Source organism: Moschus berezovskii, chromosome 2, assembly GCF_049115385.1.
Source record: "Moschus berezovskii isolate FMDL1 chromosome 2, NW_MosBer_1.0, whole genome shotgun sequence".
Classification (NCBI taxonomy): Eukaryota; Metazoa; Chordata; class Mammalia; order Artiodactyla; family Moschidae; genus Moschus; species Moschus berezovskii.
In genome coordinates, this window is record NC_142461.1 from 98620166 (window position 1) to 98908523 (window position 288358).

The 288358-nt window shown below is 39.7% G+C and overlaps 1 protein-coding gene across 3 annotated transcripts; it reads left to right on the forward strand.

Moving 5' to 3' along the window:
- The first annotated feature begins 38982 nt into the window (after nucleotides 1-38982).
- On the forward strand, nucleotides 38983-202617 carry GPD2 (glycerol-3-phosphate dehydrogenase 2). 3 transcript variants are annotated; one of them, XM_055396938.2, is made up of 18 exons: nucleotides 39497-39782; nucleotides 77363-77472; nucleotides 103356-103527; nucleotides 125126-125250; nucleotides 126553-126650; nucleotides 127661-127824; nucleotides 163142-163306; nucleotides 164056-164200; nucleotides 170886-171079; nucleotides 180002-180136; nucleotides 180395-180570; nucleotides 181129-181260; nucleotides 182308-182466; nucleotides 188989-189101; nucleotides 189190-189268; nucleotides 189458-189556; nucleotides 192430-192551; nucleotides 194477-202617. In XM_055396938.2, exons 2-18 carry the CDS (start codon nucleotides 77371-77373, stop codon nucleotides 194478-194480), a joined length of 2184 nt encoding a protein of 727 aa, XP_055252913.2. In that variant the 5' UTR covers nucleotides 39497-39782; nucleotides 77363-77370; the 3' UTR covers nucleotides 194481-202617. The 3 variants fall into 3 exon arrangements, with proteins under 3 accessions (XP_055252914.2, XP_055252913.2, XP_055252912.2); XM_055396939.2 differs by lacking the exon at nucleotides 39497-39782 and adding an exon at nucleotides 38983-39126 and having other exon boundaries at nucleotides 192430-202613; XM_055396937.2 differs by having other exon boundaries at nucleotides 192430-202612.
- Nucleotides 202618-288358: the final 85741 nt, after the last annotated feature.

Genomic DNA, 288358 nt, shown 5'->3' on the forward strand with positions numbered 1-288358 from the left:
CAGAACTTTCTTTCCAGAGTTATAAGCAGAGAATTTTTTTCTTAGGGTGGGGGCGCGGGGAGTCAAGCAGGTTAAATGTATAGCTGGTATTGTTGGTTACAGCTATCTTGCTTGTACAAAAGAGAAAGAGAGGCCATCCCTGGTATGACAGTCATGCCTAACTAGAACAAATTCTGGATTTTGCATTTATATGAGTCAGTAAGTTGTCCTTATGCAATAAGTTGCCTTTTATTTTTTAAATCAGCTTAAGCAGTATTTACTTTGCTTGCAAATGAAAAACACACATTGAGAAGCTATTTTATCCCCAAACAGTAAATTTAGAGAACTTTTTACTCTAGAATGTGCTATAAGATGAAAATATGAAAGTTTAAGGAAAATTTAGAGAAATTCATCATCAGTGGTTGAATCATCAATAAAAGCCATATGAAAATTTTGAAGGACCCATCCTTAGTTTGCTGGCCTAGGGAAGCCACCAGAGATTTTTTTGAGCAGATAAAAGATCAGAGCATCTGAAGAGATGATCTGGCAACAATGTGTCAGAGAAGTGGAAGTAAGAGAGACTATCAGTTCAGTTCAGTTCAGTTCAGTCGCTCAGTCGTGTCCGACTCTCCGCGACCCCATGAATCATAGCACGCCAGGCCTCCCTGTCCATCACCAACTCCCGGAGTTCACTCAAACTCATGTCCACAGAGTCGGTGATGCCATCCAGCCATCTCATTCTCCGTCGTCCCCTTCTCCTCCCGCCCTCAACCTTTCCCAGCATCAGAGTCTTTTCCAGTGAGTCAACTCGTCGCATGAGGTGGCCAAAGTATTGCAGTTTTAGCTTTAGCATCAGTCCCTCCAATGAACATCCAGGATTGATCTCCTCTAGAATGGACTGGTTGGATCTCCTTGCAGTATAAGGGACTCTCAAGAGTCTTCTCCAACACCACAGTTCAAAAGCATCGATTCTTCCGCGGTCAGCCTTCTTCACAGTCCAACTCTCACATCCATAGGGAAATTCACCCAGGAAGTGAATACAATGGAAGCGGTGAAGCAATGAGGTCTTGAATTAGGATGAGGTCTCTAGCATGAGGCAAGGCAGAAAAAAGAAGGAAAATGAATCTGAGAGATTAAGGAATAAAGAAATCTAGACTACAATTTTAGTAATTTATGGAAGAACAAGTAATTTAAGTAACTGGGAGAAGAGTGGTGTAGTGTAGGGAAGTCAGAAGGAGAAAGGATGGGAACTAAAGAGTGGAGTCAAGTGTTCAGTTCAGTTCAGTCGCTCAGTCGTGTCCGACTCTTAGCGACCCCATGAACCACAACACGAAAGGCCTCCCTGTCCATCACCAACTCCCGGAGTTCACTCAAACTCATGTCCATCGAGTCGGTGATGCCATCCAGCCACCTCATTCTCTGTCAGTCAAGTGTTCACGTCTGGAAATACCGACTGAGATAAGTCAGGGGAGAACCTTACTAGGTAGCTGTCATCTAGATCTGAAGAAATCAAGGCTCCAAGGTGAGTTGGGCTGCTCAGGAGTGGAAGGTAAGAATATAGATATGGAGGCAATCCCAGAGAGCTGAGGGCCCAGCCTTGGGAAGGTCTGTTTTAGGGAGCTGCAGGAATTGAGGGGTCAAAGAGAGACAGGGAAGTGGGGTGTCTAGAATCTGTGGAGACATGGCTTATCAGGCAGGCAGAATCCTCCTCCTTTGCTAGTTGTGAGTGACACATCATGACAAATACAGTTATCATTTTGTTTCAGAGATACACTCTATATTAACCCTGTTTCACATCAGAGATGCTGTGGCAGGCCATGATTTCCCCCTTGGTATGGTTAAACTTGGAAAAATCACCAGATGGCACAGCCTGACACTTTCCCCAGTCTACTATGCTCCCAAGCTCTGATGAGCAAGCCCCAGTGAGGGTGGCCAAGAGGAAGAAAGCAGGGAGTGCTGTGAAAGGTTACACAATCATGTCTGTTAGGAAACTTGATCTTTGTGACAGCCCCACGGGGCAGGCAGGAGCTTGTAATTTGCATCATGGCACCTTGGGACACTTGCTCAAGGCACCTAGTCCCTGGTTGATGCTGGCTCACTGTGGAAATCTAGCCAAGCTTAAAGCTGAAGAAAGCAAACCATTAAGAAACAGAAATAGTTCACAGGATGCATAGCCACCAAAGCAATGACTTTTTTTTTTTTAACTTGTGAGTGATTGTATTGATTTAATACACACAGCTTATTTCTGTCCCAGGTTACAAACTAGCCCTGGGGAAATGGTGGAGCCAGTCATTTGGATTGCCCTTTACTGGCTGGGAATTAAATCATTACTTACTCCATTTTAGAATCACAAGTAGTACCCCAAGGCCTACTTTCATAAGGATTAAAATCAAGGCATGGAAATGAAGAATCCAGGTGTAATTCTCAGATGCATGCAGATGTTGAGAATACAGCAATTTTCCCTAGAAAACTGTCACTGCCAGATCCTCCTGCTTGCGATATGCTTATGCCTAGTCCTCCAGCATGTCCAATCAGTCACCGCATCTGATTCCCCCCTTTTAAAATGGCACTGATTCTTGCTCCCATCCTTCTCTCCTCCCTCGTGCAGACCCTTATCAGCACACTGCTTGGGTTACCTGGGAAAGCCCTGCTTTCCTTGGCCATCCTTCATGCTGTTACCAGTTGAATTTTCTCCCTCCTGCTCCTACTCCCTCCCTCCTTCCCCTCCTCCCTCTGTTTCTTATTTCCTTAATATTTGAAAATAAAATTGTTCCTTTATGCTGGTTCAATAATTGAATTAATTTCAAATCCATACCGAGTCCTCAGGTTTATGGGTGGGAATTCTTTATCCTTTTCTTTTGACAGCCATCTCTGGGAGCAGCATTTATTCATATATTCTTGACCTGTGCCACTTGGCCACCTACTATCTAATGGCAAAAATGGCTTTCTCTTCCTTTCTCAGGGGCTCTCTTCCTCCTCTCAAGACAACTGGTTTATTAAAATATATATATATTTTAGAAGTAACCCATGAATATGGTAAGAAAATTCAAAAGGTATAAGAATATGCATGAAAAAGGAAGTCTTAAAAAAAGTAAGTCTTCACCCACTGCGGTCAGTTTCCCGGATTCTCACTCCTACAGGCAACCTGCAGTCATCGTTTCTTGTGTTCCCCTCCACAGATATTCTATGTAGAGACACATTTTACTTTTATGCACAAATGGTACGTACCATACACACTGTTGTGTTCATTGTCTTTTCTCTTTTCTTTTTTTCAGAAAAATTGATCTCAGGAAAATTTCTTTCCAAGTGCATGGGAAGGTACTTCTTTCTTTTTAAGGGTTCTATCATTTTTAACTGACTTTTACTGGTTAGGAATTAAAACTTTATTTATTCCATCTCACAATCACAAATAGTGCCCCAAGGCCAAGTTTCCTAAGGGTTGAGTCAAGGCAGGGAAATGAAGACTGAAGCCGTAATGCTAAGATGCATGAAGATGATGAGGATGTCCGCTAATGAAGGAGCCATCATTACCTTAGCCAAGTTGTTAACAGAGGACAGACTATCTCTGATCTTTCGTTAATGGAAATAAACTGCAGTGAATATCCTTGAACAAATGCCATTTTGCTCATGTGTAGGATATGTTACAGGATAAATTCCTAGAGGTGCAACTGCAAAGTCAAACGGTAAGTGCTTTTAAAATTTCCATACATATTGCAGAATTACTCCCAAGAGAGGTCTATATTTTTTAAAACACTGATTTCATTACATTACTCTCTTGTTCACCAACCTCAGTGGATCCCAGGTGTGACCACATTATCTAAACCTTGCTAGATTCAGGGCCAGCTCCATAGATGTGTGTCCTGTGTAGTTGCCTAGAGCCTCTCACTTGGATAGTGATGGGACACACCATGGCTTGTATGCAGCATGTAGAAGGCGTTAGGTCAGATGTATTACAGAGTAACATGGATGCTCTCAAAAGCATAGTACATAGTAAATAATGTAGGGGCTTCCCTGATGGCTCAGTCGGTAAAGAATCTGCCAGCATTGCGGGAGACCCGACTTTGATTCCAGCCTGGATTTGATCCCTGGGTTAGGAAGATCCCCTGGAGAAGGGAATTGCAACTCACTCCAGTATTCTTGCCTGGAGAATTCCATGGACAGAGAAGCCTGGCAGGCTACAAATGTAAGCTACAAAGATGACAATATTATATGAGTTTAAAGTAATGTAAGCAAAACAATACATCTTTTGTAAGGTCACATATAAACAAAAGATGTATATTAAGCACAATATAGTGATGGCTTATGGGGAGGCAAAGGGAATTAAATAGGATATGGGGATAAAAGTCAATAAGTACACGAACAAAACAACGAAGAGGTGTGGTCTGATAATAATGTATCATGAACAGAAAGTATGAGTAGCTCAACTCTAGACTACTGCGCTCTCCCCAGCTCAAAAAATCATAAAAAGTAAAAAGCAAAGCATATATGTTGTAAAAATGCAAACACAAAAAGATACAAGTAGGAAGTAAAATTTTTTCCTCCATTCTAGTAAAGCCATGGGGGTGGTGGAGGTTGGGAGAGAGAACATAATGTAATCGATCCTCTATTGATGGACCCTGTTTACTAGAATGTTGCTCATTTTTAGATTGATTTTTCAAGTTATTTGTATATAAACAATCCTCATTTGTATTTTACTTTTCTGAGCTCCTTGTATTGCAGGAGCTCCTTTTCTGAGCTCCTTCTAGTCCCTGTCAAAAATTACCTCTTAAATATTTACCAAAAATATTTTTTTTTTACTGTACTCATACCTTCCTCTAACATTATAGTTTTGGTCAGAGAAAGGTTTATACAGTTGTTCTGTTTGCATGAAAACCTACCTTTTCCAGTCCTGTGGCCACTGCTGCAGATTGCGTTTCAGTAGTCCCTAAAGCAATGTTGTATGTAAAGTCAGTGTTCAGATATTCTGACTGATACTGAAAATTGCATGTGGAAAGTAACCTTCTCTCTAGTTTTGAACAAACAAAGATATCTGGCCATATAATGGATTTAAATAATAAGGAAAGTATGTTATATGCAGCAGAAATGATCTCCTAAGCAAGCAGCTGAAGAGCTAGAACCAGCTGTCACTTTATCAAGGCTAATATATAAAAGAAAAAAAAGGTGTGTCTCTGGTTGGAGATACTCGGTTTGGAATAGGGAGGAACACATTAGCTTTATGCAACTCATCTAAGGATAAGAAGGGCTCAGACTGTCACTTCTAGGTTACATTTAAAATATACTACAACATATGCAAAATAACATTAAGGGGCAAGAAAGCCTCTCTGACCGGGAATAAATTATCTTTTAAACATCTTTGTTCAACTGTACAGTAGGTTCACAGAAAGATCTGACTTTCCTGTGTTTGAACTAGCACATCCTATGCCAAACCCTGCAAGTGCTGACACACCACAGAGCCTCTGCTCTCAAATTCTAGCTGTTTTTTTTTTTAAACATCACAATCCAACAAACACACATATATATAATATATTGTTATTGTTTAGTCAATAAGTTGTGTTGGACTCTTCTGTGACTACCCCATGGACCGTAGACCACCAGACTCCTTTGTCCTTGGGATTTCCCAGGCAAGAATATTGGAGTGGGTTGCCATTTCCTTCTCCAGGGGATCTTCCCAATCCAGGGATTGAACCTGAGTCTCTTGTGTCTCCTGCAACGGCAGGCAGATTCTTACCACTGAGCCACCAGGAAACCCTCTGGCTTTTTTGTTGTTGTGTATTCTATTGTGTCCTTGTCCTTGTGGCCTGCAGACATGCTCTTGGAAATGACTCCTAGCTCCCTTGCTCCTGGTATTTCTTTGGGGCGTTTACCTCCTTTAAGTCAGTACTCAGAAGGCTCAGTTAATCTAAGTCCCTAAAGTCCCAAATTGGATGCCATTGGCCTATAGAATAGGGCCAAAGTAACATCTTAATTTTGTGTCTCTTCAGCATTTTGCACAGATTTAATTTTCTGTATGTCCTGATATAATAGACAAATCCATTTTTTTGAATTGTTTGTAAATACCTTGAACTTTTTCCATCGAAGATTGAATCATCTCAGCACAGAAGTTGTGAAAGTCAGTTATCTTAATAGAAACTTACAGATTTAACTTTGAACCCTAAGAACCATTAACACATTATTTTTCTTTACTTTCATTTACTGTAAGGGGCTGTCTTGCAAAGTCATATACCATTTGACTTTGTTTTGTTCCTTAACATTCATGACCATCTTATCTTGAGTTTATGCTTAAAATGTTAATACTGCTATTAGTTACTTGGAGACCTCTTCACTCTTCCCCTTTCCTCTGTTATGTATACACAATGTTTACCCAAAAAGGGTATTGCACTGGTGAGAGGAGTATTTGATTTGGTCAATTAACTGAATGTCTAACAGACAAATTATTTCCATTTTAATGTGATTTTTTTTGTATTTTTTTAAACTTCTAACTCTAACCTTATGCAATGGAAGAAAAATAACAGGGTAGGTGAAAATAACTAAAACTGCATGCAGTATTTTTAGGAAATTAGTCTTTGTTCAGCTTGAACTAACAGCAAAGTAATTACATAAACTAGAACACTTTTAGTTAACAGATGGAAGAAATTAAGGTTTAAGTAACTGCCTAAAATCCTTTAAAAAGTAAGTGGAGAATTGGAAATATAACTCTAGAACTTACACTCTTTAAAAAAAATAAATAAATAACTAAGAGATTCCCTTCCAGAATATCTTTTTTTTTTAATTTAATTAATTTATTTTTGGCTATTTTATGTCTTCGTTGCTGTGCACAGGCTTTCTCTAGTTGTAGTATATAGGCTTCTCATTGAGGTGGCTTCTCTTATTGCAGAGCACAGGAGCTAGGTTGCATGGTCTTCAGAAGTTGTGACATGTGGGCTCAATAGTCGTGGCTCCTGAACTCTAGGGCACAGACTCAGTAGTGTGGCACATGGGCTTAGTTGCATGTGGGATCTTCCCAGATCAGGGATCAAACGGTGTCTCCTGCATTGGCAGCAGAATTCTTTACCACTGAGCCACTAGGGAAGACCCTAGAACTTACACACTTGACAACTGGTCTATAACAGACCCACAAGAGATTTACTTTCTATTTCATTTGTATAAATTTCAGTTGTTCTGTTCTGTTCTGTTCAGTCGCTCAGTCGTGTCCGACTCTTTGCGACCCCATGGACTGTAGCCTACCAGGCTTCTCCATCCATGGGATTCTCCAGGCAAGAATACTGGAGTGGGTTACCATTTCCTTCTCCAGGGGATCTTCCCGACCCAGGGATCGAACCCGGGTCTCCCGCATTGGAGGCAGACGCGTTAACCTCTGAGCCACCAGGGAAGCCTAAGTTCTATATATTAAACAATTGCATCGATGGATATTACTAGCAATTTTTCCTTTAGCACCAAGTAGCTTCCACTATGATCTTAAGGGTCATTAAACCTGAAGTCCCTCAGAAGGGTAAAGAATTCCAAGTATAATTGGAATATTCTGATATAATGTATATATTATAAAATATAATATTCTGACTTAATGATCCCCTATTATAGAACTAGTACATACTGTTAAACTAACATTCAAATGTCTGGATCATTGATAGGAATTCTTCCTATAGAATCCTTCATGGTCTTGAGGAATATTACACCTGACTAGAATAATTCTCCTCAGATACTAAGTAGTTTCTTTGGCTCAGTTTGCCAGCCTGAGTGAAACTGCTTGCCCAAGTCAGTTGAGAGCACTGGTAAAACAGAACACCCAAAGCTTCTCCTAGCAGTGTTGAGTAATAATGAGGTAAGCTTTATCCATCAGCCTTTAGACAGTTGTTTGGAACACTTGTCACATGATATATTAGTTAAAAGTTCAGGATCAGGTCAGGCTATCAAGCTTTAAATCCCATTTCCATCTCTAGCTCTCTGAGCTTAGGCAAAGCATTAACCTCTCTGTCTCATTTTTTTTCTTGGTAAAATGCACACACAATTGTACTTACCTCTTAGGGTTTTTGTGAGAAGTAAATGGGCCAACACACATAAAACTCTCCCACAGTATCTGGCAAATAATAGATCAATAAATGTTAGTTGTTAATGCTAAGAAATGAAAGTCAATATCACAACAAACTATACAAAATTCTTAAAGAGATGAGAATACCAGACCACCTTACCTGCCTCCTGTGAAACCTGTATGCAGGCCAAGAAGCAACAGTTAGAACCAGACCTGGAACAGTGAACTTGTTCAAAATTGAGAAAGGAGTACATCAAAGCTCTATATTGTCACCTTGCTTATTTAATTTATATGCAGTGTACATCATGCAAAATAGCAGGCTGGATCAAGCACAGGCTGGAATCAAGATTGTGGGGAGGAATATCAATAACCTCAGATATTCAGATGATACCACCCTTATGGCAGAAAGTGAAGAGGAACTAAAGAGCCTCTTGATGAAAGTGAAAGAGGAGTGAAAAAGCTGGCTTAAAACATTCAAAAAATGAAGATGATAGTATTGGTCCCATCATTTCATGGCAAATAGATGGGGAAACAATGGAAACAGTGAGAGACTTTATTTTCTTGAGCTCCAGATTCACTGCAGATGGTGACTGCAGCCATGAAATTAAAAGACGCTTGTTCCTTCTAAGTAAAACTATGACCAAACTAGACAGCATATTAAAAAGCAGAGACATTATTTTGCCAACAAATGTCTGTCTAGTCAAAGCTATGGGTTTTCCAGTAGTCGTGTATAGATGTGAGAGTTGGACCATAAAGAAGGCTGAGCACCAAAAAATTTATGCTTTCAAACTATGGTGCTGGAGAAGACTCTGGAGAGTCCCTTGGATAGGAGGGAGATCAAACCAGCCAATCCTGAAGGAAATCAACCCTGAATATTAATTGGAAGGACTGATGCTGAAGCTGAGGCTCCAATACTTTGACTACCTGATGCAAAGAGCCAACTCTTTAGAAAAGACCCTGATGCTGGGAAATATTGAAGGCAGGAGGAGAAGGAGATGACAGAGGAAGAGATGGTTGAATGACATCACTGACTCAATGGACATGAGTTTGAGCAAGCACCAGGAGATGGTGAAGGACAGGGAAGTCTGGCCTGCTGCAGTTTGTGGGGTCACAAAGTGTTGGACACTGCTGAGCGACCAAACAACAAAAACAATTATAAAATATCTTTATAATCAGTATAAAGATGAGCAACATAGTTATAAGGACCAGTAAATATAAAACTAAGAGAATAAACTACAAAAACTACATAATTTTTGCTGAGTTAGCAAAAAAAAAGAGCAGTTCTTTATTTCATCAATATTTCATATTCCTTGCTTATACTTTCTGTGGCTATTTTGGTAGAGATGATGTCAAAACTACTAATCTTCATGACCTTTTACGTTTATAGTATACTTATGACATGAAGTACTTTCACAGTGATTTTGCTTTGCAACAATTCCATGATAGCTAATATTTCCTTGTTTTAATAGTGTAGAAACTGAAGGTTAAAAAATTAAAGTTACCATTTTAAAGAGGCAGAAGATTTTTTAATTCTAAATTTCTGAATTTTCTTTCATGGGAGTGTGGGGACTGTAGATTAAGTGATTTATCTATTTAACACAATTAGTGAATCAGCAGGAAGTATTCAGTTGGATCTAGTTTGCCTCAAAAATTCAGCCACTTCAACTTAAATAATTTGCAGTGTTAAATTTAAAAGTTCTGGTGCAAATGCATAAATTACTTCGAGACAAATATTGATTTTCCTTATAATTGAAGGATAGGGTCTTGATGTCATTCTTGTGTGTGCTTATTCCTTCAGTCGTGTTCAACTCTTTATGGCCCCGTGAACCAGGGGCTGCTCTGTCCATGGAATTTTCCAGGCAAGCATACTAGAGCAGGTTGCCATTTCCTCTTTCAGGGGATCTTCCCAACCCAGGGATTGAGCACTTGTCTCTGTGACTCCTACCTTGACAGGCAGGTTCTTTACCTCCTGGGAAACCCCTGATGTCAATCTTGCTGTCACAAATTTTAAAATGGTAATAAAAAATATAGAGAACATGTGTCATTAATCTACTTTCATTTTAGCATTTTAAGTGAAACTGCTTTCAGAACTGACATTTTAAAGCAGAACAAAACATAAATAACATACAATGTACTACTTACTTGTGTTTTTAATTCTTCAAATTGTATATAAACTGCGTTAAATTCAACAGTTCTGTAATAATTGATGCTAAAGCACAAGTACAGATAGTCAACATGTGAGGTCAGACATTCACCTTAAAACGTATGGAATAGATCTATTATATGAAAGTATTTGTAATGCTTCTTATAGATATATCTGAGTATGTTTCTATCCTAAGAAATGCGTGTGTGCTCAATCATGTCTGACTGTTTGCAACCCCATGGACTGTAGCCCACGAGGCTCCTCTGTCCATGGAATTTTCCAGGCAAGAATACCAGAGTAGGTAGCCATTTCTTACTCCAGAGGATCTTCCCAATCTAGGGATCAAACCTGTGTCTCCTGCTTTTCCTGCATTGGCAGGCAGATTCTTTATTACTGTACTACCTGGGAAGCCCTATCCTAAGGAATACTTGGATCCTAAATAGTCTAGATGGGCTTCCCAGGTGGCACTAGTGGTAAAGAACTCGCCTGCTGATTCAGGAGACATGGATTTATTTGATCCCTAGGTCGGGAAGATTCCCTGGAGTAAGAAATGGCAACCCACTCCAGTATTCTTGCTTGGGAATACCCATGGACAGAGCAGCCTTGTGGGCTACAGTCCGTAGGGTCACAAGGAGTCAGACACGAATGAAATGACTTAGTTCAGTTCAGTTCAGTCGCTCGGTTGTGTCCGACTCTTTGCAACCCCATGGACTGCAGCATGCCAGGCCTCCCTGTCCATCACCAACTCCCAGAGTTTACTCAGACTCATGTCCATTGAGTCAGTGATGCCATCCAACCATCTCATCCTCTGTTGTCCCTTCTCCTCCCATCTTCAATCTTTCCCAGCATCAGGGTCTTTCTAAATGAGTCAGTTCTTTGCATCAGGTGGCCAAAGTATTGGAGTTTCAGCTTCAGCATCAGTCCTTCCAGTGAATATTCAGGACTGATTTCCTTTAGGATTCACTGGTTGGATCTCCTTGCAGTCCAATGGACTCTCAAGAGTCTTCTCCAACACCACAGTTCAAAAGCATCAATTCTTTGGTGCTCAGCTTTCTTTATAGTCCAACTCTCACATCCATACATGACTACTGGAAAAAGCATACCTTTGACTAGATGGACCTTTGTTGGCAAATAATGTCTCTTCTTTTTAATAAGAGACATTATTAAGTGTCTAATAAGAGCCTCTAACAGGCTGATCATAGCTTTTCTTCCAAGGAACAAGTATCTTTTAATTTAATGGCTGCAGTCAACATCTGCAGTGAGTCTGAAGCCCAAGAAAATAAAGTCTCTCACTGTTTCCTTTGTTTCTCATCTATTTTCCATGAAGTGATGGGACCAGATGCCATGATCTTCGTTTTCTGAATGTTGAGTTTTAAGCCAGCTTTTTCACTCTCCTCTTTCACTTTCATCAAGAGGCTATTTAGTTCATTTTCTATTTCTGCCATGAGGGTGGTGTCATCTGCATATCTGAGGTTATTGATATTTCTCCCAGCAATCTTTATTCCAGCTTGTGCTTCATCCAGCCCAGTGTTTCTCATGATGTACTCTGTATATAAGTTAAAGAAGCAGGATGACAATATACCGCCTTGACGTACTCCTTTCCCAATTTGGAACCAGTCTGTTGTCTCATGTTCAGTTCTAATTGTTGCTTCTTGAACTGCATACAGATTTCTCAGGAGGCAGGTCAGATGGTCTGGTATTCCCATCTCTTTCAGAATGTTCCACAGTTTGTTGTGATCCACACAGTCAAAGGCTTTGGCATAATCAATAAAGCAGAAGTAAAGCAGAAGCAACTTAGCACACACACAAATAGTCTAGATATGCATATGCTTGACGGAAAGGGTATGAAGCAAATGATTTCAAGTTACTTTCTATCTCTGTAGCTCTGTCACATTTCTGTGGCTTTACTAGCATCATATTATTGGTAAACTTTATTTAAAAAAATTAACTTTTACATTCAAAGTGGATGAGATCTGTGACTTCCAAGGCTGTCCAACAGTTAAGACTCTGCACTCCCAATGCAGGGAGCACAAATTTGATTCCTGGTCAAACAACTAAGACCCTGCACACTACACAGCATGGCCAAAAGAAAAAAAAAAGTGGATGACACATTAAAAACTTCTTCTTAGGTTATTTAGTACCAGCATTACTTTAATGAGTACTTACTCTTCAAATGATTATAATTTCAATGACATTTGCATTTTTTAAAACAGGAGATGCTATCAGTCTTTTCATATATATTCTAAATAACAGTGACAGTCCCAGAAAGGATCAGTAGGTATTTAATATATGTTGTTAAATAAGAACATGAAGATATTACATAATACCTATCTAGATATAATGATGATGAGTTAATGTGCTCCTATTTCCTCTTTTAGACAGTATAATGAACACAAATTCTATTATTTAACTGTGGAAGAATAGAACAAGAAGAAAGTCATTCAAAGTCTTTACTTTTCATTAATGAGTCATTCATGAAATATTTTTTGAGTCTTTTAAATTATGTGCCAGATACTCTTCAAGTCACTGAGGATACATCCTTGAATAAAAGAGACAAAAATACCTACCCTCCTGGCACTAACATTCCAAATGGGAAGATTAAAAAAAAAAAAAAGATGCAATATAAGAAGACAGTGTATAGTTCTATAAATAGTTGTAAGAGCTGTGGGAAAAATAGACCAGGGAAAGGGGTTATATAATGTTCATTTGTATGTGCTCTGTCGTGTCTGATTCTCTGTGACCTTTTAGACTATAGCCTGTCAGGCTCCTCTGTCCATGGGATTCTCCAGGCAAGAATGCTGGTGTGGGTTGCCATTTCCTGCTCTAGGGGATCTTCCCGACTCAGGGCTCAAACCTTCATCTCCTGTGTCTACTGCATTGCAGGCAGATTCTTTACCTGCTGAGCCATCCGGAAGGTAAAACATAATGTTGGTTCAGTTCAGTTCAGTTCAGTCGCTCAGTCGTGTCCGACTCTCCGTGACCCCATGAATCACAGCACGCCAGGCCTCCCTGTCCATCACCAACTCCCGGAGTTCACTCAAACTCATGTCCACAGAGTCGGTGATGCCATCCAGCCATCTAATTCTAGGTTGTCCCCTTCTCTTCCTGCCCCCAACCCTTCCCAGCATCAGAGTCTTTTCCAGTGAGTCAACTCGTTGCATGAGGTGGCCAAAGTATTGCAGTTTCAGCTTTAGCATCAGTCCTTCCAATGAACACCCAGGATCGATCTCCCTTAGAATGGACTGGTTGGATCTCCTTGCGGTACAAGGGACTCTCAAGAGTCTTCTCCAACACCACAGTTCAAAAGCATCGATTCTTCGGCGATCAGCTTTCTTCACAGTCCAACTCTCACATCCATACATGACCACGGGAAAAGAGACTAAAATTGTAAAGAAGGTAGTGAGGGAAGGCCCCACTGAGGAAGTGACATTCCAGGGAAGATGTGTCAAGGGGAAAGGGTATTCTTTGAGAGAGAATAGAAAGTGTAAATTCCAAAGTCCCTGAGGTGGAAGCTGATTTTTTAAGGAAGCAGCAAGGAGTTCCTGTGGTTGGAATGAAATGAAGGTGGATGAAAGTGATGGAAAATGAGATTAGGGAGACTGGTGGGCAGGCGGTGGCTAGGCAAGGAATTTGGATTTTGCTCTGAAAGATATGGAACGCCACTGGAAGGTTTTTGGCAGAGGAATGGTTTTACTTAATTAGTAGTACTTAGCAGAAGTAGTCTGGCTGCTGAGTTGAATTAGGGTAAATGGGGGCAAGAAAGATAGCAAGGAGTCAAGGTAAGAGATTATTTCAATAATCCATGCAAAACATGATGGACGCTGGGACAGATGATAGCAATGACAATGTTTAGCAGTAGTTAGACTGAATGTATTCTACAACTGCAGCTCAATGTTCAGTTCAGTCGCTCAGTCATGTCTGACTCTTTGCAACCCCATGAATCACAGCACGCCAGGCCTCCCTGTCCATCACCAACTCCCGGGGTTCACTCAAATTCATGTCCATCGAGTCGGTGATGCCATCCAGCCATCTCATTCTCTGTCATCTCCTTCTCCTCCCGCCTTCACTAGATGGATCTTGGTTGGTAAAGTAATGTCTCTGTTTTTTAATATGCTATCTATGTTGGTCATAACTTTCCTTCCATGGAGTAAGCGTCTTTTAATTTCATGGCTGCAATCAGCATCTGCAGTGATTTTGGAGCCCCCCAAAATAAAGTCTGACACTGTCTCCACTGCTTTCCCATCTATTTCCCACGAAGTGATGGGACCAGATGCCATGATCTTCGTTTTCTGAATGTTGAGCTTCAAGCCAACCTTTTCACTCTCCTCTTTCACTTTCATCAAGAGGCTGTTTAGTTCCTCTTCACTTTCTGTTAGATGCTTTCAAAACTGAAAAGCATTCAGGCCCAGAGAAGCAGTAGTTTGACTAAGACAGGAACCAGTTAACTGGCAGAGCTGACATCTGATCACAGGTCTTCTTCTACTCCATTGTATACTTTCCCCAATAATCTCACTTGTATAAGAGTTAAAATAACTCATCCTTTGAAATCAAATTGGAAAATGAAAAATATTACTTAAATGTAATTGGGATTATGTGTATTAGGATTCATTGTTTAAAATTAAATAAGAATATTTCAAAGTCTCCACATATTTTTTTTTTCTTTTTGGTCTTTTTAATTTTGAAAATTTTTCTTTTTTTTTTGTTTTTTTTTAAATTTTTAAATTTTTTTTATTGGAGGCTAATTATCCACATGTTTTATATCACTTTATTCTAAAGGTGAAACTAATTTGCCTGGCATACTGGACAGCTTAGATCTAGACTGACTTTTTTCTCCCCCCCGTTTATCCAAGTGGTCACCATTTGACTCTGTTCCTTCACTGTTCATGAGTTTTCTGAATGATTCGTATGGTGCCAGATGCTGGAGCTTATCTAATACCTAACTCCACTGAAACCTCACCTTGGCTGTCCTCAGGCACTGTTGGTCACTCACTCCTCTGCATATCTCTCTTGTAATGTTTATTGCACTGAATGACATTTATCTGTTTAACTGACTTGTTTTCTCATGAAGTGTTAAGCGATCTGAATTCAGGATTAAGTCTTATTTATCTTTCCATTTTCAGAAACCAGAACAATGCCTCATGCCTTGTAGGTGTTCATTGAAGGATGAATCAACCAATTTTACTCAGTATTTGGTTTAGGATCACTTTCTTTTTTTTTTCCCCCTTTAGATCTCATTCTTTGCAAGGTGAATGATCAATAGAAAGGAACACTGAAAAGTTAGAAAGTAGTATTTGATTAATATCAGTAATTAGGTAAGCTCTGTGAATGGTTGTATAAAATTAAACAAATGCCAGAAGATGAAAATTATGATTGACTTGATGATTTGGAGCAAAACCTTGATGAATGGGCAATGATTTTCTATTTGAATCTGTATTTGTTTATGTATTCAAGTTCATAAACAAGCTACTGATAATAAGATTGTTCCTTAACTTACCAAGTATTTATTGAGCACCTATTACATCAGGATTTGCTGATGCTCTTGGTTCATGAAATGCTTTTAGGTGCACATGGACATTTAAAATTTTTCATTTAATTTGTTTATATTAATATATAATTCATGAAATTTATTTCTTAGGAAGAAGTTAAACTTTTTAAAAAGTAAATTGAAGGAAATGTAACAAGGGAAGTAAAATAGTGAGGGGCATGTACAAATACTAAAACTTTGAGAAATATAGTACAGTGAGCCATAAAGTGACAACAAAGAAATTTCTAGAGACTTGTCAAATGGACCATGAAGTATTATAGCTGATAATAAAGCTTAGTTTCAGGAAAAATAGCATTTCTTTAATGAGAAAAGAGCTAGCACTTTTTTTTAGCTTTTTTTTCTTCTTGTTACTGTTGGCTTTAAATTTATATATCTGAGTGATATAAAAGCTTCTTACTGACTGATTTCATCTGGATTTCTCCCACTTCCATTCTGCTTTTCTATTTTTCTTGACCTCTTTTATTTTTTAAAATCACCTTTCTCATTATCATCTACAAGAACAAGTATGAAGAGACAAAATGTGGTTGAATTTGCATAAGAGAAATTTTAGCTGAGTAGTTTTATAGTGAAACATGCCTTGAGACATATTCTTTTGAGTACTAAGAAAAAACTTGTAAATAATGGTTTATGGCTCTATGGTTAATTGTGTCTCTCTGCCTCTCTTTTTTGGTTAAAACCAAACATTTTCTTATTTAAAGTAAACTTGTAGGATAAGGACAGCCAAACTTCTTTGCATCTTTAAGATTTTGTAAACTTTGAAGCTTTTTTCTAAGTATATTTGAAAAACAAGAAATTTGTGGATACAAAATTGTTACTTGATACAACATATATTTTTCTTTTTGGATTTGTTCCAAATCCTATCTATCTGAAATAATTATTTACTATTCAGTGAAACTTTCAACATCCTAATAAATATTCAGATTTGGTTACAAGATGGTTGTCTCCGGCCAAATTCCTATATAAAGTGTTAGTCACTCAGTTGTGTCCAACTCTATGCAACCCCATGGATTGTAGCCCTTCAGGTTCCTCTTTCCCTGGTGTTTTCCAGGTAAAAATACTGGAGTGGGTAACCTTTTTCTTCTCCAGGGGATTTTCCCGACCCAGGGATCAAACCCAGGTCTCCCACATTGCAGGCAGTTTCTTTACCATCTATTTAGCCACCAGGGAAGCCCTATAAGAGATTAGAACAATGACATTTGTGACTCAACAAGATGCATTTCTACCAATTTTGAACCTCTTAAAATATCAATTAACAATGCTAAATAAAAATTCCAACATTTCTTTTATTTGCTTCTGATTTCAGCTGCATAATTTTATAATTTGAAAAGTTCTTCAGTAGAAACTGACAAGAGAAATAAAACCAAAACCAATTTTATTTCATTTTGCATCTATTGATGATACTTCGAGCTGTTTAAATCTTTCTTGCTGCAACTCCCTTATAAAGCCATTTATACGTAGAAAAGAGTTAGGAATTGATATACACATAGAGGGGGATAACTATGAATAAATCATTTAGATCTCATTTTTCCTTATCACTTTTCCTGAAATGTTAGTGTTGGATTCTTACATGCCACTGGTTTCACTGATTTATCCTTCTGGGATTTTTTTCCCCAGATTAGTCACTGGAAAAAATGTGAGACACAAGGTTTCTTGATGCATATTCTCAGTATTCAGTAGTATATGAATTTTAGGTCTTCCCCAAAACCAAATGGATGGGTCTCCTAGCTTTTCATGGGAAAGTTTTTCTTTGTTGGATCTACTCAGTTTATTTATTGACACTTAACCTAGAGAATAGAATTTATTAAAATTGAATGTGCATGTAAATCGTCCGGGAAAATATATGAAGTGCAGATTCTGTCTAGTAGGTCTCAAGTGAGGTTTGAGATTCTGCATTTCTATGCCAACAAAGGTCCGTACAGTCAAAGCTATGGTTTTTTCCAGTAGACATGTATGGATGTGAGAGTTGGATCATAAAGGAAGTTGAAGGCCAAAGAATTTATGCTTTCAAACTGTGGTGCTGGGGAAGACTCTGGAGAGTCCCTTGGATAGGAGGGAGAAGAGATCAAACCAGCCAATCCTGAAGGAAATCAACCCTGAATATTCATTGGAAGGACTGATGCTGAAGCTGAGGCTCCAATACTTTGGCCACCTGATGTGAAGAGCTGACTCATTGAAAAAGACCCTGATCCTGGGAAAGATTGAGGGCAGAAGGAGAAGGGGCTGACAGAGGATGAGATGGTTGAATGGCATCATCGACTCAATGGACATGAGTGACCAAACTCCGGGAGATGGTGAAGGACAGAGAAGTCTGGTGTGATGCAGTCTATAGGGTTGCAAAGAACCAAATATGACTTGACTCAACAACAACAACAAGCACCTGGGTAATGCTTTTGCATAAGTATATACTGGAACTGCCTTCTGAGTGGCAAGGGACTATAGCAGAGATGCTCAACATGGTGGAATTGGAGGACTCCCTAAATCCAGACTAGCTTGGGGTGCTCATTAGAATGCAGATCCTTAGTCCTCAACCTGTTTTTACAGAGACAAAAATCTATGTAGGTATCTTTTATTTCTACAGAAAAGCATTTTCAAATAAGTGACCCAGTTTATCTTTACATTGCTGTTTGGTCACTAAATCATGTCCTACTCTTTTTCGACCCCATGGACTGTAGTTGGCCAGACTCCTTTTGTCCATCGGTTTTCCCAGGCAAGAATACTGGAGTGGGTTGCCATTTCCTCCTCCAGGGGATCTTCCCAACCCAAGGATCAAACTTGCGTCTCCTGCCTTGGCAGGCAGGTTCTTTACCACTGAGCCACCAGTTCAGTTCAGTTCAGTTCAGTCGCTCAGTTGTGTCCGACTCTCTGCGACCCCATGAACCACACCAGGCCTCCCTGTCCATCACCAACTCCCAGAGTTCACTCAAACTCATGTCCATCGAGTCAGTTATGCCATCCAGCCATCTCATTCTCTGTCATCCCCGTCTCCTCCTACCCCCAATCCCTGCTAGCATCAGACTCTTTTCCAGTGAGTCAACTCGTCGCATGAGGTGGCCAAAGTACTGGAGTTTCAGCTTTAGCATAAGTCCTTCCAATGAACACCCAGGATTGATCTCCTTTAGAATGGACTGGTTGGATCTCCTTGCAGTCCAAGGGACTCTCAAGAGTCTTCTCCAGCACCACAGTTCAAAAGCAAATTCTTCGGCGATCAGCTTTCTTCACAGTCCAACTCTCACATCATACATGACTACTGGAAAAACCATATCTTTGACTAGACAGACCTTTGTTGGCAAAGTAATGTCTCTGCTTTTTAATATGCTATCTAGGTTGGTCATAGCTTTCCTTCCAAGGAGCAAGTGTCTTTTAATTTCCTGGCTGCAGTCAGCATCTGCAGTGATTTTGGAGTCCAAAAAAATAAAGTCTGCCACTGTTTCCCCATCTATTTGCCATGAAGTGATGGGACCGGATACCATTATCTTAGTTTTCTGAATGTTGAGTTTTAAGCCAGCTTTTTCACTCTCCTCTTTCACTTTCATGAAGAGGCCCTTTAGTTCTTCTTCACTTTCAGCCATGAGGGTGGTGTCATCTGCATATATGGAGAGCTCTTAATAAATATGTTTTGGACGAATGAATATGTTGAGTGCTTTATATGCCTCTGAGATTATAGTTCTAAGAATTATACTTTTTCTGTCTTCTCATTTATCTTTATATCAACCCACCAAGGTAGGTATTGTTACCTGTTTATTATAAATAAGAAAACCAATTCTTAGAAAGAGTAAGCAAATTGCCCAAAGTTATGATGGTAATAAGTTACAAGACCTTGCTTTGGAACAATCTGACTCAAATCCCATATTTTCACATGTGTTTTGGGTTTGAGAAAGTTGTGCACATATATATAATAGAAAATTCATAATATGTTTATAGCAGCCTACTAACAAAGGTTGTGATCTGAGTAGTGGGATCATAGGAATTTCTTTCTCTATTTTGTCTGTATATTTTCATGTTTACAAAATGACCGTGGATTACAGTAGTAGTCCCTCTTATCTAGTTTTGCTTTTCACAATTTCAGTTACCTGCTGTTTTCTGAGGTTCTTAAATAGTAAATGGGAAAGTCCAGAAATTAACAATTCATAAGTTTTTAAGTTGTGCACTGTTCTGAGTGATATGATGAAATCTCAAGCCATCCTTTTCAGTCCTTCCCCAGGTGTGAATCATCCCTTTGCCCAGTATATCCTGTCTGCCTAGTAGTCATTTAGTGGCCATTTAGGTTATCAGATTAGATAGGCTGTTGCATGCTTGTGCTCAAGTAACCCTTATTTTACTTAATATTGGTCCGAAAGCTCAAGAGTGATGGTGGCAATTTAGACATATCAAAGGGAAGCCATAAAGTAAGTTGAAAGTTCTGGACCTAATACAGAAAGAAAAAGAAATCATGAGCTGAGGTTGCTAAGATCTGCAGTAAGAAGGAATCTTTTATGTGAGCTTGTGAAGACAGAAAAAGAAATTCACGTTGGTTTTGCATCTCACACTGAAAAAGTTAAAGCCACGGTGTATGGTAAACACTTAGTTAAGATGAAAAAGGCATTAAATATGTACCATAAGATATTTTGAGAGACTACATTCACGTAACTTTTATTAAGCATATTTTTATAACTCTTCTAGTTTATTGTTAGTTACTTTTGTTAATCTCTTATTGTACCTAATTTACAAATTCAACTTTATTGCAGGTATGCATGCATAGGAAAAAACATGGTATATATAGGATTAGGTAATATAGTCCATTCTAAAGGAGATAGATCCTGGGTGTTCATTGGAAGGACTGATGCTAAAGCTGAAACTCCAATACTTTGGCCACCTCATGCGAAGAGTTGACATACTGGAAAAGACTCTGATGCTGAGAAGGATTAGGGGCAGGAGGAGAAGGGGACGACAGAGAATGAGATGGCTGGATGGCATCACCAACTCAATGGACATGAGTTTGAGTGAACTCCGGGAGTTGGTGATGGACAGGGAGGCCTGGTGTGCTGTGATTCATGGGGTCGCAAAGAGTTGGTCACTACTGAGTGACTGAACTGAACTGAACTGAACTGCAGTTTCAGGATCCATGGCGGAGCTTGGAATGGTCCCTCACTGATAAAAGGGAATTACTGTATTTTCATAATAAAATACCTACATTAAAAAGGGACTTTTTTGTTTACTGCACCAACATCACCAATAAAAAGGCCTTTGGGGGAATTTTTCTTTCTAGACAAAATAGATCACTCCATTTCCTATGTTATGTCCAAACCCAGTTCCATATCTGCTGTTTAGTGTTTTCACTCTTTAATAGTTATTATTGTTTCAATTTTCTTTCAAACTTAACAAGTTTGGAGACTGTATTTTATTTATCTTTTTAATTTTAGGGGCAATACAGTCCTTGGTGCACCAGACATATATCCAAAGAGATTTATCTAATGAAAAAAGAGCCTTAAAATAGTAAAATCACTGTTCATCATTATATTTTTCTTTGCCCCTTTCCTGGTTCTGTAAATATTACGTATTTGTTCCTAGTCTCGGCCGTGACAAAGCCTCTCTACTGCCCTTTTATCTCCTACTGCTAAGAGCAGTAACCACTAAGTGTAAAAAATCAAAACAAAGCACTTTCCCATCTCCCTGATGGAGTAAAAGCAGTGAAGCCCAAATAATGCTTAGTTACCAAAAGCCACGCCAGGTGTCTAATCGAAACAGTATTGATTTTAGCTAGTAAATAGCCCTTAATATAGTTGGAACCTGGGTTGAATATGCAGCCTGGTAATTAGCTAATAAAGCAAACAAGGCCTAGAGAGAACATGGTGCAGTTGGATAAACAGCAGCCTGTCATCCAGGAAGCTTGCCTGCGTATAATACCTTCTCCTACAGAGGACTCAAGTTGCCTTTAGGACTCCATGCCTAGTATTTTTAGCCATTAAATAAGGGGCGGGGGAACCTATAAACTTATCATAGGGTCTGAGATACAACTAAAAGCAGTTGTAAATGTTTTACGAATATTATATGCACTAGAAATGCTTCCTGAAGACAGATGTTACAATTTAATAACCTTAAGTGGGAACTTTTAATAACTACTTTAGATCATTAGGATAATGTTTAGTGCCCTAGGATAATTATTAAACAATTCTCCAGTTTGCTAAATCATCCGATATGCCAGAGAAATCCATAGCTTGATTCATTCTCACGTTATCCACTAACTGCTCAATGAAACTACAAAGTGGTAGAGATCAGTTGGGAAAAAAAGAAGAGCAAGGGTGAGAAAAGGACTAAGTTAGCTAGATGCCACTTTGAGAAAGAAGAAAATCAGAGGCAGAGGGTCAGAGGCAAGGTGTAAGGATTAAGGTGCAAAGAATCTGAATCAGACAGTGCTAAGAGCCTAGAGCTTCAACATCCAAACACATTGTATTAGGCCTGCACAGAGGCTTTGTTATTGTTGTTGATGTGTTTTTAAAATTGGGTGCTGATATTTTCTTAAGTGGGAGAAGCATTACAAAAAATTCCAGATTTCAGGCTTTTGAAAATTCAGAATATCTAATAACACTGGGCCTAATTCCTCCATGATAGCACTGGGCCAAATTTGTGTAAAAACTGCCCCATTTATTTTTTCTCAAAATTTTGATTATGAAAATCTTAAGGCTAGATAAAGAGTAGAAATACAAATAAATATCTATTCACCTACTTCTAAATTCAACAACTGTTAATGATTTCCAATATTTATTATAAAATTAATTACTCATATCTGTACATTTATACTTTTGCTGAATCATCTGAAAGTGTTAATATTGTGCAGTTGTGTCAAACGCTTTGTGACCCCATGGACTGCCAGGCTTCTATGTCCATGGGGATTCTCCAAGCAAGAATACTAGAGTCAATTGCCATGCCCTCCTCCCAGGAATCTTCCCAACAGGGTTTGAACCCAAGTCTCCTGCATTGCAGGCGGATTCTTTACCATCTGAGCCACCATGGAAGCACATGAATGCTGGAGGGGGTAGCCTATCCCTTCTCCAGGGCATCTTCCCAACCCAGGGATAGAACCGGGGTCTCCTGCATTGCAGGTGGATTCTTTATGAGCTAAGCTACCAGGGTAACCCGTGGTTATATTACTTCATCCTTAAATACGTTAACATGTATTTCTAAAACAAGGATAGTTTCCTACATAACTGCAATATTATTATCACACTGAAGAAAAAACCAATCATAACTCCCTAAGGTCATCTTTCTCTTTTTCATCTTTACTCAGGCTATATTCAAATTTCCCCATCATTCCCAAAGTTTCTTTCACATTCATTTTCTTTTCAAGCCAGAATCCAATTAAAACATACGTATTGTACTTAGTTATGTCACATAAGTCACCTTTATTCTAGAGCAATCTCTCTCTCCCTAGCCCCCTTTTCTTCTATGACATTGTCTTAAAAGGGTCAGTTATCTATTGGACTAGGATCCAGATTTAAGGGCTTGACTAATTTAGATCAAACACTTGGGGTAAAAATAATTCTGAGATGATAAAACAGACTTCATATTGTATCACAGAAGGAAGTATAAAATATCTGTTATTCTAGCTGGTAGTACAAAGTTTGACCACCAGGCCTAGGCAGAGAGGTAATCTCTTTAGCATGTGGTATGCTCTCTCCAATTTTCCCCAGACCCGTGACTCGTTGTTTTATATCTAGTCTAATTAATTCATTTTAGCTTGCCTGGAAGAAAGGTCAACTTAGAGTCGATAACGTGCTATAATTTGAAATGTGTGATAAGAGCACCGACACCTGTTATTGTTCCATGACTCAGTCATGTCCAACTCTTTGAGACTCCATGGATTGCAGCATGCCAGGCTTCCCTGTCCTTCACCATCTCCCGGAGGCTGCTCAAACTCACATCCAGTCCATTGAGTTGATGATGCCATTCAACCATCTCGTCCTCTGTCATGCCCTTCTCCTCTCGCCTTCAATCTTTCCCAGCATCAGGGTCTTTTTCAATGAGTTGGCTCTTCACATCAGATAGACAAAGTATTGGAGTTTCAGCTTCAACATCAGTCCTTCCAATGAATATTCAGGGTTGATTTCCTTTAGGATTGACTGTTCAAGGGACTCTCTAGAGTCTTCTCCAGCACCACAGTTCAAAGGCATCAGTTCTTCATGGCTCAGCTTTTTTTATCGTCTAGCTCTCATATCCATACATGACTACTGGAAAAACCATAGCCTTGACTAGACGGCAAAGATCATGGCATCTGGTCCCATCACTTCATGGGAAATAGATGGAAAAACAGTGGAAACAGTGTCAGACTTTATTTTTGGGGGCTCCAAAATCACTTCGGATGCTGATTGCAGCCATGAAATTAAAAGACGTTTGCTCCTTGGAAGGAAAGATATGACCAACCTAGATAGCATATTAAAAAGCAGAGACATTACTTTGCCAACCAAGGTCCGTCTAGTCAAGGCTATGGTTTTTCCCATGGTCATCTATGGATGTGAGAGTTGGACTGTGAAGAAAGCTGATCGCCGAAGAATTGATGCTTTTGAACTGTGGTGTTGGAGAAGAGTCTTGAGAGTCCCTTGTACCGCAAGGAGATCCAACCAGTCCATTCTAAGGGAGATCGATCCTGGGTGTTCATTGGAGGGACTGATGCTGAAGCTGAAACTGCAATACTTTGGCCACCTCATGCGACGAGTTGACTCACTGGAAAAGACTCTGATGCTGGGAAAGGCTGGGGGCGGGAGAAGAAGGGGACGACAGAGAATGAGATGGCTGGATGGCATCACCGACTCTGTGGACATGAGTTTGAGTGAACTCCGGGAGTTGGTGATGGACAGGGAGGCCTGGCATGCTGTGATTCATGGGGTCGCGGAGAGTCGGACACAACTGAGCGACTGAACTGAACTGAACTGAACTGACAAGACGGACCTTTGTTGGCAAAATAATGTCTCTGCTTTTTAATATGCTGTCTAGGTTGGTCATAGCTTTTCTTAGAAGGAACAAGCGTCTTTTAATTTCATGGCTGCAGTCACCATCTGCAGTGAGTCTGGAATCCAAGAAAATAAAGTCTGTCACTGTTTCCATTGTTTCCCCATCTATTTTTCCATGAAGTGATGGGACCAGATGCCATGATCTTCGTTTTCTGAATGTTGAGCTTTAAGCTAGCTTTTTCAGTCTTCTCTTTCACCTTCGTCAAGAGGCTCTTAAGTACCTTTTCGATTTCTGCCATAAGGGTGTTGTAATCTGTATATCTGAGGGTATTAATATTTCTCCCTGCAATCTTGATTCTGGCTTGTGTTTCATCCAGCCAGGCATTCCACATGATGTACTCTGCATATAAGTTAAATAAGCAGAATGACAATATAGAGCCTTGACATACTCCTTTCCTGATTTGGAACCAGTCCGTTGTTTGATGTTTGGTTTTAATTGTTGCTTCTTGATCTGCAAATGGGTTTCTCAGAAGGCAGGTAAGGTGGTCTGGAATTCCCATCTCTTTCAGAATGTTCCACAGTTTGTTGTGATCCACACAGTCAAAGGCTTTAGCATAGTCAGTGAAACAGAAGTAAATGTTTTTCAGTAATTCTCTTTTTCTGTTATCCAATGGATGTTGGCAATTTGGTCTCTGGTTCCTCTCCCTTTTCTAAATCCAGCTTGAACATCTGGAATTCTTGGTTCACGTGCTGTTGAAGCCTAGCCTGAAGGACTTTGAGCATTAACTTGCTCGCATGTGAAATGAGTGCATTTTTGCAGTAGTTTGAACATTCTTTGGCATTTCCTTTCTTTGGGACTGGAATGAAAATTGACCTTTTCCAGCCCTGTGGCCACTGCTGAGTTTTCCAAATTTGCTGGCATATTGAGTGCAGCACTTTCACAGCATCATCTTTTAGGGTTTGAAATAGCTCACCTGGAACTCCATCACCTCCACTAACTTTGTTGGTAGTGATGTTTCCTAAGGCCCACCTGACTTCACACTCCAGGATGTCTGGCTCTAGGTGAGTGATCACACCATCGTGATTATCTGGGTCATGAAGACCTTTCTTGTACAGTTCTTCGATGTATTCTTGCCACCTCTTCTTTATATCTTCTGCTTCCATTAGGTCCATACCATTTCTGTCCTTTGTTGTGCCCATCTTTGCATGAAATGTCCCCTTGGTATCTTTAATTTTCTTGAAGAGATCTCTAGTCTTTTCTATTCTATTGTTTTCCTGTGTTTCTTTGCATTGATCACTTAGGACGGCTTTCTTATCTCTCCTTGCTATCCTCTGGACTCTGCATTCAGCTGGATATATCTTTCCCTTTCTCCTCTTGCCTTTTGCTTCTCTTCTTTTCTCAGCTATTTGTAAGGCGTCCTCAGACAACCATTTTGCCTTTCTGCATATTTTCCCTTGGAGATGGTTTTCCTCGGAGATGGTATCCTGTACAATGTTACAAACCTATGTCCATAGTTCTTCAGAAACTCTATCAGATCTAATCCCTTGAATCTATTTGTACTTCTGCTGTGTAATCATAAGGGATTTGATTTAGGTCACACCTGAATGTCCCAGTGGTTTTCCCTACATGCTTAAATTTTAGTCTGAATTTTGCAATAAAGAGTTCATGATCTGAGCCATAGTCAGCTCCCGGTCTTGTTTTTGCTGACTGTATAGAGCTTCTCCATCTTCAGCTGCAAAGAATATAATCAATCTGATTTTGGTATTGACCATCTGGTGATGTCCATGTGCAGAGTCATCTTTTGTGATGTTAGAAGAGGGTGTTTCCTATGACCAGTGTGTCCTCTTGGCAAAATTCTGTTAACCTTTGCCCTGCTTCATTTTGTAGTCCGGGGCCAAACTCTCCTATTATTCCAGGTATCTCTTGACTTCCTGCTTTCACATTCCAATCTCCTATGATGAAAAGGACATCTCTTTTTGGTGTTAGTTCTAGAAGGTCTTGTAGGTCTTCACAGAACTGTTCAACTTCAGCTTCTTCAGCATTACTGGTCGGGGCATATTGAATGCTTTGCCTTGGAAACGAACCAAGGTCATTCTGTTTTTGAGATTGCACCCAAGTACTGTATTTCAGACTCTCTTGTTGACTATGAGGGCTACTCCATTTCTTCTAAGGATTCTTGCCCATAGTAGTAGATATAATGGTCATCTGAATTAAAATCGCTCTTTCCTGTCCATTTTAGTTCACTGATTCCTAAGATGCCGATGTTCACTCTTGCAATCTCCTGTTTGATCACTTCCAATTTACCTTGATTCATGGACCTAATATTGTAGGTGTCTATTGCCAACCAAGGTCCGTCTAGTCAAGGCAATGGTTTTTCCCGTGGTCATGTATGGATGTGAGAGTTGGACTGTGAAGAAAGCTGATCGCCGAAGAATCGATGCTTTTGAACTGTGGTGTTGGAGAAGACTCTTGAGAGTCCCTTATACTGCAAGGAGATCCAACCAGTCCATTCTAAAGGAGATCAATCCTGGATGTTCATTGGAGGGATTGATGCTAAAGCTGAAACTGCAATACTTTGGCCACCTCATGCAACGAGTTGACTCACTGGAAAAGACTCTGATGCTGGGAAAGGTTGAGGGCGGGAGGAGAAGGGGACGACGGAGAATGAGATGGCTGGATGGCATCACCGACTCTGTGGACATGAGTTTGAGTGAACTCCGGGAGTTGGTGATGGACAGGGAGGCCTGGCATGCTGTGATTCATGGGGTCGCGGAGAGTCGGACACGACTGAGCGACTGAACTGAACTGAACTGAACTGATGCATTATTGTTCTTTACAGCAGTGGACTTTAGTTTCACCACCAGACACATACACAACTGGGTGTTGCCTGTATCCCTAAACAATAGTCTGGTGATGCTCCACAAATATCCACTGGTTGTCAAAAATTCCTTGGGGAAACACACTGACTGAAACCACACATCTCCTGGCCAGGTCCCAGAGTAACCATTTGGTGAGTAATTTTGTCACAGGAGGTCCCAGTAAGGAACATGAAAATCATAAGCCACACCAATCAGGAGAGTTTGGGAAAGGTCAAAAGGAGATGTCACATGTCTACCACCCCCCAAAATCCTCACTGGCATACATCTCGGCTTAGCAATGCATGCGCCACCAGGAAGATCCCTGAGCCAGAATGATGGGCCATGAAAACCTGAAAACTAAAACCATCACCATTAAACCCGAGACTGTGAGCCACATGGCAGAGCAGTCCTCCTGGATTCCCTTACCCTCCTGCTCTCTGCCTAGGCACCCCCTTCCCAATGAACTCTCTTACTTTGGCAGCATGTGTGCCTCCTCGGACAATTCATTTCTGAGTGTTAGACAAGAGCCCTCTTTGGGGCCTGTTAGGGGTCCCCCATCCTACAACAAAATTAGAAACAAATTAGAGAAACTTGAAGCATGGTTTGGGGGGAAATTGGGCAACTCATACTTCTAAACTCTGTGTGGTTTAGAGAAGCACTGTGCCCTTGAATGTGCTCAGTCCAGTTCAGTTACTCAGTCGTGTCCGACTCTTTGCGACCCCATGAATCACAGCACGCCAGGGCTCCCTGTCCATCACCAACTCCCGGAGTTCACTGAAGTGTAGATGTGGTCTAGTAACTGAGGCATGTCCAGCTCTTTTTGCAACCCCATGGAGTGCAGTCCATCAGGCTCCTCTGTCCATGGGATTTCCCAGGCAAGAATATAGGAGTGGGTTGCCATCTCCTTCTTCAGGGGATCGTTCTGACCTTGGGATCGAACCCACATTTCCTGCTTTGCAGGTGGATTATTTACCTCTGAGCCAGAAAGGAAACCCTTAGATAGCCTTTGGATATGCAGATAGGTAGAAACATATTACAAAGGCTCCTGGCTCTGGGGAATGGTTCTTTATTTGCAGTGGCACCCCACTCCAGTACTCTTGCCTCAGAAATCCCATGGATGGAGGAGACTGCTAGGCTACAGTCTATGGGGTCGCGAAGAGTCGGACACGACTGAGCAAATTCACTTTCACTTTTCACTTTCATGCACTGGAGAAGGAAATGGCAACCCACTCCGTACGCTTACCTGGAGAATCCCAGGGACGGGAGACTGGTGGACTGCTGTCTATCGGGTCACACAGAGTGGGACACGACTGATGTGACTTAGCAGCAGCAGCAGCAGCAAAAATGTATAGTCCCAGGGGAGAAATCTGATTAAGGAGAAAGAATGAATTAAAAATTCTGTGGAACTCAAGGGTTTGGGTTACCTGTGCTTCCTATTTATGAAGGTCTCTGATTCAAGTTGACATGCATGTTATTTATAGGGACACTTGTGATAAGGAGAACACAGAAGCAGAAGTGGGCAGAGGAAAATGTGAATTGTGATGCAAGGCCAACAAAACCTCCTTCACCCACTAAGGGAGTTCTGGAGTATGCACAGTCCATTAGTGTTATCTCCCAATTATTTAGCTGGGCCTTTATACTCCTGCTTCACTCAATCTCACAGTAAGGATCAATTCAGGAAAGGGATGGCCTTGAAGAGGCTGCTGTTTGCAGTAGAGGCAAATTCTAGAGGAGTTGCCAGCTGAAGATGCTTCCAGGAGCTGGTGAAAGAAGATCTGCTTAAAGGAGGATCTGGGTGGTGCAGCAATCCATCTACTACAGACTTCATGTTAAAATTTTTGCTCCTATCTATAAATGAAGCTAAAAGAGCAATTACTGATATCCTTCTGCTAAGCGTTAGTTGCCTAACTGTAACATTTAAACTATGAAATAATTTTTTCAATCTTGTTTTGGTATTTCTTCATTTGTTAGAAAGCTAAAACAAAACAAGTCATTTCTCAAATTTTTAAAGTCTCTAGTATCACTTGAATGTCCCACAGGACAGAAAATTGAGTCCATTTACATTGCTGTAAATTGCTTTGTCAGTGTGTATAAAGAGTACGTTACAAATGTCAGTGATGTACTGAAGGGCTAGCTCTACAAAGATAGACTGGTGTTGGTGTCAAAGGAAAATAAATGAAGGAAGTGCTGAAGGAACTGTTACCAGTTTCCTATCGCTGCTTTAACAAATTACCACAAGTTGGTAGTTTAAAACAAGAAATACAATCTCCCATAGTTCTGGATGGCATCACTGACTCAAAGGATGTGAGTCTGAGCAAACTCCAGGAGGTAGTGAAGAACAGGGAAGCCTGGAGTGCTGCAGTCCTTGGGGTTGCAAAGAGTCAGACACGACTGAACAACAACAACGTTTCTGGAGGCCAGAAGTCTAACGTTATTATCACTGGACTGAAATTGGGGTTGGCAGAGCCAACTCTCTCCAAAAGATCTGGGAGAATTCACTCCTTGCTTCCACCAGCTTCTGGTGGCTGCTGGCATTCCTTGGCTTGTGTCTGTATTACTCCAGCCTGCATCCATGATGACACTGTCTTCTACTCTGTGTCTGTATAAATCCTCCCTATTATTGCTCTCTTCTACAGATATGTGAAATGGAATATTTCCTGCCACATCAATAAACAAAGATGTCACAGCGATTTTGTGCCTTCAAAGTGAATTTTTGACCCCAGAGGGAGCCCAAGAGGGGGAACAATGCTTGCAATCTAGTACCTGCTGCTGCTCCCTACAATAAGCAAGGAACTAAGGATGTGAAAAATCAGGAGGCAGGATGCTGACCCCAGTTAGCTGAGATGCATATGAAAGGGATGATTTCAGTTAGCCCAGACTCTTGCATCTTCCTATACACAGAGGAGTGCTAAATTCCTTAAGTTGAGATATTTGGATTTTCTTAATTAACAATAATCTTTCGATGTTGAGACTACCTGTCCCTTGCTGCAAACTTCTAAATAACCTGGCTCCTCCCCCTTGCCTCCTCAGAACAGTTCTCTCAGGGTCACTTGAGATGCTGTCTTTGGGCTTGCGGTTCTAAAAATTCCCGCCAAATAAAACATAGCTCTTAATTTCAACATTGTGACTATTTTTTAAATTGACAGATACATGTGACTGTATTTAGGGCCCCCCCTGATAATTCAGGATAAACTCTCCATCGCAGAATCCTTGGTTAAATCATATCTGTTAATACTCCAGACCTGCCATGTAAAGTGACATTCAAAGGTTCCAGGGAGGTCACTATTCAGCTTATTGTAGGATAACTTATAAGTCTTCATTTTACTTCATTAAGCCCAGGGACAGTTTGCTTTCACATAGCCCCAAAGCAGGAATGTAAACTGTGTCTGGGTGAGGAAAATGACGGAAAAGCTAGAATTCCACCCCACTGCACTTTGAGACCCACTGTAGGAAGGCCTCTTTGTGAGGACTGGACTTCTCTATTGCAAAACCCCAAGAGGATCAGGTTGAAGAGCACGTGCTCAGGAAAAAGTGCCTTCCTCTATATTTGACTATTGAGAAATATTTTTACAACACATATACTATAAATCTACTAGGAAAAAAAAATTTTTTTTTCAGATACCCTGACACCAGTTTCTAGCTTTTTTTTTTTTATCACATGTCAAGTTGTCTCAGTTCTCAGAAATGACCAGGATTAAAAGTTAGGTGGAAAGGAAATAAGATTATCTATTTACAGTGTGGTCTAGAGAATGTTAATAGACTTTTCATCAAGATTTCAAATTTCTCTTTGATGAAGTTTACATTATACCATTCTCTTCTTTTGTTTTATGACCCCTAAAAGAGCTATTTAAAAAAGAGCTATTCAGTAAGTAACTCAAAGATAACAGAACAAAGAGTCTGCATTTCCCTGGTTCACTTTTTGGCTTTGCTTGATGCTTTTACTGATAGAGGAGGAATGCAGGAAATTCCCTTTTGAGTCTAAGCTATTTATTGAGGGAACAGCACCTGTCACTCTGGCCTATACCCTCATGTGTAGAGGGCCTCCCTCTTGGATTGGCAGAAATTAGGTCAATGCCCATGTGTTTCAAGGCTGCTGAATTAAGACACAGCATTCTTCTTAAAGGTTAAACATGCACAGGCATAAACCCTGTCCTTTGCTATTGTTGCTTTATTTTTTGCTCAGATTATTTTTTGTTCAGATTCATTCATTTAGAAAAAAAATCGCATCAAAATATTACAAACTGTGGTCAAGTTTATTTTAAGTATTTACTGATGAGATTGAAATCATCTCCAGTTTATGTAACAGGTTCTTAGACATGGAACTGAACACATCTCCAGTTTCCTGGGCCGTTTACTCTTGGCTCAGTTACCTCTTTAACTGAATCATAACCAGAGTTGCTCTGAAGAGTCCAATCCTCCATTTTGTTTCAGCTCCCACATCACAACCTAATACTTATTCATGTTCTCCGAATGAGTTATTTAGGACATAACACTTGCCCGCAACCTTCCTCCTGCTATTAAATGGGAGGCTTTGTTCCAGAGACAGTGTTACTCAATTTACATCACAAACACTTGTTTTCAGTGCTGTCTTAGGAACAGAGTGGATGCTAGCCCAAGGAGGAGTTCGAATTTCCTTTACCCTCGAAACCTTTCCTTCTAAGTAAGTTTCCTGGTGTCACTTTTTATTGATGTAATTTTTTCTAAATTTTACTTTTATTTAGAAGATACTTTCCCAGAATTTTTTTTTTATGTAGACCATTTTTAAAGGCTTTATTGAATTTCTTTCAATATTACTTCTGTTTTATGTTTTTTCGTTTTTTGATTGTGAGGCATGTTGGATTTTAGCTCCCTGACTGGAGACTGAACAACCCCCTGCAATGAAAGGTGAAGTCTTAACCACTGGACTGCCAAGGAAGTACACCCCGCCCCCGACAATCTGCCCTGCCCCAGATTCTTATAAAGCAGAGATAAAACTTAAGTGAAGTGAAGTGAAAGTCACTCAGTCGTGTCCGACTCTTTGTGACCCCAGGGACTATACAGTCCGTGGAATTCTCCAGGCTAGGATACTGGAGTGGGTAGCCTTTCCCTTCTCCAGGGGATCTTCCCAACCGAGGAATCGAACCCAGGTCTCCTGCATTGTGGGCAGTTTTTTTTTTTTTTTTACCAGCAGAGCCACAAGGGAAGCCCTTAAAGTATCCATTAAAAATATACTTAGCATTTTCATTTCATCTTTTCAAGGTGAAGATAATATCCTGTATTTTTACCTCATTCTTGATCCTAATTCTTTGAAAATCACTGATGTGGGAAGATTTTCTGTTGGATATTCAGTTCAGTTCAGTTCAGTCGCTCAGTCATGTCCGACTCTCTGTGACCCCATGAATCACAGCACACCAGGCCTCCCTGTCCATCACCAACTCCCGGAGTTCACTCAAACTCATGTCCAGAGAGTCGGTGATGCCATCCAGACATCTCATTCTCTGTCGTCCCCTTCTCCTCCCGCCCCCAACCTTTCCCAGCATCAGAGTCTTTTCCAGTGAATCAACTCGTCGCATGAGGTGGCCAAAGTATTGGAGTTTCAGCTTTAGCATCAGTCCTTCCAAAGAACACCCAGGATTGATCTCCCTTAGAATGGACTGGTTGGATCTCTTTGCAGTCCAAGGGACTCTCAAGAGTCTTCTCCAGCACCACAATTCAAAAACATCAATTCTTCGGTGATCAGCTTTCTTCACAGTCCAACTCTCACATCCATACATGACCACGGGAAAAACCATAGCCTTGACTAAGACGGACCTTTGTTGGCAAAGTAATGTCTCTGCTTATTAGATGTCTATAATTCTGCTTTTAAGAATTCAAGTAACAAGGAAGTGGAGACCAACTAAATGATAAATGACCTGGTCTAATCTCCGAGCCTCAAAGGTACTGGACCAGATCAAGAATTTGATATTTTTAATTTTGAAGAATTTGTTTAATTTTTCTGGACAGAGTTTGCTAATCTAGAAACTCTATATTTTTTTTCTTTTCTTTTGTAAGTAGTAAAGTTGTAGTCTTTGTTCAATGTTTGATTATCTTCTTAATTTGTAACTATTGTTAACAATGATTAAGATTATTAGGTGAATATATTAATAGTGCTTCGTAAACTACTAAAATAATAGAATGGAAAAAAGATGTGAATATACGTGGCATGCAAAGCTCAGAACAAAAGTGTCTTTGTCCAATATTGGACCTCGAGTCAGAATGTGTGGGCTTCAGGGAAGGGAAATACATTGGTGATAGTTTTATAGACAGCCTATATGTCAGGCATCCTATTCAATCCCAGTGTGACTGTTGCTAGCTGTGTTATGTTGGGCATGTTACTTAGCAATTGTACGCCTCAATTTCCCCGTTTGTAAAAACAAAGCCAAGAAACCAAAAAACTCATAGTTATTCTGAGGATTAGCAATTACAAGTACTTGGTTAAGACTAGTGCCTGAAAGAGAGTTAAGTAGTATTGCATGTGCACTATTAACATCCTCCCAGATGAGGAAACAGAGGCTCTGGGAAGTTAGAGGTTAAATAACTTAGAAGAGGATAGATTTGAAGCTCCCACACTGTTCTCTGCACCAAGCAGTTTCTCATTTTAGTCTTAACACTATGTTAGGCTGGGGCTTCCCAGGTGGCGCAGGGGTAAAGAATCTGTCTGCCAATGCAGGAAGCACAAGAGACATGGGTTCAATCCCTGGGTTGGAAAGATCCCCTGGAGAAGGAAATGGCAACCCACTCCAATATTCTTGCCTGGAAAATCACATGGACAGAGGAACCTGATGGGCTATAGTCCATGGGGTCACAAAGAGTCAGATTTGACGGAGGGCATACGTACTACATGCATTAATGTTAGGCTGACTCTGGCACCACCGACTCAATGGACATGAGTTTAAGCAAGCTCTGGGAGATAGTGAAGGACAGGGAAGCCTGGCGTGCTGCAGTCCATGAGGTTGCAAAGAGTTGGACATGACTGAACAACTCTGTAACTTTAGGCAAAATACTTAATAACTCCAAGCCTTGGTTTTATCATTTTTAAAACAAAAATCTGAGAGTTAATAATATTTGTGGCCCCTTTCCTTTGTATGACTTTGTATGACCCAGGTTCTGATTATCAATCTAACTGCATCTGCCAATATCTTCTCCCTCAGATTTTATAGCATTTCCCAGAAAACCCTAGGCCTTTTCATATTTCTAGGCCTTTAATCGTATATTCCCTCTTGTCTTAGAAGTAAGCTGCTATTTTCTCTGCAAGAGATGCTCCCTGGAATACTTGTATGCTCCATCCCAACACAGAGCTTTGAGGTCCTGGTTTAGAGTTATTAACATACTGTGCTGAAAGTGTTTGTTTTCGTGTGCTGTCTTATGTACTGTGCTCAGTTGCTCAGTGGTGTCTGACTCTTTTTGACCTTGTGGACTGCAGCCTGCCAGGCTTCTCTGTCCATGGGATTTCCCATCAAGAATACTGGAGTAGGTAGCCATTTCCTACTCCAGGGGATCTTCCTGACCCAAGGATCAAATCTGTATCTCTGGTGTCTCCTGCATTGGCAGGTGGATTCTTTACCACTGAGCCACCTGGGAAGTGTCAGATGGGCAAAGTACTGAAGCTGAAGCTCCAATCCTTCAGCCACCTGATATGGAGAGCCAACTCACTGGAAAAGACCCTGATGCCAGCAAAGATTGAGGGAAGGAAGAGAAGGGATGACAGTGGATGAGGTGATTAGATAGCATCATTGACTCAATGGACATGAGTTTGAGCAAATTCTGGAAGCTAGTAAATGACAGAGAAGCCTGGCTTGCTGCAGTCCATGGATCACACAGAGTTGGAAACGACCGAATGACTGAACAACAATGGCCCCATTCAATCCTTATAGTCCATAAATTTTATTATGAGCTTTGGTAACCAATGAACACTAGCAGAAAGTGTGTTCCTCTGTAGAAATGGGCAGGGACTAAAAGAGTTGACCCTGAGCAGGTGATGAATGATCATAAAAAGTGTGTAACAGAATCACCAATGGAAGGTTCCCCATGCTAGAGAAAGGTCACCCCCAGCAGTTGGGTTTAAGCTGTCTAAGCAGCCGACTGAGGAAGGGAAGAACTTCTTGCTTGTATTGTTACACTAGAATATAGAGAATAACCCATATTTACCTGACAACACTATAAAAGAAGATAAATTAATGGCAGGCAAATTTAGATTTTGTTTGGGTAGGAAGGAATGAAAAGGGAAAAGCTTTTCAAATTTCGGTAGCTGAGTGAGCCTGAAAACCTATGAAGTCCTGAAGTTTTCACAGGCACAAGAGGAAAGAGGTGGTACTAAAGTTACTTGACACCTTCAATCTGAAAGACAGTAAACATAGTTTCATTCCAAATGCTGAGTCATGTTTATGATGACAAGGAGAAACACTTAAGACTCTAATTCTCCTGAGGTACTGGTCAGATCAGTAGATCGCCTTCTGCTGAAATAATTACTTCATGTTTTTAAATTTAGTTCTAAGTGCCACACCCTCTTACACTCTCAGTTTTCTCCCTTTTTAACCCTCAATGTGTTTGTTTGGTTTTAATTCCATGAGAAGCTGTAGCAAGTGTATGTGTGTAGGAAAGATGTTGTTTGTGTATCTAATTTAATTCTGAAGAGTAATTCCTAAATGAATGATTATTGCCTTCCTCCCCACAAAATTATCTTAAAAATGAAAAGAAATTGCTTAGGCATATGGGAAATTACATTGTATTAGATACCACAATGATACCGCAATCAGCAGCCAAATTCTTTCAGTGGAATTCTTATCATAATAAAGAAGACACGGGACAGAGATAGAGAGGTAGAAAGCTACTTTAGGTACTCATAAATAGTAACCTAAGTTTTAAAGCATTCTGTTTAAGGCTAAAGGAAAAAATTATTTTTATACTTTATTCCTTCTAGAAGATACTGATGGAGTAAATAGGGAATACTTTTTGATTCTGTAAGTCTGTCCGTCTTAAAGCAGAAAGATCATAAAACTCTGCATTTGGAAATTATCTAGTGCATGTGGCTCAGAAGGTAAAGAATCTGCCTGCAGGAGACCAGCTTTCGATCCCTAGGTCAGGAAGGTCTCCTGGAGAAGGGAATGGCAACCCACTCCAGTATTCTTGCCTGGAGAATTCCATGGACAGAGGAGCCTAGTGGACGACTGTCCATTGGGTCACAAAGAGTTGGACATTTCTGAGTGACTAACACTTCATTTCAGTGTAATCTTTAAGGATTAATTTTTTTTTTTTTTTACCACTTTTGCCTTGAATAAAAGTGGATGCCTAATTTATGTTGAAAAACTACAAATCATCTATGTTTTGATGCAGTGTTTGGCAGTAATTATTTTACAACAATTTCTAATTAAATTTTTTGTCAGGGCTGTTGCTGAGTTTAGATGTGTATGGAGCGTGGGGAAGAGGAGGGCTGAGGTGGGTTGTTTAGAAAAAGAAGATGCAGAGTAAGCTGAATGCTTATCATGATACCTTTTTATCTCTCGTCTCCTAACTGCTCCTGTACACATTTTTTCATGTGATGCCTTTCCTGAATTCCACTGATGCCTAGGGTCCTGCTTTCCTTTGATTGCTTTGGGCCCCAGCCTTGGCAAGTGAAAACATATCCGAGGCTTCTGAGTTTTCTCACCTCAAAATTCTCTGGTGGTGGTGGTTTAGTCGCTAAGTCACGTCCAACTCTTTGCCACCCTGTGGTTGTAGCCCACCAGGCTCCTATATCCATGGGATTTCCCAGGCAAGAAAACTGGAGTGGGTTGCCACTTCCTTCTCCAAGGGAATCTTCCAGACCCAGGGATTGAACCATTGCAGATGATCTCCTGCATTGTGGGAAGATGCTTTACTACTGAGCCACCAGGGAAGCCCCCAAATTTTCTACCTCCTCCCATATCCTATTCTATCAGGGTCTGACTTGGATCAGACCATCATGGATAGTCATGGGTTACTGATGAGAACTGAATCCTTGCTGGCTTGTTAGCTAGCAAGGTGACCAGGACTTGTGGGGAACATTAATAGTAGAAGTAACAGGGCTCAGAACAAACTGTTCACCTGAGCATTCATTTCATATCAGTGAATAATTATCAAACATCTATTATGTTATAGGCACTGTGCTAGGTACAAACGTGAATAATAGTAGGTGGTTTTCATTTTCCAAGCAGTGAACTATCCTGGGAGAATTAGTAGGAAATAAATCCTACTAATGGCACCTCAGTTCAACCAGATTTTTCCTTTTCTGTGTGTGTATCATGTTGCTCTTCTAGACAAATGTTTAGGATTTGAAAAAATGAGACAGCAATGGTCTATTACAGAGATTCTCAATCCTGCTTGGATGCTCACCTGAAGCATTTGGAGGTTGGGTGGCTTTCAACAATAGTTCTGAAGCAGTAGGGTGCATCTGAATTGCTTGAAGGATTTGTTCAAAGCTCAGTTCCCAGTCCCAGAGTTTAAGAATCAGATTCTCTGGAGATGCTGGCTCCCCCAGTTACACTCTGAGACCAACAGTTTCAAAATATAGAAATTTCCAGGTTCCATCGCAGACTGATGCAACTGGTGTGGGTATGGGAACCTAGTATTGATCATTTAACAGCCCCCTACCCGCCCCGGGGCTGCCCTGGTGGCTCATCAGTAAAGGATCCACCTGCAATCCAGGAAACCCAAGAGAAAGAGTTCCATCCCTGGATTGGGAAGATCCCCTTGGGAAGGAAATGGCAACCCACTCCAGTATTCTTGCCTGGGAAATCCCGTGGACAGAGGAGTCTGCTGGGCTACAGTCCATGGGGTCGCAAGAGTCTGACACGACTTAGAAGACTAAATCACCACCACCACCCATCCCCCATTGCAATGTGTATCCAAGGCTAAGAACCACTGTTCCACTGGAAAGACTACCTGTTGGGTAGGCTGGTTTCCTGTTACTACAAGTGTGGGACCCAGTGAGTCTACATATTCCTCTGGGTCAATTATAATTCTTTGGTATTTAAAGAAATTAGTACGTGAGTTAATAAATAATTGGCTGAAAAAACCCACCCCCGCGATTTTGATTCAAACTAATTTGACTGCCTTTTTTGGAAAGGCCTTTCCAGCTGTTCCCTGGGTATTTTGCAATGCCACAGTAGAAAAGTTATGTGTAAAGCTCCCAGAGATGTTCGGAGGAAAGACCTTAAGGAAATGGGTCCATTTGAATCCCATCAGCTCCTTCCTTGGGCCCCCTTGGCCTCGCCTAGCCCTTGCAATTCTAGCAAGTGAGCTGAGCATGCTCAGTGGGCAAGGTCGGGTTTGGGGGTGCAACCGGGAAGCCTGCTGCTCTGCTGCCCGGGCTCTCCCCTCCCCCCACCTGTATGAGGCTGGGCCAGAGGAGCGGGTGCTCAGCATCCCACCCCCTGATGCTTGGACTTGGTTTTCCCTGCAGGTCTCCTCGCTAACATTCAGGCAGGGGTCAAGAGGCCGGGCGCGCCTCCAGAGCGCCCGGGTCGGGGTTTGGGGTGGGGGGAGCCGGGGCAAGGCTTTGAGCTCTGTCGGCCGTTCCCAGGGGTCCTGCAGCCTCCCAGATGCGTCTCTAGGCCCAAGGAAGCCTGCCTGCAGAGTAGGGGAAGCCAGTTTCAGGCCGGAAGCAAGAAATCAGGTATGCCAACCCCGCCGGCGAGCAGGCGGACGAGTGTCTCGGGTCTCCCGGGCAGGTGGAGAGAGCGGCCAGCAAGGGGGAGGGCAGAGGAAATCGGACACCTCCACCGTCTTCCCCAGGCCGAGCCCAGCCGAGGTTGGGCCGAGGGTCCGGAGTGCGGCCAGGCGAGGACGCAGGGTAGAAGCCGCAGCTCGGGGCCGGGGCCAGGGCTCCGCCGCGCCGCGGCCCTCTCCGGCTGGCCCTGCGTCCCCCGAGTCCCCGTCTCGTCACGTTCGCTGGGAGGCGGAGACCTTGCTCGTTCTCCGCCTGTTGGTTCGCCACGCTTCCCCGCCCCCATCTCTTTCAGGGCAGGGGCCCCCGCCTCCACTTCCGTATTTCCCTGCCGGCCGGAGGAGCCCTGGCGTGAGGTCCGCCGCCGGATCCCGCGGCCCTCGGGGCGGGGAGCGGGAGGAGCAAGTTGCTCGGGAGGCGGGGGCGCGGCGGCGCTGGGCGCGTCGGGTTACACTCGCCCTGCCCGCCCGGGGGTGACATCCCGGCGCGCCTCGCCGCGAGTACCCGGGCCGAGACTCCGATTCGGGGGAGGCAGAGACTCCGCCCCGGCCGGAGGAACCCGTGCTCCTGTCCTCTCTATCCTCGTGCGAGAGGCTCAATCTCAGGTGTGTGCTTCCTGGGAGACCCCCCACCCCCACCGCCGCCCCTGGTTATAGCGGGGAGTGGTCTCTCTCTGATCTGATGGAGTCGGTGTCGGGGTGGGTGGGGAATCTGGGGAAAGATTTAAAAATTTTCCCAACGACAGAACGTGGGCTCGTTCCTATGGGGTTTAACTATATACATTTTGGAGGGTGGTTAAGTGGTAGGACTTTTGCGTGAGGGTTGGTATCTTATTGAAAGTTTGCTGCAAACTTTTGGTTTGTGGATGCCGCTCGTCTGATAAGATCTGTTGCTCCTCTCTGAAGCAAGAGGTAGAGATTCTCGAAGGGAACTGAGGCTACTTTGAGATCTTAGCTGCTGGTGTGTGACAGTTTTCAGAGGAAATAGAAGGTGTACACTGATGAACTTGAAACAGCCCCCACTCCCCACGTAGTAACTTGCGAGTAAAAATAGATTTGCAGGGTGCTTTGGCAGGAAGGTATAGCCCTGTGAATGAAGTGCTGATCTTAGCTCTTGGTCTCTAAACTGACTTCCACCTTCTGAAAAGGAGCCTTCACTCCAGGAACTGTCTTCAGGAGTTCCGAAGTAATTTACAAACGCAAATTCTCACTATATCTTAGTGACAGGGGTCAACCCACATTATACAACACTATAAATATCATGGGAGGGGGTAGGGGCAGCTATAGGAATATTAATTTTGTCGACTTTTATCCTTGTATGAATAGGTGGGGAATGGGAGAGTTCCAATGAGTTCTCATTGCTAAAAACAAAACTTAGAATTTTGCATACGTTCCCAAGTTTAATAGAAGTGAATTTTCGTTTTGAAGGGTGGATGGTAAGGGGAACCACCACTTTGGGGCCTGGCACTTCCTGATAACTGCTGACGACTCCACAGTGTATGAGTGCCACAGTTCTTGCTGGCCATGGACTGGGACTGAGTACTGGATGCCATTGCTCAAGGGGTATCGTGTTCAGTGAGGGGTAGTCTTATGATGAGGATGTTGAAACCCTCCAGTGTTTCTCATAGGGGGATTATGTCAAGTTACAGCACTCCCTTGATATTTCCAAATCAACTCTTCAAATAATGCATCCGTACCTTAATAATGGATAAAGATGGAATTAGGGGTTTGAGAACCAGCACTGTTGGAGCTGCCCATTCTTATATCTTTTTTTTCAGAGGACATTGTGAGCAGTTTAAATACTCTGCTTCCTTCTTTCTCCTGATTTATTAAAAGATGCAGTGGTTTAGCTCAGTAATTGACGAGAGGGCCACAGTATTACCAGTGGTCAGTGTCCCCCCCACTTTGTTTTTGTAACTATTTAATCCCATAGATATTTAGAATATTTGACTATTATTGTACATAAGTCATACTGATAAACAGTTATAATTCTCAAATTATTCTGTTTGGGTATAAGTTTTCTGCTTTCATCACTAGAATGTAAGTTCTATGAGAGGGCTTGGTCTGTCTCACACACCTTTGTATTTCTAATACCTAGAGTGATGACTAGCTTATGATAAAGGCTCAGTAAATGTTTTCTCATTGAGTTGACTGAACTGTGGGACAAACTCTAGCTGGATATAGTAGGGGAGGAAAACCCCAGAAATTTTGGCTTTAGGTAAAGTATTCAACTTCACTGAGCCTCAGTTGTCTCACTGACAACTGAGGTCATATGTGATAGGTCATATGTGATATCATACAGGTAAAATCACTACTGATGTTCCTGTTTGTTAGTAGACTTCAAAATACTGCTTTCTTCTTTCTAACATATTTTACTTTTTTATATTCAAAAGAGGATCACTTGGGTAAAAAATGCAGTTAGTTGGATAATTTAGCTCTTACGTGTTGTGAATGAATTATCTAGGCTTTTCCCGCATAAATTTGGTGTGTCTGATGGAGGTGGGGAGGTTAATGGCAGCTATGGTTATGACAGAAGGGAAACAATTTCCAGATTATTATCTAATTTCTCCTCTTTATATTTTTAATGTGATAAAATTTCAGCTCAGGTTTTCCAAAACTTTATTCTTTCTTCTCGTCAACAGCCAGACTCACTAGGTTGTCCTAAGTGCAGAAATAACATTTTAGTAAGAGCATTGGAAATTGAATATCTGTAAAGCTTGACTTCTTAAATGAAATTTTCTGTAGCTTTGTGTAGCATTACAAGTCCTAGGTAAAGAAAAAGTATGGTCATCCTGATTCTGAGAAGGTGAGAATTCATTCCACAAGGTAAAACATACAACAAATGCCAAACAGTTAGAGACCAACATAAGATCTTGCCTAGTCCATACCCCATGGTAGAATGTTGGCTGTGACTGTTGCGGTTATGGAAGGGAGAGGTTAACATGGGCTCAAGTAGTTGGAGACTGTTTTGAGGTGAAGAGAATGTCACTTCACCAACAAAGAGACTTAGAGTTTCTTGAAGATTACAGCAGACCATCTTTGTTTTAAGAATGTTTGCTATTTTGTACTTAAGTGTATTAAAAAACCAGCACAATCATATGCTTTCAAAAATAAACTTTCTATGGAAAAGCATATGGAAACCTACATTCTGTATGTGAACTAAATAATACTTTTCACTGTGTCTCTGAAGTTTTAAAGCCCAGGATTCAAGTTAAAAATTAGAAATCTTCATTCTTGCCACTTCTAACATGCTTGCTTTAAAAAAAAAAAAAAGTATCAAATGGCCTTTCTGTTACTCTATTCAGTTGTGTACAATAGGATATCATTTTTATCTGAAGTTTTTGGGAAAATTATTAGTCATTAAGTTTGGGACCCCCACGCTGGCTGATTTTAGGTTGTTATTTTGGGAGATAAAGAGGGGTGGAATGGTGTAATGAAAGTGGTTTTAGATACTCTTCAATATACTCAGGAAATTCCATCAGGGCTCATCACCTGGAGTTAAGAAGGAAACTTGGAAGTTGTTTTATAGATAAAGCAGAATGTAATAAAGGGCATGTTGTGTATTTCCTTGTTTTATAGTTGTTGACATGATGGGAGAAACAAATGTGGGAGGGAGAGATGATCAGATTCAACTCCAAGTGAGAGACAAAGGCCAGCATGGCTACAAGCCAGGAAATCTCTAATAACTTCAGACCTCTTCCTGTATTACCTGACCAGATATAGATCTAGGAGCATTTTAGGAAAAGGAAAAACGAGGAGCAGATGGTTTGAATACCTAAAGATGATGTGGTCAGAGTTTGTCTAGAACTCTAATTTTGTGTCCTGACGTGAAAGTGTTTGTTTTTTCTTGTTTTCCAACATTTTCCTCTTTTGCTGGCAGTTCTTACTAGTTCTTTGGGTTAAATATTTCTTCCTACATCATTTCTGTATTCTTGTTTTCTATTTTTCAGTTGAAAATTTTATGTTGATTCATTCATAATAAGATTTCTGATTCATGCAGCAGACAAAACATGGTTTCTGATTTTAATTAGATCAAGCTCTGGTTCTATTAGTTAGCTAAAATTACAGGGAAAAATTAATTAAATTGTTGCTCTCCTAAGTAAAAATTTATTATGACAAAATGTGTTAACAAAACTTAATTACTTGGGGCTATCTTTTACTTTTTTCTGACAAAATGAAGTGATTACTAATGTACTTTATTTTGTAACAGTCAGACTGTTAATGGATGAGCAACAGCTGTTTCATTTAGATGTTTCTAGCCTCATATTTTGGAGAAGGAAATGGCAACCCACTCCAGTGTTCTTGCCTGGAGAATCCCAGGGACGGGGGAGCCTGGTGGGCTAACGTCTATGGGGTCACACAGAGTCGGACACGACTGAAGTGACTTAGCAGCAGCAGCAGCAGCAGCCTCATATTTAAATAGTGATATGTCTTCTGTGGAATTCCATATTTGATTATCCACCTTTATGCTTCAAACCCCATGAATTATAACAGATAAACTGTTTCTGAAAATGAGATTTCTGGAAGCTACTACTGTCAAATGACATGGCCTGTGAGTATGACCGTGGGTGACACATGCTTAGAAAGCAATGTCACTTCGCCTTATATGCACCAGTGATGGCTAAGTCTGGTTGGTTATTCGCAATAGGAACAGAAGTTGATGTTCAAGGTAAAGCACTTCTGACTGGGGCAGGGAGGGAAAGCAATTTTTAGGAAATTTTAGGAAAGTTTTCATTAGGATTTTATGAGTTTCAATAAAACACAATAAACTTCTAAATGTATTTGTAAAGTGATACAAACAGTGCGGCTCAGAGTACCAGGTTCTCAAAAGTTGCTTTCCTTTTGTTTCTACTGAAGAAAGAAAGGAAGTTTTGTGTCACTCCGGTTATAACCAAACTGCTTTGATCATTCACTGCTTGCTCCACCCTTCCGTGGGTCACTTTGCTCTATTGCATTCAATTCTAAATATTTGTCTTCGAATTCATGGGCCTTTCCAGTCTTGCCCCATTATTAAAGTTCTTCCCCTCTCTTCTCTGTGAAACAATGCGAAATTCCCTAGATGTGTTTTAATCCTAGTGCTGCCCCTAATGCTATTGCTCTTCCTTCCACTTCACCTCTTTGAAATCCTAGCAGTTCTTGAATGTTCTGACCAAAGGTTACCAGTTTGTGATGCTTTCCCTCCCTGCCCCAGTCAGAAGTGGTTTGTACATGTCCTAAACCCTTCAACTACTCTTTTAATGCCACTCTTAAGTGTCTCGTTTACTCCTGTTTATGGTGGTTATTTGAAAATAGGCATCACTTCCTTTCATGCAGAAGATCTTGCAGAGCAAGGGCTGGATCCTACACAATTTTATAGCCCTCACGTGCCCAACCCAAGTCCCTGCGTGTATTTGGAAAGGGGACACTTTACTGGGGGACACCTGGTAAATAGTTGTTGAATTCACTCATGATTCACTCATCCCTTAATTACCAAGAGTAAGTGATAGAAATGAGTGGGGCATGATTGGACAGCAGGTGACACACAGGCAGATACATTTCAGATAATGAGTTTAATGGAATCTTTAGCTTTTTCTCAGGCACCCTCTTCACACATTTTGGCAGTGTTTGTATCTAAAGGATTTTAGTTTTAGGAGCAGGAAAGGGAAAGTGCTGAATTTGAACCAAAGTTATAAAAGCAATCTGTGAAGAATATCAGTGGAGGAATCTGCAAATGAGAAGGTCATATACTAACCATGGAAGAGTCACCTTTGTCAGAGCCCTTAGGGCTCCTTTCTCTTCACTAACTTTTCCCTTCTTCTCCACCTGTCCAACTAATCCTGTGTTTTTTAAGAAAGAGTCCAGAAATTTAATTTATAACAAGAAGATTGATAAAATTGTTGTTTCTAGTTGCTAAGTCATGTCCAACTTTGTGATGCCATGGACTGTAGCCTACCGGGCTCCTCTGTCCATGGGAATTCTCCAGGAAAGAATTCTGGAGTGGTTGCCATTCTCTTCTCCAGGGGATATTCCCGACTCAGGGATCGAACCCGCATCTTCTATATTGGCAGGCGGGTTCTTTACCACTGAGCCACCAGGGAAGCCGATTGGTAAAAATTAGCTTGTCACTGTTTCCAAAGTCCCTGGATTCTAAGGGGACAAAACTTTGAAACCATTTATGTAGGATAGGTAGAAGGAGCTTTTGGGTGGTGGTGTTTAGTTCTATGCATCCCTGAAGTCACATTATAAAAGTGTTTGCCTCCAATGTGGGAGACCCGGGTTTGATCCCTGGGTCGGGAAGATCCCCTGGAGAAGGAAATGGTAACCCACTCCAGTATTCTTGCCTGGAGAATCCCATGGACGGAGAAGCCTGATAGGCTACAGTCCATTGAGTTGCAAAGAGTCGGACAAGACTGAATGACTTTAATCAATAATTTAATCAACCTGTGGCTTTGGTTGTTCTCTGCACCTGTCAGTATCTTCCTCTGTAAAATAAGGTGACAGAACTGCATGAATTTAAAACCATAAAAGAGAGGTATTTTTATTGCTCTTGTCATGTCTTCCAAGGGGAGAACACATGGACTCTGTTCTCCACTGGACCTGGTTTAACTGTTCCTCTTACTTCCTGGAGTTTGGAATGTCCTTTCAGCCTTTTCAGATGTAGCATTCACAGTGGGAGGATCCTACATTCCCTATATCTCCCTCCTGGCTTGTGCGCATAGGATCTGTTAAAATAGATATCTCTTCACTACTCTCTTTCATTATCTTAGTCTTTCCCTTATCCAAGGAACTGTGATATTTATCTAAAAAAATAGAGATTCACAGAATTTTAGTGTAGGAAGGGAGTTAAAGATCTAACCCAGCCAGTCTTTATTACTGATAATAAATAGTAATGTTAAGTATCATTTGGAGCAATCACCCTTTTCTAGACCCTGTGCTAAGCACTGTGCACACATTATTTCATACATCAGCAGTGAACTCTGTCATATCAATGAGGAAACTGAGTTCCAGAGAACACAAGTGACTCACTCAAAGCCACAGCAAGGTTCTGGTCAGACAGAAACTCCCTTGACAACTGTGTAAAGAAAATAATAGACTCAAGAGATAGTCCTGCTTACATTTTTGTAATATATTTCCTGCTTTTTTGCTACCTTGGATTCCCCTTCTCGACTCACTGAACTTTGCCTTTTGTACTTCCTAATAGTTGATGCTGTGGTTCAACAGTTTCCGCCAGTGCTGCTGAATTTGTTCAGACATTGAATGCATAGCACAGAATGTCTGCCTGAGACAATATTCCTTTTGATTTGTCTTCTAGGAACTGTGATGTTGTTGTTCAGTCGCTAAGTTGTGTCTGACTCTTTGCAACCCCATGGACTGCAGCACGCCAGGCTTCCCCTGTCCTTCACTATCTCCTGGAGTTTGCTCAAATTCATGTCCATTGAATTGGTGATGCCATCCTACCTTCGCATCCTCTGTTGTCCCCTTCTCCTTCTGTGCTCAGTCCTTCCCAGCATCAGGGACATTATTAAAATCCTTTTTAGTCTTAATGGCTGTGGAAACAACCTGCAACTTAATATCAGTCTGCTTTTTCTGCTTCTACGCCTGGGCTTGTAAAATGCTCTTAGGAAAATGAACACAGTCGTGCAAAACTGGAGGCACCCCCAAATTTATGTTCTCCAGTTTTAGCCACAGGGCAGTTCTCTTATCTTTACCTGTTTCTAGACGGCACCTTTTATGGTTTTTCCCCATAATTTTCCCAAACTTCCCATGTTTTCTGTTGTCTTTAAGCCTCTTACCCTACTGTGCATTTCCTTACCAGAAGATGATCGTTAGTGGTTAGAACAGACTAAACTGTTCTGACAGATCTGAAAATAGATAAAAGCACAGACACAGCAGACGTTTATTTCTCAATCATGTCATAGTCTTGGTTGGTGGATGACTTTCCTCTAATTGGTGACTCAGGCACCCTGGACCCTTTCATTTTGTGATTCTGCTGTCCCTTAGGGCTGTGTTTTCAACTGTCTTCAGCTTCTCTAATAGAGAAGAAGCCTATTCATTCTCTAAATACTTAGTCTTGAAGTGAAGGTCACAGTTCCACTCACGTAGCATCAGCCAGAAATTAGGTCCACAGTCACACTTATGAACGAATGGAGACTGGCAAGTGTAGTCTGGCTGGGAGAGGAAGAGACTGTGGGTTTTTGGTAAAAAGTTAGCTGTCTCCATTACAGTGTCCTTGCCTCCTGTTATACCGAGAACACAGAGATATCACATCCACTCTTAAAATTTTGTCTTCCTTTCCACATCTTCCCTGTATCTGAATCCATTAATTCTATCATTACCAACCAACTTAGAGTTTTCCAGAGTTTATGCTTTCTCCAGTGTTCTGGATCCCCCATTTCTTCAGCTGACTTACTCTGTGAAATTTCTCCATGTTCACTTGCCTTTTATTTTATTTTGTATTGTTACTATTATTGTTATTTTTTCTAATTTTGGCCGTGTCGAGGAGCATGCGGGATCTTAGTTCCCTGACCAGGGATTGAATCCATGCCCTCTGCACTCACTGGCAGCGCAGTGTCTTGACCACTGGACCTCCAGGGAAGTCCCTTATCTGCATTTTAAATATTGACAAGAATGTTCAGGATTCTTCCATCACAGTAATAAAAAGACCAAAACCCCAAATTATGCACTCCTCTGATCTGCTCTCCTCTCTTGCTTGTGCTCATTCTCTCCTTTCAAGCTACGCTTCCTGAAAGTGTTTTATGTTGTTTTTCTGTCTCCTTATCTTCCATTCACCCCACAACTGTTGAAAATTTGGCTCTACCTCAGAGGAATCTGTTCTTTTTACGATTACTGGTGTCTTTCTGACTGGCAAATATATGGGATCTTATTGCTTGAAACATTTGAGATTCTGCTGATTTCCTCCTTTGTGAAACTGACCTTTCACTAGGCTTCCATGACACTTGATTCTCTGTTTGGACTAGTCCTTATGGGTCTCTTTGCAGGTCCTTCTGCTTGATATGTTGTAGTTCCCAGGGTCTGTTCTTAGTTCACTGTCTTCTTATTGTAGATTTTCTCTGTACAATCGAGTACATCACTATCGAGTACATCTGTATATTTGATTTTGATAATTTCAAGTCAGCATCCCCAACCAGACCTCTTGCCTGGGTTCAGACTCAATAGATATTTCATTTGGATGTCCCACAGTCCAGACAAGATTGATACTTCCTCTTCAGCACTCCTCTCCCATGCTGTTTGTCCTCTCATTGAAGAGCACCACTATCCTTTCTCCCATCTGTGTCACCCACTCATTCGTTGCCAGTCACCTACTATGTGCCAGGCATTTTTCTACAGATTAAAAGTATCAGTTCAGTTCAGTCGCTCAGTCGTGTCCGACTCTTTGCGACCCTATGAATCACAGCACGCCAGGCCTCCCTGTCCATCACCAACTCGCGGAGTTCACTCAAACTCATGTCCATCGAGTCGGTGATGCCATCCAGCCATCTCATTCTCTGTCGTCCCCTTCTCCTCCCGCCCCCAATCCTTCCCAGCATCAGACTCTTTTCCAGTGAGTCAGCTCTTCGCATGAGGTGGACAAAGTATTGGAGCTTCAGCTTTAGCTTCCAATGAACATCCAGGATTGATCTCCTTTAGAATGGACTGGTTGGATCTCCTTGCAGTCCAAGGGACTCTCAAGAGTCTTCTCCAGTACCACAGTTCAAAAGCATCAATTCTTCAGTGATCGATATACTGGTATACAAAACAGATACAGTCTCTTCCCTTGTAGAGTTTGCATCTCTAGAGTTCTTGTGGCTGGACTAATAATAAAATTGACATAAGATATTAATAGGAGATAAAATTTAATTTGTGCATACAGAGGTCTCATTGAAATGGGACCTAAGAAGTGGCCAAAGCAGATAGCTTTTATACTTTTTAGACGAAGAAACAATAAATTTGTGAGAAATCAACAGGGCAAAGAAATTTAGGTTTTGATATTCAATTAGTAAGGAACCTAAACAGTTTGGGCCTGAGGTAGTACTAAAGAAGTAACAAGGTTTGTTCAAATAGGAATCTCTGCCCAAATTCCTATCTCTGTCCAAAAGGGTGTCCTACCTCTAGATGTAAGGAATGTACCTTTCCTGAAAGCAAGAAATAAATCCCTTGTGAGATTTATTTATTTATTTTTTAGGGAGACAAAAGGGAGAGTTAGACTGTCCCTCTTGCATTCACCATTTCTTAAGTAACTTGAATCCAAAATATGCCATTTTATATGTTCTGGGGATGGCCTGTCCTGAGCCCCAACAACATTCTAGGGGGTAGAGGAAAGAAATAATAATGATTAAATAAAGATGGGACATATGAACTGATGGAAGCTATATGATTATTTTGGATTTGGATGGTTTGGGAAGGCCTCTGAGGAGCTGACATTTGAGCCCAGCCCTGAGTGAGCTGAAGCCGACTTGTATAGAGATGAGCTAAGCATTCCAGGCAGAGGAGACAGCCGGTGCCAAAACCCTAATTGTATTCTTGAGGAATCTGATGGCCAGGAGAAGGTAAATATAGCCAGAACTTAGTGAGAGGGAGAGGTAGTAGTTTATTATTAGTTACATATACTAATACATGTTAGTATATGTGTTAGTTTCCTGTGGCTGTTAAACATATTACCACAAACTTGGTGGCTTAAAACAGGAGGAATGTATGCCCTCTTAGTTCAGGAGGCCAGAAGTCCAGTCACTGTGCTCCCTTCTGAGGCACTGAGGAAGAAGCTGTTCCTTGCTTCTTTCAGCTGCTCGTGGCTCCCAGCGTTCATGAGCTTTAGGCTGCATTACTCCAGTATTCACCTCTGTGGTCATACTGCCTTTCTTCTCTTTTCTGTGTATCAAATCTCCCTTCGGCTTCCCTCTTATAAGGATGTATGGGATTGCATTTGGGGCCCACTCTGATAATTCAGGATAATCTCCCCACTTAAGAGCCTTTATTTAATCACATTTGCATAGTCTTTTTGTTGTTGTTGTTGTTATGTAAGATAACTCATCGGTACCAGGATTTAGGATGTGACACCTTTTCCGTGCCAATAGGGCCTTCCCTGGTGGCTCCCCCTGCCAATACAGGAGAAGCAGGTTCAATTCCTGGGTTGGGAAGATCCCTTGGAGAAGAAGATGGCAACCCACTCCAGTATTCTTGCCTGGGAAATCCCATGGACAGAGGAGCCTGGTGGGCTACGGTCCATGGAGTCACAAGAAAGTTGGACATGACTTAGCAACTAAACAACAACAAATTCAAACTACCGTATTGTCCAAGAGAAGCTTTAAAAAGTAGGCAAGGGCCAGATCTTATAGAGCTGTACAAGCCAAGATAAAATATTTAGATTTCATTCTAAGGTTGTACAAGCCATTGGAGGATTATGTGCTGGTAAATGAAATATTATGGTTTTGCTATAAAACAGTGTCTCTCAACATTTTTTCCCCCATTATATCATTCCAAGAAGCAAACTTAAGTTGAAGTTAAATAATTAAAAATTTAAATTAATTTTTTCTGCTGCTGCTGCTGCAAAGTCACTTCAGTAGTGTCCAACTCTGTGTGACCCCATAGACGGCAGCCCACCAGGCTTCTTTGTCCATGGAATTCTCTAGGCAAGAGTACTGGAGTGGGTTGCCAATTCCTTCTCCAGCAAGAGTATATTCCTTAAATATTAAAAAATAAGAGTTAAAGTTGAGCTTTGGAGGACCACACTCATTGTAATATGTAAGATTTTTCTTTGCCTCCCCCTGTCCCTCAAGAACCAACTTTCTCTCTTGGAGATGTTACTGTTCCCACTGAGCATGGGTGCTATCAAAGACTGATCTGTGCACAAAGTGAATTGGATTGTGGTAGGTGGGAGAGGGAAGATTAGAAGCAGTTACTCTAATTAAGAGACTATTTTAGTAGCCTGACTAAGGGATTACAGTTGTATAGACAAGCATGTGTTAAAGATGGAAAGAAGTGCATGGATTGAGGATTTGTCTTTGCAGTTGAGTTAGTTGACTGAACTTTCTGACAGATTAATTATCTGGAGAGAGTAAACAGGAATCAAGACAAAGGCTTACATTTTTTAAACTGAGCTCAGTTCAGTTCAGTTCATTTCAGTCGCTCAGTCGTGTCCGACTGTCCACGACCCCGTGAATCACAGCACGCCAGGCCTCGCTGTCCATCACCAACTCCCAGAGTTCACTCAAACTCATGTCCACAGAGTCGGTGATGCCATCCAGCCATCTTATTCTCTGTCGTCTCCTTCTCCTCCCGCCCCCAACCTTTCCCAGCATCAGAGTCTTTTCCAGTGAGTCAACTCGTTGCATGAGGTGGCCAAAGTATTGGAGTTTCAGATTTAGCATCAGTCCTTCCAATGAACACCCAGGATTGATCTCCTTTAGAATGGACTGGTTAGATCTCCTTGCAGTCCAAGGGACTCTCAAGAGTCTTCTCCAGCACCACAGTTCAAAAGCATCAATTCTTCGGCGATCAGCTTTCTTCACAGTCCAACTCTCACATCCATACATGACCACTGGAAAAACCATAGCCTTGACTAGACGGACCTTTGTTGGCAAAGTAATGTCTCTGCTTTACTGGACCATAAAACCAAGAAGGGGAGATTTGGGAGAGAAGCAATTTGTGTACTTGAAGGAAGTGGTAAGATGTTCTGTTTTGGCTGTGTTAAATTTGAGATGTTTCTTAGACATTCCTCTGGAGATGTCAGTTAGACAATCAGATAAATGGAATCTGGAGATTCTAGGAGGGGGTTTGACTGAAGATGAGGAGCCAAAAGTTACTTACATATAGGCTGTATTTGATGCTGGATGAAATTACCTGTGAAGAGTGTGCAGTTAGAGAAGAGGGCCATTGGAATATTGTATTAAGTGAAAGAGAAGGAGTTGCCAGTGGATATGAGGGAAACCAGGGGAGTGTAGTATCCTTAAACTTAAGGACATTCCTGGTGGTGCAGTGGTCAAAATCCACCTCCCAGTGCAGGGGACGTGGGTTCCATCCCTGATCGGGGAACTAAGATTCCACATGCGATGGGGTGACTAAGCCCATGTTCCGCAACTACTGAGTCTGGTGCCACAGGGAAGTCCCAAAGCAAAGAAAAAGTTCAAAGTGTTTTTAAAAGGAGTGGTTAAAATGTTTTTTAAAAGTTTATAGGATTGAGTTGTGAAAGTAGAGACAGTGGATAGAGACAACTCTTTCAAGTAATTGTGTCATGAAGAAAAGCAGAGCAACGGAAAAGTTCCTGGAAGGAGTTACTGACTAAGGCAGGGCTTCTTAGAACCAGAGAGTAATAGGATGAGTTAAAGTAGAGAGGAAATGATATTAATAGAATGATTAACTAGAGAGGGAAAACTAGTGAAGGCAGGCAAGAGTGATGGATACCTGCTGGAGTATAATTCTTGAAGAGACAGGAAGGGAGATTTAGTGACAAATGAAGAGGTTGGTTTTCACTAGGATCAGGGACATTTCATTCAGGAAAGGATGAATGAAGAAAGGAAGGAAGCTCTGCAGAGAAAATGCATAGAGAGGCTGAGAGGTCTTAGTTTGGGTGGTGGGAAGATGAAGTTCTTACCTCATGGGTTCTACTTTCCCAATGATGTGTGATGAGGTTGTGGTGGGACAGGGTTAAACAGTTTTGGGAAAAGAGCTGATGTGAAATGGCTATTTTGAAACATCCTGGGAAATGAAATCATAGGATTACTGGTCAACATGTATTGCCCATTAGAAACCTGTAGTCACAGATTTAACTGAACTAGTTGTAGATGCAGTTTTTTTCTCCAGGCAGTTTCTTTAGCTGTGTAGGTAGAGGTGTAGAGCAGGAAGATACTTGGGCTTAATCAACTTGTGGATTTGCCTGGTAAGTTAGCAGAAAGGGAGTTAAGGGTACTTGCAAGGAAAAGTTTACAGTGATGGACCTTGACCATAAGCTGGACAGAAAAGGAAGAGAGTATGTAACTTGGTAGTGGAAATCGCCAATGGATTGGAAAACCAGATAATGCCAAGATGTTGGAATGGAGATACCAGAGTAGATAAGCTGGAAAAAGAGAAGGAGTTCACATGTAAGATGCTTGAAGCTGAAGTCTCAGAGCTGGTGCAAGTAATAATGATGCTAAAAGGAAAGGTTATGACAATGAGAGCGGGTGGCTGAGGCAAGGTAAAAGAGAACACTATCAGAGGTGAAGGGCTTTAGGAACTGGGACCTCCTTGTATATACAGGAGACAGAAGACATGAAGACATTACGTAATCAGCGAATGAAAAGAAACAGTAGTAGGTGGGTAGATGGCAGCAAGAAGGGATGAAGGGCGGTGAGTCTAATGGCATGAACTTCAAAACAGGTACGATTTTTGAGAGAGGATCAAGGAGAAATTGGAAGATAAATTGGGAGACACTAGATCTTCTGGCTGGGAGATTTGCAGAATGGAAGCAGGAGTCTAACTTAAAGTATTTACAACTAAAATGGAATGGGTACTGCAGGTACAGATCTTTAGCCTGGACAGGAGTCCTGGGAGCCTTCTGTGAACCTGACATTAACTCTTTAGTCACTTAATCAAAGGAAGTTCTCAGGAAAGGGGCTAGTTATCACCTGGTTCAGGGATGTTTTGGTATTTTAGCAGCAGTGCAGACATCCCTGTTTATACTGGCTGAACAGTAGACTTAAATATTTGAGTATAAACAACCTCCCTTTGAGGGATGCTGTGAAAGCAGCGTTAGTAGGCTTCAGCCTTCAAAATTCAGATTAAATCTTGCTTTCTCCATGTTTTCAGGATATTACCTGGTTAAAGGACCATCTGGAGAAGAAAAGGATAGATTTAGAGTTCTAGAGGGCTTAACTGGGAAGGAGGCAGGGCTGAGGAGGTGAGAGATGGGGCAGATTGGGCTTCTGGTGATGACTGAGGTAAAGGGGATTAAAGAACATGCTGGGATCAGTGCCAGTGATGTCCTGGAAGAAGCTTGGTGCAGACCTCTGGCAGCTCCTGTTGAAGTGGTGGCCAAGGGTGAACAAAAGCCTCCTTGGGGTATCTGTAGCCCTAGGGCATCTCCTGTTGGCTTGGTGGCCAGTTGGAGTATAAAACCCTCCTAGCAGAGAAGGCAATGGCAAGCCACTCCAGTACTCTTGCCTAGAAAATCCCTTGGATGGAGGAGCCTGGTAGGCTGCAGTCCGTGGGGTCGCTAAGGGTCGGATACGACTGAGTGACTTCACTTTCACTTTCACACATTGGAGAAGGAAATGGCAACCCACTCCAGTGTTCTTGGCCTGGAGAGTCCCAGGGATGGGGGAGCCTGGTGGGCTTCCATCTATGGCGTCACACAGAGTCGGACAAGACTGAAGTGACTTAGCAGCAGCAGCAGCAGGAGGGGACTGCTCTTAAGTGGCCAGAATCATCAGGTGCTCTGAGGGCCTGTTCTCAGCCAAAATGATGGTGCAACCCCTGGGGGAGGTGCTTTCTCCTATTTGGCAGAAGCTAAGGAGTGCTGCTTCCTCCAGCCCAGCGTTCCTCATGATGTACTCAGCATATAAGTTAAATAAGCAAGGTGACAATATACAGCCTTGACATACTCCTTTTCCTATTTGGAACCAGTCTGTTGTTCCATGTACAGTTCTGACTGTTGCTTCCTGACCTGCATACAGGTTTCTCAAGAGGCAGGTCAGGTGGTCTGGGATTCCCATCTCTTTCAGAATTTTCCACAGTTTATTGTGATCCACACAGTCAAAGGCTTTGGCATAGTCAATGAAGCAGAAATAGATGTTTTTCTGGAACTCTCTTGCTTTTTCCATGGTCCAGCGGATGTTGGCAATTTGATCTCTGGTGCCTCTGCCTTTTCTAAAACCTGCTTGGACATCTGGGAGTTCACAGTTCACATATTGCTGAAGCCTGGCTTGGAGAATTTTGAGCATGACTTTACTAACGTGTGAGATGAGTGCAATTATGCGGTAGTTTGAGCATTCTTTGGCATTGCCTTTCTTTGGGATTGGAATGAAGACTGACCTCTTCCAGTCCTGTGGCCACTGCTGAGTTTTCCAAATTTGCTGGCATATTGAGTGCAGCACCTTCACAGCATCATCTTTCAAGATTTGAAATAGCTCAATTGGAATTCCATCACCTCCACTAGCTTTGTTCGTAGTGATGCTCTCTAAGGCCCACTTGACTTCACATTCCAAGATGTCTGGCTCTAGGTCAATGATCACGTTATCGTGCTTATCTGGATCGTGAAGATCTTTTTTGTACCGTTCTTCTGTGTATTCTTGCCACCTCTTCTTAATATCTTCTGTTTCTGTTAGGTCCATACCATTTCTGTCCTTTATCGAGCCCATCTTTGCATGAAATGTTCCCTTGGAATCTCTAATTTTCTTTCTTTCTTTTTTTTTTTTTGTTTCAAGCATTTCTTTTCTTTTTTTTTTAAATTTATTTTATTGGAGGCAAATTACCTTACATTAATATATTGGTTGGTTTTGCCATACATTGACATGAATCCGCCCCGGGTGTACATGTGTTCCCTTTCTTGAACCCCCCTCCCTCTAATTTTCTTGAAGAGATCTCTTGTTTTTCCTATTGTGTTGTTTTCCTCTATTTCTTTGCATTGATCACTGAGGAAAATATCAATAACCTCAGATATGCAGATGACACTACCCTTATGGCAGAAAGTGAAGAGGAACTAAAAAGCCTCTTGATGAAAGTGAAAGAGGAGAGTGAAAAGGTTGGCTTGAAGCTCAACATTCAGAAAACAAAGATCATGGCATCTGGTCCCATCACTTCATGGGAAATAGATGGAAAAACAGTGGAAACAGTGTCAGACTTTATTTTTTTGGGATCCAAAATCACTGCAGAGGCTGATTGCAGCCATGAAATTAAAAGACGCTTACTCCTTGGAAGGAAAGTTATGATCAACCTTGATAGTATATTAAAAAGCAGAGACATTACTTTGCCAACAAAGGTCCGTCTAGTCAAGGCTATGGTTTTTCCCTTTTTCCCGTGGTCATGTATGGATGTGAGAGTTGGACTGTGAAGAAAGCTGATCACCGAAGAATTGATGCTTTTCAACTGTGGTGTTGGAGAAGACTCTTGAGAGTCCCTTGTACTGCAAGGAGCTCCAACCAGTCCATTCTAAAGGAGATCAATCCTGGGTGTTCATTGAAAGGACTGATGCTAAAGCTGAAACTGCAATACTTTGGCCACCTCATGCGACGAGTTGACTCATTGGAAAAGACTCTGATGCTGGGAAAGGTTGGGGGCGGGAGGAGAAGGGGACGACAGAGAATGAGAATGCTGGATGGCATCACCGACTCTGTGGACATGAGTTTGAGTGAACTCTGGGAGTTGGTGATGGACAGGGAGGCCTGGCGTGCTGTGATTCACGGGGTTGCAAAGAGTCGGACACGACTGAGCGACTGAACTGAACTGAACTGAACTGAAGGAGTGCTGCTTCTGGGGACCACCGTCAGAGTCCAGTGTATTTAGACTCTGCTCTCTGCTCTGTTGTCACTGGCTTAGTACAGACCTGTAGAAGTCTGTGTCAGGGTGTTTACAACCAGTCTCTTGATTTCCCTTCCCCCAGATGTGTGTCCTTTTAGTTTATCTCCCAGCACTGCTTCTGGGAATGGGAGGATGGCCTTTTAAATTTAAATATGATTCTATCATGCCTATTAGGAATATTGTGAGGAATAACATAATGTGTATCAACTAACTAGCACAGTCCTTGTAACACAGTATGCAGCCAAGAATATGCCCAAAAGCCTTCACTGGTGATCTGTTGTTTGCTGGACAAAGACCAAAGTCCTATGAAATTGTAGGTAACATCTCCTTGCCTGCCTGTTCAGTCTCCTCACTGCCTCATTATGACCACTGTATACCATTCTATTCTCTAGGCATACGTTTCACACCTCTTTGTTCTTGAAAATGCAGTATTTATTCATACAGCCATGTTCCCTCACATTCCCTTGGATCTGTTGAACCTTCAATATTCGAGTTAATTATTGCTTTCTCTACAAATCTGTCCTGATGATGTTTCCTACCTCCTCTTAACCCCATATGTAATTACTCCCTTAGCCCCTAGTCCAAATTTTATTTGTATCACTCATGTTTGTTTTAGAATCCTCTTCTCGAAGTAATAAGTTCCTTAAAAACGGAAACTAAGTTATTCATCTTTGTTTACTCACAGTTCGACACCGTAGGTACTGGATTAATATGTTGAGTAAATGAAAATCCAAGTACATATTTAAGTTTTCATATTGCCTTTCTGTTATGAAATATAAATTATATTTTGTACACATTCTTTTTCTTTAATAGTGGAGGCAAATTTTTTGATGAGGTAGAGGATGAATGCAGAAGAAAATGGGTAACCAGGTAGTTAGTTAGTATTGGAGGCAGACTTAGACCTGTGTTCTTTTTCTTTTACCAGATGACTTTTGTTTATTTTGTTCACCATTGTCATTGTTTTATGTTGAGTTGTAATCATTAACTTTTCCAGTTATACCCCCAAGGGAATACAACCATCAAACAAATGTGGGTTTCTGGTATTGGTTAGGTATGCTTGAGTGGGCAGGTTGCAGGTCCTGCTTACAGTTGCAGGGTTGGTGTGTGGAACCTTTTAGAACCTTGGTGTTAACATGCTCATTTCCTTTTAGGTCTCTTCAGACCTTGGTTTCCTTGATCCTACATGGATGAACTGATTATTTATACCTAAGAAAGAATGACATCGGCAATCAGAGTCTAGTCAGAGAAGGGTGGGAAGAGCAAATGTGAGATGAGGTGGCAGGAGTGAGTCACTCCTGGCTGTGGGTGGATTGGGAGTGGTGGGGAGAGGGCAAGGCTGGGTTGAGGGCTGGTGAGGTGTCTGTGGAGCAAAGGGGATGGTGTGGACATTGGTAAAGGTGGTTTGGGGGACACAACAGACTATTGGCTAGTGGTCGGCATGCATTCCTCACCCTATCTGAACTTAAATACCAGGAAATAGTGTGAAGAGAAGACCAAAAAAACAACACTCTTATGGCTCAAAGTTGTCACAGTGACTTGGGTTAACTCAGGACACACACCTTACATCAAGCCTCTCACGGGGACTGTTTTCAACCCGTTGACTAGTTGAGGTACTAGAGATAGGCTAGGAATAATTGATCCTGTGTGATCAGAGACTGAGCTAAAGCGAAAAGTCTGCTGTCTCCCTGTGACTTCTGGGACGGGTAACCTGTGGCCTGGAGTGAGGTCTGTATTAGAGGAGGGGCTTTACTGGATTTTTATTTTTGATAGAACACTCCACAAATCACAGTATCCATTCTGTGGAAGAGAATGTTTATTTGGGGGAGAGATGCAAGAGAAATGCTGGAAGAGGCCTGCCTACTGTTTTTCTCAAGGGAAGTGACAGTCTTCATTTCCCCAGCCTGGGAGTCTTAAGTGCACTTGCTTGGTCAGAGCCAAGTACTGCTCGGGCTGAAGCAGGGTCATGGCTGCCTTTGTCCTCTCAAGGCCGTTCTGCACTCTACGTGTGGAAGCCCACTGTAGTTATGTATGAGCAATGGGAGCTGTTGACACAGATATATTTTTATATCTTATTTGCGTGCCTGCTCAGTCACTCAGTTGTGTCCGGCTCTCTGCAACCCTGTGGACTGTAGCCCTCCAGGCTCCTTTGTCTCTGGGATTTCCCAAGCAAGAATACTGGAGTGGGTTGCCATTGCCTACTCTAGAGGTATACCTTATTTCTGTTCAGTTCAGTCGCTCAGTCATGTCTGACTCTTTGCGACCCCATGAATCACAGCACGCCAGGCATCCCTGTCCATCACCAACTCCCGGAGTTCACTCAAACTCATGTCCATCGAGTTGGTGATGCCATCCAGCCATTTCATTCTCTGTTGTCCCCTTCTCCTCCTGCCCCCAATCCCTCCCAGCATCACAGTCTTTTCCAGTGAGTCAACTCTTCGCATGAGATGGCCAAACACCTTATTTACATTATCTCAAGTCCTCAATATAAGTTGTGAACTAGATGAGATTTTACGCATGAGAGGATAGAAACTTACGGTCACACCACTAGTAAGTGACTGAGCTGGAATTCAGTCCAGGGGTGTCTCTGATGACCTCTACACTGGCTGCCTCCCACAGGGAATGGTCTGTTGACTGGTCAGTGGTGGTGTCTGAATTTGCCAAGGACAGCACCCTGTGATGAGAACAATCCCTGCTGTGCCTGTTGAAGTGGCTGTGTTCCTGTGTGTAAGCACTGAATTACCACAGGGCAGGCACAGGGAGAGTGTTGGCCTTCATCTCGGATGGTCTGTCCTTTCTCCATGTACCTGAGGGCTTCCTTCAGGGCTGGCACAGTGGAGGGGCCCCCTGAGTGTATTGTTGGCTGAAGTGTTTCTATGTTTATGGAGTTGAAGCCTGGGTAACGCTAAATCCCAGTAAGTTCGGTCAGCTTTGCAGTCACTAGTTTGATTAGTTGTTGGGATTTCAGATGTTGTGTTAAACTTTAAATCCCCGAGACAATATAATGTGAAATTAACCATATATACATAACTGGTTTAGGGGTAGTTTAATTCAGGCTTAAATAGTTAATTGTGTCTGATACTTGAGGCACATTCATCCTAAGTAGGGTAGAGACTGTACTTCAGAATGAAGTAGATAATTCTGTGACATTTTCTAGTTCTTATTCCAAGATTTGTGATAAATTCTACAGGCACACTATCCTTTTCCTTTCTTTGTGTGGGTCTTTTACTCTGTCTAGTTCATTAGAGATGAGAAAAGTTGTGTAACAGGAAAATCACTCAAGTAGTGGTCAGATGGTAGGGGATTTAGTCAAATGTCAGCTATCTATCTGCCCTGTGCTCTTCAGAGTCCTTTTTTTTTTTTTCTACTTTTCTCTCACTTGCATATTCACACACTAGATTGGTTCTTTTTTCTTATTACAAGAATAACACATGCTTATTTTAGAAATTTAAAAAATAATACACATAAAGAAGATAATAAAAATGACTTTCAGCCCTTCCATTCAAAGATGAGATTTTAAACATTTTCGGGTGTGTCTTTCTAGCCTTTGTGCGCGTGCGTGCATGTGTGTGTGTATACACACATATGCTTTAAAACAGAAACACAGATACTATTTTATCTACTCTTGTTCTCTTCATGATTAATTTTTTACTGCCTGGTACCCCATCTCTATGTAGAGTATAATTAACCCAAAAAGAATGAATTCCTAAGCAGTCAAGAAATTTTAGAATGTGTAACTTATTTAAGACTGTTCACTAATTTCTAGACCTTTATAATTATTACCAGCATAAAAATGTTGCTTTTCAAGTCTGAATGGGTTAAGAGGATTGCAGTCATTTGGACCCAATGAGTGACCTATGCTCGTGGTCCAGTTTGGATGGGAAAAATGTCAGGAGGCTCTGAGGAGCAGAAGGCCAGGGTTATGGGATCTAGCAATACCTCGAAAAAGGAACTATCCAGATGATCTCCATCTCTTATGTGAGGATTTTGAAAGGACAGGTGACTTTGTTGAGGCTGAGATTGTCACGGGGTACGGGTCTGGCTCTGGTTGCTGACTGCCTTTCACAGGAGCCTTAGGAGACAGCCAGAGAAGCAAAGCATGCTTCTGGCCACTGCCGAACTAATGCTGGGCGCAAGTGCAGTGGGTGAGGTCACACCTGGAGGTCGCTGTGTTGATGTCGGAGCCTGGAGTTTGGGGAGGCTGGAATTTTAGGAGACCTATTAGAAATGCCATTTTGGAAGTCAGTTTTGTAAGTCCTGATGGCCTCGTGGTAAGATCACAGGCTCAAACTATGGGCTAAATTTTTTGGATTAACTTGGGGTTTCACTTCACATTATCTCAAAACTTAACGGTTGAGAAGAGGCTGTTTAGTATAAATTGCTAATGTGCTCTGCTGATTTCCATCAGTTGTGTGCTTTGACTGACAACAGTGCGAGCCTAGCCCACTGGGGTCTGGTGAATTACACGCGCTCAGCCAGAGTGTTTCTTGAGCTGGAATTGAAATGCATGGCCCTTTAGTTTCCAGTATGATGCCGACACTCAGGCAATTGACTTTTGCTCTTCAGTTTCCAGCAGGGGGAAAATTATGAAATAAAATGGGGAGAGACCAGGCATCTTCAAGATTCATACCCATAAATATAAATAACCATAATTAATCATATGCAGTCTCTCTTGTCTATTACGTCTGTACTCAGTGTGTCAGTAAGTTCCACACAGCTCCTTAACGCCCTGCTGTGCGGTTGGTGGGGAATATTCTGAGTTCCTCGGCATGTTGAGATGTGACCTGGGCTTCTTTTCCAATATGAATTCAAAATCAGTTCAAGATATAATGAGTTGTGAGGGGGAAAGTCACCTGCAACATACCCTAGCCCTAGGGGGAAGAGAAGTATAAAAAAGACTTCTGCTGTTGACATTTGAGAGCTCTCTCAGTTGACACTCTCTGTTCTTTGTTACCACTTTGTTAGACTGAATGGGCTGGGACAGTCTTTCAAGTGTGTTGAGTTCAACAGATATTTATATTCAAGATTATAATTGAAGTGTTTGTTTTCCTATTTTTGATTGTGGTTTACAGTTTTTACTATTTTCTTAGTTGATTTATTAATTCTTCCCCCACCTCTCCCCATTACATCCTTTTTCATACTTTAGCCTGCTTGTTATGAACAGGGCTAATAGTGTCCTCAAGAAAAAGCAACTGCTGTTACTCTTATTTCCTTGGGAAGCATCCTCTATGCTGTAGCTAGGGTCCACCTTCTTTCCTTCCTCCGTATGCATAAATTCCATCATATCATTGCATTGATTAGGACCTTCCATTGATTTTTGTGTCTCTATCGTGTCAGAAGAAACACCTTGCTGGAAGGAAGTCATATGTGATTTGGCACCTGTCTGTCTCCCTGACCTGGTCTGGAACCGACTGCCCGCATCATTCACTGTGTTGTCCCCACAGTGGCCTTTCAGTGTCCAGGAGAGGCCAAGCTTACACACCCTGTTTGTCTTTGCATGTTTATTCCCTCTGCGTGGAAGGCCCTTCTCTTAGGGCTCTATGCGGTAGCTCTTCCTCTCCAATTATATTTGTGCCAAATAACCTGCAGGGACATTCTGTCTAAAGTAGATCCCACATCCTCACAGACTTAGAGAATGCGTTTATGGTTGATGTGGGGGAAGGATGAGGGAAAGGGATAGTTAGGGAATAGTTAGTTAGTGGACGTGTACACACTGCTGTATTTAAAATGGATAACCAACAAGGACCTATTGAATAGCATGTGAAACTCTTCTCTATGTTACATAGCAGCCTGGATAGGAGGGCAGTTCAAGGGATGTATGTATGTATCTGTATGTATATGGCTGAGTCTCTTCTTTGCTGTTCACCTGAAACTGTCACAACATTGTTAATCAGCTATACCTCAATACAAAATAAAAAGTTGAAAAAAATTAAGTAGATCCCCAAGTCACTCTCTGACCTAATTGTATTCTTCATAGCACTTACCAAAATATTCAATTTTTAGATTTGTTTATAGGCTTCTGCCAATCCATGGGAGCTGAAAAATTTCCAACCCCTAGAGCAGTGCCGAGGATGTAGCAGACATTCAGTCAGTTCAGTTCAGTTCAGTTTAGTTGCTCAGTCATGTCTGACTCTTTGTGACCCCATGAATCACAGCACGCCAGGCCTCCCTGTCCATCACCAACTCCTGGAGTCCACCCAAACGCATGTCCATCGAGTCGGTGATGCCATCCAGCCATCTCATCCTCTGTTGTCCCTTTCTCCTCCTGCCCCCAATCCCTCCCAACATCAGGGACTTTTCCAGTGAGTCAACTCTTCGCATGAGGTGGCCAAAGTATTGGAGTGTCAGCTTCAGCATCAGTCCTTCCAATGGACACCCAGGACTGATCTCCTTTAGGATGGACTGGTTGGACCTCCTTGCAGTCCAAGAGACTCTCAAGAGTCTTCTCCAGCACCACAGTTCAAAAGCATCAATTCTTCTACGCTCAGCTTTCTTCACAGTCCAACTCTCACATCCATACATGACCACTGGAAAAACCATAGCCTTGACTAGACGAACCTTTGCTGGCAAAGTAATATCTCTGCTTTTTAATATACTATCTAGGTTGGTCATAACTTTCCTTCCAAGGAGTAAGCGTCTTTTAATTTCATGGCTGCAGTCACCATCTGCAGTGATTTTGGAGCCCAAAAAAGTCAGTCCCAGTCAAATCCATGTTGTGGGAATGAACACTTCTCTTTTCACCTTCCTTAGTTGGGTGATTCCTTCAGTGACACTGTCCTGAGGATTTGTTGAACTCTTGCTTTCGTTATTTTCTTAGAGTGTACAGGTTTTATTTTTCCCTTACCAATGTTAGGTGTGTTTTTCATAAACCAGTTTCCATCAACGAATTTTGAAGTTTTTTAGGAGTGGCAGATAGCTTCTTTTTTGGCCCATGTATCTGTAAACTTTTCTTTAAATCCAAGAGAGCACAAAGATTCTAGTTGTTTCTAGAGCAGAAGCACACAGTTTTGCCATATTTTTTTAATATATGCAATGTGAATTTATTCAGATGAGGAAGAATTGAAATAAGAGTTTTCTTTTTCTTATCTTCGACTTTGTATTTGTATATGGTTTGAGATTCTTAATCTTCATGAGAGACCTGTGTGTTTCGTTTTATCCACACTGTGTACCGCAAACTTCAGACATTATCTGGTAGGATCCCCTGAGCTAGAACAATGGAAGGAAGTGGGAAAAAGCCCTTGAATAGGCAGATAGAGCCAGAATGTTGAAAATCCAAGCACTAGAATGCTAATAAGTTGCTCCTTTTGCCCTGCTCAGAGTTATTTATTTGTATTTTAAACAAGGGTTTAGCTAACTTGGCTGCTGCTTTTCTGACCATGGTGACAACAAGTTAGAAGTGAGCTGGAGAGCTCAAAGATCAAAAGGGAAAATTACCATCAGCCTGAAAGTTTGGAAGAAACAGGAAACTTTATAAAGCGGATACAAGAAGAATTCAAGTGGGAACAGTGTGGTTCGTAGCCACTGAGTAAAGTAATAGTATTCAACTGTTCCTGAGGACATTGCCCTAGCAGCATAGTCTACATAGTTCATAACGATGGCTCCAAGTCATCAATAGTTGAGTTCTTATTTAATATTCTTAAGAAGACAAAGTGTGATCTGTATTTTTTAACTATTTGAATTCAAAACAGTTTAGACATTTTATTTTAAAAAAACTGTGAGCTCACATTCGAATGTGAGCTCTTGGAAGGCAGAATTTTGTTACGTTTGTCCTCAGTTGTATGTTCATTGCCTGGTACATGTTAAATGATCAGCAGATAATTATTGGATGAAAGAATGAATGCAAGCCTTAATCATCCCACAATGCTAAAAACAATAAAACATTAACATTGCACCAACTTTAATGCAGAAAGTCTCCACCCGCTCTCCCCACCCACCTCCCACGTGCCTATTGAATGAAGAAAAACCATCGAATAATACAAATTTAAAGTTAAAATAGATCTGTACATTTTCCGAAGATGCTTCATTTATAGCTGGAGTTAAGATCAACAAATTCAGATGATTTGCCTGAAATCACAAAGCAAGTTAATGGTATAGACAGAATTACACAGCAAACCTCCTTAATCTCTCCTTCTAGAATATCCACTGGTGATTTTCTTTTTTAGCCTGGTGTTTCAAGAATTAAAAGAATACAGTGGTTTTGTGAATGTGTGTACATTTTTTTTTGGGGGGGGGTGACAGTTTTAGCAAGAATGTTGAGTAAGAACCCTTGATCTTCTGTGCGTGCTGTTTAAAATTTACACTGTCAGATGCTAGGGTATTAGCTGTGTAATGTTGGTACACAGTATCTCATGCTTAATGACTAGACTTGTTTATGATCTGGTCCTTGAAAGCTTTCCACTTCGGGTATGTGCCAGTTCTTTTAAAGAAGAAAAGAAAAATCTAAAAAAGAGAGGCTTGCAGAGGACGCCTCATTCAAGTGGGGAGAATAAGATCTTATGACCAAGACTGTTTTAGCCAAGATGACTGAGATGGTAATACAGCTTTGTTTATTACTTCTGCATAGATGAAAGATCTCCTATCTTTTCTTCTCCTTTTTTGAGGGGTCAGGGGATAGAACATTTACAAAATGTTGTATGATTTGTATTCCGTACTTTTGAAAGAAATGATTACAAATATGAATTAGTGCAATCTCTCCTGTTGTCTGATTCTTATTTCCTTAAGGGTGAGATTTTTTTTTTTTTTTTTTTAAGGGTGAGATTTTTAAGGAGTGTCATTGCTAAGCTAAATAATATAGTATATGATTATTTCGAGGTAGTGCATCTTAGATTTTCTTTGCATCTGTTATTTTTGTGTGTACTTTGACCCTTTGTTGATAGTTAGATTTATACATGTAATAGATTATTAGATATGTAGGGGAGTGAATTTTAAATGCAAATTTCAGCAGGCTATAGTGGAAGAAAAGGTTATAGGATGTAAAACATGGTTAGTTTATTTCCTGGGAATCTTCTCTAGTTCAAGAAAGCAGAATAACTGGTCTCCCCACCCCGTATACTCTTTGGTCTCTGTTTTAACTCTCACTCATGGCTTATGCATTGATAGAGCTGTAATAGAGCTGTAATTAAATTTAGAACTTTTTTTTTTTTTGTAGTGTAAATTAAATTAGCTGAAATTATTGTGCTATAACTAATTATCATAAAAATTATGTCATAGTTTTTTATGAGCTCAGGATTTCATAAATTATCTTCAACAAGTATTTCCTAAAATGCATTTTTAATGACGTATATAATGCAATTGCTACTATAGCTTTTGAAAGAATTGGTACATTTTCCTTGTATTCAATGACAAAAATAATGAATAAGGCTGAGTTAACTCAATTGGCATCAACATTTTGAAGTTAAAAAGCTATTTTTTCAAAGTTTTGTTTGTGCTTATAACATTTGAAGGCAGATGCTCAAACCTTCTACATCTGTGCTATTAAAAAAAAAATAGATTTAGGAATAATGATCTTAAGTTTCTTTAAGATTTTTTTGAGTCTTAGAAAAATGCCTGTTTTTAATAGATAGCTTTTTCTAATTAACAGTGCTATATTTCTTAAAAATATTTGATGTTGGGTAACAACAAAATGGTTTTTCCCGTGGTCATGTATGGATGTGAGAGTTGGACTGTGAAGAAAGCTGGTCGCCGAAGAATCGATGCTTTTGAACTGTGGTGTTGGAGAAGACTCTTGAGAGTCCCTTGTACTGCAAGGAGATCCAACCAGTCCATTCTAGAGGAGATCAATCCTGGATGTTCATTGGAGGGACTGATGCTAAAGCTGAAGCTGCAATACTTTGGCCACCTCATGCGACGAGTTGACTCACTGGAAAAGACTCTGATGCTGGGAAGGGTTGGGGGCGGGAGGAGAAGGGGACGACGGAGAATGAGATGGCTGGATGGCATCACCGACTCTGTGGACATGAGTTTGAGTGAACTCCGGGAGTTGGTGATGGACAGGGAGGCCTGGCGTGCTGTGATTCATGGGGTCGCGGAGAGTCGGACACGACTGAACGACTGAACTGAACTGAACAACAAAATAGATCTCGGAGTAAGATCCAGGCAAATACAAGCTTAATTATCTTAAGCATCTCTTTTTCTGAACATGCTAAATTCATTGAAATTTTCTTAGGGTATGTTTCTTTTGATTAAAGTTCTTTATCACCTATATGTGTTAAGTGAAAGTGAAAGTCGCTCAGTCGTGTCCGACTTTTTGTGACTCCATGGACTATACAGTCCATGGAATTCTCCGGGCCAGAATACTGGAGTGGGTAGCATTTCCCTTCTCCAGGGGATCGTCCCAACCCAGGGATTGAATCCAAGTCTCCCTCATTACAGGCATATTCTTTAACAGCTGAGCCTCAAGGGAAGCCCAAGAATACTGGAGTGGGTAGCCTATCCCTTCTCCAACGGATCTTCCTGACCCGGGAATCCAACCAGGGTCTCCTGCATTGCAGGAGGATTCTTTACCAACTGAGCTATCAGGGAAGCCCTATATGTATTAAAAACCTCTTTATTTGCGTCACAGTGCCTGTGGCTCAGAGGTTAAAGCATCTTCCTGGAATGCGGGAGATCTGGGCCCGATCCCTGGGTTGGGAAGATCCCCTGGAGAAGGAAATGGCAACTCACTCCAGTATTCTTGCCTGGAGAATCCCATGGACAGAGGAGCCTGGTGGGCTACAGTCCACGGGGTCGAAAAGAGTCAGACACGACTGAGGGAGCAACTTAACGACTTCAAACATTTTTAGTAAAGTACATTTATTTATATGGTGAAATAGATGTTTTCTTATGAAACATTTTAGGGTGTGTAATCAACAACCATGATTGTGATTACTTCATAACGGTGATATTTATAATAAATCTGGTTGAGAGGCTTTATATATTTTAGTGTAAAGACATATTTTGAGCTCTGTTGTTTGATTTGCAGTGTATTCTGTTACAAAGTAAAGGATTTTTTCTTGTCTTAATTACGTAAGTAGACTCTATAACGACATGTACAATCTAAAAAAAAGGTGGTTTGTGCTGCTAGAGAAATGTGAATCGTTTTCCTAACCCAACAACAGAGTCAGCAAAGGGTCAGAAAGCTTGCAAGAACCACAGGATGAGTGTGGCCTGTTTGCCTAAAGAACTTTTCTTTTTGGTGATTGATTGATAGCATTTGTTCTTCCTCAAGATAGAATTAAAGTTTTTTTTTAAGTGAGGCATTTCTTAATTGACACATAAAGACGAGATTGTTATTTCATAGTAAGCATCCTGTCTGCCCAATTCCTTCAGCTGACTGTGTCTTTATAAGAGGTGGGCATTTTGGGGAAGGAACACTTTAGACTTTCTCTTATAAGGGACATTTTGTATTATGCCTTTTAGGATTACCTTAAATTACATATTTGGTAAACAAAGAGGCAATCATATATTTTTATGGAAAATCAATGATAGGATTTTACAGCGGTAAACAAAAATCCATTAACGTATCTAAGATGATAGAAATATATGTTACTTTTGGCTTTACACTGAATTTAAAATGGAAAACAAGTTCACCTACATGAACTAACTGTAGTTCTTTATGATTTTTAATAGCAATTCTATGGGAGGCAGATACAATAGAAATTATCCCATTATGAATTAAGCTATGATCATTTGCATTTAATGAATGTAACGCTATTGTTAGCTGAGATGGGCTTCATTGATTTCTTGTAATTCTACAGTGAACCTTATGAAAATTAGAGAAAAGGGTCAAATTTGTGACTCTGTTACATTGGTATGCATTTTAGAAATGGCAGAAGGCATAAGTACACAATATGGTAGTTGTCTTGGAAGCCCTATTTATTTTTTTTTTAAATCAGGTCTTACATAATAAGTGACAGCTCGAGTGTGAGCATATATCGTCTTGTTCCTTTGGGGCTCTCTTCCCTTTCGATATGTTTTTGTTTTAGAGGAGTTTGTGAAGTAAAGGCTTTAATTGGTGTGGCATTGGATTTTAAATTAAAAAAAAATTACACCAAAAGAATTCATGTGATAATGTTTTGAGTTTAATTTTTATAAACAGAGGTTTCTAACTGGCTCATTTTAAATGGTTGACCTTATTTTGTCTCTCTTTTTGGGAGAGGTGCCGTTTGCTTACATTTCTTAAAGTCTGATTTGAACCTCTGAAACCAGCTCAACCCCTTTTCTGTGCCAGCTCTTTCTGTCAAGCTTCCAGGTGCCTGCCCTCCTTTGAACCCGAGGGGTGGTCCTAGGCTAACCTCTTTCTGAGTCATCTGGAGCTGTGTGTTGTGTTTGTTCTGAAATGTTATACTTGACTTAAAGGTGCCCCCGAAACACTAGTAGAAATCATTTCCAAAGTATCTGGCAGCTCTATGGACCAATATAGATATTATAGTGTTTGTCTTCTTTCATTTTCTCTTTTGTTACCTGAGCCCTCCCATCTCCCCAGCATGTGGGAGCTTAGTTCCCTGACCAGGGATCAGGGATGGTACCTGCACGCCCTTGCAGTGGAAGAGCAGAATCTTAACCACTGGACCACCAGGAGATCCCTCTTTGGTCTTTCTTAAAATACTCTCCCTTCATTTTCTTTTTCCATCTTTTGGGTTAGACCCTCTGGCAAGGGATTTCCTGCGGAAACTGATTGGCAATGGAACCTGCCCTGTCCTAAAGTACTCTGACTTTTAGATAGGATGTGAAAGACAGGGGCCAAGCTAGGGTAGGATGCTGTGCTAGGCATGTGAACATTGTCTAAGCTTACTCATCCGCCATAGCCAAAATTTTGGACATCCAGAGTCTGAGGACTCATTTTATTTCTAAGTTTTCTGCTGACTTTGACATGGTTCTTTCATTTAGCTTGTTTTCCAGGAGAATGCTTTTCTCAGTGATTTCAGAAACATCTTTTTGCTTGTCCTTTGATTTCCTGTCCAGTGTGTGTATTTTTTACAACTATAGTTTTTTCATTGTTATTATTGTTTTTTGGCTTATGGAAAAAATATATCTATGCACAAAATAAAGGCAAATCTAGAGAAGAAGGTGAAGACACTTAAGTATTCCCTGTTTTTTCAGGATTTTATGCATTCACTTATTTCCTTTGGGATAGTCTTTTGTGGATAAGCCTTGGGTCCCGTTTTCTATCTAGACTTGGCCTAAATCCTTTTCAAAAACGTTTAAAGCAACCGAAAAAAGAGCAATTCATTTTCAGTTTATAGGCTTGGGCTCATCTTTGTTTGCAGAGGACAGGTTGATGGGCCCCTGATGTTGACTGTGTTGTTCATTTATGTCTGACAGCTTTCAAGAAGGACGCTTGAGGGCTGCCTGTTTCTGGAGAGATCACAGGCTGCTCGGTGAGATGTATGTGCAGAAGTGCCTCTCTGCTTGGCTGGGGAGGATCCGTTTGTAGGCAGAGTGTTAATCATTTTCCCTTCTGGAAAGTCAGCCTTGGGGAAAGAGGTGCTAGTACATGATGTGCTTTGATTGGTATGCGTGTAAGTTCTTTATCAGTTTGCGCTTGGTGTACCTAAAGCATGATGTTCTTTCTTATGGGAAAGTATGCACAACATTTGCTCTCATATCAATTGTAAGAATAAAGGGTCTGCTTTGTTGAAACATGCCTAGTTCAAAGCAACCCTCCAAATCTTGACTTTTATAGTTAAAACTGCTTGGGTGAAAAGGTGCTTTTGTGCTCACTCCCTCTTTTTCCATTTTGCTGCGGACTTGCTGTCAACGTCTATGATTCTAGACTTGCTGTGTAGGATTTCCTCTGATGAGGCCTTATTTAGTAAGATGCATGCACCTTTCTCCCTTCAGTTACTGAATTTGTGTGCAGGTAGACCTTGAGGCCTGGCTCTCTGACTTTTGCCATCTGTGAATTTGACAGAGTGTCATGGCCCAGAATAGATGAGGGGGAGACTTTCCATGCACAGCTACAAGGTGGGGTGGTGGCTGCACAACTAAAGTGTCAGGAGCTTCTTGCTGCCTTTGGACCTGCATCTGCTTAGGTAAAGGGCCGAGTGAAGTAGTACATACTACATCTAGGTTACATGCTGGGAGTTTTGTTTTATTTTTTAAATGCCTCGTTCACCTGAGGTTCTCTGTTCAGTGATCAGAAGGGCATGGAATACCTTTATATCTTGTGAGAGAACACGTGTTCCAGGGACCACAGGGCTTGTGGTTGAAATGACTCTTCTGAAAAAAAAAAATGATCTTTGAGCTATTCTCCCCACTCCCCAGTGCCCACACTGATCACTTTTAAAAGGGATGGAGAGAAGTATTCTTGCATCTGTACTAGCCTAAGAGTGAAAACCCTAAGATGCCTCAACTTTTCTTAAATCAGTGTAGAGCCTGGAGATTAGGAAGGAAGATAGGAGTTTTTGTAGAAGTGAAGGGACCCAGGACTTGCTCCGTAGAGGAGGAAGACTCTCTTCGGAGAGATTTTTATTTACGCCAAATTAAGAGAGAAGCTAGGATTGGAAAACAGGGAGAGGAGTTTGAAGACTCTCTTTTGAGAATTTAGGGGCCAGGAAGTGTGCTTTCGTTCTGGAATAAATTCTCTTGTGAGTAGTTGCCGAGAGGAACCTCAGCCTTTTTCATTGGATGGTTATTTCTTGTTTTTAAATCTCAAATGTGTGGTCAAGTTATTTAAATGCATGATTTCACTGGCAGAGTAGCCTTACCTCTGAACAGGAGGAGGTGGAAGTGGTGAACTCTCAGTCTATTTAAGATAATATCCGAGCGGTTGTGTTCATTGTTGAAGTAACTCAACTGTCTATAATGGGAGTCCTACAAGGACAGCCAGGAATTCTGTGCCAGATAAGGTGCAGGGTTAGCTCAAAGCATGCATCAGCAAACTTTGAGAAATGGCAAGTCCAGTTTTTGTTTTGCTGGCAGTAAGTACATTTTATTTTGTAGCGGGTATGTCTGTCTGTCGGTTCTAGGCAGAAGATCCTCCACACCATAGCTTTAGCTCTGAAGACTCATATGAGTTTGAGATCCACCTCTGTTTGCAGTTTTCTCTCTGTTAGGTGTTCTGTCAAGATCTTAAATAGCTTTGGTTCCAGATGACCTCCTCTTCTCCCTTAAACTTGCTGCGCTTTCTGATTCTTAATGTTGTGATGCTGGGGAAAATCCCCAGTTACCCAGGCTAAAGCCCCTTGTGCCATTCAGTCTCTTCCTGTTTCCTTCCAATGTCCCTTGTCAGATTTCTGCAAAGCATCATTGTCTGCATTTGTACTAAACCAGACTTTCATCTTCTCATGTGGGAACTATTACTGCCTTCCACTTGGTCCCTCAGTCTTCATCATATGCTTCAACAGAACAATCTACTTGAACATTCTTCATAAGTCATGAGATGCAGCAGCTTGCTTCGCTCATCTGCAGTCTCAGCTCATGATCAACAGAATATCATAGAAAAATACCTCATTCACATGTACAGAGTCTTCTTATCTCTTGCTGTGGGCTTTTTTTGGAAACCTCATTTCCAAATGAACATCATCTCCAGCCAAACCAGATAACATCTTGCATGCCTCCTGAATTTTACCATGAGGTTCCTCTTTCTCCTTCAGATCTTTCTCGGTCCAGACCTGCCCATACTCACTCCCCTCCAAATCCTTTTTTCTTAAAGAGCCTATTTAAGTATCTTCTCTTCTGAATTAATTGACCATGTATGCATGGGTTTATTTCTGGGCTCTGTATTCTGTTCTGTTTACCAGTGTATTTGTTTTTATGCCAGTACCATATTGTTTTAATTATAATAGATTTGTAATATAGCTTGAAATCAGAAATTGGGATGCCTTTAGCTTTGTTCTTCTTTCTCAAGATTGCTTTGGCTATTCAGAGTCTATCAGAGTATGAATAACACTCAGTGTAGCACAACTAGTTATAAGACAGTAACAAGACAGATTTTGTTATTTAAGCTTTCAAATTCATTGTAAGTTCCTTGAGGGCAGTTGATAAACTCACAGATATATTTAGTTGAGTAACTTTAGTTAGGGTTTTTTTTTTTGGTTGGCCTAGTGTTCTCCTTGCAAGAATTAGAGGGCTGGCATTGATCTGTGCAAATACAGGAGCCAGTCCTGAGTCAACATATATTTGATTTACTCATAGGCTATTAAACCTGGACATCAGGCTCTGGTAACTAAGCTAATTTTATTTTTGGATGATTTTTCTACCTCTGGTTTTCTTTTTTACCTCTGGCTTCCTCACACTTTTAGTTGCAATAGGTGATTTATTGGCGTTTTTGTTCCCAGTCTTTGCTAGCTTCCTGGTTGCAGCTTTTATGTAGAAGAAAGTAATCTTTTCCTCTTTGTAATCATTGTGAAAACTTTTTTTATAATGGAATATAAATGGGTACAAGTAGTTCACTGCTTATGGTTTTTAATCTGGTGTTGCATTGCTTTCTTTCAACATTAAATCAGTTTTATCTTATCTGGCAGAAGGTTAGTAGTAGTACTAATACTAGCTGTATTTTGTCAGAGTCTTCTTCCTTGCCTTAGAGAAACCCTAATGTTGAGGCTCTGTACACTTTGGGTGAATGCTTGAGAATAGGGTCTTCTTGGAGGAGTAATAGCAAAATATGGTGTGAGTCTTGGGGAGCGGTTACCTTTTCAGAGCAAAGGCAGGGCAGAACCACCTCGTGATTAAGAACAAAGATTAAGTTGTGGTTTTGTCACTTACTGTGAGTAGCCTAGTATAAATCACCTATTCCCTTTGAACTGCAAATGCCTCTTTATTAAAGTAGGATGTTGTGAGGGTGATATGAGCTGATCTATGTAAAGAATGAAAATCATGGTACCTATTACCTACCAAATAAGTCGATAAATGGCAGCTATTGTCACTGTAGCATTAATAATGATAATGACAGTGATGATTATCATCATCTTAGGAGAGCCAGGTAAAATTGACTGCTTCTATGTTTTTATTTTTGAATTATCTCTAAGAGTGACTTAATTTGTTACAAATTAAATCTACTAGTTAGATTATATTATGGAAACATTTGATCACAATATAAATAATAATATTTCTTCAGCATAGTTATTTTATGAAAATACTTAAAAAAGAAACTTTTTATTATAGCCAATTATCACTAATTCTGCAAAATAATATGTTAAAGCAGTTTTCCTGTAGTATTTGTGGCTCACTGAAAAAATCTGTGAAGATAATCCTCCTTAGCAAGTTTTGGTTTCAGGAAAATCAAATTGAAGCAATATAATAAGGAAGCAGGGAATGTGAGGACCTGTACAACTGGAAAAGCTAACCCCAGACTTAACTGGCTGAATGGCCACTTCTGCTGAGACCCTTGATGACTGTGTTCTATAACGTCCCTTAGTTGGCTGTTTTGATGTGTGGTGTCCTTTGTGAGGTCATCAATGACATTATCAAGAAGACAGAAGCAGTGATACTGAGCTAAAGTCAACCACCTGTCAAATTCATATCCAACTGACTACCAGGCTGCTATCTATATGGGATGGGCACTGGAATTTTTCAGGTAAATAGAACTAGGTCCCTATTCTGTTTCTAATTGTTCAGTTAAGTTCAGTCGCTCAGTCGTTTCTGACTCTTTGCGACCCCGTGAATCACAGCACGCCAGGCCTCCCTGTCCATCACCAACTCCTGGAGTCCACCCAAACGCATGTCCATTGAGTCGGTGATGCCATCCAGCCATCTCATCCTCTGTCGTCCCCTTCTCCCACCCTCAATCACTCCCAGCATCAGAGTCTTTTCAAATGAGTCAGCTCTTCGCATCAGGTGGCCAAAGTATTGGAGTTTCAGCTTCAGCATCAGTCCTTCCAGTGAACACCCAGGACTGATCTCCTTTAGGATGGACTGGTTGGATCTCCTTGCAGTCCAAGGGACTCTCAAGGGTCTTCTCCAACACCACAGTTCAAAAGCATCAATTCTTCAGCGCTCAGCCTTCTTTATAGTCCAACTCTCACATCCATACATGACCACTGGAAAAACCATAGCCTTGACTAGACGGACCTTTGTTGGCAAAGTAATATCTCTGCTTTTTAATATGCTGTCTAGGTTGGTCATAACTTTCCTTCCAAGGAGTAAGCGTCTTTTAATTTCATGGCTTCAGTCAGCATCTGCAGTGATTTTGGAGCCCAGAAAAATAAAGTCTGTCATTGTTTCCACTGTTTCCCCATCAATTTGCCGTGAAATGACGGGACCGGATACCATGATCTTTGTTTTCTGAATGTTGGGCTTTAAGCCAACTTTTTCACTCTCCTCTTTCACTTTTATCAAGAGACTCTTTAGTTCTTCTTCACTTTATGCCGTAAGGGTGGTGTCATCTGCATATCTGACATTATTGATATTTCTCCCAGCAATCTTGATTCCAGCTTGTCCTTCCTCCAGCCCAGCGTTCCTCATGATGTACTCTGCATATAAGTTAAATAAGCAGGGTGACAATATACAGCCTTGACGTACTCCTTTTCCTATTTGGAACCAGTCTGTTGTTCCACGTCCAGTTCTAACTGTTGCTTTCTGACCTGCATATAGGTTTCTCAAGAGGCAGATCAGTTGGTCTGGTATTCCCATCTCTTTCAGAATTTTCCACAGTTTATTGTGATCCACACAGTTAAAGGCTTTGGCATAGTCAATGAAGCAGAAATAGATGTTTTTCTAGAACTCTCTTGCTTTTTCGATGATCCATTGGATGTTGGCAATTTGATCTCTGGTTCGTCTGCCTTATCAAAAACCAGCTTGAACATCTGGAAGTTCACGGTTCACATATTGCTGAAGCCTGGCTTGGAGAATTTTGAGCATGACTTTACTAGCGTGTGAGATGAGTACAATTGTGCGGTAGTTTGAGCATTCTTTGGCATTCCCATTCTTTGGGATTGGAATGAAGACTGACCTTTTCCAGTACTGTGGCCACTGCTGAGTTTTCCAATTTGCTGGCGTGTTGTGCAACCCTTTCACAGCATCATCTTTCAGGATTTGAAATAGCTCAACTGGAATTCCATCACCTCCACTAACTTTGTTTGTAGTAATAGGGAAGTCCAATTAGTCCAATTAGCAGATAGCTGTGACAAACGGGTGCCTTCCAAATTGGCCAAGTTGTGGTTTTCACTGTCAGAAAATCGTGGACATTAGATTTTGCTTAGTGTTGACTGAATGTTGAATGGATGCCTCAGCCAGTATACAGCAACTCTTTTGAATAACTTGGGAGAGAGGGGACAGTTGATGCAGAGAAGGGATGGAAAAGAAAAGACCTCCAGCTGCAGAGAATATATGCATGTAAAATATTTTTCTGGTGAGAATCTTAAAAATAAAGATGAGTCTTAGAATTTAGGAGTTTGTCAGGAAAATAAAATGAAGATTAGAGAAACAGTAAAACTTTAAGAAATGCCAATTTTTATTTCTGTATATAATTTATAGTATTCTAAAATGGATATTACTGCAAGGTCATCATTACCAACTGTACTGAAATTCTTTGATTTAAGATAGTTATGCTAATATTCTATTCATTCAACATGAACTCAAACATTTTAAGTGTATCATAATTTACATTGAGACAATGTATGTTTTTTACTATCCTAGGTTAAAACTGGCCTCACATTAAACACTTTGAGTCATGAGATCTGTAGAGTAGAAGGTGTGAGTCTAGAAAGGTCAGAACTTCACCCATCCAGCAGTAGGGTGGTGGCTTCACTGTAAGATTTGGATGTGCCAGCCGCTGTTGTAAGTGGAAGACTTAGGCAGGTCAAATTGCTCAATATTAACTCTAAGTTAGAATTATTTTTAAGTGATCACAGTGTTATTTTTTGGTTTGTTTGTTTAGCACAATAAAAGGGAACAGATTTTTCAGTGGAATTTTCATTTTTTTTTTTTTTGGTTTCTGGAAAATGTTGGACTGTATAAGGTCTCAAACAAACAAAAATCAAGAAATTCCATCAATCCAAATGAGCAGAAAGAAAGTCGATAGCTAACACAGTGCAAGACTTTATTTGGAAAGATACAGCGAGCATGAAGGAGTGCTGGATCTAGAGGGTTTCCCCTTGAAATTGTGGTGCCATGCAAACTCTGACTAGAAGAAACCTTCTTTTTCATTCTTTTAAAAGTTCCCTTAATGAAAGAAATTATAGCACTGTTGGATCTGTCATTTTATAGAAGGGTCAAAGCATGGTTTTCCTTTACTTTCTAATCTGTAAAATGTAGACTCTTCCAGGGCTAGAAATGTAAGTGTGTTGGCTTTCGGTTTTAGTGAGAAGTTTATTGGGAAGGGGAAAACTCAGGAAGAGAGTTGTACCAAGGTGGAATTAAACACTTGCCAAAGAATGCAGAGCAGGCATGAGGTTCATTGTGATGTTGAATGACAGAAGACTTCGGCTAGTTCTTTTTTGTGGAGGGGATTAGTGGTTGAACAAATTTGTAAGTACAGCTTGCAATTTTGTCAGACACACAATGACATTTCTATTCACAGCTCTCTTGACTTTATACTATTTAAATATTCTCAGTTGTCTCTGAATTTTCCTTTTTGTAATTCCTATTGGACAGTAACTTTTATGTTGTCAGTTTCCTAGGGTTTTTTGTGTGTTGTTATTGAATTGTGGTATACAAATTGATATGTTAATAAATTCCTTATGGTTTTTCTTTCTAGTTTAACATAATTTTATAATATATACAGTTTCTGTTTATTATTGGATTATTATGTGATAAAAATCTCAACTTTTTTGTTTCCTTTTTATTTTTTTGCCTTTTAGGCTAAGAAATGGCATTTCAAAAGGCAGTGAAAGGGACTATTCTTGTTGGAGGAGGTGCTCTTGCCACTGTTCTAGGCCTCTCTCATTTTGCTCATTACAAAAGGAAGCAAGTAAGTAATTATCCATGTATTGATTATAATATGAAACTTAAGTCTGTTAAAGTACTGTATATGAAACGAGTGTAATGGTATTGTTTAGAAATTACTATCTAAAGACACTAATTTAGAATATTGCCTTAATAATCATTAAGAACTATGTGTATCTTATTTTTTAAAAAGTAAATTTCTTTATCAGAAAGCATTATATTACTTAGCCTCTGTTTTGGCTCTTTGAATTTAAAAGACTGCTTCATTTCCGAGTGCCATGGTTTATTCACTTAGACTTTCTTTGTCTAATTCATCCAAATGTCTGGATATCTTCTATGTTCCTGCCAAGAGTTTGTCTTATTAGCAGGCAGACAGCTGAGAAAGGAAATGGGAAAAGAAAGAGCCTGCACAATAGACCCAACTCAAAATTTTGGGTTTACTTCTGAAAGGTTTAGTTACTTATATAGCATTATTACTTATACTGGGTAAAATTTTTAGTGGGAGAAAGCTATGAAAATGGAATTGGCATGAAGTTTCCAAACAATTCAGAGTGTTAGTTTCTTTTCTTTTTTTTCCCCTTTGCACTACAACTGTGCCTTCCCATAGATCAAGTTGATGCCAGGAAATAACTTTTGGTTTTGTTCTTTTCAGGATTGAAATACTAACTCAGTAATTAGTATTAATCTCCTGTCCCCTCTTCCCAATGTCATTAGGACTTTTTGTGATACCAGCTGGTGGCTTCCTTCCAGATTCAGAGATGAAGGTGAAGCAATTTGGGAAGCTATTTGCAGCTGGGCTGTGAACTACTGTACATCTCCTACATTTTTGTGAGAACCTTTCAGCCCTGCCTGGGTTGTCTTGTTCTTGTTTCTGTTCCTTTGTGCTCCAGGGTGGCAGAGCCAGCCACAGTGCTTGTTGTCTCATGTCCTGAATGGGAACTGCCATGTAAAAAACACATATTAGGAAGAATCAACTTGCTGGCTTGTATATTAATAAATAAAAAAAGAAGCAGCTAATTTTTAGTGCTGCCTCCAAAAGACGGACAGTAATGGATATAGGCTGTGCTATTTCCTTCCATTCTTAACTGTGAGCACATTACTCTTTTTTTTTCCTTTGAACTTTTTATTTTATATTGGGGCATAGCTGATTAACAATGTTGTGATAGTTTGAGGTGAACAGGGAAGGAACTCAGCCATACATATACATATATCCATTCTCCCTTGAACCCTGCACCCATCCAGGCTGGCACATAACACTGCACAGAGTTCCCTGTGAGCATATTACTCTTAAGGTTTCCCTAAGTATACATGTTGCAGGTATTACTGAATTTCTGTTGAAGCTCATTCTCACTCCTGAACACACTTGATGTACTATTTCTTTTAAAATGTTTCCTTGATTCCTTAAAAATAAGTGTGAAAAGATGATGTTGTTTCTGCTGAGGCTATTTTAGAAGTGCAGTTCTGTTTGGGACATGGACTTTAACAGATTAGATTTCGTCTGCCATCTTTACCAGTACACTCTGAAACGATACAGGAAAATGCCAGTGCCAAAGGTCCCGATATCTAATATGATGAGTTGTTGCTAAATTTGTACAGGGTTCATGTCTGTTAACCATAGTGAGCATGTTCTATTTCAGAATTTATAGCTCAACTTTGTACCCAGGGAATACTGTTTCAGAAATATGCTTTGTTTTTGTTTGATTTCTCTTTTATTTCTCAATAGAATAAGCAGTTGATACTGCCTCCAGTCCATCAAGTTAGGAGTTAATTTTAGTCAGGAAAATCAAGTCAAGCAAGGGTTTGTTGATTCCTGGACATTTTGTCATTTTCTCCTTCCTAAGTTAGACATCCTGACCACCCTAATAGCCAGATGAAACAGATACCAGCAGTTTTGAGTCATTTATAATTTTAATCTGACAAGTTCTTTTGAGAAAAATCACCATAGGCATATTCTGTCAATGAGTTGCAGGAGACACCCGCCCAAGTGCATGTGTTCTTTTGTGGTGATTCCTGTCCCTTGCAGCCACTGCCATGAGCATGTTTTTGGTAGCAGCTTTGGAGCTAGCCACAGGGATTGGCAGAAAGAGAGAAAGGGGTATGTGTGGAGGGAAGACCAGCTCAGTTGAGCCATTGACATAAAATGACCACAGGCCTTAGCTGTCCTCTTTCAGAGAGTATCTGCCAATCAGAGCCATTCTAGGGGAGGAAATTTTCCTGACTTCAATGGTCAAGAAAAAGCTGTCCCTTGATGCCCCTTATTTGGCTGCATTTTATAGAACCTGTGGCCTTAAATGTGACTAGGTGTGGTCTTATTTTTCTAGAGAAAGAGAAGTCACTCAGTCAGGTCCGACTCTTTGCAACCCCATGGACTGTAGCCTATCAGGCTCTGCCATCCATGGGATTTTCCAGGCAAGAATACTGGAGTGGGTTGCCATTTCCTTCTCCAGGGGATCTTCCCAACCCAGGGATCGAACCCGGGTCTCCCGCATTGTGGCAGACTCTTTACCCTCTAAGTCTTCTAGAGAGCAATGCTTAAAAGTATTGGCTTGTGTTTTGTATGTTTTTTTTTTTCCTCCAGTTTTTATGAGATGATGCCAACCAATAAACCGTCCTCCTTTAATGATAAGTTAGTGTTGAAAGCCCAAGGTACTGATGGCTGAGAAAACAGCCGGTTGACTTTTAAGTTCAGGCACATTTTGCTGGCAGTCCTGCATTTGATGCACTGCTTCCGCTGGCCCCAAGCTGGTGCTCATTTGATATTCCTGGTACAAAACTTCCTTCCTAAAATACAGACAGAAGTCATATTCTAAATACAAGTGGGCCGATTCTAAAAGGTGGGCAATTGTTTCAGCACCTTTGGTGGTGGATACTTTTCTAAGTGTTTTGGTGCCAGGCCAGTTCAGAAAACTCTTTGAAATTAGCTTCTATTTGCAAGGAAAAGAATAGAAGGAGAACTATTACATATACCTTTTTTTGATTAATTAAATGGAAAACAGTGAAATTCACTAAAATGTGATTCACTTCCCTTTTACTCAGTTGCTTGAATAAAAGCTGCTGTAGGTGAGGAAATAGAGATATTTGTGAAGACTGGCATTTTCGGGGACAGGTTGGAGGTTATAGGTGATAGTAAGGATTTTTTTGTTCCACCCTACTTTGTGGTGTGACTTTTCTTCATGCAAGCATATTATTAACACTTATGTTTTTCAGCAGTGAGTAGTCTCCACTGTTGACTCAAGTAAAGAGAATTTTTTTCTTCTTTTGAGATAAATAAGGTCACATTTGGAAAAGGTGAAGATCATGGCCTAGGGAGAGAGCTGTGGTTGTTGTAGTTATTATATTTTGGAGCTGGCAAACTAAATCTTCAATTCCAGTGAGAAAGCTGATGGGGGAAGAGAAGATGAATGGAATGTTGGCTTCTTTTGACTGTGTCCACCTGCAGGGAAGGAGGTTTGTGGCCACAAATGGCATCAATACTCCAGGCTGCTTCCAGGGGTGCTTGTAGGATTTTCTTTTTTTTTAAAATATTGGCTGTTAGAGCAGTGATTTATTTATTTTTTGTTTGCACTGGGTAATCACTGCTGCACAGGAGCTTTTCTCTAGTTGCCATGAGCAGGGGCTTCTTTTGTTTCAGAGCATGGGCTTTAGGGTGCATGGGCTTCAGAGGTTGTGGCATGTAAGCTCAGTTGCTCCTCAGCACTTGGTATCTTCCTGGACCAGAGACTGAACCCATTTCCCCTGCATTGGCAGGCAGGGTCCTGTCCACTGTGCCACCAGGGAAGTCTGTAGGGTTTTTTTTGAGTGGTCTTAGGGAGGCTTCTTACCCATTCCATTTCCCCTCTCATTTCCTCACCCACATGTAGGTTACCAAGTTTCCACAAAACTTCTTGATGTTTCTCTCTCCCCAGACCAGCCATATACCAAGGAACAGGAGGCTGAGTCTTGGGATATAAACACCCCAGCACTGTCTTATATCCCTCCAGTATGTAGCAAGCAAACACCCCTGCACTGATACGCAGATTTTCCAGAGCAAGGTATTTATGATTCGTTGTTTAGTATAGGGGGCTTCCCTGGTGGCTCAGAAGGTGAAGAATCTGCCTGCGGTACAGGAGACCCAGGTTCAGTCCCTGGGGGGAAGGGAATGGCTACCCACTCCAGTATTATTGCCTGGAGAATTCCATGAACAGAGGACCCTGGCGGGCTTCAGTTCATGGTGTTGCAAAGAGTTGGACATGACTGAGGGAGTTTAGTATAGGTCTGTTTAGTAATAAACTTTAATTGGAAGGGACCTAGAAGACATCCAGTCTTCTTCTCCGGACAGTTTGCTCTTCTAGGGTTTCCTTGCTGTCTAGTGAAAGGTGTCACTTTATGGGACAGCTTCCTTTTCTAATTCCAAGCTGGAGGGAGAATGGAGTTTAAGTTATGAGCTTAAGAGGTGGTAACTAAGAGGTAGCTTAAGGAGCAGTGTGAGGAGCCTTATAGTCAGGGCTGCAGGAGGGTTCCTCAGGGCGATGGGAAGAATGGGGGCAAAACTAGGGTAGGATTGCAGAGTTTTCACAGAGGACTGCATTGGACTTTTGTCTTTGAAGTAGAGATTGAGGGTCTTTTTCTGGAAACTTAAAAAAAAATTTAAGCTCTACGTTTCTTTTATACCTTCTAGCTGGAAACTGGTGTGATAGTGTGGGCTGCTTTTTAACCCCAGCAGTGTGGCTGATGTAACAGAGATCTATTTAGGTCTGAGGGTGGCCCTCTCACGTACGCCGCACTCGGGCGTTCCTTCCATTACCTTTCTGGAGGTGTGTGGGCTTCATGAGCTGGCTCTGAGGTGAAGCCTGAGAACCACAGACAGCTTTCTCAAAGCCCGGATGTGAACTTTTTTTCTGCACCATGCATAGGCAGGGAGTCTCTTTTCAGTGTGAGGAGTGATATTATTAGAATCCAGGAAATGAGAGATTCTCATTGATGTTCTGTTCATCAGCAACAGAAAGGACAGGAACACAATCTTGGGAACATCTTTGCAGGCTGTCTGAGTCTGACTGCCAGCTCTGCTCCTGAAGAACTGAGTGATGATGGGCAATTTTCTTAAATTCTCTGAACCGCCCCCCCTCCCCACCACCACCATCATCTACAAGATGGGGGAAAACAGTGGTACTTTCCTCATAGGAATGTTGAAGACCATTAAAGCATGGGAGAGTTCCTGGAATATAGTAAATATGCCAAAACAAATTTACTGGGAACAGTTTTAGCTGTTCCCAGGTGATTTGATTATGAAGTGTGGTTGTAGTTAGCAGGAAAGTTGCTCTCATCACTGGAGACCCTTGGGTTCAGGGACACCATGTTAAGACATTGAGGTTTAGTAGCAAGACCTTCATCTGAGCTTGTAGAATGGGTGAAACAGTCATATAAACACCTTTGTGTTTTCTCTCTTCCTTGATTCCTGATCTGAATATGAGCCAATATCAAGGTTCAGTTCAGTTCAGTTGCTAAGTCGTGTCCGACTCTTTGTGACCCCGTGAATCACAGCATGCCAGGCCTCCCTGTCCATCACCAACTCCCGGAGTTCACTCAAACTCAAGTCCATCGAGTCGGTGATGCCATCCAGCCATCTCATTCTCTGTCATCCCCTTCTCCTTCTGCCCCCAATCCCTCCCAGAATCAGAGTCTTTTACAGGGAGTCAACTCGTCGCATGAGGTGGCCAAAGTATTGCAGTTTCAGCTTTAGCATCAGTCCTTCCAGTGAACACCCAGGATTGATCTCCTTTAGAATGGACTGGTTGGATCTCCTTGCAGTCCAAGGGACTCTCAAGAGTCTTCTCCAACACCACAGTTCAAAAGCATCAATTCTTCGGTGATCAGCTTTCTTCACAGTCGAACTCTCACATCCATACATGACCACTGGAAAACCATATCCTTGACTAGACGGACCTTTGTTGGCCAAGTAATGTCTCTGCTTTTTATTATACTATCTAGGATGGTCATAACTTTCCTTCCAAGGAGTAAGCGTCTGTTAATTTCATGGCTGCAGTCAGCATCTGCAGTGATTTTGGAGCCCAAAAAAATAAAGTTGACACTGTTTCCACTATTTCCCCATCTATTTCCCATGAAGTGATGGGACCAGATGCCATGATCTTTGTTTTCTGAATGTTGAGCTTCAAGCCAACCTTTGCACTCTCCTCTTTCACTTTCATCAAGAGGCTTTTGAGTTCCTCTTCATTTTCTGCCATAAGGGTGGTGTCATCTGTATATGTGAGGTTATTGATATTTCTCCCAGCAATCTTGATTCCAGCTTGTGCTTCTTCCAGCCCAGCATTCCTCATGATGTACTCTGCATATAAGTTAAATAAGCAGGGTGACAATATACAACCTTGACGCACTCCTTTTCCTATTTGTAGACAACCCCAATTATTGGCTTAAACTCTCTTCCTGTTATAAGTAATAAATTCCATGATGTTCCCATCATTTTTATTTTTTTTTGTATGTAAGCTTATGTCAGTTATAGCAGACTTGATTTATATGGTGATATGTTCCTAAAAGTTAGACAAATATAATTTTTTATAAGTGAATATAAAATACAATGCTATTTGTTATTCTATGGTGAAAAATTTTTAAAGCTCTTTTTTTTGGTAGGGGGAGAATCAGTTTTTTGGGGATAAATCAGAATTTAGCTAGAAGGGAATGCAATTGGACTTATATTTTCCCAAACCTAATGATGTACTGTTTGAGTGTATGCTAAGTCGCTTCAGTTGTATCTGACTCTTTGTGACTCCATGGACTGTAGCCCGCCAGGCTTCTCTATCCATGGGATTCTCCAGGCAAGAATACTGGAGTGGGATGTCATGCCCTCCTCCAGGGGATCTTCCCAACCCAGGGATCGAACCTGAGTCTCTTGTCTCCTGCATTGGCAGGTGGGTTCTTTACCACTAGCACCACGTGGGAAGCCCAATGATGTGGTAGTATTGGTTAATGACAGGATTTTCATGCTTTGCAAAATAATCTCTCACTTTGTAAGAAATAGCAATTCATTATACTTTAAGTGAATTGCTAAAGGCTATAGTTTACTTTGTTATGCATGGTAATTAAGGGAACATGATAAAAATGATAGTGGTGATGTTAGTGAGCTGATAGTGTTGGGTGAGTCGAATTATAGGTAAACCTATACCACCTTTGTAAGGAAAATACTTATGCTAATGATAGGCAAAACAATGTATCAATAGTTAAAATCCATAGGAATTTTGAGAACACTGTTTTAATCTCAGTCTCTCCCTCTCAATACATTACTTGTAAGAGATTCTATAGACCAATCTTTTGACTCATAGTATTCTACACATGGACATCACCAGATGGTCAACACCGAAATCAGATTGATTATATTCTTTGCAACCAAAGATGGAGAAGCTGTATACAGTTAGCAAAAACAAGACCAGGAGCTGACTGTCGCTCAGATCATGAACTCCTTATTGCCAAATTCAGACTTAAATTGAAGAAAGTAGGGAACACTACTAGACCATTCAGATATGACCTAAATCAAATCCCTTATGATTATACAGTGGAAGTGAGAAATAGATTTAAGGGACTAGATCTGATAGATGGAGTGCCTGATGAACTCTGGACGGAGGTTCGTGACATTGTACAGGAGACAGGGACCAAGACCATCCCCATGGAAAAGAAATGCAAAAAAGCAAAATGGCTGTCTGAGGAGGCCTTACAAACAGCTGTGAAAAGAAGAGAAGCAAAAAGCAAAGGAGGAAAGGAAAGATATAAGCATCTGAATGCAGAGTTCCAAAGAATAGCAAAGAGAAATAAGAAAGCCTTCCTCAGTGATCAACGCAAAGAAATAGAGGAAAACAACAGAATAGGAAAAACAAGAGATCTTTTCAAGAAAATTAGAGATATAAAGGGAACATTTCATGCAAAGATGGGCTCGATAAAGGACAGAAATGGTATGGACCTAACAGAAGCAGAAGATATTAAGAAGAGGTGGCAAGAATACACGGATGAACTTTTCAAAAAAGATCTTCACGACCAAGGTAGTCACGATAACGTGATCACTGACCTAGAGCCAAACATCTTGGAATGTGAAGTCAAGTGGGCCTTAGAAAGCATCACCACGAACAAAGCTAGTGGAGGTGATGGAATTCCAGTTGAGCTATTTCAAATCTTGAAAGATGATGCTGTTAAAGTGCTGCACTCAATATGCCAGCAAATTTGGAAAACTCAGCAGTGGCCACAGGACTGGAAAAGGTCAGTCTTCATTCCAATCCCAAAGAAAGGCAATGCCAAAGAATGCTCAAACTACTGCACAATTGCACTCATCTCACACGCTAGTAAAGTCATGCTCAAAATTCTCCAAGCCAGGCTTCAGCAATATGTGAAGCGTGAACTTCCAGATGTTCAAGCAGGTTTTAGGAAAGACAGAGGCACCAGAGATCAAATTGCCAACATCTGCTGGATCATGGAGAAAGCAAGAGAGTTCCAGAAAACCATCTATTTCTGCTTCATTGACTATGCCAAAGCCTTTGACTGTATGGATCACAATCAACTGTGGAACATTCTGAAAGAGATGGGAATACCAGACCACCTGACCTGCCTCTTGAGAAACCTGTATGCAGGTCAGGAAGCAACAGTTAGAACTGGACATAGAACAACAGACTGGTTCCAAATAGGAAAAGGAGTATGTCAAGGTTGTATATTGTCACCTTGCTTATTTAACTTATATGCAGAGTACATCATGAGGAACGCTGGGCTGGAAGAAGCAGAAGCTGGAATCGAGATTGCCAGGAGAAATATCAATAACCTCAGATATGCAGATGACACTACCCTTATGGCAGAAAGTGAAGAGGAACTCAAAAGCCTCTTGATGAAAGTGAAAGAGGAGAGTGAAAAGGTTGGCTTGAAGCTCAACATTCAGAAAATGAAGATCATGGCATCTGGTCCCATCACTTCATGGGAAATAGATGGGGAAACAGTGGAAACAGTGTCAGAGTTTATTTTTTTGGGCTCCAAAATCACTGCAGATGCTGATTGCAGCCATGAAATGAAAAAACGCTTACTCCTTGGAAGGAAAGTTATGACCAACCTAGATAGTATATTAAAAAGCAGAGACATTACTTTGCCAACAAAGGTCTGTCTAGTCAAGGCTACGGTTTTTCCCGTGGTCATGTATGGATGTGAGAGTTGAACTGTGAAGAAAGCTGGTAGCCAAAGAATTGATGCTTTTGAACTGTGGTGTTGGAGAAGACTCTTGAGAGTCCCTTGGACTGCAAGGAGATCCAGCCAGTCCATTCTAAAGGAGATCAGTCCTGGGTGTTCACTGGAAGGACTGATGCTAAAGCTGAAACTGCAATACTTTGGCCACCTCATGTGACGAGTTGACTCACTGGAAAAGACTCTGATGCTGGGAAAGGTTGGGGGCAGAAGGAGAAGGGGACGACAGAGAATGAGATGGCTGGATGGCATCACTGACTCTGTGGACATGAGTTTGAGTGAACTCCGGGATTTGGTGATGGACAGGGAGGCCTGGTGTGCTGTGATTCATGGGGTCGCGGTGAGTCGGACATGACTGAGCGACTGAACTGAAATGAACTGAACCAATGATTCAGAATTCAAAAGATAAGATTGGGACAACAGCAGAAAATGGAAAGATTATATCCAGTTGAAGTAAGATCTACTTTGCGGTTTATCTTAATAGAGCCCCCAAATGAAAGGATACTTAATTCCCTGAATTGTCTTTATACAAGTATGGTTGGTTTTTGATGAGCGTGTTATTATGCACAGGTTATGAAAGTTTCCAATACTCTAGTTTCTTTATAAGGTAAGGATAATGTCTCTTTTCTCCCATGCCAAGCACTAACCAACTCAGAAATACACAATCCAGTCTTCACAGGACCTAACATGTTAGCAGGTCTTTAATATCCATTATACTACTTTCTTTTTCCCATATAGGATATAAAAGTTTTGAAATAGACAGACCTAGCCTTGTTAGGCAGAGAAGGCAATGGCAAGCCACTCCAGTACTCTTACCTAGAAAATCCCATGGATGGAGGATCCTGGTAGGCTGCAGTCCATGGGGTCACTATGAGTCAGACATGACTGAGCGACTTCACTTTCACTTTTCACTTTCACACATTGGAGAAGGAAATGGCAACCCACTCCAGTGTTCTTGCCTGGAGAATCCCAGGGACGGGGGAGCCTGGTGGGCTTCCGTCTATGGGGTCACACAGAGTCAGACACGACTGAAGTGACTTAGCAGCAGCAGCAACAGCAGCCTTGTTAGGAATAATAACAAAGATACAGCACCAGGTTTCTTTAAGTAGCTGAGTTTTTTATTGACATAATGCTGCTTATATTCACTGCTAGCCAGAGAAACTGGTGGAGGTTACAGAAACTTGAAGTTAAGAGGAATATCAGTCAAGAAAAAATCAAAATTATAAGCAGAGTCAAAATCATAAGCACACCAAATACTAGTAAGGATTTGGAGCAGAAAGAACTCTCATTTATTGTTGGTGGGAATGCAAAATGACACAGCCACTTTGTAACACCACAGTTGGGTGGTTTCTTACAAAAATAAACATATTCTCACTATATGATCCAGCAGTCACACTCATTGATATTTACCTAAAGAAGCTGAAAACTTATGTCCACAGAAAAACCTGTGCATGGATTCTTAATTGCCAAAACTTAGACACAGTTAAAATGGCCAACTATAGGTGAATAAATGAATGAACTGTGGTCCATCCAGACAGTGAAGCATTATTCAGCACTGAAAAACAAATGAGCTATCAAGCCATGAAGAGAGATGGAGCGACCTTAATGCATATTACTTAGTGAAAGAAGCCAGTCTGAAAGGGCTTCTTACTGTGTGACTCCAACTATATGACTCTAGAAAAGGGGAAACTGTGGAGATAGTAAAAAGATCAGTGGTTGCCATGGATGTATGCAGGGACGTGAGTAGGCTGATCACAGAGGATTTTTAGAGCATTGATGGATACATGTCATAATATATTATCCAAAAACCATAGAATGTTTAACTCCAGGAGTGAACCCTTAAGTAAACTGTTAACTTTCGGTGATTATGCTGTATCAGTGCAGGTTTATCTTTGGTAAAAATTGTGCCACTCCAGTGATTGATGTTGATCATGGGGGAGGCTCTGCCTATGTGAGGTTAGGAGGTATATAGGAAATCTCTGGAATTTCCCCTCAATTTTTCTATAAAACTAAAACTGCTCTAATTTTAAAAAATTATACTTAAAATCATAAGTATACCATTTAGGACATGATGCCAATTGAGAAAATGTCAGTTGCAAAGATTCTACTTAAGTGTCACTTTTCAATAGTATCTTTGGTTGAATATAACTGTTTTTTACATGTGCTTTTCTGATGCTAGGAAAGGTTGGGGGCGGGAGGAGAAGGGGACGACCGAGAATGAGATGGCTGGATGGCATCACCGACTCTGTGGACATGAGTTTGAGTGAACTCCGGGAGTTGGTGATGGACAGGGAGGCCTGGCGTGCTGTGATTCATGGGGTCGCGGAGAGTCGGACACGACTGAGCGACTGAACTGAACTGAACTGAACTGAATATCTTTAAGAATTTAACCTCGGTTGTAAACATACTTCTGTCTCCTAAGCTAAAGAGTATGTGGATTTGAAATCAGTCGAAATCTTCCTGAGCACTGATATAGCCTCAATTAGCACATGACTCATTGGCTTTATGCTTACCAGAGGCAATTCTGGCTACCAGACTTGTTTGTTCTGAGTAAATAGTCCCCATCTCCAGTGGCATTCTTTATAGGTTCATGAACAGCCTTTCTTTTTAAAAAAATCTTAGAGAGTGCTGTAATAGCAACTGTCCTTAAACAGTCTTCATTTTTGTTGATTTTAATGTTTAGGTGGGAACTGTAGTGTTAGATGGCCTTCCAGGTGGTGCAGTGGTAAAGAATCCACCTGCCAATGCAGGAGACACAAGGGACGCAAGTTCCATCCCTGGGGTCAGGAAGATCTCCTGGAGTAGGAAATGGCAACTGGCTCCAGTGTTCTTGCCTGAGAAATTCTCTATGAATAGAGAAGGTAGTGTTAGACACCATATGAAGACTGTATATTTTGAAGACTGTATGTTTAAGAGGAGAAAGGACTAGTGGTTGAATGATAGGCTTCAAGGTTCACCCATCTGCTTAGAAAGCCATCAGCATCAGCATTATGTCAACCATGAAAGTAGAAATATCTCTGCACCTTGGTTTGCTGGTGGGTTTGCTGGTGGCTTCCCTGGTGGCTCAGACGGTGAAGAGTTTGCCTGCAATGTGGAAGACCTGGGTTCAGTCCCTGGGTTGGGAAGATCTCCTGGAGAAGGAAGTGGCAACCCACTCCAGTATTGTTGCCTGGAGAGTTCCGTGGACAGAGGAGCCTGGCAGGCTGCAGTCCATGGGGTTGCAAAGAATTGGACACGACTGAGGGAAACTTTCACTTTCACTTTTCATGGTTTGCTGGGGCTCTCATTTGGTTATCTGTCCTTTTAGAGATTTATCTCTATGCACTCTATGGACATGAGTTTGAGCAAACTCCAGGAGATGGTGAAGTACAGGGAAGCCTGGCATGGGGTCCCAAGGAATCAGACACAGCTTAGCAACTAAACAATAGCAACATCTCTATGGGTTATTTTTCTATAAATGGTGGGTCCTAACCTGTCAGAAGATTCTGAACAGACAAAGTATGGGAATTGTAAATATTGAGTTGCAATGCTAAACGTATCTCATATCTGTGTGTTAAGCTAACTGGTATATTAAGCGTCTCCCAAAGCTCAGTGGCTTATCACAGTGAAAGTTTCTTTCTTGCTCACATTACACTTCAAAGTGGATAAGTGGGCAGTTGTTTCCTGCAGTTGTTCAGGGACCTGTATCCCTTTATTCTAGTGGTTTTGCCATGTTGTATAGCTTTTTGACTCACTAGATCATTTCTGACCAACCGTAAGGAAGGTGGGAAGTGTAGTCCAGTAGTGTTCTCAGGAAGAAGAGAAATGTTTTGATAAGCATCCAGTCATTAAATCAGTGTCCTGACTTTAATTTCTAATCCAGTTTGACAAGTGAACTGTGTGGTTTTTCTTTTTTCTTTTTCTTTTTGTGAGAGTTTTATCCTTAGAGTTTATGTCAAAGACTGTATCATCTGTTTTCTTCTCTTGTTTAGAATCCTGCAGATAGATTCCTGGAAGGACTCTTTTTCTCTTAAAAACACAACCAAATTGTTGGGGCTGTGTCTGTTTTATCTAAAGTTTGATGAGGATTCTCGGTACACTATATTTTCCAGGAGGCCAGTTGAAACTATTCTTAACTCTATATGGTTAACCTATATGCTATAACTCTATATGCTTCTCAGAGGCATGTTTCATTAAAGCACTGAAATTATGCAGACAGAGCTGGAAATGTTCTTTGAAGTGCATCCTATCATCTTCCTTTTAATTTTGGTTTTTATTTAACACTTAGCTCCCAAAGTAGGGCCATGGCGATATCTTTGAGTTATAACTCACATCAGGCCTTCGAGGAGTTTGCGATGCTATTTTATTGCTGGCATACAAAATCCGAGAGGTTAACTGTACTGTGGCAGGTCACACAGTGAGTCAACGGCTGAGCTATGATTAGCGTTGACAGCTGGTGAGCTTCTAGGCTGTTGCTCACTGAGCGACGTTGACATTCATTTTGATTTGACTTTGCATTTCACTTTCAACTATTTATCCATTTTAAGGCCTCTTTAAGAAACTTTTTAGGAATATTGTGGGACTGAGGAAACTTTCTGTAAATGCTTTGGGAAAAGTCCACTAGCTCCCCTCTTCCCATTTTCCAGCTTAATAGTTAAATTGTGATAATGCTAGGTAGGCCTCCTTTTGGTAGAGTTTGCAAATTAAGAACATAGATGCTTTAAGATATTAGGCAATGTTAGGCAAAATAATTTTACTTGCTTTATTTCAAAATGTGTGATTGTTTTCAACAAAGGAGTTCTGAGATCCAATTATATGCTTGTGCGTATAAACTAGAAAAGTTATAAATGTTTATATATCTGATGAAATAATTCACAGAGAAATGGAAAGCATGCATCATAAATTATACCCCAAAGTATTTTGAACATATAATTAAAACGCAACCAAGGGCCGTCTGGATTGTGAAGCTTGGAAGCAGTCCTTTGCCTCATTGGGTCAGCATTTGATTCACCTGAGAGGGATAGGGGGACAGTGAGTCCCGTTTTGGTTCTGTGTCCATTTCCAAATGTATGTGTCAGGGAAACATTTAAGGAAAAATGCTGTTAGGTGGATTCTTGGGTGTCACTGCCCAGTGTGGCTGGCCCTGGGTAAAGCAACTTCCCTCGGACTTCTGTTTCCTCTGGCTGCCATCAGCAGCTCCCTGTAAAGCAACTTCCCTCCGACTTCTGTTTCCTCTGGCTGCCGTCAGCAGCTCCCTGCACTGCTGGTGCCAGTGAGACTGGTGATCTAGGGCCCTCCGTACCTCACACATATAGGGAAAGATAACTTAGCAGAGATGAAGACAGGTGATTCGGAGTCCAACCTGGGATCGGATTCTGATTCTGTCAGTTACTTGCCCAAGGAATAACAAAATTCAGTTTCGTCATTGGTCAGAGGATGCGCCCTGCTGTGTCATGGTGGGACCCAAGGGACCTGACTTACTAGTATGTGGGATTGCAGCAGCTCTTCCTCCCTCCCTGCTCTCAGGCTTCCTCTCCAGATCCTTTTATCCTCAGTACGCTATTGCAACTGAAGAGCAATATCAAGTTTGTGTGTGTGTGTGTGTGTGTGCGCGCGCGCGTGTGCGCGAATGCGCTAAGTCACTTCAGTCGTGTCTGACTCTTTGCAACCCTGCCGACCATAGCCAGCCAGGCTTCTCTGTCCATTAGATTCTTCAGGCAAGAATACTGGAATGGGTTGTCATGCCCTCCTCCAGGGGATCTTCCCCACTCAGGGATCGAACCCATGTCTCTTAAGTCTTCTGCATTGACAGGCAGGTTCTTTTTCATTAGCGCCACCTGGGAAACCCAATATCAAGTTTGGACACTTCTGAACACATATTCTGTGTCTTTAAAGTACTTAACTGGTAAAACATATCCCTCAGACCTCAGATCATGTAGTGATGTGATTTTAATTGAAGTAGATTCAGACAGAGCCAAAGGGTATTTTCCCTGCTTTTCAGCTATAAGAGTGTTGTAATTTAATGATTTGGCTGGGTTGTGATTGGTATTAAAATATCTTCTCTGTGATTTCTCAAAGGAATCACGGCCACTTAAGGGTGAGATAGCACCTTCAAGGTGAGCCAGAGCTCTTTTCTCAGCCCACCCCCACCGAAAGTTGGACTTGTCTTATTTTCTCTTGTGGTCCCCAGTGGAGATGAGGGGCCACCCATTAGCCACTCTTCCTATAGAGTAATCATGAATCCCTCACCCGGTTTGTTTACATTGAGAAATGTGAGCAACATCATTGTTTAGCATCACAAAGTGATTCAGGAGGTGAAGGGTCATTAAGACATCTTGAGAGTCACTCTAAGGAGATGCTTATTACAATTCCTTTCCAGGAATATAAAAATATAGTATTTTTCAGTGACAGCAAAACATGAAGCAATTCCCCTTAAATCTAACAGTTCCATTATCAAGATAGAACTGAACCACAAAATATGAGAGTGAGAGTGATAGTTGCCGTAAGAAGTGATTTGCATGAAACCCTACCTTATTCTCCAATTATTACTCTACATGATTACAGGACAACCTGGCTGTTAATTGCCTGTGGTCTTTAAATATGCACTTCTTTCAGAAATAGACACTAATTATTAGATCTTGTTTTCTGTCTCACCTGAAGTTGCAAATGTCTAGGATATATATTTTTTTTAATTTGCAAGTCTAATTGTGTACAGATATAGTAAAATCGATCTCATTCTGAATCCCATTCTGTTCTCTGAGATGTAAACTCTCAACAGTTATGAACTTGGCTTTCAATTCTATATAAATGTTTTATGTGCCCATCTCTTGACAAAAGCTATATGTTTGCTATCAGAATGCTGGAGGAATTTTATCTTTTTAACATGGAGAGGAATCTTTGCTTACGAGTTAAAGAAAAAAAAACTACCTATTTCCCCACAGCCCATTATCATTAAATATAATCAGAGATAACAACATCAAAGTAAAATATTAAATACTGGATATACTCCTAATTGTACCAAGATAAGAATTTTTTTTCTGTTTGGGAGCTTCACTTGGACTTAGGCTAGGCATAAGACAGTTTGCTTTGTGTCTTGGGCTCTCGTTTCTTCAGACATCAGGGGCTGAATTAGGTAATAGATCCTGAAGTGGTGCTGGGCTTGTCCTGTCTTTAGGCCAGGCTTGGCAAGCCTATATGCCTAAAGGGATCAGACTGCTAGGATGAAAGTGTCAGGCCAGTGAGTGGGAATCCTGGGCTAACAAGAGTGCATGAGCCCTGCCTAAGGGCTGCTGCTGCTGCTAAGTCGCTTCAGTCGTGTCTGACTCTGTGCGACCCCATAGACGGCAGCCCACCAGGCTCCCCCATCCCTGGGATTCTCTAGGCAAGAACACTGGAGTGCGTTGCCATTTCCTTCTCCCTGCCTAAGGGCAGCGGCCACTATTCAGTTTCAGCAGATTGATCTCAGATAGAAATCTTAATGTTTATGTGAAATATAACAAATTTTGTTATTTATTTAAATCATTTTTAAATTGAATATAGCTGACACAATATTATACTAGATTCAGGTATAGTGATTTATTGTAGATTATGTGCCAAATAACCAATATATGCCAATACAGATTATGTGCCAAAATTGTTACAGTATTGTATGTCATATATAGTATGCCCATATTCCCTGTGTTGTATATTACATCTCTGTGACTTATTTATTTTATAACTGGTAATTTTTACCTCCTAATCTTTTTCACCTATTTCTGCTATCCCCCCACCTGAACTGTGGTGACCTGGGTATTTATCTGAAGGAAACAAAAACACTAATTCAAAATGATACGTGCACTCCAGTGTTCACTGATGCATTATTTAAAATAACTGAGATGTGGAAGCAACCTGTGTCTACTGACAGATTAATAAAGAAGATCTGGTGTATATATATATATGTATATATATATATACACAGACACACACACATACATACAGTGAAATATTTAGCCATAAAAAAAAGAATGAAATCTTCCCATTTGTGACAACATGGGTAGACCTGCAGAACGAAAGTGTTAGTCGCTCAATTGTGTCTGACTCTTTGTGACTCCATGAACTGCAGCCCGCCAGGCTCCTCTGTCCGTGGAATTCTCCAGGCCAGAATACTGGAGTGGGTAGCCGTTCCCTTCTCCAGGGGATCTTCCAACTCAGGGATTGAACCCTAGTCTCCCACAATGCAGGCGTATTCTCTACTGTCTGAGCCACCAGGGAAGCCCTAAAGACTTGGAGGGTATTATCCTAAGTGAAATTAGATAAGGACAAATAATGTATATTTTCAATTATATGTGAAATCTAAAAAACATGAACAAATGTAGCAAAACAAGCTTATAGATATGGAGAACAATTTTTAAATATTGGGTTGTAACTCATGCTTTTAAGAAAGTAGTGTGCTGACCAATTCAGTACAGTGACTTATGGTTTTATCACATGCTGTGTCTACTTCCATATCTGGTGTTGTCACCCAGCTAATGCCTGTGAATCTTTCTTGACCTGATTTATCTATGAAGCCTTCTCAGATCTGGGTCAGGGATACCTCCTATGGCTCTTATAGCGTTTTCTCTCCCTTTAATGTACTAAGCAGTAGTATAATTTGCTCTTTGTTCTGTCCTCTAATCTCTAGATTAGACTCCTTGAGGGCATCCACTGCACACTGATTGCATGAGAAAGTATGGTGGTGAGTAAGGTGTCTTCTCAGGTGACTTAGGGCATATTGCTTTTCCAAGGCTTCTCCCAGAATCTCAGTATCAGTCTTCTAATGGAGTCTGTCTCCCAGATTTCTGTTTAATCAGGCTGTCTTGATTAAACAAGGCAGTTTTATTAGCAGGTCTGGGAAAATTTGGAGTCCAAAGGCCTCTTTTCTTAAAATGTGCTATTACTTACCGCTACTGTTTTATTCCTGCTGATTTTCTCTTATTTCTCCTCAATCAACATATTTCTAGGGAAGGTAGAGTGCAGATGTGTTTTTGTGACTCAAAGCCATATGAAGCCCAAATGAGTCTTTCTCTTGTCATAATTATAAGGAGGGCCTTAGGCTGTGTTTACTGCCTCTAAAATAAACTTGGTGCTTAGCTTCTCAGTTGCAACACTTTCCAGCTTTTATGAAAAAAAAATAAACAAAAATAAAATGTTATTTTAAATGTAGTGTCAGAAATTAAATAAATTACCCTCAATAGTGCCATATATATATATATTTTTAAGTATTTTTGGAAGGACTATGCAGCAGAACCTCCACAACAGAATCATACTGAAAAAAAAAAGCCCCCAAGCTTTCTGTTTTTGGCAACTGGTAATATCTCATCCTATTAAAACTATTTAGTCTGTTTCTTTATTTTTTTATCAAATTATATGTAGAATCAGTATTCTTGCCTGGAGAATTCCATGGACAGAGGAGCCTGGTGGCTACAGCCCATGGGGTCGCAAAGAGTCGAACATGACTGAGTGACTAACAGACACACACACACTTACACACACTCACACACACACACACACCATGTTGCAGCAATGTAAAAACTTAGTCTCTGTCACCAGGCTGTGTAAGTTCAGTTCCTAGCTCTACCATGTACCAGCTGTGTAATCATAGGCCAGGGACTTAACTTCTGTGTCTCGGTTCTTCTTTCTGTACATGGGAGATCCTAGAAGTACCTAACTCAAAGAGTTATTGAGAGGGTTAAATGAGTAAAAAGTAAAACCTTTATAATAATGCCTGGCACGTAATTGCTGTGTATATGGTTACTTATTTTTAAATCAAGTTTATTGAAGTATCATTTAGGGCATAATTTACATGCAGCAAAATTCACCCTTTATAATACACAGTTCTGTGAATTTTGACAAGAGCATATGGTCATATAACTACCACTACTGTGAAGATATGGACCATTTCTCTGATCCTTAAAAGCATACTCTTTGTTGTCAATCCCCTCTACCCCTCACCATTTCCAAACCCTGACAATCACAGGTCTGTTTTCTGACCCCATACTTCTGCTTTTACAGAATGTCATGTAAATGGATCGTGCTATGAGTGAGACCTCTGAGTCTCACTTCTTTCACTTGGCACAGAAGTTGGCAAACTTTTCTGTAAAGGGACAGGTAGTCCATGTTTTAGGTTTGCAGGCCTTACCGTCTCTGTTGCAAAAAATTCCATTCTGCTATCTCAGTCGTGCACTGCACATGAAAGATTGTGAGTGGCCATGTTCCAATAAAACTTTATTAAAATAGGTAGAAGCCACATTTGGGTAGAAAACCATAATTTGGCAGCCTGTGACTTAGCATAATGCTTTCAAGATCCATTCATGTGGTCGCAACTATTAGAAGTGTTCTTTTTATTGCCAGTTCTGACACATAGATGCACTAGGGTTTGTTTAGTCATTCACCAGTTGAAGGATGTTTTTACTAATTTTTGGAAATTATAAATAAAGCCACTGTAAATATTTGCCTACAGGTTTTTATGTCAACACAGATTTTGATTTCTCTTGAGTAAATCACCTTGGCAGGGGGGTTGTATGGTAAGTGTATGTTTACCTTTATTGTGCGTGTTCAGTTTCTTCTGACTCTTTGTGACCCCATGGGCCATAGCCTGCTAGGCTCCTCTATCCATGGAATTTTCCAGGAAAGAATACTGGAGCAGGTTGCTATTTCCTACTCCAGGGGATCTTCCCAACCCGAGGACTGAACCTGCGTCTCCTGTGTCTCCTACATTGGCAGGCAGGTTCTTTACCACTAGTGCCACCTGGAAAGTCCTTAGAAACTCTCAAATTGTTTCCAAAACGTCTAGATTATTTTGCATTTCCATCAGCAGTATAAGAGAGTTCCAGTTGTGTTGTATCACCACCAGCCCTTAGTGCTGTGCATTTCTTTGTTCGTTTTAAGTTACTCTGAAAACCTATGAATGATCTTAGAAACTAGCATGAAGATGCTTTACCTTTAATCTCATAGTGAGTTGAAAGCTCTTGAAGGGTTTTACACATGGAAATGATGGAAATGACATGATTTGGGTTTTTAAATGATTACCCCAGCTGCAGTATGGAGAGTGATTTGGAGGGAGGAAAGGTAACTGTGTGAAGGCCTGTAGGAGAATATCATTTTAGGACAGAGGAAAGGGAAAGTACCTGGATTGAAAGAGGGCAGTGAAGATGATGTCATAGATGTGAGAATTCTTTAGGAGTTGGAATTTATAGAACTCACTGACTGATCAGATATGAGACTTAAGAAAGTGGCACAAGCAGCTGGGTGTATAATGATGCCTTTACTGAGATGAGGAAAATGATAGAGAAAAAGGTTTGGGGAGATAAACTGTATCAGTAGAATTTTGAGATATATGTGAGACATTGAAATGGAGGTTCCATCCACGTAGTTTGGTATCCAGGTTCTGGAACAGAAGAACACAGTTGAGAGTCAGTGTGGTATACAACATATCTGACGATACGGAGAAAGATGAGCTTCCCTAGATAGAGTTACCAGTAAACCGAGAAGAGTAAATAGGCAGACCCGAGAGGAACCTCAGTGATTAAAGTTGCACAGAAGACAGACATTCAAAGGAAACTAGGAGAGAGTGGGTTCAAGAGCTGGAGGGAGAGAGAGAGAGGGTGGGAGAGGGCGGTTCATCTCAGGTAGTCGTCTTCCAGATGATGAAGTGAGTGAGTGTGCTGAGACGACAGCTGAAGTGAGGGATGACAAGTGCACGTTGGATTTTGCAGCATAACAGATATTGGTCAGTGTGGGTGGTGGAGGTCATGACAGTGGTGCTGGCATACACCTGAAAATCCATATTAAGCTGCAATGGGGAGTGAGTAGGAGGTGCTGTGCTAAGTTGCTTCTATGGGCTGTAGCCCACCAGGCTTGTCCGTCTACGGGTTTCTCCAGGCAAAAATATTAGAGTGGGTTATCATGCCCTCGTCCAAGGGATCTTCTAGACCCAGGGATCAAACCCATGCCTTTTAGGTCTCCTACATTGACAGGCGGGTTCTTTATCACTAATGCCACCTGGGAAGCCTGAATAGAAGGTGAGGTGGTAAAAAAATCAAGGGTATAGAGATATTTCAGGAATTTTTAGGCTAAGTGATAGAACCATATGTAAGAGATATTTTTTACTGTTTGTTAATATGAGACAGGTTAGAGTGTACCCTTGAGAAGGACGAGGCAGGGGACGAGGACAGGAGAAACAGCATAGTCAGTGGAGAGATGGGCAAAAGGAGTGTCCATCCGATCTAGTGTACTTGCTAAAGAGGTTCAGCTGACTTTAATATTCACCTGTTAGCAGAGTAGAATGGGGCTTTTCTAATGAACTCTACCGTAGTAGAGTCCTTACGTTATTTTTCAGCTATTTCTAGGAAACTTACCAAGCAGCAAATGTCAGCACAGTTCTTTTGATGTGTGAAAATGCTCTGGCGGTTTAGTCACTTGTCAGTCTCATGTCCAAGTCTTATCCATCTGTCATGGCCCAGTTGAAACTCTCAAATGAAAGACTCTCCCCCTAATCTGAATGGTCATAGCATGGGGCTCTTTTTTTCCCCCCCGTTTTCTATTTTGTCATTTGTTCTTGTGTGTACTTACTGTGTATATGTGTATGTATATATTATTCTCCTTAGAGGAAATGAGACCGAGACATGACTGAAAGTCATTATGTTCTCCCCAGCACCTAGCCCGGCTAGTTACGTTTATTTACCTTGTTACCTTAAATGCAAGTAAACATGAACATGGGGGAATGGTTCAGACAGTTAGGAGGAGTTAAGTAAGGAAGAAGAAGATTTTTGTGGCTTGGAATCTGAATTAGTTACCTGAAAAATCATGGAACCTGATTATAACCTTTTGTTTTTATGATACCTAGTAAAATATGTTTTGAAAGTTTCTTGTTCCCTGCTACTAAGGAATCTATTAACAATAATCCAGCTCCTCTTTGGTGCAATTAATAGTTTACCAACTACTTTCACTTCATTTTCCTATTCAGACTGAGAGTAAATCAGAGATACAGAGACAGAGACTTCATAGGGGATTCAGTCCATGTTGCAAAGGAAAAAAACCAAGGTCAGAGAGATAATTAGTTAAAAGTCCCTTTACTAGTAAACACAAGTGCTAAGACCAAAGGCAGGACTCTCCAGTTCTAATCCGGGTTTCTTTCAATGTACTCTGTGGCTTCTAGATTTATTTTTATAAAAACCAATTGGCCTGATAATTATTTAATACAATTGCAAGGAGCAATGTGGTCTGCTTTATTTAAATGAATTAAAAAGTCACTTATCAGAACAATCTCTTGATCAGAGCTAAGATCACCTTTTATGGAAGGAGCTTGGCCTTGTGACTCAGAACTTCAGACATAGCCCCTACAGCAGAATGAAAAGAAACATACCCTTATTAATTGTGCTGCTGCTATGATTTAAATAAAAGAGGATAGGAGTTATGTATAAATAACTGTTAGAGCAACAGTGACGAGCATTGTTCAAAAGAGTGAACGAACCTAGTATCAGCATTTTGGAGGAAAAAAACAGATATTTACCTGTTTTTCAAAGCTTTTGACTTGGACAACTTTATTTTTTAAGACTAGTGTCATTCTTATGGACCACAGCCTTGTCTAACTCAATGAAACTAAGAGCCATGCCGTGTAGGCCCACCCAAGACGGACGGGTCATGGTGGAGAGCAAACTGTGGAAAATTCTTAAAGAGATGGGAATACCAGACCACCTGACCTGCCTTTTGAGAAATCTGTATGCAGGTCAGGAGGCAGTAGAAATGGACATGGAATAACAGACTGATTCCAAATAAGGAAAGGAGTACATCAAGGCTGTATATTGTCACCCTGCTTATTTAACTTATATGCAGAGTACATCATGCAAAACGCCAGACTGGATGAAGCACACGCTGGAATCAAGATTGCCAGGAGAAATATCAGTAACCTCAGATATGCAGATGACACTACCCTTATGGCAGAAAGTGAAGAAGAACTAAAGAGCCTCTTGATTAAAGTGAAAGAGTAGAGTGAAAAAGTTGGCTTAACATTCAGAAAACTAAGACCATGGCATCTGGTCCCATCACTTCATGGGAAATAGATGGGGAAACAGTGGAAACAGTGTCAGACTTTATTTTGGGGGACTCCAGAATCACTGCAGATGGTGACTGCAGCCATGAAATTAAAAGATGCTTGTTCCTTGGAAGAAAAGCTATGACCACCTAGACAGCATATTAAAAAGCAGAGACATTACTTTGCCAACAAAGGTCTGTCTAGTCAAGGCTATGGTTTTTCCAGTAGTCATGTATGGATGTGAGAGTTGGACTATGAAGAAAGCTGATCGCCGAAGAATTGATGCTTTTGAACTGTGGTGTTGGAGAAGACTCTTGAGAGTCCCTTGGACTGCAAAGAGATCCAACCAGTCCATCCTAAAGGAAATCAGTCCTGAATATTCATTGGAAGGACTGATGCTAAAGCTGAAACTCTAATACTTTGGCCACGTGATGAGAACTGACTTATTTGAAAAGATCCTGATTCAGGGAAAGATGGAAGGCAGGAGGAAAAGGGCATGACAGGGGATGAGATGGTTGGACGGCATCACCAACTCAATGGACATAAGTTTGAGTAAACTCCGCGAGTTGGTGATCGACAGGGACGCCTGGCATGCTGCAGTCCATGAGGTTTGCAAAGAGTTGGACATGACTGAGCAACTGAACTGAACTGAACATAATTCTTGATTTAAGATGATAAGTTATAGTCTAATGAAAGAACTATTAATAGAAATAAGGAAGGTCATTATATTTTAGGGGGACTATGGTCAGCTTCAATTATTGTTAAAGTTTTCACAAATTGAAATAGTGTGTATTAAATATATAATCTATAATTTTATGTTAAAGCATTTAATGGGGAAACCACTGACTAAAATCTTTATATAATATTATTCCCATTGGCCATCAGTTCAGTCGCTTAGTCGTGTCCGACTCTTTGCGACCCCATGAATCACAGCACACCAGGCCTCCCTGTCCATCACCAAATCCCGGAGTTCACTCAAACTCATGTCCATTGAGTCGGTGATGCCATCCAGCCATCTCATTCTCTGTCGTCCCCTTCTCCCCCTGCCCCCCATCTGTCCAAGCATCAGAGTCTTTTCCAGTGAGTCAACTCGTCACATGAGGTGGCCAAAGTATTGGAGTTTCAGCTTTAGCATCAGTCCTTCCAATGAACACCCAGGATTGATCTCCTCCAGAATGGACTGGTTGGATCTCCTTGCAGTCCAAGGGACTCTCAAGAGTCTTCTCCAGTACCACAATTCAAAAGCATCAATTCTTCAGCGATCAGCTTTCTTCACAGTTCAACTCTCACATCCATACATGACCACCGGACAAATCATAGCCTGGACTAGACGGACCTTGGTTGGCAAAGTAATGTCTCTGCTTTTTAATATACTATCTAGGTTGGTCATAACTTTCCTTCCAAGGAGTAAGCATCTTTTAATTTCATGGCTGCAGTCAGCATCTGCAGTGATTTTGGAGCCCCCAAAAATAAAGTCTGACACTGTTTCCACTGTTTTCCCATCTATTTCCCATAAAGTGATGGGACCCAATGCCATGATCTTAGTTTTCTGAATGTTGGGCTTTAAGCCAACTTTTTCACTCTCCTCTTTCACTTTTATCAAGAGGCTTTTTAGTTTCTCTTCACGTTCTGCCATAAGGGTGGTGTCATCTGCATATCTGAGGTTATTGATATTTCTCCCAGCAATCTTGTGCTTCTTCCAGCCCAGCGTTCCTCATGATGTACTCGGCATAGAAGTTAAATAAGCAGGGTGACAGTATACAGCCTTGATGTACTCCTTTTCCTATTTGGAACCAGTCTGTTGTTCCATGTCCAGTTCTAACTGTTGCTTCCTAACCTGCATATAGGTTTCTCAAGAGACAGGTCAGGTGGTCTGATATTCCCATTTCTTTCAGAATTTTCCACAGTTTATTGTGATCCACACAGTCTAAGGCTTTGGCATAGACAATAAAGCAGAAATAGATGTTTTTCTGAAATTCTCTTGCTTTTTCCATGATCCAGCGGATGTTGCCAATTTGATCTCTGGTGCCTCTGCCTTTTCTAAAACCAGCTTGAACATCTGGAAGTTCACGGTTCACGTATTGCTGAAGCCTGACTTGGAGAATTTTGATCATGACTTTACTAGCATGTGAGATGAGTGCAGTTGTGTGGTAGTTTGAGCATTCTAGATCCCCAAACTCTAGAATGTATTTTTGTTAGGGAAGTTAAAGAATTAAGAACATATACCTTTAAGAAATTGCAGAAAGGCATAAAGTGTTTTTTCTTCCTCCTTTCTACACTTTTAAATGTTATCTGAATGAATGGCTGCTACTAGGTAAAACATTTCCTTATGTTCTCCTATAAATTGTCTCAGACAGAGTCTTTGGGAACTGCTGTACCCTGTGCAAAGTAATTCAACTTGGCTGGGTATGGAATCAAAACAATCAGTTGAGATAGCAAATCTGAAACCAGGTGTTCCATAGTTAAATAGCTATGATTCATGGGGAAAAAACCCAAAGAATTTTAAGGACTTTTTTTTTTCCTCCAAAGCAGTTGATTCTGTCATTCCATATGGACTGTGGACTCTGGTCTAGCTCTGGTTATCATCTTCATTACAAGTCTCTCTCTCTCTTGTTTTTTTTAGTGTAATGTAAAATTTATTAAATTGAACATCTGAAAATGGTCTCCTTTTATCTCAGGTGAACCTGGCCTTTGTTGAAGCAGCAGACTACGTTTCAGAACCTGTTAACAGGGAGCCTCCTTCCAGAGAAGCTCAGATACTGACTTTGAAAAACACATCTGAGTTTGATGTGCTTGTCATCGGAGGAGGAGCAACAGGAAGTGGCTGTGCCCTGGATGCGGTCACCAGAGGTGAGTCCTGGTGTGGATGGATGCAACTCAGGTGAAGGTTTCATCTTTCCTCCCGATGTAGCCACAAATGTGCACTCAGTGCTGGAAAGTCATGTTACTACTGCACTTCTTCATTTTCCATTCTTTGTGAAGCACATTCTCATTTTTAAAATATAGGAACTTAGTTTTAAAATTAAATATAGCTGTCTTTCACACTGAAATGTGTTTATCTAAAAAGAAAACTTTATATGCCTGTGAATTCATTTATTTGATGTTCTGGTGTTTTTTTAACATAATAAAGTACATTTATGTGAAATAAAAATATCTGTGTATCATTTAAAATCACATTTATGTCAGTGATTTATCTTTAATAAGATTTGTTAAAATGAATTAATCTATTAAAATAATTCTGTTTCTCTATTAAAATCATCTCTTCCAGTGAAATATGGACTACAGTTTGCGAAACTCTAGTTTATGTGTAAAAGATGAAAAAGACCTGCTAACCTGTAGTTCTGTCACTCTTTTAGTCAGTTTTAGGAAAGACTTTATGGGAAGTTCTTTCAACATGGCAACAGGATATATAAAGAAAGAAATTTTAGTAGGGAAAATCCAGTGGTCTTTACATATGATATATTTAATGATGTGATTCTGTTGCCTGTGGTTATTAGTGTGGAGTTTGGAATCAAAGAAATATGGCTCCATATTCTGGCTCAGGTGCTTTATCAGATGTATGTATGTGTGTGTACACATACACACAGGCACACACAGGCACTTAAGCGAGTTACTTAATTTCGCTAAGTTTCTTCATCTTTCAAACAAGAAAAAAATACCTTCTGTTGATGATTGTTTTGAAGGTTAAATGCATAATCATGAAGAATTAAAACAGGGCCTGTCACACAAAGCAAAAAACAATAAATAAATTGTAGGCAGTATGATAGCTGACAGTAATGACATGAAGGCAAAAAGACTTTTAGAACCAATTGTCCTGAGAAAATCATCCTTTGTGGTGTTCTTAGATACAGCATGTTGGGCTTACTGCTGTAAGGAATTTTGACTATAGATTATTTTAGATACTATGTATGGTTCAATATTCATTGCAGTTTCATACTCAATGGTGATAGTTTGTTACTTGGAATAATTTTTATTAGATGAAGTTACTACCACATCCACTCTGGACTTACTTTGTGTATCTGATAGATTTTAGTCTTACATAAATGAAATAAATTTCTTGAGATTAGGCATACCTAAGCAAAAAAATGCCCTAGATTTTACTAGGATTGCATAGGACCCTCACTTGAGATTTGATCCATGTAGACATCGTAGCCTAGGTCCATTTTGTCACTTCCAGATAATGGTAAATTTGCAATATAAGCCCTGGATCCTATTCTGTTGCCTGGCAGACCCTAATTTTTATATAATTCTGTTTCCATCCATGGTTTATAATTTGAATTAGATTATCCTGGGGCACGTTATGTCAGAGGGAAAGAATGGTTGAAGATCCCTCAAGAGATCTGAATTCAACTCTCTCCCCTGAAGGCCTGGGAGAAAGAGTGGAGGAAAGGATGTATTCCCTTGTCATGGGAGATCTTGTTTGGGACTGCCCCAATTGTCCTGGGACTACCCCAGAGATTAGAAGTTACCAGATGACAATTTTCTGTGTCCAAGGGTGTCATTTTCCCAGTGGGATTCAGAAAAATATGTTTCTTCAGGTCCCCACTTGTATTCATGCTATGTACAGAAATATATGGCAGTTCTTTTTCTTTCATTTCAGACAAATATTGGCTGAGTATTATGCATGCAATATTGAAGGTACTACATGTGAATACAAAGATGATTGATCCAGGCAGCACACTGAGGTTGCTCCCAGTTCTGTAGTTCTTGTTGGTGGAGACTGAGTTATCCTGTGTGCCTTGCAGAAGTTTCAGGGGCACTGTTGTATTTGGATAAAGCAAGCTGCTATTTAGCACAGGTAGAATTTTAATAGGCCAAACTTGCTTGCTGAAAGTGTGCCAATCTGAGGGAGCATGCGAAAGAACAATGTGTGTGGGAAACAACCGATGTTTCAGTTGGGAGCATCCAGGCTGTGTGGGGGAGGGTATGAGAGAATCGTGGAAAGGCAGTAGTGGACCTGACCTACTAGGGAAAGGCCTTTGGACTTTACTCAACAGGCCACTCTGAGACTCCAGAGAGCGTTAGTGTTGAGGAAAGGGTAGGCAATAAGGAAGAGGCATGCATGGGTAGATCTAGACACAGGACAGAGGATGAAACTTGCTGATGTCATAGGATATGAATAAGGGAGGCAATATGTGCAGCAATTGTTTTTTTCTTTCACTCGTTTAAGATAGGCGCAATTTGAATATTTCTATAGACTCAGAAGGGAACCTTGATATTCAAATAATAGAAGGCTGCATGTGGACAAGGTCTTAGGAAAATACAGGGTATGGACTAAGAAAGATGTATCTTAGCTTTGGCAGGACTGTAAGAAGCATTTCTCAGAGACAGAAACAAAGTGAAAGATAACATGGTAGGAATAGGGCTTGCTTTGCTCTGGTTAGAAAAGGATATGTGTGTGTGTGTGTGTTCCCTTATGTGTCAGAGCTGGGGCAGAGAAAATACATGATAGGGTAGAATCCTAAATTGAGAACTGACTGGGTATCAATGATGAGAAGAAAATGAGAAAAGATTCTGTGAAGGCAAGAGATTGTTTAAATGGAGACCTAGAACTAGAGGGAGGAAAGGGGAGTTGTAAAGTCAACTTCTCAGAGAATTAGGGTGGGTTGCCGGATCTTGAGTGCAATAGTGAAAAGGCAGCTCCTAATTAAGTCCATTTTGTACCATACCTCCTTTTGAAAAGTCTCACCTATATTTGCTTTTGTGAAATTTTTATATTTATGTCTTTTGGAAAACATAGACAAGATCATACTGTAGTCATTACTTTGCAGTGTGTTACTTTCAAATATGTATATGGTATTCATTTTTTTATAATGATTCTTTAAGTTATTTCCACTGTTTTGTTCTGCTGTTGGTAATAATACTATTAGTGAGTCAACCACTAAACCAGTTCTGGGAATATAAAAACTAATAAGATGTGGCCTTGCCCTCAAGGAGTTTATTATTAATATTTGCTGAACAAACATTTTTCCTTTGGACAGTAAAGAACATTGATTAGTACGTTAGCATTTGATTGTTGGGTGATGGTAGTGATGATGATGATGATTTTGAAAACGTAAGAATTTTCAGAGCAGAATCTTGACAAGATTTTAAAAATACTTATAGTTTGTAACAGCTAAGAAAATGCTGTTGTTTAATACCTCCTAACATATCAATTCTTCGGCACTCAGCTTTCTTCACAGTCCAACTCTCACATCCACACATGACCACGGGAAAAACCAAAGCCTTGACTAGACGGACCTTGGTTGGCAAAGTAATGTCTCTGCTTTTTAATATGCTATCTAGGCTGGTCATATCTTTCCTTCCAAGGAGCAAGCATCTTTTAATTTCATGGCTGCAATCAGCATCTGCAGTGATTTTGGAGCCCCCCAAAATAAAGTCTGACACTGTTTCCACTGTTTTTCCATCTATTTCCCATGAAGTGATGGGTCCAGATGCCATGATCTTCGTTTTCTGAATGTTGAGCTTCAAGCCAACCTTTTCACTCTCCTCTTTCACTTTCATCAAAAGGCCTTTGAGTTCCTCTTCACTTTCTGCCATAAGGGTGGTGTCATCTGCGTATCTGAGGTTATTGATATTTCTCCCAGCAATCTTGATTCTAGCTTGTGCTTCTTCCAGCCCAGCGTTCCTCATGATGTACTCTGCATATAAGTTAAATAAGTAGGGTGACAATATACAACCTTGACGTACTCCTTTTCCTATTTGGAACCAGTCTGTTGTTCCATGTCCAGTTCTAACTGTTGTTTCCTGACCTGGATACAGGTTTCTCAAGAGGCAGGTCAGGTGGTCTGGGATTCCCATCTCTTTCAGAATGTTCCACAGTTTATTGTGATCCACACAGTCAAAGGCTTTGGCATAGTCAATGAAGCAGAAATAGATGTTTTTCTGGAACTCTCTTGCTTTCTCCATGATCCAGCGGATGTTGGCAATTTGATCTCTGGTGCCTCTGCCTTTTCTAAAACCTGCTTGAACATCTGAAAGTTCACGATTCACATATTACTGAAGCCTGGCTTGGAGAATTTTGAGCATGACTTTACTAGCATGTGAGATGAGTGCAATTGTGCGGTAGTTTGAGCATTCTTTGGCATTGCCTTTCTTTGGGATTGGAATGAAGACTGACCTTTTCCAGTCCTGTGGCCAGTGCTGAGTTTTCCAAATTTGCTTTCATATTGAGTGCAGCACTTTCTCAGCATCATCTTTCAGGATTTGAAATAGCTCAATTGGAATTCCATCACCAAGTTCCGTCTAGTCAAGGATATGGTTTTTCCTGAGGTCATGTATGGATGTGAGAGTTGGACTGTGAAGAAAGCTGAGCACCGAAGAATTGATGCTTTTGAACTGTGGTGCTGGAGAAGACTCTTGAGAGTCCCTTGTACTGCAAGGAAATCCAACCAGTCCATTCTAAAAGAGATCAATCCTGGGTGTTCATTGGAAGGACTGATGCTAAAGCTGAAACTCCAATACTTTGGCCACCTCATGCGACGAGTTGACTCACTGGAAAAGAGTCTGATGCTAGGAGGGATTGGGGGTAGGAGGAGACGGGGACGGCAGAGAATGAGATGGCTGGATGGCATCACCAACTCGATGGACATGAGTTTGAGTGAACTCCGGGAGTTGGTGATGAACAGGGAGGCCTGGTGTGCTGTGGTTCATGGGGTCGCAAAGAGTCGGACACGACTGAGCGAGTGAACTGAACTGAACGTATCAATTGCTGTCTTTTAAAATAATCGACTGAATGTCTTATTTTATGTGTATGGAGTTGCAATTTATAAAAGTGATGGATAAATCATAGTTTGCGTGTGTGTATGCTTAGTCAGTCAGTCGTGTCTGACTCTACCACTCTAACAGAGAAGCCTAGAGGGGCTGTAGCCCTCTAAGCTTCTCTGTCCATTTGATTCTCCAGACAAGAATACTGGAGTATTCTTGCCATTTCCTTCTCCAGGGGATCTTTCTGACCCAGGAATTGAACCTGTGTTTCTTGCCTCAGCAAGAGTATTTTTTACCACACTGCCACCTGGGAAGCCCAAATCCATAGTTTTTATTTCCTTTATTATGCTGGTAGCCCTCTGAGGGTAGCATTTGTAATTAAAATGTATAGAGATGCTGAAGTTAATCTATATTTATCCTTTAACAACAATTTCTGATCATATCAGTAGCCCTCTGAAGTGTGAAATGATTGTGGGCATTTGGTTAATGAATTGTGCATTGTTGCTGTTCATTCATGGAATTTGCTCTTTTATTATATTTGATGCTTCACTTAACAACAAATTTTGCTTTCTCTGCATTTGATATGTTTTTACCAAATTATTCCTGATTGTATCCATTAATCTTTAGTCACATTTGACAAAAATAAATTACTGTGATCTTTTAAAGTTACCAGTAATAATTAGATTTTTCAGGACATCAAAGTTTTGGGGGAACTGCTAGATGTTAAAGGGCTTGTATAAAAATGTTTGCACAAGGTTTTTGATGAAATACTGTGCCCAAATGAGATTTTGTTAATGAATAAACAAAGACCATAGAAGGAAGAGAAAAAGTCTTGAGGTTTTCATAATGAAAATTTATTTGCATTGTTACCATCTGCATTTTCTTGGGAATCAATTTTCATTTGTTTCATTTGGGAATATTATTTGATAAACATAATATGCACAATTCTCCTCACGTTCTTGGGCAGGTCTCTAGGATCGATAGAAATTGCTTCTCTGTTTAACACCTCCGTGGCCAGTCCCTGGACACGAGCACAACCTAGAAGCTTGAACATGCAGGCCGCCAAAAGAGAGCTGGAATGAGGAGAATCTGATATAGTCACCCCCTCAGAGGGCTTCAAGATGTTTCTTTTTCAGCTCTTTTTGTTCTTTTATGTGACTACCTGTATGTATCAGGGATCAACTAGTCCCGTTCTGGTTTAAAATCTTATTTGTAAGCTTAACTTTTATGACTTCAATTCAGCTTCCAGAGAATACTGCTTCTTGCTAGAAGAAAACATTAATTGTAGTTCTCCTATTTAAAAATGTGTATATATTTCCAGCTTATGAATGGTGCCTGGCTAATAATTCCTGAATTCTCACTGCAGCCCCTTCAAGTCTAAGATAGTATAGGATAGCGAGTAAGGACAAAGGCTATGAGATTAGAACAGAGTGGGATCAGTCAGCTTCATCATTTACTAGCTCCATGAACTTCAGTTAAGTGTCTTGACCTTGTGGAGAGCCTGAAGGTTCTCAGATATAATGGCGGATAACAACACTCTTCTGCATAAGGATTTGTGAAAAGCAGGAAGTATGAGGATTGTGTTAAAAAAAGATGCAGAATAGGGACAGCAATGGAAGATAGTACATTCTGGGAATTACAAACCTGCACCCCTCACCCTCTTCCACCACTGCCCTATTTTAGGACAGTAGAATTGCAACAGATGAAAGTTTGCTATTTCCTAGACATTGCTAATTAGAAATGCCTCACAGCCCTCGCTGCCCCATGGCGCACCCGGCCCCGCGGCCACGGCGCACCCGGCCCCGCGGCCACGGCGCGACCGGCCAGCAGCTCCACGCCGCGCCTGGGGCCCGCACCCACCGCCCGGGTCGCGGCACCCAGCCCGGACCGTAGGGACTCAGCCTCGCCCTCACCGGGCACTGCCGGCGGACCCGACCCGCTGGACTCCGCGCGCTCACGCCTAGGTTGCAATTGGTACTAATCTGGAAATTTGATGTGTTTCAGTGATTAGAGTGACTGTCTTTGTCAGGAGTGCGGTGGGGAGGATTAGAGAAACTGTGCCAGAGGTATTTGGAAAAATTGGGGACTTACTAGTAAATTGAGATTTACTAGACAATGGCAAGCCACTCCAGTACTCTTGCCTAGAAAATCACATGGACAGAGGAGCCTGGTAGGTTGCAGTCCATGGGGTCGCTAAGAGTCGGACACGACTGAGCGACTTCACTTTCACTTTTCACTTTCACACATTGGAGAAGGAAATGGCAACCCACTCCAGTGTTCTTGCCTGGAGAATCCCAGGGACGGCGGAGCCTGGTGGGCTGCCATCTATGGGGTCGCACAGAGTCGGACACGACTGAAGCGACTTAACAGCAGCAGCAGCAGCAGATAAATTTTGAAAAAGAATAATGATAAAGGAGATAGAGGTCTGTTAGTATTGAAGCGTATTCTAAAGCTACTTTAATTAAAATAGTTTGCAAAAGAAACAAGTGAGACCAGTGGAACAAAAGTAAGAGGCTAGAAATAGATCTGAATACATAAAATTTAGGATATGATAAAGGCAGCATTTCATATTTGTGATTATTGGTTATTTAATAAATGTTGTCGAAGTGTCCACTTTCCCAAAATTATGCTTATATTTACATATATTTATATTCTATTTATCATGCTGTCTGTGAACCAAGGATTTAACAGTAAAACACAAACCTATTAGAAGAAATTTTTTAAAAATGGAGTAAGAAAGAATGTTTTTAAGCATGACATCAGTGAAACCATTTTCCTGTTTAAATTTGATTTCATAAAAGTTAAAATTTATCCATGTAAATTTAATATAATATATATGTTATATTAAATGTAGTATATATTAATATAAATGTAATTTATATATTATATTAAATATAAATATATTTAATAATAATATAATGTAATATTTTTACACTTCCCTGGTGGCTCAGATGGTAAAGAATCTGCCTGCAATGCAGGAGATCTAGGTTCAGTCTCTGGGTTGGGAAGATCCCCTGGAGGAGGGCATGGCAACCCATTCCAGTATTCTTTCCTGGAGAACCCCATGGACAGAGGAGCCTGGGAGGCGACAGTCCATGGGGTTGCAAAGAGTCAGACACAACTGAGTGACTAAGCACAGCAATATACTATATATATTATAAATATAATAAGCACCAGTGAAACTGGAAAAATACCATAACAGAATTTGTTTCATATTGTTTTTAGATTTTCTATATCCTTTTGTTTTAGTATGTCTATGATAAAATACAAATAGCAGGATTTTTCTTTATTTTTTAGTGTTTGATAGAATCTATGTTTCAGTAGGTATGTTTGGTCCGTCTCCATTGATTTGGATGCCATGTGCTTTTAGTTTATATTTTTTACTTTACATCTTTTTTTTGTTTGTTTTGTTTTACTTTTTTCCATTTACTTCTTTCCTTCTTCCATTGTAAATCAGCTTTGTATCACTCTCTGTTTCCATACATTAAACTCTTACAGATATAGTTACTGCCCCCTTCAAGTCTCCCCAGAGACTTTTCTCAGAACCAAATCAAGGCTTCAGATCTTGGACATCCTGCAGACCGACCCCCAGCCAGCTGGTGGTGCCCTGGCCCAGGTTTCCCCTCCAGGCTGGGTCCCTCCTCCTGCCTCCTGGGCATGTCACAGTAGATGGTCCACAGCACCAGGCAGTGGTCAGCAGCCCCTTCTTGAGCCCTGGCATTCCAGCACTGGTCTGCCTTCTTTCCCTCTCCCTACCTCTTGCCTTTCAGGAACTGAAATCTTGGTTACTTTAGTCAGTTTCTAGACTCAGATTCCACCAAGACAGAGGCTTGGATCTAACTACTCCGCTCTGAGTTTCACTACATCTTGGTTCATGAGGTATTTGTTTTTGAGGCAACCATGACTTAAATATGTGTGTGTGTGTGTATGTGTGTGTACATACATATATGTATATATATACATACATGTAAAAATATATGTATGTAAAATTTTCTCTGTTTGGAGAAGAGTTTAATGCTAAACTTACAGTGACATATTGATCAAAATTTTACTTACAGCAGTATTTATTAACAAAATTAGTGTAGTTTGGTTTTAATAAATTGGGTCCATTCAGTTATCCAGAGAGGTTTATAAGTATTTACAGGGAAAAGGCTAAAATGTATTGTAAATTGAAAAACAAGTTGTGAAAAATGAGTTTGTTAATTGTATTTGTTTCTGAAGCAAAAAAGTACACAGGTTTACAAGCACAGGAAGTTTTTTGTGGAATATATGGGATGTTTTTAATACTTAAAATTAGTTATGTCTGAATTTTGTAAACAGGAAACCAGCAGTGTGTTATTCTCTCTTTTCATAATTTTATATTGTTTGGATAGTCCTTCTCTTTTTGAACATTGGCTGGTTTTATGATAAAATAGTAAAAAGAGAAAGCAACATAAGCAACTTCCTTATTCCCCTGAAATTGTATTGCTGTTATTGTTGAGTTGCTAAGTCACGTCTTGTCTCTTTGTGACCCCATAGACTGCAGCACGCCAGGTTCTTCTGTCCTCCACCATCTCCCAGAGTGTGCTCAAATTCATGTCCATTGAGTCAGTGATGCCATCCAACCGCTTATGTATAACTGTATAACTATAATTAATGTTATAGCTTAATACATTTTTGTGCCTCCATAAACAAGTGTGTGTGTGTGTAAGGAGCACAAAGTATGCTAATGACATGTTCTAACTTAACAAATGTCTTCATTAATGGTGTATCTGTTTCTAATATAAAAATAGAAATAGGTATAATAACCAATCCAATGTTATATAGCTCTGTATAATGTTAGCATTTACTGTTAGAAAACACTAGGCTTAAAGCATAGAATCCTGATCATGAGGGTTAACCAGACAGAATTGCTTTACAGCTTTATAGAAGTGTTATTTTTTAGAGAAATTTATCCTTCATATAAAATACACAGCCTTTGGGTTAGTCACTTTTCTTATTAATTTCAGTGGCTTTCTGAAATCCAAAAATAAGTGCCCAAAGCTTTTCTAAAGAAAGATAAACTTCCCTTTCCTTAAATGACATCATTTTTCCTTCATGGGGCATGTGACTTTTAATAACTGTGTTTATGGTACTAATGTACAGAGTGTCTGTACTTTTTGATTTGTGTGTTATTACCTGGGTGCCTCTGATCGTTATTTCATAGCTATTACTCTGCCCTTTCTATATAAAAATAGTTAAATAATGCCATATCTGAAAACTTACTATAATGAAATAAAGATGCAGAGAGTTTAAATGAAAGTATAATCTTGCAATACTGTGGTATTGAAGGTAGGAAATAACCCAAATGTTCAGAAATAGGGAACTGAATAAATAAATCATTGTAAATATTTAATGTATTACTATTCACACATTAGAAATGAAATTATAGAAAAATATGTATTGACATGGAGAGATGTTTACAATAAACAATGTTAAATGAAAAAAATGGAATGCATTATACAATCCTATTTTGATAAAAATGTGCATATGTGATTATATACATGCACAGAAAATGTGAACATTTAAACACCCAAATGTCAACTGTGGTTATCTCTGAATGGTGTGATTACAGGAGAGTTTTATTTTGTTCTCTTTACTTCTCTGCATTTATTATATTGAGCATGTTTGCATGCATAATAAGATAATCAGTAAAAGGTATTAAAATATACTTCTGTTCTGTTTCATGTTGTGAAAGTTAAATGTCGTACCATTCTTCCCCTTAGATGGTAATTATCCCTCTAAATTCATCCAACTGTTTTGATCCATGAATTGGTTTAGTTGGAGGTGCCTAGTAGCTAGACATTCTCACTCAGAGCAGAAAAGGCAAATCTGTAATGAGCTGTGTTTAATTCATATCCCTGGCCGTACCTTGAAGATACAATTTTAACTTCAGAGATGGTTAAAGATGACTGAAAGGTAGATTTCAAGTTCACTTTTTTCTGCTGCTGTAACTAAGCTTGTTATTCGGTGTAAGAATTTCTGAGTAATCTCACTCCAAATATTAATACTTTACCACTACCGTGAAACTCATGCAAATACCTACTTAGAGCAATCAATTATAAAAACAAAAAACTGGATAATCATACCACTCCCAAATGTTCAGGTTCATCTCAACAGTGATAGAATATATTGGTTTCCATAAAAAGCAACTTCTGGAAAGAGACAGAAAAAAGCTATTCCTCACAAAATCTTGAACAAGTTTAGTGAATTATTGTAAATGTACAGAGGTCAGCCCTTCACTGCTCCTCATTCTTTCCACTCAGAGAAAAGATCTTCCCTGGTGCTTTAGATCCACAGCCAGGCACAGTTACTGGAAGCCTGGGTGCATTATTTTTGACCTTCTTCAAATTTAATTATTTTACCTAAGATCCAAAATGTTGCGTTGAATGTCGCTTATAAGTAGTGTTCATTCTCTCTGAGACAATAAAACGGCACTCTCTCTCGTCACTTTCTTGCTTTACACTGGGGAAAAAAAAAAACGAGTTAAATTTTTTATTTCAGATTGGTGGGGATAAAAAGTTTGAATTTTTGAGAGGTGAAACAAAAGGAACACCTTAGGTAATTGAACCATGCAATATCCTTATAAGGCTTTACAAGATTTCATTGTCTTTGCTGCCATCAGCTAATCAAAGGAAGAAGCAGTTCTAACTACTAATAATGTCTTGATTTTGCATTACTTTCCTCCTTCCTCATTCCGTCATGCTCATGCAACAAAAACGAGAAATCCAGAACATTTAGCATAAAAGCAGTTGAAAATGTTGAAATGTTTGCTTAGAGTCTCTTTTTTCCCCTTATTTTTGAGGTTCTGAAAACTTTTGGTAATACTTTCTTTCAGGTTACATGGTGCTTTATATTTATCAATTTGGCTGTAACTTCATAGATATTAATTTTTTTTGTTTTTTGTTGTTTGGAGTTTTTTGGGGTTTTTTGCTCTGGAAGGAACAGTATCATTTCTCTTCAGAGATTCTGGGAGGTAGTTTGATGATATGCCACTGGAAATAATGGAATAAGATAAAAACAGCCTATTTTGACAGAGAAGCCCATTTTAACTTTTGTTGGTATTCACTAGGGTTTCTCACATAAGTACATGTGAGTAACTTTTCTAAATGTCCAATTCTCGCAAAAGCAGTTTTGAGGCTTTTAAGTGTTAGCTGTCACTTAAAATATCCTGAAATATCCTCCTGAGATGGCTTGCTGATTTCTAGAGTAGTTCCCTGCCTCACACTGTGTCAGTTTGGGAAAGAAAAAAATCCATCCTGATAACACAGCCCATAAAATTCTCTCTTCACATTACTCTCCAGTTACCAACTTCTGCCTTGTGAGGCGGACTCTATATTGCCCCACTCCTGCTGTGTGGTCCCCTAGATGGTCCCCTGCACTCCAGCCCCTCAGTGAGAAGCAGACCCTACATAAACTGGGCAGTTTCAGTCATCTGCATTCTTTTGCTTAAGCTGATCTCTGCTGATGATAACTCCCTTCCACCTCCCTTCACCCATTTGAACACGTCCTCCCCTCTAGAATCAATCTTTCTCCAAGATCCCTCCCCGACACAATAAAAAAAAAACAAACCCACCTTGGCTGTAGTTGTTATTCACACGGGGATTTGTTGTGGTGACCCAAGGATGAAAGAGCAGAGGCACACTGGCTTTTACCAAAAGCAGGGAAAGGACTCAAAATTTCCTTACATTCAGTCGTACGTGGCCCTCAGTCAGAATCCGGATGTGAGGAACTCATGCCACTCATGCCACATGTGTCTTTCTATTGTCTTCTGTCCCCCTCTGTCTCTCTCTATCAGATTTCCTAGACAACCCATACTTGACCTTTCATAGCCACATGATCTCTAGGAAAGGATTCTGAGGTTCCCTTTGGTCCCGGTCTTTCTCTTATATTCAGAAGTCTGAAGGATCAAAAACTCTCCTAACATTCTAAAGAATCCCCTTGTAACTATGTTTCTCTCTCAGGTGGGGAGGGAACCAAGCTTCCCAGATTCCTGAACATCCTACAGAATTCCCTTCTAACTACTCTAATTTCTCAGAGTGGGGAAGGACCAAGCTTCCCCCACTCCTGCAAATCCGCTTAACCCTTCAGATTCTTCTGATGGGACAAAGACCTCACTTCCCACCAGAGGGAAAATCCAAGATTTTTATCCGTTGATCTGCCCCTGATAACAGAGTCAATTTGAGCGCTATTTGGTCTATATTTTAGCTATAAAACTACCACTACAGAAAGGAAAGATGACTTTTTGACACAGGATGGCCATGATACTCTTTCAGTTCAGTTCAGTTCAGTTCAGTCGCTCAGTCGTGTCCGACTCTTTGCGACCTCGTGAATCACAGCACGCCAGGCCTCCCTGTCCATCACCAACTCCCGGAGTTCACTCAAACTCATGTCCATTGAGTTGGTGATGCCATCCAGCCATCTCATTCTCTGTCGTCCCTTTCTCCTCCTGCCTCCAATCCCTCCTAGCATCAGACTCTTTTCCAGTGAGTCAACTCATCACATGAGGTGGCCAAAGTATTGCAGTTTCAGCTTTAGCATCAGTCCTTCCAATGAACACCCAGGATTGATCTCCTCTAGAATGGACTGGTTGGATCTCCTTGCAGTCCAAGGGACTCTCAAGAGTCTTCTCCAGCACCACAGTTCAAAAGCATCAATTCTTCAGCGCTCAGCTTTCTTCACAGTCCATCTCTCACATCCATACATGACCACGGGAAAAACCATAGCCTTGACTCTGGAGAAAACTGGTTAAAGTGAAATTTTTTTCTTGGAAACTGCAAAACCAGTTCTTTTTGCATATGCAACTAGCTTGTTAAAAGGACTGCCTAGGGAAAAGCTTGAAGTTAACCCTTTCCATGTCCTTGTTGCCTGAGACCTCAGCCTTGGACAAATTCAGCTCAGTTCAATTCAGTCGCTCAGTCATGTCCGACTCTGCGACCCCATGGTGCCAGGTTTCCCTGTCCATCACCAACTCCTGGGGCCTACTCAAACTCATGTCCATCGTGTTGGTGATGGCATCCAACCATCTCATCCTCTGTGCACAAATTAGAACCTCGAAAAAAAGCAGTGGGGGATCACAGAGACATTTTAAATCTCAAGCGGAAAACTATGAGACCTCTGTCTGTCTATCTGGATTTATGTATGTCTCAGTGTGTGTCTTTTGGGTTGTTTTTTTTTAATAATATTGCTGAAGTTGTAAATGAGTTCTAATTTAATTGGTCTAAAGAAAAGTAAGTGCTTAGAAATCAGACAATTCTAAATACAAGAGAATTAACCTAAAAGAATTTCAGATTCATGTGAACCGGGAAATAGTCAATATTAAATATCTAGTATTAATGTTTGTTTGCTAATCTAATATTGACATGTCTGAGTCATTAACATTAAGCATAGTATTTTCATTGTACCTAGGTTTATTATAAGTTAAATATTGTTATATTATTATATCTGTTACAAATTTGTCAGCAAGGAAAGTACCTCTAGTGAAGAGACTTAAAAAATATATATATAAATGAGATATGAGCTTTTAGATAAACTCTTAAGAATAATTATACTTTAAAAATTTCTGTCTAAAAGTCTCTCTAGATTTTGGTAACCTGAATTTCTGTGGTTGTGCTAAACTAAGTGATGGAAGTTTATTGAATTGCTAGGTCATTTTCAAATAAAATAAGATTCTGAAACATTAATTATTGAACACTAACTTCCCTTACAGAGAAACTAGAGATTTTGGTCTATTAATGAATAATGTTTGATGCCATCCTGAGATGTTCCCTAGAATTTTTTTTAGAAATTATCACTGGTATTTATGTTCACCAATCTATAATATAAAGGTCAGTTCTTGGTTGCTTAAGGAAAGTAGGATGTGTGTTTTCACTAAAGAAGGTATGAGAAATGAAATTACATTTTATGAGGGGAAAAGGAGGTAGGTCTGACTTACCGGTGTTTCAGGATGAAAGAACAAAGTAATGGGTACTGAGAGTGATAAGAAGGTTTTATAGAAAGTGGACCCCAAAGGAAGAGTTTTGTGCATAAATACAAGTTTTCTTGAGCCGTTGAACTGCCTTCAATAATGGATTTCGAGTTTCTTTACCTCTGAAGTGATCTGTTCTGTGTTTACCTTTGAAATCTTCTGTTAACTTTAGCTCAGTGAATATATTGCTTCACTGTGATCTGTATGATCCTATCTGAGTGTTATAAACTTTTTTGATATTTATTGAAAACACTTCCTAAATCATTTGACTTCTAACTAACTTTGGGATACTTCTGAGGGCCCCTGAAACATCCCAAAGAGAGATATTAAACTACCTGAGTTCATTTGACATGTTAAATTACATGGGAAGTATTGTTGGAGGAGTGATGTATCTTCTCAGATTATATTGTATGGTTGATGTTACTAATAAAGATATCCTAGAAATTATGTGAAATTCGTGAAAATCTGATATGTTCTGGTAAAATGTTGTCAGTTATAATTCTAGTTATCATATTAAAGTGTTCAGTATCACAGCAATGTCCAGGCTACCTTGCCGATTGCAATTTAATCAGATTTTAAACATGCCTTCTATGGTTTCACTCTGATGCCTTTGCAAGAATATTGCTATTTCAAGATTTATGGGAAAGATTTCTAAGATTAAGCAATAAACAATTTTTTTTAATCTGGTAAACTGGTAACAGACTGGAATTTAGTCTACTGTCTATGTTAAGAGAACAAAGTTTTCTTAGAATGCAGCTTTTGATAACACATAATGAATTTCTTTGCCTTTAAGTGCTTTATATTTGTTTTTAAAATCTTTTGTTACTTTGGTAAAGTAAATAAACATTATTTAAGATTATGGTACACTTAGACAAAGCTCATTCTGCTTCTACAAAAAAATAAGCTCTCGTGGTTAGACTTTTGCTATCCTGATGTCCTTAAAACATGTCAATCAGTATCAGTTCAGTTCAGTCACTCAGTCGTGTCCGACTCTTTGCGACCCCAAGAACTGCAGCACGCCAGGCCTCCCTATCCATTACCAACTCCCAGAGTTTACCCAAACTCATGTCTGTTGAGTCAGTGATGCCATCCAACCATCTAATCCTCTCTCGTCCTCTTCTCCTGCCTTCAGTCTTTCCCAGCATGAGGGTCTTTTCAGATGAGTCAGTTCTTTGCATCAGGTGGCCAAAGTATTGGAGTTTCCGCTTCAACATCAGTCCTTCCAATGAACACCCAGGACTGATCTCCTTTAGGATGGACTGGTTGGATCTCCTTGTAGTCCAAGGGACTGTCAGGAGTCTTCTCCAACACCACAGTTCAAAAGCATCAATTCTTCTGCATTCAGCTTTCTTTATAGTCCAACTCTCACATCCATACATGACTACTGGAAAAACCATAGCCTTGACTGGACAGACCTTTGTTGACCAAGTAATGTCTCTGCTTTTTAATATACTGTCTAGGTTGGTCATAACTTTCCTTCAAAGGAGTAAGTGTCTTTTAATTTCATGGCTGCAATTACCATCTGCAGTGATTTTGGATCCCAGAAAAATAAAGTCAGCCACTGTTTCCACATCTATTTCCCATGAAGTGATGGGACCGGATGCCGTGATCTTAGTTTTCTGAATGTTGAGCTTTAAGCCAACTTTTTAACTCTCCTCTTTCACTTTCATCAAGAGGCCCTTTAGTTCTTCACTTTCTGCCATAAGGGTGGTATCATCTGCATATCTGAGGTTATTGATATGTCTTCCAGCAGTCTTGATTCCAACTTTTCCTTCCTCCAGCCCAGCGTTTCTTATGATGTACTCTGCATAGAAATTAAATAAGCAGGGTGACAGTATACAGCCTTGACGTACTCCTTTTCCTATTTGGAACCAGTCTGTTGTTCCATGTCCAGTTCTAACTGTTGCTTCCTGACCTGCATATAGGTTTCTCAAGAGGCAAGTCAGGTGGTCTGGTATTCCCATCTCTTGAAGAATTTTCCACAGTTTATTGTGATCCACACAGTCAAAGTAGTCTACTCCTAAATCGGGGAATTAAAAATGGGTGAACAGAAGCTGTTAAATCAGAGTCAGGGCTATGGGAGATCCAAGACAACCACTTGGCTTTTCCCGGTCCCTGACAAACCTCATTTTTTGATGGACTAAAGCCTTCCATGGCTACAGGGTTAATATGAAAAAATTTTGTGTCACTGAATATTAAGTTCTGTTAATTGTTAAACTAAGTTTCTAGTTTTAAGGTCTAGTGTTTCCTAAGACTCACTTGTGAGATAGTTCCTTATTGTTATGGTAAAAGATTTAATTAAGTTATTAAAAAAGACACTCTTAAGTTTGTTTCTAAAGCTTATCTCAGTAAGCAATCTTCAGATAAAGACCAGATGCTCCATGATGTACAACCAGGAGATTAACACTTGGCTATAGTCATTTAACTAAGTCAGATGACCTGGGGTATACTGGGCCCACACCTAAGGAAAGTTCTTGACTTAAATTCTTGCTTGTGACGTTACTAATAACTGCTAGCTATATTATTTTCTCTGTCACTTGTTTCAGAAGATTGTTTCTTACGTTACTAAATGTGTGACTGAGCCTGTGATAAAATGCTGATATGCAGTTCCATATGAGATCAATGATTGTAATAATGTAACTGTAGATACAGGAAGAAGCAACAAGAGGGAATATTTTCCTGGACCAAGAGGCTAGTAAGACAGGTATGGTCCAGAGACTTTTGCTACTCGCAAAGCCTGGTCCAGTAACAGCACACTGAGTGGCCTATCAATGGAATCTTCCCTGGACCTGGGAATGAGCCTTCCCAGCAGTGCAGATTACAATGGCCATGAAATGCCCCCAAAGCATGGTCAAATATGTCACTATGAAGGGACCCTGCTGACTAGAAGTTGGCACTTGCCGGCTGCCTCTACAAAGATTATATCGTGACCACTGCAAGCTGCTGACCTTCAATGTCCCCTGAAAGGAGTTCAGGGTGGAGATCAGAAATAAGGCACTCTGTGCTCTGGAATAAAACCAGAAGAACCGGCCTTCAGATAGTCAGATATTTTCAGGTAAAGATTTTATAAGCCCAAATTCTTGCATCTTCTCATACCTAGAGAAACACTAACATCACGAACCATTGTCTGGTCCTGGTTCTCCTGGCTAGCCTCTGAGAAGCTTTCTATTAATCTTTGGGTCACGTACCTTTAACTTTCTTGTTAAGTTTGTTTCTTCTAGAATAAAACAAATCCCCAAGTGGTAGTATGACAAGAATAATCCCTGACCAACACCCAGACAATGCTGAAACAAGCCCACCTTATCATTCCATGGACTCTCATCTCTCTGCATAAATGCCCCACAAGGCCCCCGTACAGCCTGAAGAAATCAGAGAGGCTATTGCCCCTTTTTCTTTGAGACTGGGTTCCCAAATGCCTGAGAAGGAAAATAAGTAGATAGTTAGACATGAGCAGGGTATCTAAAGGGGCCAAAGAATTGGCCCTAAAAATAAAGAGAGGGAGGAATGTGGTGACCCAAGGACAAAAGAGCAGATAAAACCAAGGAGGGTCTTGGAATGCAGGAATGGAAAAACTGGACCCTTATCGCCCTTCCCTCCCCTATGTCGTAACTATTGATGGAACAGTATAACCCGTCTCCCCTCCTACCCCACAGGGAGAAGGTATTTATTTGCCCTGTTCCTCCCCTACTCAGTATACATGCCTCATCCAACCAGCAAACGACCCACAAGACCCCTACCCCACTCCTTGTACCCTGGGTATAAAAGTGGACTAAGGACCTTTGTTCAATGTTGGTTCTCCCTTGAGCTGGCCCACTGTTCTAACAGTGTCTCCCACTGTAATAAACTTTATTTCCTTCTCGTTCTGTCTCATGTCTGGAAATTCTTTTCCAACCCGCACCCAGACCACAATAATTGTGTCCATCCATAAAGAAAGTGAAAGTGTTAGTCACTCAGTTGTGTCTGACTCTTTGGAGCCTCATGGACTGTAGCCTGCCAGGCTCCTCTGTCTCCATGAAATTCTCTAGGCAAGAATACTGGAGTGGGTAGCCATTCCCTTCTCCAGACCATCTTCCTAACCCAGGGATTGAACCCAGGTCTCTTGCATTGCAGGCAGATTCTTTACCATCTGAGCCACCAGGGAAGCCCCATCCATAAAATACCCCCCAAATTTTGTGACCTCAAAGAAGAATATTTTTTTCCTATATAGTGTCCGTGAGCCAGGAATCTGCCTGGGCCCTCTGACTCTCAGGCTCTCACAAGCTGCAGTGCTTTCTAGCAATTGCCGTGGATGTTGACGTGATTCAGATCGTTACAAGTTATTGGACCGAGGCCTTCATTCCTTGTGACCTATCGACTGGGGGATCCATGGGTTCCTTGACTCAGAATAAGACAGCTTGCTTCATCTGAGAGGAAGTCACAGTCTCTGGTCACCTAACCACGGAAGTGGCCAGCCATCATCATGGCTACATCTGTTGATTAGAATAAGGTCCAGGCCACACTAGGGTAGGGGACTACATGCTTGGAAGTGGGGCTGACTGGGACTAAGCATCTTCTCCCACAGCCCGTGGATTCCTTTGGGCAGGTGGGAGCCAGGGGCTGGATGGAAGACTGCTTCTCCACTCTCAGTCTAATGTCCCTGCCTCTCATGGTGTGGGCATCTTAATGCCACGACTGCTTCTAAGACTGGAAGAGAGGTGTGTTTTAAATAATCTGGCTCTTAAATGCCATGTGAAAGTCAACTCCCTCATCTGATCTTCAACTGAAGAAAAAATGGTATATTTTAGTGCTGGAAGAAGAAGTCTGTGTTGGATTTACTAAGTAAAGTTGATAGAACTCACCAACACAGTGCATTCTTAAAGAGATTGCAAAAAAAAAAAAAGAGAGAGAGATTGCAAATGTAATTGCCACTAAGCAATTTGGGGTTTGTATTCTGAGTTTAATTTTTGACCGCCTTTAAGATAAGAGTCCACTGCATTTTCAGATGAAACGCCCATGAAACTTGGCTTCATTTTGTTCACTTGCCTCTCTTTTGGTTGGGAGCTACTTAACAGCTTGGTCCATGTCTATTTCATGTCTAACACCAGCACTTTCGCTGGCACTCAGGCTCTCAAAAATATGTACTAACATGAAATATTTTTGTGTGTTTAATACATCCTGTACCAGATTAGCTAAATATTGCTAGCATTTTCATAGTTGAGAACTCTACAGATCTTTTTCTGGCATTAGTGCTTAAAAAGAGTGACCTGGATCTATGATACCTGTAATTTCTGTGTTATTTTGCTAGTTCATTAGAGCATTAGCAGTTTTGCCCTTGAATCAAAGTTCTCTACTTTTCTCTCCACAGTTTCCAAATATTTTGTCCTTTTGAGTCAAGGGAATTGCCCTGATTTTATGATGACATTTGGGTACGATATTTAAACTGTTAAAAAGTTATAAAAACGACCCTTTGGTATTAAATGTAATAAATGGCTCTGAATTGAATGCATGCACAGGTTCTCTTATATGAGCTTTGTGAGCCCAAACTGCTCCAGTTACATATTCTCATTGTAATTGGACTCTATGACATTCTCTCATCCCCCAAGAGTGTGCCAAGCCATGAAAATTCCTCCTGGCTTCGTGTTGATGTAAACTTTGGGTCTTTTGAAGTTTGGGATTTCATCTGTAACTAGCGTATGGGACTCATAGTACTGTTGGTCCTCCCAATCCTGAAGAGGCAGAGGTGTGTCTGCAAGAATACAAAACAAAACTTATTTCATTCCTAAGAAATTTATTGCAACTCTCAAAGAGAAGGGAGGGTGGAATGACTTGTGCTTTTTCAGCCTCACCTTTCCCAAGAATATTGTCTTTACTCATGGATACTCTGTACTAGGTTCATTTGTCCTGACCCAGGGATCAAACCCACATCTCTGGCACTTCCTGCATTGCCAGGCAGATTCTTTACCACTAGCGCCACCTGGAAAGCCCCAACTCCAACACATCAACCATAAATCTAGACTAGCTGTCCACATGCACGTTCCTCTTGCCAGAGTGGTGTGAGAGTGGGTATAAAACAGGAAAAGAGATCAAAGACATCAAAACAGAGGAAAAAAAGAAGAGGATAACCTCTGATGTTGAGTTTACAGTCTAACTGAAGACATGCAAGCACAATACTATAGAATTACAGGGTTTGATCCCTGGGTCAGGAAGATCCCCTGGAGGAGGGCAGTGGCAATCCATTCCAGGATTCTTACCTGGAGAACCCCATGGACAGAGGAACCTGGTGGGCTACAGTCCACAGAGTCACAAAAAGTCACACGTGACTGAAGCAACTTAACACGCATGCATGTGCATTAGAGTTGACTGAAGCTGAGAGGCTGGTACGTGTCTGGACTCCCGTAGTGAGGAGTCAGTGTCAGTTCCAGAAGGAATCGTCACAGTACTGAGTTAACTCTACACGGATAAAGGTGGGTGCCGGTCTTCCCCTCAACCCTCGAAACACACCAGACTGTATTACTGCCATGAAATTGCACCGTAATATTTTCTAGTTGTGATTCATTCACAGTTTAATATGCTTCTAGTTCTGGTTTGACTTTTCCCCCAGGAAGAGACTAAAATCTCTTCATTATAATATAGACAGTGTACTGCTCTTTGAATACAAATTTATCCATGTTCAGAGTAATTTTTCTTGTGATTGTCTCTACCCTGGAGAAGTGCCTTTAATGAATTACATACAAATTGTGTAATTTAAGAAGTTAATTTGGTTTTCTGGTTACACAGGACTAAAAACAGCCCTTGTAGAAAGAGATGATTTCTCATCGGGGACCAGCAGCAGAAGCACTAAATTGATCCATGGTGGTGTGAGATATCTTCAGAAGGCTATCATGAAGTTGGATATTGAGCAGGTAATTGTGTATGCTGGTTGTTAAACAAAAATTGTTACTATGCTTTTTTTCTACCCAATTAAATCAGGTTTTTTTTTTTTTTTTAATGGCCTTTAACATTTCTTCCTATTGGAAATACCTATTTAGTGTATTCTGCTGGAGTGTCTTTCAGGAGAGGTGTGTCAGGGTTTTTGTTGTTGTTGTTGTTTTTTTCCTGTAGCAACACGTTCATGAGTAACCAGGGTCCTTTTCTACACAGACATGTCAAAGTAGCAGATTTACAAAATCACTTTTGGATGTGTTACCTTTTAACAGCTGTGATTATTTTTTGTTTTGTTTTTCTGACCAATGGCCACCAAATTGCTACTTCCCAAGGGTTCAGGAGAGCTCTGTTGTAATACATGAGGAGTATTAAATTGATCTCAACTGCAAATGCAGTCACACTGCATATTGTCACTGACATATTCTGAAGGAAAAGATGATCTGAGTCATGCTTTTTTTTTATGTCACACTTTGTTGTGTCCAGTCTGCCACCATTTGAAAACTGCCAAGGCAGTGTGGAAGATGACATTTCCCAGAGGGGGTAAAAAAAAAAATCAGCTGAACTCCCCTATCTGCTTTTCGTCCATGAAAAACACAGCAGCACTAACTTGACATTGTCAGTTTTGACTCTGTCCCCTTTTCTTACATGTCTGTTTAGGACCTTGATGGACATAAAGAAAAGAGCATAGGGTTTAGAATCAGATGACTTGTGATGTGCTATAACTTATTTATTCAATTTCTATGAGCCTCAGTTTTCTCATTTGTAAAAATTAATATTATGATAGTAATGCTAGGTCTTCAGAGGAGGATAATGAAGACTAAAGACAAAAGCTTTTTCATGATCATTTATAAAATACCATGCAGCTCCTAAGTACTATGTCTGTTTGGGCTAGTGGAGGCAAGAAGAAAACGTTTAACATGAATTTGAACAATCTGTTGTCTCTTACATGAGAAAATATTATGGGGGACTGAGAAAAGGGACAATACAGACAATGCAAGATAAATTGTTATAATAATCTTGTAACTCAAGTCAGGAAAATATCTTACACCTGGGAACTCTGACAGCATGTTTTTCTCCTATGCAAATACAGTTAAGGTTTCTAAAAAATCTTTCAGGTTGACAGCATGATGTATTATTAGAAATTTGATTAGGAGGGAGCCATCCTCACTCAGAGGTAGAGCGGTTTCTGTGTATCAATCAGTTGGCAGGGTGTCTATTTGCCATTTGAAAATATTATGATCTGTTACTGCCAAACTAATTTTCTCTGTTTTGCTTTTCAGTACAGGATGGTAAAAGAAGCCCTTCATGAGCGTGCCAACCTCCTGGAAATTGCTCCCCATTTATCAGCTCCATTGCCTATTATGCTTCCAATTTACAAGTAAGCCTTTTGGTATCATCAATATACTCTTTGCTTATCTGAGGCCAATAGAACAACCCAGTTTTAATGGCAGAAGTTCCTCAATGTGTATTTCTTAAAGTAGTTGTAATTAGTCCTAATCTTTAATCCTTTTAAAATATTTTCCTTTGTTGTATTTTAAAAAGTGTGACTTTTCCTAAATTACTCTCTGCCAACTCACCTCTGAGGGCTAGATCTTGAAGGCAAAGTGGCTTGTGTTCTGCTTTTATAATTAATCATTTTAAACTCAAGTTTCTGAGAGTATATAGAGGAACAACTGCATTTGCACTGGGAAACATAAGAGGGTCATTTGCAGGCTAAAATGCAGAGCCAGAATGAATCCTGCTGAGAAATCTGAACTGACATATATCAACTCCAAACCCTAAGCCATTTTGTGTCATTTTAAATTTCTGAGTTAACCAAACCTGAAATTTGGTTTGTAAGTGTCAGATAATCGTAAATTATTAAACCCAATTTTCTGAATATTGTTAGAGCTATCCATCAAATTGACTTAAACTGGAATACAGATAATAGGAAATAACAGGATTATGTAGCTCTGTTAGCTGCATGAGTGTTGTGGGATCTAGAAACAGATTTTATAATTTTTGTCTATATTTTGTCATAGATGGCTTGAGATATCTTAAGCCAGTGAGTCTCTAGCCTGGGTGTACATTAGAGTCACTCTGGTTTTTGCCCTAGTCTAGTTCAGTTGATCTCTAGGAACACAAGATCCAGGCAGCTATGTTTATTTTTGATGCTCCCTAGAAAGTCTCATATGCAGTCAGGTCCAGAACCACTGCCTTCGAGATGATTCATTTATGTATGTAATTCAGCTGGGCTGGTCTCAGAACAGGAAGGCACTTCTCTTGTTTCTTATGCAGTACACTTGTAGATATACTTTGCTTTTCTTAATAAAAAGTGTCTTATAAAGTGACATTGTATAATGTTATACTCTGTTTGTAAAGAAATCTTTTCCCCTCTTTATGCTGTAGGTGGTGGCAGTTACCATACTACTGGGTAGGAATCAAGCTATATGATCTGGTTGCTGGAAGTAACTGCCTGAAAAGCAGTTATGTCCTCAGCAAATCAAGAGCCCTTGAGCATTTCCCAATGCTCCAGAAGGACAAACTGGTGGGAGCAATTGTCTACTATGATGGTATGTGACTTTTGTTTTTTCAGGATACTCATGACCCTTGCAGTGTATTCTTAATGAGATAGTTTTGCATACTAATTAATGCTAATCTTACACAACACACAAACACACATGTGCACTCTGCAAGTAGTGTTTTGCTTCTAACATCACTCGATATTGAATATTCCTTCGACTTTGAATCTCATGGTTGGTTTGGTCCATTTTCCATCATTGTGCATTTTGGGCCCCACCTTCTTGCCATTTAATTTGTTATATGTTTGCCAGTGAATGCTTGCCTTATGAATATATTATAATGTTGAAAGCAGCTGAGGATCTGTTAGGTTTTCTAGATGAAACCTCTATTTTCAAGGGGTTATAAGCCTAGGGAAAAATGCCTCTGGGCTGAAATGGACATATTCATATTTTGCACAGTACACAATTCTTGAACATATAATTTATGTGATGAAGGTAGTCTTTTGTCTTTTTTTCTTCAGTCCCTCAGTTTTTAATGCTTATTTTATTGTTATTAGATGTTTTCTAGCAGTGACATTATTTAGTACCCATTTGCCTTGTGTTCAGTGTTCGTTCGTTGTGTTTGTGTGTGTGTTAACAATACAGTTTCGTACACTTTTTATTTGAAGGAACTAACCACTTAACATGACTCCAGATGAACCATAATACAACACAAAGCATCACAGGAAAAGCTGTTTGTGAAATTTTACTGCAGTTTTTAAGGGAGAATGGAATTGGAAAATAGTCCAGGAATTTCTGTTTATAAATAAATAGCTGGACACAGATAACTGTACACGTTCAAAAAGTCTTAGGAATTTTGTGACACAAAAGACAGCTTAGGCCCTATAGCTCAGTGAGTTTTAAAAATCCCACTATGTGAGCCTATGTATTTAGTGTTAGATATCTAAACTCTTAATATGAAGAAATATTTTGTGTTTTTCTTTTTTCAGGAGACTTTGATATTTATACTTCATAATATGGGCTATCTTTTAGGCTATCCCCTTTGTTTCTCCTCATTGTTAGGTTTCTGAATCAATTTAGCTATCTGTCAGGCTTTCATGTATGAATGCAAAATGTATACATGCAGATGGGGCAATGGGGACAAACTCAAGAAGATATGTTAGGAGCAACAATGTTAGAAAAATGTTAAGGGTCTTTGACAAACGTTAAAAGCCAGAAAATGCAGTTTACAGTGCCTTGCAGCATCTAAACACCACAGGGGGGCACTTAACTACTTTTTTGATGCCCCTGATTGAATCTCATGTTAAAGGACAATCTTAACTGTGAATTTTCTTTCCCTTCTTCAAACCCTTAACGTTAATCCATTGTAGTTTGTTGGGTGATTGCATTAAAGAGGTTTTTGGTGCAGGAGGAATCAGAAGGCATTCTACAAATGGACCCCTGCCCATCCTGCCATGGAAATGTTTGTGCCCTTTGCCTCTTAATTTTAATCCCTCCCATGCAAACTCTCTCAAGTACGTGGCCATTTTCTCTACCACGTGATCTATTGAACACAAACTACTTTTATTTGTTATTTTTATGTTTTAGCTTGTGCATATCTGAATCTCCTTGAGGGGAATATTAGTGGATATCATATCTGAATTTGTGGTGTCCTGTCTTATGTTGGTTTGATATTGTTATGAATTATAGATTCTTACTGATTCTACATAGAGAAACCAAGGGAAATCTATGTCAGATATAATGCAGGAGAAACATTGTCATATTAAAATCAGAGGAAGGAGAATTTCTTTAATCTTCAATTGGCTTTTATAGCTTGTTACAGATTGTAAAATTATGAGTTTAGCAAAGATTACTGAAAAGTTTAAAAATTATTTTTTAAAAGAATTTCACATTGATATTTGAAAATTGATTGTGAAACCCAAGTCTTGAAAAAGTAAAAATCATTCTAGTTACTGGAAATATTTTCTTTCTTAATCTTGTTCTGAAATGATGTAGATTCAACTACGTCATGCTTGAGGCAAGACAAAACAGCAATGTGAAACAGTGTAGTTCTGCAGTTTCACAGCTGTACTCACAGGTAGGGCAACTCTTGTTAAACCTAATGGTGTGATGAGCAAATTAAATAACAACATGGAAATAAGGTAGAAAAGAGCATATAGAAAGGAATTAAATGTAATAAATGTGTGCTCAGAGAAAGAAAAGGATGACTTACTCTTTAACCAGAAAAATAGCATATTCCCTGCTCCCAAAGTACTTCAGAAAGGAAAACATACTTAAGCATCTACCTTTGCAGTTGAATTCTGAACATTGTAATTTATAAGCTAAACCTTTCTTAACAATAACAACATAACCATGCAGGAGACCCTGGTTTGATTCCTGGGTCGGGAAGATCCACTGGAGAAGGGATAGGCTATTTACTCCCTTTCCTGATAGGCTTCCCTGATGGCTCAGATGGTAAAGAATCTTCCTGCAATGCGGGAGACCTGGGTCGATCCCTAGGTTGGGAAGATCCCCTGGAGGAGGGCATGGCAACCCTCTCCAGTGTTCTTGTCTGGAGAATTGCCGTAGACAGAGGATTCCTGGTAGGCTATAGTCCATGGGATCCAAAGTGTCAGATGCAACTGAGTGACTAAGCACAGCTCAGCACAACATGCTATATATTACATCCTCAGAACTTATTTATCTTATTACTAGAAGTTTACATCTTTGACCACATACTTTTTTTTCACATGATTCATTTATATGAAATATTCAGATTAGGCATATTTACACAGATATGGAAACACTTTGGTTGCCAAGGAATAGGAAAGAGGGTAGGGTTCAAGCTTGATGGCTGTAGGGCAGAGAGTATCTTTTATTATTATTTTTAATTGGAATATAGTTAGTTTACAGTGTCATGTTAGTTTCAGGTGTAGAACAAAGGGATTCTGTTAATGTGGTAATTACAGTGGCTATTCTGTGCTTGCCATATTTTGTTAACCTCTGAAAAATAAACTCACATATGTAGAGGAATAATTACCATCTTTTTTCAGTATGCTGTGCTGTGCGCAGTCATGTCTGACTCTGCGACCTCACAAACTGTATAAACAGAGTAGAAGTCAGATTTTTCAGTAAAATCCCTATAAAGTGAACATTGGGGTAGGAAGTGACATACCAGGTTATATTTTCTTTTTTGTATTTCGTTAGAGAAAACAGTACAGTCATCTTACTGGTTTTCTGCCTGAGACAAGTCCTGGTGTTTTCACTACTCTGTCCCGCTTCCCGTCCTACCAGAGAGTGACCAGCTGAACCAGTCTGTGGCCATTACCACTGATTGTGGGTTTCCATGTATAGGTTGGTGGCTGTTGAACTCTTCCCACATCAGCAAGAAGTGTTTAAGGCACAACAGGCTCAGGTGACTTGGCAGGCTGTGAGGTTCTTGAGCCAGCTATGGATGATTTGCTAGTTTCCTCAGAAACTTACTTGTCTTCCTCTGTCAACTTTACTCTGCTTGATCCTAGAGATCTTTGCTGCCATTCTAGTTGAACTTCACTCATCCAATCCAGTACACAGAAAATGAGATATAATTAAAAATCATTAAATATTTAAAACCATAAGATACCCCCGTTAAGCTTCTGTAAGATGCAACTGGAGAACAAAATTACAGCTTTAAATCCTTCCTTCTGAGAGTCCAGGCAGTGACAGAGAGAGGTATCTGTTATTTCATACTCGATGATGCCCTTAAGTATTCCTTATGCACACATGAAAACAGCAACCTACGAGAAATTACACTGGCTTTCCTAATGTAAATAAAAGTTGGTTACAGCCATGTTTCAAAGGGGGAATTGAAACCCAAGTTTCACTAGAATATTCATTTTTATTCCAACCTAAAACTCACAGCATACAAATAGATGAATTCAGTTTGTGAGAGAGCAAAGCCAATTTAATCTCTGGCTCCCCCGAGGTAAATGTAGTTCACGGTCCTGCCCCCACCCCAACCTCAGCTATAATCCCTGGCTCCTGGAGGTAAAAATGCACTGAAGTGAGGAAAATTCTGCAGCAGGATATAATGATCCAAAATGACAGGGACAATAATGACAATGAATTTCATGTCTCCCAGTCATGAGCTGGAGATGCTTGACTAGGCTGACTTATACAATTAAATTGTTACAGGTACAGCAGGAGATGCAGTTAGCTGTGTGCTTTGGGGAACGATGCCTCTGGCTAAAGGCATATTGTAGAATCCAGACTCTTTTGTTAGGAACAAACTATTATTCCTCTAGGCATGTACCCACAATTGTATACTTTAATAAAAGAAAGGCCGGGTTAAAGACAAGTCTTTTAAGGTGTTGATTTTATCTAGTTTGAAAGCTCAAAAAAAAAGGAAAGAAAAATCAATTTACCCAGTAACACAAAGGTGATTTTTTTTTTTTTGGTCTTGTGTTTTCATTTTTGTTTCATTTTGTTCTTGGAGCATAAGTCAAACCTAAAGATGGTGCCTTTAATCCTCATTTACATTATTTGTAAACACAGTTGTTCAACTATAATTGGGTGTTATCTACTTTAAATCTGACAGATACATTGATTTCTTCAGAACAGAAATAGATACAATAAACAACCAAATAGTATGGATCTACAAATGAAATAGCCGTGCCATTATTCAAGTTTGTCTCTGTGCTTCTTAATACAGTTCTTGTGAGGTTGTTATGGTGAGCCTAAAGTGGTTGTGTGAACCTCCTGGCTTGCACAAGACCTTGATTGGTAAGGAAGAGTATTTTGGAACTTTTACTTAGACCTGTTTCTATCAAATTTCTTAGAAATGTCTTTTTTTACATATGGTTTAAATGGCTATTTTATATATATATAAAATATTGTACATATATATATATGTACAAGTATGTAATTTATAAATAAATGTCCACATTGGAGTTATATGTTGACATTTACTCTACTTCTGGAATACTCAACTTGATTTTTCTTTTTTGTACCACTGGGTTAGTAATTTGTCATCATTTTTTTAAAGTATAAATCGCAGAGAAACTCTTAACATGTGGCAACCAGGAGATATGGACAAAAAGTTTATTGCAGCACTGGGAACAACTTCAAAAAGCAAAATAATTCAAATATCTAGCAAGAGACAAATGAATAAGTAACCTATAGTGTATTCACATAATGGAGTAAAATAGAGCATTGAAAGTGAATGAACTAAGCTAAACTGAACAACAGGGATGACTCTTAGAAAATATATGTTGAAGATGGTATGATAACTTGTCTTACAGTTGTAAGCAATCATACTTGAAAAATGCTTTCGAGACTGTCATGGTGGCTCAGTGGTAAGCAACCTGCCTGCCAATGTAAGAGATGTGGGTTCAATCCCTGAGTCAGGACGATCCCCTGGAGGAGGAAATGGTAACCCACCCACTCCAGTATCCTTGTCTGGGAAATCCTATGGACAGAGGGGCTTGGCAAGTCCATTGGGTTGCAGAGAGTCAGACACGACTGAGCGACTAAACAACGAAATGCAATTGAAGCACTCAATACTATGAAAGTAGACGGCTTAAGTTTACAAACTTTATTGAGTTTTGAGCTGCACATCTATGAATTTAGTTTATAATGTGTTGCTCATGAAGTGTTTTGAGCCTCAAATAAATTGATAAATATAAATATAAAATAACTTTTTAAGTATAAAATTAAGTTTTAATTGTTTTATTTGAGTCAATTTTATGCATATTGTATCAACCATCAAATTTCTACTTTTCACAAAAATATTCTAAAGCAAAGCATCAATTCCACAAATGTCCCCATATATATATATATATATTTAAAATTTTCAGATTCTTCCAGAAAACTTGCAAAACATTCTTAGGAAAAAGGAAAATATTGTGCACACACATATGTTTTACATAAGTGTATACTCTTTGAAATTTAAGGGTTAAAGAACACTTTTTAAAAGAACTTACTCTAAAATTATCTACTTCTTAGATGTTGATTTAAAACCTATTAGTTTTAATATTTTCCCTGTCTATATGAAGTTTTACACTTAAGTAAATTTAGTGAATAATTTTTATCTTGATTTCCTCCTGTCAGCTTTTCCATTGTATTTCTCTTCTTTTTTTGTGTGAGTTACATAAATGAAACTGACATTATTGCTCATATAGCAGTCATATATTTTGCCCCGCAATGCTGCCTTTTTGCTATTCAGTGTATCTGGATACCAACTAATGCTAAATGAAGTTTGACATGTACCCCTAAGAAACAAAACTTATAAATTGTGGCTTCAAAGGAAACCTTGAGTAAATAGGGCACATTTCTGTCTACCCAGGCTAACATCCAACATATGCTTTAGCTTCCTGATGGTGAGACAGAGCAAAATAGCCCTTAGGAAAGCTTGCAATTGTTTACTGCTCACTTGACAATCATCATGTATTAAATACTATCATATATTAAATTTATTCTCTTATAATTAGTTTTTTTTTTTTTGAAGAAAATCAAAAGCACACAAAAGTAGGTTTGATCAGGTGTAGCATACTGAGATAGTCATTAATTTTAAGATAGTAATTCATAACTCTGCATCTAAAAGCTTAAAAACAATGCTAAAATTCACCAGTAGAAGGATATGTATGCATATGTTGTTTGAACAGCTACTTCTGGTGGGGTCACAAAAAGATAACTTGTCTCTCACACTCTGTTGCTCAATTGAGCTTTTAAAAAAGGTGCAGGATCAAAGATAAAAGCAAGTGTTTCAAAAATCTCCATGCCCTCTTTCCTCCAGTTTACTCTTTCATCCAAAAAATCTTTCTGAAGGTTCTGTTTTCTAAGCACTGTGACTAGTATTAGATCCAAATGCATTAAGGACAGAGTTCTGAGCTTACAGATTTTGAGAGGGCTCACTGCATATATTCCAAATATTGAGCCAAACATGTGGTCTCCACTACCAATAATGTTTTGCATTTGTGGAGCAGAGTGTGGTTTTTAAAAAAAATTTTTTCCCCATAAATTGTCTTAATTGATCAAACTCAGCATATACTGGGATGGAATCATGATTCCTATTTTCCAAGAGAAGTTCAGAAGCAGAGTTAAATAGCTAGATCAATATTTTGGACATGCAGTGATGTGAAAATATTTTTTTTCCTTGGCTAAACAAAGAATTTTACAAAAAGTTATAACATTATGTCTTCTTTCAGCTATCATTAGTTTTTAAGTCAGTTTTATGCTTTAACAAAATATAGCCAAATAGTTGCATTTTTTAGACATGCAAAATAAAAAGAGTAATAAAATGAACTTCTAGTTTCAACACATAAACTCATGGCCCAGCTTCATCTATCCGCCTGTTTGCTGCCCCCAGATAATAAGTATTCATCCTTGGATATTTCAGTCTATAGATTTAAAGTTAAGAATTTTCTTTAAAATATAGCCACACTTAAAATGTTTAACAGTAATTCTTTAAGATCAAATGTCTGATCATGATCCCATGTCACCTATAGTATCATAACCTTAATTGGCTCCTGATTAAAAAATAAACCCATTAAAATAAACAAAATCCTAGTTAAGGTTTCTGTATACCAATTCATTCTTTTAAACTAATAGTTTCCCATCCCTTCCTTTGTTTCCTCGTGCTTTTGTTTAACAGTTCCCGTGTGTTTCCTGTACGGTGGTTTTAGGCTTGTCCCATTAAGCTGTTGCTGCAAAAGAAACAACACCCAAGCTTAGTGACTCAAAATATCAATGGACTCTCTCAGAGTTTTGAGGATGGATGCGCTCACCTGGGTGTTTCTCATTTGGGACCCCTCCTATAAGCAGTGAGGTGCTGGCTGAGGCCGGAGTCTTCCGAAAGCTTTCTTACCTACATGTTTGGCTCCTGGGCTGAGAAGACTGGACTAGATGAGGGCTGGTCCCACGTCTTTCTCTCATCATGACTTTTCCACATGACTAAGTTGGACTTCTGCGTAGTCAGACTTCTTATGTGGTGGCTGGTTTACCCCAGTGAGTACCAAGAGTCCGAGTCTTAAATGCCAGACTTCTTCTGCCTTAGCCTTAGAAGTCACACAGTGTCACTTCTACCATATTCTGTTAAAGTGAATCACAGAGATTGGTTGTTGTTGTTTAGTCACTAAATTGTGTCCAACTGTTTTGCAACCGTATAGACTGTAGCCCACCAGCCTCCTCTGTCCATGGGATTTCCCAGGTCAGAATACTGGAGTGGATTGCCATTTCCTTCTCCAGAGAATATTCCCGACTGGAGGATCAAACCCATGTCTCCTGCTTGGCAGATGGATTCTTTACCACTGAGCCACCACAGTGCAAGAAAAACAGGAAGTGTAGTTTATGGAGGCGGGGAGGTGGGACACCTTTAGTGATTAGCTACAAGGAGGCTGGATCAAATTGTTTTGTCAAAAATAATTTTTATGTGGTGGTGTGAATTTCCATCACTGGTCTTCTTGCCTCTTTTGTCATGATTATTTTCTAGATTGATTTCAGTATGTCGTTAGAGGTTAGAGGGTTAAAATGGCACTTTTCTAACTCTGCCATTCCAACTTCATTCATTAGTTAGAATAGTTATAATTTCCCAGTATTAAATTTTTGGCTACCTTGAGATACATTTTTGTATAAAATTTCTGGATAAATGATAGATTCCTTCATTTATATGCTAGTTATCAATGATGAGTTAGTTTTCTAGTATACTCCAAATGTGATGAGTTTTTTTAGATTATTAATTGAACTCATGGTTTTAAATATGTTTGAAATGTATCAGTCTATTAGAGTTGCTGATGTTCAAACTATCCTTTTTCTGACTCATGGGCACCTCTTCAAGTTGGCTTCTGATCCATTTTGATGAGCTGTCAATGGTCTATGATGACTTCTGTGTTATCTGCTATGACAAAATAATCCAGGCTAATCTCATAAACTTTTCTGACCTAGACCTGAAAGCATTTGTTTCTCCAGTAAGTTTTGACTTCTTCCTGTGGGAAATGATAATTAGAGACCATAATCTATTTGTTAGGGATACTCACTGCTACTTGGTCATTTGTAGGCTTTTCTATAGAAAGAGTTAAGAAAAAATTTTTGTTTAAAGAAAAATATGATGAATTCTCAGACATATATGCTAAGTTGCTTCAGTTGCATCTGACTCTTTGCAAACCTGTAAACTGTAGCCCACCAGCTCTCTGTCCATGGGATTCTCCAGGCAAGAATACTGGGGTGGGTTGCCATGCCCTCCCTCAGGGGATCTTCCCAACCCAAGGATCGAACTTGCTTCTCTTATATTTCCTGTATTGGCAGGTGATTCTTTACCACTAGTGCCACCTGGGAAGCCCTCTTAGACATAATTAATTATACTTAAATTCATGAGTAAGTGACTTTATTTAATCTCATCAATCATACCTCCAGAAATTTTATTATTGAAACCAGTTTAAGATTTTTGTTGTTGCAGTTTTGTTGTTTTTGTTGTTCTTAGAGTATATGCCAATGGGAATATATGAATTACTGTCTTTTAAAGCTACTTTACATAGTTTCTATCAGTGTGGTCAAGCCATCAGCTTGATACAACAAATCATTTTAATTTTGCTTTCTATTTTTAGGGATTTCTCTTTTTAAAAGTGTGCTTTAAAAAAATATATGTAAGATACAGGACTTCAAAGTCAAAATAGACACAAAAACTATTCAAATAAGGCTAGCGTCAGTCCCTTCTCACCATTTTCTCGTTTTCCTTAAAGATAATATTTTTTAAAATAGAATTTTGGCTTATCCTCTCGTTGTGTGCATCTGTATGCATATGTATATATATTATGTACACTTTCATTTGCTTCGCCTCCCATTCCTTAGATAATAGTAATGCCTTTCTCTTTTCATCTAATATAATGGATATGTCATTCCATGGTAGTATAAGGAACCCCAAAGTTTTGAAAAGGTGAATTTAAAAAGAATCCAGGAACCAAATTTCATGGAATTAAATATTATAGACATGTTCACTGCTTAGATCAAAATATATGCATTGGTACATACAGCCTTAGTCATCATCAATATTTTCAAGTTAGTTTTCTTTTTTTTTTAAAAAAAAAATTTGTTTATTTATTTGGCTGTGGTGGCTTAGCTGCTGCATGCAGGCTTCTCTCTAGTTCTGGAGCACAGAGGTCTATCCCAAATCTATCTCAGATCTATCCCAGGGACTCAGAACCAGAGTCTCCTGCATTGAAAGGCAGGTTCCCGTCCTTAACCACTGGACCACCAGGGAAGTCCCAAATTATTTTTCTTTTTATAAGTGAAAATGAAAGTTTGTTTCTTTGGACACCACAAAACAATGGCACATCCACTATTTTTATCTGTATAGGGAGATTAAAATTAGGCTATGGGTCTCAAATGCTTTTATTGTCATCCTCTGATTGTTTAAATTTGCTAAAACCTAGTACATATCGTCTGTTTGTGTTTAAAGCCAATCTTCAGACTAAATATTCATGTTAAGCACAGTCTTTTTAAATAGGTGGATCTGTTTTATGCTAATACATGAAATTATATACTTCTTAGTAAAATTTTATTTTATATTCTTTAGAGTAATGATGAATTAAAATTTTTAGACATGAAACTGACTAACTGTAGTTTATGGTTAAGACTTTCAATTTTTATTTTCTGCTTTTGTTTTAGAGACCTTGGGAAAACACACTCCCAAGAAATAGGAGCCCTGTTTAAATGTCCACGTACTGAAGCTTAAAGTAACTATCCTCCAGTACGTTTGTCTCAAAGTAGTTCTCCTTCAGAGACACGGTCTCTTAGGTCATATTTGGAAAGAAATAGTTACCATTGGAATATGGGGAAATAAATAGGAAATAAGAGAAGCCGGAGTAATTGATCTTTAGAACTGTTTTTTCTTACTACTTTATTGTATGACAGTGTCTATTGGCAGAGTCCCCAGGTGCCCACTGATCTATGCACTCTAGCATGTTTTCTAGAATTCTTTCGAGGAGATTAAGAGTCTTTGCCCAGATAAATGCTCAGGAAAAGGAAGAAAGAGAGAAAAAAAATAGTCAAATCAATATTTAGCTGTTCACACAACACACAGTGGCTTTCTTAGTGTAATGGAAGGCCAGGCTGGTATCTACCCTCACAAGAAATAGCAGTAATAGAAACATCGCTTCACTTAAAAAGCCCCTATGGTAGTTGCAGCTAGAAATTGTACAATCAAGCCCTGCTAATGTAATATAGGAAACTGAAAAAAAGTCATTCTTATAATGAAGCTAACACCTTGGTAGATTATATTATCTGGTGTCAAATAGACCACTATTTTAGAATGTGAATTTCAAACTGGTTTCATTATTACTATTGATACTTACTCATATCACTCTTCATATTAGTAAAATGCTCCTTAGATCATTATATCCATCCACAGAAAATATGGACCATACAACCATTTACTTAAAAAAACAACTCAGCTTTGCACATTAAATACACACACACACACACACACACACACACACACACACAACTGACTTCCCACACAGTTTGTATAACTGCTGCTTCTCTACTATTGAAAACCAAAGAGATAGTCTTGCATTCACTGAAAAAGTATTAACAGTGTGGTAATTTACTGTGTATTCAGAAGAATAAGACTTTGATGAGAAAATGGTCAGAGAACATAGGGGTTAGATGAACAACTATCTGGCTAAGAACAAATCAAATAACTTGTATGTAATGTCTTTATGTCAAAGATGATTAATATATAGCTGAATTAACTTGGGATAGGTAACTCTGAAGTCTCTTAGTATACCAGGAACTTCTTATTTTCCAGGTGTTTTAAATTCTTCTCATTTTTAACCTGAGAAATAAAATAATGAGTGGGCTTAGGAGTTCATGCCGTTTTACTTTTCCTTACAGAGAACAAGCTGACTGAAAGCCACGGAGAGGCTCCAGAGAGCTCTCTCTGCCTCTCTCTCAATGATCTTTTGTGTGCTCAGTGTTGTACCTCCGTAGCTACTCAGATCTATTTTTGGCAAAAGAAAGGGTGTAAATACATTATTATTTTAAAAAATAATCTGAATACAGTCAGAATTTACAAATCAGGCCAATTCACTACTCCCATTTCCTTAAGGTAATAATATAAACCCAAATTATCTTTTTCAATAGTTGCCTCTTCAAAAAACATTAAAAAAAAATAACGTAACAGTACATGGGAGTTACAAGAAATATATTTTGTGTAGAGCAAGATTAATATATATTTTTATCTCTTCCCTCTAGCTTCTCTTTGGATATTTCTTTTCGCATCTCTTTTGGATAAAACTCATGTCTTCGTGATTCTTCAATATGAATAAAGAGGGAAAGCCATTCAATTATGTCTTTTTTTAAGTAGCAGAACATCCTATTTAAAAGGAGCGAAATGTAAACATGCTTAATACAAACACAATGAAACAAACATACAATTTGGAGTAACATTTAAAGTATATAAATACCTGTGCGTGCGTGTGTGCTCAGTTGCTTCAGTCATGTTCAACTCTTTGCAACCCTATGGACTGGAGCCCTCCAGGCCCCTCTGTCCATGGGATTCTCTGGGCAAAAATGAGTGGGTTGCCATGCCCTCCTCCAGGGAATCTTCCTGACCCAGGGATTGAACCCACAATATAAGTACCTCAGTTCAGTTCAGTTCAGTCGCTGAGTTGTGTCCGACTTTTTGCGATCCCATGAATCGCAGCATGCCAGGCCTCCGTGTCCATCACCAACTCCCGGAGTTCACTCAAACTCATGTCCATCGAGTCGGTGATGCCATCCAGACATCTCATCCTGTCATCCCCTTCTCCTCCTGTCCCCAATCCCTCCCAACATCAGAGTCTTTTCCAATGAGTCAACTCTGCATGAGGTGGCCAAAGTATTGGAGTTTCAGCTTTAGCATCAGTCCTTCCAATGAACACCCAGGATTGATCTCCTTTAGAATGGACTGGTTGGATCTCCTTGCAGTCCAAGGGACTCTCAAGAGTCTTCTCCAACAGCACAGTTCAAAAGCATTAATTTTCGGCACTCAGCTTTCTTCACAGTCCAACTCTCACATCCATACATGACCACTGGAAAAACCATAGTCTTGACTAGATGGACCTTTGTTGGCAAAGTAATGTCTTTGCTTTTTAATATGCTATCTAGGTTGGTCATAACTTTCCTTAGGTGCAGTTAAATACTTCGTTTGCTGAAGTTTAATTATTTTAATTTGCTATGTTTGCTGTTTAATGTAACTTTGGTCCTTTTCTTCTGTCATCCTCCTCAAATGTGAATATAATTAATTCACTCCATACATTTTCTTTTAGACTTTTGTCTGAAACTTAGGGCTTTCCTGGTGGCTCAGACAGTAAAGAATCTGCCTGCGGTGTGAGAGACCCAGGTTTGATCCCTGGGTTGGGAAGATCCTCTGGAGAAGGGAATGGCAACCCACCCCAGTATTCTTGGCTGGAGAATTCCATGGACAGAGGAGCCTGGCAGGCTACAGTCCATGGGGTCGCAAAGAGTTGGACACAACCGAGTGACTTTCACTTCACTCACTCACTGAAACTTCTCCTCCCTTTTTGTATCCTCAAGCCTTTGATTGCATCTGAGTTCCTGGGAGTTCCTGGGAAGGCCTTGTGTGTGCCGGGCAGCTGTCATTGACACCCCCCTTTCCCACAGTTGTCCTCCACTCTCAGATTTTGAGTAGGTGGTCTTCCCTCACCGTGTGCACTTTTTGAGCTACAAATCTCAAACTATTTCCTCCTCTGAATTTTGTTTGAATTTCACACATACTGAACTTGAAATGTCTGAGACACCACAGGGGCCTGATCTTGTCAACTCTTAATTGAAATCATTCTTCTGGCTGTAATAGGAGTTACAAAACAGAGCATTGCCACCTGGAAACAAGGTGAAACCACGTCACAGGAATTTGAAGCAGAACCAACAAAGTGACAGGAACACAGAAGGCTATTGGGTAGTAGAGAGCTGGGGAGAAGAAAACTTCCCTAATTTCCACCTCTACTATCTGATTTAACATAAAAATTGTGCCTTGCTAGGATCGGCCAGAGGCATGTGTTAAAACAAGGTGTCATAAATGTTTCCCTAACTCACATAGCACTTAGTGCAGGGTCATCAGTCCGTGTGAGAAGATCTCTGTCAGCATGTGAGGCCTGAAGTCAGCCTTTGGGATGGTTAAATCATCCCAGACCTTCATAGCCATCCTCTACCTCCACAGGAGGGGACATTTCCAAGGGCAGGAGGAAGCCGTGGCCACTGAAACACTGAGTGCCTCTCTCCTGTCCAGTGGTTTGTGACCACTCCCATTACTTTTAGGTTTCCTTATGTCCAGAATCCTTGTGTCCAAAATAAAACAGGAGTCCTCCAGAAAATTCTGTACCATTGTAGCACTGAGGACCCCTTGGATCCATCTGGGTAGTCTCTGTATGTACATTTGATTAATCTATGAAAGGGAAACTGGGAAAAGCCTTGTTTTCCCTCATCAATGCATGAGCTATGAGAACTTCTGAAGAAATGTTGGAAAATGGTTTAAAAAGCAGTAGTTGAATTTTCACTTCATTTTTCTTCTGCTGAAGCTTTGCCCCCCAAAACTTCAGGGCTTGTTGACCAGCCTACATTTCACCTCACACCTTTGAGTCCATCCAGGAATCTGATTCCATCAGCAGGGCTTCCAGTCTGTGCTTTATCACTCTTATTAGGTTTTGATAAATCTTCTTCCCAGAAGTTTGTAAAAAGTTCCAAGATGTGAAAAAACAGAAAACAATTTCCATGTAAACACTGGTGAGCTTCCTAATTCCTGATTCTTGGAAAGTTGACTGGATGTTGACATGTGTTACTTTGGAATTGAAGTGTGTCTGTTATTGGTCTAGGCCTATGCTGTGTTATTGCCATGTCTGTGTAGACTGTAAAAATGTGTATCAGCACTTTCTAAGATTTTCTTTTCTTCAATTCTGACTTTCTTCATCAGGATTGGCCTTAATGTATTATTAGTCTTGGGATATTTGGAAGGACTGAAAAGAAAGTATATGTACAACAAGTTGAAATATAAAGTGTTGATTCATACCTTTCTAGTTAGAATAGTATTCTTAGTTGTTTGTTTGTTTGTTTTTTTCTGTGACTAGCAATTTTATTTATTTATGTATCTATTTTTGTTGTTGTTTAGTTGCTAAGTCATGTCTGACTCTTTTGCGACCCCGTGCCTGCCCTGCCCCTCTGTCCATGGGATTTTCCAGGGAAGAACACTGGAGTGGGTAGCCATTTCCCTCTCCAGGGGATCTTCCCATCCCAAGGATCGAACCCAGTGTCCATTGCAAGTGGAATCTTTACCACTGAGCTACCAGGGAAGCCCTGTGTGTCTATTCAGAGCCATATATTCAGTTCAGTTCAGTCTCTCAGTCGTGTCCGACTCTTTGCGACCCCATGAATCACAGCACGCCAGGCCTCCCTGTCCATCACCAACTCCCGGAGTTCACTCAAACTCATGTCCATCGAGTCGGTGATGCCATCCAGCCATCTCATTCTCTGTCGTCCCCGTCTCCTCCCGCCCCAATCCCTCCCAGCATCAGACTCTTTTCCAGTGAGTCAACTCGTTGCATGAGGTGGTCAAAGTATTGGAGTTTCAGCTTTAGCATCAGTCCTTCCAATGAACACTCAGGACTGATCTCCTCCAGAATGGACTGGTTGGATCTCCTTGCAGTCCAAGGGACTCTCAAGAGTCTTCTCCAGCACCACGGTTCAAAAGCATCAATTCTTTGGTGATCAACTTTCTTCACAGTACAACTCTCACATCCATACATGACCATGGGAAAAACCATAGCCTTGATAGAGCCATATATTAGCACCATGTAAAAACCAGGCAATTTGATAGATCCTGGAGATACACAGAATAACACAAAATGTTTCTTTTCCTCCAAAAGTTCTGTGGAGAATACAGACAGTGAAATAAATGGTTTGCAGTATATGTGAGAAATTCTATGAGGCATATACCTAAGGTGGTTATGGGGATTGAGAAAAACTTCCATGAGGAGGTGATAATTTTCTGAATTTTAAAAGAACAGCATAGCTAGGTGAGGCCAGTGGGGAAGGATATGGAGGAACACTGTGGCGAAAGGCAAGGAGGCACATGGGAGTACAGGAATCCATTGTAAGGGAGAGTGAGCCCCAGGTGAGTGGAGGTGTGGAGTGACAAACAACGCCAGGATCTGAAGGATCAGGTATGCCCTGCTAAGGAGTAAACTGTGAAATGTGTGGGCAGTGGGCATCTAGTGAGTGAACACAGCATTTGACGCAGGGAACTCAGATTCTAGGGACCAAATTTGGTTAGTGGGAGAGTCTTGAATGGGGCTTCCGTGTGGCTCAGGCAGTAAAGAATCTGCTATGCTAATAAGAAGGAACCCAGGCTGAAAGTGAGGTGAAGGCATAGGAAATAGAAGGTATAATACATGTACCAGTATTCATCTCTTTGTTCACAGTTCCCGGATAACTCCGGTATTCACCAATTAGGTTTTCGTACATTTTTAATAGTTGTCTTGTGGCTTGGCCTTTTTATTTACTGTGTGCCAACTCTTTCTGGTCTTTTGTTAAACTGTCCTCAATTTGGAAGTGAGTTAATAAAAAACCAGTGTCAAGTGTTTTACAGACTCTGTTTTAAGAAAAATCTAGAGTTTTGAAAACTCAAGTAATGTGGGCTTTAAAAAAATCTGTAATTGTCCAACTGGCTTATGTCAACATTTTGGAAAGAATATCAGTCTTTAAATCAGTGTTAGAGATATAAACCCTTGGGGGAGTGAAGGATGCCTGGTGCGTGCATGCTAATTTTGTACTTACCCAGGTGGAAGGGAGAGAGGAATAGCCAAAGCTATAGACAGAACAAAGGGATGTCAGCTGCAACCTGGTGTCAGTTTGGGCTTAGCTTGCCTCTCTAATTCCATGTCAGAGCAACAGTGGTTTACTTATTTATTTCTAACCTGTATCCTATTACGATCTTACTTTGACAAATCACATTTTGATTTATAGTCTGTGCTTTTGGCGTGTGCTTTAATGGTATTAGCCAATTCTAGACACATACTGAATTCATTATGTACCTTATGTATGTACGTAGTAATACTTCCTTTTAATGAACATACGGTCACGTCAAAGTGCTGTAAGGTTGTTTTACAAAAGCGTCTCTGTGCAGTGCTCCTCAGAAGTTTTGAGACGTATGTTAAGTTGAAGCCTAATATGCTGCATGTTAAGTTGTATTTTAATGGAGTAATATATTATAATTTGACCTCTCCTTAAGGTAAAGAGTCTGTTTGGGTCGTTGATTCTTAGGCTTAGGTTTTTAACTAGAATTGAATATTTTTCACATTTAAAGTTTTTATTTGTGCCCAGGTGAACCTAAAGCCCATAAATTAAGATTGACTTTGAATTTGCATCCTGAACTATGGTATTGCTGAAGGGTGGATGAGTGACTTTTCCTTATACTCTATGGGCAGTAAGAAGAATCTACTCTTAGAGATAGCTTTATATGGCAGCTCTAAATCTTGGCGAGATCTGTTAAACTGCTTTTTGCCCTTATATAATGGACACCCTTCAGTAACTCGAGGGCAGGGCCAGGTTGGTAGGAACAGAGAAGTGAACCAGGAACAGGCAGGCTCAAGGTCTAGCCTGTCCATGAGCAGTCTTCTGAGGGGAGTGCTCATAGTCCTAACCACCTGTCTCAGCTGATTTGGCAACCCCAGAAATCCCAGTCCTCATCAGTGTGCAGGAGACTGATGGTGAGTCTGAGCAGGGAAGCAGTTTTCTCAGGAAAGTGATGCTCCATAAAGTCAAGTGCATTCTGGGGTTTCTTTGGGAGAATGGGTATCTATGGAGGGCACTAGGCATCGCCTCAAAATAGAGGGAGAAAAATGAGTTCTTGAAAGAAGGGCGAGGCACAATGTCAGAACTCCAGGGAAGCATGCTGAGATGAGTGCAGAGGTCTAGTCCAAGTAGGAATGTAGGGTCCAAGGCAGAAACTGGGCTGGGACTCTTGTGTTTGGTGTATGTGGCGTAAGAGACTACAGCCTGGAAAACACCATAATTCCCATGTCTAGGGATTCCTGGTAGGCAGATAGCAGTTTGAGGGCAGATTCCAATTCTGGAGGACTGGAACTCCTCATATATTGGCAAGTACCATCAGGATTAACTCAGGGACTGCTTAGGGCTGAGCCTGCAAGTTGATCTACAAGGTTATAAGTGATTATAGCTGGGTAAGGGTAACTTGACCATCTCAGATGGAAACTAGTCTGACCTTTCTTTGACAGTAACCACTGGCTAGCATTTCCAGGAAGACTTTGAGAACTGCTCTGAATATGGGCAAGAAACTCTACTCACTGGAGCATGGTATTCTTTTTAATTTTCATTTTAAAATGAAAGTCAAAATATTACTGACAGTTATGGTATGACCCAGCCCTGTATCTAAAAGTTAAAAGTAAAACTAATAAATGTATTTTCAATTCAGTGTGGTATTATATAGTATCTAACTTTATATTTTTTATATTATAGGAAATGATTAGAGATGTGAGGGTGTGGTTATTTGTTTTTAGTTAGATTTTTTTTTTTTTTACATGTGAGTCTTGCTTCATGTTACCATGCTCCATAATTTCAGAAAGCAAGGAAAAATTTTTTGACATTCATTGAAACCTTTTTGAAAAAAATTGTTTTAATGGTACTCTTTAATTTTATGTAAGAGTTTATCAGAAATGAGGCTATAGCCTATTTATTGAATCTTGTTTAAGCTCTTAAATATTTATTGAGTGCAGGTATGAATCAAACTGTGTAGAATATTGGAAATGTCTTTTTGTACTTGATTAAATCTATAGTCAGTTCGTTCTCTCCCCCAGAGAGGGCATTCTAAACAACCAAACAATGTTTAGAACAACCAAATGTTCTAAACAATGTTTTATTGGTGTGACAAGTTTGATAACATGTGGCAGGGTAAAGGAAACTTCACATGAACCAAATGAACTCTAGTTTTGCCACTGGGAGCTCAGTCGGGATAACGGTGATGGGGCAGCAAAAATGAAATCTTCCTTTCCTTCCCTCCTTCATTCCTCCCTGCTTCTTCCTTCTTCTTTTCCTTCTTTCTCTTTTCCATTAAAAACTGTAATTCATTCCCAAGCTTTATTTAAGTATTTGCTGTTGTTTAGTCAGCCAGTTATGTGCAATTCTTTGCAACCCCATGGACTGTAGCCTGCCAGGCTCCTCCATCCACGAGGTTTCCCAGGCAAGAATCCTGGAGTGGGTGCCATTTCCTTCTCCAGGGGATCTTCCTGACCCAGGGATCAAACCTGGGTCTTCTGCATTGGCAGGCGGATTCTTTACCCTCTGAGCTACCAGGGAAGCCCTTATGTAGGTATACTTGACAAATAAAATGGTTAAGATATTTAAAAGTATGCAATGTAATGATTGATATACATTGTGAAAGGAGTCCCTTCATTGATTTATAAATTTTAACTCTTTATTATCAAAACATGCAAACATATACAAAGAAAAGTAGGGTTTTGAGCTGATATGTACATCTCTAACTATAACAGTTATCAACTCAAGGGTATTCTTACTTTCTCTAGTCCCTCTCTCCCTCTTTTTCTCTCTCCCTCCCCTCTTTCCTTTTTGCTTTTCCTCCTAGAGCAGAGGTTAAGTTCCTACCTGCCTCTTTATTTTGTATGCTGAGAATTGTTTTTACATTTTTAAATGGTTAAATTTTGTGGCGTGGAATTATATAAAATTTAAATTTAAGCATCCATAAAATAGAGCTTTATTGGGACACAGCCTCACTAAGTCGTGTGTTGCCAACAGCAGAGTTGAGTAGGTCAATAGAGAATGAATGGCCTATATAGGAAAAGTATACCATCCCCATACCTAGAAGATTTAAAGCATATTTAACAGATAACAATGATTCTTTATTTTTAAAAACAATTTAAAGCTACCGTCCCATTATTATTGGTATATCCTAAAGACAGTTTTTTTTTAATATCATCTAATCCAATGTCCAAATTCAAATTTTGTATGAGATGTAGGTTGGCCAGCTGGAAATTGAAGGTTAGAGCAATGAAACAAAACTTTTCTATGCATGTGTCAGGAAGTGGATTGTTGTCTTTTACTTAAAGTGAACATTTTCTAATTAGATAATAGAATGCAGTTATCTAATTTATTTTCTAGTCTTCTGAACAGTATGAACAATCATCCTGAATCATCAGTCAGTTACAACTCAAGTTACTTTCTCAAAGTATATCTCCTTTTTCTTATTGTGTCTAGTCCTTTTTTATTCCCCTTTGTGTTCATCTTTCCGGGTGAGCAAATCTGTTCGCTTTAAAAATCTGGCTGAGCATCTGGCATAGTATTTGATGTATGCAGTTGCAAAATTGACATAATTTCATTGATGACTATTAATACATTGTGTATAAACTTCCTGTTTTTTTGTTTTTGTTTTTTTAAAATCTGAGAGATGTCAGATATTCTACTAGCTGTTAGGGAGTAGGTCGACATTCTAGGAATCAGTGAACTAAAATGGACTGGAATGGGTGAATTTAACTCAGATGACCATTATATCTACTACTGTGGGCAGGAAGCCCTTAGAAGAAATGGAGTAGCCATCAGGTCAACAAAAGAGTCCGAAATGCAGTACTTGGATGCAATCTTAAAAACAACAGAATGATTTCTGTTCATTTCCAAGGCAAACCATTCAATATTACAGTAATCCAAGTCTATGCCCCAACCAGTAATGCTGAAGAAGCTGAAGTTGAACGGTTCTATGAAGACCTACAAGACCTTTTAGAACTAACACCCAAAAAAGATGTCCTTTTCATTATAGGGGACTGGAATGCAAAAGTAGGAAGTCAAGAAACACCTGGAGTAACAGGCAAATTTGGACTTGGAGCACAAAATGAAGCAGGGCAAAGGCTAATAGAGTTTTGCCAAAAGAACGCACTGGTCATAGCAAACACCCTCTTCCAACAACACAAGAGAAGATTCTACACATGGACATCACCAGATGGTCAACAGATTGATTATATTCTTTGCAGCCAAAGATGGAGAAGCTCTATACAGTTAGCAAAAACAAGACCAGGAGCTGACTGTGGCTCAGATCATGAACTCCTTATTGCGAAATTCAGACTGAAATTGAAGAAAGTAGGGAAAACCACTAGACCATTCAGATATGACCTAAATCAAATTCCTTATGATTATACAGTGGAAGTAAGAAATAGATTTAAGGGACTAGATCTGATAGAGTGCCTGATGAACTCTGGACGGAGGTTCGTGACATTGTACAGGAGACAGGGACCAAGACCATCCCCATGGAAAAGAAATGCAAAAAAGCAAAATGGCTGTCTGAGGAGGCCTTACAAACAGCTGTGAAAAGAAGAAAAGCGAAAAGCAAAAGAGAAAAGGAAAGATATAAGCATCTGAATGCAGAGTTCCAAAGAATAGCAAGGAGAGATAAGAAAGCCTTCCTCAGTGATCAATGCAAAGAAATAGAGGAAAACAACAGAATAGGAAAAACAAGAGATCTTTTCAAGAAAATTAGAGATATCAAGGGAACATTTCATGCAAAGCTGGGCTTGATAAAGGACAGAAATGGTATGGACCTAACAGAAACAGAAGATATTAAGAAGAGGTGGCAAGAATACACAGAAGAACTGTACAAAAAAGATTGACAAAGATAATCACAATGGCGTGATCACTCACCTGGAACCAGACATCTTGGAATGTGAAGTCAAGTGGGCCTTAGAGAGCATCACTACGAACAAAGCTAGTGGAGGTGGTGAAATTCCAGTTGAGCTATTTCAAATCCTGAAAGATGATGCTGTGAAAGTGCTGCACTCAATATGCCAGCAAATTTGGAAAACTCAGCAGTGGCCACAGGACTGGAAAAGGTCAGTTTTCATTCCAATCCCAAAGAAAGGGAATGCCAAAGAATGCTCAAACTACCTCACAATTGCACTCATCTCACACACTAGTAAAGTCATGGTCAAAATTCTCCAAGCCAGGCTTCAGCAATATGTGAACCATGAACTTCCAGATGTTCAAGCAGGTTTTAGAAAAGGCAGAGGCACCAGAGATCAAATTGCCAACATCCACTGGATCATGGAGAAAGCAAGAGAGTTCCAGAAAAACATCTATTTCTGCTTCATTGACTATGCCAAAGCCTTTGACTGTGTGGATCACAATCAACTGTGGAGCATTCTGAAAGAGATGGGAATCCCAGACCACCTGACCTGCCTCTTGAGAAACCTGTATGCAGGTCAGGAAGCAACAGTTAGAACTGGACATGGAACAACAGACTGGTTCCAAATAGGAAAAGGAGTACGTCAAGGTTGTATATTGTCACCCTGCTTATTCAACTTATATGCAGAGTACATCATGAGGAACGCTGGGCTGGAAGAAGCACAAGCTGGAATCAAGATTGCTGGGAGAAATATCAATAACCTCAGATATGCAGATGACACCACCCTTATGGCAGAAAGTGAAGAGGAACTCAAAAGCCTCTTGATGAAAGTGAAAGAGGAGAGTGAAAAGGTTGGCTTGAAGCTCAACGTTCAAAAAACAAAGATCATGGCATCTGGTCAGAAAACAAAGATCATGGATGGGAAATAGATGGGGAAACAGTGGAAACAGTGTCGGACTTTATTTTTTGGGCTCCAAAATCACTGTGGATGCTGATTGCAGCCATGAAATTAAAAGAGACTTACTCCTTGGAAGGAAAGTTATGACCAACCTAGATAGCATATTAAAAAGCAGAGACATTACTTTGCCAACCAAGGTCCATCTAGTCAAGGCTATGGTTTTTCCCGTGATCATGTATGGATGTGAGAGTTGAACTGTGAAGAAAGCTGATCGCCGAAGAATTGATGCTTTTGAACTGTGGTGTTGGAGAAGACTCTTTAGAGTCCCTTGGACTGCAAGGAGGTCCAACCATTCCATTTTAAAGGAGATCAATCCTGGGTGTTCATTGGAAGGACTGATGCTGAAGCTGAAACTCCAATACTTTGGCCACCTCATGTGATGAGTTGACTCACTGGAAAAGAGTTTGATGCTGGGAGGGATTGGGGGCAGGGGGAGAAGGGGACGACAGAGAATGAGATGGCTGGATGGCATCACCGACTCGATGGACATGAGTTTGAGTGAACTCCGGGAGTTGGTGATGGACAGGGAGGCCTGGCGTACTGTGATTCATGGGGTCGCAAAGAGTTGGACACGACTGAGAGACTGAACTGAACTGAATGACATTAAAAGAAGAGCCCTGTTAAGCTGTTTCTCACAGTATTTGTACTTTAGTCTTCTGTCTCTGCACGTGATCTTGGCTGTAAAGATTCACAGTATTGTTTTTTCACTTCTCTCAGAGTGTAAGGCTCTGTTGTATTGATTGGCACTAGGACTATGCCTGCAATGCAGGAGACCAGGGTTCAATCCCTGGGTTTGGAAGATACCCTGGAGAATGGAATAGCAACCCACTCCAGTACTCTTGGCTGGGAAATCCCAGGACAGAGGAGCCTGGAGGGCTACATGGGGTCATAAGAATCAGACATGATTTAGCAACTAAACCATGCTCTAACCTGATCATTTCACGGTAAGTGCAAAGAAGTTGGTGTTAACTCTGAGATGTGCCCAGCTATCACATGGGTCTGTGAGGCAGTGTGTACTGGACTTGGGCGTTCTGGGTCTCCAGGCCCAGTATTCTGCCTGGGCTGAGAGTTAGCCTGCTTTTCATGCTCATGTGAGAGTGCACATTCTTTTCAATCAGGGCGTAGTGCCCTGGTCAGACTGATTTGATAACAACTTGATAAGGTGTGGAATCTTCCTGTGATTAGAGGGAGAAATCCGATAAGATACACTACTCACTTGCAACAGATAAAGCTCCTCAAAAGACTGCTTCCAGTTAGAATTCCCCAGCTGGTCCTTAGGACACGGTTCATGTATTTATTATGTAGCTCACACTCGGATTCACCCCTGGGGCAGGTGGAGCCATTTCAGCGGGTTTGTGAAAAGTTGTGTGCATGTGCTCACACGTGAATGAGGAAACAGAGCCTGGGAGGTGGTTCTGGGTAAGCGAAAGGATTTAGTTACTCACTGTGGCCAGTCCTTTTATCAGAGGTCGTTTGTTCCGCCCTGAAGCCTTTCCTTTCTTTCCTTACAGAATTTGGTTCTCAGTTGGCTTATTTAAAATTTTGTGATGGCAGCTGGTAAAATTGGTAGAGCTGGAAGGAACCAGAGAGATCCTGAAGTGCCACTCCGTGGTTCGAGCAGTGAGGAAACTGAGGCACAGGGCTTGGTACTAGGTCCAGGTTTTTAAGTTACAAGCAAAAGACTCAATTGGTAAAAAATTTGCCTGCAATGCAGGAGACCCGGGTTTGATTCCTGGATTAGGAAGATTCCCCTGGAGGAGGAGGAAATGGCAACCCACTCCAGTGTTCTTGCCTGGGAAATCCCACAGACAGAGGAGTCTGGCAGGCTACAGTCCTTGGGGTCACAAGAGTTGGGACACGACTCAGCAACTAAACCATCAAAAGAAAAAGAAATTGGGCTGACTTAAGGAGGAAACAACTTTTTGAGAGGACCTTGAACAAGAGGCAGAAATCCTGGGAAAGCTGCTGAAGACATAAATAGTTGCAGCAGTCAAAGCTACAGGCCAAACCCTATCCTAGAACTGGTGCACTGACGACGTTCATGCTGATGACTACCCCTCGTGCAGTGCATCTACCATCACTGTTCACATCTCTGTCTTTTTCCCCTGGAACAGGATGGTGCTGCTGTTATTTTGCCTCCACCATCAGATTGGATGCTCCATGTCTAGTTCTGTGGGTCACTAGCTCTAGACTGAAATCTGTGTGGAGAGCATCTGATTGGTGGAGCGGGGTTAGAGGTCTGTGTCCCTGGGTGGAGGTATAGACTCTGCTTCTTACAAGGCCTGTGTAATGGGAGATGAGTGGTTGTAGGAAAGCAAAAACAAGCAAAACCCATTATCTGTTACAGAAACACATCCAGTTAGTGACTCTTTGAGGCATTAGAACTTGGGCCTTTGACTTTTCTCAGTTTATAGCAAGTGTTGACTTCTTTGCAAAAACTGGCAGAGGCTCCCCATTTTTAAAGGAAAATGAAGTCCTCTGGATGAAGACTTGGTGATTCTAATACTTTGAAACACTCTGTTATCCTGGCAATGCAGTTTTTCTTTTGGATTGAAAACCATTCTCCTAAATTCCTGTCCTTGGTGGCACCCAGAAAAGAATACTTGCTCATTAGTGGTAAAATGTGGAGAGAGAGAGAGAAAGAGAAACAAAAAGCATTGTTTGGGAAATGCAGAGATTAGAGATTAGTTGACTCGTTTCAGGAAAAGTTTGCCAGATTGATGAGCAGAAACTATTTAGAACTAGAAAATGTACTGAGCTTTCTGTTTGTTTTTATTTTTTAAGAATTTTGAGCAGTAGCAATACATTTCAGTTAAGGTACAAAATGGTCTTGGCTTTTCCATACATTTTTTAACCTTTTAATAATAATAGTTAATATTTATTGAGGACTGTGATATCATGTGGCATAGGAAATGGCAACCTACTCCCATATTCTTGCCTGGAAAATTCCATCGACAGATGAGCCTGTCAGGCTATAGTCTGTGGAGTCACCAAGAGTCAGACATGACTGAGTAACTGAGCACATGATGTCATAACATACATTCTATCTCACCTCACCCTCTGTCAATCCCACTGTTATCCGCCCCGTACATATAGTGACTTGAACCTTGGATGAAGCAACTAGCATGAGGTTTCATGGTTGGTAGAGATGGGGCTTGAACTTAAGCCCACTCCTATGAAGAAAGCTTTGTGAACCTTCCTGTAACATAAAGACAGGAAAGGAGTTGTCTGGAGCCCTATGCTGGGTGATATTGTAGGAAAACTGCAGAGGAAAGAGAAAGGGAAAATGCTAAGAAATGGAAAGAATTTTTGGAACTTGTAACCTTTCCAAGTTAGACTGTAAACTTGCTCTTGTTCTCAGAGTCTTGGGGCAGTCTCAGGCCAATCCATTTCAGTCTGCTCCCCACAATGATACTTAGCTCACTGCCTGGTGCATAATAAGGTGTTTAATAAATATTTGTTAAAGAAATAAATCTCAAGCGTCCTCAAGTCAGTTTCTTTGGGATAAGATGCCGTACATGCCACACTGCTACTCTCAGTAAAGAAAGACCCTTATCCTTGGAGGTGCTTATCAGTGACTTTGGTCCATGCCACAAACAACCAAGGAGGATGACCTGTGGCTTTAGGCCACATGATTATGTGGTCTGTCAAAGAGTCTCCAGAGTGTCGTGCTTCCTGACTTTTCAACTGCATTTCAACAAATTTTTGTCACATTTTTCCTTTTTCTTCCTTACAAGTATAAAAACTTATTTTTGACTTGTGCTGAAGAGAGAATTAATTGGTCTGGATAGGCATGGGAGGTGAGGGGCTTCTCCAGCATAAATGGATGTATAGATGTTTTTGTACAGATGAAAGCAAATGAATCCCTGGAGCTTTCTGTTGTTTGCAATTTAAAAGTGGTTTATTTTCATTCAAACCTAGCTAGATTCCTAAGTATCTGAAAAGTACAAAACTTACTCTTCATTAAATTCATGTAAAACTTTTTTCAATAAAGGAAAGCCCTGAGGGTATAGAAACTTTATGTACTTAAATATGTCATGTGAAGGCACTTCACAGTGTTTCGTTTACATGGGGCCAGAGACCACAGATCCATGCTGATTGCTAATTATTCAGATTGTAAATAGCTTATTTGAGAACCTAGGGCGAGACAAAAGAAAGATGAAGGAACAAAAGGCCCACGATAATGAAAAGGATATTGCAATGAGAAAGGCTGGGTAGAATTATGATGTAGGTCACATTCTGTGCCTGTATTTAATTGTACCTTTGTATTTAATAATAACAATGATTACATGCTTAGGGCTAACAGGTGTCATTTGCTGAGAACTGTACTATGGATAAGTGACAGCAAATTATTCCAATTCATAAAGTTTGAATATAATGCTTTTGTTTTGAATTTCACCAGTCTATATTAGAAGATATTTCCTGAAAAAATGTATATCAGCCTAGGAAGATTTTTAAACCTAATTCCTGATAAGTATATATGAAATATGAATAACTAAAGTATAATGAAAAAAATCACTTTGCAGAGATTAATTAAATGTGGTGGTCCTAATACCACAGTTACATTTCTGATAGCTTATGCTTCATATAAGCTTCGGATATAATTGCACATTAGTAGGGTTTAAAGCTTATAGGTGGTGGTCTCTGCATTTTCTCTACTTCTTGCTTATCTTGACCATTTCCCCTAACTGCCCCACTTTCCCTAACTCCCCAGGGAGTTGCTCTCCCTGCCCACTGTGTTCCCTTCTGGGGCCATTATTGCAGTTTGTAATTGTCTTATTAATTTGTTTCACTTGATTTTACCTGTCCTCCCTCTTAGAATGCAGTTCTATAGATCAGAAACCAGTGTTAGACTATTTTCCCTACTCTACTACTGCTACTGCTAAGTCACTTCAGTCATGTCCGACTCTGTGTGACCCCATAGATGGAAGCCCATCAGGCTCCCCTGTCTCTGGGATTCTCCAGGCAAGAACACTGGAGTGGGCTGCCACTTCCTTCTCCATTGCATGAAAGTGAAAAGTGCAAGTGAAGTCGCTCAGTCGTGTCCGACCCTTAGCGACCCCACGGACTGCAGCCTACCAGGCTCCTCCATCCATGGGATTGTCTAGGCAATAGTACTGGAGTGGCTTGCCATTTCCCTCCACGGTGGATCCCTAATGCCTATCATCAGGCAGATGTTTGAATAGTTTACAAGGTAAGGTAAGATGTTCCGTGCAGTAGGAATACCACGAGCGAAAAGTCAGAGGTGTGAAAGAGTAGAGTTTTATTCAAGGATGACCACTTTATTTGGGCTTCCCAGCTGACTCAGTGGCAACGAATCCACCTGCCAATGCAGGAGACAGGAGATGCAGGTTCAATTCCTGGGTCAGGAAGAATGGCTAACCCACTCCAGTATACTTGCCTAGAAAATTCCATAGACAGAGGAGCTTGGCGGGCTACAGTCCAAGGGGCCGCAAAGAACCAGACACTACTGAGCAACTGAGCACAGTTCAGTTCAGTTCAGTTGCTCAGTCATGTCCGACTCTTTGCGACCCCATGGTCTGCAGCACGCCAGGCTTCCCTGTCCATCACCAACTCCTGGAGCTTGCTCAGACTCATGTGCATCGAGTCAGTGATGCCATCCAACCATCTCATCCTCTGTTGTCCCCTTCTCTTCATGCCTTTAATCTTTCCCAGCATCAAGGTCTTTTCCAGTGAGTCAGTTGTTTGTATCAGGTGGCCCAGAGTATTGCAGTTTCAGCTTCAGCATCAGTCCTTCCAATGAATATTCAGGACTGATTTCCTTCAGGATTGACTGGTTTCATCTGCTTGCCGTCCAAGTGGTGTCACAAACTAATCACTAATCTGTTTATAGTATTTCTATTAATGTAGGAAGATAAATTGTGTTCTTAATAGCTATCTTAGAATGCGGTCTCAAAGATTGACCTGCTTTTAAGCTGGGACTAATTTTATTAGAAAATTGGCTATATTGCCTGTGTAAGTTATGTGTGTTCACAATTCCACATAAAACCATAAAACCTGAGTAGCATAAAAACAATTAGGAATTATTACGCATGCACTCTAGAGCCTGGGAACCATAGCTGCTGAACCCACGCACTGCAAATAGAGAGTAGTCCCTGCTCTCTGCAACTAGAGAAAAAGCCCATGCAGCAATAAGACTCAGCACAGCCAAAAATAAATAGATAAATAAAATGATATTAAAAAAAATACACAGCCAGGAATGACATGCCCAGGCTAACCTGCTTGGTACCAGGAGGTTGATGAATGCCTGTGGTGAGTAATCCCAGCAAAGCCATCCTGCACCAGCTGATAGAAGAGACAAGAAGAATCGCTCACCCAACCCCAGACAAGTGAAAGTGAAAGTTACACAGTCGTTTCCCACTCTTTGTGACCCCATGGACTGTCCATGGAATTCTCTAGGCCAGAATACTGGAGTAGGTAGCCTTTCCCTTCTCCAGGGGATCTTCCCAACCCAGGGATCGAACCCAGGTCTCCTGCATTGCAGACAGATTCTTTACCAGCTAAGCCACAAGGGAAGCCCCCAGACAAGAGCCACCTAGATAAACACTCCAAAATCACATCTGTTAACATTCCGTTGACCAAAACAGTTTCACATGTTTGGGTCCAGAGTCAGAGTGGGAATCAACATTGACAATGGGCATGGATACAGGAGGGTGAAGAATTGGGAAAACTTTTGCAATATAGTATGTGGCTCATAAAAGCTAATCAAATCAAGATTTCCTTATAATTCTAGATCCGATGGAAGAATATGATTTTTCACTTTATTTTTCTGGTGTCTTTATAAAACATTTATCTTTTGGTCTTTTTTAATCCTGTGCTTTTTAAAAACAAAGTCAGAGAAGTCACAAATGAGGATAAAATTGAAGTGAAATCTTGAGATAGGTAGCTGTTGAAGTGTAGCTATTACCTGGTTGGCTCAAAAGTTCATTCAGGCTTTTCCGTAGCATGTCACAGAAAAACTTGAACAAACCTTTTGGCCAGTGCAATGGTGTAATTTCAGAGGTGCCCACCTAGCTTCTCTTTGTTTATAGGATGCTGAAACCCAGAGGAATGCAGTGCATCACCTGCATTCCCCAGCCAGGTTAGTGACTCACCCAAAACTTGTTACCCCATTATCCCAATCCAGAGCCGTTCTCTGCTTTATCTTTTTAAAAATAATTTTATTTATTTGTTTGTTTTTGGCGGTGCTGGGTCTTCACTGCTGCCTGGGCTGCTTCTCTCGTTGCAGAGAGCAGGGGCTACCCTCTAGTCACAGTGGGTGGCTTCGGTAGTTGTGGTTTCCAGGCTCTAGAGCGCAGGCTCAGTAGTTGTGGCAAACGGACTTAGTTGCCTCCCTAGCACGTGGGATCTTCCCAGATCAGGGATCGAACCCATGTCTCCTGCATTGGCAGATAAATTCTTATCCTCTCAGCCACCAGGGAAGGCTCTCTGCTGTGTCTTTTAAGGTATGAAAGTGACAGTGAAGTCGCTCAGTCATGTCTGACTCTGTAACCTCATGGACTGTAGCCTACCAGGCTCCTCTGTCCATGGGATTTTCCAAGCAATAGTCCTGGAGTGGACTGCCATTTCCTTCTCCAGGGGATCTTCCCAACCCAGGGATCGAACCTGGGTCTCCCGCATTGTAGACAGACATTTTACCGTCTGAGCCACCATATTCTTCCTAAACTGCTTCATGTGTTTGTCTGACCCCCTCCACTCCCCACACAAATAATAATTTTTATAAATAATTTACTTTGGGGGGAGACTGCATTGTTGTTATAATTTATCTGAAAAGTATGTTCTCATTTGACTTTTTCTTTGCAAGCTTACTCATCCTACGTACTTAAAGCAGGATTTTTTATCGCTTTCACACAGATATATACACACACCTATTTTGCTCTGCCTCTACTTCACTTTTCCCATGAGAAAGGGGTATTTTAAATGATTCTATTAAATCAGTTTGAGTTTGGCACCTTAGCCTTTAATTACCTTGGCTGGACTGTTAAGAAGCTTAGGTTATTGTGTCACTGTCAGTGTGAGACAATGAAGCATATGCCCTGTGGATTTTGTTAGAAATGGGATTAATGCTTCAGGGAGGTATTCTTTTTCCTCCTGCATCCTTTTTCCCTTTGCTAGACTAAATCACGTGAATGCAAAATACCCAGGTCAGGGCACAGGGAGGTGGAAAGAAATATTCTCAGCACATTTTTTAATTGATAAAGTTATGACCACATTATTTTAATAAATATTAATTATTTTAATTAATCAGCTTTTTTTTTTTTGCTAACAATTAGACTTTCTGTATGGGTTTCTGGGTCCATGGATAGGTCTGTGACTATCTATGTAGATGACCATTTAACAGTAAAAAAAGAAGATTGTATGTAGAGTTTAAGGGCATCATGGAATTTTAGACCTGAAGGACCAGGAAAATGCCAGGTAATTTGTTGGGGTTTTCTCATATTTATACATTCTTCATATTCTTTACACATCCAATGCTTGTTTCTCTCTCTCCCCCCCTCCACCTTTTTTTTTTTTTTACCAGCTATTTTGCATGTTAACTTAATTGCCAAACTTTGAAACCCTCTAATACTGCTCTGTCTCCAAAATGTTTATATTTGAGACCTATCTTATAGTAGAGAATTACACCTTAAAAATGTTTTTCACTTTAAAATATCTCTCACGATCCTGGGTGCAAGGCCATTGTGGACTCAGGCAAAATCCTTCTCTGTTACTGCTGACCTTCATTCTCTTTGGTGGGTAGATTTTACACTTTGTTTTCCTAAACAAGGAGAAACAGTTATAGTCCCACCTCTCATCTGCTTGCTCACATCTGAGTTGTAAGTTCAGTACGTGCACATATGTAAGATTTCAAGTGCAAAGGGAGAACAGAGTAGGAAACAGATTTTCACAGCCCCAGTCTGGGTCCTTGCGTAAGTGCCAGCGTAAAGCGATTCAGTGATCAGCGAATAGTCTCGTGTTGCCTGGCTCTGAGGAAAAGGATTTGATAATAATAAAAGGATTTGAAAATCCAAACTTAATAATCCAAACATCAATTGGGTGGCGGAGTTGATATTATTGTTTTCATTCCAATAACATGCAGTGTTATCAAAAACTTTTTTCTTCAGCAGTAAAATTACAGGAGGCATATAGATACCTTTCAGAATGTCATGAAAAGGAGTTGGGGAGAATTTAGTTAAGAATAATGAACATATACCACTTATCACAGGAAGCATACACTGTGAGCCTCTGGGTATCTCAGGGTAAAGGGTGAATTTAATGTGGGTCGGGGTGTGGGAGGTCAGCCCTGAATCAAAGCAGGTACTTGAATTAAGCTTAATGTCTGCAAAGAAGGGGACTCCTGGGTAGAGGTGTGAACTCCTAGGCCCAGAAGAAAGTCAGGTTACTTAATTCCTCAGTTTTTATAATAAATGTGTTTGCATTTCCCAGTGAAGCACAGGGCAACTTATGGGTTAAGTCTAGAGGGAATCATTCATATCCATTTCTCATTCTGCCTCACTTATTCACCTTAAATATGAGGGATAGTTTCGGTTTAAGTTTAGATTTTACACACTTCTGGGGTTTCCCTGCTTCCCTTAAGTTTATTGCCACCAACTTACTGATAAACTGATTTTTTTTTTTAACTTTAGACGAAGCATTCTGTTTTATCGTTAGAGATAATACTATGAAGGCTATAAGATTTATATAAATCTGGAAGACTGTAAAAATCTAAGACTATAAATAAACCTGTTTATTTAACACATTGAATGGAATTTGGCTAAATTTAACACTTCCTGAATACCTGTTCTGTGCTTGGTACTAATGAGAAAGAGAAAAGATGAAAAGTTAGACTTCCTGCCTTCCCATGACAAGGCTGAGGAGACATGGAAATCACCCAGTAATTACAGTGGAATGTTACTTCCAGGAGAACAGAAGTATCCCTGTATCTTTCTCACCGTTAGGTTCCTTGCATTTGTCACGGTGCCTGACTCATAACTAAGGCTTATCATTTTCTCAAGTTGATGGATACATGGATGACTAGTTTCATAAAGACTGTAGAAATGGTATGTACAAGGTACAACATGGATTCAGAAGATGGGATGAACAACTTGGCCTTGGAGGGGTTCAATACAGATAATGAAATTCTTTATGGGGAGATATTTGAGTCAGCTCATGGGAGAGAAATAGGAGTTGTCTAAAGCTTCCAGAATGGTTTTCCAGCCAAAAGAATTCATGTGGACAAAGGCAAGGAGGTATGAAATGACATGGATGTTCAAGAAGTTGTAAATAATTTTTTTCAAGAATAAAGGGAGTGGAAGATTGCAGGGAGAGCCTTCATAAATAAGTGACATTTCTGATTTGAGTCAAGGCATGCTGCTGGGTTATCAGGGTGAGCGTGCAAAATAAAGAGCAAAGAGACTTGTTTCCACCTCACATTTTTAACTGAGGTTCATCTTATTTACCTTCAAAAGTATTGGCATTTGGAAGCTAATTCAGGAGGTGTGTCTTAGTATAGGAGGTACATCTTAGTATAGAAACAATAGAGCCTGATGAACAACTATACAAATACTGTTCCAATGAGATTCTATAATTGGAAAATATATTAAAAGAAAGATTGTGTATTTTCAAAAATTAATTTCATTACTGGATGATCGTTAAATAGATATACAGTATATCACTTTACAGGAGCTTCTCTGGAGGCTCAGTGGTAAAGAATCCGCTTCAGTGCAGATGTGGGTTCAGTCCCTGGTGTCAGAAGCATTCTCTGATGTCAGAAACATCCTCTGGAGAAGGAAATGGCAACCCACTCCAGTCTTCTTGCCTAGAGAATCCCATGGACAGAGGAGACTGCTGGGCTACAGTCCATGGGGTTGCAAAGAGCAGGATACTACTTAGTGACTAAACAATAACAACAATATATCACTTCACAAAGGGATCTATCATTTAATAAATGGATTTCTGCCTGGTTCCTAGGAACAGTGATGTCATATAGGATTTAAAATAGTTGATTTACATGTGGCTTTCTCTCCCTGTGTCTAAGTCGAGGCACATTTGCATTGGTGAGAGTTTTCCTACCATAAGAACATGACTTGGATTTCTTGTTCAGTTCAGTTCAGTTCAGTCACTCAGTCGTGTCCGACTCTTTGCGAACCCATGAATCACAGACCGCCAGGCCTCCCTGTCCATCACCAGCTCCCGGAGTTCACTCAAACTCCTGTCCATCGAGTCGGTGATGCCATCCAGCCATCTCTACCCCTTAAATGTTTCATTGTTATGTACTAGAAAGATTCGGTGGGATGGGTACATCTTTAATTTAGATGTATAATCTGTTTTCATGCTTTTAACTTTGGATCATATTTTCTAATTTTAAATGAGGCCACATTAATAAAAGTCAGTTTCTTAAACTTAAACATACCTACTATTTTAACTGCACCATTAGGGTCATGCTAGGTGAAATTGATAGAAATGCTGCCCCTCTACTCTTTCCACTTAAAGTTCAGCTGCCGCTGCTGTTGTTTCCTTTCTTCTGCTTTCATTCTATTCATCTTTGGATAAAATAACTCCTCATTTTGCATGTCGAGGTGTAATGTATATTCTTAACTTGATAGAGACTTTAATTTTGAGGGAAAGGTTCTTGGCTGATTGCGTTAGTGTAGCAGTTCTGGAATAAGATGTCTGTGGGGAGGGGCGGCAGAGTCCTGCCATTGATTCTGTCTTTATAACTGTGCCCTTTTAGCTACAGCCGATTACCTGTGGTGCTTCTGACCCGGCACACACTGAACCACAAGGAAGAAGCTTTACATAAACCATTTATACTCAGTGCCTGGTATGCCGGCAGCATGCATCAGCAACAGTATCCATTATAAACTCATCCCTTTATCAGCATTATCTTGATAGAACTGATCCCAGTGTGTGGGGATTGGAACTCTGCTTCAATACATCTAGTCCTGTGTAATTAATTATTCAGGGCACAGGGAACCTGGCCCCTGCGATGTAGAGTAATTCTTCCTGGTCAGCGTTAACTCCACTGGCAATAATAAATAGAAAAAGTCTCTAGTGATGCCAGTATTTTAAAGTGATTAATCATCTTTCCCTGCTTCGCCTCCCCCTCAGTTTTCTTTAACTAAGATTTTTCAGCAATAAATCTTTAACAATACAGGTAGGAATTGTTCTGTAATTAAATTTTGCCCTGCTTAATTTCTTACCTTTTACGTACGACGAAAAACAAAAAGTTAACATTTTAAGGAGCTCTGATCGAAATTCAAACCCAGGAAACTCCTTTTATAGAATACTGAGAGATTCTCTATGGAAGAATAAGCTCTTGATTTTGAATATTAGATAGAGCACGTATTCATAAAAATTGTTAATAAACACCAGTTGGGGTGTCAAATATTCTGAAGTTTTGAATTACTTCACTTTCATGTGTACGGGTTGTCTGTATTAGGAAAAGCCTGACATATGCATATGTTCCCAAATGGAGAGAATAATTGCTTATTTCTTAACTTGCAGATAATTGATGTGAGCTCTGTAGGAAAGGGAGACTTTGCATCCCCTGTGGTACACAAAGTGCAATTGCAGAAGTGGCAGGTAAATGCCTGACAGAGAATGACCATGTATTTCCAAATCATGCCTGTAGAGCTGACCAGCCATCAAGTATATTCCACGTGACAGGGACAGATGTGACATATCTGTTGTGACACACTTCTATACCACCAGTCTGTGGCTTGAGGTGACTCCTGTCCCTCCTCTGATGCTTTCTCCCGCTGCAGGACAACACAACGACGCACGGATGAACCTTGCCATTGCTCTCACTGCTGCCAGGTATGGGGCTGCCACGGCCAATTACATGGAGGTCATGAGTTTGCTCAAGAAGACAGACCCCCAGACAGGGAAAGAGCGCGTGAGCGGTGCACGGTGTAAGGATGTGCTCACAGGTATGCGAAGGCTCCGGCAGGGCAGATTTCTTAGCATCTTGGTTTGTCTGTACAATCACTTCTCTTTTATTGAAGCCAGATTTCAGAGTCCTATTACCTATATTCCTTATTGTCAACAACAACTGGTTTCACATGAAAATTTTCCTTGGTGGAACCTGGCCATTTTTTCTCCTCTTTGTGTTAAACATTAATGATGATCTTGATAATAATGTCTGCGAAATTCCCACAGCTATGAATGCATTATGTTTTCTTTACAAAAACATGTTATTAAGAAAAGTCAATAAATGTGGCAAGTTTCAAAAAGTATCCTTTAGGTGACAGAAGCAGTGTGTTTACGTGCCATTCAAGTCAATCACTTTAACTTTGGTGTTTTGTGGCCACGTGGGCGAAGTTTCAGAATTACGTCGTTTCCTTCAAAACCACTGCTCACACTTTTGAGTTTTAAGGAGAAAGCAGCTCTTTTACTCACTTTCTTCTTATTTGGCACTTGAATGCCAGGCATTTTGCAAACTGGAATGAGAGCGGAAATGAAAAAGCAGCGTGCTTTTTTTCCTGCAGTTTGGACTTGTTTTTGGTTAAATGTACTCACATTCAGGCCTGTTGTGTGGCTTCTCCATGACTCTGGTTGCCTGTATCACTCAAGTGATGATGTATGCTCCACCATAAGTTAATAGATGAATTAATAATCTAAAGCATCCGTGAGCAGAGAAACAAACGGGGTGTGTGACTGACACTGCTCTCTTTCACAGGGGAGGAATTTGATGTGAGAGCCAAGTGTGTTATCAACGCCACGGGACCTTTCACAGACACCGTGCGCAAAATGGATGATAAGGACACCGCAGCTATCTGCCAGCCGAGTGCTGGCGTCCACATTGTGATGCCTGGTTACTACAGGTACCCGCGTTCCCGCTCATGCATCGTAGCCAGAGAAGGGCCGCCAGAAATTGCCTACACGTATTCTTGTAGCTTCCCTTTCTTAACAATAGATGGTCTAGCTCACTGTGAGTGAAAAAAAAGCTCTTCCAAACACAAATTCCAAACCAGGCTTGAGAATGTCTTAGTTTTTATGGCAATACTCCTTTCTATGAGTTAGTGATTTGGAATCTGTTTTTATACTTTTTTTCAGTGTACTCATCATCAGAGGCTAAGTATTTTTGAATTTTAATTTTCATGAAAACCCTAAAATTAATTTAAAAGACATTTACATGAAAACACTAAAAAGTTCATTTTATAAAATACCCAGACTTGCTTATGAAGAATCTGAAAATGAGGACCAAGTATTCTTATGTTTATAAATTTTGAAATATATTTTGAAAAATAATTTATAATTTCTGATTTATCATTTTGGCAAGGATAATCAGAGGTAGAGAAACGGGCAGGGATAGAGATGAATTAAGAACAGCTATTAATTGAAAATCCTTTGAGTGGGGTGATGCAGATGAAACTGCAATTTTTATGTGCATTTGAATTTTTAGTATTTTTTATTTTTAATAAATTTGAAAAGAAACATGTATGATCCCAAGAAACTGATAATGATTATCCCTAATGTACATTTCAAAATATCCGGGGAAAAGTTCATGTGTCCATGATGAATATGGAACATTTTTATTTCCATATGTGGTAATCTAATAGGCAAACTAGTACATAATTCCATGAAATCATGATTTATGCTCAAGGTATTCATTAAGACATCATTTGTAGTTGAAAAATATTAAAAACCACATCAGTTTCTAACCTTAGGAGGATGGATAAATAAATTATGGTGTATTTGCACAAAGAAGTATTATATGACCATTAAAAATTCTGAATAATTTTTGTGTCCTAGGAAAACCCTAGAGATACAATGTTAATTTAGAGTGGAGGATACAAGAGTATAAGTGTAACATGATCAAACATTATATAAGTATCTAGAAAAAGATGAAAAGAAGTATTTTAAATACCAATGGTGATTGTCTCTAGGTGATGTGATTATGAGTAAAAGATTATAATTTCTAGGTAAGTGGTTGGAATGGGAGTTATCGCTTCTGTATTCTAATAATTTTCCATAAAAGACATATTTTTTAATATTTGATGAAACAGATATACAGATCCATGATATTTCATTTAATATCTGCATTCTTCTAGAATGCTGTCCCACTACGGAATAGATGATGCTGCCTTATTAGGTAGTTTTCCACTAAGTCTTCTTGAAGAGAGTCCAAGATATTATACCAAGCACACTTCTAATGAGAAAGATAACACACTTCTACCAAGAAGAATATTAACAAAATTTCGTATCCACAAACTTCCAAGGTTTCTTTGTCGTGTTTTAAATGTCTACATATAATTAATAGACAGTCATTAGTGTTTTCACTTAGAAATGTAGAGACCATGGTGCTTCCAATCTCAATAATAAAAACTTATGCAGTGGTGCATAATAGAGTTTTAAAAACTGTTAAGCAGAAGTTTAGTTCAAATGAAAAGGAGAGAAGTAAATACACGTACGTGTTGCAAATGTTTCTTGTATATAGAGGTTTTCAAAAATAGTTTCAGACACAATTACATGCATTTATTTTGTGTTGGGTAAAAATTTGCAAGGTCAGCTAGTTTGTAAGTTTTTGGAAGCACTTTTTTTTTAGCATCTGTTGGAGTACAGATGTAGTACCTGAAGCACAGACACACACACATCACCACAGTCCTTACATTTGCTTAGATCTTGCTTGTGCGTTGTGTTTCGTGTCTTCTTTGCTATTGTCCCATGACATTGGAGGACACGTTAGTATTCTGTATTATTCCCTATGTTATTTCTGCCACTTCATAATGACAGTTTGGGACAAGCCACTTTATTCTGTAAACCCTTAGTTTGCCTGTCGTTAAAATGTGAAGACATTCTACTCTTTGAAGTATACAGACAAAGACAGTATGAAGAGTAAGATAAGGTGATACCTTGGTAGAGAACTTCCTGGTTTGTTCATCACGTTACCTCTTGTTAACTGTGCAACTTTGGGAAGCTGCTCATTTTCAGGTTCTGATTCCTTCTCTCACGGTAGTTCCTAATTTGTGTACATTTTGAATGTTCCTTTGTTTATTTTTTCTTTATTTTCTTGACTGCTACATCCGCAGCACCTGGTACATTATCTGGTATATAATAATGACCAGTAAATTTTTGATGAGTTCTACTAACTTTTTGTGTTAACTTGCCCAAATTGAGATTGTTCCTTTTTCTAATTAAAATTTTAATCTTATACCTGTAAAGGAATTTTAAATATATAGATATTAAAATATAAAACAAAATATGATTTTTCTTTTTACTGCCCAGATAACTCCTGTAGACAAAAATAAAAGTAATCGCTATAGAAAAATAGAAAGATATAGAATGAAAAGTGAAAGTCTCCCTCTTTTCCTCATGTCCCCAGCTTCAGTTTTCAATAATGCTTCCTTCTGATTTCTTCCATAAAATTTTATGTTTATGCTTGCACAAATGTATATCCTTTTAAACTTTTTTTCATGAAGGAACTCATGCTATACATATGTTCTATACTATGCTTTATAATATGCTAACAAGAGAGCAGATAGGTGGTTTTTAAGAAATATAAATATATATCACCTGCATGTAATACTTTCAAAACAGAAAGTCTTTCTTAATCCTAAAAATTAGGTATTAGTTTCAGACCCATGCCTGTAAGTTGTAAAAGTGTTAGTCACAGCTGGGGCTGTTTAAGATTCAGTAAGTGATCTCGTTCTACTTTGGGAGAAATTAATATCTCTGTTTTTAGCACCTTGAACCACAAGCACTAAACATCCTGTGGGGAACCTTAGAGGAGTGTCTGGCAGCCCAGTTCCTGTTCAGTCTCTGTTTGCAGATGAATCCCTTGGTTTGGGATTACAGTCAGGGTTAAGTGTTTGGTCCCTCTTTCGGTACTGACTTAGAGCAGCTGTATCGCTGGCATCCGAGGGACAGTTTTTCTCTCCGTATCAAACTGTTCTCTTGGGTGGGTGAGGTCAGGAGATCTCAGACTGAAATAGCTCTCTGGACTTCTCAGTCAGTCTTCACTCAACAGCTGTAACTCAAGGGTTCTTCTGGGTCCTCAGAGATGAGTAAGACCTTATGGTGCTGCCCTGATAAGCCAGCAGATAATAACTTAAGGCCTAGCATTTCAACTAGAACCCGATCAGTCTGACAATACGATGACTTCAGAAGCCACTGATTTATTGAGTGTGGGCAGCTAAATGGGGAATAAGGACAAGGTATGCAGTCTACCCTGTTGGGCTATTTTCAGAGTTTCTTTATGGCATTTATTAAGCTTATTATGACCCTAACTAACATTCCACATGTGGAATTATCTTGTGCCATCGTAGCAGCTTTCTCTCTCTCTCTGGATTGTTTTATTTTCAGAAAACTCAACACACAGAAATCATTTACTTTTGAAGGCACTCTTTACATTAAGAACCGAGAAGTTGCTGTATAACCCGGGGAGCTCAACCTGGGGCTCTGTGACAACCTAGAGGGGTGGGAAGGAGGTTCAAGAAGGAGGGAACATATGTATACTTATGACAAATTCACATTGTTGTGTGGCAGAGACCAACACAACACGATAAAGCAATTATCCTCCAATTAAAAATTTAAAAAAATCTGGAATTTTCATCAGAGTTGTGGGTAGATGATCTTACAAGAGCAACTATAATACATCAAATGACTGAAATACATGAAAATAGTTGTCTCCTCCTTTTAGCCTACAGATGCTTTTTACTACTGATGAGAGGTCAATTTTTTTTTCCATAATGTGTATGCATACTGCTGGTACCAACGCTGATTGCTGAGTAGTTAACAATAAATTGATTTCAGTTTAAATAAGGGTACTTCAGGATGGCAGTGGTCTGCATGAGAAAAATTTTCATTACATCTAATCCTAGACACACACATAAATTAGCAGCAAGCGTCTTCTGCTGATGTCAAGTGAATTATACATATTGAGAAAAGACCTATGCCTCACCACATTGTACATACCATCGCTATAGTTGACAGCCATTTTCAAACTTCTGTGCGACCTCACAGAATTAATTCTTCGTAAGAAAACAAACTTTTCTCTAAGGGTGAGTTATGAATTAGGTAATTTAGAACTGATGAGAAGTATTTCCAAGTGGATTCTTAAATTTTTATACCATTCATTAATAGCTTTGTCTTCCCTCTGTGCTTGTTAATTTTATGTTTGACACATATGTCTTCACTTAAGCTGTTGATTCTCTACAGGTTCCAGTTATGTGTGTGTTGGTAACTATCACGTTCACCCTTTAAACTGGTTTTATTGCACCAAAAGGTTTTAAAAGATTCAGTAGTTGTGCTTTTCCAACATCATTTCATGTCTCAGTTGCTGAATATTATAATCTTATGCTGAAGTTGATCAAGTTTATTGAGTTGCTTAGATACATCACATAGTATCTGGCCCATAAAATGGTCATATATATATTAATACCAACTTGTAATTTGTTCCTTAAATTTTAGAATATGGAATTTATCCTTTTGTTTCAATATAGAACTAGTTGACTCACTGGAAAAGACTCTGATGCTGGGAAAGGTTGGGGGCGGGAGGAGAAGGGGACGACGGAGAATGAGATGGCTGGATGGCATCACCGACTCTGTGGACATGAGTTTGAGTGAACTCCGGGAGTTGGTGATGGACAGGGAGGCCTGGTGTGCTGTGATTCATGGGGTCGCAGAGAGTCAGACACAACTGAGCGACTGAACTGAACTGAACTGAACTGAACCAGATTGCAAGTTTGAACTCATGAGATAATTTCTGTCACAAAGTGATGTGTTTAATCTAAGGGCATATCAACCCAGGATCAAATTAGGTGCTTACAAAGCATATTTTAACTAGTTTCTTTTAAGATCTTTAGCAAGTTTTATGGCAAGTACAAAGGAGAACTTTAGACATACAGAGACTGAAAATACGCGATATTTATAGCTTTCAGTGTATTTTTTGAAAGTAAAATTACTTTAAGTAACCCTGAGTGAAGATGAGATCCTCACTGAAGGTTTAAATGATTGACATACTTTGGGGTGATTTTTGCATGTGCTGAATAGAAGAATTGAAGCCTACTCTCTCCTGTGTCTTATGTAGACTACAGATAGTGATTTCTTTCTACAAATGCTGTATGGACATGGCAGGCATTTCATGGGGCTGATGAGTCTTTGCAAAGAAGTATTATTACTCCTTGTAGTTTCAAAGAAGAAGATGGCATTAACTATACTGACTATGGATTTCTTTTTCATAAAAAAGTCATTTTTGGTTTGCTTTTAAAACAGTATTCAGACTCTCATCCTTACACATTTGAATCTTGAGTTTCTTGTTTTTTTAATTTTAAGAGAAAGATAACTATGAATAGTTGACTGTATATCCTTTAAAATGTGTGAGCATAACAGGGATTTTTGGAACTTATTGAAACCAAATAGAATTATATTTCATATTTAAGAAATAATATTAATAGAATCTGAAAATATATTTACAGAAAGTACCTTTAACATTGGTTCCTTATGAGAATTCAGTGGAATTCAGCTATCTGAAGATTTGCAGTGTTCAAATGAAGTTTGAAAATGAAGTTTCAAAGTTCATTTGAAAATGACACTTTGAGATTCCTCCTGCCATTTTAACAACATCTCCAAAATTTTAGAATGGTTAATGAATCCATTAAAACAACAGTTACTAATGATTCAATAACACAACTGGGCAGGTTTTGTCAGTGTTTATTTTCAGTTGCCTCTTCTTGCAAGTGTGTTTTACAGTTTGGTTTTAGAATATTAAGTAGGTATTTTCTTAATATTTTTGAAGATTTTGGTCTGGCAGAAGAGGGGTCCTTAAAGCTTAATTTAGTAGTATAATACACTGGCATCTTCTGCCTATTTAAAGATTTTCATTGCTAAAATATTTCTCTCCTTTTAGATCTTATCCAAGTATACTGTTATCCAGGTAGTAGTAGAAAACTGAGCCCTTTTCTCCTGGATGCATTTCTTGAGATTTCAGTAAAATTGAAATAAAGTAAGAAATCTCATATTTGGTGAAGTGGTATAAGCTTATTCAGGCACAAAAAAGTAAAGAACTTTTTGATTACATTTTAGTTTCTAGAAAGTTAGACCCTTCACTTTTCTCACAGACTTCTCAGACCTTATACTGAAAGATGTACCAAATGTCAAATGTCCCAGGAAAATACTTTCCATGAGCTTGAAAAAAGGTTGAAGAACTATTCTTAAGTGATCATCATGAAAGAAATTATAGGCATTTATCCTGCTGACATTTTCTGATGTGAATGGTGCAAGGGATCCAAAAACCCAAAGAATCGGATTGAAGTCCACCTACTTAACTCACCTTGCATTGCTGGTTTTCCTTTGGAATATTATTATAATAACACTTGCTTCATTCCTTTGTATTACCATTTTTTTTCTTTTAGGAATTTCTAGATTAGGTTAGAGGCAGTCAAAGTAATAGTTTGTTTGTTCCTAGTTTGCTTATATGAGAATTAGTGAATAAAATGTTTTAGAATGCAGATTAAGATCAAACTCTGGCTGACTTCAGAAATATGTGACCCTTTCTTTTCACCCCAGCCCAGAGAGTATGGGACTTCTTGACCCAGCGACCAGTGATGGGAGAGTTATTTTCTTCTTGCCCTGGCAAAAGATGACTATAGCTGGCACTACCGACACTCCAACTGATGTTACACACCATCCCATTCCTTCTGAAGAAGACATCAACTTCATTTTGAATGAAGTGCGTAACTACTTGAGTTGTGACGTTGAAGGTAACATGCATTCCTTTAAGTTTACTCTCCCTCTTCTATATCTCCCACACCATCCCCCTTTCACTAGGTAACTGCCATGCGCCCCCACTGACTCATCTTCACACCTAGCTGGCTCTGACTCTTAGGTACTGACCACTTCTTCTTGAAGCCTTATGAAGGCCAAGGCATAACACAATAGGAAGAAGTTGCCTTTTTCCCCCTCTCCACTTCCTATATCCACATGAAACGCATACCATCCTCTTCTGGTCATTTCTAATAGCAAGATTGGAGTGCCAATACAGCAGAGCTCTAAACACCCATGCTTTTCTAGGAAAGTATGAAATGTTTGCATCACTAATGTCTAGAGCTTGTGAAGGTATGATTTACAAATCTAGGATACCCATAGGAAAGAATTAGTTAGAGAAATGAGAGGATGGAGGAATGTATTATAAGAAATTTAGTGAGCTGTTACTATGTGGAAACTGGAATATTAACTATGGATTTAGCTAATAAGTATGCTGTCTTAATTCAAAAAGATAAAGTTCACTTCTTTCCAGTGCTCATTTGAACATGCCTTCTTTTAACTTGGGTGTCATAGTGTTTTCTCCAGTGGATATATATGGTATAATGCCTTTTTTTAAATCCACGGTACTTTCAAAAGTTTTCCAACATTTTTTCCTATCTCACTTAATAACCTCACCAACCATCTAGTCACCAGGCTGGAATGGCATGCTTATCTTTGTTGATTCTTCTCTTTCTACATCCAGTCCAATTCCCATCTCTGTTTACTCTGAAGTATCATGTAAGTCCCCTCTCGCTTCCATTGCCCAGGCTCAAACCTGCGTCATATTTCACTGAACCAGTTGCCCTGACCCCCTAACTAGCTTTCGTGTATCGGGTCTCTGTCCTCAGCTGGTCTGGTCCTTCTGTCAGAACTCTATAAGACACAGTTCTGATCATCACTTCCCTTCACAAAAATATCCCTTTGATGTCTCATCATTAACTAGCGAAGTTATTAAACTCTCTCATAGGGAATCTAAGGCTTTTCATGACTTGTCTTGGCAGGTTTGCGTTCAACTGCTCCACCTTTGTGCATTTAATCATTTAATTATATTGCGTGACTTACTATTTCCAAATCAGGCCATGCACTTTTAAATCTTCATGCCTTGTTTATGTAGGTCGAAGTCTTGCTCTTGGATAGTCTTTCCCCCAAGTTCTCATTTTGGCAAAATATTATTTATACTTCAGAAACCACCTATCTTTTGTAGTCCCTTAGAGCACTGAGCTAGTATATCACAATGGTGTATAATAGGCAATAATGTAAGATATATTCTCACTTGGAACTCCTTAAGGGTAAGGATTCTTTATTCAGTTTCAAGGCTTGTTATATACATCTAGTATGCCACTTATGATTATTTTAAATCAAAATGAATTAGGTACTTTCAAGGTTTTTGATGCTAGTAGCCATTTGAAAATCTTTTTATATGAAAGTACAAAATTTAAGATATTTGAAAAATAGTCATCCTCTGTTTATATCAGGAATCTCCTATAATGTTGGCTTCAATGGAGGCCATGCAAGGATACAGTTTTTATCTTAATGTGACTCAATAGCATCTATGAATCCTTTTTCCCAAGGAATTTTTTTCATTATGTGATCACACATTTGCAGTCAAACAAAACAAACTGCTTTACAAAGTGGTTTAGCAGATTCTCCTAGTTTGATTGATTGATCCATATTATATAGTTTCAGTTTCTTCTAATTTCAAATAATGGTTGTAATTTCATTTTGAGTAGAGTCTCTTTGGATATCTGTAATAATAGTATAAATATGTTAAGTACATGTAATTGACATCTATGTGGCTAAATTTATACTCTTTTCACACACATACTCACACACAGTTATTTAAGAAATAGTTATGCCCAGTTTAATATCCATTGCAATTTCATTTTGATACTTTTCCCCCTCATTTTGTGAGATAGAAGGAGCTTCATCTGGGTATGACTGTACTTTAATGAATTGATTATTGTTACTAAATCCTGCTTTATTTCACATTTACCTGGATATATTTTTTAAAAGTGGGTTTATATTGGATTCCAAGAGAAGGAAGTTTAGACTGCTAGAGCAAGAAACAAAATTAATTCAAGAGCAGAGAGCTATAGTTGACAGGTTCCAAATTCTTAAAGTTCAGATGCACGAATGAGAAATCTAACTGCTTATATGTGCCCAGAGACTGGATGTGCTGGAAACAGGTATAGGTTCCAAGAAGCTGCTGTGCCCATATCATGGGTAGGGATTTCCACTAGTGAAATGAGCCTTGGGCTAGAACAGACACCAAGCCTATACCCCTCACTTTTACTCTGCTTATTAATGAATAGAGGACTTGGTAATACCAGCGAGGACCTCCTTGGTCTGTAGAGGGCTTTTCAGTTAACATACCTTTTGGTAGTCAGGTTAATTGGTGAAACTAACCAAGAATTTTGTCAACTTTGCTTTTTTTGTAAAAACGGATTGAAATTAATATGTGGACACTGTAAATGGCATTAATATGTGGACACTATAAATCGCCTTTCCACTGGTGGTCTCAGGAATCTTGACATTAAGAGTTCTCTAGGTAGCAAACATCCAGGATGAAAGCAGAAGTGACAGCTCTTGCTTGTACTTCGTTTATTTCCCCATGTCACCATCTATCACACCTTTCCTCCTGATCAGCTTATCCTTTTGAAAGCAGTTCAGCCACAATGATTCTTTATGGTTTCTTTTCATCCTTATTTATTGGACTGAAGTCCTCAGAGTATATGAGGAAGTACCTTCAGTCTTGGTAGAGTCCTAGTTAGCTAAAGTATGTCTATTTTCAAAGTAAAGGCATTCTCATTTGTATTTTTTCCAAGGAATTTTGGTGAAACCTGATATTCTCTTCTATACTGATGAAATGTGAAAGTGAAACTCAGCTTCAGGCCCCATTCAGTCTTTTTGACTACATGATGTTGCTGCACATATTTTAATCTTATTTTTCCTCAGTAGGTAATGCGTGCTTTATTTTTAAAAACTCTACCATCATGGAGAGCTTTTTATGCAAGACACTCTGCTAAGCCTATTGCTTATATTATCTGATTCCTCATAACAACCTTATTAGTTTTATTTTGTAATTTCCATTTTATAGGTGAAGAAACTGAGGCCCAGTGACTTTAAGTTTCTTTCCCATATAGGTCATTCATGTTGGAGCCTGATATTGTGTATGTCAGTCTAGCCCTAATATTTATGCTTCTAAATATTGTGCATATTCCAGTTGGTAGTCCTGGGTTTGTTGCATGATGTAATATTATATCCACTAGGGAGTGGATTACTTCTCTCAGTTCATTTCATGGAAGCTGGTAGACACCTTCAGAGTGATGGTGACCTTTGCTCTCAAGTGACTGGCCTTATTTGGATGTAACTGTTAAAGTGGAGGTTTCATTTCTCATAACCAGTCCCTTGGGCCAAGCAGTCTTCTCTACAGATTTAAAAAAATAGAAACTTTGTGTAGATCCCAGAGCCATGTTTTTGAAATGGTTAGTATTCACCAGAATTGAAATAATAATTTAAAAATGATTTATTAGATAGATAAGTAAAATTCTGACAACAGTTTCTGAGCCTCCCCAAATGGCTATATCCTTAAGGGAAAAAAAAAAGTGTCAAATCTTAACACTCCATGCTGTTCACAGCAGCTGCCACACTTCTGCAAAATGCGTCGGAACAATTCTGAAAAGCATTTTGTCTGTTGGGAATGAGACCATGTCTTCTTTTACAATTTAGAAAGCTCACCATTCACAGGCTGAATTTTCTAGATTACTTGTTTCTTCTTTTCTGAAATGGGTAATTGATAGTTGTGCGGTGTGTATTGGATTAGGAGGAAAAATGATCTTTTGAAAAATGTATCATTAAGTCTGCTGTGTAGAGGTTAATCAGGAGGATGCAGTGGCGAACCAAGCTGTGACTTAAAGGGGTGGAGGGGGACAGAAGATCTGCAGAGTGCTTTATCCATGGAGTTTTTCTGGAGTGCTTCTCTAAGCAGCTTCTTTAGTCATACACAGGTTTTCACATATGCAATTAGTAGTGTTTATAGATTGCCTGTTATTCAATTAACAACGGAGCTGGCCGTATCAACTCACTGCAGACCTGCCTTTTCACTGCCAGAGATTGTACCAGGGTTATCAACTTACACAGGCTTGGATGTTTTCCAGCTGTTTAATTATAGTGTCACGCGCTTTGGTTTTTCTAGTTTCATTAGTTTATAAATGTAATATGGTATCTTATTTCTGTGATTAACACTTCATTTCTGCAGGTTAAACATGCTGGTAGAGAAGTATTGATTTCTGACGCTGTTTCCCCTGTGTTCATTTAGATATTTTCACATGCTTTTTATTGATTTTTTTGAAAGTGGCAAACATGAGAAAGAGCACCCCAAAACGTATGGCTAAATAACTGATGTGAAGCAAAGCCGCACATTTAGCTCTTAATTATCACTTCCTGTGGGCTGCCTTTTCTATTAACTTTTAAAACCAGTACTTCTCTTGCCAAGTTTTTAAGAATAAAAATACTAATTATAATTGGAAACAATTATACAGCACTTAGTCTTTTCAACCAGCTGTGAAAAATGTCTATTCAACTTTACTATTTATATTTTAGTTGTTATATAATTTATACACTAAAACCTGAATGAGTTATTTACAATAAAAATAATGTAATAAAAAGAATTCTTAACCATGGTGGTAGAAGGACTATGTTATTTCCTCACTATCCTTCTGGAAAAGGTTCTGACAAGAACCTTTATACACTCCAGCTGCTGCTGCTATTGCTCAGTCGCTTCAGTCGTGTCCGACTCTGTGCGACCCCATAGTCGGCAGCCCACCAGGCTCCCCTGTCCCTGGGATTCTCAAGGCAAGAACACTGGAGTGGGTTGCCATTTCCTCCTCCAGTGCATGAAAGTGGCTCCTCCATCCATGGGATTTTCCAGGCAAGAGTACTGGAGTGGGGTGCCATTGCCTTCTCCATTATACACTTCAGAGTTACTCGCAGTTGATACTTAAAAATCAAGTAGGTGCCATCTGGGTGAGCTACTCTCATAAGTGGTATTGACCAAGAATTTTTTTTTTTCAGTTTTAATAGTAGTGTTGTTTTCTCTCATCTTGTTTTATTAAGTGCAAGTGTTAATCACTCAGTCATGTCCAACTCTTTGCGATACCATGGACTGTAGGTCGCCAGGTTCTTCTGTCCATGGACTTCTCCAGGCAAGAATACTGGAGTGGGTTGCCATTACCTTCTCCAGGTGATCTTCGTGACCCAGGGATAGAACTTTGGTCTCCTGCATTGCAGGTGGATTCTTTACTGTCTGAGCCATCAGGGAAGCCCTGGTGCTTTTTATTTACTTTATTTATTAAAGTTTTCAGTTATTCTAAAAGAGGATATCCAGTTATTTAAATATGTAATCATTGGAAACCTAAAGTGTAGCATATTGGCTCAGAGGCCAAAATGTTATTGCTTCTGATTTTGTAATGTCAGCTCTTGTTTGATATAACAATTTCAGAGAATGTTCTAATATGCCATTTCATATTTATTGATCACTATTCATGACTTCTACTTGATATGGCTTTGAGGTACTGAGAGATACTAGAATTGGTACTGCCAAAGACTTTAAACATGGTGAGGAAGAGGCAACAGTAATGCCATCTTGCTTAGCTATCTTGAGAGTATGAGGACCAGGAAAATCAAGGTGAATAGAATCTTTGAGTTCTGAAGCATACAAGCTTGAGTTGAGGTTTTTCCTCACATATTGTGCTATGGTGAGTTCTTGGCTACAGCTGGAATGATAGGGTCAATTTCTGGGTAAAAACTTGAGGGTAGGAGTACTTAATTTAGTAAAAATATTTTCATTTCTTTGAATTGATGAGATTAGTAGGAGAGAAGGATACTTTGAAATGAGAAGTATGGAACATGCTGTGACAGTAAAGTATTTTGGTGAGAGTCACATTCTGTTACAGCAGATTATATTCTTACTGTCAGATTTCACTGAATGGTTGCTCCATTAGAGACATGGGCAAGGTGGCCGTGGAGGAGGTACCCAGTTTGACAATTTACCAGGACAAGTCTGAGATGTACTACTTGACAGTTTTGTTCTAGAACTGCCTTATGCAAAATTATAGCCTGTACATGTGAATATCATGTGCCTATTTAAATTAGTTAAAATGAGACAAAGTTTGAAATTCAGTTTCTCAGTTGCATGGACCACATTTCAAGTGCTTCATAAGCTCATGCAGCTAGTAGCTAGTGAATTAGACAGTGTAGGTACAGAACAGTTCCATCACTGCAGAAAAGTCAATGGAACAACTCTATGGAAGCTAGAGGTACTTACATAGACAATGTAGAAGCAAATACTCAATTTATTAGAGTCACTGAATTTGTATTTTTTGTTGTTATAAAATAAAGAATGCATTATCTTGTAAAAGAAGATCTCCAGATATAAGAATCTCGAGAGGTGGTTGATTTAGTGACTGAGCACAGTCTTCAGTGCAGGACCCTTATTGCTCTTCACTCCACCACCCTCCGGGCTGGCTTTGCCCTGCACTTGTTTCCCGTTTTGTTACAACATGGCTGCAGAAGTTCCTGCTGTACTGGAAGGTCCTCTACGCTATCAGTCCACTGCTCGTGAATCTGTTACTGAAGAGAACTTTAATTAGAGTTCAACAGTGTGCACGGTTTCCATTGTGGGCGAATAAGTAATAGAGAGAGACCCCTGTTCAGTTCGTTGCTGTCTTTTCTACAAGAGGTTAGAATTCATGTTTCATGTGTTTAGCTATGCTGTTCCCTGTGGGCCTACATTATACCCACAGCCCTGACTGGTCACTACTTAATTTAGATGGTACAGAGGTAAAAAGTGCTTTATTCTTCATCAGCTCCCCCCTCCCCCTTCAAAACGGCATTTTGAATAATCCATACAAGTCATTAAATCTCAAGGTTGGGAGAAAACTGATAGACAATAGATCGCCTGATCCAACCACACTCTAACGTAATAACATAACAATGCTGTAGGCCGTAAAACCTGATTCTTATTTTAAATGTGATCTAAAATCTGATTATCCTAAATGTATCTTTTTAAGTAAATTTTATCTCAGTATTCATCTGATATAATTCTCAGACTAAAAAACTGAATGCTAAGATATCAAGCAAAGTAAATTAAGGTTCTTGACATTTTATGAACTCTTCCTGATAATGTTTTCTTTTCCTTTTTTTGAGTATCAATTTCAAAAATAAGGATTAAAAATCATATCAGTATACATTGTGCTTCGTTTATTTTCCTCCCTGAATGAAAAACTCAAGTGTTTTAGGTTGGTCTTTTTGTTTCAGATAGTACAGATTCATAGATGTGTTTTTCTGCATGTTATACCAGAAAAGGTAAAACATTTGCCACAAGGATCATTTGCATGTGCTTTAAATTTACTTTAGCAAGTTTGGTTTTCCACCAAATAATTTTAAGATCAGTCAGAAGGCTTTGAGAATTGAAACCAAATTCCTAATCAGTGTGGCAGCCTAAGGAATTTCAGAGACACACTTTGAGATTTTGCAGTGACCGCAATGACGTTCTAAGTGGTTGGCTAAGTTTTATTTTTGACTCAGAGGGCAGTTTGAACCCTAATGGAAAACAGTGGTAATTTCCTAGTTAAGCTTTTTGTAAAGATAAAAATATTGCATGGTTTGTGTTGAGGTTTTACAAGTCTTTTGTGGAATTGTGTGGAGTGAGAATTAACCCCCATTCCATGGAAACCATCAGGATTAAACCTATTGAAGTTGACCCCTTGAAGGGGCAAATCTAGGGATAGTATCCCAGCATCAAGATGCCCTCATGGTCACCAGTTAACAAGACTGGAAGCCTTAGGTTTTGCTACTAGCTTAGGAGTTTTATTCTCCCTTTGTTTAGATTCAGTGTTGGAATATGGGTTTGATTAAACACCCCTGTAGAGATGTATGGGTACCTCTTTCTTTCAGATTGTAGTCATATTAAGAGTGTGGTCCTTAACGAGCTATGCCAAAGTATATCAGATTACCTTAGCCTTAGATGAAGTTATCTTTAACAGACATCTATCTTTCATTTGAGATCAAGATGGAGAGATTGTCTGTCATCCAGTATAACTTTTTAGGGTCTTTTCCCTGTACTTGGTTATGTGCTGTTTTTTTGGACTGGTCTAATAGTCATTTCAAAGCGTCTTTGTGATTCTTTACACAAGAATTTGCTAGATGTATATTTAAATATTTTTCAAAATCTGCTTTGTCTAAATATACAGAAGGTTTACTATACAAGAACACACAATTCAGATGTGAATGGGATCTGAAATCCAGATTGCCCTCTTCTCCTAATAAGTATTTTTGTCTTTTCTGGGAAGAGATAGCAAGATATATTCTTGGAGGAGATATGACAACTCATAAGTCTTTTGGTTTGTTTGGTTTGTTTTTGTTTCTGCTTTACTGTTGTTGTTTGTTGTAACTACTGCAGATTGTCCGAGCTGAGGGCTGCTAACATTTATTTTGTTTCCTTTTTGAGAACCCATATCAGTGATTTTTCCAGTTTTTTGCCTTTTTTTCACCTCCTTTACCATTTTTTTGGCTGCTCTGCACAGCATGCAGGATCATAGTTCCCCTACCAGATATCAAACCTGTGCCCCTTGCAATGGAAGCACGGATCTAACCCCTGGACCTAATCAAGGTCCTAACCACTGAACTACCGGGTATGTCACCATCCCCATTGTAACCTACCACTCATTTAGCTCTTATATTTAAGGTCTTTTCCTCCCTTTTAAAGTACATATTATGTGTTCCTTTTACTGAACTATTTTCTGCTTATTAATTATTTCATGGTCTTGTTGAGATGTCTTTGAGTCATCCTTTTAATTTTTGACATTGATCCTTCCCAGTGAGAAGAGGGGATGTCTTGGCTGCATGGAGCGGTATTCGCCCCCTTGTGACAGATCCCAAGTCTGCAGACACGAAGTCCATCTCCCGAAACCATGTTGTGGACATCAGCGAGAGTGGCCTTATCACTATAGCGGGTACAGGATGCTACCTTGTTGTTGGAAGTGGTTTAGATAGCAACTTGAGTTAAATTCTCATATCAAAATCTTTTAATGCTAATGAACAGAGGTTTTGTGTTTTTTTTTAATGATTCTGAGTACCATCTTACCCATGGCTTCACCACATTTGTTACAAACAACGGGTGAATTTTCTTATTAAAAAAAGTTGAGAAGTGGTTAACTGTAAGAAAAATGGTAACTGATAACCTGATGAATGACTTATCAATGTATTTGTAGGTGGAAAGTGGACAACCTATCGATCTATGGCAGAAGATACCATAAATGCCGCAGTCAAGGCACACAATTTGAAAGCAGGACCAAGTAGAACAGTTGGGCTTTTCCTTCAGGGGGGCAAAGACTGGAGCCCCACACTCTACATCAGGCTTGTCCAGGACTATGGGCTTGAAAGTGAGGTGGGTGTGCATTGCCACATCATCTTACTCTTGACTTAATCTCACTGTGGCCAGTAGCAGGATCGGCAACCACAGGGCTTCCATGACTTCGAGTTTCCTATTGCTCAGTTTGTTTCAGACAGTGTACCGTGGGAGTGAACTAATGGGAAAAAATATTTTGCTTTAGTTGCTAAAAAGCAATGCATGTTTTGGTTTCTGTTGTAGAATCTAGGGTTTATTTGGCTTGTTCCTAGCAGACAGGACCTCCCGAATTCTTTTTCTCTTGAGCATAAGGAAGGCTGTTCTTCGGAAGTGATATCAGGAGCACAGTGAAGCTGAAGCTTCATCAGTCACTGGTATAGTGACACATGAGTAGTAGACTTTGTGCTGGTCTAAGCATTCGGAGCCCCTGTGGTTTCCTCCCACAAAATCAAAATCAAATACTCTCCTAGGATTATTAGTTACAGGCTGCTAAACAAAAAGAAAACCTGACGAGATAAGCAGGTACATTTTTTTGCTTTGTATCCCGAAGCTATTGATACTTCAAAGGACCTGCCTGATGCAGTTTCATTTTCTTAGGTGGCCCAGCATCTTGCCGCCACCTATGGTGACAAGGCTTTTGAGGTGGCCAAGATGGCAAGTGTGACGGGAAAACGATGGCCCATTGTTGGAGTGCGTCTTGTGTCGGAATTTCCATACATTGAGGCAGAGGTATGTGAATGGCCCTGTGGAAGTTTCCCATCTGCCCTGGGATACTTTTCATCTGTTCACTCTTCATCCTCTTTAGAAATTATACATAGCTAAGTTTTAATGCAGAAATATCAGCTATAACCTGGAGCAAAATGTCTGCCCAGCACAGTTCCTTTCATTTACATAATTTTAATTTCATCTCTGAAGTTATACTGATAGTGATAACAATAATCATAGAAAATACGGATTTCTTTCTCCACAGAGTTATATCCCAAATTTTATTGACACAATTGTTTGCCCCTTTTCAGAGTTTGTAGCTCCTCAAGTTTGTACCACTCATGTTCTGCCTGTTGACATTTTTTATTTTTTTGACATGGATCATTTTTCGGGTCTTCATTGAATTTGTCACAGTGTTGCTTCTGTTTTATGTTTTGGTTTTTTGGCCACGAGGCATTTGGTATCTTAACTCCCTGACCAGGGATCAAACCCACACCCTCTGCATTGGAAGGCAGAGTCTTAACTGGTGGACCGCCAGGAAAGTCCCTGATGATATATCTTGACTTGACGTGTATAATTCAGTACATCTTAAACATGGGTGTCTAGTAAACATTTTGTTGTTGATTGAATGCAAGACTTCTGTCATCTGATTACTCTGAGACATAGAACTGTGGACAGCCTTCAGAGATGAGACTGTAACTTTTTAATTTTAACTTTAAACTTGTTCTTTGCCTATTCAGCTATGTGTGTTAACATCCTAGTCATAAACAAAAGAAGTGATTGCTGTGGATGGTAACGGAGAAGTGATGCAGTTTACATGTTTTGGCCAGTTTCTGTTCAAGGAGAAGACATTAACTCTTATCCAAATTGTTCCAATTTCCAAATCTCCTTTGGCAGGCAGAAAAATGGGGAACTTGTGTGATGTCTCTATTTGCTTCATGCCTGCTAGAGGGAACCAGAGTATGTAAAGAAAAATGTTCACTATACCTAAGCATGGATTTTAAGTGAAACTTTATTTCCCTCCTTTTAAAAAAGGCCTAAATTAATCATTTTATTTTAATTCAAATCTAGGTGAAATACGGGATTAAGGAGTACGCGTGTACTGCCGTGGATATGATTTCACGTCGTACTCGTCTGGCCTTCCTAAATGTGCAGGCGGCAGAGGAGGCCCTACCCAGGATTGTTGAATTGATGGGCCGAGAACTGAATTGGGATGATTCTAAAAAAGAGGTATTATACGGAAGTCTCTAAAACCACATTTTCCATTGTAGACATGGAGTGTCTTAATCTGTTAGTAGAGGCTAACAGTTCTTTTCTCTTTTTTTAATTGGGGGGCAGTGGCTTTATAATGTTGTGTTAGTTTCTGCTGTCCAACAAAGTGAATCAGCTCTATGTATACATATATCCCTTCCTTCTTGGATCTGCTTCCCAGCCGCCACCCCCATCCCACCCCTCTGGGTCATCACAGAGCACTGAGCTGAGCTCCCTGTGCTGTACAGCAGGTTCCCATTGCCTATCTGTTGTATACATGGTAGTGTATATATGTCAAACCCAACCTTCCAGTTTACCCTTCCCCTACCCCTCTGCTCTCTGTGTCCACAGATCTGGTCTCTACATCTGTGTCTCTATTCCTGCCCTGCAAATAGGTTCAGAGCCTAGCATAATTTTTGATGGTGACTTTATCATTCCTGCCAATTTCTGTGTGTGTTTAATACTACCAGGACTTAGGAAACTGGAAAGATATTCTTGTAACAAATATGTCATCATAACAAATTCTGGTAACAAAAATCCTTGTAACCAAATATTCTTCTTGGTTGTTTTTGGAAAATCCCTTATAGAAAAATGTTCTAAAATTTGTGGTTGTAATGCCTGAAAAAGTAAGATAATAATGATTGTGGGTAGAACCTTTTCTGGTTTTCATTGAAAACATTCTTAGAATGTATTCTTCAGTGAAATTCACACTCCTGCAAGTTTGCCTTTGGTAGGAAATCGTGGTTTTATGGCCTGACCACAAATGCTTATTGATTTGTGTCATTTGAAACTTTATATTTATATCCAAATTTTAAAAAAGAAAGCCATCGATGCTCAGATGTCCACATATACAGCCCAGGGCCTCTTGTAATAAACATGTCATCATGATTTTTAATTAAACCAAAGTTTCAGGCAGAGGCATTTTCTTATGTTTAGTGAGAAAACCATTCCCTGTGTTCATTGGTTTAGTTCCTTTCCCCTGGTCTTTCTTGAACCCATTCCATTTAGGCTCCTTCACAGCCACTTTGCTGTTAGTGGGTCTGGTCACACTTTCCAGTCACGTCCACGTTGCTCCATGTTATTGGCTCTCGTCATCCTTTTAGTCAGCCAGTTAGTGGCCTTCCTATAGTTGATTCCTCCCTCTTTCCTAAACACCACCTGTGTTAGTCTATTCAGGCTGCTCTGACAGGTACCACAGACAGAATGGCTTACACAACACAAATATATTTCTTACAGTTCTGGAGGCTGGAAATCTGAGATCAGGGTGCCAGGGTGAGATGGTTGGGTTCTGGTGAGAGCCTTCCTCCTGGCTTTCAGACAGCTACTTTCTGGAGGAGATGTGGGTAGGGGGCACTGTCTGGTCTGTTCTGTTGAGTGTGCTAATCCCAACAAGGTTTATCTAAAATTAGTTACCTCCCCAAAGTTCCATCTCCAAACCCTGTCATATTGGAGGTTAGGCTGTCAGCATATGAATCTGGGAGGATACAATCCAGTCCATGTAGTATATCCCAGGTGGTAAAGAATCCTCCTGCCAATGTAGGCAATGCAAGAGACCCAGGTTTGATCACTGGGTTGGAAAGATCCCCTGGAGGAGGAAATGCAACCCACTCCAGGATTCTTGCCTGGAGAATTCCATGGACAGAGGAGCCTGGTGGGCTACAGTCCAAGGGGTTGCAAAGAGTCAGACATGACTGAGCGACTGACACTTAGACTGTTAGAATCAGTCTTCAGGGGTGAAGCCATAGCCCTACATTTAAAATATTCTCCATCAGTCATTTTCATGCCACATGTGTAGTGTACTGATGGTAGAAATCACTGAAAAAAGCTTCTTAATCCTGGTCACAGTGCTGTCAGGCATAGCCTTTACCCTCATTTTACAGATGAGAAAACAGACTCAGGGAGTCTCGGTGAGAGGTCATACAACTAGTAGATTGTGGAACTGGGATTGAAGCCAGGTGTCCCGATCCTGGAGCACACCCTCTTTCCACCCCGCCCTGTTGCCTCTGCGTTGGCGGGACTGGTTTATATAGCTCTTCTGGTTTTGAGTTTTGGTTTGGCCAGTTTTAAAGCTATATAGTGAGGCAACACTAGAGTGAAACTTACTCCTGTGCTACTGTCAATCATTTGTACCATGTAGAAGGACTGGGGATAATGTGTTCCAGTAAAAATGATGATTGGAGTGATTTGAATATGCAGGAAGGTGCTTTGTGCCAGGAAGGCAGGCTGTAGGAGGTAGGAAGAAGGAAGAAAGCTCTGTGAACTGGCTGTGTTCAGCCCTCCTGAGGAAACTAGATTTACATGGGTTTAGGTTTTATAAGCAGATTTATGTACTCAGAAATATTCTCCCGGTCCCCTAAACAAACAAAATAACAGAAATAAGAGACCTAAAGTTATTGCTCAGTATCTGAGACATAGGTGTATTCATGAGAACGGTAGATAGTCTAGAGAGAACAAAGGAGAGGGGAAAAAGAATTAAAGGTTACAGGACTTCTAAGAAAAGGTTAAAGGCACTGGGATTATTTAACCTGCAAAAGTGAAAGAGGAGCAGGGTGATAAATAACTCTCTGTAGATGAATTGTGGTTGTTTTTACCAGTCAATACTTACTGAGTGACTTGTATCCTGAGATTATACTAAATATTTTAGGGGAATAATAAATAGCTCCTAGTTTCAAGGACTTCAGATTTAATCGAGTGGTCACAACATATATATATACCTCAGAAATGTGTGTGTATTTTCCAAAATTTATAGAATGATTTGGAGAACTGTTATTTAAGACCAAAGGCAGCCAACTTAGAAGAACTGATTAAGGAGGAAGGCATTATCTAGGGGAGCTGGGGATTGGTAGAGGAGTTGGTGAAGATATTTAGGAATGCAACACTGCCAGATTGTATTTTAGACAATTAAATATATATGGTAATATGTGTGTGTACATGCTTAGTCGTGTCTGACTCTGACCCCTTGGACTATAGCCTGCCAGGCTCCTCTGTCTATGGGATTCTTCAAGCAAGAACACTAGAATGGGTTGCCATTTCCTCCTGCAAGGGATCTTCCAGACCCGGGGATCTTTCAGACCCAGTGATCAAACTCTCATCTCCTGTGGCTTCTGCTCTGGCAGGCAGATTCTTTGCCACTTGAGCCACCTGGGAAGCTCTATGTAAAAATAGTACATAATTATAAGTAAATAATCAGTGTCTAAATTAATAACAGTGAAAAGATGACTATTTGGTCAAAAGAGTTTGGGAAATTCTGAGTTAAACAAATGAAACTGTTTTCTCTAGTACAGATAATTTGGTGCCTTTAAAGTGCTTATGTGCATTGTCAGTTTCCCAAAGGCAGCTTCAGTTCAGTTCAGTTCAGTGGCTCAGTCGTGTCTGATTCTTTGCGACCCCATGAATCGCAGCACGCCAGGCCTCCCTGTCCATCACCAACTCCCGGAGTTTACCCAAACTCATGTCCATCGAGTCGGTGATGCCATCCAGCCATCTCATCCTCTGTCGTCCCCTTCTCCTCCTGCCCCCAATCCCTCCCAGCATCAGGGTCTTTTCCAATGAGTCACCTCTTCGCATGAGGTGGCCAAAGTATTGGAGTTTCAGCTTCAGCATCGTCCTTCCAATGAACACCCAGGACTGATCTTTAAGATGGACTGGTTGGATCTCCTTGCAGTCCAAAGGCAGCTTATTTGGGGACAGATCCAGCTCTCACATGTTGGAAGGGCTGGTGGAAAGGGAAACTAGTATTGCTTTAAGATATATTTTGGGAAATGCTGCAGTAATACTTGGTAATGTAGACTTTATAACCTGTAGACAAAACATACATTTCATTGAGAGACTTCAAAAAGAAGACCACTTAAGTAGATTGAGGGGATCTCCCAAAGGGAAATTATTTCAAAATTGATTCCAACAAGAAGAATAAAGAGGAAGCAAGTGAAGAAATGGAGTGACCGTGGACAGAGCAAACTGATAAGCACCAGATATCAAACAGAGGGAAGATAGGTGCTCAACAGCGGAAGAGTACCCAGGACTAATGAGAATGTATATGAATAGTGTCAGGAATTGGCAAAAATCCTAAACACATTAAAAATAGCTTTTAAAACTAGAAAAGAGTACAAAGAAAGTCTCACCTAGATACTTGCTCAAAGGTAGCTAGCACCAGATTTTTGATTGCCAGAGAAGGGAGGGAACCTTTCAACTCATAGTTTAATTCCAATTTGTTTTTTCTTTTTCTCCTTTTTGTCAAGGAGAATGATTTTCATTGTGAGAAAAGCAAAATAAATATTGATAAGAGGAAATAGGCATTTAAATAGGAGACTGCTCTAAATGCGTTTTTATGCCAACTCAGAAATTTTATATACTTCAGGGTACTCAGGAATTTGTAGATGGGGTTTATTTAGCTACTGTCGAGGTTTAAAATATTATGGCAAATAGGAACAGAATCAGAAGATGAAAGGTGGGCAAATGTAGTACCACATTCTTAAGTTGGCTGCTTTGGTCTTGAGTAACTAATGAAAGTGGAGAAATAGTTTATAAACTGTAAGCCAGTGGTCTTGCATTGGTCTTGGGCTGTTTTGTAGGTTATGGCATTTAAGTTTGTTTTATCAGTATGTAGAGCGACTTCACTCTTCACTTTCACACATTCGAGAAGGAAATGGCAACCCACTCCAGCGTTCTTGCCTGGGGAATCCCAGGGAGAGGGGAGCCTGGTGGGCTGAAGTCTATGGGGTCACACAGAGTCAGACACGACTGAAGTGACTTAGCAGCAGCAGTAGCAGCAGCAGCAAGAAGTAGTGATCTCTGGAAGGTAATAATTAATCACTTAGAAAAAATAACTTTGGACATAATCTTTTCAGGAAAAGCACATGATTGTTAGATTGAGGAAATGTTATAGATATAATATGTTTGGATTCCGTAAAGCATTTTGTGAAGCCCCCTGTGATGTCTTTTTAAAATGGTGGATTTGTAACTAGTTAAATGATCATCTTTGTTGTTCTCGTAAGAAACTGGAGGAAGAGTGAATGCTTGGTGATAGATTGAAGCAATGCGTGAAATTGCAATTACATTAGGTATAATTTAATAGAGACAAATGGCAGACCTTGTATTTGGTAGAAAAACAATGCCATCCATTCATGATAGATCTGACAAGTCTTAACAGTAGCATATGCAAAAAAGAAATATATTTTTTGTTAACTGTAAATGCATAGCAGGTGACAGCAGATCATGGCTGCCCCCAAGTACAATTATAATCTTAAGCTTCCTAAAGAAATCATATATCTAGACTAATGATGCTGATAGTTACTTCTTTCTCGGTAGTTGCCAGATCTCTGTTGGAGTATTGTGTTGTGTTCTGACCATTTTATTACATGACAGACTAACTGTGGTTTGGGAGAAATTATCCAGCATGGTGAAGGGACTTAAAATCATGTGTTATGCAGGAGAGTAAGAAAATTCTTAAGAAGGAAAACTCTATTGGGTTGATCAAAAAGCTTGTTTGGGTTTTACCGTAACATCTTAGGAAAAACCAGAACGAACTTTCTTGCCAACTCAATATTTGTTGTGCTGTGATACAGGGAAAAAATCTTTTGACTTAAAAAAAATTACTCTCAGAAAGTTTCACTAATCCCAAGCAAATTGGTAGAATTGCAGTGTTCACAGCAATAGATAGTATCAGTTGAGGCTGGGATCATTGAAAACAAGAAAAGTAACTATTCAATAGACTAGCGTGTTTTGTTTTTCCTCAAAGCTCTGTCATTTCCATCCAACTAGCATGGCAACCCACTCCAGTGTTCTTGCCTGGAGAATCCCAGGGACAGCGGAGCCTGGTCGGCTGCCGTCTATGGGATCTCACAGAGTCGGACACGACTGAAGCGACTTAGTAGCAGCAGCAGCATCCTAGTGACAGAATGTTAGAATTGGTAACCCGTGATGTCTGTCTTGATACAGCATACCGCATTACAATAGTTATTTACTTTTAATTGCTCTTTGGTCACCAAACCACAAAAATTTGGTCCTGTAGATTTTGCTAGTCACTACTGTGAAGGAATATTCAGCAATAAAAACAAACAATATTAAAGCATGCAACAACATGAATGACTCTCAGAATTGTTATACTATGTGAAAGTAAACACAGAAGACTACATACTATATGAACCCTTTAATATGAAATTCTGGAAAAGACAAAACTCTGGTGACAATGTTAGGTCAGTGGCAGGGGTAGAGGTCAAGGGAAGGAATCAATTGGAATAGGAATGAGGAAGCTTTTCAGGGGATAGAAATGCTCTTTGTCTTGTTCGTGATAGTGTATGCATCAGACTGTGAACCTAACGTTGGTGAAATTTATTGAATAAAATTATACTTCAGTAAAACTAGAGAAAATAAAAAATTGTCCTGGCCAGAAAAATGAGGATGAACTTTCTCTTTAGAAAACCAAGTAAAAAAAAAAAAGGAGAAAAAAAATCAATAATTCTTTCCATAAATCTTTGAACTTTGTGTGTGTCTGTGTTTTAGGAAGAACTTGAAACAGCCAGGAAGTTTCTATATTATGAAATGGGCTATAAATCTCGATCAGAACAGTTAACAGATCGCTCTGAAATTAGCCTACTGCCTTCAGACATTGACAGGTACTTCTAATAAGTTTCTGTCTCTCCTCTCTCTTTTTGTCTTCACTTACCTAAGTATATTTTTCCATTATTTAACATTGTGTTCCAGGTACAAGAAGAGATTTCATAAATTCGATGCAGACCAGAAAGGCTTTATTACCATTGTTGATGTTCAACGTGTATTAGAGGTATTTTTTATGGTTCAGTATCTTTGATAGCAGATGAATGTAAAGATTATCCTAGATAATTTTTTTCTCATCTAGTGCTATCTACAAGTAATATTTCTCTCTGAATTTTTGAAAGGCTAGTAATGTTAATAAAAGGATATACACAATTTTTAGTGAAACTTCATTATTTTGTGCTTTCCTTTTACTTAGAGTATCAACGTCCAAATGGATGAAAATACACTACATGAAATTCTGAATGAAGTAGATTTGAATAAAAATGGACAGGTTGAACTCAATGAATTTTTGCAGGTGAGTTGTGGTGAAAGGAAACAAGTGTATTTGCTTTTTATCTATCGGTCATCAATAGATACTCAGGAATGGATTTCAAAGTCAATACAGTTGTCACCTCATTCTGAAAAAGAAGAAAGCTTGAAGCCAGCGAAGGTTGATACATCTTAAAGGATATGACTTTGCATGGTGTGTGTTTTTTTGCTTTATATAAGATACATTATGCTGTATCAGGCAATTTAGATTAAATCTAGGTTAATTATGGCTTAAAGGGATAAATCAGAAATGTGCTTTATAAAGAAGTACGCTGTGGGAGACCACTGCTGGACACTTCTTTACTTCTGAAGTACGAAGTTTATTTTTAATAGAGGAAGTTTAAAGAAATCAAAGTTGTGTTCATTTGAGAATCATATTCACTTGAGAACCCAAAATGCAATGGTTGTATTCTTACATTATAACAAACCTGAAAAGCAAGAGAAAAGAAAGCTATATTCTAGGGTCAAGGCCATGTAATCCAAACATCTTTATTTCTAATTTTCCACTTATTCAAGTGGAATAAGTTATTGCACTTATTCAAGTTTAATAATAACTGGAAAGAAAGTAAATTTTGTTAATTCAAAATGGATGCTACACATGAATCCTTAAAAGTTCCTTAAAAGAAGGAAACTCAACAACCTCATACATTATTTGTAACTGTCCATAGAACTCCGCTCTTATGAAGAATGTATTGGTTTCCAGACAGGTCAGGTTTTTTCTGTAGTGCTTCTTGTGCAGGTATTTCAAATGAATGCCAGGTCTTGCTTGCACCATGGCAATGATGAATGCTGAACATGAAATAAATTAATGCTGGGGATTTTGGTCAATGTCAGCCCTTTCTTCACTGTGTCAAGTTAAACAAACAAGATCAAGGCAAAGGAAATGGTAATTGTCTCTCTGGAGATGAGCAGCGGATAAGAGCATTGTTGAATCTAAATGCAGAAAATTTTCAGGGTTGTGTCCAGCATTACAAAAAAGAATGTTACTTCTTTAGCTTACTGTTTAACTAGGTGGACATTTGAAATTGAGTTTAAAATGTATGCTTGGAAATTAGAAACCATTTCATACATTTTTTGTCTGGTTGTTTTCTTTGAGAAATTTTTTTATCTGTCTCAGGATTTTAGAAAACTTTTCTTCAAATAAATAACTAATGCTTAATTTCATATAGGTTGTAAATAAACAACAGCATTTAGGCTTCAAAGACCTGAGGTCTTAGAAACAATAAGAGTCTAATGTTATGGATACGGATTTTGGGTGTTAAGTAATTTTCTTGAGTGCAGTAGAGCTAAACACATAGAAAATAATTTAAACCACCTGCAAGTTTTCTTGTAGTCTTTTTAATAATTATTTCTTGTCCAATTCTAAGTGAAAGAGACTATTCATGTTTTACTAAGTGCATATATAGTATAATTTTCAACTTAAAAAATGCTGATTATATTTCTTATGAAATATATTCACACCCAAATATTATTTTTTCTTGTAATATGGTTTTAAGGTATATGTAATGTTTGAAGAAAACTGATTTGTTAAAAGTTGATACATCACACAACCTTTATGGATAAAGGAAAAAACAAACTCCAGCTCTCTTAGTTCTGTTAGTGCTGATAAACTTTGAAGGTATTCGTTGAATTAGACAAAACAGTAAACAAGACATTGCTGTCTTTAGATGTCAGCATTCTTTGTTATACCATTCATAGAGAGTATCTTTTCAAGGTTTTGTTTCATTTTTATTAAAATAGTTTCCTTTTTTGAAGATTAAGAGCCCATGTGTATCCCATTAGACAGTTTTGAATATAGATATTTTTAAATAGTCCTCATGGAAGGTCTCTGTAGATTCTGCATCATTACATGACTTTATTTTTAGGTTTGGACTCTAATGACACTTCTGCATGTAGGAGTCCATCTCTAATAAACAATAGCTTGTGAAACAGCTTTTAATAAGTTCATGAAATTCTGATCCAGCCCCTTGGCAGATGCCTCTGACCCTTATTCAGAGTCACTTTTAAGAAATGTATCTCTTTAGGCTAGAAACTATAACCCTGAAAATATTTTGAGGATTTACATATATATATATATATATATACTCCTGATGAATGACTAAATCAGTTCTTTAAAAAATAGATTAAAAAATACTGAAGAAGTGAGATCAAGAAAAGCAAATAGTTAAAACCACATCAACTTGAAAAGGAAAAAAAAAATCCCCACGCTCATAATTGCACAGTGCCTTCCAGATTAAAGGCCTTTGCCCGCTGACTGCATGTAATTTCAAGACTAATTCTGATTTTATCCACTGGATAAAAATGAATTAGCTAAAATCTGGGCTGTGGAGTGCTTTTACTTCTTAAGGTAGATCTCTGGGTCCATTTTCAAGGACTTAAATGTAAATGATTTTAAAAAGTCTTTAAGGAATTTGGATTTGGGGGACTTGAAGTTGTCAAGTACAATAACACTAAAAATGAGTAGTTAAATATGTCATGGTTTGTCTCTGTTCAATCCCTGAGATTCCTTTTTAAGATTTTAAAATGGAATTAAAGATTCAATATTTGAGTTGCTCAAAAAAATGTATATGTGCTGAGCTCATTAAGGGGCAAAATGTGATGTATTCAATCTGCATTTTAAAGGCAGACTGATTTGCTAGATAAGTGTTAGTTTTTGCAGCCCTGGCAAAATACCTGCCCCTTTTCCCTTTTGAAATGTTTGAAAATTGTAGTTTCTTCTGTGAACTGTAGTACCTGCTATGGTTTTTGATAGGATCACTTAATTATCCTCACCTGCTGCAAGGGTTACTATTAAAATGCTGTGAAGGCCAGGAGTAAGCTGGTCGGCCTTTTGAATCTGTTACCTATTTTCTCTTTAAGCTGATGAGTGCTATTCAAAAAGGAAGGGTGTCTGGAAGCCGGCTCGCTATACTCATGAAAACTGCAGAAGAAAACCTCGATAGAAGAGTTCCCATTCCTGTGGACCGAAGTTGTGGAGGATTGTGAGTCTGAGCAGTGAATCCACAACTGACAAACATAGGAACAACAAATCATCATGTAACAAACCAGAGAGGACTGCCATCACTCCCAAACAGTAGACACGGATAGCTGCCTTGTTTTAACACTGGAAAACATTCCAAAGCTTTTGAATGTCGATGTAGACCCTTTATTGGTGTTTGCCATGCAGTCTAGCTTCTTAAAGTGTATTTTATCATCTTTTCTCATTTTCTTTGCACACTGTTTTAATGTTTTGCTTTCATTTTGTGATCTGTTAGACTGGACATACTCCCTTTCTGTTTATTCATTTATTCTAAGTCAATTTGAGAGGCAGAATATTTTGGCAAAAATTGAAACGAGAAGCTGGAAGCATTTTGTGAGATACACAAAGCTCTGGACATTAAGCTTGTTGATAGTATTTGTTCTTAAGAGAAATGGAGTGGGACCTATTAAAACAATAGCATTTCTGGAGACCTCTCAGTCCCCTTCTTCCTCCAGCTTGTCTGCCTTCTTTATCCAGACTTTATATCTAGAGTGTGACTGGTAAACTGGAGAGGGAAAAAAAGTTTAGATCTGGTTATAAGAGCAAGTCTCAAAGAGAATCTCTGAAAGCTTCCAGGATCACAGGAATGAAATGGGAGTTACAGTGATGGTTTCATCTCAGCAGTTCATTGTTCCCTCCAATCAGTCTGGTTTTTCTTTGACTATTACAGTTGCCAGGAAGATCCCTGCTTTTCTTATTTTAAAACCAGCATTTAAGTGGCAAGTTGGATACAGTGGGATGGGACTAGATTTCTCAAATCTTTACAGTTGTAATAAATTTAAGGATTAAAAACCTGTGTTCACATAGCCACATATATAGCACAGTTTTCAATTCTCAAATCCTAGATGTTGGAGCATGTGATACCATCGAACATGGCCTAGTTTGCTCAGGTTATTGTATCAGTTGGAGGGAATATTTATAAACAGATAGTAAAAGAGAATAGAAATAACCTATTAGTTAACTTTAATTATAATTATTTGTAAAAAGGCACACAATTACAATATTCATGGTCATTTTAATTGCTTAAAGCCTTTCTCCTTCTGTACTAGATGGAAAAGTTCTCAACCAAAAAGAAAAAAAGAAAACCACACTTGACACACACTCATGTCCACCATCACACACATACACAGTCACAGAAAGACAAAACAAAAAGATCAATCTGCCCAGAATTTAGTAAATACATAAAATATTGAATTTAAAAGGCCAATTTGGCATGCTTTTGTAATACTTTGGTGGCATTTTAGCCAGTTGTCTGAATATGTCTTCTTCGTGCTTCCTCTTGTGAAGTTAACTACCTGCTTCTTTTGATTTTTAAGATCACGTTGTGTATAAAATAGGAAATGTGACCCTTTTTGAATGTCAGGTTTTCATTGTGCAGACTTAATTTTTCAAACTGGTACATAAAACAGTTTTGTGCTGTTATTTCTATATATGTCAACATTGTAGAATATCTTTATGTCTCATTCGAGTTGGGCATGAGCCTGTCTGTCATAATATACACACTGGAGGCTAACTCACCTAAGCCCCCACCCTCACCTCGGAAACAGATAAGGTAGCACGGTAACTCATTTTGCTTTTAAAATGAAGTTTAGACTTGCCACTTCCTTAAGGAAAACCTAAAACAGAGCAAGTAAGGCTCCCAAGTATCACTGTGAACTTTTTCTTTTAAGGTGTGATTTTTTTTTTTTTTTGCACTGGTTCTTTTCCTTTTTCTTTTTTTTAAATAATAGATGCATGTGGTTTTGTAATTTTGTTTTTCTATCAAGACAGTAATTTCACTGTTTAGAGCCCAGCGACCCTTAATAGAAGAGCTGTTCTTTAAAACATCAGAGATGATGTACCACAGTATTATACATTTGTGCTCTCTCTCTTTCTCTTCATTTCTAGTTAAATCAAGATAACGATGGCTTGTCTCCCCCCTGAATCCATTACAGTAGGGACCGAGCTTATGACCTGAGTGGCCTGGGCAGAACTGTTTTTGAAAAGAGGCCTTGTTTGTGCATGCTTTGCTTTGAGTGAAGTTCCTTTAAGGACAAAGAAAAGCACACTTTTCTTCCTTTGAGCATATCTGCCTTTGCTTAAAATCTGCTAATTCTAAAACATACGCTCCTTCACCATCCCAGAGTCTCGTCTTGGAAATGAGCTGGTTCCAAGTCTTTACTGTGAATAAAGCACCCCCGCATTTTGTATAAAGTTCTTAATTAAACCTGTACAGCTTCTTTACCTGATTTCAGAAAAGGAGAGAAGAAATACGGGGTGGGGTGTAAGTGTGATTCAAAATCTATTCCAAGCGCAAAAGAATTTTTCTTCTTTTTTATATAAATATGGTATTAGCTGATTCTGTTGGGCTGGGTGTGGGGTGTGTGGAGACTGTCTTTTGTCATCAAGTGATTTGTTTAAAGAGCCTTTAATGGGATTCAGGTGAAGGTACCCCCATCTGTGGTGAAGAGCTGAATGTTCCCTTCAGTAGCCCTTCGCACAGTCATAACAATAGTGATAATGCCAGATTATTTGTTAAGCCAAGGTTGTCTGCCTCACTGCCGTCATGCTGTTTGCAATATTCTTGCTTTCAATCAGTTTAGGATTTCCACTACTAAATGCATGCTCCCTATTCTGCTTTAGTTTCTAGCTTTGTATTGTCTTTTTCAAAGTATGTAGTTTGCTCTTTTGTACAACAACAAAATTTCATTATTTTACTGAACATACTGTAAGAATGATCATTGATCTTATTTCCCTTTTTTATGTATTTGTAAAGATTTTTGGCATATGAATGTAATAATATTGAAGTCAGTGACACTAATAACTTGCACTGTTTTGCATTATGTCAACCCTACATAGAGAGTAAAAAAGCCCTACTGTGCTTTGAAAGAATATCAAGTATAAGCCCAGTTCTGGAGTCAGTATATACACTGCATGTTTTCATATATGGCATTTTTTATGTATTGTGTTGGGTTATTGTTCTAGATTGGACTGTTAAATACTATGAGGCTGGGTTGTCATTTTTATAACTGTCTTGGTGTTTTATCGCCATTATTTATTACTTTTGATATACAGAATGAGCTGCATGCATTTATAGAGCAATAAGAGGATGTATTTAATGTGCCTTGTTTTTAACTGAATAAGAACTGAAAGCATGAATCAATAAAGCTGATTAAAATGGTCCATTTACTGGCATGTTGATGTACCTTGCAGTCAGAAATAACTTTGATGACTTGTAGTTTAAAAAAAGTTTGGAAATATTTTCACAAACTGTATTTTTAATTGCATTCACACATTAATACTTTTCACTTGCAATTTTGTAATTTTATCTCAAAAGTGAATCCCTGCATAGACTGATGTAATTTTATGAGACTGCCAGATTTATTTGTATTAATTTGTTGCTGGAGCCTTTAGGGCACGACTTCTGTATTTGTGCAATCCTATTCTAAAATTACATGCATCCTATTACAACTCTGTTGAATTTTTTTTTCCTTTCTTTTTTTTTCCTTTTGTCAACCAGAGCCTTTTAGCCTGAGCATTCCCAGGCACACTGATGAATTTTATCATAACCAAAATCAATAGAAATGAATGGGAAAGATTACATAATCCATTTTGATCATCTTACATGTCAAGTTAGTGTAGGGTTGCCAAGTGTTGATAAATGCTCTGACAGAAAAAATGCTATATATTTTCATTGTCAGTAAATCAGTAAAGCTGTTATCAGTTTTAACACAAATTTTATAGTGCCTATGTTATTTTATAGGTTTTAATTTACACATGTATATGGCGCATTGTCTCCATTTGTGGCTGAGAAGCGCTGCCTCTTAGTTTTGCAGGCTCAAAGGCCTGTGTGAGCTTTTGAGGTTCTTTGAAATCATATGGAATAACACAGAGCACTAGTCTCCAGACAGAATTTGTTCAAGGCCTGGAAAAATTATCTAACAGCTCAGAACACTGTTTATTGATTTAGCTCATCACACTTCATAGCAGTTTAAAATTTGTCAAAATACATTGCTCCTGGCTTTCAAAATGTGTAAAATTTTGGGTAATCCAAGGAAGAGAAATAGATACTCACATCAATACTTTGCAATCTTGGTCAATACTGCCTTATCCCTCGTGGCAGATTTCACCTGATGACATTTGACTTAGGAAGGAAGCAGACAACAGAAGTTTTCAATTGTTATGGCACCCCTGCAACTAGAGAAGTTCTGTATCAAGAGTTTGAGTCAATGAGCCTTCTGTGCCTGTACCTGGTATTTTAGGCCTCTAATTAGCTACCCTGCGTGTGAAACACATGCGCAGAAGAAGAGATACACCAGCCACAATGACACCAAAGATAGTTCTGCAGGTCCTGTGGACCCTTGGCAAAAATCAATAAATATACCTTTGCACGTTGTTAGATACTTGATCCAGAACAGTAAGGTTGATTTGACCTAAACAAAACAATCACTTTTGCAAAATGATTGAAGCTATCTTCATCCTCCGCCTGCGGCATCAAATTCCATTGCTTAACAAACCCTCCCATCCGTTCCCTGTCATTCCATGTATTCACACAGGGGTTGCTTGAATCCGTGTAGATTTAGGTGTGTATCCTGTAGTCACAGATAATAGTTCATGTTTCAGTGGAAGAGACGGGAGGATTGAGTCTCACTTGTGTAGTAGAACATGGCACGTGGTGCAGCTGGTTTCACCCACTTCTGAGCCCTTCAAGCCCACTGTGTTGCATCTTCAGCAGGACTTATGCTTTCATCCTCCAGGAACTCCTGTAGAGCCGGGGTTCACTCCTTCATTGGCTATTTGCTGGAATTCCTACAGCGTGGTGTTTCAAGGAGTTGGGAGCTGTAGAAGTTGTTTTGTTTTGTTTTTTTCTTTTGGCCCTGGTGCTATTGAAAAAACAGGTAAAGGAGAATCTTTAATTGGAGGCTGCTTTTTCATGCTCATAGGATTTCTTTATCCAATCTCATACTATAAAACTGGCTCTAACTTTTATTGTGTGTGAGATTTCTTTAAAAAATCCAACTTAGGCATATATGGTTTTGCCTTAAAAGCTACCTCCCTCTGTTTGTCTAAGTGATGTCAATGTAATGAGCTCGATCAACAGATCACTTTCCTTTAACCTGACCTTAATGCCCTCTTTAAAGCATCCAGTTTTCTCTCTTTTCCCTCCTTTTTTCAAAGGTCTTAGAGTAAATAGCTGCTGTTTCTCCCTTTTAATTCGTTGCTTGTTAGATTTTTCTCTTCCTTGCTTAAAATCAATTTTTTTTGTTTTTCATCCCATCATTAATTGATTTACAATTCATTTTTATGCATACAGAGTTTCTCCTATCCAAGTTAAGAAGCTGTAAATCTTAGATCCATTGAAATGACAGTGAGAAATATTTCATTTTACCTCATGAATCATTTGCCATCCTTATTGCAGAAAAATGGCAAAATTATGGTGTACCATGTTTTCATAAATTACTCTGCCCACCACCCCCCCATCCCCTGCCCCAGCTCCAGCCCCAGTTCATTTCATTATTTGTTTGGAAAGACTATAAGAGTCAGAATCTAGACACTTGTGGTAAACAATTCTGATTTTATAGCAGGCTAATCAAAATTTCATAACATCACAAATTAATTCCTCTGGTCCCATGAAGAATTTAGTTCATGTACAAAATATATCATCTATTTTATAACTCAAAAATAGCTTGATATTAAAGTACATTCTGTGATTTGCTAGTATAACAAAAGGGGAAGAGTGCCGAATTCTTTAAATAATGTATATAATTTTTATTGGGTTTCATATGTCAGAGTAGTCATTTATGTCCTGAAAGGTGTGTGCTTTGCACTATGTGCTTGAACACTATTAAAAAATCATGGCTTCTTCCAAAAAGAACAAATCATAGGTTTGCATTTCACATATGACCTGAAATGAAATATCTTATACAGAGAATCCCTCCCGCTGCCCTTGGGAATATTTTCAAAAGTAACAAAATATTTCTAAAGATAAATATTTTTTAAAATGTAGTGACTGAAAGCAGTTCCTATAATGTTTTAACATTGCATTATGAACAGATTTGTCTGTGGCCCTTAATCTTTCTTCTGTTTTCAGATCTTTTAAGGAATTCTGGTCAGTTATTTCTACAATTGAAAAAGTCACGTTTATCCTGATAAATATATTCATCCTAAGGAACTGCTAAACTGTTCTCAAAATGGGCCATTTTTTAAATGGAGCTTATCCAGCTTGATCCATGCTTTAAACAGCACTGAACCATTAAATAAAAACCTGGGACAAAATGCCTTTGAAAAGGGTTAATTAGCTTTAATATTGATTTATTCCGTATAGGATGCTAATAGACTAGAACATTTATTTCTGTTTTGGATCATTAAAAACTGGCTTTCGTTCTTGAACAATTTGTTTCTAATAAATAAAAATTAGACCAATTAGAGTAGTTTGAGTATAACCTACAATACATGATGCACTTTTAAAGAAAACAGAAAGCCTGGGTCACTTATTTCACAATACATTGCCATTCCATCAGACATACTGTCCGCAAAATACTCAGGAGATCATTAAGCTCAGGATAGAAGTATTTCTACTTTAAAAAGGGAGAAGGGGTTAAGGTAGGACAGAAAACTCCCTAAAGCTGAACTGGCACATACTGATCAAGGTGCCACTTCATACTAGAATGTGTTCCCATATTCTCCATTACTTAGGCTTCTCCATTCATTGGCTTTACCCTTGGAAAATATTGCTGCATCAAAAAAGTTTACCCACCCGCCCCCCGCCAAGGTGCTTGCCTATCTGCAGGGGATACCGCCCTTGCTGTGCTTAGTTCTTGTTCTAATGCTGCCCTCTAATGGATACCACATTATTTCATTAGACCCAGAACAAAAGTAAAATTTCAGCTTCTTCGAGCTCCTCCTGCCCTAGTCCATCACGCTCTGAAACTGTGATCTGATCATTTTTTGTCCTGTACAAGAGCTGGTGTAGGAGACCTTCATGTCAATTGCATGGAGTCACCGTGGCCAAAGCTGCCTTCATCTTCCGGGCAGTAGAGGGGCAGCCATGCTCATTTGTGCTCTAGCAAACTTTCCTTTTTTTCTCAGCCTGCAACTGGAAAGAATTGATGTTCGGTTTGGAGGGGGGAGACTTAAAAATGAGGAATAAAAACAATATAAGTGCTGTATTAAGATGATATGCTGTATGTTTTATCAGCCACTGGCACCTAGTTCAAAAGACAAAAAAATTAGCAGCAGTGGTTTGGGAATAGGCCTGTGCACGCAGTGGATAGCAAATCCATACATGAAGAATATCAGCACTTTTCACATGCTGCTTCCTGACACCCATTGCTAGAGCTGAAAACTATCTCTATTGTCCAGTTTGATTGCTTGAATCAAACTGATTTACAGCAAATCCATCTGAGCTTTGATAAATCTATTACAGTTTCATTTCACTGATTTCATTAACGTGAATAAAACCAGCCATGCTTTCTGCATAACTGCCTTTTAATGGCTTGGCCCTGTCACCTGCCTGAATATTAATCCCCCTGACTTATTGCTCCACAGAGGGAATGAGTAATGGGTATTTGAATGTGATCAGCACAGTACAATGCAATTAAGGAAGCAGTACTGTTCTGTGCCTTTAATCCTGAACTAATTTGAATTGCAGTTTGATAGCACAGTGAATCCTGCATAATTATGTAGGGTGCATATTAAACTCTGTGACAAACTGGAGAAGCTTTTAACCATCACAGCTATGGTAGACAGGGGAAGGCCAGAGGCAGCGAGCCCACTATCGGACTGAGGGCTCAATTAATAGAAAATCTTCACCAGGAAGAGCTTGGAGAGCAACAGATCTTGGAACACAAAGTGTTGACTTGTTTCAAATCGATTTTATTTTACTGAGAGTTGGGCTTTCAGGGCTTCCTTTGAGTTTGTAAGATAGCAAGGGGAAAACTATTCCCTAACAAAACTTCATATTCTCTAAGTACATTCAGCAGTTAGAGAACAGCAGCGTGATAATTCTTAGCCTCTTAGATATTCAGTTATTTGGTTCTCTACTGTTCTATAAAGAGTACAGTCAAATCAAGACCAAAACTCAGAATTGAACTGGAAAAAAAATGCATACATGCACACCCATGCACATGTAAAACTGTTTAGAATGTTCTCACAGAAAATATCCTTTTTCTCCTAAAGTTTGAAAATCATTTTATCAGAAGTCAGGCTTCCCTGAAATGTACATATTATATGATGGTCGGTTATTTATTGTGCTATATGGATGTTTTTACTCAATATGAGTGCTAGAGATGTTTTAAAAACCATTAAAACATTCCTCACACAAATATTCTGTATACTTTGGATCTTTGTGAATGTATATATCGGCAATTGATTTGCCGGATGACTTGAGTTTGTTTTTAATCCAAAATATATCAACTCATGGCTGTTGCAGAAAATAAAAGTTCAGAAATAAAGACATAGTTTGTCACCCTGACCTTGTGGTTTTCCTCGCTAATGTTAGTCTCACATCTCAGTAAGAATAAGGAAATTAAATGTATTAACTTATGTCTCAGGTTGGTCCTGCAGGGGGAAATAACCATAAAAGGTCAGAAATGACTAATTTCCTGCTGTTAGGGCATTTAAGGTAAAGAATCAATATCATAATTTTAATACACATTATTATCCAAATAAAAATGACATCTTGATTCTATTGAGCTATTTTTATATAGCACTCTCACGTTACTTTGCCACAGTAGCTCTGATACTTAAGCGCTTTGTAGATGGAATAGAAAATAATAAGGAGGTTGCTTTTACTTAAATAGGAGAAGGCAGAACAATTATAGTCAGAGAAAACCTGTGCTGGAAAAACCCCAGAACTGTTTTTCCTATAATCCATTCAATGCTTATTTAAACTTAGGAGTTTTTTTGTGTGTCATGTAACTTACTTATTGATACAGTTGATGGTAGATATATTTACTGAAGCTGTAAGAAATTTGGGTACAGGAAGATGTATGTTTGAGGAAAATACTAGCACTATATACCCTAAAATAATAAATCAATAAAAATAATTTTTTGCTCTCCAATTGGGAATATAGATTTAATCTGACACATTGTTATCCAGAAAAACCCAAAAATCAAAAAGCAAATGTAAAATGCATCAGTCAAAATGAAGTTGGGGGAAGGAGTGACTTCCCTAAGGGTGTACAATAATATTAGCAGGATTGCAAAGTTTTTCAGTCTAATTGAATCCAATAGAATTACTGTAGGTTGTTAAGAGTCACCATATCCTGCTGGACTACTCTAATCTAAATATTGCTAGTTAACCTTGTTTTTGAAAAATACATTGGAAAAAGCTAAATGGAGCCTCTTTCCATAATCAGTTTACATTATGTTGCACACTAACTGTTGATTACATTTTCCAAAGATGGATTATTTCCCTTATGCTACCTGAAATGATTTTTTCAACAACAGTATTCAACTCTGGTTTAAATAATTTTGTTTTATAACCTTGAAAACATAAATCATAAGTGAGAATAGATAGAAGTATAAAGAAACAGGGGGGAAAAGTACCCTAGAATTAACATGAAAACACTTTTTGGGAGACAGTGTTTTCTTGTAAATCAAAGCAAGTAATTGAATATATGGCACTCCAGAAAAATGAAGTATTTGAAAGCTGTGCAAAATGTAGCATATATTCTGTTATTGAAACTGCAGTAAGTCAATAAAAAAATACACATTATGCTTGAAATCATACTTTAAGAGTTTAGCGTTCGATTTATGTATTATAAGAGGTTACTTTTGCATAGGGAAATATTAATCTAATTTTATGCGTATTTTAGAAAGACTTCTGAGATGCTCACTTTATTTCATTTGTTTGTGTTAAAAGCATGCTAATAAATACTAAGAGCCTGTTGTTGCTGTTGGACATATAAAATGTTTTCATGATCTTTGTTCACTTATCTATTTAGAGGTTTTTTAAAAGATGTTAATTATGGCTCATCCTTTGTAGCATGACGAGTAGTTTTTACTAATACAGCACTATGAAAATAATAATAAAAAAAATCCTACTTTACCCTTACCTCCACCTCCCCCCACCCTCATTATTATTGTTGTTGTTTTTTAATCATAAAACAATTCTAGGCAGCAAGAGTAGTATGTTGCTTGGGCTAAGGCTGGGCTGTTAGCTAAATTAAGCCATTGTGACTCAAAATCCTCCTTTAATAAGGTTCATGCTGTCTACAACTTCATCATTTTCTGCTGAATGATAATTACTTTATTCAATCATGTTCAAGGTTTTAGTGAAAGCTAGCATTGATTGATTAACTTCAATTACCATGCTTACATTTGCATAGATAAAAACTGCTTTTCAATTTGTGAGTGGCACGCCAGTGGAAACCCTGCGCTGATATTTGCATTTCAATGTGAACAGTGAAGAATAAAGGTGGAAGAGAGGTCTGATCAGTGCTAAGCCCTTTCTGCTTCAGTGCTTAAGCATTTTTCCATAAACACTCTTGTTATGATGTTAGTTTGTTCAAACCACTCTGAGGTAACTGATGGAGCCTCCTGTTTACAAGCTTTCCTGACAATTGAACTGTATGGATTAAGGGGAAGGGACACCCATAGAAGCTTGCAGGCCGGCCACCAAGTTAAAAAAGAATGAAATCTCTTCCTGTAGCTGTCACAGAAACTCCCAAATGCCAGCCGTGCTTTGAAGATCAACGTCTTCTGCAACCAACTGTCTCTAACCTGGTCTGACTTTACAATAGCTGGTGCTTTTATCCCTGGAGCAGTCTGCTGGTCCAGAACCAAATGTTGAGCTTTTATCAGTCTGATTTTCTGTTCAAATGCAAGGGAGGATACAAAGTGAAATGAATAAGTCCTTTTCATTTTTACCAAATAGGCCCATGACAAATGTTGAGTTATATAATTATTAATATTAGATTCACTGGATGTTATCACTGCTTGTAGTTTGAGTAACCTGACTTTTAGCATGTGTATAAGACAAGGGGGCCTCCCTGATGGCTCAGCAGTAAAGAATCTGCCTGCAATGCAAGGGATGTAGGAGACACAGGTTTGGTTCCTGGGTCTGAAAGATTCCCGGAGGAGGGCATAGCAACCCACTCCAGTATTCTTGCCTGAGAAATCCCACGGACAAAGGAGCTTGTCAGCTACAGTGCATAGAGTCACAGAGAGTTGGATACTGCTGAAGTGACTGAGCACAGCACATCAGACAAGGACTGCCCCATTTTCCTTATCTTTGGGTGGTTCAGAGATACAGGGGTTTGGAATAGTTTTCCTTGCCTTCTCTGCATTCATACTCAGTCACTTCGGTCATGCCTGACTCTGTGATCTGATGGATTGTAGCCGCCAGGCTCCTTTGTCCGTGGGATTTCCCAGGCAAGAATACTGGAGTGAGTTGTCATGCCTTCCTCCAGAGGATCTTCCTGACTTGGGGATTGAACCCACGTCTCTTAAGTCTCCTGCATTGGCAGGCATGTTCTTTACACACTGGGCCTCCTGGGAAGCCCCATTTCTGGATATCACAGATTAATCAGGACCATAGTATTTTTATGCCAATCCTGTGAAGTTCATTCAGCCTTTATAAAATCACAAAAGTTTATAGCCAGAGAGCTATTTCTTAAATCAATTTGAGTGTCTCTTTTTTGCTTCTACAAGATCGGCAACTAAATGGAACATTTTCTCAATATAAGCTCAATAACTATTTCTTGTGGGTTAATATTTTGATTCTAGACAAGTCTGACACATAGCAGCACTCAATAAACCATTTTGGTTGTGATAACTTTGAATGCTAAAACTCCTAGAAACTCCAGATTTACCTAAAAAAATAATGTCAATCTTTAGATCTTTAGGACGAAGGAGTAATGCCACTGAAATACACCACCAGATCCAACTGTAGAGTTTACATGGACATCCAGATTTCCATTAAGTAAACTAAAATGCATAGGAAATTGTTTATGCAATTTACAACTATATACTAATGCATGTGTTGTTTCATGATGATGAACTTCAAAATAATTTGAAGGCCAAATTGCCTGTTTTTCCACAGCATATTTTCTTTGCCATACAAAAATCTTCTGGGGTTTCATGTAGATTTTAAAGAATATTTAAAGACGGGATGAAATATTATCTTTTGCCTAAGTGTCACTTTCAGATCAGAAGCTGTATAATTATTTGTTTAATTAAATTAGAGCACACAGTACAATGTTGCACCAGTCTCCCTCCCTCAAGCTTGAAGAACTGAGAGTGCCCTTGCAAGCTTTATGCTTGAACATTGGTCCTGGCCTGTAGGGGCCAATGAGGGGGCCTAAAGTTTAGCACCAAGCAGATTGGCACTTGTGCCTCCCCAAGTGGAGAATACAGAATCACTGCCATTAATGCTGGCCCCCTCATAATATCAAAGTCAGGCTCCTGAGATGGTGATTTCTACCAAATGTGCAAATATTGCTTGCTAGCCCTGGGTTGATGTGTTAACTGGGGAAGCCGAATTGGTAATTTCTCAATTGATACAGCAATTAATAAATTTTTAAATAAAATTTATTTATTAAAGCAGATTGTTAGTCATGGGGGAAGGGAAGAGTGGGGCAAATTTGGAGAGCAGTGTTTACACACAACCATGGGTAAAACAGATAGCTAGTGGAAAGCTGTTGTGTAGCACAGGCAGCTCAGCTCAGTGCTCTGTGCTCACCTAGAAGGGTGAGACGCCAGGGGGAGGGAGGCTCCAAAGGGAGGGGACATATAGTTGATTCACTTAGTTGAAAAGTAGAAACTAACGTAACATTGTAAAGCAACTGTGCTCCAATAATAAAATAAGATAGCATAAAATAAGTTTGTTAGACTGCAAAAGGAATCAAGCAGATCTTAACCAAGCTATATTTGGATTGCTACCTGTGACAAAAAAGGGATTCTTACTTCAACTAAAGGGTTTTTATCCCGTTGATTGGGAAATGAGGAGAGAGATGGTCACATTACACGGAATTAAAACAAGTATATTTCACTAGGGGTAAATGAGTCATGATAAGACAAATTGGAGAGACATCTTAGATTCTTAAATATAATGGTAAAGATGTGCCACCAATTCAAATAGTTTGGCCTGAAATATTATCCACCAAAATGTATAGAACTTTCTTTGTAGTCAATTTTGTAACTGGCATGTGAAAGAAAGCTATTTTGGAAAGTTAATTTTAGCTGGGTTGGATAATTAAGTGTAGAAAAACGAAGCAGCCTTGGAAGTTAGTGAAACTGTGTTGTCAAACCAACACATGACACATATGAGCATAATAGAAGGCAAAAAACTGATTCCTTTAAGATTTTAAATGGATAAAACGAAACACTAATAATTTTAAAAAGCTGAAATACATCATCTTAGTAGATGGGAATGAACAAATCACAGATTTTCTAAATGTTTTTGAGCTAAACAAATGGGAATTATGAAGTGCTGAGAACATGGATTTGAAGAGATAGAGATAAAACAATGCATAAGTGGTCTGGGATTGATTCCATAATTTTCATCTTGAAGAATAATTTGCCCCATGCAGAACTAACCATTTCTTCAAACTGGTGATCTTTTAACACAAGATTTAGAAAGCCTATGACTTTCAGTTTAGTGTACACAACACTCCAAAAGGTGAGCACATCTTTCTGTCTTGTTTGGCCCATGATCTCCTTCATTTCTTCCTCTCCAGCTCATTCCTGGTGACTACTGGGACTCAAAATCTTCCTCATGGAACACTTATAGCCGCATGTGTGGCCCCAGGACGTACCCCAGAACTATCCAGAGGAGCTCTTCACTATTGAGGGTCAGAGGCATAAATCCCCATGTACACCCATCATTTTAATTTTGGCAGCTCTTTCTGGATATTTCAGGGTGAAGTTCATTAGAACCTTTCTCATGCTGTCCTTCTGTTCCATTGCTAAGTTCCATCTCTTCTGTCTCTAGCCATAGCCATCCATCTGCTTTGTTTCTGTTTTCCTCCATTAGCATCTCTCCTTGGAAAGTTGTTCTCTTTACTGTTTTACTTTAAGTAATAAGAATCAGCTATATTAGAACAGAGGATTCCCTGGTGGCTCAGTGGTAATGAATCCACCTGCTAATGCAGAAGACACAGGTTCAATCCCTGGATCAGGAAGATCCCCTGGAGAAGGAAATGGCCACCCACTCCAGTATTCTTGTCTGGGAAATCTCATGGACAGAGACTAGCAGGCTACAGTCCATGAAAGCTGGACATGACTTAGTGACTCAATAGCAATAATATGGGTACAGAGCAATTTTTCTTTCTATAGTGTCACAAGTTAAAAATCTCAATAAAAGCCAGATATTTCAGTTCTCTTCCAAACACTTAAAATTTTACACAGTCAATTAAAGACAAATATTTTCAAGATTCCAGAGAAAGGTAATAATTCTCTAATTGAAACAAATTAAAGTTTAAAAATATCTGATCAACATCTATAACTCGATTGATGTTGGATATATCATCTATAAATGTAGATGGATATAAAACCTATAAATTGCTCAGCATAGGGGTGAATTAAATAGTCACCAAAGATGAAAATCATCCCAGAAAGGCCTCTGAGCTCAAAGTCCAGTTATGTGGAAATGAAATAAACATTCTGAACATCTGTACTTACAGATATTTAACAAAAGAAACAATAGAGGAGTGAAACACCTTGGACTAAGCTTCAGAAATAGATGTTTTAAATTATTCTATTTCTTGCTGGTCACCGAAAAGAGAGAAATGTGGCCACTCAAAGTGAATTCAAGAGAAATTCAAATAGTGGGTGGCTTCAGCCAGGACTCGGGGGAAGCAGGTCTTTGCTACCAACAACCTCCCACCCCGGCTCATTGGTAAAGAATCTACCTGCCGATGCAGGAGAAACAAGTGATGTGGGTTCGATTTCTGGTTCGGGAGGATCCCCTGGAGAGGGAAATGGCAACTCACTCCAGTCCACAGGGTCTCCAAAGAGTCAGACACCACTGAGCAACTAAATTACAGCAACCGCCCTCCACTCTCAGCCTTCAACCCCACCCCTTGGTTTTTCCTTCTGGACAGACCTGATTCTGAGAGCAGGTATGGTGGACAGATAGCTGAAACAGTTGCTCAGAGCTAGGGAAACAGGGTTAAAATTCACAGGATAGTGGAGACTTGCTTCTTCCAAATTTAACAGCAAGAAGATACTACATGAAAAAACTTAAGAGTCAGGAAGTCTGTTTTCTGTTTCTTATTTGGCATCACCCTTTTGTGTTCTCCACCCCAGCAGCCTCACTGTATATCCATAAAATCGTGAGAATGCTGAAAAGTCAAAACTGGAGATATGTAACTGTTCTTGAAAAATCCCTGCATTCTGACATCTGCAGTGTGGAAAGGTCATTTTCTGGTTTGGTCACTTGATCCACAGGGTCGCTGTTGTGATTCATCAGATATTTTAAACCAGCTCTTTTCCTTGGTATTTTAATGATTTTACAATAGGAAAAAATATTTTTTAATTTATTTACCTAGCATTACAATAATTATTTTCCTCTTATCCTTGGAAGAATATAAGCTTTTAAGAAAGAAATCCAAAAACCACAAGATAGTCAAATGAAGGAATTTTTATGGCAGTGCCAGAAAAAAATTTTTCTCCTTCTGTCCATATACCAGATCATTTTTTAAAAATGACATTCAAATGACAATCACATGGCACTGTCTTTGTGAAGTTGCTATGCACGATGGTGCTAAACTCTGTATTATAATATATGTTGCAGATGGCACCTACAGTGCATTTATGTAGAGATTTTGTCCACCCCTCCAAAAGATATATTTACGTATAATGATTCAAAACAGATGGATAGACAAATCTGTCTTCGATATTTAATACTAATATATTAATGTGTAAATGACTTATAACAATAGGTTTGTTTTCTAGAGTCTAATGCAATGGTTGCTATAAGAACACAAATTATGTGTACATTTTAATGCATCTATGCTTCATAATTATGCATGGTTGTGTGCTGTTATAATTGACATAAAATATAAAACAGGTCAAAGAGCAGCTATTAAAACTATTTTTCATTTTGCTTCTTGACAGCCTGCAACATTGGTGCCTGGTACATTTAATAGGGCCATACATGGAAGGCACAGATAGTTATAGAATTGCAGCCATATTAAAGGGCTCCAGAATTTGTAACCTAATTATTTCAAACATTCTGATGATTTTATTTAGAAGTTTCCTATTTTGTGACCACAGAAGTGAAATACTTTTAAATAGAAATGAATGAAGGGATGAGGGAAGGGTATCGGTGTTTATGTGTGTGTGTGAGAGAGAGAGACAGACAGACAGACACAGAGAAGAAATGAGATTTTATTTGAAAATAATATGTGTCCTGAAATCATTTATTTTCTGCTTAGGTAAAATGAAGTGGCAGTCTCTTGAATTCTTGTGTAATGATGTCTAAATTTCCGTTTTGTGTAGTTCTCATGCTGTTTTCTTTGTTTTTGTTTTCTAACACACTTCAGAATCCTTTGGCTAAATTCTCATCTCCTAAAGGTTACAGAGGAAGAGACTTTAGATTTCTAATTACTTAATCCACTGGCTGCTCCGTGAAGGAACTGAGCATTAATCTCCTCCCTTTAGCAGTAAGGGAGTAGAGGCAAGGTGACTTGCTCAAGGGCACCCAGCAAGCCTCCTGAAGTCTGGAATTGGAACTCTGAAGACCTGCATCTCAGGTCTGTGCTCAGGCCCTGCTCCTGCTGCCTCGAGTGTCTGTAATTCCCCTGAGGGCCAAAATAATTTCATCCTCCTGCCATAAAACTCCAGGGAGCTCTGGGTGAAGGAAATAAAACCTGTATAAAATCAACCAAATGCAGTGCAAGTTTGATTTATAAAAAGTTTCTGTTATACTTTTCAAATGCAGAGATTTCTGGAACTGTAAAAGAAAAACATGAAACGCACATGAAAGAATAAAGATTCCTTACCACCGTTGTGATATGTCAACATAGTTGGTATAATTCTCCTTTGTTTCAGAATTTTCATTCTAGAAAGAATTTTTTCTTGGTTTGGTTTTGTTGTTTTTTTAATTTTAAAAACATGTTTATTTTATGAAGATCCCCTGGAGGAGGGTTGAAGAGTAGGACACGACTGAGCAACTTAGCACACACACATGCATATAGTTGATTAATAACAATGTGTTAGTTTCAGGTGTACAGCAAAATGATGCAGTTATACATATACATGTATCCTTTTTCAAATCCAGAAAGGTAATTTTTAAACCACTGGGGAAAGACATTTCCCCCTCATTTATAGAACCCAAAGTCTCGTATATTTTTATGTGTTTTAAGTCTGCTTCTATAAGTATTTAGAATAATTGGGATGTTAAATAATGAAATTGATAGGAAATTGAGGGAGACTGAAGTGGAATAAGGGGTGGGAGGAAGCCCAGGTGGGAAGAAGCTCCTATTGTCTGGGCTGCCACGTTTCTCCCACCCAGGCTCCTCTACCCTGCTCTGTGTGAGCTCACAATGACCCCTGTGCCCACTCTCACTTAGACCTGCAGCGCTTAAAAGAATCTTCCTGGCACTACGAACTGCCAGGCCCTATGGATTTCCAAAGCCCTTATGTCAGTCAGAACTTGCTGTTTTTCTCACTTAATTTGCTTTAAAATGCTTTCCTGTAAGTTGAGGTTTTTTTCCCCTTTGAGAGCTGGGCCAAGGTGGATGTAGATAGAAAACAAACTTCAATGGATGGAATTCAAAACGTTTTTTAATTGCTGAGATCCAACCTGTCCATTCTAAAGGAGATCAGTCCTGGGTGTTCATTGGAAGGACTGATGTTAAAGCTGAAACTCCAATACTTTGGCCGCCTCATGCGAAGAGTTGACTCACTGGAAAAGACTCTGAAGCTGGGAGGGATTGGGGGCAGGAGGAGAAGGGGACGACAGAGAATGAGGTGGCTGGATGGCATCACCGACTCGATGGAGGTAAGTTTGAGTGAACTTCGGGAGTTGGTGATGGACAGGGAGGCCTGGCGTGCTGTGATTCATGGGGTGGCAAAGAGTCGGACATGACTGAGCGACTGAACTGAACTGAACAGAATAATTTATTATTTAACTATTCCTCAGTGATCAGTGCAAAAAAATACAGGAAAACAATAGAATGGGAAAGACTAGAGATCTCTTCAAGAAAATTAAAGATACCAAGGGAACATTTCATGTAAAGATGGGCTCAATAAAGGACAGAAATGGTAGGGACCTAACAGAAGCAGAAGATATTAGGAAGAGGTGGCAAGAAAACACAGAAGAACTGTACAAAAAAGATATCCACAACCCAGATAATCACAATGGTGTGATCACTCACCTAGAGCCAGACAGCCTGGAACGTAAAGTCAAGTGGGCCTTAGGAAGCATCACTACAAACAAAGCTAATGGAGGTGATGGAATTCCAGTTGAGTTATTTCAAATCCTGAAAGATGATGCTGTGAAAGTGCTGCACTCAATATGCCAGGAAATTTGGAAAACTCAGCAGTGGCCACAGGACTGGAAAAGGTCAGTCTTCATTCCAATCCCAAAGAAAGAAAATGCCAAAGAATGCTCAAACTAACCGCACAATTGCACTCATCTCACATGCTAGTAAAATAATGCTCAAAATTCTCCAAGCCAGGCTTCAGTAATATATGAACCATGAACTTCCAGGCATTCAAGCTGGTTTTAGAAAAGGCAGAGGAACCAGAGATCAAATTGCCAACATCCGCTGGATCATGGAAAAAGCAAGAGAGTTCCAGAAAAACATCTATTTCTGCTTTATTGACTATGCCATAGTCTTTGACTGTGTGGATCACAAGAAACTGTGGAAAATTCTGAAAGAGATGGGAATACCAAACCACCTGAACTGCTTCTTGAGAAACCTGTATGCAGGTCAGGAAGCAACAGTTAGAACTGGACATGGAAGAACAGACTGGTTCCAAAAAGGAAAAGGAGTATGTCAAGGCTGTATATTGTCACTCTTGTTATTTAATTTATATGCACAGTACATCATGAGGAACGCTGGGCTGGAAGAAGCACAAGCTGGAATCAAGACTGCTGGGAGAAATATCAATAACCTCAGATATGCAGATGACACCACCCTTACGGCAGAAAGCAAAGAAGAACTAAAGAGCTTCTTGATAAAAGAGGAGAGTGGACAAGTTGGCTTAAAGCTACCATTAAAAAAACTAAGTTCATGGCATCCGGTCCTATCACTTCATGCAAATAGATGGGGAAACAGTGGAAACAGTGGCTGACTTTATTTTCTGGGGCTCCAAAATCACTGCAGATGCTGACTGCAGCCATGAAATTAAAAGACGCTTACTCCTTGGAAGGAAAGTTATCACCAACCTAGACAACATATTAGAAAGCGGAGACATTACTTTATCAACAAAGATCCGTGTAGTCTAGGCTATGGTTTTTCCAGTGGTCATGTATGGATGTGAGAGTTAGACTATAAAGAAAGCTGAGCACTGAAGAATTGATGCTTTTGAAGTGTGGTGCTGGAGAATACCCCTGAGAGTCCCTTAGACTGCAAGGAGATCCAACTAATCCATTCTAAAGGAGATCAATCCTGGGTGTTCATTGGAAGGACTGATGTTGAAGCTGAAACTCCAATACTTTGGCCACCTGATGCGAAGAGCTGACTCATTCGAAAAGACCCTGATGCTGTGAAAGATTGAGGGCAGGAGGAGAAGGGCACGACAGAGGATGAGATTATTGGATGGCATCACCAACTCAATGGACATGGGTTTGGGTGGAGTCTGGGAGTTGATGATGGACAGGGAGGCCTGGTGTGCTGCAATTCCTGGGGTCGCAAAGAGTCAGACATGACTGAGTGACTGAAATGAAATGAATTGACATGTATGGATGTGAGAGTTGGAGTATAAATAAAGCTGAGTGCTGAAGACTTGATGCTTTTGAACTGTGGTGTTGGAGAAGACTCTTGAGAGTCTCTTGGACTGCAAGGAGATCCAACCAGTCCATCCTAAAGGAGATCAGTCCTGGGTGTTCCTTGGAAGGACTGATGTTGAAGTTGAAACTCCAACACTTTGGCCACCTGATGTGAAGAGCCGACTCATTTGAAGACTCTGATGCTGGGAAGATTGAAGGCAAGAGAAGAAGGGGATGACAGAGGATGAGATGGTTAGAGGCATCACTGACTCAATGAGTAGAGTAGACTTTGGGAGCTGGTGATGTACAGAGAGGCCTGGAGTGCTGTGGTCCATGGGATAGCGAAGATTTGGATATGACTGAGCAACTGAACTGAACTATTCCAAATCAATAAAGTGCTATTATGCATTTAGATGCAACTGATGTTATTTCCCACATCAGGGAGAAAAGTCCAGAATAAACAAACAACACCAATAAGCAAAACCAGTAACAACTGTTATTTGTGGTTTAATACGTGTCAAACATTGGTCTCAGTGTTTTACTATATTAGCTAATTTAATCTTCATAAATTGAAAGTGAAAATGTTAATCACTCAGTCCTGTCCAACTCTTTGTAACTCCAGGAACTCTAGCTGGCCGGTCTCCTCCGTCCATGGAATTCTCGAGGCCACAATACTGGAGTGGGTAGCTATTCCTTTCTCCAAAGGGATCTTCCCGACCCAGGGATCGAACCCAGGTTTCCTGTTTTGCAGGCAGATTCTTCACCACTGAGCCACCAGGGAAGCTCTTAATTTCTCTAACAAGTCTATAGTCATGTATGATCACTATTCCTTTTTATGGGTGATGACACTGAGGTACAAAGAGGTTGAGTGACCACTCCAGGTCACAGATGTGTTAAGCAGCAGATCCGGGATTGCATACAGATGACAGTTTGAATTGTCCTCTTGTTCTTCCTCATTTAGAGAGATGAGAATGAGCAATAATGGTGCAGGAATTGCCTGATCCAAGGCAGGAAAATTCTAGTCTTAACTGCTTTTAGCTTTGCATTACCCACCACAATTCACACCAATTTATCCAAGAAATACCCTCCAAAATAAATATTATTAATAGTAATAAGAATCAAATAAAAATAAAAGCAGAACGGTGACTTCTGTGGTGGTCCAGTGATTAAGAATCTGCCTGCCAATGCAGGGGATTTGGGTCTGATCCCTGGTCTGGGAAGATCCCACTTAACTGCTGTGGAGCAGTTAAGCCTATGCTGTGCAACACGAGAAACCACCACGAGAGGCTCACACAGGGAAATGAAGAGTAGGCCCCTGCTCAATGCAACTAGAGAAAGCCCAAGTGCAGCAATGAAGACCCAGAGCAGGCAAAAATAAATAAATATAAATAAAAACAAAAAAACATGCAGAACTATTGTGACCTCGAAGAGTTTCCCTTGTAGCTCAGCTGGTAAAAAAAATTCTCCTGCAAGGAGACCCTGGTTCAATTCCTGGATTGGGAAGTTACCCTGGAGAAGGGATATGCTACCCATTCCAGTATTTTTGGGCTTCCCTAGTGGCTCAGATGGTAAAGAATCCTCCTGCAATGTGGGATACTTGGGTTTGATCACTTGGTTGGGAAGATCCCCTGGAGAAGGGCATGGTAACCCACTCCAGTATTCTTGCCTGGAGAATCCCCATGGACAGAGGAGCCTGGCAGGCTATAGTCCATGGGGTGGCAAAGAGTTGGACACCACTGAGTGACTAAGCACAGCACATTGTGACCTCTCATATAAAGAATTTAAGCACCTTCTAAAAGAACATATTTGATTTTATCAGAAATATAAGCTTATGACCTAATGCTATTCTGTTGTTAGGAATCTTTAGTCATTAGTTTCAGTTTTATATGGTCCCATCCAGATACTTTTCTGATTATGAAGGTACAAAGGAATGGAAATAAGACACTATTTATATTTGGGTTTTTTCTTCTTTCAGTTGATTGCTGTTATATGAAGAATTTTAGTTGTCAGAGCTCTGTGTTCATTTTGATGCTGTTGTGGTCCTACACCTATTGTGCTTACCTTGACATGTCTTATTTCTGAAGGGGTATCTGAATCTTGACGTCATATCTTAAGCAGTCCTGAAAATATATGTTACTGCTTTGAGATACCTTACCTTGGAATTCTACAGTTTTGTCCATTGGACTTTGCCATATTCATATTAAGAAACAGTCTTCCATAAAATAGTCATATTAATTATACTACAAAATGCCAAAAGTGATAAATATTGGCTGTATCAACTAAAGAGTGAAGAGTTCATGATTGAATCATCAAAATTTATCTAATTTAGTATAATAACCTCCCAAGTCCCCAAAATATATACAACTGTATCATGGGCTCAAGAATCTCATAGTATTTTTTCAAACACTTCCATACAACCAAGGGAATAAAGGTGCTTTCCCTCTCCATCCCATTTTTACACTTGAACGGATGCCAAGTTAAACCAGTTCTTACAAATACCTTGCTCACTTGTCCTATCACCATCATCCAGGATTGATTCAGTCTTCCCTCATTTCCACCTGATGGAATTCAGCTATCTCCTAAACTATTTTCTCTGATTCCAACAACCACTGCTAAAGCAACACCACACCCTCAGAGTCATTCTGATTGGGTCTCCCTCATGGTGGCCTTTCTTTAATTTCTAATAATTTGCTGAGTCTTCTCCTTTGTCAATAGCTTGAGACAGCTCTTTAACATAGTGAAGCGATGGCTCACAACCTGGAAGCTGTCTGTAGTTTCAGGCCCTTTCCACATCTGCTCTACACTTCAGAGACACAGAGCTGCTCCCCATGGACACATCAGGCCCCAGCAAGCAGCTGACTCTGTGTGTGATGTTTTTGCAGCTTAGAGAGTCCCTGCTTTAGCTCCACTTCTCTGCTACATAAATTCTTGTATTTAGAAGCTTGTCTTAAATGGTACCTCCCTCTCAAGTTTGTATCCTCTTTTTTATTCCAACTTCCTGTCCCAGGAAGAACAAAATCATCCCTTCCCTAAACTCCATCAAACCTTGATTATGTCTCTATTATAGGAATTAGTACATCTTATTTTATTAGTTATTTATCTGACTATAGTGGCTCGGATGGTAAAGAATCTGCTGGCAATGCAGGAGAACCAAGTTCAATTCCTGGGTCTGGAAGATCCCCTGGAGAAGGGAATGGCAACCCACTCCAATATTCTTGCCTGGAGAATTCCACGGACCGAGGAGGCTGGTGGGTTACAGTCCATGGGGTCTCAAAGAGTTGGACACATCTGAGCAACTAACACTTTCATTTTCACTGATAGAAAACCACCTTCTTCTGGTCAGAGACTTTGGTTGATTCATTTGTTTAGCTCTGGGCAAGGACCTTGCATGCATTGGAAGTGCAATAAATATGAAATAAACTAAGGACAGATTTCAGCAGTTTCCTAGATCACCAGGTGGTTGCTGTGTGCCTGGGCTCTTTTTCTGTAAGGCAGCAGGGAGAGAGGCCAGTGGGTCACATTCTGACCAAAGCCAAAAGTATCCACGGAGACTGGAGAGATTTGCCTTGGGAACACAGGGTTAGGGAAGGGGTTATCTTCCTGATCTGCGTATTTCCAACATGCCTCAGAACCCTGAATTGCTTTGGAGTTTGCACACAGGAGATTCTGGAGAATCTGTATAGCATTTCTGTTTCTGTTTTGCATGATGAGAGTGTGGGGGTAAGGTTGGAAAGAAGGCAAACATCCCTTTTTCTTGCACAAGCATATGCTGGGAACCCTCCCTGGCCTCTAGACAAGGGAGAGAGCCAGGCTAAATGTGTGATGCTAAAAGACTTGAGGGAAAAGAAAGAAAATAGATGGCACATTTTATAAAACTGAAACTCGTGGGATGTCGAGGAATTCAAAACACTTTTATTGCCTTAAAAAACTTCACATGGCACTGGTTCTGTGTATGTCTATTTTTCCGGTAACGTAAATGGGAATAAAGAACACTTCTTGTCTCTCCAGGCTGTCCGTCCCACTTGTTATTAGTAACACAGGCTTACATTGTAGCCCACATGGTGCCTAATCACAACCAGTCTTTATAGCAACCAAGCCAGCCGGGTAGATGGTGTCAGATCAGATTTCAGTTTGGGACGAGGCTGGGGTTGGGGTGGGGGATCAGGAAATCTAAAATATGAGGAGAATGAATCTTAAATATCCAAAGAAAAGACTCACTGGTCCTGTATTCTGTTGTCTTCTCTTGGACTCAGAGTGACAAAAGGAAAGGAAGGTCAGAGGCTTTTATTTTTTTGCTACCAGCGGTACAAATAATCACTGACAATTGTTGAGTCAGGCCCTGGGGAGAGAGAAGAACAAAAATGACTGTAGGCTTTGTTTCTCCAAATGTCAAAGGTTACTAAAATTGGAATGAGAAGAGATGAAATGGAAACTTTTAGTGCTGTATGATGTCATTCCATCTGAATCTCATTCAGGACCATCCCAATGCCCTGTGCCTTGGTGAGCATGTTTTCTTACAGTCTCATCTCCCTCCACCTTCCTCCATCTCCATTCAAACCAAACCAAACCAATCAAACTTGAATTCAAAATAAAATTATGGAAGTTTGAAAGATGTGTATATTTTGGTGGTTTTGAGTTCATAAGAATTAATTTTGTCACAAATTTTAATTAAGGATTTAGCATTATACCAATTGAAAACAATCATTCAAGAAGTATAAGAATGCTAAACTCATCTGAAAGTCTAGTATTTGGGATCATCTCAATTAATGTTTTGGTGAACATCCTTTCAACATATCTCTTTTCCACATATACATATATATTTATGATCAATCATAGATGATGATCTTATCATAGGCACTTATCGTTTGCTTTATTATTTTTCACTAACACTGTGCCTTACATGTCTACTGCAGTGTAGGAGGCTACTTACTACCATGTATTTCTGAAGAAGTATTTGTTATCACTCTTCAATAATGATGTTGTTGTTTAGTCACTAAGTCATATCCGACTCTTTTGTATCCCCATGAACTGTAACCTTCCAAGCTCCTCTGTCTATGGGATTTCCCAGGCAAGAATACTGGAGGGGATTGCCATTTCCTTCTCCAGGAGATCTTCCTGATAAAGGGATTGAACTGGCATCTCATGCATTGCAGATGGATTCTTTACTGCTGAGCCAGTTTATTGGTTCTTCAGTTCAAATGTTAAGCATCTTTCATATACTTATTGACCATTCAGATTAACTCCTGGGACGGGGGAGCCTGGTGGGCTGCCGTCTATGGGGTCGCACAGAGTCAGACACGACTGAAGCGACTTAGCAGCAGCAGCAAGCTGTCTATATCCTTTGTCCACATTTTTTTAAAACTAGGGTTGGTTAAGTAAAGAAATTAATTTGTAACAGATTACCTTTTGTTCAAGTATTGTCTTTTTGTCTTTTTTTCAACAGAAGTATATCTTAATTTTATTAAGTCAAATATATCTTTTATAGTTTGTGAGTCTTCTGTCTTTGTTATATATCTCTCCAACCCTCAGTCAGCAGTGAAGAGATACACTGATATATTTTAAGCTTGTTATTGCTTTCTGTTTTACATTTTAATCTTTAATCCATCTGAAGTTTACTTTTGTACTTGTGGTGAGGTAGAGATCCACCTTAATTTTTTCAATGAGTAGCCAGTTATGAAAGCACCATTCATTAGCTTATAAACATTTTTCACATTGAAATAAAGGATATATCAAGTACATTGGGATTTACTTCTTCATTCTTTATTCAGTTCCAGTGATCTATTTTTCTATTCTCAAGTCAAGAAAATACTCTGAATATAGTGGCTTTATAGTATGCTTTATTATCTACAAAAGCAGGTCCTCCCTCACTGTTCTGCGTTTTCATAATTGACTCCAATATTCTCAGACGTCTGCTCTTTCAAAAGAAATTTAGTGAAAACAAGCTCTTTTGAGATTCAATACCTTTGGGATTGCAGAGATACATAAATCAACTTTGAAAGAATTGATGTTTCTATGATACATTCTTCCCTTCAAAATAATTTTAATGATATGAACCCTTCATCTGAAGCTACATAGCCTTATGCTGGTCCCTCTTTATAATCACATGTAAAATAACTAAACCCAGAAAACTAAGTGGTCTCCTTCCCTAAGTGATTACACATTTGAGAAAAATTCTGTACCCTGTGTCAACTTAGCTAGGACAACAGTCTGGTCAGAGGAAATTATATCAGGTAGAAGAACAAGGAGGGGTGCTCGGGTGTTAGCATAGATCTTGTTCACATCTCTCTTCTAAGTTCTGTTTCAAGCTTATATTCAAAAGTCTAAATTTTTGTTGTTGTTGAGAAAACCACAGTCATCCCTTCAAAACTATATCGGGTTTTTTTCCTTTTTTTTACTTCAGCATTCCTAACACTGAAAAGCTAACCTTCATAAACTCTGTGTGAATTCTGCATTAGATAGCTTTGAAAAATATTTCTGTGGTTCTTTTCTATTACAAAATTAATATGAGGTTATTATAAAAATCTAAACGTTGTGAAAATAACCCAATCATGGAAAAAAAATTAACCACAATTTGACTTTTTCATCTTTTTTCACTCAAAAAGAGATTAGACTGTATTTACTATAACTTGTATTTTCCCTTACCTACGCCCTTATATTTTTTATTTCAGTGCATACAGATTTTATTTTTAATGGCTGTATACTATTCCACTATGTATAAGAAACAAAAACTTATTTACTCAATCTTCTAGTTACATTTATTTATTTCCAAGTCAATGCTAAAATAAATAATTTCGTATACTTTGCCTAATATTTTTGGGTAAATTAATAGAAGTTATACTTTGCCAAAGAGTTAAGACATCTCAATTTTAATTAAAAATATGGGATTAGTTGGAAGGCATATCTGCCAATAGTGTATTAAAATGCTGTTTCACAGCACCTTTGCTAGTTCTAGGTTTTGAAAAACTCCAGAACTTTTCACTCAGCAATCATCCAAAAAGTTGGAAATGCTTTGTCACATGATAGAACAATGGTTTGGATGAATCCAGTCCTTTTTTGATTACTCCTTCTAGTATATTACTATTTTAGGAATTCAGCAGGATAATGTTGGAAATATCCCTGTTGATTCTAAAAATTCTGTCCTCATTATTCAAGGAAAATACAATTGGCCCATCATTTTCAGGGATAAATTCAAAGTAACATGGATGATGGTTTTGATCTTCCCCAAGTCATACTGTCTCATCTGCTGAAGTCAAATGTACTCATTTCTGAGAATGCTGAAACATAGCTCAAACTCAGTTTGTCTAAAATGAACTCATGTTTCCCTTAAATTTCTTAATCCCCAGTTCTCCTTCATCTTGGTGAATGGTACCACCATCACTAGGGCTGTCAACTGCTCTAGCCTAAAATGAAGCAGTTATTTTTAATTTCTCCTTTCCTCTCTTCTCCACTATTTACTCCATACATTCCTGATCTGTCCTACCTCCAAATATACCTCGTTTAACTTCTCTCCATCCGTGCTACCACTTCCTTAAAACACTTCAATGGTTTGCTCTTGTATTTAGAATTAAAAGCATTCTCTTCAAGGTGGCCGTCAAGATCCCCACCAATTCCCTGGCCTTCTTTGTGTTTAAGAAACCTGTCAAGTCTTTGCTCGCCTCTGGGGCTTTGACTCGCTGCTCTCTCCTCCTGGTTCAGCTTCCCTGTTTTCTACACAGCTGACTTTGCTTCATTATTCAGGTCATCGGTCAAGAGTCACATATTCAGAGAGGCCTCTTCTGATCACCCCATCTGAATTGGTCCCTCCGATCTGATACTTACCACCAGCTGAGACTAGTTTGTGCCCTTATGGTTGAGTTTCATATTTCCCTCCCTCCTCTATCCCGAAGGTAAGGTCCATAGTGGTAGTGATCTAGGATTAGTCGTTCACTCATGTGTCTCCTGTGCTCGTAGTAGCATCAAGAGATGTTTATTTCAGGAAAGAGTTCCTGAGGTCAGACTTGTGGTTCTGGCTGTTATGGAAGACCTGACTTCTCTACTTCTCTGCTTGAAGCACATCTGCCACAAGACACAGCGAGTACACTAAATTTGCTCATATGGCCCAAGTTTTGGTGCTTTGCTGAGTTTACATAGCAGATAAAGCAAGTTAAATACAGAAGCAAGTAGTCATACCCATTTACAGTAGTCAAATGACAGCACTGTAAAGATGAAATTACTTGGGGCCTTTGACTAAATAATTAGAATGTTTTTGTTTTTAATCAGTTAAAGTTAGGTACTTTTTCAAAATTTTCTTGTTTATTTTCATTAGGTATAAACTATCATATAGTAAAGTACACAAAGTGTAGAGTTGAGAGAGTTTTTATAGATATATACTCTGAGTTGCCATTCTAGGTCAAGATATAGAAATTTTCCGTTATCCTAGAAACTTCCCTGGTGCCTCTCCTCTGTCAATACCCATTTCCCATTCTGGCTTCTATCAGCATAGATTACATTTGCCTGCTCCTGAATTTCATATAAGTGGAGTCATAAGTATCTACTGTTTGTGTCTGGCTTATTTCACTTAACCTAATGTCTGCGAAATTCATCCATGTTGATACCTGCTACAAGGTACATCCTCCTCTTTATTTGCTAATGGTAGCATGGGCTTACTCTAGGTTCCTTCCAAAGCACAACTTTAAATTTTGACCTTTAAGCTTGTTAAAACCTTGGAGTGGTGATTTGGTAGCTGTTTCTGTTAAGGGCTTTGAATGCCATTCTCATGGAATGGATCAGACTAGTGTTGAGCTAAGCAATTACCTTAATTCATCTGAAACAGTTGGTCACAGGATACATTAGATGAGCATCTTGAGTCAAACTTGAACATGCAGTCAACCTGAACAAAATGAGCTTAGTCACAGAGAGCCAGATTTCTTAATTAGTTCTCAGTGGCAAGAACATTTTATGTTTCCAAAAGTCAAATACAAATTCTACAAGTGACACAATTCAAGAAGACTTCATGAGGGTGAATTAAACCTGGCCTCCCACTGTCATCTGCAGCATCTGAAGCCATATTCATTTATTTCTCACTGTTAGTGTTCTTAGAAGCACCGATATACTATAATAAAAAGTAATGGCTACCTTTATTGTGGTATTATTGAATTAAGTAATACAGTGCAGTCCCCCTGCTTGACGTTGGGCAGGTGGTTGTCTTCCCTTTTCTCTTATTGTTTCCTCCATTCTATGTCTTTTTGTTTCTGCCAAAGAAGAATATGTATTACATGAATCCATCTTAAAGCATCTTATGCAATCTATCCTTTTATACACACGTATTTTTAAAAAGTAGAAAGAATTTTGAAATGCAAGAAATCCAATATAAATAATTTTTTGTTTTTGTTTGTTTGGTTTAGTTTCATTTTGATGTAGGGTAAATTACTTGTAGTTTATAGACTGTATTTATAAATGTTGGGAACAGAATGTGGTGATACAACGTGTTGACACTTTTTAAAATTACTATTGCTGTTAATAATGAATGCAAGCAGTTTCTTTCAAGGCTCAAACACACATCTCCTGAAACTTTACTGGGGATGTAATAATCCATGGATGGTCTATGCTGAAAGGGACCAAATTCTTCCACATTTAATTACATCTATGGGGATCTTCCTTCTCAGATTTCCTTCATCACAATCTCATATTGGTGAGTTGTAAAATGGTTATTATTTGTTATAACAGGTTATCATAACAGCAGAGGCATCTCCTGCACTTGATAAAAGAAAATATACAAATAAAGGAAATTTGATGATCATTACACATTACTCCAAATTTCACATTTCTCTGAAGGCTGGAATATTTTAGTACTTAATTTTCAGGTGACTGGAATTTAAAAAATTTCAATTTTTAATCTTGCAATTTAATTGAACTGTGCAGATGAATTACACTTCTTTCCATTAAAAATATCTACCCCTCTGATATGGATAGGTTGAATGACCCAGATAATTTGATTCTCCCTTGCCTAAGTATAGAAAAGTAATCATTGTTTTATAAAGTAATCATTCTTGTAGAGGATTTGAAATTCAACGTAAAAAACTTCGTGAAAAATAAAAAGTTTAGTTATGTTTTTCAATATAGCTTCAGTTCAGTTCAGTCATGTCCGACTCTTTGCGACCCATGGACTGCAGCACGGCAGGCTTCCCTGTCCACCACCAACTCCTGGAGCTTGCTCTAATTCATGTCCATTGAGTCAGTGATGCCATCCAACCATCTCATCCTCTGTCTTCCCCTTCTCCTCCTGCCTTCAATCTTTCCCAGCATCAGAGTCTTTTTCAACGAGTCTGTTCTTCACATCAACTGGCCAAAGTATTGGAGTTTTAGCTTCAACATCAGTCCTTTCAATGAATATTCAGGACTGATTTCCTTTACAATGGATTGGTTGGATCTCCTTGCTGTCCAAGGGACTCTCAAGAGTCTTCTCCAACACCACAGTTCAAAGGCATCAATTCTTTGGTGCTCAACTTTCTTTATAGTCCAACTCTCACATCCATACATGAGTACTGGAAAAACCATAGCTTTGACTAGACAGGCCTTTGTTGGCAAAGTAATATCTCTGCTTTTTCATATGCTGTCTAGGTTGGTCATAACTTTCCTTCCAAGGAGCAAGCGTCTTTTAATTTCATGGCTGCAGTCACTATCTGCAGTGCTTTTGGAGTCCCCCCAAATAAAATTTCTCACTGTTTCCATTGTTTCCCCACCTATTTGCCATGAAGTGATGGGACCGGATGCCATGATCTTAGTTTTCTGAATGTTGAGCTTTAAGCCAACTTTTTCAATCTCCTCTTCAACTTTCAAGAGACTTAGTTCTTCTTCACTTTCTGCCATAAGGGTGGTGTCATCTGCATATCTGAGGTTATTGATATTTCTTCCAGAAATCTTGATTCCAGCTTGTGCTTCATCCAGCCCAGCATTTCTCATGATGTACTCTGCACGTAAGTTAAATAAGCAGGGTGACAATATACAGCCTTGACATACTCCTTTCCTGATTTGAAACCAGTCTATTGTTCCATGTCTGGTTCTAACTGTTGCTTCTTCAATATAACTTATTTGACAATGAATTCAGAAAACTATCTAGAATTCACTGGAAAAGAGTTAACATTATCTTAAGGTATTTCTCCCTTGCAAACATTTCACTTTGAGAAAACAAATGATTCACAATATTGTTTACAGTTCTCCCTTTAATCCAGATAAAAATGTGAATGAAAGAGTTGAGCTCAAAGAAGCTCTTCCCAACTTAATGGGCAGCAGAACAAAATACTTGTAAGTATCCATTAAAAAATCATACTTAGCATCTAGAAAAGAAAATAGCATGTCAAAATAAAGCTGCATATTTCCCTTCTGGTTTAATCTCAGCTTTCTCTCCTTGCCATCTGTTTGGTAAATGTAACTAAGTTTGATATCACTCCACCTCAAAGCCTAATTTCATACTCCCCTTAAATGCAAAACTTCTCAGAAAATCATGTTTTCTACCCCATGAGAAATGGATAGTCAGCCAGAAGAAAATTGGTGAGTGACTACTGCCCAAAGTTGAACAATTCAATCATCAAAAAGAATAACAGTAATTGATTTATACAATTTTATATAAAAATCTATGAGCCTATAATGACTCATAAAAAAGGTCAAACAACCACACTGCTGCTGCTGCTGCTGCTGCTAAGTCGCTTCAGTCGTGTCCAACTCTGCGCGACCCCATAGACGGCAGCCCACCAGGCTCCCCGTCCCTGGGATTCTCCAGGCAAGAACACTGGAGTGGGAAACAACCACACACACACACACAAATCCTCTTCTTGCTAGTAATGGAGATGATTTTACCAACAACTCCTGATTCTACTTTGCCAACAAAGGTCCGTCTAGTCAAGGCTATGGTTTTTCCCGTGGTCATGTATGGATGTGAGAGTTGGACTGTGAAGAAAGCTGATCGCCGAAGAATTGATGCTTTTGAACTGTGGTGTTGGAGAAGACTCTTGAGAGTCCCTTGGACTGCAAGGAGATCCAACCAGTCCATTCTGAAGGAGATCAATCCTGGGTGTTCATTGGAAGGACTGATGCTAAAGCTGAAACTCCAATACTTTGGCCACCTCATGTGACGAGTTGACTCACTGGAAAAGACTCTGAGGCTGCGAAGGATTGGGGGTGGGAGGAGAAGGGGACGACAGAGAATGAGATGGCTGGATGGCATCACCGACTCAATGGACATGAGTTTGAGTGAACTCCGGGAGTTGGTGATGGACAGGGGGGCCTGGCGTGCTGTGATTCATGGGGTCGCAAAGAGTCAGACACGACTGAGCGACTGAACTGAACTGAACAGAAGGGTAAGGTTTAAAAATTTTGCCTTTCTAGTAGACATTGTCTTTCAGGGTAACCAGGTAGTTAATAAAGGAATTTCCTTTCTTATAAAAGAAGCTAGCAAGTTTAGAAGGAATAATATAAAATAAGTCAATAAGAAAAGCAAAGTGTTAATAAATTATAAACCTAGAACACATTAGATTATGGATATATGGATGTTCATTATGCAATTCTTTCATAGTTTCCATTTGCTTGAAAATTTCCATAGCTAAGAAAATTAATGTGCCACTACAAAAACAAGAGAAAATAAAGCTATAAAGATAATAATTTGGATTTAAGAGACATACTTTATAAAAAATGCTCTCGATATTCAGAAACCACAAGTAAAATCACCAGGCTTTCTGAAGAAAGTTTCTCCAGGAGATAAGGGGTTAAGAAAAGGCTCAGCTAAGCACAGGTTCTATCCCTAGGTCGGGAAGATCCTTTGGAGAAGGAAATGGCAACCCACTCCAGTATTCTTGCCTGGGGAATCCCATGGACAGAAGGAGCCTGGCAGGCTTCAGTCCATGGGGTCACGAGAGTTGGACAGGACTTAATGCCTGAAACAACAATAAAACACAATCTCACTTCCCTGCCCCTCCTTCAATCAGTTCAGTTCAGTTGCTCAGTCATGTCCGACTCCTCCTTCAATATAGCATGGCAAAAAAAAAAAAAATCCCAATTGCAATCACTCCAAATAACTGTCCCATCAGGGAGAACAAGTATTGTCTCTACAGGCATTTCTCTGTGGGGTAACAAACTCAATGGAAGTCACAGACATAAAAGCTCTCTCAGTGATGTTTAAAGACATACGCATTTTATTATACCAGGACCCCAGTCTCAGGACCAGCATTTCTTACCTTCTGTTTTGTCTGTATCTGTAGCAGGGATGATGGGCAGAGGCAAAGGTCTGGTGTCTTGCAAACTGTTTGGCCTTCATGCATTGCATGTGTGATGCTCAGCCTTGTCTGACTCTTTGTGCTCCTATGGACTGTAGACCACCAGGCTCCTCTGTCCATGGGATTCTCCAGGCAAAAACACTGGAGGGGGTTATTATTTTTTCTCCAAGGGATCTTCCTGACTCAGGGATTGAACCTGAGTCTCATGAATTGCAGGCAGTTTCTTTACAGCTGAGCCATTGGGAAGTCCCATGTTTGGCCTAAGGTGGTTATAAATTCACCATTTCCCCCCACTCATATCCCAGTTTAAACTAGCTCCTCATCTAAGAAAACAGAAAAAGTAGCCTCCCACTCTAGAAAAGTATCAGAAGGAATGAGGGCAACAGGAAATACATATATTTCACACATAGCAAGTGAAAATTGATGAACTATTGATAAAATATGTTCCATAATTCATATATAAACAGTATTGTTCAATGAATCTTAGATTTATGCAGAATATGCGATTCAGTTCAGTTCAGTCGCTCAGTCGTGTCCAACTCTTTGCGACCCCATGAATCACAGCACGCCAGGCCTCCCTGTCCATCATCAACTCCCAGAGTTCACTCAAACTCATGTCCATTGAGACGGTAATGCCATCCAGCCATCTCATCCTCTGTCGTCCCCTTCTCCTCCCGCCCCCAATCCCTCCCAGCATTAGAGTCTTTTCTAGTGAGTCAACTCATCGCATGAGGTGGCCAAAGTATTGGAGTTTCAGCTTCAACATCAGTCCTTCCAATGAATATTCAGGACTGATTTCCTTTAGGATGGAGTGGTTGGATCTCCTTGCTGTCCAAGGGACTCTCAAGAGTCTTTTCCAACACCACAGTTCAAAAGCACCAAGTTTTCGGTGCTCAACTTTCTTTATAGTGCAACTCTCACATCCATACGTTACTACTGGAAAATCCATAGCCTTGACTAGATGGACTTTTGTTGGCAAAGTAATGTCTCTGCTTTTTAATATGTTGTCTAGGTTGGTCATAACTTTTCTTCCAAGGAGCAAGTGTCTTTTAATTTAATGGCTGCAGTTACCATCTGCAGTGATTTTGGACCCCCCCAAAATAAAGTTTGTCACTGTTTCTGTTGTTTCCCCATCTATTTGCCATGAAGTGGGGCCAGATGCCATGATCTTAGTTTTCTGAATCTTAGTCTCATGATCTTAGTTTTATTTCCACTGTATTACTTAATATATCATTCAGGTGTTTTCCACTGATCTTTGATATTTGATGTATCATATATTGTATGCAGTCTTCCCAGGTGTGCAGTGATAAAGAATCTACCTGCCAATGCAAGAGACAGGTCTGATCGCTGGGTCAGGAAGATCCCCTGGAGAAGGAAATGGCTACTCACTCTAGTATTCTTGCCTAGTGAATCCCATGGACAGAGGAGCCTGGTGGGCTACAGCTCATGGGGTCACAAAGAGTTGGATATGACTGAGCAACTGAGCACGCACACGTACATTGTAAACACACAGTGACTGCTACCTCATAATTTCTTCCATTCACTAGTCTCATCACAGTGTTTTAATTATTTAAGCTTTATAACACTTTAATATCTAATACAAGTAATCCTTTTATCTTTATCCAGACGAAATTATAAATAATTTTGATAATTTTTTGATAATTGTGTTAGATTTTTAAAATTTGTTTTGTAATAAATCTACCCTTTAATTTAGAGATTGACAGATGTAAAAGATGCAAAACCTTTTTATATACAAGTTTATACATTTATTTGTCAATATATTCTCCCATATTATTATCCACCTTATTTATATAAATGAGTATGTGGATATTTATATACATTTATTTGAAAACATATGCTAACCTGTGTTTAGATATTTATATACTCATATGACATTTGTTAAGGCTAAAATTCTAGCTAAATATCTTCATTAAGGAAAACGAATATGAGAAAAAAATTACAAACTTAGTCTTCTGCTTACATTATACACATTAAACTGTTTAATTAGGAGTTTATATTTTAACTGAGTCCACTGGTGATAACTAATAAATTAAATTTACACTTGAATTTCAAAGGCATATTTGATTTTCACTAATTTTGCAGTTTCAGTAGCCTAGGAGTTTAAAAACCTTGTATTTAAAAAAAGTAAGTCTAAAGTCTGGCCTCTGACTAAAGCTAGCTGTATGACCTTACCATAATAAGTAAACTTAAAGTTATGTAACATCTCTAAGCCCAGTTGCCTAACCATAAATTGGAGATAATAATAGTGCCTGTGTCTTAGAGTTGCTGTAAGGATTAAACAAAATGTTGTACATAATAAAATGATCCCAGTGCCTGGTTTATGATAAACTCGCCCCAAATGTCAGCAATTATTCCAATCTGGAATAAGCAAACACCAAAATTTCAATGTAAGTTATACACTTTCTCTGAAATAATAAGCTTTAATGAAATGCAAACAGAAGAAAACAGTTCAACGTCTTTCCTAGTTTGAATATTCACTGGAAAATAACTGTCAAATTCTCTGTCATTTTCTCTGTGCTTCATCTGTGGCCTCTGTCTAATTTTTCCTGTATCTTCTTTACTTTTTTCTGAAATTCAGACTCTTGTCCTCTTCTTGTCTTGTATTTATATTTTACCCAATCCTATTCTGCCCACCTGGGGAGCAGAAGTATTAAGCACCATGAAGCTGGTTGAAGCCTTCGTGACATCAACCTCAAGATTACTATTGCCATTCTGACTTCTTCCTTACTCCAGCTTTTTTAAAAATAAAATACCATAGCATGAATTCACTTGAGCTTGTGTCTTTAGTGTTTACTGAATTTTAGGTCTACTGAATTTATAGGCTAATGACTATAGGAAAAAATAATTTATTAATTTTTTTTTAATTGAGAGAATACCACATACCAGACATGTGATTCATGAAATAACATATTTATGAAACAAGGTTCCATTTATAATCCTGTTAGAAAGTAATGGATGTGCTTTTGTTAATCCCATGTCTTTACAATGATCATGAATGGAACATACTAAATCTGAGTTCTTGTTTATTAACGTAATGCCTATTTAATTCTTACATAGAAAAGAAATCAAAACATGTTATTCTTTTCTGATTGACATTACAAAACTTTAGTTCAGAAAATGATTTTATCATACGTTATCAACACTAAGAGGATTCTTGCAGTGAATGTGTGAAAATAACATGATGTGGAGAGATTTCTCCTGATTTTTTCCCTGCCACTGAAGATAGCAGACTGCCTTTCTTTTTACACACATTGAACAATTTCATTTTAGATGCTAGTCAGTGAAGTTTCAACTCGATTATTTCTTCAAAATGATGTTAAAAATATTTCATGATTGCAAAATTAAAAAAAAAACACTAAGAATTAATTTCTTAATTTATATTTCTGAGTTTTCAATTCCTTAAATCAAATTGGTCCAAATGTCATCATTTTCTATAAACCGACAGAAACATTTAAGTGCCATAAAACTCAGATTTTGTGACCACTTTTTCATTGAGCAATGGTTCTTAAGTGATGACATCCATTGTCAAAGACATCTTCCAAAAATATAGCAGTTTTTGAAAAAGAAAAGAAACGAGAATATCTTTTTAAGTAATATAACCCTTATGCAATTTTCTCTTTTTTAAAAATTTGACCCTTTTTATTTCCTGCAGGTTTTAAGTAAAGACCTCCAATTTAAAACCTATTATTCTGTGAAAGCTGCTTCTCCCCCTCCCCCAACTATAACCTTGCTGCAATCTCAGCCCTGTGATTTCCTGACTTTTTCACTTTGCTTAGCACTGAGCTATACTTTTGATGTAACCAGAATAGGTGTTCATGTGTGTGTGTGTGTGTGTGTGATGTTCACACAATACTTAGAGCAGACAAGTAATTTAAAATATATTAAATATCAGCCTATTTTTGCTTTTACACTGTCACAATCCAAGGTATTGTTCTTAACTCTTTTTCTTTAACAAAACTGTATAGGTTTTCATGAAGCTAAGTTTTAAATGAGATTATCTCAGAAATAATTATAATGAATTATTATTTCATAACCACATGATGCTCTGTTGTTGTTCAGTCTTTCAGTCGTGTCTGACTCTTTGCCACCCCATGGACTGCAGCACGCCAGGCCTCCCTGTCCTTCACCATCTCCCGGAGCTTGCTCAAACTCATGTCCGTTGAGTCGGTGATACCATCCAACCATCTCACCCTCTGTCATCCCCTTCTCCTCCTGCCTTCAATCTTTCCCAGCATCAGGGTCTTTTCTAATGAGTTGGCTCTTTGCATCAGGTGGCCACACATATGGAACTTCAGTTTTAGCATTAGTCCTTCTAAAGAATATTCAGGATTGAATTCCTTTAAGATGGATTGGTTGGATCTCCTTGCAGTCCAAGCGACTCTCAAGAGTCTTCTCTAATACCACAGCTCAAAAGCATCAATTCTTTGGTGTTCAGCCTTCTTTATGGTCCAACTCTCACAGCCATATATGACTACTGGAAAAACCATAGCTTTGACTAGACAGACCTTGATTGGCAAACTAATGTCTCTGCTTTTTAATATGATGTCTAGGTTGGTCATAGCTTTCCTTCCAAGGAGAAAGCATCTTTTAATTTCATGGCTGCAGTCACCATCTGCAGTGATTTGGGAGGCCAAAAAAAAAAAGTCTGTCACTGTTTCCACTGTTTCCCCATTTATTTGCTTTGAAGTGATGGTACTGGATGCCATGACCTTTGTGCTTTAAGTGTTGAGTTTTAAGCCAACTTTTCCACTCTCCTCTTTTACCTTCATCAAGAGGCTCTTTAGTTCTTCACTTTCTGCCATAAGCGTGGTGTCATCTGCATATCTGAAGTTATTGATATTTCCACCAGCAATCTTGATTCCGGCTTGTGTTTCATCTAGCCTGGCATTTTGCATGATGTACTCCGCATATAAGTTAAATCAGCAGGGTGACAATATATAGCATTGATGTACTCCTTTCCTAATTTGAAACCAATCTGTTGTTCCAAGTCTGGTTCTAACAGTTGCTTCTTGACCTGCATACAGGTTTCTCAGGAAGCACTTCAAGTGGTCCGGTATCCCCATCTCTTTCAGAGTTTTCCACAGTTTGTTGTTATCCACACAGTCAAAGGCTTTAGCGTAGTCAACGAAGCAGGAGTAAATGTTTTTCTTGAACTCTGTAGCTTTTTCAATGATCCAACGGATATTGGCAATTTGATCTCTGGTTCCTCTGCCTTTGCTAAATCTAGCTTGAACATCTGGAAGTTCTCGGTTCACATACTGTTGAAGCTTGGCTTGGGGAGTTTTGAGCATGACTTTACTAGCATATGAAACAAGTGCAATTTTGCAGTAGTTTGAACATTCTTTGGAATTGCCCTTCTTTGGGATTGGAATGAAAACTGACCTTTCCAGTCCTGTGGCCACTGCTGAGTTTTCCAAATTTGCTGGCATGTTGAGTGCAGCACTTTCACAGCATCATCTTTTATGATTAGAAATAGCTCAACTGGAATTCCATCACCTTCACTAGCTTGGTTTATAGTGATGCTTCCTAAGGCCCACTTGACTTCATACTCCAGGATGTCTGGCTCTAGGTGAGTGATCACGCCATCATGGTTATCTGGGTCATTAAGATCTTTTTTGTATAGTTCTTCTGTGTATTATTGCCACCTCTTCTTAATATCTTCTGCTTCTGTCAGGTCCATACCATTTCTGTCCTTTATTGTGCCCATCGTTGCATGAAATGCATGGTCTTGTATTAACAGTGTGGAAGGATCCTAATAACAAAGGAAAGATATGTTTCTTGGACAGCATGTTTAATCTTACTCAAATAGACACACGTGGTCAAGAAGGTAAACTCTGATCTTACCCATTCCAGTCGTCTTTTCGTGTTTGAGGAGGATTATTGGGCTTCCAGGCAATGGCAAGCCACTCCAGTACTCTTGCCTAGAAAATCCCATGGACGGAGGAGCCTGGTAAGCTGCAGTCCATGGGGTCGCTACAGGTCAGACATGACTGAGCAACTTCACTTTCACTTTTCACCTTCACACATGGAGAAGGAAATGGCAACCCACTCCAGTGTTCTTGCCTGGAGAATCCCAGGGATGGGGGAGCCTGGTGGGCTGCCATCTATGGGGTCGCACAGAGTCGGACACGACTGAAGTGACTTAGCAGTAGCAGCAGTGGCTCAGATGATAAGGAATCTGCCTGTGATGTGGAAGACATGAGTCCAATTCTTGTGTATGGAAGATTCCTTGGAGAAAGGAATGGCTACTCACTCCAGTATTCTTGCTTGAAGAATTCCATGCACAAGAGAAGCCTGGTGGGCTACAGCCTGTGGGGTCATAAAGAGTAAGACACGACTGAGGGAACTACACTTTCACTTTCACTTTTTATTGTAGGAGAAGAGCTATCAAATCAAGAATGATACCCTGAAAAAAAGAGAGACAGCTGAAGGTCCAGTGGTTAAGACTCCACGTTGTCAAAGCAGGGAGTAAGGGTTCAACTCTTGGTTGGTGAACTAAGATCCCACATTTCATGTGGTGTGACCAAAAGGTTAAAAAAAAGTCAAGAAAAGCTTGAAAGCATTGGTCTTCAAAGCAGGGTGTATAGACTTTCCCAGGGCTACATGGTTATAAATAATTTTTAAGCAAATCAATTTCAGTTAATAATATCTATATATGACTCAGTGGAAAAGACTCTGATGCTGGGAGGGATTGAGGGCAGGAGGAGGAGGGCACGACAGAGGATGAGATGGCTGGATGGCATCACTGACTAGATGGAGGTGGGTTTGAGTGAACTCTGGTAGTTGGTGATGGACAGGGAGACCTGGTGTGCTGTGATTCATGGGGTCGCAGAGAGTCAGACATGACTGAGAGACTGAACTGAACTGAACTGAACTGATGCTATCTTACCCCATAGGGTTTGGATTGTTTCCCGTTGCCCACCTCTCTCTTTTCCCATACTTCCAAAAAGGAACGCTTACTACCTATCTGAAATTTCACAAGGTTCACTGCCTTAAATTCATACCTACAATTACCAAACAAGTCTCAACTGGACAATTCCTTTAACCAAGGCCTCACAAGTAACCCACTTTCATTTATTAAAAGACAAATTTACAATAAAATTTTACTTCTTAGAATTACTGTTGATTAACAATTTATAATATATTTTTGAAATTTTGATAAATTGTTTATCAATAACAAAAGTAAAAGTAACTAAACCTAGGAGAAATATTTTAACTGTATGCATTATATATGATAGAATTATCAATATAATCATATAAGCATATTATTTTAACCTGAGTGCAATGGTCACAAGAAAATTTTTAAAACTAAATTGCACAATGCATGCATGCATGCTAAGTCGCTTCAGTCATGTCCGACTCTATGCAACCCGATGGACAGCAGCCCACCAGGCTCCTCTGTCCACAGGATTCTCTTGGCAAGAATAGTGGAGTGGGTTGCCATTTCATATATATATATATACACACACACATATTTATACATATATATGAAATTGCAGAGAATTATGATAAGGCAATCAATAAGAGACTTTAAAGTGTAAAATATATGTTTATTATAACATTATAAAGGAGAAGTAGGAGGAAAATACTATTTCAGGAGAAAAAGTTATAACAAAATTTCAACCTTTTTTAATGGGTAATTATGGGTCTAAAGTTGTTATGGTATTTATATTTCATAAAAAACATCTAAGTGATGGAATATTTTTTAAATGTCAATATTTATAATATGCCAGAAGTGACATGTTTTGCAATTAATTAATCATATGAAAAATATTGTATATAAAAATGTTCTAGGGTGTGCATAATTAAACAAAATTCATTTGGCAACACTAGAATAAAATATTTGCAAGACTCTCTTCTAAACGATAGTCTCTGATTGGTAGTGAATTCATTTCTTCTAATATAAAAAAAAAAAAACCCTGGCTCTAGTAATATACAGTGGTAATCTCAGGATAAAAGAAAGTTCCTATCATGAAATATTTGAGCAGGTCCACAGCTGGTCTATGCCTGTATTCAATGATTTGAGAAAATAATTCATCATGGGTTTGGAGGATACAGATTTGTTTTCTATTTTTCTATTTGCTTTCTATCCTATAATTTTAGCAGGCTGTTATAAACTATTTACTTTCTAAATGCAGATTTATCTTGCTAGTTCTTGCTAGTTATGGGTTGCTAGTTGCTAGTTTCCAATTGCCACTTTTAGAGTGATGACCTTGCTCAACTTATCAATGGCAACAATATCCCTTTTGGGATTTAAATGGCAGGCACTGTGCGCAAGCCTGAAAGCGAGGTGGTTTTGGAGTCAGGCCATGAGCTAGAAAAAGCAATTTTCCAAATCTTTCTACAGAAAACAAAAGTCATTATCAACTTGCTGCTGAACATCTGATTATGGCAATTTGTAGAAACAAATGAAACATCATGGATACTTGCTAAGAAGAAAATCGACAATAAATAACATATCTAAAAAGCAATTGGTATATATGTTTATACATACACATATACTTCCTTCTTAGTCATTTTGGACAAGAATAATTTTAAAGCTTCAGAAGAAGAATTAAAATTCATGGTGTTATGCTAAGTGTTATGAAATAAATGGATAATCTTTGAAGATTAAGAACACTCTTTAAAGTTCAAGCAGTAAAAATTCTACCTCAACATTAATGGTAGAGATTAGATTGCCTGAGTTAACATTTCCCATAGAATGGGCTTCCCTAATCACTTAGCTGGTAAAGAATCTGCCTTCAATACAGGAAACCCAGGTTCATTTCCTGGGTCAGGAAGATGACCTGGGGAAGGGAATGGCTACCCATTTCAGAACAGAGAATTCCATGGACAGAGGAGAGTGGCAGGTTACAGTCCATGGGGTTGCAAAGAGTTGGACTCGACTGAGCAGCTAACACTTTCACTTTTTTCGTAAAAGGTTCTGGAGCATGGAGTGAAATGATGTACTTCTTCTGAGTCTTTATTTACATACAAATAAAATCATTCACGATTTTGTTTGGAAATGTGAGGGTGAGACCAGGTGAAAAACTGAAAATTGTTAAATACTTTAAAAGAAATGAAGAGGCCTTATTGTTGACAGAATGCAATAAGCTGATTATGCTGCAAAAAACTGGGCTAACTGCAGGATAGAGACTGGGCTGGAAGGGTCGACAGAATAAATAAGATCGTCTGGGAGGCACTGCTGTAATCCAGGAAAAGGGTGACCATATGGTGGTGGTAGTGGAAAATGAGAAGAACTGAAAAGTTCCAGAGTTACGTGGGAGATAAAATTGAAGGAATTTGATGAATAGGTAAAGGGGTATGGGAGGAAGGATTCATCAGATGTCATTCCTAAAATTTTGACTTGAGAATCTCTTAAACATTTGATGATGCTTTAAAAAATTATTTTTCCTTTAGGTAGCCAAAACATTCTTGAAGGTATGGTTAAATAACTAGGTGTATTTTTTTGGCTTTGGGGCGTGTGGGAACTTATTTCTCTGAATAAGGGTCAAATGTGCACCCCTTGTAGTGGAAGCATAGAGTCCTAAACACTGCACCAGCAGGGGAGTCCATTAGGTGTTAGGTATGTTCTTTTTAAATAAAGATAACTTCAGGGAACATGCATCTAAATTTTTGCAAATGATGTCACATTCCCTTAATAGGTGGTATTGCAGTATAGAGCTCTAAAGGGCAATAATACTAAAGTAGAAAAGTTATATAAATGTGAAATTTACAACTGCAAATTGCAGACTAGTTTCTGTGGTATGCCCACATTTAAATTAAACCCAAAAGTTCTATATTTGTGTATAAACGTTGCCTATTATTGCATAGAAAGGTTCTTATAGGATACTCCAAAGTGTCAAGAGTGATTATATTGGGGAAGAGAGAGGGATGGGAGTTAGTGAACGAATCAATTTTTATCTTTGTAGCTCTCTATTGTTTGAATTTTTAATAATGAAAACAAGTATATCTGTAGTCAAGAAAAGAAGATGGATGAGAAAATGAATGTTAACGGAATGTACTGTGGTCATCATTTCACAATATATGTAAATCAAGCCATCATACTGCACATGTTAAGCTTATAGAGTGATGTGTGTCAATTATTTCTCAATAAAACTGGAAAAATAGTTAGGTAAAGCTGTCTTCGGAGAAGACAATGGCAAGCCACTCCAGTACTCTTGCCTGGAAAATCCCATGGATGGAGGAGCCTGGTAGGCTGCAGTCCGTGGGGTCGCTAAGGGTTGGACATGACTGAGCGGCTTCACTTTCACTTTTCACTTTCACACTTTGGAGAAGGAAATGGCAACCCACTCCAGTGTTCTTGCCTGGAGAATCCCAGGGATGGGGGAGCCTGGTGGGCTTCCGTCTATGGGGTCACACAGAGTCGGACACGACTGAAGTGACTTAGCAGCAAAGCTGTCTTATTACATCTGATGAAAGACATTATGCTAAAGGTCTTGGGTAACTAGTAGAGCTAAGTACCCATGCACATTGGTGATGTCAGAGGAGGTGTGCAGTCATCTTACTCCTTATCATCAGTGACCTTGGGTAGTGGGAAAAGGTCTGTACTCAGGTGGTAGACATGGATGCTTAATATCACAGGATTTGGGGCAGTCAGCTTATCCCTTAAGTCCTCAGTTCCTCATCTGTATCATTCAGGGCTTAGGCTAAATCAGAGATGGGAAGGAATTAACATGTAGCTCTTATTCTCCAAACCCTTCATTTTGGTTGGTGTTTTTTTAGTTCACCATGGGTTTTTTGTGTTTTTGTTTTTGTTGTTGATGATATTGTTGTTTGTTTGGTATTACTTTTTGCTGAGACCAGATCTATTACAAATAAGAGCTAGCGCTGCAGAAGAAAGGTATCATCACAAATTACCTGGAGAGACATTCAGTTCAGTTCGGTTTAGTTCACTCAGTTGTGTTCAACTCTTTGCAGTCCTATGGACTGCAGCATGCCGGGCCTCACTGTCTATCATCAACTCACAGAGTTCACCCAAACCCATGTCCATTGAGCCGGTGATGCCATCCAACCATCTCATCCTCTGTCATCCCCTTCTCCTCCTGTCCTCAATCTTTCCAAGCATCAGGGTCTTTTCCAATGAGTCAGCTCTTCACATTAGATGGCCGAAGTATTGGAGTTTCAGCTTCAGCATTCAGTTCTTCCAATTGATATTTAGGACTGATTTCCTTTAGGATGGATTGGTTAGATCTCCTTGAAGTCCAAGTGACTTTCAAGAGTCTTCTCCAACACCAGTTTAAAAGCACCAGTTCTTTGGTGTTCAGCTTTCTTTATAGTCCAACTCTCACATCCATAAATGACTACAGGAAAAACCTTACCTTTGACTAGACAGACCTTTTTTGGCAAAGTAATGTCTCCGCTTTTCAATAAGCTGTCTATGTTGGTCATAGCTTTTATTCAAAGGAGCAAGTGTCTTAATTTCATGGCTGCAGTCATCATCTGCAGTGAATTTCAGTTCAGTTCAGTTCGGTCGCTCAGTCGTGTCCAACTCTTAGTGACCCCATGAACCACAGCATGCCAGGCCTCCCTGTCCATCACCAACTCCCGGAGTTCACTCAAACTCATGTCCATCGAGTCGGTGATGCCATCCAGCCATCTCATTCTCTGTCGTCCCCGTCTCCTCCTACCCCGAATCGCTCCCAGCATCAGAGTCTTTTCCAGTGAGTCAACTTGTCGCATGAGGTGGCCAAAGTATTCGAGTTTTAGCTTTAGCATAAGTCCTTCCAATGAACACCCAGGATTGATCTCCTTTAGAATGGACTGGTTGGATCTCCTTGCAGTCCAAGGGACTCTCAAGAGTCTTCTCCAGCACCACAGTTCAAAAGCATCAATTCTTCGGCGATCAGCTTTCTTCACAGTCCAACTCTCACATCCATACATGACCACGGGAAAAACCATAGCCTTGACTAGACGGACCTTGGTTGGCAAAGTAATGTCTCTGCTTTTTAATATGCTATCTAGGCTGGTCATAACTTTCCTTCCAAGGAGTAAGCGTCTTTTAATTTCATGGCTGCAATCAGCATCTGCAGTGATTTTGGAGCCCCCCAAAATAAAGTCTGTCACTGTTTCCACTGTTTCCCCATCTATTTGCCAAGAAGTGATGGGACCAGATGCCATGAGCTTAGTTTCCTGATGTTGAGTTTTAAACCACCTTTGTCACTCTCCTCTTCCACTTTCATCAAGAGGCTCTTTAGTTCTTCTTCACTTTCTGCCATAAGGGTGGTGTCATCTGCATACCTGAGGTTATTGATATTTCTCCCAGCAATCTTGATTCCAGCTTGTGCTTCCTCCAGCCCAGCGTTTCTCATGATGTACTCTGCATATAAGTTAAATAAGCAGGGTGACAATATATAGCCATTATGTATTCCTTTCCTGATTTGGAACCAATCTGCTATTCCATATCCAGTTCTAACTGTTGCTTCCTCACCTGAATATGGGTTTCTCAGGAGGCAGGTCAGGTGGTCTGGTATTCCCATCTCTTTAACAATTTTCACATTTTGTTGTGATCCAGGCAGTCAAAGGCTTTGACATAGTCAATAAAGCAGAAGTAGATGCTTTACTAAAATTCTCTTGCTTTTTTGACGATCCAGCAGATGTTGGTAATTTAATTTCTGGTTCCTCTGTCTTTTCTAAATCCAGCTTGAACATCTGGAAGTTCATGGTTCATGTACTGTTGAAGCCTGGCTTGGAGAATTTTGAACATTACTGGCATGTGAGAGGAGTGCAATTGTGTGGTACTTTGAATATTTTTTGACATTGCCTTTCTTTGAGATTGGAATGAAACTATTTTCCAGTCCTGTGGCCACTGCTGAGTTTCCGAAATGAAATTGAAGAAAGTGGAGAAAACCACTAGACCATTCAGGTATGACCTAAATCAAATCCCTTATGACTGTACAGTGGAAGTGAGAAATAGATTTAAGGGACTAGATATGATAGAGTGCCTGATGAAATATGGACGGAGGTTTGTGATATTGTACAGTAGACAGGAATCAAGACCATCCCCAAGAAAAAGAAATGCAAAAAAGCAAAATGGCTGTCTGAGGAGGCCTTACAAATAGCTGTGAAAAGAAGAGAAGTGAAAAGCAAAGGAGAAAAGGAAAGATATAAGCATCTGAATGCAGAGTTCCAAAGAATAGCAAGGAGAGATAAGAAAGCCTTCCTCAGTGATCAATGCAAAGAAATAGAGGAAAACAATAGACTGGGAAAGACTAGAGATCTCTTTAAGAAAATTAGAGATACCAAGGGAACATTTCATGCAAAGATGGGCTCAATAAAGGACAGAAATGGTAGGGACCTAACAGAAGCAGAAGATATTAAGAGGTGGCAAGAATACACAGAAGAACTGTACAAAAAAGATCTTCATGACCCATATAATCATGATGGTGTGATCACTCACCTAGAGCCAGACATCCTGGAATGTGAAGTCAAGTGGGCCTTAGGAAGCATCACTACAAACAAAGCTAGTGGAGGTGATGGAATTCCAGTTGAGCTATTTCAAGTCCTGAAAGATGATGCTGTGAAAGTGCTGCACTCAATATGCCAGCAAATTTGGAAAACTCAGCAGTGGCCACAGGACTGGAAAAGGTGAGTTTTCATTCAAATCCCAAAGAAAGGCAATGCCAAAGAATGCTCAAACTACTGCACAGTTGCACTCATCTCACATGCTAGTAAAGTCATGCTCAAAATTCTCCAAGCCAGGCTTCATCAATACGTGAACAGTGAACTTCCAGGTGTTCACGCTGGTTTTACAAAAGGCAGAGGAACTAGAGATCAAATTGCCAACATCTGCTGGATCATGGAACAAACAAGAAAGTTACAGAAAAACATCTATTTCTCCTTTATTGACTATGCCAAAGCCTTTGACTGTGCGGGTCACAGTAAACTGTGGAAAATTCTTCAAGAGATGGGAATACCAGACCACCTGACCTGCCTCTTGAGAAACCTGTTATGCAGGTTAGGAAGCAACAGTTAGAACTGGACATGGAACAATAGACTAGTTCCAAATAGGAAAAGGAGTACGTCAAGGCTGTATATTGTCACCCTGCTTATTTAACTTATATGCAGAGTACATCATGAGGTACGCTGGGCTGGAGGAAGCACAAGCTGGAATCAAGATTGCTGGGAGAAATATCAATAACCTCAGATATGCAGATGACACCACCTTTATGGCAGAAAGTGAAGAAGAACTAAAGAGCCTCTTGAAGGTGAAAGAAGAGAGTGAAAAAGTCAGTATAAAGCTCAACATTTAGAAAACTATGATCATGGCATTCAGTTCCATCACCTCTTGGCAAATAGATGGGGAGACAGTGGAAACAGTGGCTGCCTTTATCTTTCTGGGCTCCAAAATCACTGCAGATGGTGACTGCAGCCATGAAATTAAAAGACGCTTGCTCCTTGGAAGGAAAGTTATGACCAACCTAGACAGTATATTGAAAAGCAGAGACATTTTTTTTGTCAGCAAAGGTCCATCTAGTCAAGGCTATGATTTTTCCAGTGGTCATGTATGGATGTGAGAATTGTACTATAAAGAAAGCTGAGCACCAAAGATGTGATGCTTTTAAAATGTGGTGTTGGAGAAGACTCTTGAGAGTCCCTTGGACTACAAGGAGGTCCAACTAGTCCATCCTAAAGGAAATCAGTCCCGAATATTCGTTGGAAGGACTGGTGCTCAAGCTGAAACTCCAGTACTTTGGCCACCTGATGAGAAGAGCTGACTTTTTGGAAAAGACCCTGATGCTGGGAAAGAGTGAGGGCAGGAGGCGAAGGGGACGACAGAGTATGATATGGTTGGATAGCATCACCGACTCAATGGACGTGGGTTTGGGTGAACTCCATGAGTTGATAATGGACAGTGAGGCCTGGCCTGCTGTGGTTCATGGGGTCACAAAGAGTTGGACATGACTGAGCGACTGAACTGGAACTGGAATTGGCATATTGAGTGCAGCACTTTCCCAGCATCATCTTTTATGATTAGAAATAGCTCAACTGGAATTCCATCACCTCCACTAGCTTTGTTTGCAGTGATGTTTCCTAAGGCCCACTTGACTTCACATTTCAGGATGTCTGGCTCTAGGTGAGTAATCACACCTTCGTGATTATCTGGGTCATGAAGATATTTTTTGTACAGTTCTTCTGTGTATTCTTGCCACCTTTTCTTAATATCTTCTGCTTTTGTTAGGTCCATACCGTTTCTATCTTTTATTGTGCCCATCTTTGCATGAAATGTTCCCTTGGTATCTCTAATTTTCTTGAAGAGATCTCTAGTCCTCCTCATTCTTTCTTGTATTTCTTTGCATTGATCACTGAGGAAGGCTTTCTTATCTCTCTTTTCTGTTCTTTGGAACTCTGCATTCAAATGGGTATATCTTTCCTTTTCTTCTTTGGTTTTTGCATCTCTTCTTTTCTCAGCTATATGTAAGGCCTCATCAGACAACCCTTTTGCCTTTTTGCGGTTCTTTTTCTTGGGGATGGTCTTGATCCCTGCCTCCAATACAACGTTACGAACATCTGTCCATAGTTCTTTAGGCACTCTGTAAACTGAAGAAAGGATCACATCTAATCCCTTGAATCTATTTGTCATTTCCACTGTATAATCATAAGCGCTTTGATTTAGGTCATACCTGAATGGTCTTGATTTTCCCTACTGTCTTCAATTTAAGTCTGAATTGGGCAATAAGGAGTTCATGATCTGAGCCACAGTCAGCTCCCTGTCTTGTTTTTGCTGACTGTATGGAGTTTGTCCATCTTTGGCTGCAAAGGATGTAATCAATCTGATTTCAATATTGACAATCTGATGATGTTCATGTATAGAGTCTTCTCATGTGTTGTTGGAAGAGGGTGTTTGCTATGACCAGTGCATTCTCTTGGCTAAACTCAAATTAGCCTTTTCCCTGCCTCATCTGTACTCCAAGGCCAAATTTGCCTGTTATGCCAGGTATTTTTTGACTACCTACTTTTGCATTCCAGTACCCAATAATGAAAAAGACATCTTTTTGGGTGTTAGTTCTAGAAGGCCTTGTAGGTCTTCATAGAACTGTTCAACCTCAGCTTCTTCAGCATTACTGGTTGGGGCATAGACTTGGATTACTGTGATATTGAATGGTTTGCCTTGGAAATGAACAGAAATCATGCTGTCGTTTTTGAGATTGCATCCAAGTACATTACAGACTGTTAGAAAGATCCCTGGAGACTCCTTGGAGCATAGGGCCTGGGAGACAGATGAATTTGGGTTAATTCTCAGCATTATCATTAAGCTGAGTCAAGTTAGGCAAACAAATTAATCTCTCTGAGCTTCAGTTCCTTCCTCTGTAAAATGGGGACAACTCCTACACCACACCCCCTGCTGGCCCAGAGTCAGCATACAATCTTAGTCATTCCTGTAATGTTACACCTTCAGAATTAAGTGATTTTAACTTCAGAATCATAGCACCGAATAACTGATGCTTTTGAACTGTGGTGTTGGAGAAGACTCTTGAGAGTCCCTTAGACTGAAAGCTCAAACCAGTTCATCCTGAAGGAAATCAGTCCTGAATATTCATTGGAAGGACTGGTGCTGAAGCTGAAGCTGAAGCTCCAATATTTTGGCCATCTGATGCGAAGAACTGACTCATTAGAAAAGACCCTGATGCTGAGAAAGATTGAGGGCAGGAGAAAGGGACGACAGAGGATGAGGTGGTTGGATGGCATCACTGATTCAATGGAAGAGTTTGAGCAAGCTCAGGAAGTTGCTGGTGGACAGGGAGTCCTGGCGTGCTGCAGTCCGTAGGGTCGCAAAGAGTCAGACAGGACTGAGCCACTGAACTGAACTGAACTGAACTCGAGAATAAATGATGAGAAACCTCACTCTGATTTGCATATCTCTCCATTGCTGATTTGTTTATCTCTCCATTGTTGTTGTCTTCCATGTTTGTACCTGCTGCTGCTGCTGCTAAGTCGCTTCAGTCGTGTCCGACTCTGTGCGACCCCATAGATGGAAGCCCACCTGGCTCCCCCGTCCCTGGGATTCTCCAGGCAAGAACACCGGAGCGGGTTGCCAGTTCCTTCTCCAATGCATGAAAGTGAAAATGAAAGTGAAGTCGCTCACTTGTGTCCGACTCTTCGCAACCGCATGGACTGCAGCCCACCAGGTTCCTCCGCCCACGGGATTCTCCAGGCGAGAGTACTGGAGTGGGGTGCCATTGCCTTCTCCCTCTCCTTGGCTCTCTATACATTCAGCTGCAGCAGAGCCTAGAGTATCCTATGGACGGAGGAGCCTGGCAGGCTACAGTCCATGGGGTTGCCGAGTCCGACCCGGACTGCAGCGATTTACCACGCACACATCGGAATATCAAGGCCATACACAAAGCCTGTGCACAGACTTTGTAGATACTTCATCTCAGTTCGAAGTCAGCCCCAAAAGAAATTTAACTACTCCAAGTCAATCTTCAGGCATGAATGGGCGTGGCCTTTTGCAGAAATCCAGAAGCTGATGGCGAGGCTGAGTCTGGTCCCCACACCTGTCCAATAACCCTGCAAGCATGACTGGGTGGCTTGTATGATGTAATTTGATTTGTTAGAGTGTGAGTGGTTTATAACCATCATTTGCGAGTAAATTACTTAGCTGTATTCTTCTTTATGACCAACTGAAGAAACTTACTTGATGGTATAATATAATTTATTCCTGTGAGGAAGTGAGTGACCTTCACATCTCAGTCTGTCTCCTTTGACTTACGAGCCTTTTCACACTCAGGGAAATGGACTGTGTTTTACCACTGCCCACCATTTTTTGCCTTCTGTTCCTCTAATTGTGTATATAAATAAGCCAGCCTTCTGAGATGCTGATGAAAATTATATTAACATACTAAATAGCGAAATAATGCTGCTTGGTGTGTAACAAAACATCTTTCTTCTAAAGGTCTGCTGGTGACATTCAAACTTTTCCTCCCTGTATTGACAGCCTTCTTAGGTAGACTGAATCAAATATAACTAGTCCTCTCTTATATAAAAAAAAATAAGAAATGATCAGCAGTTGTGCAGAAGCAGGTCACAGATCATGTACCAAGAAAGAAAGTGGTTAGAAAGATGTGTGGAATATTTGGCATATTGGGATTTAAATGAGTTTATGCAATTTGCAGGGCTTCCCAGGTGGCACTAGTGGTAAAGAACTCTCCTGACAGTGCAGAAGCTGTAAGAGATGCCGGTTTGATCCTTGGGTCGGGAAGATCCCCTGGAAGAGGGTATGGCAACCCACTCCAGTATTCTTTCTTAGAGAGTCCCATGAACAGAGGAGCCTGACAGGCCATGGCCCATAGGGTCTCAAAGAGTCAGACATGACTGAAGCGACTTATCATGCATTGCAACTTGCATCGTGCCTCACTTAGTGAGCAATAAGGGCTGATACCTGTTGAGTTTCAAACATGTTCTCGGCATTGGTCTAAGTATTGGACAGACAGTAGATCACTTAGTTCTGGCGACAGTCTTTTGAGGTTGGCATTATTATAAATGTTCTCATTTTACAAATGAGAAGAAAAAGTTAAGTAACACGCCCAGCATCACAGAGGGCCGGTATAAGGTGTAGAATTCGGGTGTGCACTGTATTTTCTTGACTTCTTACTGAAGGGAGCTGAAGAGACTTCAGATTCACTAAATTTAGTATTTCTCGGGATGTTATCATTGTACCATTCTGCATCTGTAATCCTTAATAAAAATGGTGAATTCCTAGGCATTGTCTTTTTTGTTGTGGGACTTATATAGTAATTTGTTATTTTAGCAAGTTCCCAGGTGATTCCTGCACACACCCAATTTTGAGAACTTCTGATTTGTTTTCCAGCAGTTCTGTGTGCAGCCACAGAGGTTCTTTGGTGGCAGCGATACGGTGGAGTGGGGTGGAGAGGGTGAGGAGATCAGAATCTGGCACATGAGGCTCAGTCCTATTTCAACCTCAGTCCCTCTGATTTTCTCTTTTATACCTTGATATTTTTCAATGAGATTTCATGCAAAGGGTCCAAAAGATAAAAAAAAAAAAAAAATGAAAACCTAGCCTAGTTCAGTCTCCCTCCTGCCTCCCCATTTCACAGACATACAGACTAAGGCTCAGAGATATTGGAATGGCTTTCTCAAGGTAATCCAGTTTAATGGAAAGAGTGGAACTAGAATGCTCAGCTTCCTGAACTTTGGGCTACTACCCTGTCATCATTCTACAGGCACTGATTTGCACTAATTGCTAACTCCCTGAAGAGCAGCTCTTAAAAATCAATATGAGGAACATGTGTGGATATATCTAGTAAATCTCCCAGAAAGACCTGAGGTACCAGAAGATAAAAGGCTGCAGGGAGTCAATACATGGATGGTGAGCAGGACACAGTTTGCCTAGAAACCAAAGATGTTCTTCTGGAGCTCTGATGGATTTGCACTCCAAGGGAATTATTCTGTGCTTTCTGGATTTTACAGAAAAGAAGGACTTGGGGAGAAGAAGGGAATAAAGTCAGTATGGCAGAAGATTTTGAGCACGCAAATGTGCATCAAGACTGGAGTCTCAAAGTTGACAAACAGAAATATGAGAGAGAAAAAGAAAATGCTGGCACAATGTGAAGCACCTAAGTAGACAATCTTCCCAGGAGGAAAGTCTAACCTTCAGAAGAAAGAAGCAGTCACCTAGATCTAATTGAATAGTCAGGGTGATAGGGGGTCAATCCCATGGAAAGAATCTTCTCACTAGTTTGAGAATCTCATTGCTTTGGTAACTCTAGTGTCATCGTATCGATGCCTTAGCCAGAAGTTCATTGCTTTCTTACTTGGAAGAAAATCTGCCCAGATTCATCTACGCAATCAGTCATACCTTACTTCTGCTCCTTCACAGGGAAATCAGTAGGAAAGTTACAGTGAGTATCAACGGTAGGTTTAAAAGACTCTGCAACCTTTTACTTTGCTGGATGTGGAAGGATTATTGGTCCTTTACTCTTGCATTTGGGCAGTCATGGTTTTGAAGAGAAAAACTGCCTATCTAAACGGTGTCAAGAAGAGGAAGGTGTTTTCTGGACTATAGCCTACATTTCCAGACTGATGATGGTCTGAGAAAGAATATTTCTCAGAATGATGTGCATAAGAGAGAGAAAAAAGGGATTGAACAAGAAATTCCAGGGGAAGCAGAATATTGTTCAGATGGACCTGCAAAACCAAATGCAGAGGGAATTGCACACCTGAGTGGACTTTATAAATTCCAAGCTGTTATATAGAGCCTTCCAATAGAACAAGTGGTACCCAGCAATTTGTAAAAACAAAATGCAGTAAAGGGAATTAGAAATGATATTTGTGGAGTAGGATGTTGATGTGACAATGGTAGACAACAGACACACAATGAACTTAGATTTGTAAATCAAGGAGGAAAAGATGATGCCAGAGTTGCCCCTGAAACATGCTCAGTGACTGAACTATGGCAAAGAAATTGCTTGCTGAGTATGAAGTTTATAAAACCAGAGGTGGAAGCATGACAAAGAGCAACTGGGTGAGGCTAAAAGAAAAGAGAAAAATAAGTCATATGATTAAAAAAGTTTGTTGGAATTGTTTTATTTAGCAGAGATTTGGCAGTGATGGTAACAACTGTTTTATGTTTTCAACCAAAGGACCTGGAAAGCATATATGATTGTTTAGGCTTAGATTAGTAAGTGATGAAAGGCAGTGTAACTGCTTAATTCAGATTTTTCTTTTGTCTTCTGAATTATGGATAGGGATTTTCAATGGGAAAATGAAAAACAGAGATTGAAGTTTATGAATGAAGACTGGATGGTAAAGGAACCAAGCAAATGTTTAAAATAGGGTAAGCCAGGCCTAGATCACTGGTTCCCAACCATGGCTGCATATTAGAATGGCCAGAGAAGTCTTTAAAAACACCTGCAAAGATTCTGATTTAATTGATATAAGGTGAGGACCCAGGCACAGCATTTTTTATAAACCTCCCTGGAGCATCTATTACGTAGCCATCTTTGAGAACCACTGACCTGGATATATTAATTATACACTGCTGCTGCTGCTGCTAAGTCACTTCAGTCGTGTCCAACTCTGTGCGACCCCAGAGACGGCAGGTCACCAGGCTCCCCTGTAACTGGGATTCTCCAGTCTAGAACACTGGAGTGGGTTGCCAGTTCCTTCTCCAATGCATGAAAGTGAAAAGTGAAAGTGAAATCCCTCAGTCATGTCCGACTCTTAGCGACTCCATGGACTGCAGCCTACCAGGCTCCTCCGTCCGTGGGATTTTCCAGGCAAGAGTACTGGAGTGGGGTGCCATTGCCTTCTCCAAATTATACACTAAAATTCATGAAAACTGACAGGTGTTATAGGTGGAGAACAGAAGAGGTGTCAGAGACTGGAGTTGTTATTTTTAAAACTTCAGAAAATGTGGACTCCAGAAACTATAGAACAACAAACCTGACACTCTTCCTTAATATACTATTGAATAAATGTTTTTTGAGCATTTATGAAAGAAAGAAAGTAATGACCGCTTGGAATCAGCACAGGCTTCTCAAGGACAAATTACGAAAAACTCATTGTGTGTGTGTGTGTATTATTATATTGGTAAGTAAGTGCCTTGATTTTAGCAAGGCATTTGACAAAATGCTTTACAATATTTTTGCACAGTGGGTTTTTGTTTTTGGTGCAAACTGCAAAACTATGGGCTCTCATTGAGACACTGCAGGAGTCTCTCAACAGCAGCTTCTACACCAAGGCAAATCAGTTGGTACAGAGAGGCTGGTCCCCTCATCCCACCACCACTTGAACCAGAGCAATTCTGCTTCCATATATTTATCTATTTGAACACATTTTATTTGAATAAAATTTTATTGTTAAGGAACAATTTGGAAACAACTATTTCAGATGACAAGAGGCAGAGTGAAGTCATTTGTTATAATGCCCTTGGACTGCAAGGAGGTCCAACCAGTCCATTCTAAAGGAGATCAATCCTGGATGTTCATTGGAAGGACTGATGCTGAAGCTGAAACTCCAGTACTTTGGCCACCTCATGTGACGAGTTGACTCACTGGAAAAGAGTCTGATGCTAGGAGGGATTGGAGGTGGGAGGAGACGGGGACGACAGAGAATGAGATGGCTGGATGGCATCACCAACTCAATGGACATGAGTTTGAATGAACTCCAGGAGTTGGTGATGGACAGGGAGGCCTGTGCTGTGATTCATGGAGTCGCAAAGAGTCGGACATGACTGAGCAACTGAACTGAACTGAACTGAATAATCATTCATTAAACACTGTTCTTCAAACATTTATTGAAACTGGGTTGCTCTCAAACTGAAGGAGGATCTTCATAACCTGCTTTACTTTTATTAAAAACTTTGGAGAAAACATTGAACATGGGCTTACAAAGTATGCAGCTAGGAACAGTGAATAATCTTCTAGAGGTAAGAATCAAGAATAAAATAATCTCATCAGATGAAAATATAGACCAAAACTAAGATGATAAATTTTAAGGGCAGTGTTAGGCTGCTTAGGCTTTTCTAACAAAATAATATAGATTGGGTGGCCTAGTTCTCAAAGTTCTGAAAGTTGTGAAGTTCAAGATCAAGGTGCCAGTAGATTCGATTCCAGGTATGGGTTGTCTTCCTGGCTTGCAGTAAACTGCCTTCTTGCCGCATCCTGATATGGCTAAGAAATAGCTTTGGTGTCTCTTCTTATAAAGGCACTAATTCCATCATGAGGGCCTCACCCTTGTGACCTCATCTAAAACTCATTATCTTCCAGTGGCCCCACTTATCATTACATTGGGATTCAGGGCTTCAACATGTGAATTTCTAGTGGGGACACAAACTTTTAGTTCCTAACAGAGGATACATACACACTCATACACATGCAGTCTGCTGGTAGATTATAGAAAAAATATGACTTGCATAAACACAGAACTTCACAGCAACCCATATGTAAAAGCCCTGGACTTTAAATAATCATAATTTAAAATGAATAAGAAAAGTGAGGAGACTTGTTTTTTAATTTATATATTTTTGTTGGAGGATAATTACAATATTGTGATTGTTTTTGCCATACATCAATATTAATTGGCCATAGGCACACATGTGTCCCCTCCATCCTGAGGCCTCCCCGCCCTATCCCTCCAGGTTGTCACAGAGCACTGTCTTTGGATGCTCTGTGTCATACATTGGACTCAGTGGGAAAAGGAGAAGGTGGGATGACTTGAGAGAATAGCATCGAAACATATTATTATCATATGTAAAACAGATAATCAGTGGGAGTTTGCTATATGACAGAGGAAGCTAATTTTTTAAAAAAAAAACACACGATATTATTGTAATCTAGTTTTTCCAAGTCACAACAGGCTGAGGGCAATAATGATCACAATAATAGTAATTACTGACAAGTTACCTTTAGCTTGCCCAGGACATAATTATGTTCCACATCCTTGGATTTTCAAATCCCTTTCATAAGTTCTGGGAGCCCCTCTGGGACACCTTCCATATACTTGTAAAAGTCACCTGTCAGCTCATATTTAGGGGTGATAATAATTCACAACTCGCGGGATTATTCTTTGGATTACAGGAGTTAGGTTGTGTGAAAGCGTAGGAAACAATAAAATTCAACACACAAAAAACGTTGGGCGGTACAGAATGGGCTAACTCTTGTGCACAAGATGCCACTGTGCCCACATATACCCTTCCCCGTGTGTGGGAAGGGTATACGGGAGTGGGTTGCCATGCCCTCCTCTAAGACATCTTGGAGCGAGTTTTTTTTTTTTCTTTTTTTAACCACTAGCACCATCTGGGAAGTTCCACCTTGCCCCACAGTACTCACTAAGTTGCTCCTTCCATCAGCAGCTGACCCTCAGCTCTCTTCCCTAGCTGGAAGTCGCCCTTGGAGAGCCTCACCCAAGGTCACATTCCCTTGGTGTAACAGTGACTGGTCTAAGTAGGACTTTGGGCAGGAGGGTATAGATGCTTGAACTCCTCATCCCCACTCGGGAGAACCTTTAAGGCATCACCCCAGTTCTAGGTCTTTGCCCTGAATTTGGCTGAATCTTGTGTTGTGACTGTAAGAGCCCAACTTCTTTTTCCCTCTTCTCATCCAACTTTCTTTCTTCCATCCAAGTACATGCTATTAATTCTAAGATGAATGAAGAAAGCATGTTAGCACGTACTAACATGCTTTCTTCATTCATCTTTTTTTGTCTCAGAATCTGCTTTCAGGGGAACCCAGTGACATTTCCCAATCAGCCAAAGGGGGAGCAAACTTTTTAGATGTAATTTTCCCTTTCCTTGATCTTTAAGTATAATATTTAGTGCATGTGGGGATGCAAGAGAATGGTATAATTCACTTATTCATTTCTCAAGTGTGCATTCACTTACCAAGCACTATTACATCCTCTAGACAAAGAGATCACATGACCCAAAGGATAAGTTTCTGATCAATTTGGGAAGAAAAGACGAGGGAAAACATTCAGATGTTAGAGAAAATCAGCCTCATGACAAGTTGCAAGCTGATGATAGTGAGTGCTCTGAGCATTTAAGAGGAGGCAACAATAGTGTGACCTGGAATGGTTTGTGAAAATTTTGAATTAGAGACTCTGAGAATTTTGGAGCTGGACATGATCTTAGAAATGTTCCAGCATCAGACCTGTGTTAGAAGGTGAGGTAATTGAGTCCCAGAAAGACCAAATGACTTTCTCCAAAATCACAAAGCTAAAGTAATAGCTGAACCTTGAAGGAAGGAAGAAGATTAAGATAGCAGGTAAATCACCCTAGGTTTTCATGGACTCCACAGTCTTCTTCAGAATAAATGTTGACTGTGGGGCTGTCCACACTCTCCAGAGGTCTTATCTTCATCTTGTCCCCAGGTGTCAGCTCTTGGGGACCATTTGTAATATATTCTCAGCACTCTGGAATCTGCACAGTTCCCCAGGAATGGGTCTGAGGGTCCTGGTTGCTTTTCCATCCACCTCCCATGCTTGCCATGGCTGGGGCATTCTGCCCATGAACCTGCCACCTGATCCTCAGTTTCCAGGTCCTGGGCTCAGCTGAAGCTGCTCTGAAACAAAACCCACAAATCACCTCTTAACATGATCCTGATGTTATTTGAAACTTTACATTATAGCTCCCCTCTTCTGCACTCTTTCCTTGCTTTGGTGTGGCATGATTTAAGTGTCTCTAACAGCTCCATGATATGGTTTACAATGGTAGTATTTCAGACTGACTTTTCATCAGAAGCTTAGAAGGTGATTCACAATTATAGTGACCATTCCCTTCTGGCTGAGATTCAAAGATATCAGACAAAGGCCATGGAGGAGGATCTGTGTGTCTCTCTATTGACCAAGAGCCCTGGCCAATCTTACAGAATGAAGTGCAATGGGAAAAGCTGAGAAATTCAGTAGGGCACTTGAAAGACACTCTGCCAAACTTCAGTGGTGCTACACTGGAAGCAATTAGAATTTTTCAACAGTTGGTGATTTGCCAGTAGTTGGTAAATGCACTATCTTCAGCTACCAAGACTAAATCTTAGTGTAGAAAGGCATGCGATATTTTTTTAATTAAAAAAAATCATCTCAGTAGTTGTTTATTAATTTATCCTGCACCTTATTTTCAGGTCCTAATTTACAAAGTAAACCAGCAATTCCACAAAGCTGAAATTTGAGAAAAAACTATTCCTACAACCCTATCATTATAACAAATACAATTTTTGTATAATCCCTTCTAAGCTTTTTACATTTTCATGTGGACGATAATAAAGACATGATATCAGTCATTTTGTGCATTTTCTATCTTTATCTTCCATTGCGTGACTATGCTGTAATTAACTTAATCTTTCACTCAGAACTGACACACTTATTCTCCTGTTTTTGAGCATTTATTGTATTTTTACTTCTCATAATTATAAATAATATTGTAATGAACATCCTCATTATACAGCCTTTCCCACACATTGCATTATTTCTTCAGGAGTAATTGCTCAAAGTAGAATTTCTGGTTTAAAAAGTACGAATCTCCTAAAACATACATGGACTCCAAAAGGGATGCACCAATTTACAATTCCTTTATTACTGTAGTAGGTAATTATTAATAATCCTATTACCAAAAATATGTTCCATATTTATTTTATAATCCAAAGCCAGTTCTATTTAAGGAAATGTTGATTAAAGAAGAAACATTTCCAGAAATTTTACCATTGGACAGGGTGACAATTTTTGCTTCAAGGCATATTTTAAATATTCAGGACAATCATCCTAGCTCCAATTTAACACTTAAAGAAAATAAGGAATGTATATTTTTCAAGGGATTTTACAGTATGTACTGAAAAGATTATATGATATTTTTTGTTTAGTCTGTGGTATACACAGATTTTCCTCAACTGCACTAGAATAATAAACATATCAATTTAAAATATTTACTGAAAATTTGTTCTGTATAAGGCATTAGGTGAGTTAGGGAGTAGTAAAGAACAGTGCATTTCTACTATCTGACAATATAAAATTATCATATTGCTACATGATTTCAATTAGAGAGGTTATTTCTTTCATTTAAGTGGTTTGAATAAAATTCTTAATTTTCTAGCATGCTTATATGGAAACAGTTGTGGCATCCTTAAAGAATTTCTGTGTGAGTTGATTCTGTTCAAGTTGCTTGAGTTGTACTTCTCAGGAACACTCATCAGAGAACTTCTAATTTTCATGGTATGCTGATAAAGCTGTGCTGGCCATTGATCTCCTTGTTTCCACAACTGCCTTCCTTGTTAAAATTGCTGGATGGAATCTAGAGACTAGAAGACGCAGATATCAAAGCAATTACACCAAGGGAGTCATGACATAAACCAGACTCAGGTTTTTTAAAGATTTTTTTTCATTGTCTGACACATGCACCTTTTTAAATAAACTTTTTATTTTGTATTGGAGTATAGCTGATTAACAGTGCAGTGATAGTTTTAGGTGGACAGTTTTAGTTCAGCCATACTTATACACATATTCATTCTTCTCCAAACTCCCCTTCCATCCAGGCTGCCACATAACATTGAGCAGAGTTTCCTTTGCTATACAGTAGGTCCTTGTTGGTTATGAATATTCCTTTTCTTTATGTGGACCATTTTTAAAGCCTTTATTGGGTTTGTTACAATATTGCTTCTGTTTTATGTTTTGGGTTTTTTTGGCTCTGAGGCATGTGGGATCCTTAGCTCCCTGACCAGGGATTGAACGTGCACCCACTGCGTTGGAAGGGGAATTCTTATCCAATGGACCACCAGGGAAGTTTCCAGACTCAATTTTAACCAATTAATTTTCTACTCTTTTTTAACTCATTTTTCTATATTCCAGACAATAAGCTAGAAGAAGAGTCTTTCCAGGAAAGAGAGTTTTGAAGTACCCTCCAAAAGTTTTGGTGTCAAGGATTAGGAACAGTGAATTAAATTACTTAGATCTCATGTCTAGGTTCTCCCCCAAATAAAGATCCCAGTTCAGTTAGGGCCCCCTAAACCAGATGCTGAAATATATTCACCTGTTGAAGCTCAGAATTGTCTTTAACAGGATCTTGAAAACATCCATGTGTCCCTTTACCTATATTACGTGGTATTAACATCCCCCAGAGCAAATTCACCTTAGTGTTTTAATTTAGATCATGTAACACTGTGCATGAATATTGCTTCTTATGAATTAGTAATTAAAATTTTCTTCTAAAATGTATACTATTGTGACTTTTAATATTCTTCTTTCTGAAGAGAGAAGAATGTAAATCAGATGAGGAGCAGTTACAATGCAGCATTCAGCTACTGGCTGGGAGAGGATTGAAGAGGGAAATGAAAAAAAATGTACCAAGACTTCTAGCCCTTAGATTTAATTAAAAGCTGCTCTTCTTGTTTGCTTTTTTGGCATGGCTGCAGATTAATATTTTTTTCATTTTTGTATAAAATTAAAAATGCCCATTGTTTCTTTTTAGTAGATAGAAAAAATTTAAATCTATTTCTGAAATAATCCTTCAAACCAATAACCAATCATTTTGAAAAAAGAAAAAAGGGTAAAACAAACCTAAAGCAACCTGACTTAAAAATTCCTAAAAAGCTTTCATTTGACTTCTCCTAATTATTGAGAATATCTCTAGTGATTTACTCTTAGCTTTTTACAAACAGCCAATTTATTTACAAGTAGGAAAGTAGCATTTTCTCAGTGTAGCATTTTCTTATTCACACTTATAGTAAAAATCCCAGTTTTCTTAATCTTGTTTTCATGACCATCTATTTCCACCCAAAACGCAGCTCACTGTACTTTGATTCAGCCAATTATTGTTTGTTGTGGTAGTTGTTGAACTCCTTCCTGCTGGATACACACCAAGACAGGGGCCAGGAAAGAAGAATTAAATAACTATTTGCATAGGGAACTCACATCTAGTGGCAAAACTGGCAATAGACAATATTCCCATGACATTAAGATTAAGGGAGAGATACTAAGGGAATTTTGTTAATAAAACTATATTAGCAGAAACACTAAGAAATTATATCATATGTATAAAATGATTTATAGAGATTATCTCCTTCAAATTTCTCAGTTTACAGATAAGGACAATTGAATGGGACTTCCCTGGTGATCCAGTGGTTGAGACTCTCAGCTACCAATGTGCGGGTGCAAGTTTGATCCCTGTTCAGGGAACTAGTTCTTGCTTGCTGCAGCTAAGATCCCACAAGCTGCAACTAAGACCTGGAACAGTCAAATAACAAAAAGCAAACAAATAAAAAGCAAATAAGGACATTGAAGCTCAGACCTCACAGACAGGGAGAGCTGAACTGGTAGAAGATCCAAATATTCATACCTTCTAATCTCTTGTTAAAACATCACAAAGGGGCTAATTTGACCAATGTCTATGGATGCAGACTTAACTTTCTATTATTTGTAGAAAATATAAATTGGAAATTAAACAACAGATGGATGTAAAGTTTCTGTTTCTAAGTGTAGATTTTTATTATTAATCAGGTATGGTGAGACCAACAGTTCAGGAGATGACTGGCACTGAAAAGATAGTTTGTTGCAGTTTCTCTAAAGAGAGAGCACAGCACAGCACACAAGGCCACATTAAGAAGCACCAGGGTTGAGGAGGAGGCTGAGGAAGCAAGAGGAAAGCTTGGGCAAGAGCCTTTACTGTGGTCTCCAGGGGAAAAAATGAGCAAGGCAGGGTAAGAAGGCTTAAGATTGGCTATCTGGAATAATTTCATCATCCCTGGGTATAGGGACTCTTTTGAATTGTCTGGTACCTGGCCCTGAGATGATTAAGACAGAGGAAATATTGATCTGCATGTAAAAGCCTGGCAGAGGAGGTGTGTATGTGTGTGTGTGGGGGGGTGGTGGTGGTGGGATTGGTTGGTTTGTATATGTAAGTTGTGCTTATAGGAGGTTCATTAGCTTTTGAAAGTAATTAACTGGCCCTGGGAAGGGCAGTCTTCCCCTGGTTAGCAAGGCCCCAGATGCCAGAGAATCAAGAATACGGAAAATATAGTAAACATAATCTTTCAATCAAGAAACATTCATTTTATTCTTTTGGGAGACGGGGCTGCTCTTTAAGACAGTTCTGATTATCAAGACTACAACTGCCTATGATGAAGTTCTTAGTTTGGTTTGGTTTTGCTTAAGCCAGAGCATCGTTATATAATCTTGTCTCTCTTTAGTCAAGATGCTAAATATTCTTGGAGCTGTATATCATTTGAACTTTGGCAATAACTTGAGCTCTCCAAATAAAAGTGATAATATAAACCAATATAAACCTCCAAAATACATATATTTCTATGACTAGTAATTACATCTCCACACTTAGAAGGATGGATTTGTTAATCTAGTTTAGGAAAAATAGCATCCTGAGTGGGAAAAAACCTTTAAGTAGACTACATATTACAACAGGTTATACTTAAAAAGAACACCAATAAGTTCATATTTTGAAAATTGGAAACATTTTTATTATAAAAACAGTTCCAGGACTTCCCTGGAAGTCCATTGGTTAAGACTTCACCTTCCAATGCAGGGGGTACAGACCTGATCCTCGGTCAGAGACCTAAGATCCCAACATGACTCATGGCTAAAAAAACAAAACATAAAACAGAATCAATATTGTAATTCAATAAAGACTTTAAAAATGGTCCACATTAAAAAAAAATTCTTAAAAGAAGCAAACAACTAACAGTTCCAACAAATGAATGGTAGGGCCTCAGTTAGCCACCTTTTTCATATTTAACCCAAACATAGCTAAACTTTGAATTTCACGGTCCCAAAATTTAACTAGTTAAAATTTTGAGCGGAGTAATGTTTGTTGTATGAGAGAAGAAAAAGATGGGTGTATTTGTGGACAGCATCCCTATCTGTGAAACAGACATCATTAGGTTTTATACTGACTCTAGTAATACTTCTCCCACAAACTCCAACGCAACCTAATCCAACCTAATGTAATTATGCAGTATATAGTTCTCCTCCCATTCTCTCCCATTCTCCTATTCTCTTCTCCAGTCCCCCTTGCTACTTCTTACACCCAGAAATGTACCCATTCAATTGCACCTGCATTAAAAGCATTATTTTTCCTTTCCTTCTGAATCAACAATCATCCATCAACCATCACGTGCTCAGTCATGGCTGACTCTGTGATCCCATGGACTGTAGCCTGCCAGCCTCCTCTGGCCATGGGATTTTTCAGGCAAGCATATTGGAATGGGTTGCTATTTCCTTTTCCAGGGCATCTTCCCGACCCAGGGATCAAACTCTCGTCTTCTGCATCCCCAGCACTGTAGGCGATTCTTTACCATTTGAGCATAGGGAAGTCCAATCAACATCGTAATGGAGCATAATTAGATGTTAGGGGAAAAGCAACCTTCTCAAACTAAACCACAGAAAAATATAAAATTTTACTAATTTCCTTACCCTTCCAAAGTATTTGAGTTTAAGAGGATACTTGTGTCCTAAATAAAACTTCAGTGGAGGGCAGAGGTGAAGTGTTTATCTTCAACAATGGAATATGTAAGATATATATGTCATTATATAACTCTTGACAGGGAGCTATCAGGTGAGCATGTAACAACTTACTAATAACAGATCCTCCCCTGAGGCTCCTTTACATACTAATTGTTAAAAGCTCTGAGAAATTCTATAATGAGGAAACCAGTTTAACCATGATCAGTTCAGCTTCCTAATACTAGTTCCATTTTCCACAGTGTCTTCTCTTTTTCTAAGTCTAAATAAACATATTTTCTAAGAGAGCCTAACTTTTCCATAATAGTTTCCATGGTGCATGTGTGCTAATTTGCTTCAATAGTGTCTGACTCTTTGCAACCCCATGGACTCTACCCCACCAGGCTTCTCTGTCCATGGGATTCTCTAGGCAAGAATATTGGAGTGAGTTGACATTTTCTTCTCCAGGGGAACTTCCCAACCCAGGGATAGAACCAGGGTCTCCCACATTGCAGGCAGATTGTTTACAATCTGAGCCACCAGGGAAGTTTCCACCGTAGAGACAAAGGATTTTCAAGGAGGGGCTAAGAGCAGGGTGACAGCTGCTATTTTTTAAGGAGGATGGTTATGGTAAATGGAATACCTTAGAGCTGTGGGAACAATAAACTTAATGTGTCTTAACAATTATGACATACGAGGACTACGTTAACCAGTGCCAGCCTGTATACAGGGAGAAGGAGAAGACAACTCACTGTGGAAACAGAAGTACAGATTGGGTTGTTTAGGTAGCCACACAATATCAAATCCATCTTCCAAGTTTGCTAGAGATAATTCATAGGCAGCTGAAGCACCCAAACATTCTCAGCGGCTCTCTGGAGTCATTAGTCTGAAATTCAGCAATGAAGAAACTCTTTATTTGGCAGGGAGAGGATCTTAGTTCCCTACCAGGCTAAATTGACATCCCCTGCATTGAAACATCGATTCCTAACCACTGGACCACTAGGGAAGTCACCAGCACTGAAGAAATACTGCTTAGAAAGATCCCTATGCCAATGTTCTGTTTTTATCCTTCACCATGAGGGTACTAGTCATCTGCTGCTTGTTACTATGAACTAGATGGCTTCATCTAGTTTTTTCTCTCAAAAAAGGCAGGCTTGGAAACTAGTTTACAGATCATTTATGTGTGGGCTACCATTTGTTACAGAGACAAGAAAGTCACTGAAAAAAGTCATGCCTTTCTGTAATTTTCATTTTCTTGATTTCATATGAGGGTCAAGTAGTTAAAAAGCTAATAAAAGAGTGTAAAGGGTGAGAGAGCTCTTGGCTTACACTTGCTCCTTAAAATGAAAGAACACTGTATACAAGTTCATCACACGACTCATTAACCTGACAGTTATTAGTCTTCCTCTGTTCTCAATAGTTACTTACACTTTTCCTTTTACCTACTTCCTTATAAACTCCCTGTAATGAAGAAACAAAGAACAAACACAACAACAACAAAACCCACATAAAACCAGGGAAAAAAAGCACCTTTGCATTCTGAAACATAAGAATTCTACCTAATTTAAAATTTCTGCCAATAATTTCACCAGAAGAATGTGCCAAATAAGTGAATATTTTTAGTTTCATGAGCTAAACAGCAGATACAGATCTGTGATTGGAGCTAAACAATCTGTTAGCTAAATATTTTAAAATCATGAATACCGTTTCCTCCTAATACACAGCATTAAATCCTTTTCTGAGCTGAGATTGATTTTATCAGTAAATTCTGTTTTGTTTTGTTTTGTTTTTCCTCTGGTGGATAGTTCACTAGTTTGTTGAAAAGGATGCTAACCTTTTCAACTAGCCAATGGATACTGTGGTGGGTAATTCCTGTTTCTGTAGACATTCAGTTGACAGCTAGTTTACAATAACCTGTCGTTTTGACCCGAGTCTCTGAATTTTATCATCTGTATCATGGTTCTTGTCAAAGAATTGCATTTTGAAAGGAAGCCATTTATAACTCCAAAACAATATTAATTCCTTCTCCTCATCATTGTCATTCTCTATCTGATGAGAAAAGATCTCAGAGATGCTTCTTTAATTTGGCATGGTATCATTCTAAAATCTTAAATAATGTTGTCATGCAAATTGATTTTGTATTCTTTTGAGTAACTCAACACTTTTTTTGTATTTGTTTGACAAAATGAGTCATTGATTAAATACTGTGATTCAGTTATTTCTGAAAAATAATAAAATTGACTTTCTTCTCTAGGTTTGTTTAATAAGAATCATTTAAATTGCAAAAGAGCTACCCTCAAGAGACTCCTGCCAGTTCTTTCTATTTTAATGAGAGCATGAAATAATATTAAAGAAAACTAGGACAAATTGTGGGAAATTTTCTACCAAATCATAAAATTATCAAATGCTATCTTAGTCTGCTTGGTCTGCTATAACAAAATGTGATAGACTGGGTGTTTTATAAACAATAGAAATGTATTTCTCACTGTTCTGGTTACTAGGAAGTCCAAGATCAAGGCATAAGCAGATGTGGTGTCTGGTACCCACTTCCTGGTTCATGATGGGAGAGGATGAGGGAACTCTCTCGAGTCTTTTGTAAGGGCACTAATCCTTACATAAGAGCTCCACCGTTATGACCTAGTCTCCTTCCAAAATTCCCATCTTCAAATACCATTGCACTGAGGATTAGGTTTCAACATATGAATTCTGGGGGAGTGGGGACACAAACTCCCAGTCCATAGCAAATACAAAATAAGACATTATGTAAATTGTATTGTCAATCTTTTCTTCAAAGCTATCTACAGACTCAATTCATTTAAAATTACTTTTTAAGCTCACAGTCATGGAGACAAAGGTATATTTTACTGGGATCTTTGGCCTCAAGAAGTCTGTAATTTGGTGTTTTGTTTTGCTGAGGGGTGTGTGTGTGTGTGTAGCTCCACAAATTCTTACTTTGAAGTTGATTCTATTATCTATTATGGCCTGGTGGCTTGATTTGATTTTTGTGATCTGTAGTACAGATCTGTGGTCTTAGGGTTGGAGACTATGCTATAATATGGGCATTCCTGTTCACCTTCTGTACCATGCATTAATTTTATACTCAACTCATATAAAACACTGTAAATGCAACCAGTTTTAGACTCACTCTTTTTTGTATTTCTGCCTCTCAGATTCAACATGTGCTTAAAACTGCCTTGTCCAAAGAACGCAAGCAGCTAAGGTTAAGAATTCAGGCAGCAGAAATAAACCCACATACTTATGGTCAATCTATGACAAAGAAGTTAAGAATATACAATGGAGAAAGACAGTCTCTTCAATAAGTGGTACTGCGAAAATTGGATAGCCACATATAAAAGAACAAAATTGAAAGATTTTCTCACACCATAAACAGAAATGAACTCAAAATGGATTAAAGACCTAACGTAATACTGAGTACTATAAGACTCCTAGAAGAAAATATAGGCCAAACACTGACATATTTCACAGCAATATCTTTTTGGATCCATCTCCTAGACTAATGGGGCTACCCAGGTAGTTCAGTGATAAAGAATCCACCTGCCAATACAGCAGATGCGAGTTTGACCCCTGGGTCAGGAAAATTCCCTGGAGAAAGAAATGGCAACTCACTTCAGTATTCTTACCTGGAAAATCCCATGAACAGAGGGGCCTTGCGGTCTACAGTCCTTTGGGTCCAAAAGAATCAGATATGACTTAGTGACTAAGCAACAGCAACAACCACCTAGACTAATGGAAATAAAAACAAAAATAAACATGTTGGACCTAATTAAACTTAAAAGCTTTCACACAGGAAAGGAAACTGTAAACTAAACAAAAAGACAACCTATATAATGGAAGAAAATATTTGTGGATGATGTGATAGACAAGGAATTAATATCTAAATAATACAAACAGCTTATACAGCTTAAAATAATAAAAAAAAAACACCCAACCACTCAACCAAAAAATGAACAGAAGGTCAAAATAGACATTTCTCCAAAGATGGAAAAAAGGCCCATGAAAAGACACTCAACACTGCTAGTTATTAGAGAAATGAGAATCAATACTACCTCACAACAGTCACAGTGGCCACCATCAAAAAGTTTACAAATAATAGCCTCGAGTGTTCTTGCCTGGAGAATCCCAGGGACGGGGGACCCAGGTGGGCTTCTGTCTATGGGGTCGCACAGAGTCGGACACGACTGAAGTGACGCAGCAGCAGCAGCCTTGAAGAGGGTGTAGAGAAAAAGTACTCCTACACTGTATGCTGCTGCTGCTGCGTCACTTCAGACGTGTCCGACTCTGTGTGACCCCATAGACGGAAGCCCACCAGGCTCCCCCTTCCCTGGGATTCTCCAGGCAAGAACACTGGATTGGGTTGCCATTTCCTTCTCCAATGTGTGAAAGTGAAAAGTGAAAGTGAAGTCGCTCAGTCCTGTCCGACCCTTAGCGACCCCACGGACTGCAGCCTACCAGGCTCTTCCATCCATGGAATTTTCTAGGCAAGAGTACTGGAGTGGCTTGCCATTGCCTTCTCTGCCTACACTGTATGTGGGGATGTAAATTGATACATGGAGAACAGTACGGAAGTTTCTTTAAAAACTGAAAATAGAGCTACTGCATGATCCTGCAATCCCACTCCTGGGCATATATCCAGAGACCATAACTTGAAAAGATACATGCACCACAATGTTCACTGCAGCGCTATTTACAATAGCCAGGACCTGAAAGCAACCTAAGTGCCCACTGACAGTGAACTGATGAAATAAGACGTGGTACATATACACAGTAGAATATTAGCCATGAAAAGAATAAAATAATGCCATTTGCAGCAACGTGATGGATTTACAGATTATCCGACTAACTGAAGTAAGCCAGACAAAGACAAAGCCAGACTTCCAAGTGGAATCAGAAAAAAAATAAAATGATACAAATGAACTTACACACTAAAAAGAATAGATCCACAGATAGGAAACAAAATTATGGTTACCAAAAAGGAAAGAAGGGGAGGGATAAATTAGGGGTTTGGGATTAATGGGGCCTCCCTGATGGCTCAAACAGAAAGAATCCATCTGTAATGCAGGAGATTCGGGTTCAGTCCCTGGGTTGGGAGGATCCCCTGGGGAAGGGAATGGCAACACACTCCAATATTCTTGCCTGGAGAATTCCATGGACAGAGGAAACTGGCAGGATACAGTCACTGGCGTCACAAAGAGTCAGACATGACTGAGCAACTAATACGTTCAGGATTAACATATACACACTGCTATATATATAATAAATAACCAGGCAGGATTTACCGCATAGCACAAGTCAGTTCAGATCAGTTCAGTTGTTCAGCCGTGTCCGACTCTTTTTGACCCCATGGACTGCAGAATGCCAGGCTTCCCTGTCCATCACCAACTCCTGGAGTTTACTCTAAGTCATGTCCATTGAGTCAGTGATGCCATCCAACAATCTCATCCTCTGCCCTCCCCTTCTCCTCCTTCCTTCAATCTTTCCCAGCATCAGGGTCTTTTCCAATGAGTCAGTTCTTCACATCAGGTGGACAAAGTATTGGAGTTTCAGCTTCAGCATCAGTCCTTCAAATGAATATTCAGGACTGATTTCCTTTAGGATGGAGTGGTTGGATCTCCTTGCAGTCCAATGGACTCTCAAGAGTCTTCTCCAACACCACAATTCAAAAACCATCAGTTCTTTGGTGCTCAACTTTCTTTAAGACTATTGGAAGACCCATAGCTTTGATTAGATGGATTTTGTTGCCAAAGTAATATCTCTGCTTTTTAATATGCTGCCTAGGTTGGTCATAACTTTTCTTCCAAGGAGTAAGCATCTTTTTATTTCAAGGCTGGAGGCACCATCTGCAGTGATTGTGGAACCCCCCAAAATAAAGTCTGTCACAGTTTCCACTGCTTCCCGATCTATTTGCCATGAAGTGATGGGGCCAGATGCCATGAGCTTGGTTTTCTGAATGTTGAGTTTTAAGCAAACTTTTTCACTCTCCTCTTTCACTTTCATCAAGAGGCTTTTTAGTTCCTCTTCACTTTCTGCCATAAGTGTGGTGTCATCTGCATATCTGAGGTTATTGATATTTCTCCTAGCAGTCTTCATTCCAGCTTGTGCTTCATCCAGCCTAGCATTTCTCAAGATGTACTCTTCATATCAGTTAAATAAGCAGGTGACAATATACAGCCTTGACGTACTCCTTTCCTTTTTGGAACTAGTCTGTTGTTCCATGTCCAGTTCTAACTGTTGCTTCTTGACCTGCATACAGATTTCTCTAGAGGCAGGTCAGGTGGCCTGGTATGCCTATCTCTTTAAGAATTTTCCACAGTTTGTTGTGGTCCACACAGTCAAAGGCTTTGGTATAGTCAATAAAGCAGAAGAAGCTGCTTTTCAGGAACTCTGTTGCTTTTACAATGATCCAATGGATGTTGGCAATTTGATCTCTGGTTCCTCTCTCTTTTAATTTCCTGGCTGCAATCAGCATCTGCAGTGATTTTGGAGCCCAAAAAAATAAAGTCTGACACTGTTTCCACTGTTTCCCCATCTATTTCCCATGAAGTGATGGGACCAGATGCCATGATCTTCATTTTCTGAATGTTGAGCTTCAAGCCAAACTTTTCACTCTCCTCTTTCACTTTCATCAAGAGGCTTTTGAGTTCCTCTTCACTTTCTGTCATAAGGGTGGTGTCATCTGCATATCTGAGGTTATTGATATTTCTCCTGGCAATCTTGATTCCAGCTTGTGCTTCTTCCAGCCCAGCGTTCCTCATGATGTACTCTGCATAGAAGTTAAACAAGCAGGGTGACAATATACAACCTTGATGTACTCCTTTTCCTATTTGGAACCAGTCTGTTGTTCCATGTCCAGTTCTAACTGTTGCTTCCTGACCTGCATACAGGTTTCTCAAGAGGCAGGTCAGGTGGTCTGGTATTCCCATCTCTTTCAGAATGTTCCACAGTTGATTGTGATCCACACAGTCAAAGGCTTTGGCATAGTCAATGAAGCAGAAGTAGATGTTTTTCTGGAACTCTCTTGCTTTCTCCATGATCCAGCAGATGTTGGCAATTTGATCTCTGGTTCCTCTGCCCTTTCTAAAACCTGCTTGAACATCTGGAAGTTCACAGTTCACATATTGCTGAAGCCTGGCTTGGAGAATTTTGAGAATGACTTTACTAGCGTGTGAGATGAGTGCAATTGTGCGGTAGTTTGAGCATTCTTTGGCATTGCCTTTCTTTGGGATTGGAATGAAGACTGACCTTTTCCAGTCCTGTGGCCATTGCTGAGTTTTCCAAATTTGCTGGCATATTGAGTGCAGCACTTTCACAGCATCATCTTTCAAGACTTGAAATAGCTCAACTGGAATTCCATCACCTCCACTAGCTTTGTTCGTCGTGATGCTTTCTAAGGCCCACTTGACTTCACATTCCAAGACGTCTGGCTCTAGGTCAGAGATCATGTTATCATGACTATCTTGGTTGTGAAGATCTTTTTTGTACAGTTCTTCTGTGTATTCTTGCCACCTCTTAATATCTTCTGCTTCAGTAAGGTCCATACCATTTTCTGTCCTTTATTGAGCCCATCTTTGCATGAAATGATCCCTTGATATCTCTAATTTTCTTGAAAAGATCTCTTGTTTTTCCTATTCTGTTGTTTTCTTCTATTTCTTTGCATTGCTCTCTGAGGAAGGCTTTCTTATTTCTCCTTGCTATTCTATGGAACTCTGCATTCAGATGCTTATATCTTTCCTTTTCTCCTTTCCTTTTTGCTTCTCTTCTTTTCATAGCTATTTGTAAGACTTTAGTTTTTTGGGCTCCAAAATCACTGCAGATGCTGATTGCAGCCAGGAAATTAAAAGACGCTTACTCCTTGGAAGGAAAGTTATGAACAACTTAGATAGCATATTAAAAAGCAGAGACATTACTTTGCCAACCAAGGTCCGTCTAGTCAAGGCTATGGTTTTTCCCGTGGTCATGTATGTATGTGAGAGTTGGACTGTGAAGAAAGCTGATGGCTGAAGAATTGATGTTTTTGAACTGTGGTGCTGGAGAAGACTCTTGAGAGTCCCTTGGACTGCAAGGAGATCCAACCAGTCCATTCTAAAGGAGATCATTCCTGGGTGTTCTTTGGAAGGACTGATGCTAAAGCTGAAGCTCCAATACTTTGGCCACCTCACGCGATGAGTTGACTCACTGGAAAAGAGTCTGATTCTAGGAGGAATTGGGGATGGGAGGAGACGGGGCATCACCGACTCGAGTTTGAGTGAATTCCGGGAGTTGGTGATGGACAGGGAGGCCTGGCGTGCTGTGATTCATGGTGTCGCAAAGAGTCGGACACGACTAAGCGACTGAACTGAACTGAACTGATTGGGTGTTTACTATAGACTTGGCATAGTTCTAAGAATTTTATATATATTATCTCAATCTTCACAACCATCCTGAATATTAGTATTATGCCACTTAACCTGTATGCAACCCACTCCAGTGTTCTTGCCTGGAGAATCCCAGGGACGGGGGACCCTGGTGGGCTTCTGTCTATGGGGTCACACAGAGTCGGACACGACTGAAGTGACACAGCAGCGACCTGTATGCAGGTCAGGAAACTACAGTTAGAACTGGACATGGAACAACAGACTGGTTCCAAATAGGAAAAGGAGTACGTCAAGGTTGTATGTTGTCACCCTGCTTATTTAACTTATATGCAGAGCACATCGTGAGGAACGCTGGGCTGGAAGAAGCACAAGCTGGAATCAAGATTGCTGGGAAAAATATCAATAACCTCAGATATGCAGATGACACCACCCTTATGGCAGAAAGTGAAGAGGAACTCAAAAGCCTCTTCATGAAAGTGAAAGAGGAGAGTGAAAAGGTTGGCTTGAAGCTCAACATTCAGAAAACTAAGATCATGGCATCTGGTCCCATCACTTCATGGGAAATAGATGGGGAAACAGTGGAAACAGTGTCAGACTTTATTTTTTTGGGCTCCAAAATCACTGCGGATGCTGACTGCAGTCATGAAATTAAAAGATGCTTACTCCTTGGAAGGAAAGTTATGACCAACCTAGATAGTATATTAAAAAGCAGAGACATTACTTTACCAACAAAGGTCCGTCTAGTCATGGCTATGGATTTTCCCATGGTCATGTATGGATGTGAGAGCTGGACGGTGAAGAAAGCTGATCGCCAAAGAATTGATGCTTTTGAACTGTGGTTCTGGAGAAGACTCTTGAGAGTCCCTTGGACTGCAAGGAGATCCAACCAGTCCATTCTAAAGGAGATCGATCCTGGTTGTTCATTGGAAGGACTGATGCTAAAGCTGAAGCTCCAATACTTTGGCTACCTCATGCGAAGAGCTGACTCACTGGAAAAGACTCTGATGCTGGGAGGGATTGGGGCGGGAGGAGAAGGGGACAACAGAGAATGAGATGGCTGGATGGCATCACTGACTCGATGGACATGAGTTTGAGTGAACTCTGGGAGTTGGTGCTGGACAGAGAGACCTGGCGTGCTGTGATTCATGGGGTCGCAAAGAGTAGGTCACGACTGAGCGACTGAACTGACTGTACTGAACTCCTCTCTCTTTTCTACATTCAGCTTGAACCTCTGTAGGGTCATGGTTCACATACTGTTGAAGCCTGTCTTGGAAAATTTTGAGCATTAATTTACTAGCGTGTGAGCGAGTGCAATTGTGCTGTAGTTTTAGCATTCTTTGGCATTGCCTTTCTTTGGGATTGGAATGAGAACTGACCTTTCCAGTCCTGTGGCCATTGCTGAGTTTTCCAAATTTTCTGGCATATTGAGTGCAACACTTCCATAGCATTATCTTTTAAGACTTGAAATAGTTCAGCTGGAATTCCATCACCTCCACTAGCTTTGTTCATAGTGATGCTTTCTAAGGCCCACTTGACTTTGCATTCCTGGATGTCTGGCTCTAGGTGAATGATCACACCATCATGATTATCTGGGTCATGAAGATATTTTTGTATAGTTCTTTTGTGTATTCTTGCCACCTCTTATTAATATCTTCTGTTTTTGTTAGGTCCATACCATTTCTTTCATTTATTGTGCCCATCTTTGCTTGAAATGTTCCCCTGGTATCTCTAATTTTCTTGACGAGATCTCTAGTCTTTCCCAGTCTATTGCTCTCCTCTATTTCTTTGCACTGATCACTGAGGAAGGCTTTCGTATCTCTCCTTGCTATTCTTTGGAACTCTGCATTCAAATGGGTATATCTTTCCTTTTATCCTTTGCTTTTCTCTTCCCTTCTTTTCACAGCTATTTGTAAGCACTCCCAAGCCAGCCATTTTGCTTTTTTGCATTTCTTTTCCATGGGGATGGTCTTGGTCCCTGTCTCCTGTACAATGTCTTGAACCTCTATCCAGAGTTCATCCGGCACACTGTCTATCAGATCTAGCCCCTTAAATCTATTTGTCACTTCCACTGTATAATCATAGGGGATTTGATTTAGGTCATATCTGAATGGTATAGTGGTTTTCCCTACTTTCTTCAATTTAAGTCTGAATTTTGCAATAAGCAATTCATGATCTGAGCCACAGTCACCTCCTGGCCTTGTTTTTGCTGACTGTATAGAGCTTCTCCATCTTTGGCTGCAAAGAATATAATCAATCTGATTTCGGTATTGACCATCTGGTGATGTCCATGTGTAGAGTTTTCTATTGTGTTGTTGGAAGAGGTTGTTTGCTATGACCACTGTGTTCTCTTGGCAAAGCTCTGTTAGCCTTTGCCTGCTTTATTGTGTACTCCAAGGCCAAATTTGCCTGTTACTCCAGGTGTTTCTTGACTTCCTACTTTAGCATTCCAGTCCTCTATAATGAGAAGGACATCTTTTTTGGGTCTTCAGTTCTAAAAGGTCTTGTAGGTCTTCATAGAACCGTTCAATTTTAGCTTCTTCAGCATTACTGGTTGGGGCATAGGCTTGGATTACTGTGATATTGAATGGTTTGCCTTGGAAACGAACAGAGGTGATTCTGTCGTTTTTGAAATTGCATCCAAGTACTGCATTTCAGACTCTTTTGTTTAATATGATGGCTACTCCATTTCTTCTAAGGGATTCCTGCCTACAGTAGTAGATATAATGGTCATCTGAGTTAAATTCACCCATTCCAGTCCATCTTCAGTTCAGTTCAGTCGCTCAGTCGTGTCCGACTCTCCGCGACCCCATGAATCACAGCACGCCAGGCCTCCCTGTCCATCACCAACTCCCGGAGTTCACTCAAACTCATGTCCACAGAATCGGTGATGCCATCCAGCCATCTCATTCTCCGTCGTCCCCTTCTCCTCCCGCCCCCAACCTTTCCCTTCACTGATTTCTAGAATGTCGATGTTCACTGTTGCCATCTCCTGTGTGACGACTTCCAATTTGCCTTGATTCGTGGACTAACATTCCAGGTTCCTATGCAATATTGCTCTTTACATCATCAGACCTTGCTTCTATCACCAGTCACATCCACAGCTTGGTATCGTTTTTGCTTTGGCTCCGTCCCTTCATTCTTTCTGAAGTTATTTCTCCACTGATTGTCAGTAGCATCAGTTCAGTCAGTTCAGTTCAGTCGCTAAGTCGTGTCCGACTCTCCGCGACCCCATGAATCATAGCACGCCAGGTCTCCCTGTCCATCACCAACTCCCGGAGTTCACCCAAACACATGTCTACAGAGTCGGTGATGCCATCCAGCCATCTCATTCTCTGTCGTCCCCTTCTCCTCCCGCCCCCAACCTTTCCCAGCATCAGAGTGTTTTCCAGTGAGTCAACTCATCGCATGAGGTGGTCAAAGTATTGCAGTTTCAGCTTTAGCATCAGTCCTTCCAAGGAACACCCAGGATTGATCTCCTTTAGAATGGACTGGTTGGATCTCCTTGCAGTCCAAAGGACTCTCAAGAGTCTTCTCCAGCACCACAGTTCAAAAGCATCAATTCTTCGGCGATCAGCTTTCTTCACAGTCCAACTCTCACATCCATACATGACCACGGGAAAAACCATAGCCTTGACTAGACAGACCTTTGTTGGCAAAGTAATGTCTCTGCTTTTCAATATACTGTCAAGGTTGGTCATAACTTTTCTTCCAAGGAGTAAGCGTCTTTTAATTTCCTGGCTGCAATCAGCATCTGCAGTGATTTTGGAGCCGAAAAAAATAAAGTCTGACACTGTTTCCACTGTTTTTCTATCCATTTCCCATAAGTGATGGGACCAGATGCCATGATCTTTGTTTTCTGAATGTTGAGCTTCAAGCCAACCTTTTCACTCTCCTCTTTCACTTTCATGAAGAGGCTTTTGAGTTCCTCTTCACTTTCTGCCATAAGGGTGGTGTCATCTGCATATCTGAGGTTATTGATATTTTTCCCAGCAATCTTGATTCCAGCTTGTGCTTCTTCCAGCTCAGCGTTCCTCATGATGTACTCTGCATATAAGTTAAATAAGCAAGGTGACAATATACAGCCTTGACGTACTCCTTTTCCTATTGGGAACCAGTCGGTTGTTCCATGTACAGTTCTGACTGTTGCTTCCTGACCTGCATACAGGTTTCTCAAGAGGCAGGTCAGGTGGTCTGGTATTCCCATCTCTTTCAGAATTTTCCACAGTTTATTGTGATCCACACAGTCATGGGCACTTACGAACCTCATGAGTTCCTCTTTCAGTATCCTATCATTTTGCTTTTTCATACTGTTCATGGGGTTCTCAAGGCAAGAATACTGAAGTGGTTTGCCATTCCCTTCTCCAGTGGACCACGTTCTGTCAGATCTTTCCACCATGGCCCATCCATCTTGGGTGGCCCCACATGGCATGGCTTAGTTTCACTGAGTTAGACAAGGCTGTGGTCCGTGTGATCATACTGGCTGGTTTTCTGTGAGTGTGCTTTCAGTGTGTCTGCCCTCTGATGTCCTCTTGCAACACCTACCATCTTACTTGGGTTTCTCTTACCTTGGACGTGGGACATCTGCGTGGGCGCAGGAGGGCCAAGAGGAGCTATTCCGCATTCAAGGTCAGGAGGGGTGACCTCGTCCAAGGTAAGGAGCAGCGGCTCTGCTTTGCTGGAGCAGCCGTGAAGAGATACCCCACGTCCAAGGTAAGAGAAACCCTGTTGTTTACCTGGCCAAACTGCGGTGGAGGTGACGAAGATAAAGGCGACTTCCTCTGAAGGGTCACATGCATGCACTGCTACACTCGGTGCCCCCGACCCTGCAGCAGGCCACCACCGACCCACGCCCCCACTGGAGGCTCCTGGACACTCCCAGGCAAGGCTAGGTCAGTCTCTTGTGGGGTCACTGCTCCTGTATCCTGGGTCCCGGTGCACACAAGGTTCTGTTCATGCCCACCAATAGTCTATTTCCCAGTCCTGTGTAAGTTCTGGCAGTCCTATGGTGGGGTTAATGGCGACCTCCTCCAAGAGGGCTTATACCGTACCCAGGTCTGCTGCACCCAGAGCCCCTGCCCCTGCGGCAGGCCACTGCTGACCCGCACCTCCACAGGGGACACTCACACACAGCTCTGGCTCAGTCTCTGTGGGTCTCTGGGTCCTGGTGCACACAAGGTTTGTTTGAGCCTCTGAGCATCTCTGGCAGGGATGCAGTTTGACTCTAAATGCGAATTCACCCCTCCTACCATCTTGCGGAGGTTCTTTGTCCCTGGACAAGGGGTATCTCCTCACAGCCACTCCAGCGTGGCACAGCCACCGCTCCAGCACCTACCATCTTGCTGGGGCTTCTGAGCTATGCTCAAGATTTTGTAATAACCTATAAGGAAAAAGAAGAAAAATCACATATATTAAATAATACTACACAATTATATAATGTAATATATATACACAACTCGATCACTTTGCTAAACCCTTGAAACTAATACAACATTGTAAATCAACTGTAATTCAATTAAAAAAAAAAGAATTCAGGCTCTGCAGTCAGTGTACACGGGCTCAAGCCCCAAACCATCAGCAGTCCAGGTGTGTAGCTATGCAGGGCTTTTAACCTCTCTGTGTGTAAGACTCCTCACATGCAAAATGTTAAGTAGTAATACGGCAAAGCCCCCTCCACTACACTCTAAGTTTCCTAAATATTGAATCAAGTGAAACGCAAGGGGCCTTCTTTTATGAGACTAATGGAATGAGAGCAAGGGCTGGTACAGGCAGGTTTCCTGGGATGGGCAGGGTGGGCCTTTTTTTCCTCTGGGCTCATTACCACTCTCCGTCTCTGGATGCCTGTCCTCTCACTGGCCCATGTGCAGAACACAATCAGAAGTGCATAGTTGTTCTCCCAGGACTTGGGAGGCTGTTCACAGCTTGTTGAGTTAACAGCTTCTCAGAGGAGCAGAAACATATTTTCCCACCAGCCTCCAGGCCACCTTTTACGCCTTTAAGCATGTTTGCATGAAATAAACTGAATAAGGGGTAATCAAGAGTAGAGATTTTTTTTTTTTTACACGTCATTGACTATTTCTTTCTCTTCTCAGTCTGTATTTTCAGGGAGAAATGAGAGGCTTTGATACTTTAATTATTATGTCTATTAGAATAATCTAGCTGTCTGCAATGCACAGCAGTTTTAAAACTTCTTTTTTATTCACCATATTTGGATTTATTCCTGATGTTATTTTTCTCAAAGATCAAGTCATTGTAGCAGGAGGTCTGTACTAGAAGCATTCCAAACTTAAACTAAATTCTTAAAATGCTAGTACCAATAATAACCATAATAATGTGAAAACTATAATTTGCTTAATACCTGTTAACACTTAACATATTCATCATTTCATTTGATATTCCCACCAGTCCTCACAGATACTGATATATTTTAGAGAAAAAACTGAGTTTCAGAATATCCCATCAATATTTCCATTTTCACAAGTATATTTGGCCTCAAAGTCACATTCTTCTATTATAAACACTATATGATGATCCAGTCACAAATTTTAACTTTCCTTGTGTGAGGCTATATGAAGATATCCTATCACCTATTTCTAAAAAAAAATTATTTATCTGCTTATCTGGTCTCAGAGCTTCCGATTTGGGTGACATCATCTCATGCTCAGATGTTAATACAGTGACTTTCCAAATGTGATTTTAGAAACATGTCTATAGGCTACTTAAGATTTTGTTAGTTTGCTTTGGTTAGATGCAAGATTATATCTTGATGACTATAATGCTGCCAAACTATCCCTTAAGCCAAAGGAAGGGCAGAGATTTGCTGTGACTACTTGGATATGATTCTGTCAAACCAGAATTTTTTTTGCCTTTTGCTCAATAGAAAACTGATACAGTTTCAGAATCATCAGAGATAATTAATCGAAAATCCTTCTCTTTTGCAATGAAAATGAAATAGTTTCTTAGGAGACATTATGCGGTCATTCCCAGTTGGTCTGGAGCCTTCTCCCCACACCCTATTTCCTGCCTTTACAGCTCTGTGAAAAATTAGCACAAAGGAGAGGACACAGAGACATCTGCCTTCCTGTTCTCAGTTCCATGAGTGACACTTCTGTGGGATGCAGTTGTCCTGATATTGGTGGTAGGAAGGGGAATCCATTCTTCATTATTGAAAATAGCTTTTCATTTTCATTGAAAATGACGATTGTGCATCACAGGAAAGTGGGAGCTTGGAAAGAAGAATGTGTCAGGATAAATTTAGCTTTTGTGTTTCTTCCAATCTCAATTCGGATATTGTTTGCAGGATGAACACTGTTCAACCTCAGGACCAAGGAGATTTTGCAAGGGGTGGGAACCAGCACAGGTGCACTGGACAGTGAACAATCAGATACAATTCAATCAATGGCTGGTTTTGTCTGTCCTTGCAGGAGGGCTTTTTATTCTCTTCCTCCCATGCCCCTATTTTTGGGGTCTTGCTGTGTGATAAATAATAAGATCAAGGGTCTGGACATCAAGATTCTGGCCTTGGTTCAACCTAATAAATATCACTCTAACTGTATATTTTCTTGCCCTCTTGCTGTGGTTTTCAAAAGTACCATTTTCATTTTAGCAGTTAAACATGTAAGAAACAAAAATGTAATACATTTTGAGTTTAAAAAGAGTATTTAAAAATATTTAATATATATGTATACACACACACAAACTTGAATCATTGATATTTGTGCAGGAGATCTGAATATTTAGGGACAAATTCTTAGACTTTGAAAGATAGATCAAGGTCAAACAATCATCAGAAAGCCACTAAGTTTATGGAAAGTTGAGCATAGTTAAAATAATCTCAATATAGGTGTATATTTTCAGTCTTTTATTAGGAAGATGAAAAATAATGGTAATACTGATTATAGAGAATGACATGTTTTTGCATAAGTAAAATTAGGGGTGAAGATGGACATGTGATTGAATGATTGATGGTTAGTGGTTACCAACTATTTACCTTTACAAAACTTGGTGTCATAAAATTTGCAGACGTCACAGAGTTGGAAAAAAAATGGGAATGTTATAGTTTTGGACCTTCATCACATCAGTGGCAACTCTAGAGATAGGGCAACTATTAAATATTTTAGCAATAGCATTTGTCTGTATATTCTATAGAAATCATTGAAATATAAGGCATGTAAATTGCTCTAAGAAGAGCAGATTTGGTTAATAACCATCAATTTTCAGGTTTCAACCAGAATCCCTTTCAGTAAATACAATCTCCACTTTTAAAAAATGTCTAGTTTTTATTGATAATGTCTTTACGTCTACTTTCAATATAGCATGCTATTTGTACACTGGAAATGGATACAAATGAATTATTTAAATAAAAATAATTATAGTTTCTTGAATAAGAATATTTCAGAGATTTAATAATGATTTTCATTTGGAGAGTAATTTCAATTTATGTGCATAACCAACAATCTGCTAAGGTAGACAGGATGTTTAGTTTTCCAGTAGGAAGTCAGCAGTTTAGGGAAGTTAAGTGACTAAGGTCTTGCTGCTACCAAGTCACTTCAGTTGTGTCCGACTCTGTGTGACCCCATAGACGGCAGCCCACCAGGCTCCACCGTCCCTGGGATTCTCCAGGCAAGAACACTGGAGTGGGTTGCCATTTCCTTCTCCAATGCATGAAAGGGAAAAGGGAAAGTGAAGTCGCTCAGTCGAGTCCGACCCTTAGCGACCCCACGGACTGCAGCCTATCAGGCTCCTCCATCCATGGGATTTTCTAGGCAAGAGTACTGGAGTGGCTTGCCATTGCCTTCTCCGACTAAGGTCTTAGGGTGAGTCAAAATCAGGACACAAGTCCAGGATCCCACCAATGCCCTCCAGTCTCAGCTCCATCCCTGAAAATGAACAAATGGAAATTCACCCTTGAATAATGACTTTTGAGTTAACTTCAAATACAACAGGTCATTTAAAATTCACAGCTACTCAGTGAAAGAACTACTATCTTCATTTTGCAGATAAAGACACACAAGTTCAGGAATCACCCTTCCAGTTTCCCTGGCTTGGACAGTGTTGACAGGCATAAGAACAGTTTTTCAGGACTTCCCTGGTGGTCCAGTGGCTAAGGCTTCGTGCTTCCAGTGTGGAAAGCCTGGGTTCAATCCTGGGTCAGAGAACTAGATCCCACATCCTGTAACTAAGACCCTGCTGCTGCTGATGCTAAGTCGCTTCAGTCGTGTCCGACTCTGTGCGACCCCATAGACGGCAGCCAACCAGGCTCCGCCTGCACAGTCATGTAAATAAACAAGTATTTTTTTAAAAGAACAGTTTTTTTGATTCCTAGATTCTGGAACAGTGTAGGGTATTAGAAGTTTACAACGTTTCCAAGAAGACTGCTTTCCCCCCTTTTCCTCCTTGTGATGGGAATACTACAAATTCCTACAAAAAAAAAAATACGTGTTTTTGTCCAAGGTGTGTAAAAATAAGGTTAAATTCTGGTCAGGTCATCTAGTTTGCTACTAAGGTGAAGATTAAAAAGAAGATAAACTTACAATTGCTAAGAAGATAATATAATCGAAGCTGGAGTTTGGCACAGGATTTTTGTAGAGGGATATAGGAAACTGATATGGTAAAAACATCAGAATATTTCTGAGAAGGTCCAGTAGTGTGAATGTAACTGCTGTTAATGATGCAATAAAAGCTACACATGACTATGTTTGAATGTTTGGAAAGGAAGTGTATTTTCTCCTGGATTATTGACTTGGAGTCTTGTGCACACCTATATAGAAGGTAGCTAAATTTGTTTTGTTTCCATTTTGAATAACTTCAGAGTTAGTAGTTCCTAATTTCTTCGCATTTAAAAAAGAAATATCTGTTAAAGTTGGTTCATTGGATTTATTTATTCCCTCCCCTTTTCCAGATGGCACTTGAGTAAATAAATAAAACCAAGAAAAATTGTACAATATAAATATGCAGACTCAAGGAATAACCTAGCTTTATTGCACAGTGAATCTTTGGCTTTGAGCTTCTTTACAGATGGGCCAAAAAGTGGCAAGTTCACTGGACTTTAATAGAAATATTTTCTAAAGCTTTAGAGCAGGCACTCTCAGTGATCTAATGGAAATAATATTCAAAAGTACTTTTCAGGGATATGATCATATCCCTGATCCACCTAGTTATTTTTAATAAAATCAGAAGGCATGCTGTTAAAATGCAACACAGCAAAAGCAAATCTGAGGACCTAAGCTAAACTATCCACAGATCTGGTGGTCTTCTGTAATCCATGGACAGAACTGGAGTAACCAACCCAGGGAATATAGGTTAGCACGCCCCCATTACAGTCTCATTAATACCTCAATTTCAAATGTCTCAGACAAGTTTTTGTTACTAAGCAGCTAGAGAGTAGATGTGGAGGTGATGCCCTCTAACTGTTGTGAACAGAGAGATACCACTAAGATTCGTAAAGAAAGAGCCAGGACACAAATCTCCTGGCTCCGTGACAGCAGCTCTTGGGCAGAGAGGTTATCCAACAGAATTAAGCCAGCTTACCCTGTGGCCTACAGCCACAGCCACAGTTATTACACCAGCTTTCCAAGTCACCAATCCTTGGCTCTGGCTTGCCTGTGTCTCTGGCATGTCTACTTCACAGCTCCTCTGGCTTTTTGGCCCTTGCTGCCCTTCACAGCACAGCCTTTTGGATCACAGACTGAACCAAGAGCCAATTCTTATTTCTCCAATACCAACTCTCACTTGAACTTGGCTTATTCTATCTTGCCAAGATTTGTGAGAGCCAGGCAGGACAAAAGTCAGGCTGGGTGATGGTCTAATCTAATCTATCACATTGGCCATGGATTTGAACTTGTATGTTGTAGAAATGAACTGAATTTTTTAGCACTGAGGGGCTCTCTTGAAAGGTGAGAAGGCCATTTTGGGAGAGTAGTGACTAGACAGTGCTGAGTACAGACGGTGGCAGGGCTGGCTGACTCTGTTTACACATGGCTGATCCAGATCACAAAGCCATGTCCACTATTCCAGAGCTCAGAGTTTTTCTGACTAAGCCAAACCAGCCTTTTAGCCTTTTGCCCTTTGAAATTCACACTGTCATAAATCCACAGGCTTTTAGTGCATCTTCATATAATCCAGACTAAAGGTATTAACATGTGCAGATAGCCTGTGAATCTAATATGCACCACAGATGTGCACAGTTTTTTGTTTAAAAAAACAAAACGAAACAAAGCGGAACTTGAATTGATGATCAATTTGGGAAAGTCATGATTTCATGTTTAAACCTGAATTTATAGGATTTCTTTAAACAGATATGCCACATTGAGCCTCATATTCCCATGTGACACAAGTAATTGTAGCTGGGTGGCTTTGGCCCCTTTTAAATCAGACATACACGCTCTATGTATGTTCCCCATCCCCACCACCTACTCTTTCCCTGACGTGGGATTCAAGAATCAGTTGCATTTTTGACGCTTTCTTCAATATCACAGTCTTTCACTCGCTTAGATCACCTGCCAAATCTGAAACCATTGAAAGTGAGCCGCTGGAATTCATCCATCCTGCAAGTTTTACTGTGGAGTGTCTGAAGGACCACATACGTGGTCCCAACCTGGGTAGTCAGAATTAGATTTGGCTGCCCAGCTTCACATTCAGGACTATTTATTTCTCTCCTGATATAGCTTACTTTCCACATATCTATAGATTCATGTTTTAAAAACAAATAATACTGGAGTGGGTAGCCTTTCCCTTCTCCAGGGGATCTTCCCAACCCAGGGATTGAACCCGGATCTCCTGATTTGCAGGCAGATTCTTTACCAACTGAGCTATCAGGAAAGCCCATAATAATGAATCCATTCCGTTCCGTCGCTCAGTCGTGTCCGACTCTTTGCTATCCCGTGGACTGTAGCCTACCAGGCTTCTCTGTCCATGGGATTCTTCAGGCAAGAATACTGGAGTGGGTTACCGTTTCTTTCTCCAGGGGATCTTCCCGACCCAGGGATCGAACCCGGATCTCCGGCATTGGAGGCAGACGCTTTAACCTCTGAGCCACCAGGGAAGCCCCATACCATATATTAAATATCTACCTGCTGCCTATATCAAATCAAATATATTCATATGCTTGAATTTTTTCACTGGTAATTGGTCTGTACAAACAGTATCAGGAATCTTGATATGTGTATTGCTTTATGATGCCATTCTTCAAATTGTATCTTTTCTTTAAAAAAAAAATAGACATTAGAAATTTACTCCCAAATTACAACTCTTGGATAGTGATTTTGGCAGGGTGGTTGATAAAAGTCCACTGCCTATCTTGAACCTAGTTTTGATGAGATTAAGTCTTATCTATCAAGTTCATATGATTTAAAACAAATCAGACATTTCATTTAAACATGTAATTTCATTAATAAGTTGAGAAAAGGAATTGCTTAATATCATTTACACAAAATGTACAGTGTGCTACATTTATGGATCACTATGCCAGTATTGTGGGCTTCCCTGATAGCTCAGTTGGTAAAGAATCTGCCTGCAATGCAGGAGACCCCAGTTCGATTCCTGGGTTGGGAAGATCCTCTGGAGAAGGGAAAGGCCACCCACTCCAGTATTCTGGCCTGGAGAATTCCATGGACTGAATAGTCCATGGGGTCCCAGAGCGTTGGACATGACTGAGAGGCTTACACTTTCTTTCTTTCTTCTTTGACAGTATTGCTCCGTTGTCTATTTGTCTGTGATGCTGTGCTTAGTTGCTCAGTCAGGTGCAACTCTCTGCGACCCCATGGACTGTAGCCCGCCAGGTCACTCTGTCCATGGGATTCTCCAGGCAAGAGTACTGGAGTGGGCTGCCATGCCCTCCTCCAGGGGATCTTCCCAACCCATGGATCGAACCCAGGTCTCCTGCATTACAGGCAGATTTTTTACTGGCTGAACCATGAGGGAAGCCCTATTTGTCTATGCTGACCTGAATAGTAACCTTGAAGTTGTATTATGCCTAAAGGGAAGAACCATAAAATTCAGAATATTGAGTTGGGGCTTGGCATTAAAATGAAATTTTCAAGAGATGCATGAAATTAGGGACAGGAACTTGAGTGCCTAAGCAGAGGAAGACCATGGACTTGGGGACTTAGAATGACCCTTGGTCAAGCTTTACTTCCCCTCCCTCACTTCCCCTTTTCATTCTCTTCTCTCTCTCTCTCATACACACAAACAGGAAATATGAAATAAAGTGCAAACTCTTTCAAGTATATAAGAAAGGAAGGCTCATTCATGAAACATACACCATCACCCATTTCTGTATTTTTCTTTCCTATTTTTGTTGTCAAGTAGAGGCAGTCCCCAGTGCCTCTCAAAATGGCCCCAAGCAAAAGAGAGAATGTATTTTAAGGCCTCACTCATTATGCATTAACTTTTATATATATTTTCCTTTTTGGAAATAGTATTTTTAAATAGAATACTTAGGAAAGAAGAAATGGTAAAGAAAATTATTATAGAAAAAAAGTCTGCAAAAATATCTAAATTGTATATTATCTGCTGGTGAAATCTGAGTCCTACTGCAGACTTCCCAAAGCATATTGGCTTCGGGTTTCTGGGGGAAGGTGCTCTGGATCGCTTTTAAAACGCACACATGCTGCTCCATGTGGTGTGGCAGCTGCTAAGGTAATGATGCATTTTTAGTGAAAAAAAAAAAAATACCATAAATAAACATACAAAAAATCATACGAAACTCTCTCCAACTAAGCATGAAATTTGGCAGTAAGTTAGGAATCTAAAAAAAATTCATAACTGATAAGATAATGTACCAGTCCAGCCATTTCCAAATCTTATATCTACCTACATATTTATGCACATATTTATATAACACATATCGCCATTATATTTACCTTTCCGATATGCCCAAGAATTTAATCCATGATTTCCGATGTTAATATATTCCAAGGATGTGGAGGACTCAAGATTAAATGCCTCTGCCACTACATAAAACGAGTTAGTAATAAATCAAGTAATTATACAATTAACAACATTTTTTGTTTCACTAAATTGAAAGAAGACTTCACTCTTTTCTAAGTGATGACTACACGACACTAGTAGAAAATAAAGATATTTTTCTATTTTCTGGTGACTATTAGCTATTTCTAGGTAAAAGGAAGTGGTTTGTATGTAGGGAAGAGTGAATCTCTGTGCTGATTCCTCTCTATCTGAAATTGGTTAACTAAAGTTGGTGATTCATTCACAAGGAGTTCAGGGTCATATTAACTGCTTATAAGCTGAGAAAAGAAGAAAAATGAATTAACTCTTCAATATAAGCACTAAAAAGATCTTGCAAAAGATCAGATTCACAAAAAGTCATATCATACAGTGTCTTCTAACATCTAGACCGAAAGGACCAACATACTAAATTTAATAGGTGGCACTCTCAAGGTGAAATGACTCCTTTAAATAATAAAATGAATACATTCAAAAACTGTATATCAATAGTTACTTTAATAGATGGAGAAGGAAATGGCAACCCACTCCAGTATTCTTGCCTGGAGAATCCCAGGCAAGAAGAGGAGCCTGTCAGGCTATGGTCCATGGGGTCACAGAGAGTCAGACACCACTGACGCGACTAAGCATGCACTTTAACAGAGTTGCAGGCGGTAGGGGAATAGGGCGGACTTCAAAGCTGGGTGACCTATGTAATGTCTGGGAGGGTTCCTCAGAACTAAAAGTAGAAATTATTTATTCCTGAATGTAGTTTGCCATCTCTGTGACACTGGCAATTCACCAGCTTTGGGATATTGCTTGGAATACGTGAAAAAAGAAGGGATGGAGGGTTGAATGGAAGAGGGGAAGGCAAGTAAACAATAGAAATGGGTTGGAGGATTAAGGGTGAAAAATAACAGCAAGTTTTGTTTGGTTTCATCTCTGTCACTTCTTCGTTCCTCCCGTCCTCCCTCCCTCTCTCCCTTTCTTTCATATTGTGTTTACTTGGAATTACATTTGGAGCTATACCATATTCTTTTCAAAGTTTACAGCTTGTAAACTTTTGAATGTAATCTTATGTTTTATTTCTGATGCCTTCTGAAATATCTCATTCTAGACAATGCTGGCCTACAATAGTTAAGTCTTTTCAGCACTTCTGATAACAAATCTGTTGTTCTGAAACTGAATGGCCCCTAAATCAGACTTACTGAATAGGGAGGAGTCACACTATAGTAGATGTGTGAATTTATATACACGTGCACACCCACAGGTTAAAGCTTTGTGCAAGTAGTACTAAAAAAGTTCTAACTTTGTAGATTTCTACTTTCTCATATTTGGCTGTGATTATGCTGGATTAATTACAGTGAAATAAAACTATGTTTCATAGAATAAAGCAATACTTCCACTGGTGAGATAAATACCTAGACACTAACACCAAAAATGTTTCTCTTTAGCTCTGGACTAACTAGTATGTCACAGTAACATAATTTTCACCCCATCAGTGTAATACTGAAAACCTAAACCAGAAACTTTTTATTGTAACATGCTTAAATATAGATCTCCTGGTTTCCTATTATTTTTCTTTTCCTGACTCCAAATTCATTTCTTAAATGTAGATATTATGGCATTTATTCTTTGAAAACCTCACAGTCCCCAGATTTCACCTCCAAAGTATTTAATTAGTTTTAGGTGGGACCCAAACACTGGGACTTTTAAAAAGCTCTGATTTTTATGTGTGTCTGGTGTTGAAAACCACTGCTTTGGAATTTGAGCATCAGTCTCAAAGGCAATAGCACTATGAGTTGAATTCAATGTTGAACAATGGCAAGTATGACTCAAGTCTTAAAGTTCATTTTTTCCACATTTCTCTATCCCTCCCCTGATTTTCACTTATAATCTATTTGTTGTGATTCAAACTTTAAACTTGAGAAGATCATTAATCATAGGTATAATTTAGTGACAGCAAGGTCATGTCCCACTAACTGGGTACACCTTGTTTGCCTCAAAATGCTAATCGCTTCTTTGCAACATTAATGAGGGACAATTGATATTGAGCCTAACAATCATGTATGATCTTGTTGCTATTTTATTGAAATGAAGAATTTTATTAGGTTATGGAAATATAAGGCAAGGTAAAATATGTAAATTATGCAAATTCCACTGTACTTATGAAAGCTGGGTCCTAAGAAAAAGGAGTATTTTAACAATCTTCAAGATTTTCTGGAAAAGAGATTACAATGATAGAAGTTGCTGCCTTGTGTCTTTTCTGCAATAAGATATCTCATTCTTAGAGGGTGTGCTTCAGTTTCCTCTGCTTTCAGCTGCAAGACTGTCAGAGAAGGGGATTCTCATTTTTCTTCTGCTGCTATTTCCATTCACTCATCCATTCGTTTGACATTGCCTATTTTAAAAGAAAAGGCCTCAAATTCTCTGATATATGTGTAGTAAATTTGTGTTTAGTGTCATTGTGTTTAAAGATGGTTTCTCGGAATCATCATTAGAATAACTTACAAAAGGTACTAGTACTTTTTTATGCACAGCCATGAAACTTGTTCTGCCCACAGGTGCTTGAACTGTATGAGATACTGGAGTACTCTCTCCTGCTTGCCCCCCACCATTGTCTCTACCGGCATCTATTTCAATCTGATAGAAATGGTCTCTGATTTTTGTAATATTTATTAATATTGTTTAAAAATGATGAATCCCTTAGAACATTTCAATTCTAAGAAATATAATTGCCTTCAATAAGATAGCAAAAATATATTGACTTAATTCAGCTTCAAAGATCAATTGATAAATAATAAATGATAAAAATCCATTTGAGAGTAGGTGAAAGGGTCAGGTCATAATTTATTAAGAAATTTCACATTCCCCAACTGAGATGAACTCGAATCATCTTAATTGTACAAAGAGCTTTCATTTGGTATTAGTATTCATTGGTTAGTATTCATTAGTTGGTGGGTGTGTATTGGGGTGTGTGTGTGTGTGAAATTGGTTGGGTATGTAGATTATGAACTGTTTTGTAGGTTGGGACTGCATTGTATTAATCTATGTATCCCCAGTACCAAGTCCTGAACCTGGTACATGATAGTAGATATTCAGTAGAAGCTTAAAAATTATTTAAAATGAGTGAATGAAAACATGGACAGCTGAAGCAGTTTTAGAGTAACAAAATAGGATATTTGTTTTCTAAAATATGTCTTGCCTCAAGTGAGAAAGGACAATTATAGGTTTTTAATCTTCTCAACATTTCTAATAAAATTCAAGATATCCAAAAGAGAAATCTTTTGTAAAAAATATGACGCTATACTCTTTGGTGGTTTGGGGAATCTAGGAAGGAGATAAGTTTATGTTTTTAGTTTAATCAGAATAAATGGGCGTCCCAGGTGGTTCAGTGGTAAAGAATCCACCTGCAATGCAGGAGACATGGGTTTGATCCCCAACACACTTCAGTAGTCTTGCCTAGAAAATTCCAAGGACAGAGGAGCATGGCAGGCTACAGTCCATGGGGTCCCAAAGAAAGAGTCAGACATAAGTGAGCACATACACACATATATCTCTCAAAGTTTCCCCTGCTTTTTTCTTAGTTGATCAATTCTGTAGGAAAATTTGCAAGAGGAAGAGAAAGGGATGGAGTCAAATATATAGGGATAAGGGCTTTCTAATGTGTTCTGAATGACGGCTGTGTTTGAAAAGCCCACTTTCAAATAAGACAAGACCATCTTTCCAGCTCCACGGGATTCTGCCATCAGATGCTATTGAAAATCCGTTTGAAACCAACAGATCAATCTGGTGTTTTTAAGCTCCAGTTTGAATGAAGCTATTTATTTCTGAGTGTGTTTCATCATCTGCACTAAAGACTAGAACTTGTGGGGGCAGATTTCACTGTATTTTTTGATAGGCTTTAAAGTGGCTGAAATGTTTTACAGGAAAATGCAAGAGTGTGTGTTTTGACCTCAATGACTTGGCCTTCACACAAATGCACACAGTGCATTGGAAAAAAAATCTAGCCAGAGAAACACCAAGCTCAAGATGTTCAGATAAGAGCAAGCATTGTGACTTATGCAAGACTTAAGGGCTGAAAAATATTTCATGCTTTAAGGAGGCTGAGAGTCTGTGGCCACTTGTCTTTTATGTTGACATGGAATTAAGAAAAAAGATGGTCATGAAATAAGTCTCTTCTATTCTATGGTAGATTTGACAATAACAAATCAGGAAACCAAACCTAGGACAGTTTGTGGGAACTATGGAATCTGTCCTCCATACCTATAACCCTGCAAATCTCTGAAACTCCTTATAGTAGTATGAAATTATGGTATCTTTTTATTTCATTGCTTTCTTGATCTTAACTAGTTAAGAATATTTTTTTTCTTTTTAATGTTTGGGCCTCCCTGGTAGCTCAGCTGGTAAAGAATCCGCCTGCAATGCAAGAGACCCCAGTTTGATTCCTGAGTCAGAAAGATCCACTGGAGAAGGGATAGGCTACTCACTCCAGTATTCTTGGTCTTCTCTTGTGGCTCAGCTGGTAAAGAATCCACCTGCAATGCGGGAGACCTGGGTTCGATCACCGGGTTGGGAAGAGCCCCTGGAGAAGGGAAAGGCTACCCGTTCCAATATTCTGGCCTGGAGAATTCCATGGACTATCCATGGGATCACAAAGAGTCGAACACATCTGAGTGACTTTCACTTTCACTATCAATGTACACCTATCAGTGGTAAAGAATCCTCCTGCCCAGGTAGGAGACACAAGAGATATGGGTTTAATCCCTGGATTGGGAAGAATCCCTGGAGAAGGAAATGGCAACCCACTCTATTATTCTTGCCTGGAGAATTCCATGGACCGAGGAACCTCTGGCAGGCTACAGTCCATGGGGTTGCAAATAGTCGGACATGACTAAGCATACACACTACTACTACTCCGAATACCTTATTTATTTATTTGATCCCCAGCGCCTGATGTATTTTAACTTTCCTTAATGCATTGTAGACTTTCTTAACTGACTAGAGCAGAGATTACTTAGAAAATGATAAAATAACCAAGATTCCCAAAGTAGAGCATATTGATTTCTTTTTCCACTGAAGCAACACACGATCCTTCTCCAGTTCATTAATTCACCTCTGATACTGGGTCATGTCTGAACCAGGAAGTTCACAATCAGAAGAGTAAAGAGAATTTCCTTAGATGAACAAGGTGCTGACTTTGTTCTTAATGAAATGTTATACTGATAGAATATTGAGTTGGTTTATCTTTTATCCTTTACAGATGTTTCAGTTTTCTGTTGTTGCTGTAATAAAGTACCACAAAGTGAGAAGCTTCAAATAACAACCATTTATTATTTCACTTTTTTTGGTTCAGAAGTCTGGACAGACAAAAGTTCAGTTGGCTCTCTTTTCCAGGTTTCATAGGCTAAAATCAAATTGGCAGGGCCCCCTGTACCCCTTTCCAAAGCCTCTGGGAAAGACTCACTTCCAAGTTCGTTCAGCTTATTGGCAGATATCAGTTTGGTGGGGTGACAGGTATGAACCAGGAACTAAGGTACCTGCTTCCTATATGGCTGTTGGCCTTGGACTGCTCTCAGCTTTTAGATCTTGTCAACATTCCTTATTTTGTAGCTCCCTTTTCATCTTCAAAGTCAGCAATGGCAGGGGGAGTCTTTGCTTTGAATCTCTCTTATCTCAGTTGAGTTCAGTTCAGTTGCTCACTCGTATCTGACTCTTTGCCACCCAATGAACTGCAGTACGCCAGGCCTCTCTGTCCATCACCAACTCCCAGAGTTTACTCAAACTCATGTCCATTGAGTCAGTGATGCCATCCAACCATTTCATCCTCTGTCTTCCCCTTTTCCTCTCGCCTTCAATCTTTCCCAGCATCAGGGTCTCTTCAAATGAGTCATTTCTTCACATCAGGTGGCCAAATATTGGAGTTTCAGCTACAACATCAATCCTTCCAGTGAACACCCAGGACTGATCTCCTTTAGGATGGACTGGTTGGATCTCCTTGCAGCTCAAGGGACTCTCAAGAGTGTTTTCCAAAACCACAGTTCGAAAGTATCAATTATTCATTGCTCAGTTTTCTTTACAGTCCAGCTCTCACATGCATACATGACTACTGGAAACACCATAGCTTTGACTAGACAGACCTTGGTCGGCAAACAAATGTCTCTGCTTTTTAATATGCTGTCTAGGTTGGTCATAACTTTTCTTCCAAGGTGTAAGCGTATTTTTATTTCATGGCTGCAGTCACCATCTGCAGTGATTTTGGAGCCCCCCAAAATAAAGTCTGACACTGTTTCCACTGTTTTTCCATCTATTTGCCATGAAGTGATGGGACCAAATGCCATGAGCTTTGTTTTCTGAATGTTGAGCTTTAAGCCAATGTTTTCACTCTCCTCTTTTGCTTTCACAAGAGGCTCTTTAGTTCTTATTCACTTTCTGCCATAAGGGTGGTGTCATCTGCATATATGAGATTATTGATATTTCTCTAGGGAGTCTTGATTCCAGCTTGTGCTTCTTCCAGCCCAGCGTTCCTCATGATGTACTCTGCATATAAGTTAAATAAGCAGGGTGACAATATACAGCCTTGACGTACTCCTTTTCCTATTTGGAACAAGTCTGTTGTTCTGTGTCCAGTTCTAACTGTTGCTTCCTGACCTGCATACAGATTTCTCAAGAGGAAGGTCAGGTGGTCTGGTATACCCATCTCTTTCAGAATTTTCCACAGTTTATTATGATCCACAGAGTCAAAGGCTTTGGCATATTCAATAAAGCAGAAGTAGATACTTTTCTGGAACTCTCTTGCTTTTTTGATGATCCAGAAGATGTTGGCAATTTGGTCTCTGGTTCCTCTGCTTTTTCTGAAATCAGCTTGACCATCTGGAAGTTCACGGTTCACGTCTTGCTGAAGCCTGGCTTGGAGAATTTTGAGCATGACTTTACAAGAGTGTGAAATGAGTGTAATTGTGCAGTAGTTTGAGCATTCTTTGGCATTGCCTTTCTTAGGGATTGGAATGAAAACTGACTTTTTCCAGTCCTGTGGCCATTGCTGAGTTTTCCAACTTTGCTGGCATATTGAATGCAGCATTTTCACAGCATCATCTTTTATGATTAGAAATAGCTCAACTAGAATTATATCACCTCCACTAGTTTTGTTCGTAGTGATGCTTCCTAAGGCCCACTTGACTTCACATTCCAGAATGTCTGGCTCTAGGTGAGTGATCACACCATTGTGATTATCTGGGTCATGAAGATCTTTTTTGTACAGTTCTTCTGTGTATTCTTGCCACCTCTTCTTAATATCTTCTGCTTCTGTTAGGTCCATACAATTTCTGTCCTTTATTGAGCCTATCTTTGCATGAAATGTTCCCTTGATATCTCTAATTTTCTTAAAGAGATCTCTAGTCTTTCCCAGTCTATTGTTTTCCTCTATTTCTTTGCACTGATCACTGAGGAAGGCTTTTTTATCTCTCCTTGCTATTCTTTGGAACTCTGAATTCAAATGGGTATATCTTTCCTTTTCTCCTTTGCTTTTGCTTCTCTTCTTTTCACAGCTATTTGTAAGACCTCCTCAGACAGCCATTTTTCTTTTTTGCATTTCTTTTTCTTGGGAATCATCTTGCTCCCTGTCTCCTGTATAATGTCATGAACCTCTGTCCATAGTTCCTCAGGCACTCTGTGTGTCAGATCTAGTCCCTTAAATCTATTTCTCACTTCCACTGTATAATCATAAGGGATTTGATTTAGGTCATATCTGAATGGTATAGTGGTTTTCCCTACTTTCTTCAATTTCAGTCTGAATTTGGCAATAAGGAGTTCATGAACTGAGCCACAGTCAGCTCCTGGTCTTGTTTTTGCTAACTGTATAGAACTTCCCCATCTTTGGCTGCAAAGAATATAATCCATCTGATTTCAGTGTTGACCATCTGGTGATGTCCATGTGTAGTCTTTTCTTGTGTTGTTGGAAGAGGATTTTTGCTATGACCAGTGCATTCTCTTGGCAGAACTCTATTAGCCTTTGCCCTGCTTCATTCTGTACTCCAAGGTCAAATTTGCCTGTTACTCCAGGTGTTTCTTGACTTCCTACTTTTGCATTCCAGTCCAGTATAATGAAAAGGACATTTTTTTGGGGTGTTAGTTCCAGAGGGTCTTGTAGGTCTTCATAGAACCAGTCAATGTCAGCTTCTTAAGCATTACTGGTCAGGGCATAGACTTGGATTGCCATGATATTGAATGGTTTGCCTTGGAGACGAAGAGAGATCATTCTGTTGTTTTTGAGATTGCATCCAAGTACTGCATTTTGGATTCTTTTGTTGACTATGATGGCTACTCCATTTCTTCTAAGGGATTATTGCCCACACTATTAGAAATAATGGCCATCTGAGTTAAATTCACTGATTCCAGTCCATTTTAGTTCACTGATTCCTAAAATGTCAACGTTTACTCTTGCCATCTCCTGTTTGATCACTTCAATTTGTATTGATTCATGGACCTAACATTCCAGGTTCCTATGCAATATTGCTCTTTACAGCATCAGACCTTGCTTTCATCACCAGTCACATCCACAACTGGATGTTGCTTTTGCTTTGGCTCCGTGTGTTTATTCTTTCTGGAGTTATTTCTCCACTGATCTCCAGTAGCAATATTGGGCACCTACTGTCCAGGGGAGTTCATCTTTCAGTGTCCTATCTTTTTGCCTTTTCATACTGTTCATGGGGTTCTCAAGGCAGGAATACTGAAGTGGTTTGCCATTCCTTTCTACAGTGGACCACATTTTGTCCAAACTCTCCAGCATGACCCATCCATCTTGGGTGGCCCTACATGGCATGACTCATAGTTTCATTGATTTAGACAAGGCTGTGGTCCATGTGATCAGATTGGTTAGTTTTTTGTGGCTGTGAATTTTAGTCTGTCTGCCCTCTGATGGAGGATAAGAGGCTTATGAAAGCTTCCTGATGGGATAGACTGACTGAGGGGGAAACTGGGTCTTGTTCTGATGGGCAGGGCCATGCTCAGTAAATCTTTAATCCAATTTTCTGTTGATGGGTGGAGCTGTGTCCCTCCCGGCTATTTACCCGGGGCCAAACTATGGTAATGAAGACAATAGGGACCTCCCATGCATTTACTGCTACAGTCCGTGTCCCCAACCCTGCAGCAGGCCACCACCGACCCACACCTCCACTGGAGACTCCCAGACACCCACAGGAAAGTCTGGGGCAGTGTCCTGTGGGGTCACTGTTCCTTTCTCCTGGGTCCTGGTGCACAGGGTTCTGTTGTGCCCTCCAAGAGTTTATTTCCCAGTCCTGGGTTTTCATTGGAAGGACTGATGCTAAAGCTGAAACTCCAATACTTTGGCCACCTCATGCAACGAGTTGACTCACTGGAAAAGAGTCTGATGCTCGGAGGAATTGGGGGCAGGAGGAGAAGGGGATGACAG

Coding starts and splice junctions, on each gene's coding strand:
- GPD2 (XM_055396939.2), top strand. CDS start 77,371: ATGGCATTTCAAAAGGCAGTGAAAGGGACTATTCTTGTTGGAGGAGGT. Junction 125,251..126,552: donor TGAAGTTGGATATTGAGCAG/GTAATTGTGTAT, acceptor TTTGCTTTTCAG/TACAGGATGGTAAAAGAAGC. Junction 182,467..188,988: donor GGGATGATTCTAAAAAAGAG/GTATTATACGGA, acceptor TCTGTGTTTTAG/GAAGAACTTGAAACAGCCAG.